At 44.5% G+C, this 288,358-nt stretch overlaps 2 protein-coding genes across 10 annotated transcripts; both read right to left on the bottom strand.

Moving 5' to 3' along the window:
• Positions 1-63,778: 63,778 nt before the first annotated feature.
• LOC309558585 (uncharacterized protein) lies at positions 63,779-68,770 on the bottom strand (the record flags this gene model as incomplete). Its single annotated transcript, XM_082261662.1, has 4 exons — positions 68,646-68,770; positions 65,982-66,368; positions 64,550-64,739; positions 63,779-64,397 (listed from the first exon to the last, which is right to left on the bottom strand). Exons 1-4 carry the CDS (start codon positions 68,695-68,697, stop codon positions 63,779-63,781), a joined length of 1,248 nt encoding a protein of 415 aa, XP_082117788.1. The 5' UTR covers positions 68,698-68,770.
• Positions 68,771-116,147: 47,377 nt separating this feature from the next.
• Positions 116,148-257,779, bottom strand: EPN2 (epsin 2). Of its 9 annotated transcripts, none has more exons than XM_082260606.1 (9): positions 257,735-257,779; positions 215,401-216,221; positions 172,796-172,908; positions 167,716-167,808; positions 165,842-166,034; positions 153,220-153,384; positions 152,324-152,419; positions 136,963-137,178; positions 116,148-117,342 (listed from the first exon to the last, which is right to left on the bottom strand). In XM_082260606.1, exons 2-9 carry the CDS (start codon positions 215,996-215,998, stop codon positions 117,041-117,043), a joined length of 1,776 nt encoding a protein of 591 aa, XP_082116732.1. In that variant the 5' UTR covers positions 215,999-216,221; positions 257,735-257,779; the 3' UTR covers positions 116,148-117,040. The 9 variants fall into 9 exon arrangements, with proteins under 9 accessions (XP_082116732.1, XP_082116736.1, XP_082116734.1 ...); XM_082260610.1 differs by having other exon boundaries at positions 137,092-137,178; XM_082260608.1 differs by having other exon boundaries at positions 136,963-137,175.
• Positions 257,780-288,358: the final 30,579 nt, after the last annotated feature.

Raw genomic sequence — 288,358 nt, 5'->3', positions numbered from 1 at the left:
CGCCCCTGACACCTGCTGGGGCCAGGTGTACGGCCCCCGTCTGGCCAGGACTCCCAATTTTTTTTTGTATGGTTCTGCTGGCCCCCCTATTTTTATTTTTATTTTCCCATGTCCTGCAATCGGTTCTGTGGACTGCACCATATCCGGTGTTCGCGTGGAGGATACCCATCCGTGCCGTACACGGGATCTCCCTTTTCCCCCTTTGTTTTTGGCTGGCTATGACGGGGGCCTTGCTGTTGTTTTTGGGTTTTTTGGGACTACAGGCCCGCACAAGTTGGGGTGGGTGCAGGGCGGGGTGGGGGGATGGGGTTTTCTTTTTTTTGTTACGTTATACTGCAACTGTTTATTGGACCGTGCATGAATGTTTTCTGATATCATTGCTTTTCATTTACTGTATCCCCGGTGTCGGCCCGGGGGCTGTGTGGAGCGACTCGCCTTGTGGCCCGGTTCGCTGCCGCACACGCGCCCGATGTCGACAGGGGACAAGGCATTTCCCGAGATCCCTGGGTGCACTTGATATCCTATTACAACTGCCCCATGATGGCTAATGTTAAATTAATGACGTGGAACGTCAGAGGACTGCGAGATAAGGTGAAACGCTCTGCGGCCTTTGCCATTTTAAAAAAACATAGGCCTGACATACTGATCCTGGTGGAGACGCATTTGGAGGGACGCATGCACCTATCCCTTAAGCGTCCCTGGATAGGGTGGGTGTATCACTCTGCCCACACCTCCCACTCCCGGGGGGTGGCGGTGCTGGTTTCCAAACATGTCCACTTCCAGCTCCAGGGGTCTCGGGTCGACTCTCAGGGACGGTTTATTTTTATGTCTGTGCTGATATTTGGAGAACCTTGGCTGCTACTAGCTTATTATGTACCTCCACCATTCGCAATGGCTGTGATCACGGAGGGGTTGACTTTTATGGCTCAAAACCCGGGAACTCCTGCGGTTTGGCTCAGAGACTTTAATACTGTGATGGACCCGAGCGTTGATAGGATGCAGGCGACTCCCCACGCGAGTGGGACCCCCACCTCCACCCGGTTTGCACGCTTGATGGAGAGTGTGGGCCTGGTGGACACGTGGAGGATCAGGTACCCAACCAGACGGGAATATTCTTGCTTCTCCACTACCCACCATTCAATGTCTCGTATTGATTTGATTTTACTCTCTAAGACTTTACTTCCCAGACTGCTGACAGCAGGGTTCCTCCCCAGGTCCTTGTCAGATCACTGCCCCTACTGGGTGTCGGCCTGGCGTCTGCGCCCGCTTTGGCTGTCGCTATTGCCGGCGGAGGCCTCGCTCGACAACCAGTGGGAACGCTACTTTAGTGACAATGTAGGTACAGCGTCTCCCTTGGCGGTATGGGAGGCCTTTAAGCTTCACGCCCGCACTACCCTGATTTCCCAAATTAAGGCCTTCAGGGCTGGATCGGCGGCGGCGCATGACAGTGCGGTGGCCGACCTTCGGGGGGCGGAGGCTGCCTTCGTAGCTACTCCCTCCAGCGCCGGGGCCTCCCGCCTTAGGGAACTGACGAGAGCGGTTGCTCAAATTGAGCTTGAACAGGCTACTAATAGGATGTTTTTCCAACGCCAGAAGATCTTTGAGCATGGTGAGAGGGCCGGGAAACTATTGGCTTATCTAGTTCACTGCGAGGACAGGCCCCCAGTCGTTATCTCACTCCAGACCGAAACAGGTGACACGGTGACTGACCCCGTGGTTGTGGCTGACAGGTTCCGTTCATTCTTTGCGGATTTGTACAAGTCTCGAGCCCCTGATGACCTCACGGACATGCATTTGCTACTGGATGAGGTTGAGTTCCCTAGGCTTACTGATGATCAGGTGTCTGAGTTGGAGGCTCCAATAACGGCAGACGAAATTGCAGAGGCCGTGTCCAGGTTCCCCAGGTCTAAGTCCCCCGGAACGGATGGACTTCCCATTGAGTTTTATGCCAATTTCTCCGAACTTCTCCTGCCGCAGCTATTGAGGTTGTTCAATGCCGTCTTTGAGGAAGATAGGTTACCCGTGTCCATGAGGGAGGCACTGATCGTGCTGATTCCTAAGCCGGGTAAGGACCCCCGATTCCCGGAGTCGTACCGCCCGATCTCTCTCCTTCAGGTGGACGTTAAAGTGCTAGCCAAAATTCTTTCACTCCGCTTGAATTGGGTCATCTTGTCACTGATACATGGAGATCAGACAGGCTTCATGCCCGGTAAAAACACATCTTTTAATCTTCGTAGATTGTATATGAATTTACAAGCTCGGCATGAGAACTCGGGAAGCAGGGTTGTGGTGACACTGGACACGGCCAAAGCTTTCGATTCTGTGGAGTGGGGCTTTCTCTGGGCATGCCTTGAGAGGTTCGGGTTTGGCCCGCGGTTCATTAAGTGGATCCGCTTGATGTATAGTGCTCCGGTCGCCAAGATTCTTGCGAATGGCAGGACCTCTGAATCGTTCCCGCTCACCAGGGGGACGAGGCAGGGCTGCCCACTCTCTCCTTTACTATACGCCTTGGCGGCCGAACCGCTAGCCATCGCTATCCGCAACCACCCTGGTATTGAGGGACTGCGTGTGGGATCCCTGACCGAAAAGCTTAGCATGTATGCGGACGACACATTGTTATACTTGGCGGACTCAGATGTTTCTCTTACCACGGCCTTGCAATTGATAGAACGCTTTGGTAGATACTCCGGCCTGCAGATGAACTGGGATAAATCCCAGATCCTGCCTGTTGATCATTCCACCCCGCCCCGGTCCCCCTCACTCCTGCCCCTACAGCGGGTATTGCAGATCAAGTATCTGGGAGTCTTGGTCACGACTGACCCCCGTGATTATATTAGGGATAACGTCCAACCCATATATGACCTGATCAAAGCCAAAACCCAAATCTGGGCAAAGCTCCCCCTAGGCGTTATGGGGAGGGTTAATCTTATAAAAATGGTTCTGCTCCCGAAAATACTCTATATTCTCTGGCACTCCCCGATATACCTGCCGTTAAAATATTTCAAACAAATGGAATCCCTCCTTAAAGCCTTTGTGTGGGGCCAGAGTAGACACAAGTTAGCCTGGCGTAAACTTAAAAACCCCTTGCATCTGGGCGGTGTGGCCCTACCGGATTTTAACCTTTACTACCTAGCTGCCCAGTTGTCCCACCTGTTTCACATAGATAAAACCGATGGGACCCGTTTTCTACAGCTCCTGTGCCCCAGATGGTCCCAACTGACTGATGAGCCGCTGACTGTAGTTCTCCGGGGGGTACGGGGCTCCGAGGTTGCGGGCGAGACTGACTCCTTGCTGTATCATTATGGCAGGATCTGGGAGGTGGTTATGAATAAGATGAAGTACCCAGCCCTACACACTCATACCCCCCTCTGGCACAACGCGGCACTGGCGGAGTTCGTGTCCGTACTGGACCCTGAGCTCTGGTGTAGTAAAGGGATTCACTCCCTCTCACATTTGCTGCATAAGACGACCTTGCGCACGTTCGCTGACCTGAGCTCCACCTTTGACCACCCGGTCTCTATGCTTTTCCGATACTGCCAGCTCAGGCACGCGTTTAGGGCCCAATTCCCGACCCCTCCCCACCCCTTGGAGACCCCCTCTATGATTGAATTCCTTAAGAGTACTGACCCCCAACACATGATTTCCATCTTATACGCTGAACTTCACACTCCCTGCTCCACGGCGCTCGCATATGCAGCTAAGACCCCCTGGGAGGTGGATGTGGGGACTATAGATGATGATGAATGGGATGATGCTCTAGGGTCGTGCAAAACTGTGTCTCCCAGACTATCAGACAGACTCACCCAACTCTTCATTCTACATCGAGCATATCTAACCCCCGTTGGCCTCCAGAGATACAGACCTGAAGTATCACCCAGTTGCCCAATGTGCCGGTCGGCTGTGGGCACCTTCTTCCACCTCCTCTGGGGTTGTCCACAGCTCCAGGGGTACTGGAAACAAATTGTTACTTTCCTCCATGACAAGATGGGCTCCCCGGTACAGCTGGTCCCCAAACAGTGCTTGCTGGGTATTTACCCAGATGAGGACATGGACAAGAGCCTACTTATATTCCTTCAGACCACATTATTCATAGCTCGAAAGCTGATTGCCCGACGGTGGATGCGGGATTCCCCGCCCACTTTCGGTGCCTGGAAGGCTGAAGTCAATGCGGTCCTACCGTACCATAAACTCATGTACAAGAACAGGGGTAATCCAGCCAAATTCACTAAGATATGGGATAGGTGGGTTCAGAGCCCGGACACTGGGAGCTGAGCCATCTCCTACTCATGATTATGACCCCCGCAATTAGCAGATTTTACTTTATGTGTACTCTGTGCCAGTAATGTTAACCGATGTGCCCGACTGAAGTGCTTTGCTCTGACTGTATTTCCCTGCATGGTCCTTGTTGACACTTGTTGAATTTCTATGTTCATTGTTGTAAAACATGTTAAATTTTTTTTTATTTTTCCAATAAACTCACTGATTTTAAAAAAAAAAGTTTGCCACAAGCCACCTGGGAGACACACCAAACATGTGGAAGAAGGTGCTCTGGTCAGATGAAACCAAAATCAAACTTTTTGGCAACAATGCAAAACATTATGTTTGGCGTAAAAGCAACACAGCTCATCACCCTGAACACACCATCCCCACTGTCCAACATGGTGGTGGCAGCATCATTGTTTGGGCCTGCTTTTCTTCAGCAGGGACAGGGAAGATGGTTAAAATTGATGGCAAGATGGATGGCGCCAAATACAGGACCATTCTGGAAGAAAACCTGATGGAGTCTGCAAAAGACCTGAGGCTGGGATGGAGATTTGTCTTCCAACAAAACAATGATCCAAAAGATAAAGCAAAATCTACAATGGAATGGTTCACAAATAAACATATCCAGGTGTTAGAATGGCCAAGTCCATACCTGAATCCAATCGAGAATCTGTGGAAAGAACTGAAAACTGCTGTTCACAAAGGCTCTCCATCCAACCTCACTGAGCTCGAGCTGTTTTGCAAGGAGGAATGGGCAAAAATTTCAGTCTCTCGATGTGCAAAACTTATAGAGACATACCCCAAGCGACTTACAGCTGTAATCGCAGCAAAAGGTGGCGCTACAAAGTATTAACTTAGGGGGCTGAATAATTTTGCACGCCCAATTTTTCAGTTTTTTATTTGTTAAAAAAGTTTGAAATATCCAATAAATTTCGTTCCACTTCATGATTGTGTCCCACTTGTTGCTGATTCTTCAAAAAAAATTACAGTTTTATATCTTTATGTTTGAAGCCTGAAATGTGGCAAAAGTTCAAGGGGGCCGAATACTTTCGCAAGGCACTGTATATTAGAGGGAGAGATAGATAAGAGACAGACCGAAAGAAATTACGAGATAGATGATAGACGGAATAAAAGAAATTAAGAGATGGATAGTAGAAAAAAATTTAGAAAGAAAAAAAGATAGATATTAGAGAATAAAGAAAGAAAACAGGCAGATCGATGCTGTGATATATATATACATATACACAGTGGTGGGATTCAGCCGGTTCGCACCGGTTCCATAGAACCGGTGGCTAACTTTCTGCAAGTTCGCAGAACCGGCTGAATCCCTCTGCGCGTCTGAGGACGTGCAGGACAATTGAATGTCCCGCGCTCGGGCAGACGTGGCGGCCGGGGGGCGGAGCAGTGCGCCCGACCCGCCCATTCTGTGACAATAGCGAATGAGAATTCGCTATTGTCACATGATCCTCCTCCTGGCCAATCAGGGAGCGGGTCCTCCCGCTTCCTGATTGGCCGAAAGGCAAACACCGTGCCATTGGACGAGGAGGAGGCGCCGCGGGAGGACTCGGAGACGCGGGGAGCCGAATGCGAGACCGTCCGTGAGGTAAGTGCATGGGTCTCGCGGGGATCGCTGGCACTCTGTAATTGGGGGCAATGTTGTGGCTGGCGCTCTGCAATTGGGGACAATGTTGTGGCTGGCGCTCTGCAATCATTGGGGGCAATGCTGTAGCTGGCGCTCTGCAATTGGGGGCAATGCTGTGGCTGGCGCTCTGCAATTGGGGGCAATGTTGTGGCTGGCGCTCTGCAATTGGGGACAATGTTGTGGCTGGCGCTCTGCAATCATTGGGGGCAATGCTGTAGCTGGCGCTCTGCAATTGGGGGCAATGTTGTGGCTGGCACTCTGCAATTGGGGGCAATGTTGTGGCTGGCGCTCTGCAATTGGGGGCAATGTTGTGGCTGGCGCTCTGCAATTGGGGGCAATGCTGTGGCTGGCACTCTGCAATTGGGGGCAATGTTGTGGCTGGCGCTCTGCAATTGGGGGCAATGCTGTGGCTGGCCCTCCTCAATTGGGGGCAATGTTGTGGCTGGCGCTCTGCAATTGGGGGCAATGCTGTGGCTGGCGCTCTGCAATTGGGGGCAATGCTGTGGCTGGCACTCTGCAATTGGGGGCAATGTTGTGGCTGGCGCTCTGCAATTGGGGGCAATGTGGCTGGCGCTCTGCAATTGGGGGCAATGTTGTGGCTGGCACTCTGCAATCATTGGGGGCAAAGCTGTGGCTGGCGCTCTGCAATTGGGGCAATGTTGTGGCTGGCGCTCTGCAATTGGGGGCAATGTTGTGGCTGGCGCTCTGCAATTGGGGGCAATGTTGTGGCTGGCACTCTGCAATCATTGGGGGCAATGCTGTGGCTGGCGCTCTGCAATTGGGGGCAATGCTGTGGCTGGCACTCTGCAATTGGGGGCAATGCTGTGGCTGGCACTCTGCAATCATTTGGGGGCAATGCTGTGGCTGGCGCTCTGCAATTGGGGCAATGTTGTGGCTGGCGCTCTGCAATTGGGGGCAATGTTGTGGCTGGCGCTCTGCAATTGGGGGCAATGTTGTGGCTGGCGCTCTGCAATCATTGGGGGCAATGCTGTGGCTGGCGCTCTGCAATTGGGGGCAATGCTGTGGCTGGCACTCTGCAATCATTGGGGGCAATGCTGTGGCTGGCACTCTGCAATCATTGGGGGCAATGCTGTGGCTGGCACTCTGCAATCATTGGGGGCAATGCTGTGGCTGGCACTCTGCAATGATTGGGGGCAATGCTGTGGTCACTGTGCATTGAAAGGGGGGCACACTGGTCTCTCTGCATTGAAAGGGGGGCACGCTGGTCACTGTGCATTAAAGGGGGCATGTACACTGGTCACTGTTCATTGAAAGGGGGGCACGCTGGTCACTGTGCATTGAAAGGGGGGCACGCTGGTCTCTCTGCATTGAAAGGGGGGCACGCTGGTCACTGTGCATTAAAGGGGGCATGTACACTGGTCACTGCATTGAAAGGGGGCAAGCTGGTCACTGTGCATTAAAGGGGGCATGTACACTGGTCACTGTGCATTGAAAGGGGGCACGCTGGTTTCTGTGCATTAAAAGGGGGAACACTGGTCTCTCTGCATTGAAAGGGGGAACGCTGGTCACTGTGCATTGAAAGGGGGAACGCTGGTCACTGTGCATTGAAAGGGGGCACGCTGGTCATTCTGCTGGGAAAGTCGGAACTGGTTACTAAAATTTTTGAATCCCACCACTGCATATACATATACATACAGTGCTTTAAGTGGGCCGGTATGCACTGGTACTACCGCCACTTCCAAATATGGCTCTTGAGCATACCGCCACCTCTCCGTGCGCCTTAGCGTACCAGTACGCTCATTTTGGACATCTGCGCCTTCAATTGTCCCCCCAAGAATATTTCCCATTCCAGACCAGTCACCACCAGTGAGTCCCCCTGCTCCCGAGTCTCAGCCCAGGCCAGGGGGGGTGCTCTGTGGGGACCCTGATGTGCGGTGGGGGGGGGGGGGCGACAAAATTTATAGGCTATAATAGAGTACTGGCACCTCTTTTGGGCCACTTACAGCACTGTGTGTGTATATATATGTATGTGTATATATATATATACATACACATACACACACACACACACACACACACACACCACAAAGTTATGTTGGTGCAGAGTTTCCTTCCCAGCCTCTTGGCTCGGAAGCTTCGGTGAGGTTTTTGGTATTCTGGAGAGGAATGAATTCTGCAGGGGAACAGAAGGGATTTTAGGAATGACGTGAGCAGCGCGGCGATGACTCAGCCCCAGCATGAAATCCTCCTTCCCCCGTTATCATCGACTCCCAATTTAAGAGGAGACCTAAAGTCATTTGTTCGGTGCCTATTTTTGTAAGGCAGCCATTAAATTCTGTTTGTCATGTGACGAGTTCCAATGACGCCAGGACATCTTTGTGCTGATTGGTGCCAGAATGCTTCAAGGACAATGTGTGTCCTGCAGAGTTATTAAAGACACAGCTCCTGTCTCCATCCAGGGAAGGATCCTGGGGTCACCGCAGAGTTTACTTCCCAAGAAGACTGTTTAATGAGGCTGTAAGGAAATTATATTTTCTTGCCATTATATATATATATATTTTTTTTTTAAATAGAGTAGAGATATAAATAACTGCAGGTCTGTATTCGCTGTACCCAAATAAAATGAATGTCCTTTGTTTCCCCCACAAGCAGGGTTTTTTTTTTGGTGGTATTTGATCACCTCTGCATTTTTATTTTTTGCGCTATAAAAAAAAAAAACAATTTTGAAAAAAATAAAAAATAATAATAATAATAATTATTTTTTACTGCTATAAAACACACCCAATAAAAAAAAAAAATAAATAAAATAAAATTTCTTAAAATAAAATTTAAGCCAAAAAATTAAATTTAGGCCAATATGTATTCTGCTACATATTTTTGGCAAAAAAAATCCCAATATGCGTCTATTGATTGGTTTGCGTAATGTTATAGCTATATTTTCTATACACTGATTCACATTGTAGAACTATAAGCACTAGGAATGTTCTTTCCTGTAATGTTATAGCGTCTACAAACTTTGGGATATTTTTATTTTTTATTATTTACGGTAACTAGTAATGTCGAAGATCAGCGACTTATAGCGGGACTGCGATATTGCGGTCTATATTTGGACACTGACACTTTTGACACTTTTTGGGGACCAGTAACACTAATACAGTGGTCAGTGCTAAAACATATGCACCATCACTGTACCTGAAGATTGGGTACCCGGTTTTGACAGGTATCTGCTCCCATGTTTCTGGCTCACTTTGCAGTGGCAATTCAAAAATTAGCTGGGGTGAGGACACTGCTAGATGCCTGGACAGGTGAGTGTTCTACCAGCAGCTGCAAATACTGTAGAAGCTGGCTTTTACTGACTTTAATATTTTTTTTGCGGGTGGGGGATGCGGAGCTCCGGTTTAAGTGGTTAAAGTTGACTTATTATCAGCCTCTACTTATGGGTCTATTCATGTAAAAAAAAAAAAAAAAATCGCATCACTATTCATCTGGTAAAACTATTGTGTACATTCGTTCGGTGCAAAAGGGGCAAAATCAAATGCTCTTCGGTATTCTACAGTGTAAATGCTACTAATTAAAAAAAACTAGCGTTTTGGAAAAAATAGTGCATTATGGCCACTAGGTGGCGATGATGATGATAATAGGACCTAAATACAGGGCCTAGTACAGAGTTTTAGGCTAAGTTCACATGTAGGCGTTTTGGGGCGTTTTTGGGGCGTTTTTCTGCTCTAGGATCAGCTCAAAAAACGCCCAACAAGAAAAATCCTATTCATTTCAATGGCCCCTGTTCACATCTGAGTGTTTTGATATTTTGAGCAAAGCGCCCAACGCTCAAAAAAGTACATGAGCTTCTTTTTTGGGCAGATTACAGGCGTTTTTATTTTTTTCCATTGGTCACTTGTCAACCTAAAAAAACACCTATAAAACGCCTGTAAATGGCAACGCCAAGATGTGAACGTAGCCTTAATGAATCTGACATGCATGATTGCTGATATTACATTTTAGACAATTATATTTGTGTGGCCTAGTAATTAGCACATGAGCATTACAGCACGGGGTCTTCGGTTTAAATCCCGACCGAGACACTGTCTGCATTGAGTTTGCATCTTCTCTCTGTGCTTGTGGGGCTTTACTCCTACACTGCAAAGACATCTTTGTACGTTAATTGGCTGCTGTCTAAATTTGCCCTAATATGTGTATGTACTGTATTCATGTGAGATAAAGGTCCTAGATTGTAAGCTTTTAAGGGCAGAGACTGATGTGAATGTACAGCGCTGTGGAATATTGATGGCGCTATATAAATATCTGTAATTTGTATAATTTTATCCTTTTCACTGTGTATAGGAGGATATAATTTTCATGAAATGTAATGCTAGTAAAATGAAAATCTTAATTTTAAACTTCCCAAACAAAAAGTGACAAGTTTTGACATTGACAAGATTTTCTGTTGTACTGATGTGTGTATTGTGTATGGGGATTAGGAATGGGGGAGGTGGTCTGAAGAGACGGTCTCACCTGGCATCACATAATAGTGGCGTTTCGGCTGGCTTGAGCTTACCCGATGAGTCATTCAGTACCGACTGACGGGATGAGTCATCTGCAGATCAAAGCTTTTTACCCACCGACTCAGGGAAGGGGAGCAAATCTGCAGAACTGGCACTCAAGAACAATTCTGAACGTCTGACTTTGAAAATGAAAATAACCAAAGAGTCTCCGCTACATCTGTTCTGTGGAATGCACAAAAGTACCGACACAGATATATAATTTTTTTTATAATGCTAGTGACAATGCATTTACTATTTTTAACCCTTTTACTGCCATCAACATATGTCAAAAATCAGAGGCACTGCGAGGTTTTATACAAACTCCTGGCTGCTGCAGCAACCAAGACTGTGTTTATATCTGACAAGCTGGCTGTTTCAGATGAAACCAGTTAGGTGGTTATGTAGCTTCCCAATTGCTTTTACAAATCATTGGAAATGACCATCCCCCCCGCCATGCATTCTGGGCTATGCTGTCAATCCTGCGTGGCAGGTGTTACCAGTGGAGGGAGCATCCATTCCCTGATTTCCCCCCCCCCCCCCTTTTTTTTTTTTATTCAAGTACATGATACAGCAGGCACATATCAGGGATATGACATTCTTAGGCCCCTTTCACACAGGCGGACCTTTAAGATCCGCCTGTCCTTTTTTTGGCGGATCTGAACGGTCCCCCCATGCATTCCTATGGGGCATTCCTATGGGGCAGCGGAGACATGTCCGCTGACATCTGATCAGATCTGTCAAATCTTGACGGATGGAAACCCTATTTCTCTTTCATCCTCATTCCTATGGGGCATTCCTATGGGGCAGCGGAGACATGTCCGCTGACATCTGATCAGATCTGTCAAATCTTGACGGATGGAAACCCTATTTCTCTTTCATCCTCCGACAGTCGCCGCCCACTCATACAGTCTTCACCAATGGGTTATTGACTTCCTCTCCTTAGAAGTAGCTAGGCAAAAGACTTATTAAAACAAAAGCATTTACATAGACACACCCATGGGGGCTGTCCCACTGGTCCAACACCCCCCCTGCAATAGCCATCCCAACTCAGTTTGTCTTCTGCCTAGTTCAGGAGTAGTCAGGCTTCCCTGTGCTGGGGCTACAGTCTCAGCCTTCTTCTTTTAATTTTTGGTTTTTATTTTCTGAAAATGTAATTTTTTTCTTTGCATTACTAGCTTTTTATTTTGTCAAATATGTAAAATAGAATTCCAAGTCACACTCTGACTCTAGAAGTACCTCTGCGCTTGTGGAGGAATCCGCCTTTAACTGTATTAATAATAGAAAATATAAACTGCTGCTACTTGACCAAATAACGAAGATATTTGTAAAAACATGCAATAAAGAATAGTAGCGCAAGAGTCAATACATCATTGTCTCAACAGAACTCTATGCAGCAAGTGAGTATTATAAACATAAACCATAAAAATGATTAAAATGTTAACACTAAAAGTCCACTCAAGACATCGCATAGTCCTCTGAAAAAAATATAATGTAAAAGTCCGATAAAACAGCCGTCAACTCGTGAAGTCTATCAGGATCACCTCTTTTCCACCACCAAGTGCCGGGGATAAAATCAGTAGAAGTGGTAACTCACCAGATCCTATTGCTCAAGTGTTCTCACAAATGAGCAAAAAACGCAGGGGTTTATACTGAACCAGGAGGTAACATGAATGACATATATGGTCCACTCTGCTCCAGGATCGTGATCCACCTCTCTCAATAAAATCTTCATATACCGTAAAACATGCAAGGATAAAAACACCTCCAATAGTGTAATATGTCTCAAACACGTATTTATTAAGGTAAAAGTAAATCAGTTGCACTCACATTTGGTAGATAAAAAGTAGGCATATCATAACAATGAAGGCAAGAGGAATCAGCCGCTGTACACCCTGACCTGGCTCCACGCCAGCGCAGTTAGTTCCGGGATGTTCCCCCGCCGTTGTACGTATTGCTGGATGCGTCGCCTGGTCACGCCCCTAAGACGTATCCTCGAAGGCCGATACCATCAACCCCAGGGACTGCATACAGGTTTTGAGTGACGAGGATTCGTTGTCCCTGAGGGACCTGACCTCGGACTGTAGGGTCCGGAGCCTGTCCTCCGGCAAGAACACCTTTGCTTGAGCAGAGTCCAGAACCATTCCCAAATATGGGAGAAACATAAACCATAAAAATGATTAAAATGTTAACACTAAAAGTCCACTCAAGACATCGCATAGTCCTCTGAAAAATATATAATGTAAAAGTCCGATAAAACAGCCGTCAACTCGTGAAGTCTATCAGGATCACCTCTTTTCCACCACCAAGTGCGGGGGGATAAAATCAGTAGAAGTGGTAACTCACCAGATCCTATTGCTCAAGTGTTCTCACAAATGAGCAAAAAACGCAGGGGTTTATACTGAACCAGCAGGTAACATGAATGACATATATGGTCCACTCTGCTCCACGGATGGCGTCCTGGACAACCTATCTGCCCAGGGCACTTGGTCGGAGGAGGAATCCTCCCTTCCGATAAACATATTGGAATTGAGAGTGATCAGGCTGTGCCTGCTCCATTGGTCGGATCGTCTTCAGGGCCATCCTGTACGGGTGCAGACGGACAATGCCACTGCGGTGGCCTACATCAACCACCAAGGGGGCACCAGAAGTGCCCGGGCGGCCCAGGAAGTGGCCAGTATTCTGTCTTGAGCCGAGACTCATGTCCCGGCGATATCGGCAGTTCACATTCCGGGTGTGGAGAATTGGCAGGCAAATTATCTGAGCCGCCAGACCCTGGACCAGGGGGAATGGTCCCTGCACCTGGAGGTGTTTTCAGATGCTGTGTGCGAAGTGGGGATCCCCGGATGTGGATCTGTTCGCGTCTCGGCTAAACCACAAGGTGGAAAGGTTTTTGGCAAGAACGCGCGATCCTCTGGCAGACGCCTCGGATGCGCTGGTGGTGTCTTGGCATCAGTATCGTCTAATCTATGCCTTTCCTCCGATTCAGTTGTTGTCCAGGTTCCTTCGCAGGGTGGCCTCGGAACAAACACTGGTGATTCTGGTGGCGCCGGACTGGCCACGCCGGTCCTGGTATGCAGACATCGTTCACTTGGCTGTCGAGCCTCCATGGCGGCTGCCAATGCGAGAAGATCTGCTGTCTCAGGGACCGATCTTCCATCCTGCTTTAGTCGCTGGCTTTAACGGCATGGCTGTTGAAAGCCAGGTCCTGAGAGACAGGGGTCTCTCCTCAGAGGTCATTCCTACTTTAATCAAGGCTAGAAAAGCCTTGTCTGGTAAGATTTATTACCGAACTTGGAAAGCTTATTTTGCCTGGTGTGAGTCCAGGGGTTTCTCTCCTCGTTCATACTCGATGGCGAGAGTGTTGGCTTTCCTCCAATCTGGTGTGGACCAGCGCCTTGCGTTGGCTACGATTAAGGGCCAGGTTTCTGCACTGGCTGTTCTTTTTCAGCGCCCTGTGGCGTATAATTCTTTGATTCGCACCTTCATTCAAGGTGTGCGTCACTTGGCCCCTCCTAGAAGGGAGCCTCTGCCTCCATGGGACTTGAACTTGGTTCTGTCCGTATTACAACGTTCCCCGTTTGAAAACATCAGGGAAATTTCATAACCTCTGCTATCAAAAAAGGTTGCCTTTCTGGTAGCGAACACTTCTGCTCGCAGAGTGTCTGAGTTGGCGGCGTTGTCTTGCCGCTCCCCTTACCTGGTGGTTCATAGGGATAAGGTGGTCTTGCGACCTAACCCGTCCTTTCTTCCAAAGGTGGTTTCGGATTTTTACCTCAATGAGGACATTGTCTTACCTTCGCTCTGTGCGAATCCTAAGCATCCTAAAGAGATTGCGTTGCATTCTTTGGATGTTGTCAGGGCAATCAGGGTTTACCTGGCGTCGACTGAATCCTTTCGAAAATCGGATTCTCTCTTTGTCCTTCCTGAGGGACCTCGGAAGGGTATGGCTGCGTCTGCGGCGACCATTTCAAAATGGATCAGACAGACAATTGTTCAGGCCTATTCGTTGAAGGAACGGGTACCACCCTTCCCTGTCAAGGCGCACTCTACCAGGTCGGTGAGTACGTCCTGGGCCCTCCGGCATCAGGCTTCGGTGGCCCAGGTGTGCAAAGCTGCGACTTGGTCGTCAGTGCACACTTTTTCAAAATTCTACAAAATTGATGTTCTGGCATCGGCTGATGCCTCCTTTAGCCGCAAAGTTCTCTGTGGCAGTACCGTAGGGGATCCTGGTTTTGTTGCGGGTCCCTGGCTGTTGGGGTTGTTTACCCCCTTTACCCAGATGGTTACCTCGCTGTTCATGTAAGGTTCCTTTCTCTGATGTGGGTACTGCGTTGCCTTTTCTGACGGTTGCGTTTCCCACCTCTCATGTCTACACTGCTTTGGGACATCCCCATTGGTGAAGACTGTATGAGTGGGCTGCGACTGTCGGAGGATGTAAGAGAAAACTGAATTTTTGTAAAATCTTACCGTAAAATTCCTTTCTCTGAGTCCTCCGACAGTCGCCGTCCCCGCCCCTCTTTTGGAGGTTCTTGTACACTTAACTGCTTGCTACCAAACTGAGTTGGGATGGCTATTGCAGGGGGGGTATTGGACCAGCGGGACAGCCCCCATGGGTGTGTCTATGTAAATGCTTTTGTTTTAACAAGTCTTTTGCCTAGCTACTCCTAAGGAGAGTAAGTCCATACCCCATTGGTGAAGACTGTATGAGTGGGCGGCAACTGTCGGAGGACTCAGAGAAAGGAATTTTTCAGTAAGATTTTACAAAAATTCAGTTTTTACATCCGTCCAGCAGATAGGATCGGATGAGAACAGAACGACGGTCCGTTCCCATCCGATTTCCCCCATAGAGATGCATGGGGAACTGACAGCTGTGTCTTCGCACACAGCACGGAGACACAGCTGTCATCCTCCTGCTCAGCGGGGGATTGGCGGATCGATCCCCTGCTGAGAAATACGGAGTCCGTCCGATGGACGGAGTGTGTTAAAGGGGCCTTAAATGTAAATAATATCGCCATTGTGTACAAACTTTTATAAAAACTTATTTCTACCTACATATGTGAACCAACTCAACATCAGCAGAAATTACATCACCTAGGGGTATCTACTTTCCAAAATGGGGAAATTTAGTGTCCTGGCATTTTTATTTGATATGTTTTTTTTATTTGATATGTTTTTATAATGGCAAGGGACATTTTTTTTTTTGTAATGAGAATTACAAATAATGGTTATAAAGTATCACCAAAAGAAAACTATATGATTTAAAAATGATATAAAACTAATTTGGGTAGAGTGGTTCAAGAACGAGTAATTGTCAGCCAAAACTATCACAGCACTGAAAAGTGAAAATTGGCTTGATAATGAAGGGTTGTATACAGTGCATCCAGAAATTATTCACATCGCTTCACTTTTTCCACATTTTGTTATGTTACAGTCTTTTTCCAAAATAGATTAAATTCATAATTTTCCTCAAAATTCGTCAAGCAATACCCCATAATCACAATGTGAAAGAAGTTTGTTTGAAATTTTTGCAATCTTATTAAAAATAAAAAATGAAAAAAAAAAAAAAAATGACATGTACATTTTTGGATTGGATTCCTTCCAGACATATCGTTTGGTGTTGAGGCCAAAAATTCTAATTTTAGGCCCCTTTCACACTATTGCAACGCAATTTTGCCGCGATTTCGCGGCACGATTTTTGCCGCGATTTTGAAAGCATGGGCAAGGCTATATGCCTCAAAATGCATTAAAATCGTGGCAAAGTAGTGCAGGAACTACTTTGAAGTCGGTGCGACTTCAAAACGCACTGATATGAATGGGGCTCATTGAAAATAATGGAAAACGACTTGTCATGCGATTTTGCGGTCCAAAATCGCGGGACAAGTCGCACTAGTGTGAATGGGGCCTTAGTCTCATGTTCAAAAATTCTAATTTTAGTCTCATCTTAAACACACCTTGAAGATTCTCAGGTCACATTTAAAAAGGTGTTATGGTCAGATGAGACTAAAATGTAATTGTTTTGCCTCAACACCAAACTATATGTCTGGTGGAAATCTAATACAGCTCACCATCCAAATAACACGAAAAATGCATGGGGCAAAATATTCTCAAATTCTTGAGGAAAATCTGCTGCCCTTTACCAGAATGTTGTCAATGAGAAGAATGTTTACCTTCCAGCATTACAATGACCCAAAGCACACAACAAATGATCATACAGTGGTTGAAGGAGAAAAAGGTAAATGTCCTTGCATTGCCTAGTCAGAGCCCAGACTTAAAACTCCATTGAAAATCTGTGAAATTACTTGAAGACTGCAGTCCATTAATGGTCAGCATCCAATGTAACTGAACTAGAGCAGTTCTGCAAAGAAGCGTGGTGGGCAAACATTGCAAAGTCTAGATGTGTAAAGTTAGAGACATATTGCAATAGACTAAAGACTAGAATTAAAACAAAGGTGGTCCAACAAAATACTGACATAAGGGGGTAATCATTTTTCAAAATCCATGTGATTTCTGTTTTTGAGTTTTTTTTTTTTTTTTTTAACTGACATGTTGGTGTTTTATCTTTCACTTGTTATGATGTTATAAGTTGTAATGAGTAAATACAGCTGAGAAAAACAAAAACTGTGTCTGTCTTCATTATAGGCTGCAAAGCAACAAAATGTGATTCGTTTAGGTGATTTTTTTCTATACCCACTGTGTGTCATTTCCTCTCAACAAATGATTATTCCTGTCTGGCAGAGATAGAAAGCAGCATGATGCCAATGATCTTTTAGGTGTCTGAAAGGAGGCTCATTCACACTTGTGGTGCTTTTTCTGTAGAGCGTTTCAGAGGGCGTTTGACATCCAAGAAGGAGGCAATGTGTCACCTCCTCACAACCTCATCCTGTAATGCCGCACAACTGCACCTCAGTCGGGCACATTGCATGTGGTTGCAGGGTGGATTTTATTTCAATAAAGTCGATTTAAATCATGATTTAAATCACTAGTAAAAAGGCTTGATTTAAATCAACTTTATTGAAATCATCATTTTTAAAGAGCAACTGTCATGTCTGGCCCACAGCTGCTCCTCTGTTAACTCATCAACAGTCCCATTTACTTTAATGGGACAGCTGGTGATGTGGCAGTGACACAAGGCGAGGGATTCCCGCTAACAGGCGCTGCCATGATGGATTTGAAATTTAGAGGTGCTTTTTAAATGTAAGGGCTCATTCTTGCTGGTAGTTGAAATTGTGTGAATGCATCAATGCAGTGCATGAGTTTACGAAAAATGTAAATATTTATATATATATAATTACATAACTAAGCTCCATTTCATGCTGAATAAACTAAATTATTAGTGTATCTTAAATAGAAAACTATCTTTAGGTCCCTTTCACACATACGGTCCATTCAGTTCATCAGTTCAGTCACGTCAAAATGTATCAGTTTTTCATCCGTTTTTCATCCGTTTTTAGTCAGTTGCCATCCGTTTTTCATCAGTTGTTATCCGTTTTTCATCCGTTGTCATCCGTTTTTCGTCCGATCCGTTTTTTTTGACGGATGAAAAATAGGGCATTCATCCGTTCAAAAAAAACGGACATTATCGGAAGTGAATGAAAACGGATGTTCATCCGTTGTCATCCGTTTTTACATAGAGATACATTGATGTCCGTTTTTCATCCGTCAACGGATGGATGAAAAATGGACAAACGGACAGCATGTGTGAAAGGAGCCTTAGATTGATAAAAATCAAAAAAAAAAATCGTGGATTTTTATCCACCCCTGTGGTTGCTGTGAGGCCCCTTTGAACTCAGTGGGGGAGTTTCACAAGTGGTACTGCCTGTCAAACTCTTAATATGCTGTGTCCGTGGCATCTGTACAGTCTTGTCTCTCTGGCTGTAATGCAAGGACTTGGGTGGGCAGCCTGGCAGCACGTCTGAAGGAGCTCTGGGGATAGTTCTTCCCACTAACCAGCGATGAAATGGAGAATTCTGGATTTCTCCATGGAGAAATGGAGTTGAGAAAGGCTTCTTTAACAAAGAACAATACAAGTGACTACCAAATAACAGGACAATTGTTCTGATTTTAGGAGAACATAACAATATATTATCACTTCTGAATCTGGAAAATTCTGAAGCGGATGCATAACTTGCTTGAACAAAAAAAATAGAGTGGCTTGTTTATATCTGTGAGCAGATAATGCAGTCTGCTCTTTATACAACCTATCACGATTATAGAAATGTTGCGGTGTGTAGTGACAAAGCTCATGGATTTCTCTCTGCTTAAATGTACTGCGAGTGGACAGCAGCTGCAGGCACCAAGATGTATTGGTACGTCGCGGTGAGTATGTGTACTTGTGCGCCCCTTGAGGCACGCAGTTGATGTAAATCCGTGACTGCTGTGTCTGGTACACAGTGGATCACGGCGCTCTGTACTCGACTGCTGTGATTGGTTATAGTAATCGCATGATTACAATTTAACCACTTCAATACTGTGCACTTTCACCCCCTCCCTGCCCAGGCCAATTTTCAGCATTCAGCTGTGTCGCACTTTGAATGACAATTGCGCGGTCATGCTAAACTGTACTAATATGAAATTTTGATCATTTTTTTTTTCACACAAATAGAGCTTACTTTTGGTGGTATTTAATCACCGCTGGGTTTTTTTATTTCTTACAAAAAAAGACAGAAACTTTAACCACTTGCCGACCGCTCACTGGAGCTCTACTGCGGCAAAGTGGTTAGTTCCCGTCCAGTGACGTAGACCTACGTCGCTGGACTACTCCCCTTGAGACAGGAGATGTCTCCTTTGACGTCCGTCGAGGAGGAAACGCGTCAGAGGAGCGCTGCAACGTCACGATCCATCGCCGCGGACCGCACTGCAGGTGGCCACGGCTCACCAGTATCTCCCTCCGGTTCTCCATGTTATTGACGCCAAACACAAGTCGACATACTGTAAGTGCATTTTGATTTCCTATTAAACGACTGTTGAAAATACTACATTATCAGCGGTTTTCTTTTTTTGGCTACCGGGGGGACTACATCTAAAGGACCAGAGCTCAAGAGATCCATCCATCCCAGGGAACATGACGGGCTGCTAGTGCAGACATCATACACCTTTCCTTGCCTGTAGTATTTAACATCCGGTAAGAGGCTGACCTACTCTTCCTTTGGAGAGATAGCTCGGTGGGTGTTCCTGTCTTTCCTGGTACTTTGGATCTGATAGCACACATGCCCTTGTGTTATCTCTATCTGGTAAGGGGCATATCCGATTCACTACTCACATCCATCTTGGATTTTGCACTTTTGGAGTTTTTCACTTGCATGTCGGTTTTGAATACATGTTTGGACATTTACTTTGCATTTATGGACTCACTGCTTTGATCAATAGATTATTTGTCACTTTATTTTCAAACCTGATTGATTATTTATTTGGTTACCTTATTTGTGGAAAGGTTTGTCTTCCTATAATTTATCACCATTTTTGTTGATTTGTCAATATATGTACACATTGGACATATTACTGAACAGTTTAGCGCACCTGATACACATTTTTCACAACCCTCTGACATACCTGCAATTATTCCTCACTGAGCAGGTAATTGAAAAAATTGTCACGGAGACAAACTGCTACCAAGAGCAGCAATCCCCTACGCTGCATGCCAGGTTTTCCAGAAGCAGAAAGTGGGAACCGGTGACCAAAGAGGACATCTGGCAGTTTCTGGGACTCATCATTCTTCAGGGGGTGGTGGGGAAACCGTTCCAGAAATGGTACTGGACCACCAACAAGGTACTGGCCACTCCGTTTTTTGGCACCGTGATTTTAGAAAACCGGTTTCCCTCATCATGAAGTATTTCCACTTCACGAACAATTATTGTGACCAATTTCCAGCGGACCTACGTGCCAGAAAGGGACGTCAGCGTGGATGAAAGTTTGATGGCCTACAAGGGACGCCTAAGCTGGATACAGTACATTGCATCCAAAAAAACCTCAAATCCTACATGCTCTGCGAGTCATCCACTGGGTACATCTGGAATTCGGTCATTTACACCGGTAAAGGCACAAAGTTCAACCCCAGGTACAGCGGCTATGGGATGGCCAGATCATCTGTCCCTTACACTGCTGGAGCCATTGCTGAACCAGGGATATTGTGTGACCACGGACAATTTCTACACATCTCTGGAACTGTATGAGGTTTTGCTACAAAACAAGACTGACACATATGCTACCGTTAGGCCTAACCAACGTGACATGCCATCTATGTTTGCCGAGAAAAAACTCAAAACCAGAGAAATGGTTGCCTGGCAGAATGGTAAGATGATGGCAATGCGATGGCGAGACAAGAAGGACGTGTGTCTCATTAGTACTGTGCACAATACCTCCACTGCCACGGTCCACACAAAAGGTGGGAAAGATGTGCTGAAGCCGCAAGTCGTGATAGACTATAATAAAACCATGGGAGGTGTCGACAGAGCCGATCAGGCAATGACATTTTATCGGGCTATGCTCAAACAGCAAAAAAAATATTATAAGAAGATCTTCAGACATCTTCTGGAACAATGACGTTGGAATGCATATATCCTGCACAGATCAAAGAGTGACAAGTCTCTTGTTCATTCTTATCTGGAAGGTGGCTGAGCAGATTTTTGTCAACCACCAGTCGCCATCAGTAGTTGTGAACAGGCCTTGTGCTGTTGACGTTGTCAACCTAGAACTCCTGACTGGTCGTCACTTTATGAAATTCATCCCGCCAACCGCAAAAAAGGCAGCACCTACCAGGATGTGCATAGTTTGCTGCTCAAAGAGAGAGGGCAATGGAAAGAAAGTCTGAAAGGAAACCAGGTTCCGTTGTCCTGATTGTGAAGTCGGACTTCGTGCAGTCCCATGTTTCAAAATTTATCACACTTAGGATGTTTATTGAATTTTCTTTGTTTGACAAATTTCATTATTTTTTATTACATTATTGAATAAAATTATAGAATTTATAAGATTATAATTCATGATTTTGTGTTTCAAACTTTATCACATCTGGGATGTCTACTAGAGTCTTGTTTGGTCAGGTTTAAGCAATTACTAAGAATTGTAGGCCTACAATACAGAACACCAAATTTCCTTTGAAAAAATTGTACCGCTTTTGGTACAAAATTCCTGACATAATCATACCGCCAAGGAGGTTAAATGGACTAGCAGATTTGGATACACTAACACTTTATAAGGTGTAGCGAACAGGTTTTTTCTTTTTGTTTAAAGGTCTTACATAAATGCTGATGATTGAAAGCACCCCTGTCAGTGTTAAATAGTTTGTCTCAACACTCTGACTGCTACATCTGCAGGGCAGTTCGTTCTTTTGAAAAACAACAGCTGTACTGGCTGAATCACCAGGTGAAAATAGAAGAAAGCCTAATTATACAGTCATCACATCTAAGAGTTGGTAGGCTGAAACATAATAAATGTTTGCTTTTAGGTTTAATACCGCTTGAGACTCTATTTACCATGCTCCTTCAAGCCACCTCACTATTAAGCGCATTTTAGCCATGCCCATTTTTGTCGCGATGTGCTTCGCATGTCTTTTCCATCCCTAGGTGTCCCTTATTTTCAGGTTCCAAAGTTGGGAGGTATGATTTCCAGTGCTTTCAACTAAAGTACAACCTGATGCGTTTTGTTCGTGCAGGATGCATCAAAACGCATGTAAATGCACCAGAACGCACATTATCCTGAATGACAAAGATTTTTCAAGTGTCAAAATAAACAAACGATAAAATCCGCACTGGAACACATTGAAAACACACCAAAACTACAATGATTTTTAACCTGCAGTAAATTCACAAAGCAGTGTTGCCCCCCTGTGGTCTTAAATGAATGTGAACTTCTATATAAATGTAAATGTAACCCAAATTAAGCTAACAAAGTAATATTTATATTTAAAAAATGTTTTAGCTTTTATTTTTTGAAGAATGGTTTTGGCCATATAAATAAAATGGGATTATTGCAGGCAGCGCTGTCAGTTAAATCTGCCTTCCTCCAACTGATACTTTGGGGGGGATTTACTAAATCTGGTGTACTCAGAATCTGGTGCATAGAAACCAATCAGCTTTCTGGTTTTATTGTCAAAGCTTAATTGAACAAGCTGAAGTTAGAAGCTGATTGGTTAGTGGTTACTATGCACAGCTGGACCAGATTCTGAGTGCTCCAGTTTTAGTAAATCTCCCCCCACGTCAGCACAGCTGGACCTGCTACAGGAATTTGAAAAATAATAAATCTTTTGTCACAATCGTTAGATATTAGCACTGTGTTGGGGGCGGGGGGGGGGGGTGATCTGTGTTAATGTCACAGCATGTCAATCACAGAGCCCATCATCTACAATAACTATTTTACACCTAACACACCCTACACATCATTTTCCACTGATCTCTATACTAGGGTGACCAGACATCACCGGTTTCCTGAGGACAGTCCCTGGACTGAGGACACTGTCCCCAGTTTTGTCCCCGGATTCAGGACCAGGAAAAAAACATCCAATGCTGGCTGAGAAACAGTCAGTTTGTACACAGAGGAGGGCAGTGAGAAAGCAGGGGTCAGAGCTGATGCAGCTGCATGGAGAGATGAAGAGTTGAGCTGTTGTGGAGGAAGGGCTAAGAGGTGGCTGCAGTGATAATCTGTGAGAGAAGGGTGCAGTGGTGAGCTATGGATGTGGGGGGAGAAGTGTCCTCTGTGCATAGCAAACCTGTGAACCCTGTACTCTATGTCTAACACCCTCCTGTATATGTAATACTATGCCCAGCACTCTGTGATTATGTAATTCTGTGTCCAGCGCTCTGTATATTATGCAGTCCTGTACCCAGCGCTCTGTGTATTATGCAGCCCTGTGCCCAGTGCTTTGTGCATTATGCAGTCCTGTGCCCAGCGCTCTGTGTATTATGTAATCCTGTGACCAGCGCTATGTGTATTATGTAGTCCTGTGTCCAGCACTCTGTATATTATGCAGTCCTGTGTCCAGCACTCTGTATATTATGCAGTCCTGTGCTCAGCACTCTGTATATTATGCAGTCCTGTGCTCAGCGCTCTGTGTATTATGTAATCCTGTGACCAGCGCTATGTGTATTATGTAATCCTGTGTCCAGCACTCTGTATATTATGCAGTCCTGTGTTCAGCGCTCTGTGTATTATGCAGTCCGGTGCCCAGTGCTTTGTGCATTATGCAGTCCTGTGCCCAGCGCTCTGTGTATTATGTAATCCTGTGTTGGGCGCTCTGTATATTATGCAGTTCTGTACCCAGTGCTCTGTGTATTATGCACTCCTGTGCCCAGTGCTCCGTGTATTATGCACTCCTGTGCCCAGTGCTCTGTGTATTATGCACTCCTGTGCCCAGTGCTCTGTGTATTATGCAGTCATGTGCCATGTGCTCTGTGTATTATGCACTCCTGTGCCCAGTGCTCTGTGTATTATGCAGTCATGTGCCATGTGCTCTGTGTATTATGCAGTCCTGTGCCATTTGCCAGTAAAAAAACCCACCCGCCCCTTTCAGATATTCAAAAGCTTTCTTTGCACTGTGCCTTTGCACACATGGTTCTGGACAGTTGAATTCTGGTTGGTTGCTGCGCATTTCTAAATTAAATATGTTTGTAAACCCCTTAATGGTGCTTTTATTTTGTGATCACATTAAAGTCCAGCTGTCACTGGGATTGATTTAAAAATAGACAATGAGACTTTGTTTCGGTCCAGTTCACACCACATGCTTTTTTGCATGTGCATTTTTGACACGTTTTTGATGCATTCCGGTGCATTTTTAATTTGTTCTGGTGCGTTTCTGATGCGTTCCAGTGCATTTTTCCCCATCTTTTTTCTTCATCTTAAATAAGGACCTGTGTTCCAGTGCCTTTTTGTTTTGTTCTAGTGCGTTCCACTGCGTTTTTGATGCGTTTTACCGCGATCCAGTACAGTTGTACATGTTCAACTTTTTTTATCAGGCACTTTAACTGATCTATGTTATTGAAAACCATATAACCTGCTTTCCATGTGTTTTTGATGCAGAAGAAAAACGCACTGGACTGCATGTGGTGTGAACTGGCCCTTAATCCACAGTGCTGTCTGAATGCAAATGGAAACTTTCCAGCTAAACTTCCTCTTTTATAATGGTTTTGTCTGGTGGTGATTTGGATGTTGGATCTGACATGTTTCTATGAAGAGGAAGCTTTGTGTATTCTGATCTTCAATGTAATCCAAATTTAGCTGTGTTCTGGATGGATGGTTCTTAGAGGAATTCTTTCCAGGCATACAGTTAATAAAATATATAGAAAATCCAATCAGTTATAAAGGGCTGTAGTGATGTTATGTGATGCTAACAGTAGTCTTATGTACTAACACAGGGAGGAACAATCCCATTGGTTGACACAAATGAACTTTTATTTTGTATGATTTAAATTTGAATAGATTTGATGAGATCTGTGGACTTTTAGGTGTTTGCCTGCACATAGAAGATAATCAATACATAATTGCCCACCCATGGCTGAATTAACCATCCTACCACACACATCAATATGATCATTTAGTGCGACTACAATGATTCAAATTGAATAGGAATCGTATATCAGAGACCCCTTCCCCTTTATTTAAACAATTTATTAATCTTTTGATCAATTTTCATGTTGGCAATTGTAATAATCGTTTCTGATTGATCGAATATTTGTGTGTGATTCAGACAGTAGATAAATTCTATATTAATTTTCAATAGGTTAATGGTAGATCATATTTTCAAAACATGATATTTATTATACAATATGTGTTGCATCATTCAACACTTTAGTTGAAGATAAATCAGTTGTTTGCCCTTGTTCTTACACTGAACAAAATTATAAACGCAACACCTTTGTTTTTGCCCCCATTTTTCATGAGCTGAACTCCAAGATCTAAGACTTTAAGTATACAAAAGGCCTATTTCTCTAACATATTGTTCACAAATCTGCGTTAGGGTCCTTTCACACGAACGATCCGATCAGATCCGCCTGTCAAGATTTTCAGGCGGACCTGATCCGATGCTTCATGCATCGCTATGGGGCAGCGGATGTCAGAGACATCTCCGCTGACACCCGCTGCTATATCCGCTTCCAATCCTATCCATGAAATCCAGACGGATGGAAACCCTATTTTCCATTCGTCCAGCGGATGGGATCGGATGAGAACAGACAGGCGGTCCGTTCTCATCCGATTCCCCCATAGAGGACAGCGGGGATCTGACAGCTCCATCTCCGCACACAGAGCGGAGATTGAGCTGTCATCCGCCTGCTCAGCGGGGAACGGCGGATCGATTCCCCGCTGAGCAGAACAGCTCCGTTGGCAGATGCGGGCCATGTGAAAGGACCCTAATGGGCCATACACACTATAAGATTTTCTGAAGACTTTTTCCTTTAGACTTACCAAAACCATATAATATGAGGTCAAACCTAAACACTTTCAATTTGTATGCAATCAGGCAGGCCCTTGCACTACATAGAAAAGGTAAATCTGAAGGAAATCTAACCACAAAAGTTGGATAGTGTGTATCCAGCTTTATGCCCCATACACACGTGCAGATTATCTGCAGACTTTTGTCTGCAGACTTACCAAAACCATATAATATGAGGTCAAACCTAAACACTTTCAATTTGTATGCAATCCGGCAGGCCCTTGCACTACATAGAAAAGGTAAGTCTGCAGACAAAAGTCTGCAGATAATCTGCACGTGTGTACGGGGCATTAGTGAGCACTTTTACATTGCCGAGATAATCGATCCACCTGACAGGTGTGACATATTAAGATGCTGACTAGACAGCATGATTATTGCACAGGTGTGCCTTAGGCTGGCCACAATAAAAGGCCACTCTAAAATGTGCAGTTTTATGACACAGCACAATGCCACAGATGTCGCAAGTTTTGAGGGAGCGTGCAATTGGCATGCTGACTGCAGGAATGTTCACCAGAGCTGTTGCCCATGAATTGAATGTTCATTTCTCTACCATAAGCTGTCTCCAAAGGTAATATTTTTCCTGCGAGCAAACCAGGTCAGGCACTTTTCTAGGGTCTGCAGCGAGCACAGCACTCTCTCATAGGTGTAAGTAATTAAATAAATAAATAGTGCCGCGCAGTATAAAGTGCTCCAAAATAGGATAACGTATGAGTGCGTGTATAAATGATTATCAATAATCAATAAAAAATATAAAACAGGGTGTCCAACCTCTGTGTATGATAGATATGTGAAATAAAATTGAATAAATAATACATTTACATAAGTGACAATCAACACATTGTTCAGGGTGATAAAACATGCAAACGTGATAAGCGAATCAATAACTATAAAAATCAGTGAATAAATATATTGAAGTGATATATAGAACGTATTAAAAACAATGTCCACTTATAAAGTGACTAAAGTGCTGGTGACAATCTTTTGTGATAGTAGAATATTGCACTTCCCAAAAGAATATATATATATATATATATATATATATATATATAATGTATCTAAAGTCCACTTTAAAAGTGAGTGACAAATAATGTATCCAAATGAATCCTTTGTAGTGAAACGTGCCTTCACCACAACACCCTATGTGACTGGGTCCTCACCTCCGCTCCAGTGATCTAGCGATTAAGCTCAGGTCTCACAGCGCAGTGCGCCCTTTAAGGGTCACCTTTCTAGGAGTCATAGATGGTTGGATGGTCAGTCCCCTCTGTAGAGCGTCCCACTCTGGACAAATTCCCTCAAATTCAATCGCTGGGGCTCATCTTCTTACGAGGTCCCAGCAGTAAAACGAAAAAAGACGTTCACAGGATTGCAGAAAAGCGCTAGAAATGGTCTCCTTGCTGCAGTGCTTCAATCTAGCTTCTTTTCACATATGGTGTTTGGCTTCTCTGCTCACCTATCTCTATGTCTCCAAAGGCGTTTCAGAGAATTTGGCAGTACATCCAACCGGCCTCACAACCGCAGATCACGTGTAACCACTCCAGCCCAGGACCTCCACATCCAGCATCTTCACCTCCAAGATTGTCTGAGACCAGCCACCCGGACAGCTGCTGCACCAATCGGTTTGCATAACCAAAGAATTTCTGCACAAGCTGTCAGAAACCGTCTCAGGGAAGCTCATCTGCATGCTCATCCTCCTGATTTGGGTCTGGACCTGACTGCAGTTTGTCGTGGTACCTGACTTGAGTGTGCAAATGCTCACATTCAATGGCGTCTGGCACTTTGGAGAGGTGTTCTCTTCACGGATGAATCCCGGTTTTCTCTGTACAGGACAGTTGGCAGACAGCGTGTATGGCGTTGTGTGGGTGAGCGGTTTGCTGAGGTCAATGTTGTGGATAGTGGCCCATGGCGAGATCCTGAGGCCCATTGTTGTGCCATTCATCCACGACCATCACCTCATGTTGCAGCATGATAATGCATGGTCCCATGTTGCAAGGATCTGTACACAATTCCTGGAAGCTGAAGACATCCCAGTTCTTGCATGGCCAGCATACTCACCGGACATGTCACCGATTGAGCACGTTTGGGATTCTCTGGATCGACGTATACAACAGCATGCTCCAGCTCCTGCCAATATCCAGAGGAGTGGACCAACATTCCACAGGCCACAATCAACAACCTGATCAACTCTATGTGAAGGAGATGTGTTGCACTGCGTGAGACAAATGGTGGTCACACCAGATACTGACTGGTGTTCGGACTGGTCCCCCCCCCCCCCCAATAAAATAAAACTGCACATTTTATAGTGACCTTGTATTGTTGCCAGCCTAAGGGCTTTTTCACACAGTCCGTCTGTCTGACGGACTCAGTTTATCTCAGCGAGGGATCAATCCACCGATCCCCCGCTGCGCAGGAGGATGACAGTTGTTCTCCTCGCTGTGTGCGGAGACACAGCTGTCAGGTCCCCATGCATCTCTATGGGGAAATCGGATGGGAACGGACCGTTGGTCTGTTCTCATCCGATCCCATCCGATCCGCTGGACGGATGGAAAATAGGGTTTCCATCCGCCCAGATTTGACGGATCGCATCGGATGTCAACGGACATATCTCCGCTGACATCCGGTGCCCTATAGAGATGCATGGGGCATCCGTTCAGATCCACCAAAAAAACTGACAGGCGGATCTGAACGGTCTGCCTGTGTGAAAGGGGCCTAAGGCACACCTGTGCAATAATCATGCAGTCTAATCAGCATCTTGATATGCCACACCTGTGAGGTGGATGGATTATCTCAGCAAAGGAGAAGTGCTCACTAACACAGATTTAGCCAGATTTGTGAACAATATTTCAGGGAAATAGGCCTTTTGTGTACATAGGAAGAGTCTTGAATCTTTGAGTTCAGCTGTTGAAAAATGGGGGCAAAAACAAAAGTGTTGCGTTTATAACTTTGTTCAGTGTAGATCAATCAAAAATCGATGGGTGCGAGACCGAGTCCCTGTGCTGCATGCAGGCTGCCTTTGTCATGTCTGCATCTGTGTATATCAAATTAAAACCCGCGCTTATGGTGTGACAAAAGGTGTGATACAAAATGACAAAAATATGCAGCTGCTGTGTCTCTAAGTAAATCTTCGATAAAGTGGAAAGTGTAAATTTAAAACAGCGCTAGCAAAACTATATGACCATAAAATGACAATAAATATTGAGTGAAAATATACAATAAATATATATAAATCTAATCAATGAGTCCTTTAAGCCCCCATTCACACTAGGGCGACTCACGAGGCGACTTGTGTCGCCCCAGGTCGCCCCAGGTCGCTTGACATGACCAAACCAATGTAAATGAATCAGTGCCGTCTTAATTGCCGCTATTAAGGTCGCTCCGACTTCAGAAAAGGGTCCTGTACTACTTTCAGGCGACCAGTGATCCGACCTGTCCCATATACTTCAATGGGAGTCGCCTCCTTATCTTAATTGAAGCGACCTGTAATCCGACTTGTCATCCGACTTTGCTAAAAAATGGCAGTGAACAAGAAAAGAGCATAATTTTCTTGCAGGCATTAGCGGTCATTTTTTTAGGCAGGCATGTCATTTTTTGGATTTCGTTTCTGGGGGGTCTAAAAAGTGTCCCTGTCAAGTTTCAGCTCTGTAGCATGTCCAGAACCCCTAAAAAAAAACATTTTTCTTTTAATTTTTTGTAGTGTCTTTACCAGCTGTCTTTTATACTTGCAGGCATTCATCAGCAGTCATTTTTTTAGGCAGGCATGTCATTTTTTGGATTTCGTTTCTGGGGGGTCTACAAAGTGTCCCTGTCAAGTTTCAGCTCTGTAGCATGTCCAGAACCCCTAAAAAAAATCATTTTTCTTTTAATTTTTTGTAGTGTCTTACCAGCTGTCTTTTTTTCTTGCAGGCATTTAGCGGGCATTTTTTTAAGCAGGCATGTCATTTTTGGGATTTCGTTTCTGGGGGGTCTAAAAAGTGTCCCTGTCAAGTTTCAGCTCTGTAGCATGTCCAGAACCCCTAAAAAAAATAATTTTTCTTATAATTTTTTGTAGTGTCTTACCAGCTGTCTTTTTTTCTTGCAGGCATTTAGCGGGCATTTTTTTAGGCAGGCATGTCATTTTTTTAATTTAGTGTCTGGGGGGTCTAGAAAGTGTACCTGTCAATTTTCAGCTCTGTAGCATGTCCAGAACCCCTAAAAAACAGCATTTTTACTATATTTTCAGGAATACGGCTTCTCTGCGGCTGGCTTTTTTTCTTGCAGGCATTTAGCGGGCATTTTTTTAAGCAGGCATGTCATTTTTGGGATTTCGTTTCTGGGGGGTCTAAAAAGTGTCCCTGTCAAGTTTCAGCTCTGTAGCATGTCCAGAACCCCTAAAAAAAATAATTTTTCTTATAATTTTTTGTAGTGTCTTACCAGCTGTCTTTTTTTCTTGCAGGCATTTAGCGGGCATTTTTTTAGGCAGGCATGTCATTTTTTTAATTTAGTGTCTGGGGGGTCTAAAAAGTGTACCTGTCAATTTTCAGCTCTGTAGCATGTCCAGAACCCCTAAAAAACAGCATTTTTACTATATTTTCAGGAATACGGCTTCTCTGCGGCTGGCTTTTTTTCTTGCAGGCATTTAGCGGGCATTTTTTTAAGCAGGCATGTCATTTTTGGGATTTCGTTTCTGGGGGGTCTAAAAAGTGTCCCTGTCAAGTTTCAGCTCTGTAGCATGTCCAGAACCCCTAAAAAAAATAATTTTTCTTATAATTTTTTGTAGTGTCTTACCAGCTGTCTTTTTTTCTTGCAGGCATTTAGCGGGCATTTTTTTAGGCAGGCATGTCATTTTTTTAATTTAGTGTCTGGGGGGTCTAAAAAGTGTACCTGTCAATTTTCAGCTCTGTAGCATGTCCAGAACCCCTAAAAAACAGCATTTTTACTATATTTTCAGGAATACGGCTTCTCTGCGGCTGGCTTTTTTTCTTGCAGGCATTTAGCGGGCATTTTTTTAAGCAGGCATGTCATTTTTGGGATTTCGTTTCTGGGGGGTCTAAAAAGTGTCCCTGTCAAGTTTCAGCTCTGTAGCATGTCCAGAACCCCTAAAAAAAATAATTTTTCTTATAATTTTTTGTAGTGTCTTACCAGCTGTCTTTTTTTCTTGCAGGCATTTAGCGGGCATTTTTTTAGGCAGGCATGTCATTTTTTTTATTTAGTGTCTGGGGGGTCTAAAAAGTGTACCTGTCAATTTTCAGCTCTGTAGCATGTCCAGAACCCCTAAAAAACAGCATTTTTACTATATTTTCAGGAATACGGCTTCTCTGCGGCTGGCTTTTTTTCTTGCAGACATTTTACGGGCATTTTTTGGGTGTCTTTGGAGGCATGTGCTTCTTAAAAATTATAGGAAAAAAAGCTCTTTTTTTTTTTTTACGTTTCTGGACAGACAAACAAAGCTATGTGAGACACACAACACTGCACACATGGGAAAAAGGAAATATGTAAAAAAAAAAACACAGGAAAAGGAAATTAGGTCACAAGACATCAGATTGTGATTGGCCAAATAAAAAGTTGCCTCGCGATTAGGTCGCGTCAAAGTCGCGCTAAGTCGCGCCAAAGTCGCGTCAAAGTCGCGTCAAAATCGCGTCAAAGTCGCGCTGGAAGCGACGCTACTTTAGTGGTAGCGGCAGTGTGAACCAGCACTTAAAGTGATAAAATCCAAAGAAAGTGCTCAGGTGCAGATGATCTATCCAAAACGGTGCTCAAGGTGACTGATAAACCCTCTTGGTTCCCTACTCACCACAATGAAAAATCTCAATCGCTTGTAAGATCCATTCAGAATATTGCACTCAGGCTCTTGCTGGGGATAACTCTAGATCGGGATATCTCCTATGGAACCGATCCAATACCACCTCCGAGGACCCCTTTCACCCGGGATCTGCCCACAACGAGATCTCATTAAATTGATTATGACGTCACCCTCTGCAGTACAAAAGCTGAAGGAACCGGTTCCAATTTTCTTCCTACTTCATCCAAAACTGAAAAGGATGGAGAATATTTCCCAATATAATCTCTGAACGCAGGTTTTTTTTTTTTTTTTTGTACTTAACCACCCAAATGCCTCCACGTGCAGCCCTTACAGCTCATTACCTAGCACAGGTGAGGTGATTTGCATCCGATTAGGTCCATGTATATTTCAGATTTTTCCCATATCCGTTGCCTTGGCTTTTTTCTAGTCCTTCTACACATAATAATATTCCAGACCTTGTTGATATATACATTCTATGTTTATTTGAAGAAAGATGGTGTTCCTTCCCATTTATTTATATTTATACATGTTGTAGGTTTTATATTGTGTTTCATAGATTTTATTATCATTTATTGTGGCTTTTAGGCTCCATTCACACCTGGGCGTTTTCAGCTCCAAAAACGCTCAAAAGAAACGCTTCCAAAACGCCCAACAAGTAAAACCCCATTAATTTAAATGGCCCCTGTTCACATCTGAGCGTTTTGCAAAACGCCTGTAGCTGAAAAAAGTACATGAGCTTCTTTTTGGGCTGATTACCAGCGTTTTTGATAGATGTCAATGAAAAACGCCTGAAAAAATCGCGGTAAAATCGCGGTAAAAATCGCGGTAAAAATCGCGGTAAAATCGCGGTAAAAAACGCTACGCTTAAGTGTGAATGCAGCCTTATAAATTTTATAGTCATATGATTGGAATATGTAAATATAGATGCCCAGAGTTTTATATATTTTGTTAGAATGCCGAGATATTAAGTATTTTTATATCCTCTAAGACATACATCTGTAGAAATTATCTATTGGTCGATTTGTTATGCAGCCACTAGGTGGTATCAAAGATGAATGCCGGAATAATGAGGAAGCAAATACTATCCTTTGTGAGGCATACAGATTAGCCTACTGAATATAGGGTTAACATCTTGTTTAGATGGTAGCCTTGGTTACCTTTGTGATATATAACACGGAGACCACCACCCATAGCCCTACCCTTGAAAAAGTCCTGTGGTTTGTGACGCAACGCGTCGGGAGGCATCGGGTGACGTCACTTCCGGTTTTACAGCCGTAGCCGGAAGTACCTCGGAGATCATTACCGCTATTGTGCGGCTGCTTGTTTGCATTGTTTTAATGTGAGTGTTTCTCTATTACTTGAATAAATACATTTTAAGACATACTTCACTATGGATATCACTATATTTCTTTGAGCTAACTGGGAGCACTGGAGCATTCCTTTTGAGTTTTGGATATCGATGTAGCAGTGGATGCCAGAAAAACCAGAACCTCTTACAGCAAATTTACAAGCCCATAAGATAAAAGAGTATCCAGCATCCCTATCCTAGGGTTAATACCAGCTGAAGAGCTTTTAATGGTGCAATGTGAGGTGAGGGCCCATTGCACTCAGTCTGTTTTTGCTCACTTCGGATCACATCACTGGAATTGTTATAAAGAAAAAATCACCAATAGTCACTTTAGTTATTTATTTATTTATTTATTTATTTATTTATTTTTTTGCACATGGACTTTGTTTGATCACCAACAGTCACTTCATTATACTGTTTGCACAAGGACTCTATTCATTCATTTATTGATTCATTTATTGAGAAGATAAATTGTCACTTTCACTGACTTTTAGCACCCATTTGCACATTTTATACATGTATGAGTTATATTGCATTTTATTCACGTATATTTATTTATATTTATATCTTTATTATTGTCTATATTTATGCACATAGATCATCATTGAGATATACCCATCACATATATTTATTTATGAGCTCTTTCTGATTTTCTGATACCATCTATGTTATCAATGGTTTGCTTTGAATGCTGATACAGCTTTGAATGAGCTTTTATTGCGATTTATCGCATGGTGTGAATTTTTGGTTGGCTCATCCTTCATCTTGGATTGGTGATTGACATTGGTTGGATTATTTATTCTATTACGATTTTGATCGCATGATGCGATTATTTGGTCGTTTATTTTAATATTTCAGTCAGTTTTTGGCACATTGGGTTGTATATGATCCCTTGTCTACTAGACATCACGCAAGTTAGATTTATTGTTTTTATTTATCCATTTATTTATCCATTCATTCATCCATGCGTTTTTACCCAGGATTTTTATGCACTGTTAGCTTTTTAGAAGAGATTTTTATTCCATCATCGCCGATTAATTTTTTACACTTTATATGTGATTATTGCTTTATTAACCACTTCAGCTCTGGAAGGTTTTACCTCCTTAACCTCCCTGGCGGTATGATTCTGTCAGGAATTCTGTTCCAAAAGCGGTACAATTCTTTTCATGGAAATTTGGCGTTATGTATTATAGGCCTACAATTCTTAGTAATTACTGACTTAAACCTGACCAAAACAAGTCTAGTAGACATCCCAGATGTGATAAATTTGAAACACAAACAAGTGAATTATAATCGAATCAATAATATTATTTATAATAAAATTATATTATTGATTAGATTATAATTCATGCGTTATATATTATATATATATGTGTGTGTATATATATATATATATATATATATATATATATATATATATATATATGTGTGTGTGTGTGTATATATATATATATATATACATATAACGCATGAATTATAATCGAATCAATAATATAATTTTTATATATATATATATATATATATATATATATATATATATATATATATATATATATGTATATATATGCATATATACATATATGCATATATATATATATATATATGTATATATATATATATATATATGCATATATATATATATATATATGCATATATATATATATATATATATATATGCATATATATATATATATATATATATATATGCATATATATATATATATATGCATATATATATATATGCATATATATATATATATATATGCATATATATATATATGCATATATATAATATAAAATGTGTTATGTGTTTTGTGCAACGTTTTTTTTTTTTTTTTTTTTGAATTTCCCTCCCTAGTTCCGCTCCCATGCAGCATTGCTGCTGCAGGGAACGGAACTAGGAAGTCCTCCTACCGACAGACGAGCGGCGGAGATCTCACTGGCGGTCACAGCAATGAGAGCTCATCGCTGGATCGCCAGGATAAGGTAAGAGAAGCTCCGCTGCGCTCTCTGCACGCTCTGCCCATTGACCCCGAGCGTGACTCGGGGATACCGCTAATAGCAGAAAATTCCTACCCCGAGTCACGCTCGGGGATACCGCTAAGGCGGTTAATGACCAGGCCAATTTTTTCTGGCACTGCGTTACTTTCACAAAATATTGCGCGGCCGTGCGACAATTGATGTCCTTTTTTCCCCCACAAATAGAGCTTTCTTTTGATGGTATTTGATCACCTCTGCGGTTTTTAGATCTTGCGATATAAACAAAAAAAGAGCAACAATTTTGAAAAAAACTTAATATTTTTTACTTTCTACTATAAAACATTCCCAATAAAAAATTTAAAAAATCTAATTTTTTTATCAGTTTAGGCCAATTTGTAATCTGCTAAAAAAAAATCACAAAAAGTGTATTTTAATTGGTTTACACAAAAGTTAACCACTTAAAGAGGTTGTACACCGAGAAAATTTTTTTTTATCTTCTTTACATCCTGAAAGAGAAACCCATAATGAGCTAGTATGCATCGCATACTAGCTCATTATGAAATACTTACCTTAGAACGAGCCCCCGCCGTGCCGTCCGCTTACCTGTATGACGGGCGACATGTATAGTCGCCCGTCTTCCGGGATCGCGGCATCCGGCCATCTGATTGGCCGGAGCCGCGGTGACGTCACTCCCGCGCACGCGCGCGGGAGCCGACGGTCACGGCACGGGGCTCTGAAGAAACGGCACGATCAGCCGTTCCTTCAGAGCGCATGCGCCAGTGACGTCACTGGCTGCATTAAAGGTAAATATCTCCTAAACCGTACATGTTTAGGAGATATTTACAGTACCTATAGGTAAGCCTTAATATAGGCTTACCTATAGGTACAACTTCCTGAGGAGGGTTTACTTTCTCTTTAAGCCCCGGAGGATTTGGCTGCTCAAAGACCAGGGCCTATTTTGCGATTCAGCACTGCATAACTTTAACCGACAATTGTGCGGTCGTGCGACGCTGTACCCAAATTAAATTGATGTCCTTTTTTCCCACAAAGAGCTTTCTTTTGATGGTATTTGATCACCTGTGCGATTTTTACTTTTTGTGCTATAAACAAAAAAAGAGCGACAATTTTGAAAAAATAACAATATTTTTCACATTTTTTTTATATGAAATTCCCCAAAAAAAATGTCAAAATCAAAATTTTTTAACATTTTAGGGCAATTTGTTTTCTGCTTTGATTGGTTTGCGCAAAAGTTACGGGAAAGATTTATGTCATTTTTATTGTTTTTTTTTAAACTGGTAATGGCAGCGATCTGCGATTTTTTTTTTTTTTATTTTTTTTTTTGCGGGACTGCGACTTTGCGGCGGACAGAGCGGACCCTTGACTGACATTTTTGACACTTTTGGGGTACCAGTGACATTACAACAGTAATCAGTGCTATCTATACATATGCACTGTTACTGTAAAAATGACACTGGCAGGGAAGGGGTTAACTTTATTAGAGATCAAAGGGTTAAGTGTGTCCCTAGGGGCGTGCTTCTAACTGTAAAGGGGCATGGCTTTTGATGTAACCACATAGCCATACGATCCTACATAGCAGGATTGTATGATCTCTGCTGTTACACCAGGGAGAATGACAGGCGGCTTTGTTTACATTAGCCGCCTGCCTTTCTCCCTCTCCAGCGGGAGATCGCGAGTGACCGGCGGACATTGGAGCCGCAGGTCACTCGCGCGGGGATGGCAGTGAACGAGTGGGGGCGGGAGCGCACTCGCCCCCTATTGGCTCGCGGGCGAGTGACGTACCGATACGTCACTTTGCCCAGGGGGGGCTGACCGCCGCAGTATATGTACTTGCGTTTGGTTGGCAAGTGGTTAAAGTGTTTACAAACTACGGGCTAGATTTTTGGACTTTTAATTTTTTTTTTTTGTTTTTATTAGTAATGGCGGCGATCAGCATTTTTTTAGCGGGACTGCGACATTGCGGCAGACAGATCTGACCTCTAACTGACATTTTTGACACTTTTGGGTACCAGTGACACTAATACAGTGATCCGTGCTAAATATTATGCCCTGTTACTGTATAAATGACACTGGCAGGGAAGGGGTTAACATTGGGGGTGATCAAAGGGTTAAATGTATGCCTAATAATGCTTACTGACTGTGGGGGGGAAGGGCTCTGTGACAGGCACAGAGAGATCAGGGTTTCAGCTTAGCTGAAACTCCTGATCTCTCTCTGCCTGTCTGACAGAAGATCCGGCTGCTTTGTTTACATAAGCAGGCGGGTCTTCTGTCAGTTTCTGTGATGATTGCGGGAGGCCGGCTGCAATCGCTTGATATTACTGAGATGTGGTTTATCCATCCATACTGAGAGCCTGAATTTGCTAAGAAAGTGTCATCCCATAGATGAGGCGCCCTATGCTTGCATTGAAAAAGCTGCAAAAAGGCTGTGTTAGACCTGCTAAGAATCAATCCATCTGGTAAGAGGCAAATCCTCTTTTGTGTGCAGTGGAGCACGGTGCATTTAAATAGGTTCACAATTTTTTATAGGAAGAATCACCTCTGCATGGTTGTTGGGAATCTACATCTGATCACACTATCTTGTGCATAGGACTTTTTTTCATCTATTTAATTATGGACTCACTTTTGGTTTAATTATTTCACTTTGTTTGTGAAACCACACCCTTTTTTGATTAATGCTATTAGTGATTTTTTAGCACTGTTGTTTTGGGTAAGCGCATTTATTTTTTTTACATTACATTTTCTTTATCACCACCACACTCTGTATGCTGTGCTGTATTTACATACTAATGACCGCCTTACTTATTACCTTATGTTGTAGTTACATACTTATGACCAGCTCACCCCGTACGCTGTGTTGTACTTTACTTACTGCTGATCACCTCACAGTATATGCTGTGTGTGTGTGTTTTTTTCTTTTTTCTAACATACTGTTGCTGACCACCTGACTCTATATGTTTTATTTTATTTGCTGTTTACACTGTGATGTTTTTACTGCTGACCCGACACTCTGTACATTGCATTGTACTTCACATACTCCTGTTCACCTTACTTTGTTAGCTCTACTGTCTTAAGCCCCGTACACATGTACCGATTGTCGGCTGTAAATATTCGGCCGCCGACCGATCGGCCGATTGTAGGCTTGTTAGTATGATGCTTCAGCCGACAGCGCATTTTCGGCCGAACAGAATCTGTCGTGCAGACTTTAAAATATTTGTTGGCCGTCACCAGAACGGCCGATTGTTCGCCAGTCAGTACAGAATTCGGCCGACAAACAGCAGATTAGCAAGACTGGGCATGCTCAGAAAAGAAAAAAACACACGGAAAGTTAACCATCACATGACATCACTTCTGCAGTTGGCTGTTGTTGGCCGACAAAATTCGTGTTCAGTCTTTAGCACTTTTCAGCCGACAGGACAGCACCGGACAAAAGACGGCCGATTGTTCGGCCGACATTCGGTACGTGTGTACGGGGCTTTACTCTGTACACTGTGTTGTAATGATATATTTGCATACTATTGATCACTACATTCTCTACTAGGCATGGGCTGGATGTTTGAGTTGAACACACAAACACCTGGGGCACTCGGCGGCAAGTTTGCCCGCCAATGAGTGCCCCATAATGCACTGTGCAATTGCAGTGCATTAAGTGCTTGTGATTGGCCAAAGCATGCACCTGACCTGCATGCTTTGGCCAATCACAGCACAATGTCCTGTCAGAGCCATGTGTAGCAAGGTTTCTAGGCCTGTGGCCTGATGTTAGTCTGCCATTAGTACCGGAATCCTCTCCAGCCCATGTGAGCTGAGTCCCCAGGTGTGACAATTGAAACAGTGGCATTTCCAGCATCTTTGTTTGTGGTTTTTATTATAAATTAAGGGGATGGGAGAAGGGAATGAGTGGGATACTCCTCTCGGCTTGAACTAATTACAATTGGGAATTTGATCCTGGAAAAATGCCCGTTGGCGCTTCCTTGACGCTAGCCAGCGCCAGCCAACGCTCACTGACTCTGAGAACACTCTGTAAAACAGAGGAAGTGTTGAATCCCCGACCTATAGTCCAGTAGATCCAAGACTCAGAACTGTAGAACTCCTGACACTGCTTCACTGTGTAAGTCTTTGAATACTTTTCCCCCCCCCTGGCACAGCTTGCGGTAGTATTTTGAAGAACTCCAAATAGCTAACACGGTAACTGGCACACACAATGCAATTCAGGGCCCAGACTGCAAGTGCCCCCTTTACTCCTTGAACTCTTCAGGGTCCACTGACTATGTACCCCCTTTACACTTCAGGGTCCTCAACCTAGGTACCCCCTTTACAGCTAGCTGACCTTGGATCCCCGAACCTCTTCCGGAGTGGTCCCCTCTGACTCTAGGCAGACCCCCCGGGGCAATCCGCAGTACTCACGACCTGTGTAGGCTTTCCTGGGACTGGACCCCCCTCTCTCTCTCCGCAGGCTCTCGGCACACCGGATCCCCTAAGCTCAACCCAGCACTCTCTGGCTTCTCAGGTGACACCCCGAGACATCCACCTTCCTCAGACAGGAGGAGAGACAGCTGCACTCTCCTTCCTGGGACTCTGCTCCCGCCAAAGACACCGTGCCGCACACTTCCCCCCCAAACTTATACCCACTCCCAGAATCCTTTGCAGCCTAATCTGCCTTCTGGGGTAGTTACAAGCTGGGATATGTCCCCTGATTGGGCTTCCCACACTGCCCTATGAGAAGCCTCTCACAGGAGCCAGTGGGGATATTTCTCCCCTCAGGAGGCACATCTGGAAGCCCTGACACCCTAACTAACAAATCACAGCCCTGCTGTAAATACATTTTACCTAGCACCTACCTGTAGGGTGCTACACATGATTGGCCAAAGGCAGGGTGCACTCCCCACACTATATAAAGCTGCTGCTTAAACAGCAGCAGTCTATAGTGTGTGATAATAGATATTAGGCAGGTAGTTAGTGGATAGTGTGTTTAGTTAGTTTAGTGCAGTCAGTGTAGTGTACAGTTTATACCCTCACTTTTAAAATTAATTGATATATTGTAGTCCTGGGTCCCCTCTCAGTGATCCCCAAGTTTTGTGTGTCCCTGTCATTTATAGTTCATGAGCAGTGTCATGCAAAGCTGACCAATATTTCCCATAGATGCCAATGAACACTGAAAGAGGAAAATTTGTCTAGGCAGGAAGGGGCTGAAAGTGCCCTGTATTTAGGTGGTTAATGGGAACCCTATGACAGAATAAAAAAAAAAAGGCATAGGCCCCCCCCCCCCAAAAAAAAAAACCCATACCAGACCCTTCTGGTAGAAATTTTAAGGGGAACTCCACACCAAATTTAAAAAAAAACAAAAAAACATTATTTCCCCCCAAAATCATACCAGACCGTTATTCGTACGTGCACCCTGGCAGTTTAGGGGGGATGAGCGAGTGCCCCCCCTCCTTAACCATACCAAGCCACTTGCCCTCAACAAAGCACCTTGTCCCCATGTTGATGGGACAAGGGTCTCTTCCCGACAACCCTGGGCTGTGGTTGTGGGGTCTGCGGGTGGAGCGGGTGGAACAAGGGGGCCCCCAGATCCCTCCCCCACTCCTTTGTGAATGGGTATCTGATACATCATACCCCTACGCATTCACCAAAAAAGTGTACAAAAAAAAAAGTGTCCATCGATTATGACGCTCGCCGCACCCAAAAAATAGAAATAAATGATTTTTAGGCCTCCCACCGTATGCTGCTCTTGAGCTTTGACAGCTGTTTTATAGGCAAGGGGCACGGCCACCAAGTTACGTCACCCGGTGGCACTGTTCCCTTCTGACCTCACATGACGTTACGTGACAAGGCGGTGCCACCAGGTGATGTACCTGGGTGTCCCCGCCCCTTGTCTTTAAAACCGCTGTCAAAGCTCAAGAGCGGCATACGGCGGGAGGCCTCAGAAGAGGCGGAAGCGTCATTGAATTTTTTTCTATTTTTCAGGTGCGCCAAGCGTCGTGTTTGACAATGGATTTATATCGAGGGGCACCATTTTTTTTTTTTTTAATAAAGGACTTGTCAAAAACTGTCTTTTGTGTTTATTTTTTTGTACACTTTTTTGGTGAATGGGTAGGGGTACGATGTACCCGATATCCATATACATAGAGAGGAGGAGGGTGGGATCTGGGGCCCCCTTGTTAAAGGGGGCTTCCAGATTCTGATAAGTCCCCCCACAACCACAACCCAGGGTTGTCGGGAAGAGGCCCTTATCCCCCCTTACATGGGGACAAGGTGCTTTGGGGGGCACCCCAAAGCACCCTCCCCATGTTGAGGGCAAGCGGCCTGGTATGGTTCAGGAGGGGGGTCTCGCTCATTTTCCCCCCTATCCTGGCCTGCCAGGCTGCATGTTCGGATAAGGGTCTGGTATGGATTCTGGGGAAGGACCCCACACTGTTTTTTTTTCTTTATTTGGCGTTTTTTGTCTTTTTTTTTTTTTTTTCATTTTTTTTATCTGTATTGCCGGGAGCCGACAATACATTACAGCCGCAAGCAAGTTTAAATGACATTTTTTCCTTTAGAAATGTCAGTATTGCTGCAACAGGCTACATACATCGCACAGATGCGCCACTCCACAGGCACATTAAGGGGACCCCCCAGGCACGATATTTAAAGGAATTTTTCATTTTTATTGTTTCACTTTAAGCATTAGCGTGTTGTTTTCAGTGGCGTATCATCCATGGGTGCAAAGTGTGCACTGCATATTGTCATCTGTCAGCGTCTTTGACTGATCACACCTGTTATACTTCCCCCAATCACCGCCACACTAGGTCCAGGGCCCCTCCATGCATCTATACTTTAAAAAAGTCTCACACGTGTGGTAACTATACTCACAAGGAGTAGCCAAACTTGTTTTGGGGTGTAATTATAAATATACCTATGCTGTGTGTGTGAGAAATAACTTGTGTATATGACAACGTAAAAAAAAGGAATTTTATTTAATTTCTTTGTTTTCCTAGAAAATTGTGACAACAAAATACAACCTAAAAAATCTTGCCATGCCTCCTACTAAACACCTTGCACCTTCTAGGTTCCAAAAAGGGGTCTTTTGGGGGTATTTGTAGTGTCCTGGCATTTTAGGTTCTCAATAAATAAGGCAGTCAGTACATCAGGATTGATAAGTTTTTAAATATACTGTATAGTAAAACCTTGGATTGCGAGCATAATTCGTTCTGGAAACATGCTTGTAATCCAAAGCACTCGTATATCAAAGCAAATTTCCCCATAAGAAATAATGGAAACTTAGATGATTTGTTCCACAACCATTTATTCATAAGTCTTTCAGTTTATATTCCATATAAAAAGATTATAGCAATGTGATAGGTTGTGTAACCATAAAATGTCCATCCACAAATGGCGGCTCCACAAAGGGATTAGAAGCAAAATCTAACAGGAGCTACGGAGTATAAAAGAGAAGAGAGGCACCTATAAGTGTAGCAATAGGGTTACATTTAATAAAGGTACAACATTTAGCAACGCACATGGTTGATGATTAAAAGGGCACATCTAAGAATGCAGGCATCCGAGGTAAAGCTGTCCACATAGACCAGGGGTGTCCAAACTTCTTTCAAAGAGGGCCAGATTTGATGAAGTGAACATGCTCGAGGGCCGACCAAGTATACATGTTGTGTCCAAATATATTTATAACTGATTTAGACCAACTGACTTTAACAGAGATTTTACAATGCATTCATCTCAATTCGGAGCATGCGTGCTCCCTAATCAGTCACACAAGGGTTAAGCACATATAAGCGCTATATGAACCCACCAATGATGATTAATGATGGCAGCAATAATAGTCATGAATGATGCCAATGTAGTAAATAGAACATTGAAAAGTTTTATTCAAAATCAGTTCCATGTATGTATAAAACAGCAGTACACCTTATACAATGACCCCCGCTGGATCTGCAATGGTGAAGCTAAAATAAGGCGTTAAAAGCTCACAGCTTGGTGACCATCCAGTGTGTGTGAAGGCATAAAACCAGCCAGGAACAATGCAGCAGGTTGGACAGTTGTGCCTTGCTCGGGCTGTGAGGAGATAACGGAGTGCCTCAATCCTGGACAGGGAAGGATGGAAAAGGGGTCACACCATGCCCGGTATAGGAGGATCGCTGTCTGTGGCCGCTCCATTCACCCACGATGAGTGCCGACCGGTAAGGGGACCGAGACGTGATGTCAGACTCTGGGGGAAGGAGGCCCAAAACGAAGCTTGAACTGCTATAGAGCCGCTGGTGGTGAGCGGCATGTGCGGTGACCCAATGCAGGGGAGCGTGAGGAGTGCCTGCTTCTTGTATGGTTGTCCTGACAATTTTTCAATGTTCTATTTACTACATTGGCATCATTCATGACTATTATGACTATACTTTTGAACATCCCTCCTGGTGTGTATTTTTCCCACATGGCTGCTACTTGACCCCCAGGTGTTATGCCAATTATCATGGAGAGGGCGCTGGTCTGTTATACTAGTGCCGGATTTATTTGTGTTTTTTAGTGCTCCCTAATCAGGCTAAGTCCGAGGCCGTATTGAGCAAGGGATATAAAGCTGACGGAGGTGGGTGGTGGGTGTTAACAATAGTGTATTCATAAGTAAGTAACAGGGGCGTTGAAAGATCCAGAGATCCCAGAGGTCCTGAGCAGCACTCGGGGATTTTCACAGGGGCCACAACAATAGATTTTTCCAAATTACCTGTGGGGCCGTATTGAAGCGTCCTGCGGGCCGGACTTTGGACATGCCTGAGTCATAAACCATCTTCTGCACCGCCGGCTCTCACCGCTGTCAGTCTAATCATAACTGGGAAGACTACCCTGCAGTAGAGCGATCTGAAAGTGAGGCTTGAAGCACTCGTGGAGTGCAGCGTGGAAGGAATGACATAAATGGCAGTGTGGAGGAAGGTCTATATGGACAGCTTTACCCCGGATGCCTGCATACTTAGATGTGCCTGTTTTAACCACTTAAGCCCCGGAAGATTTTACCCCCATTCCGACCAGGGGGTATTTTGCGATTCGGCACTGCGTGAATTTAACGCACAATTGCGCGGTCGTGCGACGCTGTACCTAAACGAATTTGACGTCCTTTTTTTCCCACAAACAGAGCTTTCTTTTGGTGGTATTTGATCACCTGTGCGATTTTTTGATCACGCGCTATAAACAAAAAAAGAGCGTCAATTTTGCAAAAATAGCAATATTTTTCACATTTTTTTATATGAAATTCCCCCAAAAAAAAATGTAAAAATCAAAATTTTTAAAAATTTTCGGCCAATTTATTTTATGCTACCTATGTTTGGTAAAAAAAATCGCAAAAAGCGTATTTTGATTGGTTTGCGCAAAAGTTATCGCGTTTACTAACAAAGGGAAAGATTTTTGTCATTTTTGTTGTTTTTTTTTTTAACGCGTAATGGCGGCGATCTGCGATTTTTTTTGCGGTACTGCGACATTGCGGCGGACAGATCGGACCCTTGACTGACATTTTTGACACTTTTGGGGTTACCAGTGACATTTCTACAGTAATCAGTGCTATACATATGCACTGTTACTGTAAAAATACACTGGTAGTGAAGGGGTTAACTTTATTTGGAAGGGAGGGGCTGTGTGTGTCCCTAGGGGCGTGGTTTCTACTGTGATTGGCTGTGGCTCTAGCTGTAAGGACACTGATCAACGGATCTACATACCAGATCCGTTTTATCAGTGTCTTTGCAGCGAGGAGAATGACAGGCAGTTTGTTTACACAAGCTGCCTGACATTCTCCCTCTCCCCCGCCGATCGCCGAGTGACCGGCGGACATCGGGTCCGCTGGTCACACGCGCGGGGGGGTCCGTGACCACGCGGGAGCGGGAGCGCGCCCCGGGGGGCGCGCGCTCGCTCCCTAGACCCTCACAAGCAAACAACGTAGCCCTACGTTAGTTTGCCTGTGAGGGGCTGACCGCCGACGTAGATAGTCGTGCGGCGGTCGGCAAGTGGTTAATCATCAACCATGTGTGTTGCTAAATATTGAACCTTCATTAAATGTAACCATTTCTATTTCTTCATTTGCTACACTTAGAGGCGCCTCTCTTCTCTTTTATACACAGTTGTGACATGATACTACTTGTATATCAAGACATCGCTTGTATATCAAGTCAAAATTTATATAAAAAATGTTCTTGTCTTGCAATGCGCTCTCAAACCAAGGTTTTACTGTATATACCCGGGGTCCTCAATAGGCGGACTCCGGGACGCGTCCGGACCCAGATGCACTTCAATCTGGACCGCAGCTGCCTCGGCATTCTGGAGCATATTCGCTTTATTTCCACGATTCTCAGCCTGGACCCGAGGAGAAGCTGTCGGCCGCTGTGGAGCCAGCGTGGAACGCAAATGGCGCTGATACAGGAACTGATGTCTGAGATAACGAAATGCAGTGAATGGGCGGTACCGCGTTTCTTCAGACAGAGGCCGTTAAGACATTGCACACTGCATCCCTCTCCGACCGTGATCCCTCTCTGGCCGTGAAGAGTAGGGATGATCGAACGGTTTGGGTCGACCATCAGTTGGGTCGACCATCGGCCGAATTCCGAACTTTTTGCGGTAAAAGTTCGGAATTCGGCCACCAGAACCGCCCAAAATGCACTGGGACAGGAACTGGGCTTTAAAAGCCCGTCATTGGCCCAGAAACGTCAGCAAAAGCCAATGAGGGGGCAGGAGTCTCCTAGGAACGTGATTGGAGTGACTACGGGGACCAGAGGCCAATCATGAGTGAATACGCCCCACAGTATATAAGATAGCCCCGCCTAAACCCTAGCACAGTGATACATAGCCTGTTGAAGAGAGTGGAAGCATTTCTCTGACTCCTGCTTTGCTACACTACATTTTCTGCATAGATGAGTGGTTCTAAAGCTCCATATAGCAGAATTGCATTCAGCTTACAGCCAGTGTAGTTAGATACAGGATTGTGCTTTTTTTTTTGAGTTACAAAAAAAAAAAAAAAAAAAATTTAAGGGACAGTGTCAGTCTTCTGCTGTATGGAGCTTTTTATTTAGTGTGAGGAAATGGATATCTAGTGTAGTTAGGGAACTTTGTACCACAGTAGTTAGATGGAATAATCGAGTTTCTGTAGGGAAAGTGAAAGTGTGAGGGTTCTGTGTAGTGAGCACGTTGCACAGTGCTGCTGATATATCTACAGCAGGTATACGTGCTTGCTAGGCAGCAAAATACATTGCCTCAGTGACAACTTAACGCCTGTTCTTGAAAGCGTTAGGTCCACTGTGCAAAAGGCTTTGCAACTGTGCGTGACACGCATCTGCTGTGCTGTATTTAGCAACAACTGTGGGTCGCATAGCAGTGTACGTTTTTCACCGCACACAGTTGCCAACGACTCAGTGACAACTTAACGCCTGTTCTTCAAAGCGTTAGGTCCACTGTGCAAAAGGCTTTGCTACTGTGCGTGACACGCATCTGCTTTGCTGTATTCAGCGACAACTGTGGGTCGCATAGCAGTGTGCGTTTTTCACCGCACACAGTTGCCAACGCCTCAGTGACAAATATGCCAGGTAGACCAAGAAAAGGCATACGTGGCCCTGCTGCGGAAAGGGGCACAGCTTCTAGGGTGTCTAGAGGCAGGGGTGGACGTGGTGGTCAGTCCTCAGCCAGGCCACCATTTGGATTGTTCTCCGGCAGTGGCCGAGCTATACATCCACAGTACGTACAGGAGGTGGCGGACTATATGACCAAACCCTCATCATCGGCATCATCTGCAACTACAGTGACCCAGGCAGAGAAAAGTGGTCAGTCTTCTGCAGTTGTCAGAACAAATACAGATGAGTCAATGTCCACCTCACGTCCTCCCTTAGACCCAACTTCAGACATGGCAGAGGAGTCAGCTGAGCTGTTTTACCACAGTGTCGGCCATCTACTCCAGCCTGATGCTCAGTCCTTTATGGAGTCTGATGTTGGGTCTGAGTTTGAGGAGGAGGCAGAGCAAGCAAGAGGGGAGAGCAGACGGCCCACTCCATCTAAGGCCGCACCTGTTGTCTCCCGGGCTACGTCTGATGCTCAGTCCTTTATGGAGTCAGATGTTGGGTCTGAGTTTCAGGAGGAGGCAGAGCAAGCAAGAGGGGAGAGCAGACGGCCTGCTCCATCTAAGGCCGCACCTGTTGTCTCCAGGGCCACTATACACACCTCTTCTTGCTGGGCCTTTTTTGAGACATCCCATGCAGACCGAACAGTTGCGATCTGCAAGATTTGTAAGAAGGGTATAAAACGTGGCAAAAATGTCAACCACCTGGGTACAAGCTGCCTAAACAGGCATTTGACAACCCACCACTCGGCCCGTTGGCAGGAGCATTTGAAGAACCCACAAAAGGGCCAAAGATCGGTCAGTCGGCCTCCTAGTCCGCTCCTCCTCGTGCTCCACCTGCACATCAGTCTGTTCCTGGCCCTGCTATAGTCACTCGTCACCTGTTGGCAGCCTCCACTGACAGGGATGATGATATAGCAGGCAGTGTCGCATCTACCTCCAGCACACCACCAGCTGTAACATCTAGACGCCAAATTTCGATTCCACACATGCTGGAACGAAAAAAAATGTATACTCCCCGCCACCCACATGCCCAGCATCTAAACAGTAGTTTGGCAAAACTACTGGTTCTGCAACTGTTACCATTTAACCTGGTAGAGTCTGCTCCCTTCCGTGACTTCACAAAATGTGCAGTTTCACAGTGGCAGGTGCCAAGTCGGCATTACTTTGCCCGTAAGGCCCTGCCATCCCTATACCAACATGTGGAAGGCAATGTAGTGTCGTCCCTGGCCAAGTCAGTCAGCCGTAAGATACACCTGACGGCTGACACTTGGTCAAGCAAACATGGGCAGGGACGGTACATTTCTGTCACTGCTCATTGGGTGACACTGCTTGCCAGCGGAAGAGATTGTAGCCAGGGCTCGGTGCTGCAGCCAGTGTTGCCCCCACGTCTGCAAACAGCTGGTGGTGTCGCTGATCCGGATAGATCGATCACTTCTACCCCCTCCTGCTCCTCCTCCTCTACCACCTTCATGTCCTCCTCTGCAGAATGGTCCTTTGAATATGATGAGGTACCACGTAAGCGTTCAAATGGCTATTCTATGTCTCAGGCCAAAAGGTGTCACGCAGTGCTGCAGCTTGTGTGTCTAGGGGACAGGCAGCACACTGCCCCTGAGATTCTTGGGGCTCTGCAGGCACAGGCCCAGAGGTGGTTGACACCACGCCAGCTGCAGCCAGGGATGGTGGTTACCGATAATGGGTCAAACCTCCTGGCCGCCCTTTGTCAGGGAAAGTTGACCCATGTGCCATGCCTGGCGCATGTCCTGAATCTCGTGGTACAGTGGTTTTTGAACTCGTACCCGGGAATGCAGGATGTGCTAAGGATGGCAAGAAGGGTGTGCAGTCACTTCAGGCGGTCGTACAGTGCCACTGCACGTTTGGCCGAAGTGCAGCGCGAGTTTCACCTGCCGGTACACCGCCTTCTCTGTGACATGCCCACCCGCTGGAGAGGGCCCTCAATGAATATCTATGCGAGTACGGCACCAGCACTGGCTCTGCGCGCCTTTTCACCACGGCAGTGGCTTTTGATTAAGGATGCATGCGCTGTCCTCTCGCCATTTGAGGAGACCACAAGGATGGTCAGCCGGGACAGCGCATGCATCAGTGACACCCTACCGGTACTGTTTTTGTTGAAGCACACTCTGCGTGGCATTATGGACAGGGCACTGGAGGCAGAGCAGCAGGAGGAAGAGGAGGACTTCCTTGCCTCTCAAGGCCCCCTTTATCCTGAGACTCCTGACCCCATTATGCCTAGCTCCCAGAGGCCTGAGCAGGATCCAGGGGTGGAAGAGGAGGAAGAGGACGACGATTCTTCGGGAACTTTTGCAGGCTTTGAGGAGGAGGAGGAGGAGGAAGACATGCGGCAATCTGCAAGGCCTAGTTTGACTCCCTCGGGACACTTTGGAGTAGTGCGTGGCTGGGAGGAGGAGGAGCCCGTTCAAGATAATGTAGTTTTGAGTGACCCCGAGGAGTCAGCTTCTGAGGCCTTCGCTAATTTGTGATGCATGGCAAACATCATGCTTCAGAACCTGCGAAAGGACCATAGAATCAAGGCCATTAAACAGACTGACCACTATTGGTTAGTTACCCTACTTGACCACCGGTACAAGTCAAAAGTCTCTGAGCTTTTCCCATCCACCCTGAGAGTCCACAGGATCAAATCCCTTGAGGACAGTCTCAAGAGGATTCTGGTGAACACGTTTCCCGACTCCCGTAGGGTGCAGGGGCGGGGACAACCTACCATGGATTCTACTGCTGGTCACGAGAGGAGCATTGGAGAAGGCGTGCGGTTGACGGATGCCTTTCGGTCTTTTTTTAGTCCTCACCGCCCAGGCCTCTCAGCTGCCACATCGCATTGACAGCGTCTGCATCACATGGTGGATGATTACGTCAGGGCACAAAGTGACACAGAGGGCTTTTCATGTGACGAAGCCGATCCACTGGCATACTGGGTCTTAAGATTAGACCACTGGCCAGAACTGGCCCAGTATGCCATGGAGTTGTTGGCCTGCCCTGCTTCCAGTGTCCTATCAGAACGGGCATTCAGCGCAGCAGGAGGATTCGTCACAGACCATCGAGACTCTCCACCGACTCAGTCGACCATTTGACATTCATTAAAATGAATCAGTCGTGGATATCAAGTTTTGATGCACCTGATGCAGACTTTGTAGACTAGGCTATCGTTGCGATGTGGCTGCTGAGCCTCAGTTTAAGCCTGGACCATGGTGCCACCCTCAAACCCTCCTCTCATTCTCTTTACGTTCACAGAACCTCGTTTTGGTTATAACAAAAATACCATGTTTGCGCACCTGTTCCACAGGTGCACACCTTTATAATTTTTTGGCCTCCTTCAACACCAGCTCTTTGGGGTTAAGGTGGGGAGGCTACGCTAAAAAAAAAAAATACCATGTTATTAACCTGTTCCACAGGTGCACACCTCTATAATTTTTGGGCCTCCTTCAACACCAGCTCTTTGGGGTCACGTTGGGGAAGCTACGCTAAACAAAAAATACCAGGTTTGCGAACCTGTTCCACAGGTGCACACCTTTGTAATTTTTGGGCCTCCTTCAACACCAGCTCTTTGGGGTTACGGTGGGGAGGCTACGCTAAACAAAAAATACCAGGTTTGCGAACCTGTTCCACAGGTGCACACCTTTATAATTTTTTGGCCTCCTTCAACACCAGCTCTTTGGGGTAATGGTGGGGAGGCTCCGCCAACACCAAAACTACCATGTTTGCGCACCTGTTCCACAGGTGCACACCTTCATAATTTTTACGCCTTCTTCAACACCAGCTCTTTGGGCTTACAGTGGGTATGGCTCCGCCAACACCCAAACAACAATTTTTGCGCACCTGTCACACAGATGCATATCATTGTAATTTTTTTCCTTACAAAGGCAATTATTGCCTTCATGACCAGCACTTTCATAGGGTTATGGTGTCAAGGCATCGTCGGCACCACCAAAGGCCCAATTTTTAAGCATCCTTTACTTCTATTCAAAGTCAAGAGACAACAGTATTTATCTTGTTCACTCTGCACTACATTGTGGCCCCTACCCCTAACCCTCAATGTATCCGTGCATATATGTTGGTTTCTTGTGAGAATTCAAGTTAAAGTGCACCAAACACCATTTTACATGAAATAAAGTGCATCTACATACATCTTTTGACTTCTTGAAAACATTTGGTAATAATAGCCCCATTGTGGAAATACACCCGTTAATTATATGCACATTTAAAGAGACAGCACCTTTTTCCAAAAAAAACTCTAATCTTGTTCCCAGTGCACTGCATTATGTCCCCATCATACACATTGGCTGTGCCGTTGATTAGGAGCAAAAGAAAGGCGCGGTTAAGCAAAAAAAAATCATTTTTGAAGGTTTGGTATGCTATAATTCTGGTTCTGGACATGCTACAGAGCTGAAACTTCACAGGTACACCTTTTAGACCCCCAGACACTAAATACAAAGAAATCTCTTTTTTTAATAATTGGCTCTCTATCAAAAACGACAATTTTTAAGAACTTTTTTTTGTGTGATTAATAGTTCCTGGGGTATGACCCAGAACCCTAGGTACTTTTTAGGGGCATTAATTGGGTTTTAGGGCTTCAAAATGGTATTTTTTGATTAACGAAGTTCGGGTCCCATTGATTTCAATGGGGTTCTGGAATCTGAACCGAACTTTCGGGAAATTTGGGTGTTCTGGTCGAACCGAACTTTTCAAAAGTTCGATCATCCCTAGTAAAGAGTAATCAGGTTATGCATCCTCCTAAAAGTCTGGGAATGGAAAGCTTACTACTTGAAGCAGGTGAGCTGCAAATTCTCTTGATCTCTGGACCATCTTATTCTAATGCCATTGACATTGGCCCAAAGGAGGGAAAAGTGTAGATTTGTGGAAGGGGGTGTACTTGAGAATTCTGCAATTTCTGTAAAGTTTAACCCTCATTGGTTACTGATATGGTTACTGATAAAGCTTCTTCATTTTTCTCAGTATATTCGGGTGGAGTTTTTGGGGCATTTCATGTTACAAACCCTATGTTGCATCTGGAGAGGCCACAGCAGACCTTCACCATGTGTGAAAGGATACAGACTTGTCCTCTAACTTTATTCATTGCTGACTGATACAGGCCATGTAGTGATGTCTGAGTTAATGTATTGTGCTATATAGTACAATCTTGCCTCTTGTTTATGCTGCATCATTGTTCAATAAATGCAAAAAAAAAAATTATCATTGCCATTTCAAATGTGAGTGGTCTTTGACGATCACTTTTCCTGACCTTGGACTGAATGGAAAATTGGTAAGTGGACCTTTCAAGTTTATATTTCAGTACCCCTGTTCTAGGGGGTATACTGTATTTACAGCCAGAGGCAGCGAAAGGGTTTTGCAAAAAAAAAAAAAGCTCCTTTCCTTTACCCTTCCCTTTCCTCCTCTTCTTCTTCTTTACTATTCACTTCCTGGCTCCCTTCCCCTCCCCACCATACTCTTGTTCCTTTTTTTGTCTTCTCTTCTGTTTTCTATTTCTCTTCTCTTTCTCTGCTTATGATTTTTGCAAAACTTTCTTTTTAACGGTTGGTGTGTAATTTTATTGAGTTTTCTCACCAAAACTCCAGGAATACACAAATGCTTCCCTCTCGGAACAGACTGTAGTTCCAAGATGCCATCTATATTTACGAGGGATGTATTCCATCATTTACTGCCACCCTCCCAAGCGGGATTTTGTATTCAGAGATCCTTTTCGTAGGGGTGGAAAAGTAGACCCTTAGCAGCTAAAATCTAGATATTGGATTTTACACTCTTAAACATTGTTTTTTTGTTGTATCATTCTCGGGTAATAACTACATATTGAAATGTGTATCTCTGTGAGATTTAATCATTCCTATATACTTGTAATTGTGTTTTTTGAAAATGATTTAGTAAGAATTTATTGCAACTGAAAAAAATGAAAGAAAAAATAAAAATGAAAGAAAAAATGTCCTGTGATGTAAATCCATCAATCAATAAAGGTGAGGGGTATCTTGGGTGGTTCCATAGACCATATATGAAACATGGCCCTCCTCATAAAATGCAAGTTTGGGAAAAAAACGCTTCTTATCTGCCGAGGATGTCACTACACTGTCTAATGTGTCCTGTGCAAGACAACCAGGCACCTCTGTTGGAATCTGTGGGGTCATCAATATATGACACTTCCAAACGACGCAACTGCTGCTCCAGTTCCACCCGCATGCCCAGAGAGTTCAGTTTAACAGCATTTACCTGGCCAATAGATCTATACCATTTAGAAATGCTTTAACCACTTAAAGACCAAGCCTATTTCTGACACTTGTTGTTTACATGTTAAAATCAGTATTTTTGTGCTAGAAAATTACTTGGATCCCCCTAAACATATATATATATATATATATATATATATATATATATATATATATATATTTTTTTTTTTTTTTTTTTTTTTTTAGTATAGACTCTGGAGAATAAAATGGTGGCTGTTGAAATATTTTTTGTCACGTGGTATTTGTGCATCGGTTTTTCAAACGCAATTTAATTGGAAAAAATACATTTCACTGCATTTAAAAGAAACTAAACAGTAAAGTTAGCCCAATTTTTTCTATAATGTGAAAGATAATGTTCCACCAAGTAAATAGATACCCAACATGCCATGCTTCAAAAATGGGAACGCTCATGGAATGGCGACAAATTGGTACCTACAAATCTACATAGGTGACGTTTTTAAAAGTTTCTACAGGTTACCAGTTTAGAGTTACAGAGGAGGTGTAAGGCTACAATTATTGCTCCCGCTCTAACGATCATGGCAATACCTCAAATGTGTGGTTTGAACACCATTTACATGTGTGGGCGCGACTTGCGTATGCGTTCGCTTCTGAGCAACGGGGGCACTTTAAAAAAAAAAAATTTTTGTGTTTATTTTACCCTTTTATTTTTACACTGTCCCTTTATAATTATAAAAAATAAAAAAAAGTGAACACTTGTATTCCTATTACAAGGAATGTAAACAGCTCTTGTAATATAAATAAGCAGGACAGGCCCTCTTTAATGTGAAATCTGGGAAAAGACCTCAGATCTCACATTTACACTAAAAGGAGAAAAAAAAAGTAATTTTTTTCATCATGAAAAGAAAGGGGCCCTTAAACGCCGTTGGGAGGAAGCGATGTAGGACATCGCTCTGGTCGTCCAATGCCATAGAATTGAGTGGGGGCCAACTTGCCCACACTCTACTTCCTGCCTAGGAGGGTAAAGGAGGATTGTTTTCCCCATTACCGACAGCTCCGGTAAGTGGGGAACGCGACCCGGGAAGCGTTGGGAGGGGGGTTGTTACCTCTCCCGCCGCCCATAAAAGTGATCCCGTGGTGAAAGAGGACCGCCCACCTAGTAAAAAAATACCGGGGTTATGGCAGCTATCTGCCCAGGGGGCAATTTGTCTTGTCTACAATATGCATGGGTGGGATGGTCCTAGCACCCCACTCACACCTCCTATTCTAGGGGTTTGAGTGTTTTGATACACCGTTCATCAAAATTTCAGGAACTAGATGTTCTAGCAGACACGGAGGGGAGATACGTCTTTTTGCATTGTCAACTGTGTATGTAATGTAGTGTATTACCGCTTTGTAATAGCTGTGGTGTATGCTCCCCCCCCCCCTCCCCTTCGAGAGAGAAGTCATGTAGGCTCTCTTGGCGTATTTGATAGATAAGCCTGACTAAAGCCCCGTACACACGTAGCAATCGTCGGGCGTAAATATTCGGCCGATGACCGATCGGCCGATTGTAGGCTTGTTAGTATGATGCTTCCGACAGCCGACAGCGCATTTTCGGCTGAACAGAATCTGTCGTGCAGGCATTAAAATTTTTGTTGGCCGTCACCAGAACAGCCGATTGTTCGCCAGTCAGTACAGAATTCGGCCGAGAATCAGCAGATTTGCAAGACTGGGCATGCTCAGAGAAGAAAAAAGACACGGAAAGTTAACCATCACATGACATCACTTCTGCAGTCGGCTGTTGTTGGCCGACAAAATTCGTGTGCAGTCTATTGCACTTTTCAGTGGACAGGACAGCCCTGGACAAAAGACGGCCGATCGTTCGGCCGACGATCAGTACGTGTGTACGGGGCTTTACTCCTACTATTAATGGGGGACTTAAATTGCTGTCTCTGCCCAAAGTTAGATAAACACCCACTAGAAGGCAGAGACTTGTATACATTTTTACAAGAGGTGAGTTGGATTGACTTCTGGCGAGCCAGACACCCCAAGGAGAAACATTTCTCCTGTTTTTCTAAATCCCACATGTCCTTGTCACAAATTGATCCAGGGTTGAGTTCCCCCTCACTTTTACCATACCTGTCAGACATCAGCCATCTCCCGAGAGCGATATCAGACCACTCCCCCTTAGCAATAAATGTTATAGTGATGTAAGAATCACCAAATGTGTCTAGTATCTGTGTAAAACATCTTTAAAAATGTACTTATAATCGGTGATGGTGCACCAAGTAGGCGTGAATAAATGGTGAAATAAAGGTAAGGTGCTAGTGCAATATACCTCCCAAACAAAATGATACTGATGTTGTGGGTGGGTGCACCAATATATGTAAAAGGATATAATATAGGTGGGTTGCTTCATGCAATAAACCATATAAAAAAATCTCCCGTACAAATAAGTTGGAGTGTGGGTTAAATATATGTGAATACTACTGTATTGGAATTTCTCCTATGTTTTTGCATAAATTAACAAATTAAAAAATAAATAAATAAATATATATGTGAATAAGTGTTGACACAAATATAAAAGTGACTCACCATAAAAAATTAAATTAGACATCTGCCAGAAAGTCCATATAAAATATACAAGTTTCAGGTGAAATAGTGACAATTCTTGTGTCATTTCTCTGTGCTCCTTTTCTTAGTGGGGTGCAAAAGTGACGAGGGGATATCTGATCCTTCACCCAGTGAGCCAAGGTCACTTACCAGAAGCACTAAGGCCTCTGAGGACCTATAGTGCAGGTGGAACTTAGAGGTCTTTCAGCGACACCCTCCTCCTAGGTGAAGATTCAGGGGTAATATTCTCCTATGTGGATGGCTCAAATCTCCTATATGGATGGCTCAGAAAACACAAGGAGAGGTACTTATGGTGCAGTAATTTATATTAAAGGTAGAAGACATAAAAGAAAAAAAACTCACATTTTTCGGTACTTCTTAAGGCACTTGCAACAAGCAAAGAATACAGGTCAGTAGGAATCGCTGGAGAGTGTTCCTTCTGTGTTCCATGCTACAGATTCCCTCAAATCAGGCGTGACATGCTAGACCCTCAATGCATTTCGCTGATCATGGCGTCATAGCGTATATTTCCAACTTCTTATTTGTACTGGAGATTTTTTTTATACGGTTTATTGCATGAAGCAACCCACCTATATTATCATATCCGTTTACATATATTGGTGCACCCGCCCACATCACCAATATCATTGTGTTTGGAAGGTATATTGTACTAGCACCTTACCTTTATTTCACCATTTATTCACGTCTGCTTGGTGCACCATCACCTATTGTTAAAAGTAAATTTTTTAAGTTGTTTTACACAGATACTAGACACATTTGGTGATTCTTACAGCGCTATTACATTTATTACTAAGAGGGAGTGGTCTGATATCGCTCTCGGGAGATAGCTGATGTCTGACAGGTATGGTAAAAGTGATGGGGAACCCAACCCTGGATCAATTTGTGACAAGGACATGTGGGATTTAGAAAAACAGGAGAAATGTTTCTCCTTGGGGTGTCTGGCTCGCCAGAAGTCAATCCAACTCACCTCTTGTAAAAATGTATACAAGTCTCTGCCTCCTAGTGGGTGTTTATCCAACTTTGAGCAGAGACAGCAATTATCTATCAAATAGGCCAAGAGAGTCTACATGACTTCTCTCGAGAAGGGGGGGGGGAACATACACCACAGCTATTACACAGCGGTAATACATTACATACACAGTTGACAATGCAAAAAGACATATCTCCCCTCCGTGTCTACTAGAACATCTAGTTCCTGAAATATTGATGAACGGTGTATCAAAACACTCAAACCCCTAGAATATGAGGTGTGAGTCGGGTGCTTGGACAATCCCACCCATGCATATTGTAGACAAGACAAATTGCCCCCTGGTAAGATGTGTCTCTTGAAGGCAGTGAATGCCAGGATGGAATTTATGGAGATTGAAGGAGACCATTTCTCTCTTCAGTGGGTTCCGTAAGCCCCGCACATTCCAGGACAACATAGGTATTGACGTCATGACACAAATGGCAAAATGGTACGTGGCCAGGATCGGGGTGGACCACATAGCCAAGGCATGTTGGGGCCTGCCAGAGGTGGTGAGGCAGATTGAAAGATAATATTCAGCAGTAGTATGGTTAGGCCAGTACATGACACAGTACAGTTTCCTCCAGTACCCATCTTGGATCCTCCAGTAGCCATCTTAGATCATCAAATAACTGTAGTAAAACAAACAATATTGGCGCAACTGCACCCTTCTGTTCTGTGTGTCTACTGACCCGCAAATTACCTCCAGGCAGCAGATCGGGATCATGGTCGGGCAGAGTGTAACAGGCAAATCAGCTGCCTGACAGTGTCTGTGCGAACTCGCATGTAAGATCTGTGCACCGCAGCACAGAGCAATAAAAACAGGGATTTCTAGTTTACAAACATTGCAATATACAAGTATGTTTAAGCTGGCTAACTGTATCAAAGTAATCCCTCTTTGGCGAGTCAATACTAGGTTCTGCAAAATGTAAAATACTTACTTGCTTGCTTTTAACATACTTCAGTGGATATAGTGCCAGTATGGGCCGAATAGACATTGTAAGAGAGTTACAGGTTCAGGTCTGGTCACTGACCTGCACTATGCAATAGAAATAAAATATACCTGTCCTCAAATCCAAATAGTTTATACATAAATGTAACTCATAGGTGCTAAAGGGGTGTGACCACATGTTAACACTAAAAATTCTGAATAAATTCTGAATAAAACTTTCTAGCAAACTTTGCATAAAAATCAGGGATTTTTAGTTCACATAAATTGTAATACATGTTTAGGCTGGCCAACTGCGTCAAAGTAATCCCATCTGGCCAGTCCCTACTCTGCATATGAAATTTCTGCTAAATTCCTACTAAATATAAATGCTTAAACTGTACTGACCTAATAAATAATAATTATTTGTACATTTTAAATCACTCCTTTTTGTGAAATGATGGAAACTGAAGGTGCACAAACCTGTAGGTAAAAGAAATTTACTCTAAAAATCTGAGGTTATAGTTTTTCACTTAGGAAATAACAAAAAAGCAGGGCACTGAGGTTAATACCAAGCACAAAAACATCTTTATTAAAAGTGGCACACTTGCATGTAAGAAATCACCAATCCACAGCAGATTGAGACACCACAGCTGATCAGCTGAAGATGCACAGAGGCAATGGATGACTGCCAATCTAGCAGCAGCAATGGCTCCAAAGCTGCAGCAGGTAGTGTGGAGAGAAAGAACTGGCAGCGTCTCCAGTTGCACTGTGAAGATGAGGAGGAAGTCCGGCGGCCGGCCCCGGGTGTCACCCTGGTGCTCTGGGGGGGATTTCACCATACCTGTCCCCCCCGCATTATTTCCTGGGGGGATGTGTCCCCCCCGGTTCCTACGCCCATGGAGGGGGGGTCTGCATTGTAAAGGTGTCCTATTGGGGGGGGTCTGCATTTTAGACAGGTTTTATGGTTCTATTGGGGGGGGTTTGTATTGTAAAGGGGTTTTATTGGGGGGGGGGGGTCTGCATTGTAAAGGGGTTTTATTGGAGGGGGAAGGGGGTCTGCATTGTAAAGGGGTTTTATTGGAGGGGGGTTGCCTGCCTTGTAAAGGGGTCCTATGGGGGGGTCTGCATTTAAGACAGGTTTTATGGTTCTATTGTGGGGGGGTTTGTATTGTAAAGGGGTTTTATTGGGGGGGGTCTGCATTGTAAAGGGGTTTTATTGGAGGGGGGAGGGGGTCTGCATTGTAAAGGGGTTTTATTGGAGGGGGGAGGGGGTCTGCATTGTAAAGGGGTTTTATTGGAGGGGGGAGGGGGTCTGCATTGTAAAGGGGTTTTATTGGAGGGGGGAGGGGGTCTGCATTATAAAGTGGCCCTATTGGGGGGGGTCTGCATTTTAGACGGGTTTTATGGTTCTATTGGGGGGGGATCTGCATTGTAAAGGGGTTTTATTGGGGGGGGATCTGCATTGTAAAGGGGTTTTATTGGAGGGGGGGGGGGGGTCTGCATTGTAAAGGGGTTTTATTGGAGGGGGGAGGGGGTCTGCATTATAAAGTGGCCCTATTGGGGGGGGGGGTGTGCATTTTAGACGGGTTTTATGGTTCTATTGGGGGGGATCTGCATTGTAAAGGGGTTTTATTGGGGGGGATCTGCATTGTAAAGGGGTTCTATTGGGGGGGTCTGCATTGTAGAGGGGTTCTATTGGGGGGGTGTGCATTGTAGAGGGGTTCTATTGGAGGGGTTTGTATTGTAAAGGGGTTCTATTGGGGGGCTGTATAATGTAAAGGGTTCTATTGAGGGGGGGAGAGGGCTATGTCATGTAAAGGGTTATATTGGGGGGGGTGCGGAAACTGTGTAATGTAAAGGGTTCTAGGGGGGGCTGTGTAATGTAAGGGGTTCTATTGGGGGACGGGGGCTGTGTAATGTGAAGGGTTCTATGGGGGCGGGGGCTGTATAATGTAAAAGATTCTATAGGGGGCGGGGGCTGTGTAACATAAAGGTTTCCATGAGGGGGGTGTGGACTGTGTAATGTAAAGGGTTCCAATGGGGGGGCTGTGTAATGTAAAGGGTTCCAATGGGGGGCTGTGTAATGTAAAGGGGTACGGGGGCTGTGTAATGTAAAGGGGTCCAGGGGTATGGGGGCTGTGTAATGTAAAGGGGTCCAGGGGTATGGGGGCTGTGTAATGTAAAGGGGTCCAGGGGTATGGGGGCTGTGTAATGTAAAGGGGGTCTTCCTACATTTTACTCGCAGTTATTACTGCAGTCCTATAGTTTTTTTTCTGCATTTTCTGAAAGTGCACCAAAAGTCTTGCATGCTGCATCTTTGGCACGCTTTCAGAAAACAGGAAAATATATTTTTTGGGGGGGGGGGGGGGGGGAGTGACACCAACCCTAGTGACACCACTGACAGTAGCACACAGTAAGTATGCCACTGCCAGTTACATGTACTTCTGTCTGGCGCCTCAGGTCAATCTGTGCCGTTTTTGCAGAGGAGGAGGGGCTTCGTCGCCGGGTCAATGTGCGGTTCGTCGCCTGCACGCCGGGGGGGGGGGGGGGGGGGTGCCAGATATAGGATCCGCCCCGGCTTGGAGAGTGCTGATTACGCTGTAAAAATGTCCAGTGCATTCGGCTTCCGAACACCTACTGTTAGGCGAATGCACGCAGTGTGTAGCTGTAGCTGTCTCCTTCCGGTTTCACTTTCAGCACGGGCGGAACGCGGTACAGACTGCAGAAGGAGATAAATAAAGAACTGTTCCTTTTGCATATTTGTTTGTTGTGAGATTTTTCATGCACACGCACATGCACGCACACACACACACTCTCTCTCATAGTTTACTGAAAAAGCATATACCTGGCGAGTAAAAATGCTGTCCCCCCCAGATTTGTGTGGGGTCCTACACCCTTGCCCCCCTCCAATAAAACCCCTTTACAATGCAGACCCCCTCCAATAAAGCCCCTTTACAATGCAGACCCCCTCCAATAAAACCCCTTTACAATGCAGACTCCCCCCCCTCCAATAAAGCCCCTTTACAATGCAGACCCCCTCCCCCCTCCAATAAAACCCCTTTACAATGCAGACCCCCTCCCCCTCCAATAAAACCCCTTTACAATGCAGACCCCCCCCCCCCAATAAAACCCCTTTACAATACAAACTCCCCCCAATAGAACCATAAAACCCGTCTAAAATGCAGACTCCCCCCAATAGGACCCCTTTACAATGCAGACAACCCCCCCTCCAATAAAACCCCTTTACAATGCAGACCCCCTCCAATAAAACCCCTTTACAATGCAGACCCCCTCCAATAAAACCCGTTTACAATGCAGACCCCCCCCCCTCCAATAAAGCCCCTTTACAATGCAGACCCCCTCCCCCCTCAAATAAAACCCCTTTACAATGCAGACCCCCCCCCCCTCCAATAAAGCGCCTTTACAATGCAGACCCCCCCCTCCAATAAAGCCCCTTTACAATGCAGACCCCCTCCCCCCTCCAATAAAACCCCTTTACAATGCAGACCCCCCCCCCCAATAGAACACCTTTACAATACAATCGCCCCTCCCCCTCCTACCTTATTAGGAGAGCAGAGAAGGAGGAACTGTTCAAAGTCAAAGCAGAGCATGGGAGAGACACTCACTGTCACTCACGGAGCCCTGCATACACCAAGCGGTCAGCGGGAAATGCCAAAGTTAACCTTGCTAGTTAAAGAGCAGGTGAGGTGATTGGTTGCTAGGCGGTCCTAGCAACCAATCGCCTTCTCATTATCTAGCACAGTCAACTCCGGCAGCGCCTGCTGTGTATGCAGGGCTCCGTGAGTGACAGCGAGTCTCTCTCCCATGCTCTGCTTTGACTTTGAACAGTTCCTCCTTCTCTCCTGTGTCAGTGAACGCAGCGAGCGGCGGAGGAAGTCCGGCGGCCGGCCCCGGGTGTCACCCTGGTGCTCTGGGGGGGATTTCACCATACCTGTCCTCCCCCCGCATTATTTCCTGGGGGGGATGTGTCCCCCCCGGTTCCTACGCCCATCGGTAAGTATATATACAATATACACAACCCTATACCCACAGTTGATCCAGAGGAAGGCGAAAAACCCCAGCAAAGCATGATCCAATTTGCTACAGCAGGGGAAAAAAATTCCTTCCTGATCCCCCGAGAGGCAATCGGATATTCCCTGGATCAACTTTACCTAAAAATATTAGTACCCATTTATGTACACCTAGGAAAGAATCCAGGCCTTTTTTAAAGAAATCTAGTGAGCTAGCCAGAACCACCTCTGAAAGGGAGAGTCTATTCCACATTTTTACAGCGCTTACGGTGAAGAATTTCCGTATTTGGAGACTAAATCTGTTTTCCTCTAGATGTAAAGTGAATAACTCAAACCAAGTTCACTATATGGACTTATGTATTCATACAGGTTGATCCCCTTCTCAAGAGAATAAATTCAGGGGGCAGGAACAAGCCTGTGCTCCCTCCCAGTGGCGTAGCGTGGGTATTCAGCGCCCGGGGCAAGGTAAGTAATTTGCGCCCCCTACACAAATCTACTAGACCACTACACTGACCTAGCTGACCACTACACAGACCTACCTTATTCCTACACTGACCTACCTGATTATTATACTGACACCTACACAGAACTACCTGACCACTACAGAGACCCACCTTATACCTACACTGACCCCCCCCCCCCCACACTGACACCTTCACTGACACCTACACTGACCCCCCCCCCCACACTGACACCTTCACTGACAACTACACTGATCCCCCCCCATACACTGACTCCCCCATACACTGACTCCCCCATACACTGACTCCCCCATACACTGACTCCCCCATACACTAATGACGTCACTGACCCCCCCCTACACTGACCCCCCCTACACTGACCCCCCTTACACTGACCCCCCTTACACTGACCCCCCTTACACTGACCCCCCTTACACTGACCCCCCTTACACTGACAACTTCACTGACCCCCCCCCTACACTAACCCCCTATACTGACCCCCCTTCACTGACCACCCCTACATTCCCACATACACTGAGACCTACACTGACAACTGCACTGACCCCCCCCCTACACTGACCCCACACACTGACACCACACACTGACCCCCCTTAAACTGACAACTACACTGAACTGCACTGCCCCCCCCTACACTGAGACCTACACTGACCCCCTTAAACTGACAACTACACTGACCCCCACCCATATACTGACACCTACACTGACCCCCCAATACATTGACACCTACACTGACCCCCCCCCCATACACAGACACCTACACTGACACCTACATGGACCTCCCCATACACTGACACCCCCCATACACTGACACTTACACTGATCCCCCCATACACCGACACCTACACTGACCCCCCCCCATACACCGACACCTACACTGACCCCCCCATACACCGACACCTACACTGACCCCCCCATACACCGACACCTACACTGACCCCCTCATACACCGACACCTACACTGACCCCCTCATACACCGACACCTAAACTGACCCCTGCACTGACCCCCCTATACACTGACACCCCCATACATTGACACCTACACTGACCCCCCCCCCCCCCCCCCCCACTGACCTAAAATCCATACCAGACCCTTATTTGTGCATTCAGGCAAGGAAGGAGGAGAAGGAGGCCTGGGTTCTCTTCCTCCTGAACTAACAGGCCACACGCCTTCAACGTGTGGAGTTTGGGTACTTTGCCAGAGGGGTCCCCCAACCCCACGGTAAAGCACCTTGTCCCCATTTTGAGAAAGGGAAAAGCCTCCTCCCAACATCCTTGGCCCCGTGGTTGTGGGAGTCGTCGGGCAGGGGGCTTATTAGAATCTTAAAGCCCCCCTTAAAATAAGGGGGCCTCCATATGCTGACACACCCCCCCCCCCACACCAGATCTCTGCAAGGAAGGGAACAGGCCTGCTCCCCCTCCCCCCCTCCCCATACCAGGTCACATGTGCTCAACATGGAGGGTGGTACCTTGCCAGGCAGGGAAGCCCCCCCAAAGATCCTTGTCCCTATGTTGAAGAGGACAGGGGTCTCTTCCCTTCCACCCTAGCCTAGTCATTGTGGGGGGTCTTCTGGCATAAAGCTTACAGGAATCTGGAAGCCCCCCTACAACAATAATGGGCCCCCTACATATCGTCTCCGCTATTTCTGTGCCTGTGGTTCGGCAGCTCTGTCCCCCCTTTCAATGTCTACAGGAATTTCATCTTTTTGTACAGCCTGTGTAACTGTATCTGCCTGCTGTTTCGGAGATCTCCTTTTGATCCTGTGACAGCAGATCCACTGTTTCCATGTTTTACTCCTTTTAGCTTTTGGTAGTCTTTGGAGATAGATTTGTTGCTTTGGTTGGTTTCATCGGTTGTTTGCATCCATCCATGTCGATAAATACCTCTGGCTTCATGGTCATGCACCACTCTTTAGGCATTTCAGCTGTTAGTACAGCCTCTGTAGATGGATCAGCCTGCCGCTTCTGAGATTCCTACTGGAATCTGTACTTGCGGATCAACTGGGTCCATGTCTTAGGCCTTTTAGCTTTTGGTATAGTCTTCAGAGGTACGTCTGTTGCATCTATAGGCTGCATTGGTTGTTTGCATCCGTCCATGTCGATAACTATATCTGGCTTCCCTGGTGGTTTCATGGGAATGTACCCCTCTTTAGTCATTTCAGCTTTGGGTACAGTCTCTGGAAATAGATCTGGTGCATCCGTAGGTTGGTTGCATCCGTCATTATCCATAGCTACAGATGGCATTTCTGGTAGCTTCATTAATCCCTCTTTAGGCATTTCATTTGTGGGTGCTGTCTCCAGAGGTAGAACAGTTGCATCCACTAGATACATCAGTTGGTTGCATCCATCCATATTGATAACTAGATCCTGCTTCTCTGGTGGTTTCATTGGCATGCACCCCTGTTTTGTAAATTCAGCTGTGGATGAAGTCTCTGGAAGTAGAACTGGTGCATCAGTTTGTTTCATTGGTTGGTTGCATTCGTCCATGTCAATAACTACATATGAATTGTCTGGTGTCTTCCTGGGCATGCGTCCCTCTTCCATCAATTTGAAAGCATCTTTTATCTTGTTTCCCAGTTTCTGGTACAGACATCTGTGTTAAAAATAAATAAATAAAAAATGAGGCATGTTTGTCAAGTGATTAGAGTGAGGGATAGAATCATCTCTAGGGCCAATAAGAAAACCCCCAGTTAGCTCAGAGGGAACTCTGCATAGAAAGATACAGAAAGTGATAAATCAACTTACCCAAACACGATTGCTACCACAGAGCTCAGTAGCAGTAGAAAAACCACCACTCCTCCACCAATCATCAGATATACGAAGTAGCCTTTATCTTTCAGGTTTTGAATTTTCTCCGCCATCCGTATGAAGTCAGGATCTTCGACGGATTCCGTAGTCACTGGCCGGTCAGTGTAGGTTTTCTCTGAATGAAGATCTACAAAAGACATCAAACACAAAAAAAAATCAGTTTACAAGGTTCATTCACACATCTGAAATAACACTGAAGTTGAAAAAAGTGAAAGAGCTAAATCTAGCCCAGAGTCTGCTGATCTAAGAACATTCAGGATGGGAGGTCAGATGTGAAGAAGCCAGGGTCAGGATGACATGCCCTAGAGCCTGTACCTTTTAAATCTGGTAGGTAATTTATTTCTCCCATATTCTGTCCTCGCAGATCAACTCTAAGGGTCCTTTCACACGGCACGTCCGTTTTTTCTTCAGTTCAGTGACTTTTTATGGACACGGATGTCACTTTTTAGGGTCCGTTCCGTACGTCCGTTTTTCATCCATCCATTTGCAGATGAAAAACGAACATAATGTATGTCTATGGGCTAGCGGACATCAGCTGATGACATCCGCTGACGTCGGTTTTTGCGTCCGTTCCGTTTTTTAAACAGAAGAAAAATATGGTTCTCTTCCATCTCAAAAAACAGAACTTAACGGATCGGACAAAAAACAGATGTCAGGGGATGGTCATCCGCTAACGTCCACTAGCCCATAGACATACATTATGTTCGTTTTTCATCCGCAAACGGATGGATGAAAAATGGACATACGGAACGCCCGTGTGAAAGGACCCTAAATCGCCATATTAATTAGGGTGTCTTAAATAATCCCTCAACCCACCCACCCAGCAGAGTGCAGCCCACCTGTGTGGGGTTTGGAGTTCTGTACAGATTTGGGAGTCTATTATATGCAGTCAATTTTTTTTTTTTAGTATCCTTTCCACACAGTACATGTAAAATATAGGTATAAAAGCTTTCAACATAATTTCCCAGCAGCCCACATATACTCTGCGATATACAACAATCTTTGTAGCAGAAGACTGAATTGCCATATTGTCAGTCTGGTCCTGTCCAATACTAGGGATAAGCTGGATTCAGATCCAAAGTCGGTCTGAACCCAGTTTATCCAAACCCGCTGGAAGCTGTCACATGATTAAATCCTGGCCGGCCCAGTGAGCAACATAATTGTCCTACTATAGCCATGTGGTCATATAAGGTCAGTGATGTCACAAGCATCCTCACAGCACAGCTCACTGGCCAGCAATAAAGTCAGCTTCCAGGTTTGGACCAAACCCAACTCATTCCTGGTCTTTTGCAAGGCTAAAGGACACCCATATAAATGACAGTACTACATAATATATATAATATAATAATCTTAAATAAATGAAACTTACCATGCCTCCCATGTCTTTGCAGGACATGAAGGCTGACCTTTTCAGTGCCTGTCTTCCCCATTCCATTTATTGCAATGCGAACCTGATAAGTGCCACTATCATCAAAGTGGACAGGATTGATGACCAGGGAGCAGTGTCCCTTGTGCACTTCCATCAGGTTTATCGATGCCCTTTCATTCCGCTCTCTTACAGGCATATATCCGGTGTCATCCAGACGGATTATTGGTGTGAATGTCTCAGCGCCGGTGGGCTTCACGCTCCACTCTAGTTCAATCGGATGACTCCCGCTGGGATCATCCACTTTAAAAAAGCACGGGATCAGCAGCGGCTGTCCCTCTGTAGCGACCAGATTATGGTGGTACAATAGGACGCTCGTAACTTCTGCACCTAGAGAAAGAAAAAAAAAAAAAGAAGGAGGTTATTATCTTCATAAATCATCAATTAAGACAGCAATTCTGAAAATGTAATATTTGTCAGGGGCTGCAATGACTTTGGAAGTTGTTAAATACTTTAAAACAATTACAGTAACTTCTTGGCATGCATGTTCTTAAAATGATAAAAATATCACATTTAGGCTAGGTTCATACTTATGCAAAGCAGGAAATGCAGCGAATCCTGTGCTTTTCCCATATCGCATTGCAATCTCACGGCGGTGTGGGGGGGAAAAAAGGGTTCTCCACCATTTTGGTGCGGATTCAAAGCAAATTCAGCCACTCAAATTGTATGGCTGAAAGTGCACTGCACACACATCGCATGTGATGTGCACAGGAATGCAGTGCGATTGCTGTGTGAATCACATGCGGTGTCTGCATCACACCAATGTGAACCCAGACTCAACTCTATACATTACATAGGGATTGCAGTTGTTTATTTTCCTATGGCCCTGCTCACACTATTGTGTTGCTGTAACAAATGGACTTCCTTAACACAACACATGTTAATGTGATTGCACTAATGCAGTGCCACAGTGTAAATGTGTATTCAAAAACGTATCCAGAAAGCAAAAATTCTGGTGTGAACAAGCCCTAACCGAGTGACAATGATAGCAGTGTTGTCCCCCCTCTGTGGTTTTAGATGGTCATGAACTTTAAAATAGGCTTTAACCAATTGCCGACTGCGCACAGTATATTTACTGCGGCAGTCGGCCCCGGCCAGGCAGAGTGACGTAGGTCTACGTCGCTCGCATGTCACTCCTTCTAGAGCCAATAGCGGGCGAGCGCCTCGGCTCGTTCACGGAGGAGTGCGGGAGTGTGACTAGTCGACCCGATGTCCGCCGGTCACACTACAATCGCCGGTACAGCGGGAGAAAGACAGAGCGGCTTATGTAAACAAGCCGCCTGTCAGTTCTCCCTGTGTAAAAATGTAGATCAGACGGTTCTACTATGTAGAACCGTTGATTTTTTTACACCAATAGGAATGTCCCACTACAGTTAGAAGCACGCCCCTAGGACACACTTAACCCCTCCCTGTCCAATAAAGTTAACCCCTTCCCTGCCAGTGTCATTTTTGCAGTAACAGTGCATATATATAGCACTGATTACTGCAGTAATGTCACTGGTACCCCCAAAAGTGTCAAAAATGTCAGTCAAGGGTCAGTCAAGGGTCCGATCTGTCCGCCGCAATACCGCAAAAAAAAAAAAAAAAAAAAAAAAAAAAATCGCAGATCGCCGCCATTACTCGTTAAAAAAAAAAAAAAACACCAAAAATGACAAATCTTTCCCTTTGTTAGTAAAAGCGATAACTTTTGCGCAAACCAATCAAAATACGCTTTTTGCGATTTTTTTTACCAAACATAGGTAGCGTAAAACAAATTGGCCGAAAATGTTAAAAAATTTTGATTTTTACATTTTTTTTGGGGGGGAATTTCATATAAAAAAAAGTGAAAAATATTGTTATTTTTGCAAAAATTACGCTCTTTTTTTTGTTTATAGCGCATGATCAAAAAAAAAAAAAAAAAAAAAAAAAAAAAAAAAAAAAAAATCGCACAGGTGATCAAATACCACCAAAAGAAAGCTCTGCTTGTGGGAAAAAAAGGACGTGAAATTCGTTTAGGTACAGCGTCGCACGACCGCACAATTGTCCGTTAAAATCACGCAGTAAAAAAAAAATAAATAAAAAAATAAAAAAAAAATCGCAAAAAACCCCCTGGTCTTTTAGCAGGAAAATCCTCCGGTGGTAAAGTGGTTAATTAGGACAAATATGTCAAAATCCAAATCCTGTTAACTTGTGTTTAAGTGATTAAAGTAATATTTGTAATTAAACATAGTTAATTTTCTTTTTTAAATTAAAAAAGTTTTATCTAAATCTATATAATTGCTGAGTACTGTAGGTAACACTATCAGGGTAATAAGCCTTTTATTTTCTGAAAAAAAGGTTTTGGCCATATAAATAAAATGTGATTATTGCAGGCAGCGCTGTCAGTTAAATCTGCCTTCTTCCAACTGACACTTTGTCAGCACAGCTGGACCTGCTACAGGAATGTAAAAAATAACAAATCTATTGTCAATCATCAGATATTAGCACTATATTGGGGGAGGGGATCTGTGTTAATGTCCCAGCATGTCAATCACAGATTTATTTTGCCCAGAGCCCATCATCCACAATAAGCATTTTACACCTAACACACCCTATACAACATTTCACACTGATCTCTAATATACATACCTGCTGCAAGGTGCAGAAAGAGAAAAATAAAGATCATCATTATGGGGATCATCTTCAAGTCAGTTTATCAAATAGATTTTTCCAATGAAAAAGTAATTGATGAGAAATTTAGACTGATATGAGTCACTCTGAGGAGCAGAAAAATATCTGTCTTGCCTCTACGATCGTCAAGTCTAACTGACGGAGAGCTCTGCCCCTGCAGGTATTTATAGCCTTCCTGTGCACATTGATGTCATCACTAGGCAACAGCAAACAATCTCAGATGTTTACTTCAAGTTTGCTCCAGGCAAAAGTAAACGATCAGATGTTGTTTACTTCATTTTATCAACCATTCAGATTCTGTTTTACAGTTATAACAAACCAACTAATCAGATTTAGTTTGTCCTTACACACATGGTTTTGGGCAGTTGAATTCTGATTGGTTGCTGTGCATTTCCAAAATAAATGAGCTTGTAAACCCCTAATGGTGCTTTCATATTGTGATCACTTTAACCACTTGCCGACCGGTCACGTTGACCATACTGTGGCAAAGTTGCTCATTATTGTCCAGCGACGTAGACCTACGTCGCTGGACTCCTCCCCTTGTGGGCGGCGCTTGCTCCCGCTTTATTCAGTCACAGCGGGAGTCGGGCCAGGGGAAGAGAGGCGGTGATCACCTCTGCTCTTCCCTGATCGTCGGGGATCGAGTGTGAAATCCGCCCGCTTGTGTAAACAAAGCGGGCGGATCTCCTAAGTGACAGGCAGGGACAGATTGCAGGATTCAGCATAGCTGAACATGCGATCTGTGCCTGTGTCACTCAGTCCCCTCCCCCCACACACGTCAGTAGGCACCAGGCATACATTAACCCCTTGATCACCAATAAAAGTTAACCCCTTCCCTGCCAGTGTCATTTTTACAGTAACAGTGCATATTTATAGCACTGATTACTGTAGTAAGGTCACTGGTACCACCATAAGTGTCAAAAATGTCAGTCAAGGGTCCGATCTGTCCGCCGCAATGTCGCAGTCCCACAAAAAAAAAATCGCCGCCATTACTAGTTTAAAAAAAACAAAAATGACATAAATTTCCTGTAGTTAGTAGCTGCGATAACTTTTGCGCAAACCAATCAAAATACGCTTATTGCAATTTTTTTTTACCAAAAATATGTAGCAGAAAACAAATTGGCCTAAAATGTTAAAAAATTTTGATTTTTACATTTTTTTGGGGGGGGAATTTCATATAAAAAAATTTGAAAAATATTGTTATTTTTTCAAAATTGTCACTCTTTTTTTGTTTATAGCGCAAAAATTAAAAATCGCACAGGTGATCTAATACCACCAAAAGAAAGCTCTATTTGTGGGGAAAAAAAGGACAAATTTAATTTGGGTACAGCATCGCACGACCACGCAATTGTCCGTTAAATCAACGCAGTGCCGAATCGCAAAATATGGCCTGGTCAGGAATGGGGTAAAATCTTCTGGTCTTCAGCGGTTAAAAATACACTCATTGAGAATTTTTTTGTCAAACACATGTAGCTAAATACATTTTGGCCTAAATATATGACAAAAAATGAATATATTGGATATTTTTTAACTGTCAAAGTAGAAAAATATTGTCATTTGTTAAAAATGTTCGCATTTTTTTATTGATATCGCAAAAAATAAAAAGCGCAGAGGTGATCAAATACCACCAAAATAAAGCTCTGTGTGTGGGAAGAAAAGGACATAAATTTCGTTTGGGTAGGGCGTTGCACGACCGCGCAATTGTCAGTTAAAGTCGCACAGTGCCGAATCGCAAAAAGTGGCCTGGACATAAGACAGCAAAATCCTCCGGTGGTAAAGTGGTTAAAGGGCACCTGTTACTGGGATCGATTTATAATAGACAATGAGACTTTATTTTGTCCACAGTGATCTGTGAATGCAATTGGGAATTTTTCACCAGAACTAATCCTGTTTATACTGATTTACGCTGGGGTTAATTTCGTGGGTGGATCCTAAATGTATCCATGGTTTCTGGGGAAGAAACGTTGTGTATTGTGATCTTCAATGTAATCCAAAATTTAGCTGTGTTCTGGATGGACGGTTCTTATAGAGGAATTATTTCCAGGCATACAGTTATAAAATATATGAAAAATACAATCAGTTATAAAGGGCTGTAGTGATCTTATATGATGTTACACATTACTATGAATAATATTATGCTTTGTTGGTTCCTATGCTAGGACATATGTTTATAATGCATGACTTTACATTTTTAAGTTTTGTATTTATGTCCCTAAGTTTAAAGGCTCTTTATACATTTTTACAGGTGTGTTATCACACACATGTGTATGCAATTTTGATTGGGTGTTCTATTTTTTATATTTTATTCTTTATTTTCGTTCAATTTTCATCTAGTCTTTCAGATTGGGTGAGATAGGACCAGCACCTTATCATTGTCATCCTTTGTCTGCTGATACATATTTAATAAAATGTGCTTTTTGATAGGGGTCAACTGTAGTTACTATATGTGATTATTGCTTTATTAATCTGTTTCATTAATCCTCTATAGTACGATGGGATATGTGTAGTTGGATTTGGAGTGTGTGGGCTTATATAGTTTTATGTTCATCTATATTATTTACACACATTGCATGTGTGGTTGGTTATCTATGGATATATACCCGTGCTGGCCGGCACATATGCAGGTGTGTTTGTGCTTGTACGCAATAAATGATAATAGGAGACAATTTTTCAGGTGTTTACACATGTATGCCCCTTTTACACATTCCTATATCTATATGTACGCTTATGTTTTTTACATTCATATTTATTTCACTCATTATGCCAATTATCTCATATATATAATTTGTACTTTTAATAGTGTGACACTCAATGGTTATTTTTCGCTATGTAAATATTATCGCTCCAGTCATTTATAAATTAGTTTCAATTATGCATCTATTTATTTGTCTGTTTGGGGCAATGTTTATTCATTCACTCACTTTATTACTTTCTAGTATGGTGTCACAATATGTGTCTTGTGAGTTAATTGCCTAGGCGGGGTCAACAGTTTTTGGATCTTCCTTCCTTTTTGAAGATCATGTGATTTGGTTAAATGAGAGATGCACCTGTTTATGGCCCTATTTTGTCAGTGTACATACTTGCCAGGTATAGGTTATGACTAAACAATTTTATTTGTGAAACGCGTCAACCATCTTGCTGCCTGTTATGTCCATGATGTCTGTCACTTTGGATATTTTTATTCAATAAATATCACTTTGCCTTTTCCTCGGAGTGTGGTCAACCTTTCTTGTGCTTATTGCTATTTGGATGTCGGTCCAGGCACCTGGCGGATCCTGACTCCGCGGTCGCTATCACTGGACCGTTTTCTGTGACATTATCAGAGAGCGGACTTTAGCCTGCTCTCTTCTGACAACGGGTAACAGGAGCGCAGAGCAAACTGCACTCCTGTAATCCATAGGAGATGTACAGCCAAATGGGCCAAAAGAATCCCCTATTGGAATCCATGTATCTGGTGCCCTGCATGTAGATTAGGGGGCCGGACACATGGATGGGGGGGCATCGCCCCTGCGCCCCCGATGGATGGGCCGCCACTGCTGGTGGCACCTCAGAATGTTGGACTTTCCTCACCATCAGTCCCAGTGATAGCATTCAGAAAACAAAGAATGTGACTCTCCCAAATTGGGAACATTAGATACCTGACAGGGGATTTAATCCTTCCCTACTTCATCCAGAATAAAACGGTGGCTTACAGTTACCCAGATTTCTCAGTCTATGCACATGTGCCCTGTTAGCAGTTGGGACTTGTTATGGGAACTATTGGCTCTGATACACTCGATAGATACACTCTAAGCTTGCTCTGCCGAGGGATTATTGTATATTTGCTAAATTTATCAATCTTAAAAATGTAAATTTGGACTTGTTAGTCTTCCTAATACTTAAGCTCGACCTGCAGCCGTCTCTTTGCTATTCCCCTACTGCTAATGGCCAGTTCACACCAGAATGCAGTGCGGGAAACCTGCATTTCGCGTGTGGTTTACCCGCACCACATTCAAAATACACTGCAAATACACAATTCAGGTGTGGGGGGAAAAAGGGTTTTGCACCATTTTGGTGAGGATGCAATGCAACTTCAGCCACTTGAATTGTATGGCTGAAAGTGTACTGCACAGACATCGCATGTGATGTGCACAGGAATGCAGTGCGATTTGCTGTGTGAATCACATGCGGTGTCTGCATTGCACCAGTGTGAACCCAGACTCAACTCTATACATTACATAGGGATTGCAGTTGTTTAATTCCCTATGGCCCTGCTCACACTATTGTGTTGCTGTAACAAATGGACTTCCTTAACACAACGCATGTTAATGTGATTGCACTAATGCAGTGCCACAGTGTAAATGTGTATTCAAAATCGTATCCGGAAAGCAAAAATTGTGGTGTGAACAAGCCCTAACCGAGTGACAATGGTAGCAGTGTTGTCCCCCCTCTGTGGTTTTAGAAGGACATGAACTTTTAAATAGACTTTAATTAGGACAAATATGTCAAAATCCAAATCCTGTTAACTTGTTTAACCACTTGCCGACTGCCGCACGACTATTTACGTCGGCAGTCAGCCCCCCACAGGCAAAGCGACGTAGGGGTACGTCGCTAGCCTGTGAGGGTCAAGGGAGCGAGAGCGCGCGCCTCCGGAGGCGCGGTCACGGACCCCCCCGCGCGTGTGCCCGGCAGACCCGATGTTCGCCGGTCACTCGCGATCGTCCATTAGAGCAGGAGAAAGGCAGGCGGCTAATGTAAACAAGCCGCCTGTCATTCTCCCCTGTGTATGAATAGTGATCATACGGTTCTACTATGTAGGACCGTTGATCACTGTTCCTACACCTCAAGCCACAGCCAATCACAGTTAGAATCACGCCCCTAGGGACACACACAACCCCTCCCTCTAAAAAAAGTTAACCTCCAGTTAAACCTTCCCTGCCAGTGTAATTTTACAGTAACAGTGCATATGTATAGCACTGATTACTGTAGTAATGTCACTGGTAACCCCAAAAGTGTCAAAAATAGTCAAGGGTCCGATCTGTCCACCACAATGTCGCAGTACCGCAAACAAAATCGCAGATCGCCGCCATTACGCGTTAAAAAAAAAAAAGACAAAAATCTTTCCCTTAGTTAGTAAACGCAATAACTTTTGCTCAAACCAATCAAAATACGCTTTTTACGATCTTTTTTTTACCAAACATATGTAGCATAAAACAAATTGGCCTAAAATGTTAAAACATTTTGATTTTTACATTTTTTGGGGGGGAAATTTCATTAAAAAATTCGAAAAATATTGTTATTTTTGCAAAATTTACGCTCTTTTTTTTTTTTTTGTTTATAGCGCAAAAAGTAAAAATCGTACAGGTGATCAAATACCACCAAAAAAAAAGCTCTGTTTGAGGGAAAAAAAGGACGTCAAATTCGTTTAGGTGCATTACCGCGCAATTGTCCGTTAAAGTTACGCAGTGCCGAATCGCAAAATAGGCCCTGGTCAGGAAGGGGGTAAAATCTTCCGGGGCTTAAGTGGTTAAGCGATTAAAGTAATATTTGTAATTAAACATATTTAATTTTCTTTTTTAAATGAAAAAAGCTTTATCTAAATCTATATAATCACTGAGTACTGTAGGTAACACTATCAGGGCAATAAGCCTTTTATTTTCTGAAAAAAGGTTTTGGCCATATAAATAAAATGTGATTATTGCAGGCAGCGCTGTCAGTTAAATCTGCCTTCTTCCAACTGACACTTTGTCAGCACAGCTGGACCTGCTACAGGAATTTAAAAAATAACAAATCTATTGTCAGAATCCTCAGATATTAGCACTATATTGGGGGAGGGGATCTGTGTTAATATCCCAGCATGTTAATCACAGATTTATTTTGCCCAGAGCCCATCACCCACAATAAGCAATTTACACCTAACACACCCTATACAACATTTCACACTGATCTCTAATATACATACCTGCTGCAAGGTGCAGAAAGAGAAAAATAAAGATCATCATTATGGGGATCATCTTCAAGTCAGTTTATCAAAGAGATTTTTCCAATGAAAAAGTAATTGATGAGAAATTTAGACTGATATGAGTCACTCTGAGGAGCAGAAAAATATCTGTCTCGCCTCTACGATCGTCAAGTCTAACTGACGGGAGAACTCTGCCGCTGCAGGTATTTATAGCCTTCCTGTGCACGATGATGTCATCGCTAGGCAACAGGCAACAGCAAACGATCTCAGATGTTTACTTCAAGTTTGCTCCAGGCAAAAGTAAACGATCAGATGTTGTTTACTTCATTTTATCAACCATTCAGATTCTGTTTTACAGCTATAACAAATCAACTAATCAGATTTAGTTTGTCCTTACACACATGGTTTTGGGCAGTTGAATTCTGATTGGTTGCTGTGCATTTCCAAAATAAATGAGCTTGTAAACCCCTAATGGTGCTTTTATATTGTGATCACTTTAACCACTTAAGCCCCGGAAGATTTTACCCCCATTCCGACCAGGGGGTATTTTGCGATTCGGCACTGCGTGACTTTAACGGACAATTGCGCGGTCGTGCGACGCTGTACCTAAACAAATTTGACGTCCTTTTTTCCCCACAAACAGAGCTTTCTTTTGGTGGTATTTGATCACCTGTGCGATTTTTTGATCACGCGCTATAAACAAAAAAAGAGCGTCAATTTTGCAAAAATAGCAATATTTTTCACATTTTTTTACATGAAATTCCCCCAAAAAAATGTAAAAGTCTAAATTTTTTAACATTTTCGGCCAATTTGTTTTATGCTACCTATGTTTGGTAAAAAAAAAAAAAAAAAAAAAAAAAAAAAAAAATCGCAAAAAGTGTATTTTGATTGGTTTGCGCAAAAGTTATCGCGTTTACTAACAAAGGGAAAGATTTTTGCCATTTTTGTTGTTTTTTTTTTTAACGCGTAATGGCGGCGATCTGCGATTTTTTTTGCGGTACTGCGACATTGGGGCGGACAGATCGGACCCTTGACTGACATTTTTGACACTTTTGGGGTTACCAGTGACATTTCTACAGTAATCAGTGCTATACATATGCACTGTTACTGTAAAAATACACTGGTAGTGAAGGTGTTAACTTTATTTGGGAGGGAGGGGCTGTGTGTGTCCCTAGGGGCGTGCTTTCTACTGTGATTGGCTGTGGCTTGAGCTGTAAGGACACTGATCAACAGATCTACATAGTAGATCCGTGTGATCAGTGTTTTTACACCGAGGAGAATGACAGGTGGCTTGTTTACACAAGCCGCCTGACTTTCTCCCTCTCCCCCGCCGATCGCCGAGTGACCGGCGGACATCGGGTCCGCCAGTCACACGCGCGGGGGGGGGGTCCGTGACCACGCGGGAGCGGGAGCGCGCCTCCGGGGGCGCGCGCTCGCTCCCTAGACCCTCACAAGCTAGTGACGTAGCCCTACGTCACTTTGCCTGTGAGGGGCTGACTGCCGACGTAGATCGGCGTTAGGCAGTCGGCAAGTGGTTAAAGGGCACCTGTTACTGGGATCGATTTATAATAGACAATGAGACTTTAGTCCACAGTGCTCTGTGAATGCAAATGGAAATTTTCCACCAAAACTAATCCTATTTATAATGATTTACACTGGGGTGGATTTCGTGGGTGGATCCTAAATGTATCCATGGTTTCTGGGGAAGAAACGTTGTGTATTGTGATCTTCAATGTAATCCAAAATTTAGCTGTGTTCTGGATGGACGGTTCTTATAGAGGAATTATTTCCAGGCATACAGTTATAAAATATATGAAAAGTTCAATCAGTTATAAAAGGCTGTAGTGATCTTATATGATGTTACACATTACTATGAATAATATTATGCTTTGTTGGTTCCTATGCTAGGACATATGTCTATAATTCAGGACTTTACATTTTTTAAGTTTTGTATTTTATGTCCCCAAGTTTAAAGGCTCTTTATACATTTTTAGAGGTGTGTTATTATCACACACATGTGTATACAATTTTGATTGGGTGTTCTATTTTTATATTTTATTCTTTATTTTTGGTCAATTTTCATCTAATCTTTCAGATTGGGTGAGATAGGACCAGCACCTTATTATCACCATCATCATCCTTTGTCTGCTGATACATATTTGATAAATGTGCTTTTTGATAGGGGTCAACTGTGGTTACTATATGTGATTATTGCTTTATTAATCTGTTTCATTAATCCTCTATAGTACGATGGGATATGTGTAGTTGGATTTGGAGTGTGTGGGCTTATATGGTTTTATGTTCATCTATATTATTTACACACATTGCATGTGTGGTCGGTCATCTATGGATATATACCCATGCGGGCCGGCACATATGCAGGTGTGTTTGTATGCACTAAATAATAATAGGAGACAATTTTTCAGGTGTTTACACATGTATGCCCCTTTTTACACGTTCCTATACACTTATGTTTTTTACATTAATATTTATTTCACTCATTATCATGCCATTTATCTCATTTATATATATATATATATATATATATATATATATATATATATATACACACATACATATATATTTTTGCACTTTTAATAGTGTTTTACTCAATGTTTTTTTTTCGCTATTTATGTAAATATTATCGTTCCAGGCATTTATAAATTAGTTTCAATTATGCATCTATTTATTTAATTATTTGTTTGGGGCAATGTTTATTCATTCACTCACTTTATTACTTTCTATTATGGTGTCACAATATGTGTCTTGTGTGTTAATTGCCTAGGTGGGGTCAACAGTTTTTGGATCTTCCTTCCTTTTTGAAGATCATGTGATTTGGTTAATTGAGAGATGCACCTGTTTATGGCCCTATTTTTGTCAGTGTACATACTTGCAGGATATAGGTTATGACTAAGCGATTTTATTTGTGAAACGCTTCAACCCATCTTGCTGCCTGTTATGTCCATGATGTCTGTCACTTTGGATATTTTTATTCAATAAATATCACTTTGCCTTTTCCTCGGAGTGTGGTCAACCTTTCTTGTGCTTATTGCTATTTGGATGTCGGTCCAGGCACCTGGCGGATCCTGACTCCGCGGTCGCTATCACTGGACCGTTTTCTGTGACATTATCAGAGAGCGGACTTTAGCCTGCTCTCTGCTGACAACGGGTAACAGGAGTGCAGAACAAACTGCACTCCTGTAATCCATAGGAGATGTACAGCCAAATGGGCTTTGGCTGTACATCTCCTTTAACTTTTATTTTGTATGATTTAAATTTGATCAGATATAATGAGATCTGCGGACTTTAAGTGTTTGCCTGCACATAGTGGCTAATCGATATATAATCGCCCACTCAAGATTTCTCTCTTCCTGTTCTGGTGACCAGTGGCGGCTGGTGAATGAAAATTTGGGGGGGGCGAAAGAAACCAACGCCCTCCCCCTGGCAGGACAGACAGCCAACCGGCAAACAAATCTACCACCCCCTCCTTCCCTCCTCCCCCCTCTCGGGACGGATGGCTGGCTGCCGGACAGCCAGCATCCTTACCTGCTCCTTCCCCGAGCGACTGAGTCTCCTCCGGCCGTACTTCCCCTCCTTCCTGGCCAATGGCCAGTACAGTCACTTCTCTTTTTAGCCAATCCGGAAAGGGGTCTCACGACCCACTTCCTGATTGGCTGGGAGTAGAGTCAGTGTGATAATAGCGAATTTTCATTCGCTATTGTAATACAACTGGGTGGGCTCAGGGGGCAGTGCTCTGCGCCCCGAGCCCACCCTTTTTTGAAGACTATTGGAGCCTTTGGCTCTAATCACGTGCTTAACCACTTGCCGACTGCCTCACAACGATTTACGTTGGCAGTCAGCCCCTCACAGGCAAAGTGACGTAGATCTACGTCGCTAGCCTGTGAGGGTCTAGGGAGCAAGCGCGCGCCGCCGGAGGCACGCTCCTGCTCCCGCGTGGTCACGGACCCCCCCCCCGCACGTGTCCGCTGGTCACTCTGCGATCGCTGCAGCAGAGGGAGAAAGTCAGGCGGCTAGTGTAAACAAGCTGCCTGTCATTCTCCCTTGTGTAGAAACTGATCACACGGTTCTACTATGTAGGACCGTTGATCACTGTTTCTACAGCTCAACCCACAGCCAATCACAGTTAGAATAACGCCCCTAGGGACACACACAGCCCCTCCCTCTCAAATAAAGTTAACCCCTTCACTACCAGTGTCATTTTGTAGTAACAGTGCATATGTATAGCACTGATTACTGTAGTAATGTCACTGGTACCCCCAAAAGTGTCAAAAATGTCAGTCAAGGGTCCGATCTGTCCGCCGCAATGTCGCAGTACCGCAAAAAAAAAAAAAAAAAAAATCGCAGATCGCCGCCATTACGCGTTAAAAAAAACAAAAATGACAAAAATCTTTCCCGTAGTTAGTAAACGCAATAACTTTTGCGCAAACCAATCAGAATACGCTTATTGCGATTTTTTTTACCAAACATATGTAGCATAAAACAAATTGGCCGAAAATGTTAAAAAATTTTGATTTTTACAATTTTTTTGGGGGAAAAAAAAAATGTGAAAAATATTGTTATTTTTGCAAAATTGACGCTCTTTGTTTATAGAATAAAATATAAAAATGGAACACCCAATCAAAAAAAGGACGTCAAATTTGTTTAGGTACAGCGTCGCACGACCGCGCAATTGTCCGTTAAAATCACGCATTCCCGAATCCCGAATCGCAAAATACCCCCTGGTCAGGAAGGGGGTAAAATCTTCCGGGGCTGAAGTGGTTAATGATATATCCTCTCTTTTGTAATAGTCTGCCTGGGATACTACGTGGTCCGCACGCAGTTGACATCCTGAGCTTTAAGTGGGGATATCTGAATGATGCCTGCACCTGCAGGCACCATTCAGATGTAATTTTCTTTTCCACCGGCGATTCCCTGCACCATAAGAACAATCATAGCAGCTGTTAAGCCGCTTGATCGTTCTTACAGGCGGCATCTCCCCCCCCCCCGCTCCGCCATCAGGTGCTTCTACCGCCTCCCACGTGCGATCGGCGAGCCGGAAAAGGAATCGGTTGCCAGCGGAAGTACACCATAGAGACTGCCGATGACCAGATGGTCACGGCAGTCTATGATTTTCGTAGGCCCGGGCGCGATGTGATGACGTCACGCCCGGCCTGGCAGTTGTCAATACTGCCAAAATCTCCGCTCTATAGATCTTTTTTATTTTTATTATTTCAGGCTTTCCGGGCTGTAGGAGAGATCTGAGGTCTTATTGACCCCAGATCTCCCCATAAAGAGGACCTGTCATTCACTATTCCTATTACAAGAAATGTTTACATTCCTTGGAATAGGAATAGAAGTTATCAAAGAAAAAATAGAATAGAGGGAAAGTGTAAAAATAAAAAAAATAAACATTTTTAAAGTGCCCCCGTCCCCGGGTGCTTGCACGCATAAGCGAACGCATGCGTATGCCGCGGCCACATATGTAAACGGCGTTCAATCCATACATGTGAGGTATCGCTGCGAACGTTCGAGTGAGAGCAATAATTCTAGCCCAAGACCTCCTCTAACTCTAAACTGGTAACCTCTAAAAAAATCTTAAAGCGTTGCCTATGGAGATTTCTAAGTACCAAAGTTTGGCATCATTCCACAAGTGTGCGCAATTTTAAAGTGTGACATGTTAGGTATCTATATACTTGGCATAACATAATCTTTCACATTTTACAAAAAAATTGGGCTAACTTTAGTGGTTATTTTTTTTTTATTATTTATAAAACTTTTTTTTTCCCCAAAAAATTGCGTTTGAAATATTTCTGCGCAAATACCGTGTGACAAAAAGTTGAAATGACCGCCATTTTATTCCCTAGGGTCTCTGCTAAAAAGCAATATATAATGTTTGGGGGTTCTGAGTCATTTTCTATCAAAAATATAATAATTTTTACATGTAGAAGCGGAGTGCCAAAAACGGCCCGTTATGGAAGTGGTTAAATAGGCTTTAATTAGGATAAACATTTCAAAATCCAAATCCTGTTAAATTTTGTTTAAGCGATTAAAGTAATATTTGTAATTAAACATAGTTAATTTTCTTTTTTAAATGAAAAAGCTTTGGCTAAATCTATACAATTGCTGAGTACTGTAGGTAACACTATCAGAGCAATAAGCCTTTTATTTTCTGAAAAAAGGTTTTGGCCATATAAAGGATTATTGCAGGCAGCGCTGTCAGTTAAATCTGGCTTCTTCCAACTGACACTTTGTCAGCACAGCTGGACCTGCTATAGGAATTTGAAAACTAACAAATTTATTGTCAGAATCCTCAGATATTAGCACTATATTGGGGGAGGGGATCTGTGTTAATGTCCCAGCATGTTAATCACAGATTGATTTTGCCCAGAGCCCATCATCCACAATAAGCAATTTACACCTAACACACCCTATACAAGATTTCACACTGATCTCTAATATACATACCTGCTGCAAGGTGCAGAAAGAGAAAAATAAAGATCATCATTATGGGGATCATCTTCAAGTCAGTTTATCAAAGAGATTTTTCCAATGAAAAAGTAATTGATGAGAAATTTAGACTGATATGAGTCACTCTGAGGAGCAGAAAAAAATCTGTCTTGTCTCTACGATCGTCAAGTCTAACTGACACAGAGCTCCTCCCCTGCAGCTATTTATAAGCTTCCAGTGCACGATGATGTCATCACTAGGCAAGAGCAAACGATCTCAGATGTTTACTTCAAGTTTGCTCCAGGCAAAAGTAAACGATCAGATATTGTTTACTTCATTTTATGAACCATTCAGATTCTGTTTTAACAAACCAACTAATCAGATTTAGTTTGTCCTTGCCCACATGATTATAGGCATTTGAATTCTGATTGGATGCCGTGCATTTCCAAAATAAATGAGCTTGTAAACCCCTAATGGTGCATTTATATTGTGATCACTTTAAAGGGCACCTGTTACTGGGATTGATTTATAATAGACAATGAGACTTTATTTAGTCCACAGTGCTCTGTGAATGCAAATGGAAATTTTCCACCAGGACTAATCCTATTTATAATGATTTACTTCTGTGGAAGAAACTTTGTGTATTTTGATCTTCAATGTAATCCAAAATGTAGCTGTGTTCTGGATGGATGGTTCTTATAGAGCAGTGATGGCGAACCTATGGCACGCGTGCCACAGCTGGCACACAGAGCCCTCTCTGTGGGCACGCGAGAGCCGACGCCACTGCCCGCACTGTGACAAGGGGAGAAGCGAGTGCGGGCTGTCCGTGTATTTTTCCCACTCGCCCCCCTTCTTCGGTCAAGCAGCATGGGACAGGGAGAGAGCAGTTCTTGCAGGGATCGCAGCCCACTCTGATTCCTCCTGCCTCCCCATTGGCTGAAGCCAGGGACCAATGAGGAGCCAGGACAAGTGCACCATGGGACATGTAGTCCCGGAAGACTATGGCTCCTTTTTAATCAATTAAAGAAAAACTACAGCCCTAGTATGCCCGTAAAATAAGAGGACGGACAGCCTGCAGCCCCGGAAAAAAATGGACTGAGAGAGAAGGGAGAGCAAGGGTGAGAGGCAGGGCTTTTTTTCAGCGGGAACGCGAGGGAACGCAGTTCCGGCACCTCCAGAACTGAATGTATGTAATGGCAAGGGGTGCTGGGGTGTGCTGGAGGGTCTATTGATGCTGGCTAATAGGGACTCTATTGCTGCAGAGGATGAGGGTCTATTGTTGCTGGGGAGGTCTTCTGTTGCTCATAGGGATTTATTGTTGCTGGGGTGGGTTTTTTGCTGCTGGTGGGTCAGTTGTTGCTGGGAGGGATTTATTGTTGAGGGAGGGGTCTTTGTTGCTGGTTGCTGGAGGGTCTATTGATGCTGGCTACTGGGGAATCTAGTGTTGCTGGAGGGGATCTATTTGTTGCTGGAGGGAATCTATTTGCTGCTGGAGGGGATCTATTTGCGCAGAGGGTCTATTGTTGCTGGGGAAGTCTGTTGCTGCTGATGGGGTATCATGTTGCAGGGAATCAATCATTGCTGGGAGGGATCTACTGTTGAGGGAGGGGCCTAATGCTGCTGGAGAGTCTATTGATGCTGGATGTTGGAAGTCCATTGTTGCAGGGGTGGATCTATTGTCGCTGGGGTGTCCATTGTTTCTAGATCTATTATATTGCCTTTCTTGTTATCGTTAATTCTCTAAAAGGGGTGGTACTGGGAGGTGGGTAGGAGGTGAAACCAAGGAATGGTGCTCGGGGGTGGGTAGGGGACGGAGTCAAGGGGTGACTCAGAAGAGAGGAGTTCCTGCACCTATTCTCCGAGAAAAAAAGCCCTGGTGAGAGGAGTATGGAAACAAGAGTGAGAGGAGGCTCAGGTCGTTCAGGAGGTAGAGAGAGCCCAAGCCACAACAGCCCCTGGAGTTGAACCAGCCAGAGAGGAGCGAAACGACAGTGCTGAGAGGACACCATCAAGAGTGAGGGGGGTGATCAAAGGCACCAACAAAAGGAGAAGCTGCCGAACGCCGGGACCGGGGGAGTGCTGAATTGTCTACAATCCCTCTTGGAGTGTGAGATCATCACCCGCGTCGCTGGATGTCTGCAGTTTAATTGCAGTGTTGGCACTTTGAAAAAAAAATAAGTTGGTTTTGTGATGAAGTTTGGACACAAAAAGGTTCGCCATCACTGTTATAGAGGATATCTCTCCAGGTATACAGTTATAAAATATATGAAAAAATTAGTCAGTTATAAAGGGCTGTAGTGATGTTATATGATGCCAGGCAGAACAGTCTCATACACTAACGTAGAAAGGAACAATTTTGTTAGTTGATTCAGATTAAAAGAGATGTATGGGATTCAGTTTTTTTCTCCATTTATTTGGGGTACTACACTTAGAGGCACCTCTCATCTTTAATACTCAGCTGTGACATGACATGACGTTACTTGTATATCAAGAGATCGCTTGTTTATCAAGTCAAAGTTTATAAAAAAAATGTTTCTTGTCTTGCAAAACGCTCTTAAACCAAGTTACTCTCAATCCATGGATTTACTGTATTCACTTTTTGGGACCATTCTCTGTAAAACCTAGAGATGGTTGCGCGTGAAAATTCCAATAAATCAGCAGTTGCTGAAATACTCAGACCAGCGCATCTGGCACCAACAGCCATGCCACATTCAAAGTCATTTAAATCCCCTTTCTTCCCCATTCTGATGCTCGGTTTGAACTCCAGCAAGTCATCTTCAGCATGTCCAGATGCCTAAAGTTGCTGCCATGTGATTGGCTGATTAGCAGTTTGTGTTACCAAGAAATTGAACAGGTGTACCTAATAAAGTGGCCGGTGTGTGTGTGTATGTATATATGTATATGTGTGTGTATATATATCCTCCCCTCCAACTACTCTCTCTCCTGCTCCTCCCCATCACCTTGTCTGTTCTGCCAATAAGGTGAGAGTCCTGACATCTCATATCCCAACAACTAATTAAACCCCCACTGCCTGGTTTTCCTTCCATCCTGTCATGTATGCCCTATGTTTATCATTTCCTTCAAGCTCAGGGCATGTCGATACAACTTTAAAGCTGAACTCCAAAAAAGACCTTTGGCTCCCCCCCCCTTTGCATGGGTTAAATTCTCATTCCCTTATGTGGAGTATAAGACGCAGTTATACTTACTTTATCCCTCACTCCCTCAGATTTTTTGCCAGCTACACTTCCTTAAAACTGCTTCTCTTCATTACTCTATCGGTGGCAGGCGGTCCCGTGTCATAATGCACAATGCAGGACCAGCAGTCCTGCATTGTAAGTGACAACGCTGAGTACCCGCTCAAAACTCAGAGCAACAAAGTGCTGAGAAGAGCTCTGGCTATCTGCTGGTGGCAAAAGAAGTGGACCATGCCTGTGTAATGTGTGTTAAAACAGCCACTTCTAGTCGTCATCAGAAGGCTGTGTGACAATGCAGAATTACAATTGGGATAGAGGGACAGAGTGTTGTCACCCTTTAACAAGAAATGCCTGAACAAAGATCTTAAAGGTAGAATCGCCAAGGATTTTTTTCCTACACCCAATGTGAAATGTGCATACAGGTGCTAAAAAAAACTTGTGGCCACAAGCTGAGGATATGGGGGGGCTGAGTCTTCCTAAGTCTTACTCATGGAAAATATTGGTTAGCCCATTGCCAACTTCAATCACTTGTTCTTGGCTTATAGCCACAGCCTGGTCTATTGACAGTTTTAGTGGTGAGGGGTTGTAAACACAGCTTATACAGTATGCTGCTCTGTTTTCCAGGTATAATTTGTATTGCAGGGATACATTGGTCTGCTGCTTCAGTGAACACTTTGGTCTTCTGGGTCCTGTGCCAACCAAATGTCCTGCTGCATTTTAACCACAAAGAGTCATTCGCTTTGCAGAACAGCCATTCAGAGAACACCTTGCATTTTTCTCACTGAATGCAAAGCATTCTCTGAATGGATGAGGTGGAGATCATGACATCACCTCCCCACTTCTCCACCTTGCTGGACTAATGTAACTATGTAATACAAACCATACCTGGATTTCAGCTTAAACACATATCCTCCCTGTAAACCTGACGCTAATCTTTCCTTCAACTCTCATTCCAACTCTACCTGTATTCCTCACACCAACCCTCCTCTATTAACCTAGGAATACTAACAGAGAATTGGGGGCTTGCTGGAGCTTTGTAGTCCAGCAGTCAGGGCTGGCAACACCTGCTTGGGATTTCACTGCAGAAGAGGCACAGTGTTGTCAGCCCAAACAGGGGTTAGGAAACATTCACTTTAAACATATCTCTCCACAGAAGCAATAGTTGTATAACATTAACTCAGCTTGAAGAATATATCTTTGTCTCCTGTCGGGAATCACAGCTGTGCTGGCCACACTGTGGCCCTTGGCAAGCAATAGTGAAAATGTCACGAGTCAGGAAGTAAACTAACCACTTGCCGACTGCGCACAGTATATTTACTGCGGCAGTCAGCCCCTCACAGGCAGAGCGACGTAGGGCGCTCCCGCTCCCGCATGGTCACGGCCCCATCCGCGCGTGTGACCGGCGGACCCTATGTCCGCCGGTCACTCGCCGATCGTCGGGGGAGAGGGAGAAAGGCAGGCAGCTAGTGTAAACAAGCCGCCTATCATTCTCCCCTGTGTAGAAACAATGATCATACGGTTCTACTATGTAGGACCGTTGATCATTGTTCCTACACCTCAAGCCACAGCCAATCACAGTTAGAATCACGCCCCTAGGGACACACACAGCCCCTCCCTCTCAAATAAAGTTAACTCCTTCACTGCCAGTGTAATTTTACAGTAACAGTGCATATGTATAGCACTGATTACTGTAGTAATGTCACTGGTAACCCCAAAAGGGTCAAAAATGTCAGTCAAGGGTCCGATCTGTCCGCCGCAATGTCGCAGTACCGCAAAAAAAATCACAGATCGCCGCCATTACGCGTTAAAGAAAAAAAAACAACAAAAATGCCAAAAATCTTTCCCTTTGTTAGTAAACGCGATAACTTTTGCGCAAACCAATCAAAATACGCTTTTTGCGATTTTTTTTTTTTACCAAACATATGTAGCATAAAATAAATTGGCCGAAAATGTTAAAAATTTTTGATTTTTACATTTTTTTTGGGGGAATTTCATATAAAAAAATGTGAAAAATATTGTTATTTTTGCAAAATTGACGCTCTTTTTTTGTTTATAGCGCATGATCAAAAAATCGCACAGGTGATCAAATACCACCAAAAGAAAGCTCTGTTTGTGGGGGAAAAAAGGACGTCAAATTAGTTTAGGTACAGTTTCGCACGACCACGCAATTGTCCGCAGTGCCGAATCGCAAAATACCCCCTGGTCAGGAAGGGGGTAAAATCTTCCGGGGCTTAAGTGGTTAATAACTCACAATGAAAGAGTAATTGCTGTTTATGAGATAGCCAGCAGAAACCTGAGCAATATGACCTCTTTTCTTCAGCCTGCAATATGATATTATTGAGAAGCCGTGCAGGTGACCTTTTTATGATGAATGCTTCTGTGCAGTCTTCAGTAAAATACCTGTAGATAAGCCATGGGATCCCTTTCCTGTAGATATTAGAGCCTCATTTTAATCATGACAAACCCTTTGACGTCAGTGACCCCTGGCCTGAGCTCTTGTGTTAACCGGTTGCCGACCGCCGCACGACTATATACTGCGGCGGTCAGCCCCGGCCAGGCAGAGTGACGTATCGGTACGTCACTCGCCTGTCACTGACTTGCGAGCCTATAGCGAGCGGGCGCGCGCCCGCCGAGGCGCGCGCCCGCCGCGGCTCGTTCACAGGCAAGTCAGTGCGTGTGACCGGCGGACTCGATGTCCGCCGGCCACACTACGATCGCTCCTGTGAAGGGAGAAAGACAGAGCAGCTTGTGTAAACAAGCTGCCTGTCAGTTCTCCCTGTGTAAAAGTAAAGATCTGACCGTTCTACTATGTAGAACGGTTGATCTTTGCTTTTACACCAATAGCAATGTCCCTACACAGTAGAAAGCACGCCCCTAGGACACACTTAACCCCTCCCTGTCCAATAAAGTTAACCCCTTCCCTGCCAGTGTCATTTTTGCAGTAACAGTGCATATGTATAGCACTGATTACTGCAGTAATGTCACTGGTAACCCCAAAAGTGTCAAAAATGTCAGTCAAGGGTCCGATCTGTCCGCCGCAATGTCGCAGTACCGAAAAAAAAATCGCAGATCGCCGCCATTACGCGTTAAAAAAAAAAACACCAAAAATGACAAAAATCTTTCTCTTTGTTAGTAAACGCGATAACTTTTGCGCAAACCAATCAAAATACGCTTTTTGCGATTTTTTTTACCAAACATAGGTAGCATAAAACAAATTGGCCGAAAAATGTTAAAAAATTTTGATTTTTACTTTTTTTTTTGGGGAATTTCATATAAAAAAATGTGAAAAATATTGTTATTTTTGCAAAATTTACGCTCTTTTTTTGTTTATAGCGCGTGATCAAAAAATCGCACAGGTGATCAAATACCACCAAAAGAAAGCTCTGTTTGTGGGAAAAAAAGGACGTCAAATTCGTTTAGGTACAGCGTCGCACGACCGCGCAATTGTCCGTTAAAGTCACGCAGTAAAAAATCGCAAAAAAACCCCTGGTCCTTTAGCAGCCAAATCCTCCGGGGCTTAAGTGGTTAAAGATCTTCTCCGCAATAAAAAGAAAACAATTATCCTCTATCACCAACAAACCTCAAAAAACATAATGAATTGTGTAAAAGCTAGTAGGAGCAGTTTGCCTATGTAATGCTATGTACAGTATTTAACACATATAGGCTCCTATATATCCATAAAGCACCATCTAAAAAGTATCCTGACTAGCAAATGGGTCTTAATTGGTTTTTGAACAAAGCAGTAATGCAACATTTCCTTGTTGTGTGTAAGGAGCGTGTAAGTGCTCCTTGTCCTTCATAGCTGCTGGTCTCATTCCATCATTGTGGTTTTGGCTGTGATGCATTCTCTTTGTCAGCCTGTCCACCTACAAGGTGATTGATGTAGCAAGTCTCTGGGTGGAGACCAAACCTGATTTAAGCCAGCCAAGTCTGCAATCTCATGCATAGCATTTGTAACATATGCTCCTAGCTCCCTGTTTGTCTGGACTTCCTGCTAGTGTGAATTCCCTTGTTGACGACCTCCAATCGAATATTTACTCTCAGAACTCAGCCTGCCCTAAACCCAGACTGACTGACTACTCTGCCTGTTTGCCAACTGCAAGAACCTGTTTGTTATGCTCTGTTCAAGTGCCTGTTCACTGTGCTCAATTTTCATCCGCCCTGGTGTGCTGGCCAGGCACTATAGTATTGTGTATATGTCCTGGAGAAAACCGAGTACTGGAAGGCCTGCTTGCCTAATGGGAAATGGGCCTCTATAGGTGAAGAACACAGTAGTGAGGTATAATGCCTGACCACTTGCACTAGGGGTAAGCGTGAGATTGTGATGAAGAATGGAATGCAGTGATATGTATCTAAAAGCATTAAGTGGTCATTCTGCTCAAAATTCATATTACAGTAGCTTGGTTAGAACTTTGCTGCAGAAAAACATACAGATTGTTCTGAGAAGATGAAAAAAACTGTACTGAGAGGATTATGAATTCTGCAATTGCCAACCTTGGTCTGGAAATGCTAGCTGATTGACTGTTTTGACTTAAGTATAATCATACAGCTAGTGATGCGGTAACTCCTCATCTGCAAACTTGTTCCAGTTCATCCTTTCGGAATGTGCTGAAGATAAATAACCCTTTTAGGCTGGCTGGAGCCAGTCGTTTAAATGGGCCATGATCCTGAGGACTATTACTAGCTACACACTAACAGGAACATTTGCTGGAGCACAGATGCAATCCACTGAGCCAGATCTAAACTTCCCACCTAGGTGAAGTCAAAGCAATGCTAAGAATGTGCTCAACGATGGTACTCCAGGTTGTGCACCTAGATGTGGCACATCTGGTCCAGGAGAGGAGGCACCAGAATACCCTGGTGGGGAGAGCAGCGGACCAGTGGTCTCCTACAACAGGTAAGCAGAAACCGCTGCAAAGCACCCACATTCCTTCTCTCTTGACTGATAACTCATCTGCCTACAGGGCCGGTGTTCCGTGAAAAAACCCTACCCGTGAAAACTCCCTACCCTCGTCACTTCCTGTGCACCTACGTCATTCAACAGCTGAGCCGCTTCCCGCTGCACATGCTCACAGCTGCAGAGGGTAGGGAATTTTCACAGGGTGGTGTTTTTTAACGTTGCACCGCATCAGCTGTTGCCGCGCATACATTAAATAATCTCCGCTCCAACATTAAGTCATCTCCGCTCCAACCCCTCAGACTTTCCTGATCTTGGCTCCAAAATGTAAAGGCGGCGGAGGGTCTATAAAAATATAAATCACAGAGCCGAGATCATGTGGGACGCCGCACCTGCTGATAAACGACGTGCGCCCGCAGGGAAGTCTGAGGAGTTGCAACGGAGATGACTTAATTTTGGAGCGGAGATGATTTGATGTATGCGCGGCAACAGCTGACGCGGTGTAACATTAAAAACACTACCCGTGAAAATTCCCTATCCTGCAGCTGTGAGCATGCGCAGTGGGAAGCGGCTCAGCTGTTGAATGACGTATGTGCACAGGAAGTGACGAGGGTAGGGAATTTTCACGGGGTAGGGTTTTTTAACGTTACACCGGTACAAGGGGTGGGCGGAAGGGACAGGTGCCTTGGGCAGTACCATTTACTAGAGGAGGGGAGGGGGCACAGGTGAAGTGCCCGCCAGTGTTAATTTTGGCAGCAAATTTCAATTTAGTTTTAGTCTTAGTCTTAGGACTAAAATGGCATTTTAGTTTTAGTCCCATTTTAGTCTTCTGCAAGTGTTTTAGTTTTAGTCGTATTTAGTCGACTAAAACTCCAGTATATTTTAGTCGACTAAAACGCCCTACATTTTAGTCGACTAAAACTCATTTTAGTCATCTATAATCTGTGTGAAAGAAAAGTGCGCTGATCAGTGATATGCTGCTCCCAGAAAAAATGTAATTAAATGTGTAATGAGGTGGTGCGCTATATCTAGATAACTGTGCAATAATTTGCAACCAATAAATATACACCTTCAAAAATCAAACAAAGAATATGGTGCAATGTGTACAATATACAATATTGTATAAAGAAAAAAGTCCCAAGACACCAACGTGTCGATATTAGACAATCTTCAGTGATGTGATAAGTGACAGATGGTGTTGAAAACAAATGGTGACTTGAATTCCCTCCACCTGTTGGAATTCCTCCTTACCGGACGGAATAAAGTAAGTGCTCTCCTTAGCAAAATTAAACGATCCCAGTGCTCTATAAACAAACAATGGTGATCCCCACCGTGCGTTCACAATGGCCCGCTGGGCTTCTTACCAGATGGATAGAGATAACATGCGTTGTTATACTCCTCTCAAACGAGTGTGTCTCTATATCCAGTTGGTATTGACGGCCTCTGATGGATATGGATACCAGATACTACTACGCTGCTCTCAGGCGAATCAGACCTTGTATGCAGATGGCACTGACAGCCGCTTGTTCAAAGCGTTAGGAAAAATCGTTGCATTCCAGTATAACCTTGCTACGCCCCTGTTTTTTGCTGCATCAGGGTTGGCGTAGTCATCCTGTCCAATTATAGGTTTCCAATTCGTCCACTGCAATATTGTAGTCCAGATATAAATCACTGATCGTCGCCATTACACATATGAGGAGACAGAAGCCTGTGCTCGGTGCAGTCGGTCCAGAAGGCAAAGATGAACGCGCGCTGTATTCTGGGAGGAGAAACTTCTCAGCGCGCTAAACTTTCAATCCTATCCTGGGTACGGTCATGTGATCCGGAGAGCCCCATGTGACCTGTGTGCTGTCAGAGCGCAGATTTACGTAATCTGCGCTCTGACAGCACACAGGTCACATGGGGCTCTCCGGATCACATGACCGTACCCAGGATAGGATTGAAAGTTTAGCGCGCTGAGAAGTTTCTCCTCCCAGAATACAGCGCGCGTTCATCTTTGCCTTCTGGACCGACTGCACCGAGCACAGGCTTCTGTCTCCTCATATGTGTAATGGCGACGATCAGTGATTTATATCTGGACTACAATATTGCAGTGGACGAATTGGAAACCTATAATTGGACAGGATGACTACGCCAACCCTGATGCAGCAAAAAACAGGGGCGTAGCAAGGTTATACCGGAATGCAACGATTTTTCCTAACGCTTTGAACAAGCGGCTGTCAGTGCCATCTGCATACAAGGTCTGATTCGCCTGAGAGCAGCGTAGTAGTATCTGGTATCCATATCCATCAGAGGCCATCAATACCAACTGGATATAGAGACACACTCGTTTGAGAGGAGTATAACAACGCATGTTATCTCTATTCATCTGGTAAGAAGCCCAGCGGGCCATTGTGAACGCACGGTGGGGATCACCATTGTTTGTTTATAGAGCACTGGGATCGTTTAATTTTGCTAAGGAGAGCACTTACTTTATTCCGTCCGGTAAGGAGGAATTCCAACAGGTGGAGGGAATTCAAGTCACCATTTGTTTTCAACACCATCTGTCACTTATCACATCACTGAAGATTGTCTAATATCGACACGTTGGTGTCTTGGGACTTTTTTCTTTATACAATATTGTATATTGTACACATTGCACCATATTCTTTGTTTGATTTTTGAAGGTGTATATTTATTGGTTGCAAATTATTGCACAGTTATCTAGATATAGCGCACCACCTCATTACACAAGTCATCTATAATCGAATGGGTGTAGTTCAATTGTAATTTGTAATGCATTATTTAAGCATTTCTCTACAATTTCCAAACTCCTTATATACTACTGCTGGTCCTGGAGTGAAAAATCTAATATGTTATTATTTATGCTTTGAGCATGCACCAGTGTTAATTTTTGGCAGCAAATTTCGATTTAGTTTTAGTTATAGTCTTTTGACTAAAATGCCATTTTAGTTTTAGTCATATTTTAGTCTTAAGACTAAAATGCCATTTTAGTTTTAGTCGTATTTTAGTCATCTGAATTGTGTTAGTCGACGAAAACGTTTTAGCCGGTTTTAGTCGACAAAATTAACACTGGTGCCCGCAGAGTATACTGTGTGTGTGTGTGTATGACAGTACACACCATCCTCTATACGTATAGCCAGGGCTGCTTTTAGAAATCGCGGGGCCCCGTACAGACTACCTGGCAGGGCCCCCCCAAGAAAATATTAACGATATATTTAGCTAAAATTACAACAAAATCGCTATTAGCAGACACAAATATAACATAACTCGCATAATTCCTGCTAAATCTAAAAAAAAAAAACTATGTTAAATAAAAAAGAAGATGAGATGAGAAAAATATACAGGCTGGGCAGTTGGAGCTCAGTGATCAGAGAGACAGAGAGAGAAACAAAGTTACAATTTACAAATAAACTCCTGAGCAGAGATAAGTGCTGGGAGGGGGGCCCACACAAGGGAGGGGGATTAGTGAGGGACAACTGTCTCTTTCTCAACAGATAAAAGCTGATAGCAGGGAGAGGGACAAATCAGATTCAGGTGCTGAGGAAGATTTCTGTATTTGTTGTCCATCACTAATCTCCCTCTCTGTGTGGGCCCCCCTGTGTGCTTGGGGCCCCCTACAAGAGGGCTGGTGGTCCCCCCCTATCAGCGGCCCTGCGTATAGCTGCAATGATGTGCCGAGTGCGCCTAGCCTAGAACAGCAGAGCTCTTCCCTTCCTTGTCAGCAAAGACACTCCCCCTGACAGGCGCCGGCCTGGTGTGACATCACTGAGATGCCGGCGCCGGCAGGATGGGAGAGGACTCAGAGGAGCAGAGTGTGCTGCCAGGGCTGCCAGAGGAGCGCAAGGAGGAACCAAAACATAGGCGTGCGCAGCCTATTGCATTAGGGTGTGCACCCCAAGGCTCAAACACACATGCGTGTATATATATATGTGTATATAGGCGAACTTTGGCATGAGACGGTCAGAGACTGCAGACATGATAAAAGAGATGGTCAGAGACTGCAGACATGATACAGGAGATGGTCAGAGACTGCAGACATGATACAGGAGATGGTCAGAGACTCCAGATGTGTACAGGAGATGGTCAGAGACTGCAGACGTGATACAGGAGATGGTCAGAAACTGCAGACATGATACAAGAGATGGTCAGAGACTGCAGACATGATACAGGAGATGGTCAGAGACTGCAGACATAATAAAGGAGATGGTCAGAGACTGCAGACATGATACAAGAGATGGTCAGAGACTGCAGACATGATACAGGAGATGGTCAGAAACTGCAGACATGATACAAGAGATGGTCAGAGACTGCAGACATGATACAGGAGATGGTCAGAGACTGCAAACATAATAAAGGAGATGGTCAGAGACTGCAGACATGATACAAGAGATGGTCAGAGACTGCAGACATGATACAGGAGATGGTCAGAGACTGCAGACGTGATACAGGAGATGGTCAGAGACTGCAGACATGATACAGGAGATGGTCAGAGACTGCAGACATGATACAGAAGATACTCAAAGACTGAGGACATGATAGAAGATAGAAGAGCACTAGGGGGGCCGGAGAGCACAGGGGAAGTAGAGAGCACTGGAGGAGGTGAAGGGCACGGTGGGGGGGGGGGGGACAGGAGAGAATTAAGAGGGGGTTTGCAAAGCATTGTAGGGGGGTTGGAAGGTGCAGGGGGTGGAGAGCACTGGGGGGGGGGGCGAGCAGGGAAAACCAGGGGGGTGGAGAGCACTGGGGGGGACAGGGAGCACTTGGGGGGCAGGCAGGGAAAACCAGGGGGGTGGAGAGCACTGGGGGGGACAGGGAGCATAGGGGGAGGGAGATAAAAAGCACTGTGGGGAGCTGAAGAGCATGGGGGGGGGGCTAAAGAACAGGGGGGGTCTAGTGCACAGGGGTTAAGAGCACTGAGGGGGGGAGGTTAAGAGAGCACTGGGGGGCCAGCAAAGGAAGTTGTATAGGAGGGGCATGGGGCAGCTGCATATAGAGGAATTGGTCTTTCACCATTCTTCCTGCAGGAGGGAGAGGAGGACAATCAGTTATTCAGCAGCTGCAGGAAGAATAGGGAAGGATGAATTCCTCTATATGCAGCTTCCCCATCCTCCTCCTATCCAGCACAGAGCACACACACACTTGGGCAATGGGCACTCACCTTCTTCCCGCCGAGGCTCCGCCCCTTCTTCCCGCCGAGGCTCCGCCCCTTTCTTCCCGCCGCGGCTCCGCCCCCTTCATCCCGCCGCGTCTCCACCCCCGCTTGCAGCACGGATTGAAGGAGCTGCCTTCACACTGCCATACAGGATCTCTCAGAGGACGCTGGCTGATACCCCCCAGTGCGCCCCCCTATTGGTACCCCACTGTGTGTGACACTGTCATGTAGCTGCTTGCAGGGAGAAAGACCAGCTGTCAAAACTTAGCGGTGATGTCGGGGGTGGGCGGGATCGAGCAGCTGTCAAACACCAGCCAATGATTGGGCTGCTTAAGAAAGGGGCGGGGCCACATAAATGAAGCAGCCGCCCAGACCCCATCCCATTGGCTGGTGTTTGATAGCTGTTCGGTCCTGCCCATCCCCGACATCACCGCCGAGTTTTGACAGCTTGTCTTCCCCCTGCAAGCAGTAACATTACCTGACAGTGTCACACACACTGAGCGGCTCTGGCAAGCCTCACTGTCTGCTGGAGCCAACAGCACAGCCGCCTCTCCACCAAGTATCTCACTACCCTCAGTGCCAAAGATGGAGATCTCCGGAGACAGCCGGCCCTACACTAACAGACACAGGGTGATTAGGGTGTGCCCAGGCACACCCGGCACACCCCGTGCGCACGCCTATGATACCAAAATACCATGTTCAGATGAAAAGAACCTCTTTGGATTGGGGGGGGGGGGGGGCTCAGGCTGTGGGGAGGTTTATTGCTAATGATATTTGTAATATGCAGCATGATGGGGTAATGTATTTCCACTGGTCACTGATGCATTAGTGACCAACCAACGACTGTTAATTAACCCCTATGTGCTGCATTAGTAGCAGTGTTAACACTAACATTGGTGCCACTAATGCAGCACGCAGGGGTTAATTTACTGCCATTGGTCGGTCACTAATGACAGGGGTAAAATCTTCAAGTTAACCACTCCATCCAGTTCACATGGGGATCGCAGACACTGCCATCAATGCTGGGGGTTATTACATAAGCTAGCACCATTGCTGGGGATCATTGTTGCAGAAACTGATGCGAATGCTGTGGACCTTTTATTGCGTAAATTGGTTGCTGTTTTAAAGCGGAGTTCCACCCTAAAATTAAACTTACCTCCATCTTCATGCCCGGGGTCACCTGAAAAACAAATGGATAATCGCAATTTTTTTTTTTTTTTTTTTACTTACCTGGTTTAGAAGAAAATATAATTACCTTACTTCCTCTTCCTCCCCTCGGCGGCCACGGCGATTCGTCACTTCCTGGCTTTGCAATGATTCCTGGGAGCTGAACGTCATCGCTCCCAGGAATCAATGCGCCTGCACCGGCCCCGACGTCAGTTCCAGTGCAGGCGCCGTCATAACTTGCTAAACAGCTTCTGGGCTGTGCAGGGATGACACTGGGGCACCGGAAGTTACGCCGGGGCCGGTGCAGTGCATCGTGGGACCGAAGAAGACGGAAGAGGACGCAGAAGAGGGTCGCGCTGGCTTCAAGCTGCCCACACCTGAGATGGCAGCGCTGGACAATACTTTTTCAAGGTAAGTATTTCTTCTAAAAGGTAAGTGCAACCCGGGACAGATCAGAGGCTAGCCATTGTGGAATGCACTAGCCCGGGGGTATTTTTATTAAAAAAAAAACGTTCACTGGGTGGAACTCCGCTTTAAGTACAGTATTTTCTTGTTTTGAAATTACACTGAATCTTTCTTTACACCTGAGGGGGGGGCGCAGTTTGCCATCTTTGCCCTGGACACCGAATGACCTTGTCCCGGCACTGTCTGCCTAATGCCCCATACACACCTGCAGATTATCTGCAGACTTTTGTCTGCAGACTTACCTTTTCTATGTAGTGCAAGGGCCTGCCAGATTGCATACAAATTGAAAGTGTTTAGGTTTGACCTCATATTATATGGTTTTGGTAAGTCTGCAGACAAAAGTCTGCAGATAATCTGCACGTGTGTATGGGGCATAACAAAGATACACGAGGAAGACATCTCTCCTGAGACATCTAAAGCCACTTCATTGTTTTTCTACTTGACCAAAAATAAATATTTAAATTACATTAAATTAATTCTTTTAGAAACCCTCAATGCAGAGGTTTCCATTGTGATTCATTTTGCAACTTCTTTAGAGGCTCTAAAATAGACATTTGTAAAAGCTTTTCACACTTATTTACTGAACATTGTGTTTTTGTCTGACATTCTCCTAAACTGGGGTGTCAAACGAAATTTCATTGTGGGCCGCATCAGCATCATGGTTGCTGATGCTGGTGGACCTGGGAAGAAGTGCGGGGTCTGGAGGAGAACCAGAGGAGGGCTGGAATCAGCTTCCAGAGTCTGCTAAATGCCAAGATCAGGGGAGGCAGAGGCAAGGTGGTGTTGCGGCTGCACAAAGAGGTGCAGGATCTGTAGGAGGAGTTCTACCCTCCTCTCTGCTGTGGACTGCTGAGAAGGGGGGGGGGGATGGGTGGGCAAAGAAGAGCCTTTCTGCAGCTGCACAGAAAAGAATCTGGCAAAAGGAGATCTGTCCTCTCTGCTGCCACTATAGAGACAAGGGGGGTGCCGCAGCTGCAGGAGAGGTGCCAGGGCCACATGAAATGGCCTGGGGGGCGGCATTCGGTGTTTGACACCTGTGTCCTAAAGGAATGCCTATTAATTGGGCTGTCTCTGCTCGCAGCTGGAAAGCACCGAGTTACACAGTAATGACAGCACAGCAACATCATTTCTCAGCAGTGTGCAGGCAGAAGTTGCATTGCTTGGCATGTAGATGGCAGCTATTGGAGCAGATGAGGAGCTCGCTGCATCACTTTGGTTCAGCACATGTGCCTGAGAATTAATTCTGAGCATGAAGACAGTTGGACATTCCCATAATGTGTTCTGTGTGATAACAGCAAGCATCAGTGACTTGCATAATTTATTGTCCCCAATCCTGACTCTCCTTACCAGTCCTGTCTGATTATTTTCCCAGCACCAGCTGGACAGGGTGTAAACAAAAGCGTTAGGAGTAATTATTTGTTAGGATGCCTTGACACAAGTGCTGTCAGTCAGAGATTGAAAGCGCGCATTTTATTTTTATAATCCCCGACATGTTTATAAAAAGGCTTCCCACTGACTACTTTTCAAATGAAAATGAGTCACTGTCTTTGTTACAGGCTTTATGAGTGTTATATAGAGTTTCAATGTCACATTCTACCTGCGAAAGACAGTCACTTCACTACACTAGGCCTCAAACTACCTTATTCCTTAATAACTGGCAAAACGTTAAAGCAGCACTATAGACAAATATACAAAAGAATATTTAACCACTTTCCTACTGGACACTTTAACCCCCTTCCTGCCCAGGCCATTTTTCAGCTTTCAGCGCTGTCACACTTTGTATGACAGTTGCACGGTCATGCAACACTACCCAAACAAAGTTTTTTTATCATTTTTTTCACACACATAGAGCTTTCTTTTGGAGGTATTTATTCACCACTGGGTTTTTTTATTTTTTGTAAATAAAATAATAAAGATCGAAAATTTTTGAAAAAAAAAAACAACTTTTTTATAGTTTGTTATAAAATTTTGCAAACAGGAGGGTACTGGTGGGCACTGATGAGGCTGCATTGATGGACACTGGTAGGGTACACTGATAGGCACTGGTAGGTGACACTGATGAGGAGGCACTGATTGGCAGCACTAGTGGGCACAGATTGGCAACACTGGTGGGCACAGATTGGCAGCACTGGAGGGCACTGTTGGGACTGCACTGATAATCAGTGACCTGATTTCCGGTGTACATGTCCCTTCTAGGGAATCCGGCTATCGTCTCTCTTCTATTCTCCCGGCAGCATGAGGAAAGGAGTGCCAGTAACCTGCTTGTGTTTACATCCGATTGGACACAGCTGATCTCATAGTAAAGAGCCGCTGAGTGGCTCTTTACCTCAATCTGTGCTCAGCAGTGTTCTCCAGACACTGTGATCACAGAGAATGCCTCCAGCACCCCACGGAGGGCGCGATCTTGCGACACCGTCATATGACGGTGCCCCAGAACTACCCGGCCAGGTGCTAGCCATCATTTAACTATAGCGGGATCAGCAAGTGGTTAAAGCCAATGTAAACCCTTAAAATCTCATAAACGTTAACACTTGAATGTTATTACAAAGTTAATGGAAGTTATTAAATGCTAAGTTCAGCTTTTTGGAAAAAAAATAAGGGCACACATTTTTGCAGGAAATAAAAAGTGCAGTTTTTTGAGAGGAGCCTTCAGAACATTGCACTAGAGATTAGTAGTTCAAGGATGCAATGCCAGGCTTCTGTAAACACTATCCCTAACTTTCTTGCCCATATCTCCCCACAGGCTGTCAGTATAAAAGCTGGTGAAAGTGTCCATGAACTATCAGCACCCACACAGTTTATTGAGATCTGTGAGACGTCTCCTACGGTGGAAGATGGGACTTGTAGTTTCTTCATTCACAGATTCCTGTGAATGACACTGCTGTGGAGGCAGAGCCCCACCAAGCCATTCCAATTTGGAAAGGTGACAATGGGTTCAGGGGAGAGGAACCCCAACCCGTTATCCTAAGGGTGGGATCTGGGGGTTGAGGGGGGCAGAAGCGGGAACATGTCATAACCTAAATATGGATGTAAAATGTTCCAAATGTGAACTTAGCCTTTAAATATCTCTAACAGTTACAGTAAATCTTTACTTAGCAGCGGGTCCCTAAAATTATATGATATTAGCTTTGACCTTGTACTGCTCCCAAACCCTAAAATAGATCTTTGATAGGGAAAAAAAAGACATATATGTAGATGTCTGTCTACCCTACTAAAATGACACTATAATAGTTCAGTCTAGGTTCACATCTATGCGGGCTGTGCTTGATGCGTTTTTCAGGCACGTGTTTTTCAGGCATGCAAAAATCCCCCCAAAAATGGCCTGGGGTCCCCCCCCCAAAGTCCCTACCTCTGACTCTTACTTGATCATGCAGCCCGGCGGTTCAGGAAAGGGAGGGGACGAGCGAGCCCCTGAAACCATACCAGGCCCACAAGGGTCTCTTTCACACAACCCTGGCCGGTGGTTCTGAGGGTCTGCAGACAGGGGGCTTATCAGAATCTTTAGTGATACAAAAAAAACAAAAAATGTTTTTTGACAAAAACCTTTATTAAAAATGAAGACTGTCCCCTGTCATAGTTCCAACATCAAGCACAATGTCTTCTTCCTCCGCTGCCACTGACCCGCTGAAAATAAAAAAAAGCTCCTCCTCCAACTCTGGCTCCCACTGTTCTGTCAGCTGCAGTGTTTGACAGTTCTTATATAGCTATGGGGCGTAGCCAGGTGGTGACATCACTCCGAGACCCCACCCCATTGTGAGGTCACAGACCCCAGGTGGCCCCGCCCTTACCTATATAAGAACTGTCAAATGGCAAGCCAGCCATTCAGGAGCTTGCCTTTACAGCGGGCGGAGCAATTTTCTTTTTTTTTAATTGACAATGGAGCTACATTGGGGGACAGTTTTTTTTTAATAAAAGGATTTGTCAAAAACCTGTTTTTTATTTTTTTATTTATTTTGACACTTCGGTGAATGGGTAGGGCAGTGCCCCAAAGCACCCCCCCCCCCCCATGTTAAGAGCATGTGGCCACACTCATTACCCCCCTTTCCTTACCTGCCAGGCTGCATGCCCAGATAAGGGTTTTTTTTTTTTACTGACAAATGTGTTTTTTTATTTAGCTGTCAGCAGGGAAAGCCCATTGACAGCTGATGACTCATCGGTTCTTAAGGACGCCATGGCCGGCTTCCAGGCCCTGGCCCTTAACAACAAGTTTTTACTGCATTCTGATTGGGCAAATCTTGGCCCAATCAGGTCTTAGAATGCACGGGGCGAATAGGCGATGTTCGGCCCGAGCATGAGTTCGACCAACACTAGTTATTTGTAAAGTATTACTGTTTTTACTCTCTATCTCTTTTCTATATCAATGTAGGTCATAATGGGACCAGTGACCGAACACAAAATATTTATTAAATATTAAATAAAAACAGTCAGATAGTTATTGTGGTTTGAATGGCTGTTTCCCTTTATTATTGGTATAAGAATTACGATTCACCTGTAATAATAATGTACTGTATTTGCTTATGGCTACATTTCCAATACTATAACTACACCAACCACTTAAAAACTGTTTTACATACCAATAGTTCAGCCATTAAAGCTCTAATTAAAATTTTAAACCAATTATCCCTTTCAGCAGAAGGGTCAAGGTTACATACCAAAGGACTGCGACAAAGGGAGGGATGCTTCTTCAGCTGCTGTTCTGACGACTTTTGAATTTTTTTTTTCTTTTCATAGGTTCTTCAAGTCACCTGCCACCGCAGAATTTTCTGGAAAATTTGAATAAAGCTTAAGAGGTAAGAAACCAATCACATTAATATAAAACTTAACTGCCTCTTTGTGTCGAACCTTGATCCCATAGGCAGGGGTCACTATTGAGCTTTCCCTGCCTTTCATTCCTGGGGCTGTCGGTATTGTACAACAATGAAGGAAAAATCGTAATCTTTTTTTTCCCTTTGATATTATGTAACTTTTTGTCCAATGGTTTTGATAACCCCTTTGGCGGTAAAATCACGCGGTGGACTCCTAGTGATCTCGCCGGAGGCTCGCTCCCGTTGTGTTTAGACACAGCAGGAGTCGGGCCGGAGGAGGAGAGGCGTCGGGGAGAGTGTGAGAAGATCCACCTGCTTGTGTAAACAAAGCAGGCAGATCTTCTCTGTGACAGACAGGGAGAGATCACAGGATTCAGCATTGCTGAACCTGCGATCTCTGTGTGTGTCACAAAACCCCCCTCCCCCCCCCCAACACACGTCAGTAAGCATGAGGCATACATTTACCCTTTGATCACCAACAGTGTTAACCCCTTCCCTGCCAGTGTCATTATTACAGTAACAGTGCATATTTTTAGCACTGATTACTGTAGAAAATGTCACTGGTCCCCCCAAAAGTGTCAAAAATGTCAGTTAGGGGTCCGATATGTCCGCCGCAATGTTGCAGTCTACTGGAAGGGGGTAGGTAATACCAAGAATATGGTAGGGGAGCTAACTTTGCCGACTCACCAACTTGTTTTCCTGCTCAGAGTTACGGACAATATCGAGGCATCCCGTTATCTGAAATGGTTTGTGTGCTGCTCTGCATTTTATGCCAGGCCGGAAATCTTCTTGAAATGGAAATCATCTTCGTTGCCCCAATTGGAAGGCAGTGATCAATGGGGTCTTGGTTGCTTTTGAGCAGCACAGATATCGTCATTGAGTCTTAGCACAGTGAGTTCAGTGATGGTGACTGCTGGTGTTTTTGTTCAGTACGTTTTATACTCCGCTGTGCACATCTCATCTTTTAGAGCAATAGAACACCAGATAACAGAGTATTACATCCAGAGACTGTCAGACCCGTCTCCTGCCTGATGGCTGCTAAATGTGCTAAAGCAAAGGTCATAAATCATAATGTATTTGTGTCATTTTGCAGTGTGCATTGCAAAATAAAATACCACCTCAAAAAATATTCTTAAAGCAGAATTTTATTCAGGACCAATAAAAAATAATAAATGGCTCATTAAAAGATAACCTAACAAAGCATCTTCTGCTGCAATACTGAATTTCAATATGAAGCCGTTCTGCACCGTACTTCTTTTCTGCCACAAGATGTCCTCAGTGTTCCCTGTGGATTTACAGCTGGCATTATTCAGCCCACTTCCACTGACCCCAGGCTGTCAGGACCCCTTCCCCAGCCTGTGACTGGACAGTACAGTTGAAGCAGATTAGTGATGAGCCTATCTCTCTTAGTCTGCTTTCTCTTCCTATCAGCATGCTTCTTGTCAGCATGTGAACTGATTGGCTCCTTTTACTCCCCTGGTCTGAAATCTGCTGTATGATAGCATGTCAAAGTCAAGTACTCATATTACTTTTATTTAGGAACAATACATTGTTAAACTCCCCCAATACAGCCAAGTGCCATTTACTTGCTGGGTGATATGTAGAATCACAGCCATTGCCATTGCTTTTTCAAAAACAGCACCCCCTCAAGCAGTGGCGTACCAACGGGGGGGGGGGGGGGGGGGGGTTTGCCACGCACTGGGGGGGTGTCAGGCCAGCGCTGCTCAGGGGTGCCCGACAGCACCGCCGGGCCAGCCCGCATCTCCCTGTGAAGGCAGCTACAGTAGCTGCTGTTTCAGTCCGCGCTGCTCGGGGGTTGGGGGTTTGGGAAGAAGGGGAGTGCCGAGCAGCCTCCCTGTGTGCCTTGCTAGGAGGAGAGGTGGGGCAGCTGCATATAGAGGAATTGATCTTTCCATAGTCCTTCTGCACCGCTGAACGCCTGATTCTCTTCCTCTCCCCTCTGCAGGCATTCAGCGGCTGCAGGAGGAATATGGAAAGATCAATTCCTCTATAGTGTTGTCCAGCCCCCCCCCAGTTTTCTTCAGCCCCCCCTTCCAGCCCTCGCTAGGTCTCTTTAGCCCCCCCAGTGCTTTTCAGCTCCCCCCCCATGCTCTCTGGCTTCCCCAGTGCTCTCCACCCCCCTGTGCTCCCTGGCTCCCCCTCTCAGTGATCTTGAATCCCCCCCAGTGCTCTCCAGTCCCCCCCCCCTGTGCTCTCTGGCTCCCCAGTGATCTTTGGCTTCCCCAGTGCTCTCCGCCCCACTCCCCTCTGTTCTCCCCGCCCCCCTCCCCCCATTCTCTACGTCCCCCTGGTTTTCCCTGCCCTCCCCCAGTGCTCTCCGGCCCCCGCACTCTCCAACCCCCCCTGCAATTCTCTCCAGTCCCCTCCCATGTCCCTTAGCTTGTATCATGTCTACAGTCTTTGACCATCTCTTGTATCATGTCCCCGATCTCTGATCATCTCTTGTATCATGTCCCCGATCTCTGATCATCTCTTGTATCATGTCCGCAGTCTCTGACCATCTCTTGTATCATGTCCACGCTTTATGACCATCTCTTGTATCATATCCGCAGTCTGTCCATCTCTTGTATCATGTCTGCAGTGTCTGACCATCTCCCATATCATGTTTGCAGTCTCTGACCACCTCCTGTATCATGTCCCCGGTCTCTGACCATCCACTTTATCATGTCCGCAGTGTCTGACCATCTACTGTATCATGTCTGCAGTGCCTGACCATCTCTTCTATCACGTCCGTAGTCTCTGACCATCTCTTGTATCACGTCTGCAGTCTCTGACCATCTCTTGTATCATGTCTGCAGTCTCTGACCATCTCTTGTATCATGTCCTCAGTCTCTGACCATCTCTTATATCATGTCCTCAGTCTCTGACCATCTCTTGTATCATGTCCTCAGTCTCTGACCATCTCTTATATCATGTCCTCATTCTCTGACCATCTCTTGTATCATGTCCTCAGTCTCTGACCATCTCCTGTATCATGTCTGCAGTCTCTGACTATCTCCTGTATCATGTCTGCAGTCTCTGACCGTCTCCTGTAGCATGTCTCCAATCACTTACTCAAACTTAAACACATTGCTAATAGTATTAACTATCTATTTATGCCAAAGGCAGGACTGTGCAGGCGAGGCAAAGAGTGTAAAAGGGGCACTGTGATTAGAGAGGGGGGGCTGCAAGGGGCACTGCGATGGGAGGGCTGTGAAATTTGTGCAATAAATATTCTTGAAAACATTACAGATTTTTTGTGGGTATTTTTACATTTTAAAGTTGAGGGGGTGCCAGATATAGGATCCGCCCCGGGTGCCGAATGCTCTAGGTACACCACTGCCCTCAAGCATCCCTTTAGCTTTGCTCATTCCTCATACCATTTTCTCTTCTTGAACGGGGTCCTTCCAGAGATGCCCCAGGCTACATGCTGAACTTGCGCGGGCCACGGGTTTTACACCCTTGCTCGAGGGGAACCTCATAATCCCTATGAGCCCTGTTTAGATTGGCTGATAGAAACTTTTATACTTCTCCCCTCCCTGTATTTCCTGTATTTACAGGCATCAAAACTGCAGTGTATAGTAGATGTGGTCTTGGAAATCATTAGGATTGTTTTTTTTTTTCCTTTAATAAATGGCAGATATACCTAGTGGGCCATAATGGTTAGTGCAGTGATCTTATCTCCTCTGACATTTGGCCACAGCTCCCTCTTAAGGTTCAAGTAACGAAAGTTTAAAATAGATCCAAACCCAATCCCAAAACAATCATATATGGTTTAACATTTTACCTGCTTGCTGACCAAATACTGTAAATATACAGTGGCAAGGCGGCTCTCCTGCACAGGATCACATACCTAGTAGGTGATTCTGTACTTCTGGGTCTGGGGCGCACTTAATGTCTGCCGGGACCCACTGATCGTTCAGGACTCAAGCACAATGTAAACAAGGCAGACTGCCATTCTGTCAGTAGGGAAGGTTTTGATTCTGTGTTTCTGCAAAGCAGGAACACAGATCTCTGCCTTCCCACAGTACAAGCACCTCCCCCACACTAACCAAGCACATTTTAGGCACACAGTTAACCCTTTGATCGCCCCTGATGTTAACCCCTTTTTAGCAGGTGTTATTAGTACAGTGACAGTGCATATTTTTAGCACCAATCACTGTATTAGTGTAGCACCCTTGTCCTAAGCAAGGTTGCTAGTAAATTTAGTTGTGCTAGGTGGTAGCACATTGTGATTATAGTGGTCATTGGATTTCCCTCCTAATCCTGGTTTGGTTGTAATTTTCCTTTCTGTCAGTAGGTGGCACTATTACCTTTTTCATTAGTGTGATAAATTACAGTGAGTCAGGTTATGAATATGTATGTTTCTCTCAGCCAATCACTCTGATAGCGGTGCATGCTGGGAGAGACTATTTATTGGGAGGAAGTCAGGTGATCTGTCTCTTACCACCCAGACAGGGGTCTGGGCGGGTGTGTGAGGAATAGCTGCTGCTGGGTAGGTCTGAAGTCTGAGGCCTAACCATGTGCTCGGGGCTTTGTATGGGAGAGCCTGCACAATACCCGCAAGCATGAAGGAAAGGATGGCGACCTGGGATGAAGTACCAGAGGTGACTCTGCCATGTGTTGGAAAGCCTGGGAAAGTGTGAAGGTGGAATCATCCTCAGAATTCCTGAACCTTCCATGAGTTACCTGCTGTTGATATAAGACACAGCTGATGCTACAAAGTACAGATAGCTACAGGAGACTGGACACAGGGGAGAGGTGTTGCCTCCCAGGTCAGTCCAAGCCTAAAGGTTCTTTTTCTGTACTGCTGTCTGCCTGTTCTTCAATTTGTCTAAGGAGTCTGCCAATCTGTCATTTTTTCACTAAGGGTGTCCTGTGCCCTACCCCTCTCTTCCATTTTTGTTCCTGTTGTGAGAAATAAACTTCTCTCTGTTTAAGCATAAAAGTGACTGGCGCCCATCTTTCTATCTTGTTCACCACCCACCATGCCTAGTAATCTGCACCCTGAGGAGGGATTTTGGCCCTCCCTATCTCTGGGGGTCACCATCAGGCCTCTGGATGTTGGGGGGGGGAGGTACGCTACATTAGTGTCACTGGTTCCCAAAAAAGTGTCACTTAGTGTCCGATTTGTCTGCTGCAATGTCGCAGTCCCGCTATAAGTCACTGATCGCCACCAGAACGAACCCTCAGAACAAGCGCCCGTGAGTGGCCCAGAGGCCGGGCTGCAGCGTGATTCTTTGATGGCTGTGATCACAGAATACAGCCAAGACAGGATCCAGATATGGGCGCTATGATTGGCCTTCCTGATCATGTGACGGCCCTGTCCAATCACTGCCTTCACAGTGCTAGCAGAGACACGTGTCTCTGTGACAAATCTCCCCGCAGATCTTAGATTCGGGGGAGGGGGGGGGAGCGGGTGAATCTGCAAGCTCTGTGACAGCTCTATGTGTAAGGATGGTTTTACACACAGAGCTGTCACAGATCCCCACACACACAGTACACCAAGCACCACTGTTCCTGTCCCCATACACATCTGTCACAGTCCCCCGTAAACATCTGTACCAGTACACAAAACATCTGTCAGTCCCCCATCACATCTATACCAGTACACAAAACATCTGTACCAGTACACAAAACATCTTTTAGTGTCCCATCACATCTATACCAGTGCACAAAACATCTGCAATAGTGCAATAGTGTACCATTGTGACATCTACATCTGTCATAGTGGACAAGTGCACAAAAACATCTGTCAGTGTACTAGTGTTCCACCAATAATTAAAACATTTAAAATGCCCCTGCAAAGGCGATTGCACATGTCAGTCCCGTACGCATACGTAAACGTTTACACCACACAGGTGAGGTATCGACACGAACGTCAGAGCGAGAGCAATAATTCTAGCACCAGACCTCCTGTATAACTCTAAACTGGTAACCAATAAAGGCTTATAAAGCGTCGCCTATGGAGATTTTCAAATACTGACGTTTGGCACCATTTCACAAGTGTACACAATTGTAAAGTGTGATATGTTTGGTATCTATTTACCCGGCACAATACCATATTTTATATTTTACTAAAAATTGTAGGTGTTATATTGTCTCTGTGTGCATTGAAATTCATTAAAATGTATCTATGTGTTAGTGTGTAAAATTGCATTAAAAAATGCTATTTTTACCATTTTATCTCTATTTTTTACCATTTTCAATACCATTTTATTCTCTAGGGCCTCTGCTACAAAAATTTGTAATGTTTGGGTGTTCTAAGTAATTTTCTAGCAAAAATACTTGTTTCTCTTTCGTTTATTGGCAGACACAGCTCTTCTTGACCCTTGGGTTTATGCTGCCCCCTACAGGAGTAGGACACCAGGTGGAAAAAAGTTTGACTACGCCTATAGGGCAGTCCCAGGGGGTATACTCCCACTTCCTGCTATGGGTCTTCAGTTTTTTCTGCCTAGTCAGGAGTAAGGACCTAGTTCCTTGCTGGGATCTCTGTTCCTGGCAATTTTTTCCTTTTAAACTGAATTTTTTCTTCTTTTATTTTTTCCTGTTCCTGTGAGAACTACAATCAATTCTGTTCCTGTGAGAACTACAATCAACTGCCAGACTCGGCAACGGACTGGATATCCTAGATCCCTACGGTCTTCCCAGTGTGGCCAGCGAGCACAACCCAACTCTAGCCCCGCACTAGGTTGGCCGCGACATAGCCCCACTGGACGGGGGCTGGCCAGCGAGTTAAATGCCTCGCGTGGACACATAGCCCTGGTCATGACCCTGGTCATGACCTGTGTCATAGCGAGCCTCTGGGCCGCAGCACCCCCATTCCAAGATGGTGCAGTTGTCTGCCTAGAGTGGTGCCCACCCTGTTCCATGGTGTGGTAAGTAGTGTCCCCCTTTTCCCTTGGTGGTCTTTTGGGGTGGACGTGGGCCCCTCCCTGGGATGGTCGGACCCCCGGGTTCCCCTCCATCCCCCCCAGCCCCTCTAAACAGTCACGGTGGGTCTTTTGGCTGACTAAGTGTCCGAGCAGCTGACCGAGCAGATAGAGCTGCTGACGGTCATCAGCCTTCCCCCCGCCACCCTTGGTGGTCGGCCCTGCTGAGGCTTGCGGCTGGGCGCCCTCAAAAATTAAGGCTGCAGCTTGCGGCCTACTGGGCCACGCGACTGCTTTGGGCACCGCGATTGAGGGGCGACCTCAGTGAGTTTAGCTGAAGACCCCAACTCTATCCTTGGGCATCTGCCGGACTGTGGATCCCGGCAATTGCGGCTGGGTCTCCACTGAAACTTAGGCCGCGGCCTGCGACCTATTGGGCCATATGGTCAACCTGGCACCTCCCTTGATTCGGGTGGCTCCGTGGGGGCACTTCATATTTATTTCAAAATTTTCGGTCTTTTTTAATTTGTAGCGCAAAAAAAAAAAAACCCCAGTGGTGATTTAATACCACCAAAAGAGAGCTCTATTTGTGTGAAGAAAATGATAAATATTTCTTTTAGGTACAGTGTGCATGACTGAGTAATTCTCATTCAAAGTGTGAGAGCACTGAAAGCTGAAAATTGGCCTGGGAGGAAGGGGGTAAGAGCCCAGTATTGAGGTGGTTAAGGACATAACAAAGTACTCCGCTATAAAGTGCTTTATCATGCCCCACATGGATTTGCACTCACTATATTAGTTTGACCAACTATCTCTTAAATGGTCGAAAAGCGCTTGTGGTACAGATCTACCGATCTGTGCTGCTTCTGTTTCACCAGTTGCTTGTCCACTATACTCTACCATAGTATTCAAAAGGAAGGATGACAGGGAAAGAGGCTCATAGCGTAAAACTGTTATAGTAAGTTTATTAATGTACTGAGGAATACAGAATTGCATTCACTTGCTGCTGTGTGTGGGGATGATGGTCGCCCATCGCTCATTACAGGAATTCGGTTGCAGGTCACCGCCCGCTGTCTGCTGACGTCTCAGAGCCGGTCCAGGCTTGGTAAAGATCACGACCATATGGTCGGGATCCGCCCACATGCGAGCTGCTGAGAGCCTGAGTCGACCGCTCCCGCCCCCTCCACAGCCCAGCGCTCCGTTGAATGAGGGGGGCAGAGCAGACGGCAGTAATTGACAGTCACCAGCTCTCTGCCCAGGGAGCCATGAGAACCGTGTGATCGCTCAGTTCTCAGTGTTAGAGCCTGCGGTGGACAGATGCTGCATCCACCTAGGTAAGTATGATTCAATGAAAAAAAAAAATCCCATACATCTTTTTTAATTGAAGTTTGAAAATTGGGACTAATTTGTTTATTCACAACAAATTGGTTTATCTTTCTTGTATATTGTTAGTTTGCACAGTTTATATTTATCTTTTTTTTTCACACAAATAGAGCTTTCTATTGGTGGTATTTAACCACTTGCCTACTGGGCACCTAAACCCCCTTTCTGCCCAGGCCAATTCTCAGAATTTAGCGCTGTCGCACTTTGAATGACAATTGCGCAGTCATGCAACACTGTACCCAAATTATATTTTTATCATTTGTTTCAAACAAATAGGTTTTTTTTTATGATATTAAATCACTACTGTGGTTTTTTATTTTTTGCTGAACAAAGTTCTAGTTTGTTATAAAATTTTGCAAACAGGTAATTTTTCTCCTTCATTGATGTGCACTGATAAGGCGGCACTGATGGGCACTGGTAAGGTGGCACTGATAAGGCAGCACTGATGGGCAGCACCGAAGGGCACTGGTAGGTGGCACTGAAGGGCACTAATAGGTGGCACTGATAGGTGGCACTCATGGGCACTAAAGGGCACTTATAGGTGGCACTGATGGGTGTCACTGATGGGCAATGATAGGCACTGGTAGGTGACACTGATAGGCAGCACTGATGCTGGGGCACCGATTGCCACTGATAGGTGGCACTGGTTGGCACTGATAGGTGGCACTAGTGTGCACTGATAGGTGGCACTGACCTGCACTGGTAGGTGGCGCTGGTTGGCAAAGTTTCTTTTCCCTTTCGGGACAGATGTCCCTCTGACAGCAGTCAGCGATCTGTTTACATCACGTGATCAGCTGTCATTGGCTGACAGTTGATCACGTAGTAAGGGGCCGGGGTTGATCATGGAGCGAGCCACGCGCACCCCCCAGGGAGCTTGCAGGCAGCTCATGCAGGCGTAAATGGACGCCCTCCCAGCAATTTAGGTACGCGCTGCAGCCATCTTTCGGCTATAGCGCTGCCATGAAGAAGTTAATCACTACTGGGTTTTTATTTTTTGCACTATAAACATAAAAAGACCAAAAATTTGGGGGGGGGGGGGAATTGTTTTTGGGTACAGCGTCGCACGTCCGCGCAATTGTCAGATAAAGTGACGCAGTGCCGTATAACAAAAAATGGCTTGGTCATAAAGAGGGGGTGAACCTTCCGGTCCTTCAGTGGTTAAGTTAAAGTGTAACTTTGGGCAAAATACAAAATGACAAATATGCTTTAGTATGTCACTAGCATTAGCACAGCAGCTTTCCACGTTTTTAAACACCATCCAACATGCATGCACACAGTGTTTGCCATGTATTCCAATGGCCCTAGTTCACACCAGTTTGGTCATTTACAGTGTTTTACACAAAAGTACAGCCTAATGAGTTGCCCTCTTTTTTTTTTTTTGTCCAGGATGCATTAAAACGCGTGTAAATGCACCAGAAAGCACATTGTCCTAAATGGAAATAAAAAAATGTCAAGTCTCAAAATAAAAAAAAAGGAATGCATGTAAATGCGTATGCAAAAATGCATACGGAAAGTAGAAACCGTGTTGTGAACAAGCCCTAACAGAGTCACAATGATTTTTGTTTTGCAGTAAAATCACATTGCAGTGTTGCCCCCCTGTGGTCTTAGATGGACATTAACTTTTATACAGGCTTTTTTTTTTTTTTTTTTTTTAAGACTAATAAGTTAAAATCCAAATCCAGCTAATACTTGTATAAGCTATTAAAGTAAACTGTTCAATTAAATAGTTTATTTTTTAATTATTGTTTAATTAGAAAAGCTTTAGCTAAATATAAACATAGGCTGACTCTACTGTAGGTAACACTATCAGAGTAATAAGCCTTTTATTTTATGAAAAAAAGGTTTTGGCCATATAAATAAAATGTGAGTTTTCAGAATCATCATATATTAGCACTATATTGGGTGAGGGGGATCTGTGTTAACCACTTCAGCCCCGGTAGGTTTTACCCCCTTAATGACCAGGCCATTTTTTGTGATTAGGCACTGCGTTGTTTTAACTGACAATTGCGCAGTCGTGCGATGCCGTACCCAAATACAATTGAAGTCCTTTTTTTCCCACAAATAGCGCTATCTTTTGGTGGTATTTGATCACCTCTGCGCTTTTTCATTTTTGCGTTATAAACAAAAAAAGAGCGACAATTTTGAAAAAAATACCAATATTTTCTACCTTCTGCTATAAAACATTCCCAGTAAAAAAAATTTAATCTAATTTTTTTATCAGTTTAGGCCAATTTGTATTCTGTTACATATTTTTGGTAAAATAAAATTCCAAAAAGCATATTTTAATTGGTTTGCGCAAAAGTTATATGGTTTACAAACTACGGGGTAGATTTATGGACTTTTAATTTTTTTTATTTTTTTATTACTAAGGGGGGGCGATCAGCGATTTTTATCGGGACTGTGACATTGCGGCGGACAAATCTGACACTAAGTGACACTTTTTGGGGACCAGTGACATTAATACAGTAATCAGTGCTAAATAATATACACTGTTACTATATAAATGACACTGGCAGGGAAGGGGTTAACAAATGACACTGGCAGGGAAGGGGTTAACACTGGGGTGATCAAGGGGTTAAGTGTGTTCCCTATTTGTGCTTACTAACTGTGTGGGGGATGAATTGAACAGCGGCAGAGAGAGAAATGTGATTCAGCTTAGCTGAATCACACGATCTTTCCCTGCCTCTGACAGGAGAGCCGTCTTGCATTGTTTACATTCCAGACGGCTCTCCTGTCAGTATTGCCGAAGATCATGGGGAGGCCAGCGGCGATCAAGCCCGCTTCTCCCGCGGTCTGCCTCCTGTGTCTCCTCACAGCAGGAGCACGGCGGCACGTGCGTTATGCCAAAAACCGTGTGCACATAATCACGTAGATCTATGTGATTACGCGCAGCCGAGCCGCCTGGCCACAGTAAATCTGCATGGGTTGGAAAAATGCTTCTAAACCCTAATGATGCTTTTATTTAGTGAATGCAATAAAGTGCACCTGTCACTGGGATCGATCTGTGAGAAAATTAGACTTTAAAGAGGTTGTAAACTCGTTCAAAATTTTTTTATTTTTTTTTACAACCTGCAAGAGAAAGACATAATGAGCTAGTATGCATCGCATACTAGCTCATTATGAAATACTTACCTTAGAACGAGCCCCCGCCGTGCCGCTCTCTTACCTGTATGACGAGCGACATGTTCAGTCGCCCGTCTTCCGGGATCGCGGCATCCGGCCATCTGATTGGCCGTAGCCGCGGTGACGTCACTCCCGCGCACGCGCGTGGGAGCCGACGGTCACGGCACGGGGCTCTGAAGGAACGGCACGATCAGCCGTTCCTTCAGAGCGCATGCGCCAGTGACATCACTGGCTGCATTAAAGGTAAATATCTCCTAAACCGCACATGTTTAGGAGATATTTACAGTACCTATAGGTAAGCCTTATCATAGGCTTACCTATAGGTACAACTTCCTGAGGAGGGTTTACTTCCTCTTTAAGTAGTTATTTGTTTATTCTGCAGTGCTGTTTAAATGCGAATGGAAATGTATATTCTAGTTAAAATCTTATTTATAATCATTTACTCTGGGGGTCATTTGGATGACGGATCTGATATGTTCTATGGAGAGGAACCTTTGTGTATTGTGATCTTCAATATAATCCAAATTTAGCTGTATTCTGGATTAGGGATGCACCGATCCGATATTAGGATCGAATATCTGCGCCGATACTGCCACAATAGCTGGATCGGGGGATCGGTAAAATTAATCGATCCACGGGCCGATCCGGTTTTGCTGAGTCCCGGCTCAGCCGTACCTTACTTGGTATAGTAGTAGTATGGGATGGGAGCTGCTGCTTCCTTTATAGGGCCGGCTCACAGGCGGAGTGATATCAGATGCACTCTGCCTGTGAATGGAGGAGCCATACACATGAAGCAGCAGCTTTGCTCTGTACCGCAGCCGTATGCATATTGTGTATGTGTGTAGTTCCGGATCGGTTTCGGTATCGGCAGATACACAATGCCAGATATCGGTATCGGTACAAGAAAAGTCGGATCGGTGTACCCCTATTCTGGATAGACGGTTCTTATTGAGGAATTTTTTCCAGGTATCCAGTTAAAATATATAGCAAATCCAATCAGAAATAAAGATCTGTAGTGATGTTCTATGATTCTGGAATGCCTCATGTAGTAGAGCAGGACGAAACAATCCTATTGGTTGATACGGATTAACTTCTATTTTGTATGATTTCAGTTTGCTCAGATATGACCAGATCTGTAGACTTGGCAGCATTTGCCTGCATTCCCATAAACCAGCCTAGAAAATGATGTCTTTAATTAGTGTATATAGTGATCTGTTACACGGTTCTATTACTTTGCTGACATCTAGTTGTTATATTTTGCATTGCAATATAGCCCTGTGTTATATGCAGAGGTTTGTGGGCCCAGCATATTAAAGTCCATATTAAAGCCACGTTTGTCTGTCATCTATACCAATAAATATTTATATATATATATATATATATATATATATATATATATATATATATATATATAATAGTGAGTGTACAGCTTGTATAACCGTGTATATTTGCTGTCCCCTCAAAATAACTCAACACACAGCCATTATGTCTAAACCACTGACAACACAAGTGTTTCCCCCCTAAGTGAAAATGTGCAAATTGGGCCCAAAGTGTAAATATTTTGTGTGGCCACCATTATTTTCCAGCACTGCCTTAACCCTTTTGGGCATGGAGTTCACCAGAGCTTCACAGGTTGCCACTGGAGTCCTCTTCCACTCCTCCATGATGATATCACAGAACTGGTGGATGTTAGAGACATTGCGCTCCTCTACCTTCCATTTGAGGATGCCCCACAGATGCTCAATAGGGTTTAGGTCTGGAGACATGCTTGGCCCGTCCATCACCTTTATCCTCAGCTTCTTTAGTAAGGCAGTGGTCATCTTGGAGGTGTGTTTGGGGTCGTTATCATGTTGGAATACTGCCCTGCAGCCCAGTCCCAGAAGGGAGGGCATCATGCTCTGTTTCAGTATGTCACAATACATGTTGGCATTCATGGTTCCCTCAATGAACTGTAGCTCCCCAGTGCCAGCAGCACTCATGCAGCCCCACACCATTACACTCCTACCACTTTGTTTGACTGTAGGCAATACACACTTGTCTTTGTACTCCTCACCTGGTTGCCGCCACACAGGGCTGTTGTTAGAAATCATGGGTCCCCATACAGCCTTGACTGAGGACGTAGGTTTATCAGTCCCTTTCTCTACAGCTCCAGCTACACAGATGAATGAATAGGAAGTGCTCTGAGGCTTCCTTCTCATTCACAAACCGAAGCATAGTAAACATTGTTTACTAGGATTCAGTGATGAATGAACACAGGAGTGATTGGTACCGATCACTCACTGTGTTCATTTAAGGAAAGAAGGGGCCAGTAAATGACACCCACCTGTGTGCCTGCAGCAGCTTCCGATGGAAGAGGAGAGAAGCCGGCAACTCTGTGGGGGAATGGGGCACACAGGGGGGCCTGGACAGCAGATGGAAGGGGTGCATATGCAAGAACCGATCACCTTGCAGTGCAGCCAGAGTGAGGGAGAGGAGGACATGCTGGCAGCACTGCAGGAGGAGGCAGAAGAAGATCAGTTTCTGCAATAAGTTAGTACATCCGGCCCTTCTGCTCAGCAGGTGCCTGGACCCCCCTTTTCAACTGATGGGGCCCTGGCCCAGTACAGGAGGGCGGGCTGTACTGCTGTACTGTACTATGTTCCTATTTGTCTGCCAAATTTTAATATTGAAAGTTTTTTTCGTTCTATCTGTTTTATAAGTGCAAAAATTCCCTATTGATTTTGCCAGATATCTTGCGAGCTGATTGCAGAAGGAGGGTGTATGGAGATGAGGAGGAAGCAGAGATAAGAGGATGGTGTTCTTCATAATTCATTAGAAATAATGTAGGCAGAACTGACAACGTGTTTAGGAATTCAGAAACAAAAATACACTGGGTTGTCATGTCAGAGAGAAAGGTAGTAGCAAATTGTATCTCTAGAGACCCCTTCACTAACCTAAAATATTGCATGTCTGAGTACAGAAAACGTTTTATATAGTTGCTGGGAGGAAGAGTGAATGGTAATACATTATGGTAGTGGCTTCCCTTTGGCAGTTCATGTCCATTAATTGTCCCCCCCCCCCCAGGGGCACAGCATGGTAGGTGGTAGGGATAATTATGTTAGCAGCCACATTGCACCCCCCTTGCCCCTTTAGCACTTTTCTGCCTCCTGCCCCTGCTCTGCCACTCTTAGCTGGTATGATGGTAGTCAGTGCCCAGGGAACTTTTATAAACTCTGAAGCTGAGCAGCATGTTCCTCCATTCCAAAGGTCAGCCTTTCAGATCCTGAGGCCGTATACAATACCTTTTTTGCCTGCACTAGTACACTGCTGTGTGTGCATTCCTAGCTGCAGTGGCACTGCATATCTAGGACAGGGTGGCATGCAAGAATGAAGGGGGCACAGGATCCGCAGGTCGCCTTTGTTGAGTTTAATCCGGAACTTGCTCTGGTACCCTGTCACTGAGCATCCCTGGCAACCCTCTACCAAGCTCACAGCCTGTCACATCTCCTCCCCATTGCTTCTGTGCCAGTTTCTGCTGCCCATCCTTCTCAGCTCCCTCTGCCTGTCCTGTTCTACAGATCACAGAGTTTCAAAGTACAGCTGCAACAGCCCTACATTCAGCCACTAACAGAGAAAGGAAGAATAATGAGGAGCTCCTACAGGCGCAGGAGGAAATGCATGATGCTGTGCCGCCCAGCTTCATAGTACTACATCTACTAATTTTTAGTGTGTACCCCAAAGTATTCTTGGTCATACCCCAGGTTGGGAACTTCTGCTATAAAGTATCAATTGAGTGTCAGCTCTGAGTCCGCTGGGCCTGCTGACATCACATCTAAATTGGCAGTGCCCAGCAGTTGTCTCAGGGCTTTTGGATGTCTATACAAGGGAGGCTTTTTCAAGTACATAACAAACATAGAATATATTAAATGCACATAGAATCTAATGGGAAAATATTTGTTTAAATGAATAGTCTAGCGACAGATGTAGCACCCCCAAATCATTTTTATTTTTACAAGAACAAAGGCTGAGGCAAAGTGATAAAAATATAGGTTTTATTTTACGTAAAGAATAGCTTCATAGACACAATTGTGTTTTATTTGATGGTGAGGAAAATCCAAAGTTATTTAAAATGTTTTGACTGCCCAGATGACATTTCATACAGCAGCTCAGCCAACAGTCAGCCTAACGATTCGCTGGATCACGTGAGGTCACAGAGACACAAGGCAGTGAATGGATAGGCTGCATTCCTACAGATGGCAACTCCCTTTGCAAATCGACTGACAAAATGTTGGCACGACCGTCCCTTTAAACTCTTGTCCATTAGTGTGTTTTTTTCACTTTTTGTTACATAAGAACTCAAACCCATTTGACAAGTGGGCGTGTTATATCTAAAAGTGTAAAACAACTGCGAAGTTTTTATTTATTTTAATTTTTCGTTTTGTAGGCACACAATGCGTTCGCATGTCAATTCCGTTTGTCCACAGTTCCCCTATATAATGGGTCAAGTCGTCAATTTGAAATACACCCACAGACCCAATGTTAGTATCTTCTCACAGGCACATCTACTGCATATTCACAAGTTTGATGCTTATTTTTATTTTTGTGACATAAGATCTCAGAGTGACACAAGTTATAGCATCCTGGGAAAAGAGTGAGTGACAGAGACGGGGTGACCAAGAAACGCTGAACCACGGGGAGTATGGTGATGAATTTCAACCTAAAAAAAGCCTTGCTTTGGTGAGTGTCTTGTGTTGATTGGTTGTGAAACAGAATGCTACAGGCTTGTCTTTAGTAGCTTGAAGACGATTTAGACCTAGTCACCCTGCAGGACGGACCTGACAAATTATAAGGACACAGCAGCTGAGAGGTATAACTTCATTCTGTAGTTTTATTTTGTACATTGCCACATCCGTCGGTACCTTCTGCTTTCATAGCAAGAATGGATTGGTAGCATTCATGGCTTGGGTGTTCGAAGGGGGGATGGCAGTGTTGTGATGTGGCAAGGTGGCTGCCATATTTATGTTCATTCCTGCTGTCGGTACCGGGGGTAACGTTGACATGCCCAGTAATGGGGGTGGTATTGAGGCCTCATTAGCCATTGCTGGCATGTTGTTGAAGGACGTTGCGACTCCCATCATGGGACTGGAACGCAGCTGGTTTAATGTCAGGGCTTGAGGCTGGTTGACCTGGAAGGGGTTGATAGCAGGAGTAGATGGTGGAGCAGTTTGTCCTAGGAAGAGAAGAGACGAAATTCATTAGTGTGGCCTAGAGCTGCACGATTCTGGCCAAAATGAGAATCACGATTTTTTAGCTTGGAATAAAGATCACGATTCTCTCACGATTCTCTGTGTAACAAAAAAAAATTGGGATAACTTTACTGTTACGTTTTTCTTTTATTCATTAAAGTCTATTAATTGCGTTTGAAAGACTGCTGCGCAAATACAGTGTGACATAAAATATTACAACAATCGCCATTTTATTCTGTAGGGTCTCTGCTAAAAAAAATATATAAAATGTTTGGGGGGTCTAAGTACTTTTCTAGCAAAAAAAAATGATTTTAACTTGCAAGCAACAAATGTCAGAAAAAGATCCAGTCTTTAAGAGGTTAAACTTCCTTTCTCCCTGGCAGAGGGAAGAAAAAGATACAATGTAATCATTTTTGTTTATAGTTACTGGGAGACTTTGCTGATAGTGTTTGCCAGGAGGCTTTTTTTTTTTTTTTTCCACAGCTGTTCTCTCTGCTATGCAGCTATGCAAAGAATCGAGCATATTTCAGGGTTAGATCGTCAGGAGGGGTGAATCGAGATCGCGATTTTCATACGATTAATCGTGCAGCTCTAGTGTGGCCGGAGCTAGGTCTGAACACAGTAAAATGAAACCTCAGCTTACAACTAAAGAAAATAAACACAGTACATACAGTATCTCACAAAAGTGAGTACACCCCTCACATTTTTTAAAATATTTTATTATATCTTTTCATGTGACAACACAGAAGAAATGACACTTTGCTACAATGTAAAGTAGTGAGTGTACAGCTTGTATAACAGTGTATATTTGCTGTCCCCTCAAAATATCTCAACACACAGCCATTATGTCTAAACCGCTGGCAACAAAAGTGAGTACACCCCTAAGTGAAAATGTCCAATTTGGGCCCAAAGTGTCAATATTTTGTGTGGCCACCATTATTTTCCTGCACTTCCTTAACCCTCTTGGGCATGGAGTTCAACCAGAGCTTCACAGGTGGCCACTGGAGTCCTCTTCCACTCCTCCATGACAACATCACGTAGATGGTTAATGTGAGACCTTGCACTCCTTCACCTTCCATTTGAGGATGCCCCACAGATGCTCAATAGGGTTTAGGTCTGGAGACATGCTAGGCCAGTTTATCACCTTTACCCTCAGCTTCTTTAGCAAGGCAGTTGTCATCTTGGAGGTGTCTTTGGGGTTGTTATCATGTTGGAATACTGCCTTGTGGCAGTCTAGGGGAGGGGATCATGCTCTGCTTCAGTATATCATAGTACATGTTGGCATTCATGGTTTTCTTCGATGAACTGTAGCTCCCCAGTGCTGGCAGCACTCATGCTGCCCCAGACCATGACACTCCCAACACCATGCTTGACTGTAGGCAAGACACATTTGTCTTTTTACTCCTCACCTGCCTCCTGCCACACGTGCTTGACACCATTTGAACCAAATAGGTTTATCTTGGTCTCATCAGACCACAGGACATGTTTCCAGCAATCTATGTCCTTAGTCTGCTTGTCTTCAGCAAACTGTTTGCGGGCTTTCTTGAGCATCATCTTTAGAAGAGGTTTTCTTCTGGGACGACAGCCATGCAGACCAATGTGATACAGTGTGCAGCGTATGATCTGAGCACTGACAGGCTGACCCCCCACCTCTTCAGCAATGCTGGCAGCACTCATACTTCTATTTCCAAAAGACAACCTCTGGATATGACACTGAGCACGTGCACTCAGCTTCTTTCGTCGACCATGGCGAGGCCTGTTCCGAGTAAAACCTGTCCTGTTAAACCGCTGTATGGTCTTGGCCACCGTGCTGCAGCTCAGTTTCAGGGTCTTGGCAATCTTCTTATAGCCTAGGCCATCTTTATGTAGAGCAACAATTATTTTTTCATATCCTCAGAGAGTTCTGTGCCATGAGGTGCCATGTTGAACTTCCAGTGACCAGCATGAGTGAATGAGATCGATAATACCAAATTCAACACAGCTGCTCCCCATTCACACCTGAGACCTTGTAATACTAACGAGTCACATGACACGGGGGAGGGAAAATGGCTAATTGGGATGTACTGACTTTTGTTGCCAGTGGTTTAGACATTAATGGATGTGTGTTGAGTTATTTTGAGGGAACAGCAAATTTACACTGTTATACAAGCTGTACACTCGCTACTACATTGTACCAAAGTTTCATTTCTGCAGTGTTGTAACATAAAAGATATAATAAAATATTTACAAAAATGTGAGGGGTGTACTCACTTTTGTGAGATACTGTATATGGGAGCTCTTTTACCTGCAAAAAGTATATGTATTTCTATCAGTCCAGTTCTGACTGCTCTTCCACACAGCATAGCCCTGTCTGGCAAGGCATGAGACCTGTTTTTTCTCTGCTACTCTTCAATTACACTCACAGGTATCGGCCCTTTTCTGGACTATAACTGGGCAGTAAAAGCAGAAGCAGAGAATTGATGAGCTCATAACTCTGCTCTCATCTCCTATCAATGCATGAGCACTACAGTACAAGTGATTGACTCTTTGAGCTCCCTCTCCCAGTCTGAACTCTGCTGTACGATGACTTGAGGAGATTGATACCAAGCCAAATATAGATACTAACACTGCCTGCATATAAAAACATTACATTAAAGAAATGTGAATGAATATAATGCTGCATTTCTGTGTCATTTATATCTGCTTGAAGTTTAACTTTAAAGTTAATGTAAAAGCTGGTTTCACAAGAAGCAAATACCTGTCATTTTTTATTGTATTCGCCTCTGTTCCTATCTCTCTGACAGCGGGACAAGGTTTACTTTTCTGAAGACATAGAAACAAGCTGACCGAGGTTCTAACCCTTCCTGAATTGGCTGAAATAGAGGTTGTTGTGGTTTGTGTCACCACTGGAGAGAATTCCCAACACACCCGCTGTCAGAATACACTTATCAGCACTGCAACCCATTGACTGCATGCGCTGATTGAGCAGAAATTTCCAGCAACCCCTTTTAATAAAAACTCAATGAATAGATCGACTTCCCGTGAACGGAAAGGGCCAGACATAGATTGAAATTCAAATTTCGTTCCATGTATGGCCAACTTTAGAGGAAGTCTCTTAAGGCGTTCTATCCCTTCCCCACTTGACTCAAAATAAAAAAAAAATCTTGTCATGAGTTGATCTTAAACCACTTTACGACCGCCCGCCGCAGTTATACTGCGGCAGGCAGCCGCTCCTGAGCAAACCGCCGTAGCTATATGTCAATTGGGCACAGGCGGCTAGGGGGCAAGCTTGCGCTGCTGCCGGCGTGCTCCCGCCCCCGCTCGTCAGTGGTGAAGCCGATGCACGGGGCAGGCAGCTCCGATTGGCACCTGACACCTGTTATCGTTCCCCGCTGAGAGAGAAGAACAGTCAGCTGTTCTAAACAGCTGACCATTCTTCTCCCTGGAACACAGGTCTCTCTGATCATTTCACAAGCCACACCCCCCACACAGTTAGAAACCCGCCCCTAGGTACACATTTAACCCCTTGATCACCCACAGTGTTAACCCCTTCCCTGCCAGTGTCATTAGTACAGTAACAGTGCATATTTTTAGCACTGATTATTGTATTAATGTCACTGGTCCCCCCAAAAGTCTCAAAAATGTCAGTCAGGGGACCGGCAGCAATGTCGCATTCCCGCAAAAAATTGCAGATTGCTGCCATTACTAGTAATAAAAATGACATAAATCGTTCCCGTAGTTAGTAGACATGATAACTTTTGCGCAAAGCAATCAAAATATGCTTATTGTGATTTTTTTTTTTTTACCAAAAATATGTAGCAGAAAATTGCCCTAAAATGTCAAAAAAAATGTTGATTTTGACATTTTTTTTGGGGGAATGTTATATAGCAGAATGTGAAAAATATTGTTTTTTTTTTTTTTTTCAGAATTGTCGCATTTTTTTTGTTTATAGCGCAAAAAATAAAAATTGCACAGGTGATCAAATACCCCCAAAAGAAAGCTCTATTTGAGGGAAAAAAAGGACATCAATTTTATTTAGGTACAGTGTCGCACGACCGCGCAATTGTCTGTTAAAATAACGCAGTGCCGAATTGCAAAATATGGCCTGGTCATTAAGGGGGCAAATCCTTCCGGTCCAGAAGTGGGTAACCAATGATAAAATCAGTCAAATCTTCTTTTCTCTATCGTTCATCGATAGACGCAGCCCCATCTTCATGAGCTGAGTGGGTAATGCTGCCACCTGCAGGAGTAGTCTAGGCAGTACGTTAGTACAAAGCTTTTAACATATACATGCCCATGGGGCTGTCCCTCCAGGCATAACCCCCACTGCCACAGCCCAGCACATCAGTTTGTTTCTGCCTAGAGAAGAGTAGGACATAGGTTTCCTGCTGGGACTCCGGTCTCAGATTTTATTTCTTTTGAGAATATTTTCCTTTTATTTCTCTTTACTTGCCAGCTAGTGTTCAGGGAAGTATTTTCCTGTTGATCTAAAAGCAACAATGCCGGCTGGGGCTTCGTACTAGATATTCTAGATCCTTATGGTCTGGCCTACGAGCGTGAGCAGGTATAGTTCCAACCTAGGCCTAGCCATGACAGTCCCCCTTTTCCGGAGCCTGCGAGCGGATGCCTTGCCGGGACGCGGAGTCGCAGCGTACCCTTTGGCTGGCAGCACCCCTACTTTGGGTGGGAGGCAGTCTGCCCGGAGAGGAGCCCACCCGGTCCATGGTATGGTGAGTAAATGTACCCCCTTCGCCCCTGGGGGGATGTGGGCCCTCTCCTGGGGATAATGGGATTTGTGCCTCTGAAAAGATCCCCCCTGGCCTGCCCGGTGACCGGTCTGTGTGTCCTTCCATCCCCCCTTCCCTGTCCCTGCGATGGCTGTGTGTCGGGGGGGGGGAGGTGACATGGTACCTTGGGCTTGCTGCTCCCTGTTGTGGTTCCTGAGGCCTTCATGTGTCGGTCCCTAGCCGCATGGTTTGCCGTGGGCGCCGCCATCTTAAGTGTGGGCAATGTGATTTTTTTCCCCCCCATAGACTTGTATGGGGCAGTCATTTTCCCTGTGCCAAGGCAAGTCCTTCCTGACGGTGTTTTGGACAGTGGTCACCACAGACGCCAGCCTGTCAGGCTGGGGTGGAGTACTGGGGAAGTTCTGTGCCCAGGGGACTTGGGCAACGGAAGATCTTCCTTGCTGATCAATATTCGGGAGCTGAGAGCGATCAAGCCCTGCCTGCTTCCCTGGATGAGTTGGTTACGCGGCTCTCGGGTTCAGGTCCAGTCAGACAATGCCACGGCCGTGGCTTACATCAGTCATCAAGGGGGCACCAGAAGTGTCCTTGCGGACAAGGAGGTGGCCGAGATTCTAGTGTGGGCGGAACACAATGTTCTGGCTCTTTCCGCAGTCCACATCCCAGTTGTGGAGTATTAGCAGGTGGATTACCTTAGTCGTCAGGTGTTGGATTAGGGGGAGTGGTCCCTGCATCTGGAGGTATTTCATCTCCTGTGTGCCCGGTGGGGGACTCCGGAGGTAGACCTGTTTGCGTCTCGCCTCAACAGGAAAATTCAGAGGTTTGTGGCCAGGTCTCGGGATCCTCTGGCTGATGCCACAGATGCTCTGGTGGCTCCTTGGAGTCAGTATCGCCTGATATATGCCTTCACTCCGCTCGTTCTCCTGCCGAGGTTTCTTTGCAGGGTGGCGATGAAAGGCATTCCGGTCATTCTGGTGGCACCAGACTGGCCTCGGCGATCTTGGTACGCAGAACTGGTAAAAATGGCCGTGGATCCTCCATGCGGGAAGACCTTCTATCTCAAGGACTGAACTTCCATCCTGCTTTATGGTCACTGGCCTTAACGGCTTGGCTGTTGAAAGCAAGGTGTTGAGGGATAGAGGTCTCTCTGATTTGGTGATTCCTACCCTTTTGAAGTCCAGGAAGTCGACATCTAGGAAGATCTATCATCGTAGGTGGAAATCATACATTTCATGGTGTGAACCGCTGCAGCTGCACCCTCGCTTGTTCTCTAAATCTAGGGTTTTGGCCTTTTTTTACAAAAAGGGGTTGCGCAACGCTTGGCGCTGGGCACTATTAAGGGCCAGGTGTCGGCCTTGGCTATTTACTTCCAACGTCTGTTGGCTACTAATAGTATGATCGCACTTTCATTCAGGGGGTGCATCATCTGGCTCCTCTGTGGAGATCCCAGTTACCGCCGTGGGATCTTAATTCAGTTTTGTTTCTTCAAAAGCCTCCCTTTGAGAATATTAGAGAGATTTCTCTGCTTTCTTTGTCACAGAAGGTTGCCTTCCTAGTGGCTATCACTTCTTCTTGCAGAGTCTTTGAGTCCTGCCGTTCACCTTATTTGATGGTCCACAGGGATAAAGTGGTCCTCCGACCTAATTTGTCTTTTCTTCCTAAGGTGGTGTCGGATATTCACCTGAATGAAGACATTGTGTTGCCTTCCTTATTTTACAAGGTGGATTTGTTGGCCTCTTCGGATGCCTCCTTTGGCCGCAAGGTTTTGCAGGCTGCTGTTTCATAAGAGAATGTTTTTTTTTTATTATTCTCTTAGGGGTCTTTTGCCTGGGAGAGCTCCTGTTTGGTTCAACTCCATGTTGCCCGGTTGGCTAGGTTTAGCCTCTTGGAGTTGACGTTACTGTCTGGTTGCGTTTTTCCCACCCCTCATGCCTGTACTGCTTTGGGACGTCCCATTCAGCTCATGAAGATGAGGCTGTGTCTGTCGATGGACAATAGAGAAAATAAGATTTTTGTAAGATCTTACCGTAAAATCTTTTTCTCTGATGTCCATCGACAGACGCAGCACCCGACCCTCTGATTGGGGATAATTCTTTTGTCTTTACTGCTTGCAACTAAACTGATGTGCTGGGTTGTGGCAGTTGGGGTTATGCCTGGAGGGACAGCCCCGTGGGCGTGTACAGTATATGTTAAAAGCCTTGTACTAATGTACTGCCTAGGCTACTCCTGCAGGTGGCAGCATAACCCCACATGAAGATGAGGCTGCGTCTGTCGATGGACATTAGAGAAAAATATTTTACGGTAAGATCTTACAAAAGTCTTATTATATTGAGAGATCTCAAATGCTTTTCCCCAACTCCCAGTCTCAATTACATGACATCTGGCTACCAAGCATGCAAATATCAAAGGTTCCTGTGAGCTACTATGACCAATACTACTTTAATCAAGCCAGCTGCAAGCACTGATCACCATCTCATTCTGAAGTGTATAGTGCCATAATAAAACAAACCTTAGTGCTACGCTAAATAATATCATATAAAACAATCAAAGAAATATACTGTATAAATAAATGATAACATCTGTTAGCACCTCAATTGTGGCAAGTGTGCTATACTAGAGGTAACATGTGAATTAATAATACTTGTGATATAATCAAATACTTCTTTAAAAAAAAAAAAAAAAGAAGGAACAAAGTCCACAACTATTCAAATTTTATGTAAATATATTGTGATTATCCTCCCCACCACCGACATCCATGTACAGGGTGCTCACTCTTCCTTCTCCTTTCGTGCAGTTAAATGAACACATCCATGTGCCACCATGATGAGTGCTCCCCCCCCTTATAGTTGGGTTCTCACCTCAAATGCTGTGACCTCACACCTAAGCTCGGTCTAAGAATGCCTTTTTACCTCTCCCCAGCCTGGGGATGAGTATCCGGTTAGCCCCAATATGCATTGTTTGTCTCCTCACTCCACTCCTCCACAGTACTGATGCAATGTCACATATGAAGAAAGAATTCAATAGTGCTTATACCCTTAAAAAAGCATATCTTTATTAAAAAAAAATTGTGTGGGTATTCACATTTTGCTGGTGCTTCCAGCGCACCAGACTAAACATGCAAAATATCCTCCAACAGCAGTTTAATTCGTGTCTGCAAGCTGTCAGTCCACATTCCTGGAAGCTGGTTCTACCTAGCCGGCGGGAGCAGTCACTGTCCTTGCCCCTCCGTTACGCGTATTGACACTGGGTCATGTGTCTTCATCAGGGGAAAATTCAATTGGTCAATGGAATTTTTTCCCTGATGAAGACACATGACCCTATGTCAATAGGTGTAGGGGAGGGGCAAGGACAGTGACTGCTCCCATCGGCTAGGTAGAACCAGCTTTCAGGAGTGTGGACTGACGGCTTGCAGGCAGGAATGAAACCTCTATTGGAGAATATTTTGCATGTTTAGTCTGGTGCGCTGGAAGCACCAGAAAAATGTGAGTACCCACACTATTGTTTTTAATAAAGATATGCTTTTAAGAGTATAAGCACTATTGAATTCTTTCTCCATATGTGACATTGCAACCATACTGTGAAGGATTGGAGTGAGGAGACAAGCAATACGTATTGGGGCTAAACGGATAATCATCCCCAGGCCGGGAGAGGTAAAAAGGCATTCTTAGACCGAGCTTAGGTGTGAGGTCACAGCATTTGAGGTGAGAACCCAACTATAAGGGGGGGGGGGGCACTCATCGTGGTGACACATGGATGTGTTCATTTAACTGCACGAAAGGAGAAGGAAGAGTGAGCATCCTATACATGGATGTCCGTGGTGGGGAGGATAATCACAATATATTTACATAAAATTTGAATAGTTGTGGACTTTGTTCCTTCTTTTTTTTTTTTTTTTTAAAGAAGTATTTGATTATATCACAAGTATTATTAATTCACATGTTACCTCTAGTATAGCACACTTGCCACAATTGAGGTTCTAACAGTTGTTATCATTTATTTGATTGTTTTATATGATATTATTTAGTGCAGCACTGAGGTTTGTTTTATTATGGCTACCAAGTAAGACTACCTGTACACAGATTCTATTGTTTTCAGTGGGCAGTGAAATGAGAAGATCATACAGGCTGCCACTGCGTACATAAATAAATGCAAAGTATACGTAGCTTGTAATACATTAGCACACTTTGATTAAACTGTTTACATTAAAAGGTAACCTGAAGTGACCTAAAATATTTCTAAAGGATAATAAGTTCACTTTAACCACTTTAAGGACCGGGCCTATTTCTGACACTTGTGTTGTTGCAAGCTAAAATAATTTTTTTTTTTTGCTAGAAAACTACTTAGAACCGCCAAACATTATATATATTTTTTTTTTTAGCAGAGACCCTAGACAATAAAATGGAGATCGTTGCAATATTTTTTATCACACTGTATTTGCGCAGCAGTCTTCCAAACGCAATTTTTTGGGAAAAAATTCACTTTTTTTAATTAAAAAATAAGAAAACAGTAAAGTTAGCCCAATTGTTTTCTATAATGTGAAAGATAATGTTACGCCGAGTAAATAGGTATCCAATATGTCAACTTGCGCACGCTCGTTGAATGGCGACAAAAACATCCCTTGTAATAGAAATAGGCATGACAGGACCTCTTTATTGTGAGAAAAAAATTGCTGAAAAAAAAACGGCCCTTTAAACTGGTTGCTAGGCAACGACGTTTGATATCGTTCCAGTCCTCCAAGACCATAGAGTCGAGTGGGGGCCATCTTGCCCTCACTCGACTTCCTGTCTGTGAGGAGCGGGCACCGGATCGTTTTCCTCGCTGCTGGCGGGTCCGTTAAGCAGGGAAAACGACCGGGACGCGGTGGGAGGGGGGGGGCACCTCTTCTGCCGCACTGTAAGAGTGATCCCGCAGCGAATCCGCTGCTGGGACCACCCTTATCTGAAAGAGGACCGCCCGCCGTTTAAAAAATACCAGGTTTTTGGCAGCTATCTGCTGCCATAACCCCGGTAATTAGCGCCGACGTATTTTGACGGTGGGTGGTCGGTAACCAGTTAAAACAAAGTGCACATATCCTTTTCCCCTCCCCTGGCCTAATATAAACCACCCTCGCCCACCACAGATGCATACTTACCTCAATCAAATGGCTGCATATCTGCTGTTTGTTTACACCCAGCCCTACAAGTCTTCACTGTCCTGACAGCACCTATTATTCCAACCACACATGAGATATACCCCCGGGATCGAAAGAGCCAGAGCAATAATTCTGGTGCTAGACCTCCTCTGTAACTCTAAACAGGTAACCTGAAAAAAATGTTTAAACGTCGCCTATTGAGAATTTTAGGTACCGTAAATTGCCGCCATTCTACAAGTGTGCGCAATTTTAAAGCTTCACATGTTAGGTTAGGTATTCACTCAGTGTAACCTCATCTTTCACATTATACAAACAATTGGGCTAACTTCACTGTTTTATTTTTTTAATCTAATAAATTGTAAAAAATTACGTTTGAAAGATCGCTGCGCAAGTACAGTGTGACAAAATAATATTGCATTGACCGTCATTTTATTCTCTAGGGCTCTACTAAAATATATATATATATATATATATATATATATATATATATATATATATATAAATATATAATGTTTGGGGGTTCTAAGTAATTTTCTAGCAAAAAATACAGATTTTTACTTGTAAACAACAAATTTCAGAAAAAGGCAGGGTCAGCAAGTGGTTAATTATCTGTGTGTGTGTGTTGCTCTAATGTGTAATACTGAATCTGTGGTACTACTTGACGTATTGTTATTTTAAAGGTTTAAATAAAGTTTTTTACAAACCAGCAATGATCATTCACTATAAAATCATACGAGTCACATCAGATGTCATTGCGATAAAACATTTTTTGCAAATCGCAAAGACGCCTGAAAAACTTGCCCAGGGGATTTATGCTGTCCTAATAAGTAGGATGAGCCAGAAAGGGCACAGGGGGTCGTAGAAGGATCAGGTCTGATCTGTAAGTGAATGAATGCAATGGTAAAAGGAAGTGCTGGGAAGGTCCTGCAGCTCTGTCTGTATTGTGAGAGGCCTTATTATATTTCTTTGTAAAAGGGGGGGGGGAAGAGAGCTACAAGGTATTTCAGGAATCCCCAAAGTAAACAGGTCATTTCCGATTTTCAGGCAGACAGGAAAAACACAGGAAAGGAACTTTCTCTGGAATTAAGAGGCCCTGGCCTGGTGCCACAGACAATTAGAAAGTCTTTGTGAAACTAAAGAGCAGGGAAGCCTACTTTGTATGTAAAACCCTGCAGGAGGAAACTTGATTGGAGGTCTGGGGGGCCAGGGAGGATTATGAGTTTTAGGACATCCCAGAGCTGGGATTTGCATATAGGAACTCTTTACGGGTCAAAAGTTTTGTAAAGTAACCCTTAGGCCTGTGATCCAGCAGCTCTGCTGTTATATGAGGATGCAAAAATGAAAGAGAATCTGGATGGGCAAAGTGACAAATTCTATTGTTATGGTGCAACTACCCCCAACCTATTGATACTTACCTTCACCCCACTTCCCAGTCACCATGTTTGTCCTTTGGTGCCATAGGTCTAGTCCCTGGCTAGGTTTCTTGTCGTGAGGGTTGAGGACCTTATCCCCATCTCTTTGTGTTCGGATTAAGCCCAAACACATTTCATCCTGGGATAAAGGAGGGTCCCATGTGTCTCAATACCAGAAGGTACTGGGGGCAATGTGGGAAAGATGAGCATCTGTGCTTTTCGTAGGAATATCCCCTATCAGGAGAACCTGTCACTTTTCCAATACTGGATAGAAGATGACTACACTTTCCCCTGGGAGCAGAATTTTTTAAGCTAGTGTGCATGGAGCCTTAACCAGTACTTAACTTAAAGTGATAGTAAAGTCTTGTCTTTTATTATTTAAAATAACAAACATGTTATACTTACCTGCTCTGTGTAGTGGTTTTGCCTAGATCCTCCGCTTCTTAGGTCTCCATCGGCACTCCTGGCCCCTCCCTCCTGCCGAGTGCCCCCACAGCAAGCAGCTTACTTTGGGGGTACCCGAGCCCAGCTGCTGCTTTGTGGGTCCACTCAGACATGGAGCCGCAGCTTGGCCCCGTCTGCCCCCCCCCCCCCCCCAGCGGTCTGGATGTTCTTTCAGCAATGAACACAGGGCTCCTGTGTTCCTCTTATTTAGGAACACAGGTCCCTGTGTTCATTCCATAATTTCCATAACACTCCCTGGGGACACATTTAACCCTTTGATCGCTTCTGGTGTTAACCCCTTCCCTGCCAGTGTCATTAGTACAGTAAGTCTCCATTCACACTAGTACGACTTGTCAGGCGACTTGGTCAGCCTGACAAGTCGTGCACCGTCGCGGTCCATAGTATAGTACAGGAACGGTTCTAATAATAAGGGTCCTGTACTACTTCGGGGCGACCTGGAGCGACTTGCATAGACATTCATTTTATGAAGTCCATGCAAGTCGCGCCTAAGTCGCTCTGCACGTGACTTCACAGGTCGCCCCCTAGTCGGATCCGACATAGTGTGAACGGGCACTTACAGAGAATATTTTTACTGTAAACAAAGGAGGCTCTCTTGCTATTATGGAAAAAGGATGTTAAGGATGGAAGAATAGAAAGAGGGAGGTTGCAGCTAGCACTGATAGTTTATCCTTAAACTATAAGCAGATTGGATGTGTGGTGGTGTAGTGCTGCGCTACCTCTTGCGTGATAAGTGGTGTATCTGATCAAAAATAACCGCAAAAAATAATTATCTCTATAGGTCAGAAAGGCAATATATAGACAAATAAAATAGGGACAATCTCATAAATAAATATGCAGGTAAACAAGGTATACAACAGTACCGGGAACCAGGAGACGGACCCATCCCTGCAACCCTGCAGCCATATCTACCTATAGGCTTTATACAAGAAAGTGACAGGTGAGAGGCCATCCACACCGTTAGGAGGCCCCCTCACGGTCCATTACCTGCACTTTCTTCCTGGAGGTACCTGATAACGCCCATCTACACATATACCTCGGATTTATTTATTGCCACCAGCACCCAGCATTTGTTGTAACACAAAGCACCGTTATCACACAAAATCACAAGTGAAGAGACCTGCGTTTTGCTTTCTTCATTCCCAAGATCCCTACACTATGCACTTTATTTGAACTTATCTATTTACCATCACTGCCTTTATTGTAACAAGGCGTATTTAGGATTAATACCTCTGAAATATGTGTACTTATGGACTTTTTCTTCAGTTAAGATTAATTAATTTTTTTGCTAATTTATAAGTATCAGCACTGTCACTTTATACACGTACTTACCAGCACTTATATTTGTATTATATAATTTGTACCTCGTACCAGCGTTCCATCCGTTTGCACTAGGCACTTTGGGCAATCATAGCACTACACACTTTTTGGCCAACCAGTTTTTGCACTACCCATAGCACTTTATCTTTGCACTGCCATATTTATTGATTATTTATTAACATCTAAGTTTTATACCTTGTTTACCAGCATATTTATTTATGAGATTGTCCCTATTTTATTTGTCTATATATTGCCATTCTGACCTATAGAGATAATTATTTTTCGCGGTTATTTCTGATCAGATACACCACTTATCACGCAAGAGGTAGCGCAGCACTACCCCACAGTGCATATTTTTAGCACTAATTACTGTATTAATGTCACTGGTCCCCCCAAAAGTGTCAAAAATGTCAAGTGTCCTATCTGTCCGCTGCGATGTCGCAGTCCAGCTAACAGCTAAAAATCGCTGATCGCCGCCATTACTAGTAAAAAAATAAATAAATAAAATAAAAATGACATAAATCTTTCCCCTAGTATGTGTGTGTTGATAACTTTTGCCCAAACCAATCAATATACTCTTATTAGGATTTTTTTTACCAAAAATATGTAATACATATTGGTCTAAAATTATGAAAAATTTTAATTTTTACTTTTTTTTTTTTTATTTTTATTGGGAATGGCATATAGCAGAAAGTAAGAAATATTGTTTTTTTTTCAGGATTGTTGGTCTTTTTTTTTTATAGCGCAAAAAAAATAAAAAATCACAGAGATGATCAAATACCACCAAAAGAAAGCTCTATTTGTGGGGAAAAAAAGAAACATACATTTTTTTTTTGCTACAGCGTCGCACGACCGCGCAATTCTCAGTTAAAGTAATGCAGTGCCCAATCGCAAAAAAAGGCCTGGTTATTAAGGGGGAAAACCTTCTGGTCCAGAAGTGGTTAAATTATCATTACACACTCAGTGTTAAGTACTTTCAGCATCTAATTGAATCACTTACTGAGTTTGCAGGTTTTGTACCCTTTTATCCTTGCCTATATTCATGTTAAGTTTGTGCCATGGCACTGCCCCAGGTTTCCTGTTTCAGGGTGGCTCCTTTCTCTTGCAGCATCATATGGAGCCACTCATGCATTCAGGGACTAGAGTTGTAGCACTGAGAGTGCAGAAGCCAACAGCACTGAATGTTGAAAACTGCAGGTTTCAAGGATAATGTTTATTTCATGGTGCTCAATGTGTTAAACAAAAAATGCTGAGGGTTTAACACTACTTTAGGCTTTATCCACCAACACATCGAACCAAACTCTTTTGACAACTGCTTGCCAAAAGTGGCGATGGTTTACCTAGGGGGCTTGGCTTGCTACCCCAGTGATGGCTTCTAATTTTAAAAGGTTTTTCAACCAGCTACAGCTGTCTGATGCTCATTGTTGATCCCTGTTAATTTTCCCTTGGTCTGCATGCTGCTCTGTTCACTGTACTCATTCTAAATCTGACCATGTTGATCAATCTTCAATAAATGGTCTTTGGGTTGTATAAAATTCCACCTGCTATAAGTTGCTAAGCATTTTAGAAATTCCTGCTTCCACCAGCTGCTGGCAGTTAGGGAATTGAACATTCCCAGACCAGAACATCAGCGGGTCAATTGGACATGGTACTCCTCCTAAGCAGTGTTCACATTCCTGTCCTGCACTGAAAACTATATCTGCTAACTGCACATGGCTGCATCTTCTCATCTAGAGAACTGTTATGGGTTAGGCAGAGGGGTATGTTTAAGATTACACTGAGAAGAAGGTCGGGTTAGGTTTAGGCTTTAGCAGAGCAAACGGTGAGGTTTAGGGTAGAACAGAGAGTATGGATAGGTTAAGGCTAGGGCAGAGAGATTCATGCTAGTTCACAAGGTATGGTAACTTTGTGAAAGTTAAGGGTAAGGTTAAATTTGGACTACATTACAGGATATGATTGGAATTATGCAAGGAGAGAAGTTAAAGTTTCGGTTAGAACAGAGGGTATAGTTAGAATTTGGCTAGGGCAGAGGGTATGGTTAAGATAAGGCTAGGGCAGAGAATATAGTCTTCATATAGGAGACCAGGGAGTATAGTTTTGAATTGGCTAGAGCAGACAATATGGTAGAATAAGGCTAAGGCAGAAGGTTTGGTTAAATGTGAAAATACAGTTAAAGCAGCAGTAAAGGCTTTTATTATAATAATAAAAAAAAAAAATCCTTCGAGGTAAAGGCAAAATGTGCTAGTATGCATCACATACTAGAACCGTATGAGAGACATACCTTGAAATTAGGCACTCCATCGGTGCGCTGTCACCACTGCAGAGGCTTCCATCTTCGCCTAGTATGGCCGAGCCACGATGATGTCACGGCCGAGGCACAGGGCTCTGAAAGAACAGCACGGGTATGCCGTTCCTTCAGAGTGCATGCACCAATGACCTCGCCGACCTATCCTAACAATACCTTCTGCTCCATCTTAATCCCAATCATACACTTTGTTTCTGCCTAATCCTACTCGTACATTCTGCCATATTCTGTTCTTAAAGTGGTAGTAAAGGCAGTATTTTTATTTTTAACTACAGGCCTCTAGGTTGTATGTAAAAATAAAAATACTGTCTTTACTACCACTTTAACCACTTCCCGCCCGCCCTATAACAAAATGACCGCGGGAATGTGGTTGTGTTATCCTGACCGGACGTCATATGACGGCGGCAGGATAACACAGCTCTGGGCGCCCCCTGCATCTCCGATCTCGGTAAAGAGACTACTGACGTAGCTCTTTACCATGTGATCAGCCGTGTCCAATCACGGCTGGTCACATAGTAAAACAGGAACAGCCGTTGATCGGCTTTCCTTAGTTCGTGGCAGTTACTGTGACAGGCACGAGTAAAGGAGCGCCGATCGGCGGCTCCCCTGACAGGGGGGGGGGGGGGTCGGCACTGGTAATCAGATCATTGATTACCAGTGCAGACCCTCGGGGGGGGGATGCCACTAGATCCACCAGGGATGCCCACTATGACCCCAGGGATGCCCACTATGACCCCAGGGATGCCCACCATGACCCCAGGGATGCCCACTATGGCCACCAGGGATGGCAATCAGGGCTCAGGCCTTGCCCTCCCCGTCAGTGCTGCCCACCAGTGTCCTCCCTATCAGTGCTGCCCACAAGTGCCTATCATTGCCATCCTTTAGTGTCGCCCACCAGTGCCCATTATTGCCCACCAGTGCTGGCTATCAGTGCCCATCAGTGCCGCCCGTCAGTGCCCACCAGTGCCGCCTATCAGTGCCCATTAGTGCCCGTCAGTGCCACCTATCAGTGCCCATCAGTGCCACCTGTTAAAGTGCAGTGCAAATACAGCGCAAAGATAAGTGAAATAACTAATAACAATATTTTAAATTTTCTAGAATGCAGCTGTTCATAAATAGTGGTATCCAAAATTCATAAATATGAGAAAAATATATATCACAGCGCAAACAATAATAAAGTGATTACGTTCTACTTAAAAGACTCATAAAGTGCACCGTGCAATTGTGTGCAAAAATTGGGGTGTAGAAACCATATAGACATATACTATATAAATATAATTAAAATGTATAAATATAAAGTGCCAGTCCAGATGTAATAGTTGTTTAAGATCTCAGTAGATGATAAGATGTACACAGTCCCAAAAGATGTCTCACAAAGGTGCTGGAGTGCCAGGAAGAAAGTGCACAAAACATGCAATCTTTTGTGGTGCAGTGAGCCAGTGCCGGACCTCCCCCTTTGGGTGTTCACTTACCGGACAATGGTGACCCCTATGCTGTATAGCAATAGAGATCGACAAGGCTTATGTCCTAGTAAGGAACCGGCTATTAACTCCTCCAAGGCGAAAGTATCTCCACAGATGTAAATACCCCGATACATGTATTGGAGAAAAGGATGCTCATATAGTGTAAATCCGATAAAAGGTTGTTTATTGTGCAAAATAATGAAAATACACTCACATTTCGTTGCTTAGTAAAAGGCATATAGGTTAAAAATCTCGTCCTTCCTGGTAGCAGGTGCCGCTAGAACGCCCCGTGGTTTCGGCGTGCGTTCCACCGCACCGGAAGTGACGTATCGCTAGGACGTAGACCGGAAGTGCGTCGACGCGTTTCGCCCTCCTCTTCCGGGCGTTTTCACAGACGTATTTCGTAAATACGTCTGTGAAAACACCCGGAAGAGGAGGGCGAAACGCGTCGACGCACTTCCGGTCTACGTCCTAGCGATACGTCACTTCCGGTGCGGTGGAACGCACGCCGAAACCACGGGGCGTTCTAGCGGCACCTGCTACCAGGAAGGACGAGATTTTTAACCTATATGCCTTTTACTAAGCAACGAAATGTGAGTGTATTTTCATTATTTTGCACAATAAACAACCTTTTATCGGATTTACACTATATGAGCATCCTTTTCTCCAATACATGTATCGGGGTATTTACATCTGTGGAGATACTTTCGCCTTGGAGGAGTTAATAGCCGGTTCCTTACTAGGACATAAGCCTTGTCGATCTCTATTGCTATACAGCATAGGGGTCACCATTGTCCGGTAAGTGAACACCCAAAGGGGGAGGTCCGGCACTGGCTCACTGCACCACAAAAGATTGCATGTTTTGTGCACTTTCTTCCTGGCACTCCAGCACCTTTGTGAGACATCTTTTGGGACTGTGTACATCTTATCATCTACTGAGATCTTAAACAACTATTACATCTGGACTGGCACTTTATATTTATACATTTTAATTATATTTATATAGTATATGTCTATATGGTTTCTACACCCCAATTTTTGCACACAATTGCACGGTGCACTTTATGAGTCTTTTAAGTAGAACGTAATCACTTTATTATTGTTTGCGCTGTGATATATATTTTTCTCATATTTATGAATTTTGGATACCACTATTTATGAACAGCTGCATTCTAGAAAATTTAAAATATTGTTATTAGTTATTTCACTTATCTTTGCGCTGTATTTGCACTGCACTTTAACAGATTTGGTCACTACCATTTTGAACAGCAGCATTTAAGTTCACCACTAATTTAGTTAACAAATATTTAAATAATTTTTCCTGAGCGCGGTACACACCTACCCACACATCAGTGCCACCTATCAGTGTCCATCAATGCCACCTATCAGTGCCCAGCAGTGCCGCCTAGTAGTGCCCACCAATGCTGCATATCAGTGCTACCTATCAGTGCCACACATCAGTGCCTATCAGTGCCGCATATCAGTGCCACCTATCAGTGCCGCCTATCAGTGCCACCCCATCAGTGCCTCCTCATCAGTGCCTGTCAATGCAGTCTCATCAGTGCAGGAAAAAACTTATTTATTTACAAAATTGTATAACATAAACAAAAAAACTTTTTTTTTTTTTTTCAAACTTTTTCGGTCTTTTTTTATTTGTTTAGCAAAAAGGAAAAAACCCACAGGTGATCAAATACCACCAAAAGAAAGCTCTATTTGTGGGGGGAAAATGACATAAATTTGGTGTAGGTACAGTGTTGCATGACCGCGCAATTGTCATTCAAAATGCAACAGCGCTAAAAGGGGAAAATTGTCCTGGGCAGGAAGGGAGGGAAGTGTCCTGTATTAAAGTGGTTAAGAACAGATAATGGCAGAATGTATGAGTAGGAATAGGCAGAAATTGAGAGTATGATTGAGATTAAGATGGAGCAGAAGGTATTGTTGGATTAGGGTAGGGTGGAAGGTATAATAAGGATTAGGTTAGGGTAGAAGGTATGATACGTTTTAGGCTAGGATGGAAGGTATGACAAGTTTTAGGCTAGCATGTTAAGTATGGTAAGGATTCGGCTAGGGTAGAAAGTATGATTTGGATTAAACTGGGGTGGAAGATATGGTAAGGAATAAGCTAGAGTGGTAGGTATGGTATGGATTAGGCTAGGGTGGAAGGCATAGTAAGGATTAGGTTAGGGTAGAAGGCATGGTAAGGTTTAGGCTAGGGTAGAAGGCATGGTACAGATTTGACTGGTCATTATCTATAATACAGCCTTTATTACAGCTGATGTTACCTTCTGCTTTTTGACATTGTTCATTTTCTGGATGGTAAACACTGATATTACAAGCAATTTACCATTGGCCCCTATTGAGGACCTGCCATGCTGACTCTCGCTTGCTCTCCATTTTCCACCCTAATTCACATTACTTACTACTGCATCTGCACCTGCTGCGAGTTCATGGTGTAAAATGGCATTAGGAATAATGTTCATAAAAAAGGTGAACGTGCAAGTTGCTTGCTAATGAACAGTGGGCAAATGTTTTTTTAAAAATATACCAGGAAGTTTGATTGTGATAAACATATTTCTGTTCTGCATACTACTTCCAAGTTAGTAAATCAGAATGCAAACACCTAGTAATCCTTTGCAACCAATTAGAGAACAGGATTCTGCCTATAATACAGAGCTGGATTTCAAATTGGTAGCCAGGGGTAAGAAGGATGCCTTTCTTTCCTTTGGCTCTCACACAGCAATATCACAAATGTCAATTACCAACAGCTAAAAAACATTTGAGATGTACCTGATGCCAGGAAAGGGTTAAACGTAGGGGCAGGCGGCGTGGGCGTCGTCACCAGTGTGTCGAGGTTCACTAAGGCGGCGTTGGGTCCTAGGAAGGATTCTGGGGTTTTGCGAGCAATGGCCTGTTTACCTGTGGTCATGGCCACTGGCTGAGAGTCGAAGAGGTCTGGACTGGTGGTACCACTGCGTAAGGACGGTAATGTAGATATGGAATCTGCTAGAAGGAGGAAGACAAAATGGAGTCAGCCAGAGAGTCACCAATGCCAAAGGTTTTTTTTTTTTTTTTATAGAAATAGAGCAACTGAAGGAGACCAAATCCCAAGCAGTGTTGTGAGCCCTGCCTGAGTTCTCTCCTGCTGGACTACAGACCTTACACCCATGTTATGAAAAAGATGAGTAAAGGGTAGGAATTCTATATTTCAGCACATATTGATTGTGCAGCAGCTCAAGTTAGGACCTCTCTCAAATTCTGGTAGGATCAAAGGGTATTTTTGAACTCACTGTTTTGTATTTAAATTTAATGCTGTTAACCATCAAATGGCTTTGAAGGTGTGGCCTGGGACCATACTCCGATACCCAATAAGGTTATTGTACTACTTTAAAGCTGAAGTTTACCCTGCCTTTTCTTTGCCTGACCCCTCCCCCCATTAAAATACTAATGACGTTGGTTAATAAAACTTTTCCATTTTTATTACATATTTTATTTTAAACCCAATGACGTATTTAGTAGGTTTTTTTGTGCTCTTCTATGTAATGAAGACAGATCATGGCTGGTAGGTGGGGCTGGCATGGTGTTCCACCCTGCCTCAGTAATTCTCCCAAGAGCCCTTAGCCCTGTTGCAAACAGTGGATTGGCTCTTGGAAGGAGTTATGCAAATATCAACAACTGGAAGATGGTAAACGAAATCCAGTGTATTTCAGGGGCCAAACCTTGTCCCCTTCATCAGGGCCTAAAAGTTGCGTTTGGCTGAGACAGGAGCAATCAATTTTTGCTACCAGGCTGCAAGGCCTAGCCATTGCCTTGTACATTGGCATCTTTAATTTATTTTTTTCCCCAGGTCTGTCACTTTCACTTTTTTGTGTGCCACCTTTCACTCAGGATTGTAGGATGTGGGTCTTTGGGCCTACACTGTAGTTGGAGTGGTGCTACTGAAGAATGTGTGGCAGTCAAGTTCCTTCCTCCACTTTAAAGTGGGGGTCTTTCTTTGGGGGAACATCCCACCCAGTACTCAGTTGGCTTTAGCTGATCATGAGAAGTAGATAAGTGGGGTTCACTGAGCCTTTTGTATAGGAACACCTGAGTTAGCATTACCCCCATCAGAAGCCTTGTGCCTCAAAGGGGCAGAGAGGGGTCCTTCCTCTTTTTTAAAATAACAAATATGTTATTCTTACCTGCACTCCTCATTTTTTGGGGTCCCCTGCTGGCACTCCTGGCTCCTTCTGCCTTCCAAGTACACCCTCTAACAAGCTGCTTGCTATGGGGATACTTATGCGGGCTCGATCTCAAGCCACACTGTGTGCCTTTAATGACACATATCGAGTGGCCGGCCCCACCCCGTTCCTTCCTCACTGCATTTCATTGAAAGCAACAAGAGGCAATGGCAATGCAATGTCCAGTGAGGGGGGAGAGAGAGCGAGCAGCGCTTTGCTCTTGGGCACTGCGCTGGATCGAGATTGGGCTCAGGTAATTATTTAGGGGCGACTAGGGGAGGAGAGCTGAGAATGCATGAAGCTAAAAAAAAAAAAAAAAACCTTTAGCCTTTACAACCACTTTAAATTATGTTAATTTCATAAGCAGTTTTGAATGGTTTCAGCAGTAAGAATGGCCTTTACCCAAAAAGCCTTTCTACTTTAGGTGAGAATATGAAAATATTCTTGGTCTGGGTTTAAACCCAGCACAGCTATACAGCAGGTCAAGAAATGAGGACAGATGAATAGTCCTTAGTCCTCAGTACAGCTGCAGCACATCACAGGAACAAATACCCCATCTTCTTTCTGTGATCGGGTTTAGGTAGTTGCCTCTTCCTCTCCATATGTCTGCAGACTACAGGGGTTTGTGCACATGTGTGACCTCTGACCCCCACAATACATCCAAAATTCCTCTACATCCTATGCCAGTTATTCCAGCAGATGTTCTGCTCTCTGACACCTGGGATACATCAAATTTCACCACTGCCTTTCCAAGCAGATTGAAACAAAAGGAGGAGAGGAAACCAGGAATCCTTGCAGCGCCAGGACTGCCAGTGGAATGTTCCGAATGCAAAACATCTGTGATTCGATTTAGAATGGAACATGACTGCTGGATGAATCAACCGCAGGCAGTGTGTGCAGCTGTGCCTCCACCGCAGCACTGAGGCATGATGGGAGTTGGAGTTCCACTGATGGATTGAGGTACATGCAGAGGAGGAGGCCTGAATGTTACGGCTCCCTAAAGACTCCGAGAAGCCATGTTGTCTCCTTATGTTATGGCAAACATAAACAAGATTGTGACTTCATTCAGAATCTCATCTAGAAAAGAACGCAGTTTCTAGAAACTTTAGCCATTAGAAAAGGAGATCCAGCTACTTCAGAAAATAAGATAAAGAAAGTCGGCCGTTTCCAATGGGCTGGGCCACAGTTCAGTGCCCTGAAACTGTGCATTTATTGACATGGCTTTTCATCCAAGCCATTGTTTTTTTAACACTTTTTATTAACGAATGTGCGTTACAGTAACAATTTCAACAAAATGCTCAACATGAGCACCATAGCAATAAAATACAGTTAAACTGACATGTATCAAGTTATTTGAAAATGTATATACAGCTTGCTTGGATCACAAAATAAGATATAAAGCATACAATGAGTCACCATTATTTCCCCAGGTATTAGATATCAACTTTGAGAAGTCTGAATCCCAACAGTTATTATACTGTACGTCTGAGTCGATGGGCTTCTTAATTAGTGGAAACGGTAAGGGTAGATGCACACCACACATCCCAAATCTTATTATATTTTGTTGGGCACCCTCTGTGTTCATATACAAGTTTTTTTTATATGGCAGTGTTTGATTTACCATCTTTATCCATATACGAACAAATGGAGGGTTGGGTTGAATCCATTTGAGTGCAATGGCTTTCCAAGCCAGAAACAGCATTTCAGTAAGACTCTATGGTACCTCTGCCACTGTTCTTCATCCAGAATACCCAAGAGACATTTTCTAGGAGTACATGGAACTGGTAACGATAAGAGCGAGGACAGAAGATCTGTCACCTCTTTTCAGTAACGAGCTATGACAGGGCATACCCAAATTACATGTGAAAAATCAGCTTTTGTGTGATTACATCTCGTACAGATAAGCCCGTACACACGTACCGATCGTCGGCCGAACGATCGGCCGTCTTTTGTCCGAGGGCTGTCTTGTCTGTTGAAAAGTGCAAAAGACTGCACACGAATTTTGTCGGCCAACAACAGCCGACTGCAGAAGTGATGTCATGTGATGGTTAACTTTCCTTGTTTTTTTTCTTTTCTGAGCATGCTCAGTCTTGGAAATCTGCTGTCTGTCGGCCGAAATCTGTACTGACTGGCGAACAATCGGCCGTTCTGGTGTCGGCATACAAAAATTTTAATGCTTGCACGACAGATTCTGTTCGGCTGAAAGTGCGCTGTCGGCTGTCGGAAGCATCATACTAACAAGCCGAAAATCGGCCGATCGTTCGGCGGCCGAACATTTTAGACATGGGTAGGCAATGCATAGCGTGCAATCTCACCGGAGTAAGGTAAGACTGGTGTATCATGTATAGTTGTGTCAGCTTGGTATTAATTGCTGGAAACACCTGTAATTGAGAGGAACAAGCCTCTTCCCAATCTTCCTCCGCTAATTCTGGTATGATCAGTTGATTTTTGCTAACAGTGGCATTTTAAAGATAGGTATAGACTGCCTATGAGTGGGTAATTAGAAAAATTCAAGACATTAGTCCCAAACTGAGCATGCAATGCGTGCCTAAGTTGAAGGTGTTCGTAAATGTTCGTAAGGGGTAGGTCAAGTTTCCGCTATAATTCAACAAAAGATGAAAGAAAAGTGCCATTATAGCTATCCTCTAGGGTATTTAAACCTTTTTGTTCCGAAAAAGAGTAGTCTGTGAAATGTAGCAAATTAAGAAACATGGAATTGAGCCAAGTAGGGAGTGTAACCTCAATGTCCTTAAATTCTACAACTCGCTTAGACTCTCTCCACACCACTTTAGCCAAATTCAAAATCAGCAAGCGTACTTTTTCTAGGACTGTCTTTGGTACTTCCAAAGTTATTAACAGATTATTCAATTTAAGGACATGCGCTAAATGTGACTCCACCACCCTAGGTGAAACAGGTGACAGCCAATTAGTTAAGTGTCGTAATTCTCCTGCTAAAAAATAATAGTACTTATTCAGAAGTGCCATATTAGCTTCCACTTTAGGCCTATGCAAGGTGGAAAAAGTGGATTTTTGACTTACCGTAAAAAACATTTCTCTGATGTTCATTGACGGACATAGCTTCTGATTCTTCTTTGCCATTGGGTTATACTGGCCCCTACAGGAGTAGGACACTAGGCAGGAAAAAGCTTGACTACGCCTATGGGCAGTCCCAGGGGGTATACACCCACTCTCAGCTGTAGGCACTCAGTTTTGTTACAAGCAATGTCAGAAGAAAGCCAACTCCACAGAGGGGTGGGTGCTCTGTCCGTCAATGAACATCAGAGAAATGGAATTTACGGTAAGTCAAAAATCCCCTTTTCTCTTTCGTTCATTGACAGACACAGCTCCTGATTCTTCTTAACCATTGGGACGTCCCAAAGCAGTGTTAAACATGAGGGGTGGGAAACAGCAGAAAAAAATTCCCAAGGCTAACCATATCCAACCAGGTAACATGGAGCTCAACCATAAAATACTAGAGCTCACCTGAAAAAAAACAATACACCCTCAAAGAGGACGAGGTCCTCTAAACAGCACCCTGCCAAAACTTGAGACCAAAAGAAGCATCCGCAGATGCCAACACATCCACTTCACAATAAAAGTGTGCACCGAGGACCAGGTGGCCGCCTTGCAAAGCTGCGTCACTGACGCTGGATATCGGAAAGCCCAGGAGACACTAAGCGCCCTAGTAGAGTGTGCCTTGACAGAGAAAGGACCCTGACCCCTGATGCAATAGGCCTGAACCACCATCTGATCCATCTGGAAATGGTCGCAAAAGAAGCTGACAACCCGTATAAAGGTATAACTGTGAGCACAAATAGAGAGTCTGACTTCCTAAAAGACTCCGTAGCTGTAAGGTACACCCTAATTGCCTGAACCCCATCCAAGGCATGCAATGCAATTTCCTTCAGATGTTTAGTCCTGGGACACAGGGGAGACCACACAATGTCTTCATTCAAATGACAGTCAGAGACCACCTTAAGAAGAAATGACAGACAGGGGCAAAGCCCCACCTTATCCTTGTGGATCACCATACGGTGGATGACAGGATAACACCGCCAGTTCCGACACCCTGCGTGCAGAGGTAAAAGCCACCAAAGAAGGCCACCTTCTGGCGCAGTGAAGCAGGGAAACCTCCTGAATATTTCAAAAGGAGGCTTCTGTAGATCTGAAAGCATCACATTAAGTTTCCAGGGCGGCAACAGAGCCTGCACTGAAGGACCCAAATGTCGGACACCCTGAAGAAAAGGTACGCACTAGGGAGTGTGTGGCCAAAGGTCATTGGAAAAAGACCGCCAAAAAACGATATCTGGCCCTTCATGGTACTCACCATCGCTGCTTTGGAGGGCCTGTGGGTACCAAAAGGGACCGACGCCTCAGACACAGCATCAGCCGTAACCTCGATTTTCAAAGTGTCACGCACTGACACAGTGTGTCCACCAGCGCCTTTTTATGCACGGCTAGAGGAGCAGAGGAATCATCCTCACTATCTGAGCACTCAGAGTGCATGGACGCAAACCCAGCAGTGTCCCTATATACCAAACTCACCCTGAATACATAATAATCAGGGGAGGTCGCCACTGCGATCTCGCAAAGGGGGCGCCGACCAAGGATCCATGAATGGACAACCTACTGGACCCTGCAAAAAACAAGGGGTTGTCCTCTGAGCCCTCCATAGAGGGCATAATAGAAAATAGCCCCCTTAAAAAGGGCGTGAAAGCGCAGGCAGGGTACCCTAAAGGTCCCCCAGTGCTAAGAGGGGCAGGTACCCCACACAATAATGGCGGCAAGGCTGTCATTCACAAAGGAAGCGCCCCCACAGCACCACCCCTTCAAAGGGAGGCGCCAAGCTGGCCAAATGGCCTAGTAGGCCACACATTTTTGTGGAGGTCCAACTGCAAGTGCATGGATCCTCAGCCCAGCAGAGGCAAAGTAAGAGCGTGGGGCTTCAGCGAAACGCACTGGGGCTGCCCCCAACAGCGGCGCCTGACTCGACCGCAGATTCAATTTTTGTAGGCGCCCAGCTGCTTGAAAGCGAGCCCCATGGGAGCCGACCACCCAGGGGCAGCGGAGGGGAAGGCAGATGCCCAAACGGGAGGCAGTGGTCTCAGCCTCCCTCACAGGGGTGCCTCACAAAGTTTCCAACGAGTAGGCCTCAAAGCCGCAGCCTAAGTATTTGGCTTGATCTGATCATGTGAGGAGCGTACCTGTGAATGGTAAACCATCCGCTCCCCCAGCCCAACAACTGCCACAGTGAGCCCAGAGGACATCCCTGCCCTAGTCACCAACCCCCAGGATGGCAGGGAACCGTGCTCAACCCCCCCCCCCCCCCCCCCGTTGCACACCAGGAAAACCCAGTCAGCAGCCTGGTCAGCAGCAACTTCAGCCAGCCCCCCTTAAGAGCATGTGGCGACAGCCAGCTAATAAGCTCACCCAGGGAGGGGGGGGGGGGGGGGGGGCGAAAGACCCACTCAGGCCTGAGTATGTACCGAAGAGGTCAATGATTTGCATTGCAGCACTTACAGGCATCCTGTAGATACAAAATGAGTTCATCTGTATACAATCCTAATACATCAGTTCCATCACCCAATGTAATTCCTTTCACGAGAGGAGACTGCCAGAATCGCAAAGCCAAGGTCTCTATAGCCACCGCAAAAAAAAGCGGTGAAAAAAGGACACCCCTATGAAGTGGAATGGATATAGATAATAAGCCATTAACCAGAAGCTGGGAGATGGGGTTTGCATATATTATAGCCAATTTTTTTAAAATTTTCACCAAAGCCAATTGATTGCAAAGCGGTTAATAAAAAGGGCCATTCAATTATATCAAAGGCTTTGGATGTGTCCAAAGAGGCCAGGACACTAGATTCAGGCAGGTAATCTCTAAGTTGGACAATCAGTGGTGTTCTACGAATATTAATAGGAGGTAGACTTCCCAGGTATAAAGCTAGTTTGGTCTGGGTGGATAATGCTCAAATTAGCGGAATGAAGTCTTTTAGCTAGAATCTTTGTAAGTATTTTGTAATGTACTGTATGTTTAAAAGTGAAATTGGGTGATATGAGGCACAGTCAAAAGGGTCCTTATTGGGCTTTGGTATAGGTACAACTGTGGCAGAATACATTGACGATGGCAGTCCCCCCTCCTGAAATGCCTTGGAGTCTATTTGCACAAGGATCAGAGCTATTACATCAATATATCTATTATAGACCTCAAGAGGCAATCTGTCGGGGCCAGATGCCTTCCCTGCTGCCAAAGAAGCAATCACTTCTCGGACATCATCCTCAACGATATCTGCATCTAAAGTTGATACCTGCTCTTGTGTCATGTCATTATAAAAAGCATGGAAGCATTCAAGAATATCCTTGGCATTTCGTGCCTCAGTTCCATCAAGTCGGACTATTTTAGATACTGCTAAACTTGCGGTTTGTTGTTTAGCCATATGAGCAAGTAGTTGGCTAGACTTCATCTAAGCCATTGGTATCACCAGTCCAAAGCTGTCTACACACTACACAATCTGCCATGTATTGTACACAGTTTAAAGCTAAACTTAAGCCAGATACAGCACACCTCATTTCTTGACTGGAGGTTATCTGGCATCACTTTCCTCTGCAGTGTGACTGTGTCCCTGGCCTTCCCCTTTCATTCATTTTATTTCAGTTTTTTACAATCATGGAGGCTCAGCATCACATGAAGGCATCGTTTGCATGCAAATTCAGCCTTTCTAGGAACCCACTCCTCCAGACCGACCTCCACCCATCAAGGCTTTTTGGTATTTACATGAAGCTGGCCATAGATGGATCGGATCACATTCAGGAGGGACCGGCTGAGATTTGATGCATTTATGGGCAGATTGGTTGTCCATCCAGCCTGTCAGATTTTTTGCATGCAGTTACTGCTGGCAGCTATAGCCGCTATCAGTGATCATTGTGTTCTGCCAGAAGAAAAGGCTCCCTGCTGGTAGAACGCAATAGTGCTGCAGGAGGGATTCCCCGCATTAACACTGTGTTAAGTGATTTTCTTTCTTGCAACCCCTGATTGCATGAAAAGAAAATTGCATCATCTATGGCTTGCTTAACTCTTCCCAAGAGCCAGCCCACTGCTTGTATCCGGGCCAAAGGCTCTTGGAGGAGCACTGAGGCAGGGTGTTATGATGTCCTCAGGAAGCTATGTACAGCAGCCTTCTGGCCTATCCTACCAGCCATGGTCAGCTCGCACTGCATAGAGAAGCACAAAGACCTATTGTTAATGTCACTGGGTCTAAAATAAGGTATGTAATGAAAACAAAGATTTTAATGGAAGATGTTATTAGTATGTTGATGAGGGGGGTTGCAACCAGGAAAGGCAAACTATAATATTAAACTTCAGCTTCAAGTTAAATGGTACAAAATAAATGAATAAAATAGAAGTTTGAAAACACAATTGAAAGGTATAAAGGCCAACGTGACAATCTTCTTACATCTAAATTTCTTAATTATCTCATAATGGTTTCAAAAAAGTCCATCCAAACTTTATAATGTATAAGGCCGGCCATACACTGTTCTAATCATTAATGGGAAGGCTGAATGTACTACGTTGGTTGATCAACTTGGGTACAACCAGCCTGCCGGATTCACTTGAAATTATCGCAAGTGGCTGCTATAGCCGCTAGTGATAATCACTGTCTTCTTCCGGCGGGGATGGCTCCCCCCTGCTTCTAAAGGGAGAAGACAGTGGTTGGGCAGGAGGGAATTCTCCTATCAGCACTGTGTGTGTTATTGGGGGAATCGTGCAAATATCTTTCCTGCAAACCACGGTTGCAGGAAAGAAATTTGCACCGTCTATGGCCTGTCTTAGTCTGAATTCACAAAAGGATTTTATTTTTCTATTTATTAAAGGTATTATTACTGCACACATCAGACAGGTTTACCACACAGCAGTGTTTGTTTACTAAAGGAGTTGAGAATCTCCTTGGTAAACTGTACCTGTGTTCACTTGAAATACCTAATCATGGGGATATGAAATAAACACTAATTTGCTTACCATGAGTGGATGGATAATGAAAGTCAAATTTCACTTAATTTATTCAGATAAAGTTTGTGAATAACCAATAAATTGAATGAAGATTCTCAACTCCTTTAGTAAATCAGCCTTAACCCTTTTACTGCCAGGTCCATACGGCGTATGGACCTGCAACACTGTTTGCAGCTGGCCAGGTCCGTACGCTGTACAGACCTCATTTCTCCCTCTGCTATAAGCTCATGGTCACTTCTATAACTCTGATCAGTGGATTAAAATCCATTATTATTAGCCTAAAATGTGACTGCCCGCCTCACGCTGCCGCTTCACTGTCCCCAGCCTCTCCACCATCCGCCCGCTCCTTGTCAACTAAGACTACTCCCCCTCTCCTTTTTCCCTTCATCCCCCTTATTCACTCCAGCATTGATCCCCCCCCCACCCCCTACACCCAATCCGACTCCCCCCGAAAACCCAATCCCTACAGCTACCTCTAGAAGCCGGCACCCCTTCTCTGCCGCTCCCGCCGGCTTCAGTTGCTGCAGGGGCTTAGAGGGGATCTCAGCATGTCCCCCCTGCCAGGCCAATTTCCCCCTGTACCGGCCTCCGCACCCTAGATCCATCCATCCCTCTGGCGGCATCCCTCCGGCGGCCTGCAGCTGCTGACTGGCACTCCGGCGAGCTGTCAGGCTTAGCAGGGGGAGGGGGGGTTGGTCACGGTGCGGGGGAAGCCCGGGCTATGGGGGGGCTTGGTAAACTTGTGTTTACCAGCCCCCTCCCTGTAGTACAGTGGAACGAGGCAGCAATTGCTACCGATGGCTCCTATGTCCACTGACAGCTGATCAGCTGAGCATAGTAAACAGAAAGTTTACTATGTGTCAGACTGTCTGTTTATGAATGGATAAGGAGTCTCTATACAGACTCCCTATTCATTCATGTAAAGTGCTGCAGAAGAAAGGGACTTTCTTAAGTCAAAAAAAGAGATATGGGAGTCTGTTTAGACCTCTGATATCTCACCAAAGACCACCCCCCCCCCCCCCAAAAAGTAAATAAATAAAAAAACATATATATATATAATTGTTAAAACATTTAAAAAAAAGAAAACATGCAGCGGACTCTGTCAAGCAGATCCGCCTGCTCAGCGGGGGATCTCTCTGCTGATCCTCGCTGAGCAGGTAAATGACAGGTCCGCGTCCTCTCTGCTGATGCAGAATGGACACGGACACAGCCCACTGTTTTCTATGGGGCAGTTGGATGAAAACTGACCGCCTGTCCATTTCCATCTGATCCAATCTGCTAGTAAGATGGGGAATGGGATCCCCAACTGTCTGTTTTTAGTGAACTGTATGCAGGCGGGTGTAAATGGACACATGTCCATTTACATCAGCCTCTTCATGGAAAACAATGGTTGGTCCGATTGGGCCCGCTATAAAAATGGACAGGCAGACCTGATCGGTCTGCTTGTGTGAAAGAGGCCTAAGGCCTTGTTCACACCGGGAATACACAGGGTACCTTTACAGGGATGCACAGGTGTTCCATGCATCTCTGTGCAGGCAGTCCCATTGATGTCATTGGTGATGTAGCAACTGCACAAACAGAGCCGTTGCTCCCAATTTGACATACTGTACATGTAGGTCCGCGTGCATGTCCCTGAGCTCACACTGTCTGTGTTCGGGGTCGTGCACCGGTGTCAGATTGGGAACAGCAGCTATGCCTGTGCAGCCGTTGCATCCCAATTGACATAAATGGGACTGCCTGTACAGGGATGCACAGAACACCTGTGCATCCCTTTGCAGGTAAACATGGCCCTCTATGGGCGTACACATTAGTATGCCACATGTGAACAATGCTTTAGTAGGAATTTAGCAGGAATTTTGCAAATGATGTTGTGTTTATGTGAACTATTATTAATTTTAGTGTATTTTTAGTGAAAATAGCGATATGATGAACATTTATGCAATTATTGTGGGGCCCAAAAAATCATTAGCATTTTTTTTATTCTACAGGCCATGTGCTTTCAGAAAATGTCTGGTTTGTGGGCTGGTTCACACTGGTGCGATGCCAGACATCGCATGTGTTTCGCACCGCATTGCTGTGCAAATCACATGCGATGTCTGTGTGATGCGAATTTAGCCATACAAACTGTTTGGCTTCATTTGTATCACATTCAGAAAATTGATGCAGGACCCTTTTTTTTTCTGCACCGGAATTGGATTGCATTGGTATTCACACCCATGCGATTGGATTCCTGTCCAAATTCACAGATCTGCAATCTAATCTGGGGGTGTCATTAACTTTGTATTGACACCCGCAGCAGTTCGCCGAGGGCAGTGTGAACTGCCGGTGATTCAGGTGTGATGCAGGAACCAGCATTGGATTCGCAAGGTTTCCCGCATCGCACCAGTGTGAACCGAGCCTAAGGGGACTTTTCACATTTTGAAGAATGTAAATAAAAAATGGTAACCTCCAGATTTTTAGCGCCCTTTCACACAGGCGCGACACGACTTGCTGGGGCGACCTGTGAATATGCGGTGCACAGCATGCACCGCGACCTCGGCGCGACTTGCAGGGACTTCATATAATTGAAGTCAATGCAAGTCGCCTCCAGGTCGCCCCAAAGTAGTACAGGACCCTTTTCTAAGTCGGAGCGACTTGTGTCGCTCCTATTAGAACGGGTCCTGTACTATTCAATGGCGAGCGACCGACCGCGACTTGTCAGGCGACCAAGTCGCCTGACAAGTCGCGCTAGTGTGAATGGACCCTTAGAGTAAATTGTTTTTATTTACAGTTTTGCGTACATTCAGTTTTCACCATTTCACAAAAAGGTGCAATGTAAAATGTACAAATATTTGTTGTTTATTAACTCAAAACAGTTTTAACTTTTTTAACTTAGTAGGAATTTTGTACATTTTGCCATGTATGAATCCACTATTATTTGATTTTAGTGTATTTTTAGCAAAAATGTTGGTGTGATAAACTTTTGCACAAATATTGCAGTGGCTTAAAAAAATCAGTAAGCCTCGGTTCACACTTATGCGATGCGGGAAGGCTGCAAATTCGCAGCCTGTTCCCGCATCGCAAATGCACCCCTGGCAGTTCACACTGCCATATGCGATACGCTGGGGGTGTCAATGTAATCTTAACGACACCCCCAGTTTGATCGCATATCGCAGTGCGATCTTACAGTTCGCACAGGATCCTGATGCGGCTACAAAAAAGGGTCCTGTGCTAAACTCGCACCGCACAGCCGATTGCATGTAATGAACGAGTAGTGCGCTCCGACATTACATGCGATCGCCGCAGCCGCACTAGTGTGAACCGGCACTAACACCTTTTTTCTATTCTACTAGCCATGTGCTTTCAGAAAATATATGGTTTGGAGGGTCTTTTATAAACTCTGAAAGCTGTGTGTGAAAAAGGAAAACCTCCAGAGAAATTTTTGCATACGTCCAATTTTCACCATTTCGCTAAAAGGTGCAATTAAATATTTACAAATATTTGTTATTTATTAACTCAATACAGGTTAAGCTTTTATATTTAGTAGGGCTTTTGGAAAATGTGCTGTGTTTGTATCTGCTATAAATTATTTCGGTGTATTTTTAGCAAAAATATTGATTTGGTAAACATTTGCGCAAATATCAGGGGACCTTAAAAATCAACAGCACCTTCCTTTTATTATACTGGTCATGTGCTTTCAGAAAATATATGGTTTGTGGAGTCTTTAACAAACTCTGAAAGCTGTAACGGAACAATGAAAACCGTCAGGTTTTTAGAGAAATGTGGATATTTACATTTTTGCATACGATAATTTTTCACCATTTTGCAAAAAGGCGAAATTTAAAAATTACAAATATTTGTTATTTATTAACTCAATACAGGTTAAGCTTTTATATTTAGTAGGAATTTAGCAGGAATTTTGTGATATTTGCTGTTTATATCTGCTAAAAATAAATTTAGAGAATTTTTAGCGAATATATTGTTTTGATAAACATTTGTGCAAATATCGCAGGGCGTTAAAATCAGTAGCACCTTCTTTTTATTCTATAGGTCATGTGCTTTCAGAATATATATGGTTTGGGGGTCTTATATTTCCATTTTTGCGTATGTTCGATTTTCACCATTTTGCAAAAAGGCGCAATCTAAAATTCACAAATAGTGGTTATTTAATAACTCAATACAGGTTAGCTTTTATATTTATTAGGAACTTTGTAAAGTTTGCTGTGTTAGTATCTGCTAATATTGATTTTAGTGTATTTGTTAGCAAAAATATTGTTTTGATAAACATTTGCGCAAATATCATTGTGCCCTAAAAATCAGTAGCACCTTATTTGTATTCTACTGGTCATGTGCTTTCAGAAAATATATGGTTTGGGGGGGGTCTTTAACAAACTCTGAAAGCTGCAAGGATAAAATAAAAAGCAATGGAAAAATTGCAAAAATGGCCTGGCCAGCTTAGTTTAAAAGTGGAGCGCAGGGCCTGGCAGCGAAAGGGTTAAAGCAGTATTAAACCCAAAACCAAAAAATTTAATCTTTCGCAGCTTACCGATCATTAGATGTGGTGGCTGTATTTTCTTTTTTTTACGCTTTTTTCACTCTGTTTTCACCTGGTGATCTGGCCAGTAACACACCACCTGTATTAGAGTGCCTCCACTCTGGATGAAGGAGCACAGGGCACCTTTTGGCCTAGCAGCATTGTTAATCTGGGGGAGGGGAGTGTTTGATGTATTAGCAGATTTAGATACACTAACAAATTGAAGCCAAATTTCAGCTCACACTTTTTGTAGATTACTTTTTAGACGGATGGTTTTACATGAATAAAGCTGATCATTGTAAGCACCCCTGCCAGTGGTAAATGTTTTTTCTCAACACTCTTAACAGATACATTTGCAGGTGAACTTGTTCTGTTGAGAAAAAAAAAAACACTTACTGGCTGGATTACCTGCTGAAAATAAAGGAAAAATGCCCAAAAAAAGAAAATGAATGCAGCCATCACATCTAAGTCTTGGTAAGCTGCACTATCATAAATGTTTGCTTTTAAGTTTAATACGGCTTTATGTCCGTTCACAAACTTTATCACATGAATTTTTACCCTTTATAATCATACTAGCTTCAGACTGGTGGTAACTGTGAGTTTCATTAAAGAGGCAAAGGAGGTAGTTGAGGGGGTACTAATAATAACAGCCTATTTAGACATCCCCAGGGTGGTAATGTATGGCTATGCAGGAGACATACATGATTACTGCATTGCAGTGCAGATCATTTTGAATGGCAATCCAAAGCACTAAAATAACACACATGCATTGTATTAAAAAATAAGGCGTGAGGAGCATTGGCAGCCCATTATTTTCTATTGGCTGCCCTAAAACAACACGTTTCCAATAATGCACTGGAAATAAATAGGTGGGCCCCAATACCTTCTTAGTAGTTTCTCTGGAGGACACCAAAAGTGATTGGTTGTGATTTTTTTTTTTTTAATAACAAATATGTCAGAATTGTCTTCTCTGTGCAATTGCACAGAACTGCCCTAAATCCTTTTATTTTTGGGTCCCTGGCCGGCGGTCCTGGCCCCGTCCCCCTGCTGAGTGCCCCCAATAGCAAGCCTCTTCTTATGGGGGCACTCAAGCAGTCTCAACCCTGAGCTGTGCTCCTGTGAATGGACATTGTTGGCCCCGTCCCCTGATTACTCCTCATTGTCTCACTGGCTGTGATTGACAGCAGCATGAGCCAATGGTTCTTACTGCTCTGTGAGTAAATGAGGAGGGAGAGCCACTGCTCTCATGCACATGCTGCACCCTGAAGGATTTTTACCTTAATACATACAATGCTTTAAGGTATAAAAAAAAAAAAAAAAAAAAAATACCTTCTGCCTTTAAAACCACTTTAAAAAGCATCAAATGTGGAGCTGATACAGTGAAGATGTATTGCATATTATATTACATACCTGATAATTTTGACATGGACCTTAGGCTGTCAAACTCAGAAAAATCATCTTTTGCGGTTCCATTTAAATTGCTGAATGGGTCAAAGGATGGACCCCCTGTTTAAAAAGAAAAATAAAAAGAATGCTTAAACTGACATTAAACAATAACCTTCTCCAAAAATAATCCATACACATCCAGTACTTAATGGCCCTGTAATCTATTTTTTATTAAATCGTTTTTTACAGGTTGCAGGAAAGAAAATCGCTTGATTCCCCTATGAACACAGGCAGTCCCTGCTGCAAAAACACAGGGATTATTGCTAGCGGCTATAGCCTCTGACAGTAATCGCATTAAAAATCTGGCATGCTGGTTTCACCTAAGTTGATCGATTGATTGACCTTGGTACAATCAGCCTACCCAGAGATGGTTTGAATCTAGGCCGGTCCCTGCCGAGATTTAAACCATCTATGGTCCACTTAAGTCTACCCTGTCCAGGATGACATAGCTGTTTTGTGATTTTGCTGCAGAATTGTCACTCTGTTAAAGACAAAAGAGATGAAAGGATATTGAATCTACTTGCAGGATCAACAGGTAATAAATAAATGTTACATGAGTGATTTTGAAAAACAAAGGCTGCGGTGTTACTAGTGACACACTGCATCATGTATGTAAGTTTTTTTATCCTGCACTTAGTTCCATTTTGCATCAAAGCAAACTGATCCTCAGCTTCAGAGCCATGTGTAAACACAGCAATTAAAACTAGTTAAGAGAGTAAATAGTTGGATTCGTTTATATTTTAGGACTGCCATAGACATGACAGTTTCTCTTCAACTACAGACAGCTGTCTTTTTTTTGTTTCTTTTTGTTTGTTTTTTTAGGGCTCTGTGCATCTGTTACTACACCGGCGTGCTCTCACCTGTGCTTGTGCTAGATTTAGTTGCAGGTCCCCAGGGGTCTGCTGTAGAATTAGCTGCTCCTGTTGCAGGGGAGGGGGCCCAGGGGTCTTGACTTTTGGGAAGAGACTGCGTTGAAGAGACTGTACTTGATCCCCATGGATCGGAGGTGGCAGATGTCTTCGTACCTGCCGTATAAACAGATGGACGCTGTTAGCTCTGAGTGTTACTGGCAGGCTGTGACATTTCACATGTAGGTGGGGGCATCCCAAGGAGGTAGCCTGCAGGAAGCACATACCATCCCTGCTAAATACACGTTAATTTCATGTACAAATAAAAGCACCAGGGCTTGAATTTGAGCTTTCAAACACTGCTGACATCTGACAAAATTACATTGTTAATCCTTGCTTGCATTATAGAGGCTACAGTGCCAGGTAAGCTGCAGTTTACCCACAGTCTAAAGTAGGTATCTGGCAAGATAGGATAGATACATTTAGCAAAGTGGTTTCCAGACTGCAGCCCTTTGTCTCTAATTGTCACTTGGGCCTATATTCCTCACTGATACCAATGATAGAGCAATATTCCTCCAACCAATACCAATGATGGGACACTATTTTTACTACTTATACAAATTATGGTGCATTATTCCTGCCACTAATACCAATGGTGGAGCAATATTCCTCCCACTGATACCAGTGATGGGGCACTATTCCTCCCACTGCTTCTACTGATACCAATGATGGGGCACTATTCCTCCCACTGACACCAATGATGGAGCACTATTCCTCCCACTGATACCAACCAATGATGGGGCACTATTCCTCCCTTTGATACTAATTATGGGGCATTATTCCTGCCACTGATACCAACGGTGGAGCATTATTCTTGCCACTGATACCAATAGTGGGGCACTATTCCTCCCACTGATAGCAATGATGGGGCACTATTCCTCCCACCAATAACAATGATAGGACACTATTCCTTCCACCAATACCAATTAATGAGGATACTATTCCTCCCACCGATACCAATGATGGGGCACTATTCCTCCCACTGATACCAAAGATGGGGCACTATTCCTCCCACCAATACCAATGATGGGACACTATTTTTCCCACTAATACCAATTATGGTGCATTATTCCTGCCACTAATACCAATGGTGGAGCAATATTCCTCCCACTGATAGGGCACTAATCCTCCCACTGCTTCTACTGATACCAATGATGGGGCACTATTCCTCCCACTGACTTCAATGATGGGGCACTATTCCTCCCACTGCTTCTACTGATACCAATGATGGGCACTATTCCTCCCACTGACTTCAATGATGGGGCACTATTCCTCCCACTGCTTCTATTGATACCAATGATGGGCACTATTCCTCCCACTGACTCCAATGATGGGGCACTATTCCTCCCACTGATACCAATGATGGGACACTATTCCTCCCACTGATACCAATGATGGGACACTATTCCTCCCACTGATACCAATGATGGGGCACTATTCCTCCCACTGATACCAATTATGGGGCATTATTCCTGCCACTGATACCAATGGTGGAGCACTTATGCTCCCATTGATACCAATGATGGGGCACTATTTCTCCCACTGACACCTATGATGGGGCACCATTACTCCCACTAATACTAATGATGTGGCACTTTTACTCTCACTGATACCAGTGATGAGGTACGATCTTTCCAATGACACCAATGATGGGGCACTTTTCTTCCCACTGACACCAGCGATGGTTCACTATTCCTCCCACTGACACCAATTATGGGGCATTATTCCTGCCACTGATACCAATGATGAGACACTACACCTCCTATTGACACAATTCATGGGGCACCACTCATTCCACTGAAACCAGTAATGGGGCATTATTCCACCTCCCACAGCAGCCAGGTCATTTTTCACTTCAGCTGATCACAAAGCATTTTCTATTCTTAATTGCCACAGTTTACCCCCCCCCCCCTCCACCACCACCACCAAATTCTGAAGAACAGCAAACAGACCTTTGTTTAGAAATTTTGGGGATCCCTGATTTCGAAGGATAAAGTTCGACTTCAGTTGGTTTCTGCTTACTTAACTCAAACAACTTTTAACCTGACCTCTCCACCAAACTAAATATATGGTAAACAAAATAATGATAGCCACATGGAGCAATACCTTGCGGCTGGCCATATGATCACTCCTAATTGGAGGCTCAGAGTTCAGGCAAAATCTTTAGCTGGCTATCTCAGCCTGAACATTAGTCAAATAAGCCCCTTCAGATGGGATCATGTGACCAGTACCTGGGCATCTGGTCATGTGACCAACACTAGAGAGCCTTCTACAGCAGCATTTTCTTCAGGACAGTATTTTTAAACAGGTTTTATTCTCCATATACTTAGTGTAACAGGAGTGGCAAGCTGGATGCTGTCCTTAAAACAGGTCTTTTTGACATACAATGCGTGTAGTGAACCATGTTTGGTTTTCATGTTAACCACTTTCCGCCCACGATGTACCCGAAAGACGGCTATAGCGCGGGCTTACTTTGCGGGGAGTCCATCATATGACATCCTGTGATCACACTGCCCACGCGCCCCCTGCTCAGTGATCGCTGAGTCCTTTGGAGCTCAGCAGGAGGAAAGGGCCAATCACAGTGGCCCTTTACCACGTGATCAGCTGTGTTCAATGACAGCAGATCACAGATTTAAACACAAGCTGGTAATCTGCTTTCCTTTCCTCACACTGACAGCAGGAGGAGAGAAGAGAGTCAATAACAGGCTTGTGTTAAGGGGACATCTACCCTGATAATCAGGACACTGATTATCAGTGCAGCCCCAACAGTGCCCACCAGTGCTGCCAATCAGTGCTGCCAATCAGTTCCGCCTCATCAGTGGCCATCAGTACAGTCTCATCAGCACACATCAGTGAAGGAGAAAACTTAACTGTTAACTAAATTTTTATAAAAAAACTATGAAAAAATGTATTTATTTACTTTTTAAAATTTTGGTCTTTTTTAGTTTGTTTAGCAAAAAATAAAAACCCAGTGGTGATTAAATACCACCAAAAGAAAGCTATGGGTACAGTGTAGCATGACCACGCAAATTGTCATTCAAAGTGTGAAAGCGCTGAAAGCTGAAAATGGGCCTGGCGGGAAGGGGGCAAAAGTGCCCAGTAGGCAAGTGGTTAATACCCAGAGCCAATATATATGTATTTTTACATATTTTTTGCAATTTGTGTTACGGATTACAGGGTTACATGATGTGGCTTTTTAAATTAGAGATTGAGACAAGAATGTGGTCAGACGGATTCCCATTTTAGGTATGAAACTTCCTACAAATTTCAACAAGATCTTTTTCTGGCTACCCTGAGACCTTCCACTGAAGAATGTGTCTGAACTGCCAGTAGAGTGACGTCGCCCTCCGCTGAATCCAACACTGGGCTACTGTGCAAAGAGAACGTAAACAATGTGGCAGGTGACTCAGTATTACAAGTGGCTGAAGGAGAAAATGAGGTCTGAGAAATTCCCCAACACACACATTTTCTCTGTAGGCAAGAAATAACAGCATGATTGATACTTAATGTGACACTAAATGAAATCCCTATTCTCAAAATATAATCCATACAAATCCACTACCTAATGACCTGTAATCTATTTTTCATTAAATTGTTAATCCTGGAGTTTTTCTGCCTCCTTGTAATGTCCTCCATGAGCTCCTGAACCACTCCTTTTCTGCTTCACTTCAGTTTGTTTGGAACAAGGAATGCACTGCAGTTGTGGTCATGTGTACTGCCCTATTAACACTACAAATCTCATAGTCCATCTAGAGAGTGAGCAAAAGAGAGGGTGACTACATTCCTACATACATTAGGACCAATGAGATTAAATGTTGTCTCCCTCTAACATGAAGTCAGATCACAGCAACAGCAAGAAAAGGAATTTAGAGATATCAAGTAGGCTGAGAGCAAAAGAAGGGACATTTTGAGTTAAAGTAGAGTAGTAAAACTTTTTTTTAATTTTAGATAGAGAGGGTTATAACCTCTGCCAAATTTTTTTGCCATCTGTGTCCTATTTCGGAGATTTCTCTTCACTTCCAGTGCCATAGCCAAACAGATAGGAGGAAATCCCTGCAAATTAAGGGAATTCCTTGGGGACCCCCATGTCACCAGAACTACTGTAAACATTAGAAGATTTTCCCTCTATTACTTTTCTGGGGACAACCCAAAATGTTGGATTTTCTTTTACTTTCACCTTCAATGATAATAGTAAAGAGGGGTGAATCTCCATAATGCATTAGTAAAGTCTGTTTGTGAACTTGTTTCTACAGGTAAGCCTATAATAACAGGTAATGACTAAGCTGACATTTGCGTGAAACGCATCTACCTGCTTGTTCTTCTGCTCCATCTGTTAACAATCTGTCATTTGGAGTTTTTTGGGGAAATTCAGTCGTCTGAAACTACTTGTGACGTCACTGGAGCATGCGCTGGCCACGTGTCCCACCACTTTAACGGGGTTACAGACGGCAATAAAAACTGACAACGTTTTAATCACTCTGCATTCTATCCAAAACTAAAAAAATGTTTTGCCTTTAGTTATACTTTGGATATATACTGTATATAATTAACTGGTTAACGACCGCCCGCCGCAGATGTACTGCGGCAGGCAGCCACTCCCAGGCAAATCACCGTACATGTATGGCGCTCGCTCTGGGGAGTCTAGGGGGCGCGTTCCCGCCCCCGCTTGTCAGCGGGGAAGCCAATGCGTGTGTCAGGCGGCTCGATTTCTGCCTGACACCCGCGATCGTTCCCCGCTGAGAGAGAAGGACGGTCGGCTGTTGTAAACACAGCCGACCATCCTTCTCCCTGGGATGATCACAGAGCTCATGTGATCCTTCTATATAGGATCACATGTCTCTATGGTCATCTCAGAAGCCACGCCCCCCCCCCCCCACAGTTAGAATCACTCCCCTAGGCTCACATTTAAGGGGTTAACCCCTTCCCTGCCAGTGTCATTATTACAGTACCAGTGCATATTTTTAGCACTGATTACTGTAATAATGTCACTGGTACCCCCAAAAGTGTCAAAAATGTCAGTTAGGGGTCCAATCTGTCCGCCGCAAAGTCACAGTCCCGCAAAAAAACGCAGATCACCGCTATTACTAGTAAAAAAAATAAATAAATGAAAATGACATAAATCTTTCCCGTAGTTAGTAGACGCAATAACTTTTGTGCAAACCAATCAAAATACGCTTATTGCAATTTTTTTTTACCAAAAATATTTAGCAGAAAACAAATTGGCCTAAAATGTTAAAAAATTTTGATTTTTAAATCTTTTTTTTGGGCAATGTCATATAGCAGAATGTCAAAAATATTGTTTTTTTTTTTTTTTTTTTCAAAATTGTCACTCTTTTTTTGTTTATAGCGCAAAAAATAAAAATTGCACACGTGATCAAATACCACCAAAAGAAATTTCTATTTGTGGGAAAAAAAGGACGTCAATTTGGGTACAGAGTCGCACGAAAGCGCAATTGTCTGTGAAAGTAATGCAGGGCCGAATCGCAAAATAGGGCCTGGTCAGCAAGGGGGTAAAAGAGATTTTTTTTTTTTTAACTGTCACTTTAAATGTTAAGATAAACTGTGTGAACAGTCTTGGATATAAAAGAATAATAGAATTGCTGAAATACTTTCCTGGATAAAATGCTGCTCCATCATTCATTCAGTGCTGTCTGATGTACATTGCATCCGGAAAGTGTTCACAGCTTTTCAGTTTTTCCACATTTTGTTATGTTGCAGCCTTATTCCAAAATGGATTAAATTTATTATTTTCCTCAAAATTCTACAAACAATACCCCATAATGACAAATGTGAAAGAAGTTTGTTTGAAGACGTCATACGCTCTGACGAAACGCGCGTCAGGTGGAACGCACGCCGTCAGCCCGGAAGTCAGCCTGGAACGCAAACCACTCTCCACGCTACAGACACCTTACCAGCGGGCAGTAGATAGCGTGTTTTTTCTTTGTTTGCCTACTAACTCCAATAAAGCACTTTTTAAACGGTACTGCACTATTTGGAGCCTTTTTGTCTTTCCCCTAATCCGACCTGGAGGACCTTGAGGACCCTATTTGCTCAGCATGGGGGATTCCGGTCTAGGGGGATCATAGCCCAGCAGTCACCATTTCTTTGACCTGGAGGGTCATAAAGCGCTACTGGTCTCTTTGTCGTAAGGCAGTTGAGACCAACCATATCTGGTGAGTTTACACCTTGAAGTCACCTTTATGATTGGATTTCCTGGACCATTGGAGGATCCAGCACCGAGCACTTGCACCTTTTTTCTGGCACTTTTATGGACTATTTATCACTAAGTCACCCATGAACTATTTTGGACTTCACTTGGCACATTTATACACTTTTATTGATATTTATTTATATATATATTTTTCTCACTGTGCATACTTTTCAAGGGTTTAGATTTTATGTAATTTATGATATTAGCTTTTTTAAATTGTAATTGTATTCCCATTTTATTCCTGTTCCTACCAGCAAGCGCTATATTATCCCATTTAGTTTGGGGTTCTTTTTACTCAGTTACTTCCAACATTATAGCAGCTGCTTTTATATTTATTTTTATTAATATTAATGAATTAATTATTTATTAATGTATTCAACCCGTTCAATTAGGCACTCCTAGGCGCGAGGAATATATTTCTCTGAATATATATATTTATAAAATTTTGTTATGTTGCAGCCTTATTCCAAAATGGATTAAATTTATTATTTTCCTCAAAATTCTACAAACAATACCCCATAATGACAAATGTGAAAGAAGTTTGTTTGAAATCTTTGCAAAATTTATTAAAAATAAAAAATGACTAAAATCCCATGTAGATAAGTATTCACAGCCTTTGCTCAATACTTAGTTGAAGCACCTTTGGCACCAATTACAGCAAGTCTTTTTGATTATGATGCTACAAGCTTGGCACACCTATTTTTGGGAAGTTTCTCCCATTCTTCTGTCAAGATCCATTAGATTGGATGGGGAGCATCTGTGCACAGCCATTTTCAGATCTTTCCAGCGATGTTAAATCAGGTTCAAGTCTGGACTCTGGCTGGGCTAGTCTTCTAGTCCCTGCTGCTGAAAAACATCCTCACAGCATGATGCTGCCACCACCATGCTTCACTGTAGGGGTGATATTGGACAGGTGATGAGCGGTGCCTGGTTTCCTCCAGACATGACACTTGGCATTCAGGCCAAAGAGTTACATTTTTTGTTTTATCAGACCAGAGAATTTTGTTTCTCATGGTCTGATAGTACTTCAGGTACCTTTTGGCAAACTCCAGACGGGCTGTCATGTGCCTTTTACTGAGGAGTGGCTTCCATCTGGCCGCTCTGCCATACAGGCCTGATTGGTGGAGTGCTACAAAGATGGTTGTTCTTCTGGAAGGTTCTCATCTGTCCACAGATTCAAGCTGGAGCAATTTCACAGTGACCATCGGGTTTTCGGCCCTTCTCCCTCGATTACTTGGTTTGGCTGGGTGACCCGCTCTAGGAAGAGTCCTGGTGGTTCCAAACTTCTTCCATTTAAGGATGGTAGAAGCCACTGTGCTCATTGGGACCATCAATGCTGCAGAAATGTTTCTGTGTCCTTCCCCAGATCTGTGCCTCGATACAATCCTGTCTCAGAGGTCTACAGACAATTCCTTGGACTCCGTGGCTTGGTTTGTGCTCTGACATGCACTGTTACCTGTGGCACCTTATATAGACAGATGTGTGCCTTTCCAAATCATGTCTAATCAACTGAATTTACCACAAGTGGACTCCAATCAAGTTGTAGAAACATCTCAAGGATGATCAGTGGAAACCGGATGCACCTGAGCTCAATTTTGAATGTCATGGCAAAAAGGCTGCGATAACTTATGTACATGGGATTTTTTTTGTTTATGGTTTTTAATAAATTTGCTAAGTTTTTTTAAAAAAAGCTTCCTTCACGTTGTCATTATGGAGTATTGTTTGTAGAATTTTGAGGAAAATAATTTAATCAATTTTGGAATAAGGCTGTAACATAACAAAATATGGAAAAAGTGAAGCGCAGTAATTACTTTCCGGATTCACTAAGCACTTGGCCACATGACCCCAGAAGGATCCTCCCCTTTAGCTGAGCTAGACCAAAACACTTAGACCAGCTTTTCTCAACCTGTTTACCCAGGAGGAACCCTTGAAATCATTTTCAGCTCCTGGGGAATCCCTATGAAATTGTACATCTACAGTCCATGGTATATTAGTCTACTCAGTAAATTGTAGATACAGAAATAAACAAAATAATAAAGAATGGCTGATGTGAATGTACAATATATATGTAAAATGCTATACATGAATATATAAATTGAAGGTGCTATATGAGTACCTGTAATGAATAAATAAATGTGCTGTTACAGATTTTGACACCTAGGATGATGAGCTAAGGTGTGGGAAACTGTCACAGGAAAGCAAGCTAGCCCAGCCGCCAGTAAGAGGAATTCCTCACCCCCACCCCCACATATCAAAGGATACTAGTGACATCACTGATCTTATATGGCCACATGCCCATATTTGGACAATGTCCTTTGTTACGTGCGGCTGTGGGGAGGGGAATTCCACCACTGCAGCTGATTGGGATGACAATAATAAAGAATAAATGATATATTATATGAAGTCTTTCTATCTATTTATCACAAAGCACAGCAGCACTGTAAGACTTTGTAGCATTTTGATTGCATAGTATTATTTGGGGCATTACAGACTATACAGCTTGCCCTTACCATTTGTGCTATCACCTGGACGTTTCATATTAATTGCTTTATACCTATATGTTGCACATTTATTATCACTGTGTTTATTTAACCACTTAAGCCCCGGAAGATTTTACCCCCTTCCTGACCAGGGCCTATTTTGCGATTCGGCACTGCGTGATTTTAACGGACAATTGCGCGGTCGTGCGACGCTGTACCTAAACGAAATTGACTTCCTTTTTTCCCACAAACTGAGCTTTCTTTTGGTGGTATTTGATCACCTGTGCGATTTTTTGATCATGCACTATAAACAAAAAAAGAGCATCAATTTTGCAAAAAATTCCCCCCAAAAAAAATGTAAAAATCAAAATTTTTTAACATTTTCGGACAATTTGTTTTATGCTACATATGTTTGGTAAAAAAAAATCGCAAAACGCGTATTTTGATTGGTTTGCACAAAAGTTATCGTGTTTACTAACAAAGGGAAAGATTTTTGTTGTTTTTTTTAACGCGTAATGGCGGCGATCTGCGATTTTTTTTGCGGGACTGCGACATTGCGGCGGACAGATCGGACCCTTGACAGACATTTTTGACACTTTTGGGGTTACCAGTGTTATTACTACAGTAATCAGTGCTATACATATGCACTGTTACTGTAAAATTACACTGGCAGTAAAGGGGTTAACTTTTTTTTGAGAGGGAGGGGTGGTGTGTGTCCCTAGGGGCGTGATTCTAACTGTGATTGGCTGTGGCTTGATGTGTAGGAACAGTGATCAACGGTCCTACATAGCAGAACCATATGATCACTGTTTCTACACAGGGGAGAATGACAGGCGGCTTGTTTACATTAGCCGCCTGCCTTTCTCCCTCTGCACGGACGATCGCCGAGTGACTGGCGGACATCGGGTCCGCCGGTCATACGCGCGGGGGGGGGTCCGTGACCGTGCGGGAGCAGGAGCGTGCCTCCGGGGGGGGGGGGCATGCTCGCTCCCTAGACCCTTACAGGCTAGCGACGTAGTACTACGTCGCTCTGCCTGTGAGGGGCTGACCGCCGCAGTAAATAGTCGTGCGGCGGTCGGCAAGCGGTTAAGCACTTATCTACCTGCACTGCCTCCATTTTTTACTCATTATTTTTAGTCTTCTTGTGCACATTTCTTATTTTATTATTTACTACCCTACTTATTTAGGATTTGTTATGGTAATCTTTTTATGCTGATTTTATTTATCCACTTGTACGATATTAATTACCACTCAGCACGAGCACCTTTGCCTTTTTGCACATCCCATCAATACATTGTTTGAAACACCTTTTTGTACATCATTCGTGTGAATTTACATGTTGATTCCTATATTCATTCATTTTTGTGATTACACTTTTTATCAGTTTATTTGTCATTATCTTCAGTACATCAGACCTTAGCGCAGCATCTGACATTTTTTTATTTATCCACTTATTTATTTTTATTGGGATGACAGCCTACTGTAATGTGACAGTTTCCCATGTCCAGATCTTAGCTTATCCACACCCACTACTGCACAAAATTATTTTAACAAGTTATAAATAGAAATGAATATAATTTTTTTTTCCAGAAATTTTTTGTAGTGGTGTCCCCTTGCACTAGAGGCCAGTGCAAAAGTGGCCTCTTAAAGCTGGCCAGAGATGGATCGAATCTCAGATGGTTCTGCATGGGGCTGACTGTACTGAAATTGATTGATAGATCAACTTCAGTACAACCAGCCTGTCAGGTTTTTTGCATGCAATCACTGCCAACGGCTACAGTAGCCAGCAGTGTTCATTGTCTTCTGCTGGCAGGGAAGGCTCCCCACTGGCTGAACACAATAGGGCTGTGAGAGGGAATCAAGCAAATGTATTTCCTTCCGCCTGTGGAAGGAAAGAAAATTGCATAATCTATGGTTTACATTAATGGCCAGTGTAGGGGGTGATTAAAACCATTTGCTCACAGCTCAAGGAACCTCTAGCAACCTCTGCAAGAACCCTATGGTCCCACAGAACACTGGTTGAGAAAGGCTGACTTAGACCTTCCGACATGTGACCAGTACTAAAGGACTGAAGCAATGTTTTCTCCAGGAAAGTTTATCCATACTCGAAAGACTGTTAACGTAAATTTGAAGTGATATTAAAGTCTTTTTTTTTTTTTTGTTAAAAAATAACAAACATGTTATACTTACCTGCTCTGTGTAATGGTTTTGCACATAGCAGCCCAGATCTTCCTCTTCTTGGGTCCCTTGCAGGTGCTCCTGGCCCCTCCCTTCTGCCGAGTGCCCCCACAACTGCGCCTAGTTGCTGTGATCTGTGATTTACTGCGGCAGGGCGGCTCGGCTGCGCATAATCACATAGTTCTACATAATTATGTGCACATGGTGCGTGCGCACCGCCAAGACCACGCTCCCGCTGTGCTTAGACACAGCGGGAATCCTGCAGTGGTCACAGAAACTGACAGAAGACCCGCCTGCTTATATAAACAAAGCAGGCGGATCTTCTGTCAGACAGGCAGAGAGAGATCAGGAGCTTCAGCTAAGCTGAAACCCCGATCTCTCTGTGCCTGTCACAGAGCCCTCCCCCCCCCCACCCCCCCCACAGTCAGTAAGCATTATTAGGCATACATTAACCCCTTTGATCACCCCCAGTATTAACCCCTTCCCTGCCAGTGTCATTTATACAGTAACAGTGCATAATATTAAGCACTGATTACTGTATTAATGTCACTGGTCCCCAGAAAGTGTCCAAAAATTCAGTTAGGGGTCCAATCTGTCCACCGCAATGTCTCAGTCCCACTAAAAATCCCTGATCGCCGTCATTACTAGTAAAAACAAAAGTCCAAAAATCTATCCCGTAGTTTTTAAAAGCTATAACTTTTGCGCAAACCAATTAAAATACGCTTTTTGGGATTTTTTTTTTACCAAAAATATGTAGCAGAAAATTGGCCTAAACTAATCAAAAATTGAGATTTTTTAAATTTTTCTTTATTGGGAATGTTATATAGCAGATAGTAAAAAAATAGTTTGTTTTTTTTCATAGCGCAAAATCTAAAAACTGCAGAGGTGATCAAATACCACCAAAAAAGTTATATTTGAAAAAAAAGACATCAATTGTATTTGGGTACACGACCACGCAATTTTTCATTAAAATAACGCAGTGCCGAATCGCAAAAAATGGCCTGGTCATTAAGGGGGTAAAACCTTCCGAAGCTGAAGTGGTTAAAGTGATTGTAAAGGCAGGTTTTTTATGTTAATATATTCTATGCATTAAGATGAAAAAGCCTTCTGTGTGCACAGCCCCCCCTATTACTTACCTGAGCCCCATCTAGATCCAGCGATGTTGCGGGAGTGTCTCGGCTGCCCCGAACTTCCCTCATTGGCTGAGACAGCAGCGCCAATGAGGAGAGAAAGGGGCTGGCCCGGGCCATGGCTCTGTGTCTGAATGGACACAGGGAGCTGTGGATCGGCTCAGGTTCCCCTATATAGCGAGCTGCTTGCTGTGGGGGCAACTCAACAGGAGGAACTGGCCAGGAGCGTCGGTGGGACCCGAAAAGAGGAGGATCAGGGCTGCTCTGTGCAAAACCACTTCACAGAGCAGGTAAGTATAGACATGTTTGTTATTTTTAACAAAAAAAAACAAAACTTTAAAATCACTTTTTTGTAACATTTTCATACAGGGCCATTAAGGACTAAAGGTAGAGAAGTGCTGCAGAACATTATAGGAGGCATCTAGCATGTGTATATGTCCACTTAAAATCCTTTGTATCCTGAACCAATGTTCATCGCAATGCAAGCTTTTGCAGGCTTCTACTATACTGTATATTGACATCCTCGGAGCCACATTACATGGCTTGAAAGAATTTAAAGAAAATAGCTTACTTACCAAAAGATTGCCAGGGGTCTACTGAGGCAGGAGAGGCAGCGGTGGCCCCCCATGGGTCAGGTTGGCTGTTTGATGTCGGTACCGATACGGCTGCCCAAGGCTCGGATTTTGAAGGGGCCGGGCCCCCAGGGGGCAGTGCGTCTATTAGGTCCAACAACGATGGCTGCTGCTTTTGCTGCTGCTGTTGCTGCTGCTAATTAAATATGATTAAATCAATGAATACTGTAAATTAAACATGGAAGAATTATAGCCACCTATGGGCACAAAGATATTGCTGGCCACTCTGACAGACTTCAGCCACATTGGGTGACAATATCCATATCGACACTATATTGTCAAAAGTATTGGGACGCCGGCCTTTACACGCACATGAACTTTAATGGCATTCCAGTCTTAGTCTGTAGGGTTCAATATTGAGTTGGCCCATCCTTTGCAGCTATAACAGCTTCAACCCTTCTGGAAAGGCTGTCCACAAGGTTTAGGAGTGTGTCTATGGGAATGTTTGACCATTCTTCCAGAAGCGCATTTGTGAGGTCAGGTACTGATGTTGGATGAGAAGGCCTGGCTCACAGTCTCCGCTCTAATTCATCCCAAAGATGTTCTACAGGGTTGAGGTCAGGACTCTGTGCGGGCCAGTCAAGTTCCTCCACCCCAAACTCGTTCATCCATGTCTTTATGGAGTTTGGGGTGGAGGAACTTGACTGGCCTGCACAGAGTCCTGACCTGAACCTAATCTAACACCTTTGGGATGAATAAGAGTGGAGACTGCGAGCCACGCCTTCTCGTCCAACATCAGTGCCTGACCTCACTAATGCAAGAATGGTCAAACATTCCCATAGACACACTCCTAAACCTTGTGGACAGCCTTCCCAGAAGAGTTGAAGCTGTTATAGTTGCAAGGGGGGGGGGGGGGGGGCAACTCAATATTGAACCCTACGGACTAAGACTGAGATGCCATCAAAATTCATGTGGTGTAAAGGCACATTGCCTAAGGGGGAGGTAAATGACAGACTGGGCTCACAGGAGATGAGGAGAATGTAGAATGTGGTTCTGCCCTGATGAGGGCTGCCAGTGCAGGACCGAGGAGGAAGGCAAGGGCAACCTTGGAGCTTAGAGAGATTACATGAAGATTGGTGCTATTTTTTTTCATACAGGAGGTATTACAGGCATACCCCACTTTTAAATACACAATGGGACCAGAGCATGTATGTAAAGTGAAGCAATACCTTTTTTCATTTCTCAATGCATGTAAATACACTAGCTCCATAGGAAATCTTGGTCAGCTTGACATGGCATTGCTCCCAAACCATGTGACAAGGACACCGAGCTTGGGGAGCATGTTAAGGGGATCCAGGACTATGACATAGTAGATTACCTAGTCAAGCTGGCCAGCCACAAACATGATATGTTGTAGTCCTGGGTACCCTCTCGGTGCTCCCTAAGTTTGGTATCCCTGTCACTTATGGTTTGGGAGCAGTGCCATGTCAAGCTGACCAAGATTTCCTACAGACGCCAATGTTGAAAACCGGGAGTAGTGTCATGCCAAGCTGAACAAGCTGTGTCCTTACTCGCGAGTGTACTTAAAGTGAGTGTACTTAAAGCGGGGTATGCCTGTACTTTAAACTTTGTTATATTACTGTAGTGGCCGCCAACAAATCTCCAAGCCTAAGTAGCTGTTCCCTCTACCAGTAGTGACCTGTACAATTCCTGCTTTTGCTCAATAGACTTGTACTTGTATCTAGACTGCCAGAGAAACAAGAGCTGTATTGCTCTATGAAGAATCCCACTACTTCCTCTACCACACTCCTTCCGCTGTTCTGACCCTTCTCATAAAAATTAAAATGGGGTCCTTTTGATGCTTAAAGGAGCCTTACCGATTTCTTTTTTGGCCCTTTGATGGTGTCTTTCTTACTTTCCTCCAAAGCCATCTGAAGCCGCAAATCATCACCCCTACGGATTCGCTCCTCCTGTAGAAACATATAAGAAAGTTTATAACAAAGTGCTTTGTTTAGCCCGCCATTGTGAGGGGACCCTTTTTCCTCAGAATAATAATATTAACCACTTCTGGACCGGAAAGGTTTTACCCCCTTAATGACCAGGCCATTTTTTGCGATATGGCACTGCTTTACTTTAACTCACAATTGTGCGCTCGTGCGACGCTGTACCCAAATAATATTGATGTCCTTTTTTTCCCCACAAATAGAGATTTCTTTCGGTGGTATTTGATCAACCAATATTTTTTACTTTCTGCTATGAAACACAAATCAAATTTTTTCATCACTTTAGGCCAATATGCATTCTGACACATGTTTTTGGTATCGCATCCGCCAGACCCGCTGATTGGCTCTCCCTCTAGCCAATCAGCGTGCCCCCACTGGCTATTGCACGAAGCGACATACAGGTACATCGTTTTGCAAAATAGAACCGACCTGCCATAGTGAATCTACGGTGGCTGGTCGGCAAGTGGTTAATATAAACTGTATTGTAATTGTACTGTCTGCCCTTATGTTGTAAAGCGCTGTGTAAATTGACTGCCTTATATAAATCCTGTATAATAATAATAATAATCAGAAGGCTTTTGCAATTAATTATCCATTCTCCTGCACTTCTAGGCAAAGCTTTTTTTTTTTTTGCTAAAATTGGGAAGCATTAACACTTTTGTCTTGTGTTCATTTTCTGAGTCCTTCGCCACTTTTATTTGTCCTGGTGACCGTTCTTAAAGTGGTTGGAAAGTCAGAAGGTCTTTTTATCTAAATGCATTCTATGCATTAAGATAAAAAGCCTTCTGTGTGCAGCAGCCCCTAATACTTACCTGAGTCCATCTCAATCTAGCGATGTTGAAGGAGTGTCTTGGCTGCCCGGGACTCCCCCTCCTCCTTGGCTGAGATAGCAGCACGGTGCCATTTGCTCCCGCTGCTGTCAATCAAAGTCAGTCAGCCAATGAGGAGAGAAAGTGGGTGGGGCCAGGCCACGGCTCCGTGTTTGAATGGACACAGGGAGCTGTGGCTCTGCTCGGGTGCCCCCAAAGAAAGCTGCTGGCTGTAGGGGCACTCAACGGGAGGGGGGGCAGGAGAGTCGAAGAGGGACCCAAGAAGAAGAGGATCCAAGCTGCAGGGAACAGGTAAGTAAAACATGTTTGTTATTTAAAAAAAAAAGGAGACTTTAGTATCACTTTAACTACTTTCCGCCCGTAGGATGCCCAGGAACGTCCTCGGGTTAAAGTATTGATTTTTTCAGCTCGCGATTCCCTTTCTAGAAGAAGTGATTTGCATGGCTAAATAGCCATGTGATCACTTCTGCGGGTGGCGGAAGGAGGTCCCACTCCCCTCCCGCCGCCTTTCCTGGGCTCTCCCATCTGATCACAGAGTCTGGGAGTGCTACGGCTGACGGTGATGGCTGCACGGAACAGAGGGAGAGAAACTGACGTTGTTCCTCTCTCTGACCCTGGAAACTGGGAGCAACAAATATGTCGTCACTTCCGGATCTCTCTCTTTGTTTACCTGGCTGTTAGTGGTCAGGAAAGCAGCCGATCAGTCCGATCTGTGTCTGATCTGCTGCATGGGAGGCCAGAGGAGAGATTTGGGGTCTAATAGACCCCAGATCTCTCCATAAAGAGGACCTGTCACCGTCCATGCTGTCACAAGGGATGTTGTTCATCCCTTGTTATAGCAATCAAGTTAATCCAAAAAAAAAAGTAAAAACATTTTGTATAAAATAAATAATAGTAAATAACAAAAGAAAATGTAAAACACACATTACTACCGCACGCATATGTAAACGGGGATCGCACAACACAAGTGAGGTATTGTCGCAAAGGTCAGATCGGGAGCAATAATTATAGCACCAGACAGCCTCTGTAACTCGAAACTGGTAAACTGTAAAGGAAGCGTCACCTATAGAGAATTTTAAGCACCGTAGTTTGCCGCCATTACACAGGCAGAAGCAATTTTAAACGTGATGTGTTAGGTATCTACTGTATTTACTCGGTGTAACATCATCTTTTACATTATACAAAAATTTGGGGTAAATATTGTTTTTTTTTTTTTTCTTTTTTTTTTTAAATCATTATCAAGTGCATTTTTTCCAAATATATTGTGTTTGAAAAAAACGCTGCGCAAATACTGTGTGACATAAAAAAATTGCAAAACCAACCATTTTATTCTATAGGGCCTCTGTTAAATATATAATATATATATATATATATATATATATATAATGTTTGGGGGTTATAAATACATTTATAGCAAGTAAAATCCTTTGCTCTGATGTTCATTGACAGCTCCTGATATTCTTAACCATTGGGTTATACTGTCCCCTACAGGGGTAGGACACTAGACAGAGAAAAGTCTGGCTATGCCTATGGGCAGTCCCAGGGGGTATACTCCCTCTCTCCGCTATAGGTACTCAGTTTTGTTACAAGCAGTGTCAGAGAAAATACAACTCCACAGAGGGGTGGGTGCTGTGTCCATTAATGAACATGGATCTTACGGTAAATCAAAAATCCCGTTTTATCTTTCGTTCATTGATGGACACAGCTCCTGATATTCTTAATCATTGGGACGTTCCAAAGCAGTGTTAAACATGAGGGGTGGGAACAGCAAAAAATTCCAAAGGCTAAAAACAGTAGCCAACCAGGCAACAGGGGCTCAACCAAAACAACTGGGGCCCACCTGAAAAAAACAATACACCCTCAAAGAGGACCAAGTCCTCTAAACAGCAGCCTGCAAAACCTTGCGGCCAAAAGAGGCATCCGCAAATGCCAACACATCCACTTTATAGAACTTTGTGAAAGTGTGCACTGATGACCACTGCGTCACTGATGCCTGAGGACGGAAGACCCAGCAGGCACTGAGCGCCCAATTAGAGTGCGCCTTGATAGGGAAAGGAGGAACCTGACCCCTGATGGAATAGGCCTGAATCACCGTCTGTCTGATACATCTGGGAATGGTCGCAGAGGAAGCGGACAACCCCGTCCAAGACCCATCCATAAGCACAAATAGTCTATCTGACTTCCTAAAAGACTCCATAGCTGACAGGTACACCCTAATTGCCCAAACCACATCCAAGGCATGCAAGGCAATTTCCTTAGGATGTTTTGGCCTGGAACACAGAGAAGGCAACACAATGTCTTCATTCAAATGGAAATCGGAGACAACCTTTGGAAGGAATGACGGACAGGGGCGAATAACCAACTTATCCTTGTGAACCACCAAGTAAGGTGACCCACAGGATAACGCCGCCAGTCAACACAATGTCTTTATTCCCACCTTCTGAGACAGCGTAAACAAGGGAATCTCCAGAAGAATCTCAAAGGTAAACTTATGGAGGACTGAAAGCACCAAATTGAGGTTCCAAGACAGCAACGGAGACCGCACTGGAGGAACCAAATGGCGAACGCCTCGAAGAAAGGTTTGCAGCAGAAAGTGTGTGGCCAAAGGTCTTTGAAAGAAGACCGCCAAAACCGACACCTGGCCTTTAATAGTACTCAAGGCCAATTTCTGTTGACACCTGGCCTTTAATAGTACTCAAGGCCAATTTCTGTTCAACCCCCCGGGAAGGAAGGTCAAGATCTGAGCCAGGAGAAGGAGCAAGGATGAAACCCAAGGGACTCACACCACGCGATGTACGTACGTCTTCCACGTACAAACCCCCAGCATTAGTGGAGGGGGGGTAGGATGGGGGGACAGGAAAGGTGAGGGGGGTGCCTAACGGGAAGGAGGGGAGCCCGGGGGTCTGACTGTCCCATGGAGGTGCCTGCGTACACCCCAAAACCCTCCAGGGGGAGAGGGGAGATAGTTACTCACCATACCAGGAACCAGGCAGGCACCGCTTCAGACAGAACCCCTCGCCATCTAAATGGAGGGGCTGTCGGCCAGGAGGAACGCTGCAACTTGAGCCGAGACCAGGTCGTGTGCTACCTCGCAAGGCGTTTAACTCACAGGCCAGCCCCCTTCCGGTGGCTGACCTAGCACAGAGCGGAGGTTTGTGCGCGCTCGCTGGCCAGACTGGGGGTGACCACTGGATCTAGATTATCCAGCCCATTGCCCAGTCCAGAAGTTGATTTTAGATCTCACAGGAAAAACCAGGAGAAAAAAATCTAAGAAAAAATTTTGCCAGGACCAGAGATCCCAGAAAGGAACTAGGTCCCTTCTCCTGACAAGGCAGAAAAAAAAAAAAGTACCTATAACAGAGAGAGGGAGTATACCCCCTGGGACTGCCCATAGCCAGACTTTTTTTCTGCCTAGTGTCCTACTCCTGTAGGGGGCAGTATAACCCAATGGTTAAGAGTATCAGGAGCTGTGTCTGTCAATGAATAAAAGAGAAAAGTCAATTTTTACATGTAAGAACGAAGTGTCAGAATTGGCCTGGATACAAAGTGGTTAATGGGAAAAAGACCTGGGAAATCTGGCAACAGCTTTTTACAGCTTTGGCAGGAGTTCCAATTTAAAGCTGAACTCTAGGCCAACTGCTAAATACACAAAATGAATACATGTATGGGGATTGTTGTAAACAAGGCTACTCATTTAAACATGTAAGCATTTTATCTACTCCTGTGCAAGAAATAAAGATATTCATACGGATGTTGGATTTGCCGGCTTCTACTTTTGCTTTATGGCGATTGTTGTTCCTGCCAGAAATGTGTATTTCTGTCCATCCAGACACAGAAGAGGATCGCGCTGGCTTCAAGCTGCCCACACCTGAGATGGCAGCGCTGGACAATACATTTTCAAGGTAAGTATTTCTTCTAAAAGGTAAGTGCAACCCTGGACAGATCAGAGGCTATCCATTGTGGAATGCACTAGCCCTGACTGTCCCGGGGGTATTTTTATTAAAAAAAACTTTCCCAGGGTGGAACTCCGCTTTAATGTAAATACCTGACAGACTGCAATGGGCAACAACACTATTCTCTGTCACCTCTATTCATTGTCAGTGAGCCCCAGGGTTATTACTTACCTGCTCTGCCACCTCTCTGCTCATGGCGAGTGCCAGCTGTAACTGGAGCTCCTCCTCTCCACTCGTCTGAGGACGGGCCTGTTCCAGCTCCGAGGAGACCCGGGGAGACGTAGCTACAAGAGACAAACACATAAGATATTGAGACAATTTCACTTTAAAGCTGAACCTACATCTTATATTTTGCCTTAATTGGTTACTTCATCCCCTCACATCAACATGCTAATAAAATTGTAATACAGTTTCATTACATACCTTATTTAAGACCCAGGGACAGATGGCAGATGGTGCCTGGTGGAAGGGGTTGGCAGGGTGCTATACATAGCTTACTGAGAATGGACTCCTTTCAAGAGCCCTCAAAGAAGAAACAAGCAGTGGGCTGACTCCTGGGAGGAGTAATGCAAATATCAAAATGCCTTGATGGGTAGATAGATGTCAGTCTCGAAGAGTGGGTGTTCATAGGGGTAGACCGTGCTAGGTAACACCCACAGGTGAGCCTTCATGACCAAAATAACTAAAATAGAGAAAATAAAAGGGAGCTGGCCAGGGACAGTCAGGCTGGGCTAGATAATGCTGGTTGTCTTTCAGCCACTAAATGAGGCGGGACACTGAAGCTCACAAAATCAGAGCTCGCAATTTCACTACAGGAGAGGAGCCTGTAAACTGTGCAACACTGAATGGAAGGCTGGAGATCAGCTTTAAAAGCCTGATCCAGTCAACATTTTATTTTCTGTTTGGATAGAGAAGGGAAGGGTTAGAACCTCTGTCAGGCTTTTATTGCAGTCTGTGTCTCTGCTGGCAAAATTTCTCATTACTTCCCACCCAAGTAACTGAGGGATACAGGGAACGGAAAAGATCATTCCAGCTAAATAAAAGTGGAGGAAATCGTACAACCCATGTCAGGTCTGTTGGCTGTCTGTGCTTTCTTGTGCCAGTAACCCTCTTCCTAGGATTCACCCGGAGAGTCCGGTTTTTGCATCATGTGTCCGTTTTTCCGACTGCCAGACACGTGGGCACATTATTCAGATAGCATACTTGCCAGTGAGTCGTCCCCAGTGCCTGCCACCAATGTGTCTTCCCCTCATCTCTATCTGTCCCCAGTCCAGTGACCACACACTCTTCTCTGTTTACTACTGCTGGCTTCTGTCCCCCTCATTGGTGTTCAAAGTTTAAACACCAAGGCTTTAAATGCCCAAAAACAGAGGGCACCTCTCAGGACAGACCAACAGCAGCAAAAGGACCCCTCTTCTCCCTGTAGATTTGTCTCCTGTTCTGACAGGATTGTCCAGCTTCACAGGTGCCCAGCAGAAGGAGCAGCAAGTGCAGCCGAACATATGTTACAACATATGGGAGAAGCCCACAGCCCACTGAGCACCACTGTCTCCTCACTGTACATCCAACTGTCCACCTGACTACTGCCCCTTGTCCACCACACAAAGTAGTATACATTGTAAAAGACCTTAGACACTTTTATGTGGCAGCAGGAGTGGAATGAGGGGTAGCGGGGTGGACAGCAGTTTGGGCTGGGGGGGTCCTCTCTGCTTCCACCCCAGCCCATTCTGCTGTCCACCCCGCTGCCCCCCGTCCACCTCACTACCTTCCATCCCGCTGCCCCTCATTCCACTCCTGCTGCCACCTAAAAGTGTCCAAGGTCTTTTACAATGTATACGACTTGGTGGGTTGTAAGCCTTCCTGTAGAAATATCCTAAAAAGTTGTATATCTGTGTCCTTGCTAGAGATTTCCCTCACACTTTCTGTTCATGGGGACAATATTATCATCAGAACAAGACGTAAGGGGTGATCTCAACAATTGCCCACAGAGAGTGGTTAGGCTCTCTTAAAAAAAAATGCAGGTGCAATGGAGTGCGCACATTCAGGGCAGCCCATCCATTTTCAGTGTGCGAGAAAGGCGCAAAAGAGGTTCCTCACCCATTTGTAAAATTGTGCTCATCATGTGTTTTGGTGCCCGTAAAAATGTATGCGTTAGCACATGCCTGGGGGCGCCATGTTACAAAAAAATTGGATCTTTGTCTTACCGTAAAATCCTTTTCTCTGATGTTCATTGATGGACACAGCTCCAGAATCTTCTTGACCATGGGGTTATGCTGCCCCCTACAGGAGTAGGACACTAGGCATTTAATTTTGTTGCAAGCAGTGTCAGAAGAAAAATAAACCAACCCAATAGAGGGGTGGGTGCTGTGTCCGTCAATGAACATCAGAGAAAAGATGTTTACGGTAAGATAAAAATCCAATTTTCTCTTTCGTTCCGTGATGGACACAGCTCCAGAATCTTCTTGACCATTGGGACGTCCCAAAGCAGTGTCAAACATGAGGGGTGGGAAAAAACACAGCAGAAAAAAAATCCCAAAGGCTAAACCTAGCCAACCAGGTAACATGGAGCTCAACCAGGAACAACTGGAGCTCACCTTAAAAAAACATACACCCTCATAGAGGACTCTCAAACAGCAGCCTGCAAAACCTTGTGGCAAAAAGCAGCATCCGCAGATGCCAACACATCTATTCTGTACAATTTTGTGAAAGTGTGCACACATGACCAAGTGGCCGCCTTGCAAACTTGCTTCACTGACGCCTGATTGCGGAAGGCCCAGGAGGCACTAAGCGCCCACGTAGAATGGGCCTTACCAGGGAAAGGAAGAACCTAACCCTTGATTGAATAGGCCTGCACAACCGTTTGTCTGATCCATCTGGAAATGGTCATGGCAGACGCAGCCAACCCCTTGCGAGGTTCATCCCTAAGGACAAATAGTGAGTCTAATTTCCTAAATTACTCGGTAGCCGCCAGGTACACCCTGATTGCCCGAACCACATCTAGAAAATGCAAGGCAATCTCCTTAGGATTCTTATGCTTAGGACACAGGGAAGGCAACACAAAGTCTTCATTCAAATGGAAACCAGAGACAACCTTAGGAAGGAAGGACTGACAATGGTGAAGCACCACTTTATGTCTGTGAACCACCATATAAGGTGAACGACAAGACAAAGCAGCCAGCTCCGACACTCTGCATGCAGAAGTAATCGCTACCAAGAAGGCTACCTTCTGTGACAATGTAAGCAGAGGAATCTCGCAAATATTTTCAAAAAGGTGGTTTCTGGAGAACCAACAGTACCAAATTGAGATCCCACAGAGGCAACGGAGACCGCACAGGAGCCAAGTGGTGAGCCCACTGAACATAAGGAATGCGTAGCAAGGGACGTTGAAAGAAAATCGGCATGGCCGAAACCTGGCCCTTGATAATACCCAAGGCCAGGGGCTGTTCCACACCTCTTTGGAGGAATGCCAAAATTTGAGCCACCGAAAAGGAACGGGGAGAGACTGACACCACGCAATATATGACTTCCAGACGCGATGGTAAATCTTCCTAGAGGTAGATTTTCTAGTTTTTAACAGCGTGGGGATCAGTCAGACAACCCTCTATCCTTCAGCACCTGGCTTTCAACAGCCAAGCCGTTAAAGCCAGGGACTGTAAAGTAGAATGGAAGATTGGCCCTTGGGCCAATAGGTCTTCTCTGAGAGGAGTAGCCAAGGGACATCGGCGACCAGCCAAACTAGATCCGCATACAAAGACCGGCAAGGCCAGTCTGGAGCCACTAGGATAACCGGAATTCCTTCTGCCTCGATCCTTCGCAGAAGTCTCGGCAGAAGTTTTAGAGGGGGAAAGGCGTATATCAGGCGGTACTGCCCCAAGGAGCCACCAGTACGTCTGTGGCGTCAGCTATAGGATCCGAGACCTTGCCACGAATCTCTGCACCTTCCTGTTGAGGCGAGAGGCCAACAGGTACACCTTGGGAGTTCCCCACCAGAGACACAGCTGATGAAACACCTCTGGATGAAGTGACCATTCTCCCTGGTTCAAGGCCTGTCAACTGAGGTAATCCCCCCTGCCAATTTTCCACCCCTGAAATATGCACAGCAGAGACAGCTGGAACGAAACCACCTTTGAATGACGGCTACTTTATGAGCTGCTAGGACACTTTTTGTGCCCCCTTAGTGACTGACATATGCCACAGCCGTGGCATTGTCCGATTGAATCCATACCGGAAACCAATGAAGACAAACTGTCCAATGAGCCAGATAAAGTCTGATCGCCCAAAGTTCCAGGACATTGATCGGTAGCCTGGACTCCTCTAGAGTCCAAACCCCCTGAGCACATTCCGTGCCCAAGACACCTCCCCACTCAGACAGGCTGGCATCCGTAATGACCACCGTCCAGTACAGGGGAAGGAAGAAATTATTTTTCCTGTCGAAGAGCCGGAGAGCGAAGCCACCAGATCAGGGACCCTCTCGTACACCAGCTCAGCAGAATCAGATTGTCTAGAGACTGTGGATTCTTGTCACACTTGGCAAGAATCTTTCTCTGCAGAGGACTTGTGTGGAACTGTGCAAACGGAACCGCCTGGAAGGTAGATACCATCAGGCCCAGCACCCGCATGCAAGTCCTGAGAGGTGACCGACTGCTGGACAACAGAAGTCAAATGGCATCCTGCAGCTTCTGGAGCTTGTCCTGCGGAAGAAACACTTTGGCTGAGGCCAGAGTCAGACCCAGTTAGTCCAAGTTGGTGGACGGAACCAGAGCTGACTTCTGGAAATTCAACGTGCAACCGAACTCCTGCAGAGTCCACACAGTGATGTCCCGGTTGTCCTTTAGAGCAGTCGGAGACTCAGTTCGCAGAAGAAGATCGTCCAGGTATCCCAGTACTACAATCCCCCACTGTCGCAACAATGCTAACACTGGGGCCAACACTTTTGTGAATACCAGAGGAGCTGAGGTGAGACCAAAGGGTAACGCCACGAATTGATAATGTTCCTCACCCACAGCAAAGCAGAGGAAGCACTGATGCCCGACATATATCGGGATATGGAGATAAGCATCCATGATATTGATAGAGGGCAGAAGATCCCCTTGATGAAGGGATGCCAATACCGTACAAAAGGACTCTATCTGGAAATTCTGTATCCACACAAAGCAGTTCAGGGTTTGAGGTCCCAGATTGGACGAACTTTGCCTTCCTTCCTGGGAACTGTAAACAGGTTTGAATAAAAACCCCCGAAAACGTTCCGAGTTTGGAACCAATACAATCATCCCTTGTAGTAGCAAATCTTGTACTGCCCGAAGAGACCACACAGGCGATCTGGGGACAAAGGCAGGTTGGAAGGAAAAAACTTCTCTGGAGGATAAGACCGAAATTTGATCTTGTAGCCGGACCGAATCAGCTCGTGGACCCACCTGTCTTGAATCAGAGGGGTCCACGGGTCCAGATAAAAGATACAGGTGAGGGCGCCCCTTCAAGCAGAAGAGGGCTTGTCTGCAGGTCTGGAAGGACCTGCTCTCAGCTTATCAGGCCAGGGCCTCTTGGAACCTCCAGAGACAGTCCTAATGGATTTGGGTCCTTTGTCTTGAGATCCTGAGGAACGAAAAGGCAGCTTATGAGCCGAGAACAAAAAGGACCACGTCTGCGACGAGACTCCTTGCCCCTGGAAGCCTGTGGGAGGAGAGGACTCTTCCCTTCTGTGACTCCCTTAATGATTTCATCCAGGAAAGACCCAAAGAGGCGATTCCCCACAAAGGGGAGATCCAATAAGGCTTCCTTGGAAGCTTGGTTCGCCGACCAGCAATTCAGCCATATCATGCGCCGAAGGACCACTGCTGTCACGAACGGCCTAGAAACTAAAGGAGCCGCATCCAGAGAGGCATCACAGATGAACTGTAACCCCTTGACCAACTGGTCTGCCAGCTCTGAAAAGGCAAGGGGGAAGCCGTTCCCCCTCGAGATCCTGGTGCAAAAGCTTATCCCACTCCGTCAAGGTCAGGGACACCAAGGCAATGGTGAACACCGGCCTAAGGACTGAACCGGCCATAGTTAACATGTGCTGGACCAAGGTCTCTGGTTTTCTCATCAAACGGGTCCCTAAAAGCCAGAGACTCCTCCACCGGAGTGGATTTGGTCTGCCTGGAAAACCTGAGAATCCACCACAGGTGGGACCCTCCACTTTTTTAATAGGGACTCCTCAAAGGGGTACCTTCTAACTAAATGCTTAGGTACCACCACATTGCCTTTAGGGCAACCCTACTGACTCACAACAATTTTGCCAAAATAGGCAGGAAAAGGAAAAACCTTTCCTGCTTTTGAGGATTTTCGGGTACCGAAGGTGACCGGTGCTTCCGACGCAGCCGCCACTGCATCCTCCATTTTTTAAGTTTCCTGCACTGATACAATCAGTGTATCCACCAGCGGCTGCAGTAGAAGAGGAATCATCCTCACTATCAGAGCACTCGGTGCGTGGACGCAGACCCAGCAGGGTGACTCGCAGTCAGATCAGACTCAGAATCTGAGGAGACAGAGGAGGCAGGTGAAGGCGGTGGACGCTTTTTGCTGGTCCAATTTTGCAGGACCATATCAACCTTGGACACTAAGGACTCCAGAGCCACCGCCATTGCAGACAGGGTGGACTGGGATCCAGAAGGGCCCGCCACCTCTGAGATGGGATCAGGGGGTAAAATGTGCTCCAGGGACTCCTTGTTAACCAGGGAACCACACAGGCAAAGTGAGAAAAAAACACTGCTAAGTGACCCCCCACTGCTGCACTCGCGGCACCACAGGTCCCAGCACAACTTAACCGCTGCTATAGCAGAGAGAAGGAGAGCCGCAAGGCACCCACAGGAACTCACCACCCCCGGTCAGCACAAAGCAGAGCGTCGGATGCTGTACCATGCGGCAATCAGAGAGAAAGAGGAAGTCCAGGAGTCAGCACAAGAGGTCCACCGCCGCATCACCACCCACAAGGCTCCAAAAACATGGCTGCCGCTCTATGCAATGGGAAACCACATTAAAATGGTTACCGGACTACCCAAACATGGCCTCCAACATTACAGCCATCCACAACAGAATGGTGGCTCCATGCGGCGTCCACACGGCTCCCGGGACTCACAGGAAACCCAGGGAAAACGGAATTTTTGTAAAATCTTACCTGTAAAATTCCTTTCTCTGAGTCCTCCGACAGTCGCCGCCTCTTCATATTCGTCACATATGGGTATTAGACTTTGCTCCGAAGGAGTAGCTAGGCAACAGAATATGTTAACAATAAAGCTTTAACATATCCCACCCTCAAGGGGTGGTCCCCTCAGTCAATACCCTCCTACTTCCTGCAACCATATCTCAGTTTTAGTGGAATAGCAGTAGAGTATACAATCAAACCCCAAAAGAGGGGCGGGGGCGGCGACTGTCGGAGGACTCAGAGAAAGGAATTTTACAGGTAAGATTTTACAAAAATTCCGTTTTCTCTTACGTCCTCCGACAGTCGCTGCCTCTTCATATTCGTCACATATGGGGACGTCCCAAAGCAGTGCAAACATGAGGGGTGGGAAACGCATCCGCGCCGAAAGGCAACGCAGTCTCCACATCAAAGAAAGGAACCTTACCAAAGGAAGGAAACCAGCTGGGCAACAGCAAAAATAAGTGCTCAACAGGAGCAACAACCCAGGAAAAGACAAAAAAACCAGGGGATACAAAACTTATCCCAACAGCCAGGAGTCCCCAACAAGGGACCCTAGGGAACAGCCGCACTAAGAACCTTGCGGCCAAAGGAAGCATCCGCCGATGCCTGAACATCTACTTTGTAGAATTTTGTGAAAGTGTGCACGGTCGACCAAGTCGCCGCCTTACACACCTGGGCTACAGAAGCCCCATGACGACAGGCCCAAGACGTACTCAGAGATCTAGTAGAGTGCGCCTTCACAGGCACAGGGGGAACCTTCCCCTGCAAAGCATAGGCCTGTTCAATGGTCTGCCTGATCCATTTGGCGATGGTAGAGGCCGAAGCCGCCATGCCCTTCCGAGGACCCTCTGGAAGAACAAACAAGGAGTCCGTCTTTCGAAAAGACTCAGTCGATTTAAGGTAAACCCTTATCGCCCGAACAACATCCAGAGAGTGCAATCTCACCTCCTTTGGATGTTTAGGCTTCGTGCACAACGAAGGCAAGACAATATCCTCATTAAGATGGAATTCCGAAACTCGTTTCGGCAGAAAAGAAGGATTAGGTCGCAAGACCACCTTATCCAAATGAATAACCAGGTACGGAGACTTGCAGGACAAAGCCGCCAGTTCCGACACTCTGCGAGCCGAAGTGATCGCCACCAAAAAGGCGACCTTTTTGGACAACATAGACAACGAGATCTCCCTGATCTGTTCAAAAGGAGCACGTTGTAACACAGAGAGAACGAGATTCAAGTCCCAAGGGGGCAGAGGATCCCGCCTCGGGGGAACCAGATGCCGCACACCCTGAACAAAGGTGCCAACCAAAGGGTTGGAAGCCACGGGACGTTGAAACAGTATGGCCAGAGCAGACACCTGACCCTTTATCGTAGCCAGCGCCAAACGCTGATCAACACCCGTTTGAAGGAAAGACAGCACACGGGACACCGAGTACGTGCGGGGTGAAAACCCCCTGGACTCACACCAGGCAAAATAGGCCTTCCAAGTACGGTAATAAACCTTCCCCGAGGAAGACTTCCTTGCGTTGATTAAAGTATGAACGACCTCCGGAGAGAGACCCCTCTCCTTCAGGACCTCGGTCTCAACAGCCAGGCCGTCAAAGCCAGCGACTGTAAAGCAGGATGGTATATCGGTCCTTGAGACAGTAGATCGTCTCGAAGAGGCAGACGCCACGGGGCGTCGACCGCCAGATTCACGAGGTCTGCGTACCAGGACCGGCGAGGCCAGTCCGGTGCCACAAGAATCACCGTGTTGCGTTCCGAGTGTAACCTGCGAAGGAACCTGGACAGCAACTGAATCGGTGGAAACGCGTACATCAGCCTGTACTGATGCCACGGGGCCACTAACGCGTCCGACGCGTCTGCCCGAGGGTCGCGCGTCCTTGCCACGAACCTCTTCACCTTGTTGTTGAGGCGAGACGCGAACAGGTCCACATCTGGAAGACCCCACTTCGCGCACAACGTCTGGAAGACAGCCGGATGGAGAGACCATTCCCCCTGATCCAGGGTCTGGCGACTCAGATAGTCCGCCTGCCAGTTCTCCACTCCCGGAATGTGAACCGCCGTTATCGCCGGGACATGAGTCTCGGCCCAAGACAGAATGTCGGCCACTTCTCGAGCCGCTCGGGCACTCCTGGTGCCCCCTTGGTGGTTGATGTAGGCCACCGCCGTGGCATTGTCCGTCTGCACCCGAACCGGGCAACCCTGCAGCCGGTCCGTCCAGCGATGAAGACAGAGCCTTATCGCACGCAATTCCAGAATGTTGATCGGAAGGGAAGACTCCCCCTCCGACCAAGTCCCCTGAGCGGACAGAACGCCCAGAACTCCACCCCAGCCCGACAGGCTGGCATCCGTGGTGATTACCGTCCACGAGATCGGACGAAACGACTTGCCCCCGGACACCAACGGGGACTGGAGCCACCACAGAAGGTTTTCCCTGGTGCGAAGACTCAACGAGATTCGAAGATCCAGAGATTGAGGTCGCCCGTCCCACCTGGACAGGATCTCCGCTTGGAGACCCCGCGTGTGAAACTGTGCGAAAGGAATCGCCTCGAAGGCCGAGACCATCAATCCCAGACATCTCATACACGTCCGCAGAGACGAGTTCGGAACGTCCCTGAGGGACCTGACTTCCTCCCGGAGAGTCCTGAGTTTGTCTTCCGGCAGGAAGACCTTCGCCTGCACCGAGTCCAGTATCATTCCCAGATAGGGGAGACGAACCGACGGACTCAGTGTCGACTTTGGAAAATTTATCGTCCAACCAAACTCCTGCAGAGTTTGCATTGTGACAGACAGGTCCTCCTCCAGACCCTGTCTGGTCGCAGACCGAACCAGAATGTCGTCCAGATACCCCAGGACAGAAATGCCCTGGGCCCTCAATAATGCCAGAACCGGTGCAAGCACCTTGGTGAAGACCCGCGGAGCCGAGGCGAGACCAAAGGGCAACGCCACGAACTGGTAGTGATCCTCCGCAATGGCAAATCGAAGGTACCTCTGATGACCCTCGAATATGGGGATGTGAAGGTACGCATCCTTCAAATCGATGGAGGCCATGAATTCCCCCGGAACCAGGGCAGCCACCACCGACCGCAGGGATTCCATGCGGAACTTGCGAACCCGCACAGAGCGGTTCAGAGCCTTCAAGTCCAGAATCGGACGAACCTTGCCCTCCTTTCTGGGCACGGTGAACAGATTGGAATAAAACCCCCGAAACCTGTCCCGATGAGGCACCGGAACCACCACTCCCTGAGCCCTCAGGTCCCGCACCGCCAGGTGCAGGTCCCGCAGGCGCTCTGGAGACAGTTGAAGATTTGAGGGAAAAAATCTGCTCTCCGGCCGAGAGAGAAACTCGATCTTGTAACCAGATCGAACGATTTCCAGAACCCATCTGTCCCGCACACGGGCCAACCAGGGCTGAAGAAAACCGAGCAAGCGTCCCCCCACCCCAAAACTGGGTGAGGGCGCCCCTTCAGGCCGAACTGTTATGGGCTGCAGGTCCGGATTGGCCGGACTTCTGTTTCCCAGACCAGGGCTTCTTCTGAGAGCCTTGACCTTTGAACGGTTTGCCCTTGTAGTGCGGCCGAAAGGCACGAAAGGACCCCTGAGGGGGCCGAAAATTTGCATGCTTCTTCCCAGAAGCCCCCTTAGCCTTGGGGAAATGGGGCAAGAGAGTGCTCTTACCCCCGGTGATCCCCTTAATCAACACATCCAGGGACTCCCCAAAAAGGCGAGACCCATCATAAGGCAGATTGGCTAAGGTTTTACGTGAAGATTGGTCCACCGACCAACATTTTAACCAAACCAGGCGGCGAGACAACACCGCCACGCTGTGCACACGTGCAGCCAACGGAATCAGGTCCAGGTCCGCATCACACAGATACATGACACCCTGGTGGATCTGATCCACCATATCCAGGGTCGCCGCCGAGGCCGAATCGGCCACTAGAACGCGCCTAAGCATCTGCGTCCAACTTGCGATCGCCTGGGCCGCCATGAGAGAAGCAAACAGAGCCTTAAGCATAGAACCCGTAACAGAATAAGTATGACGGGCAAGAGACTCCAGTCTCCTATCCGTGGCATCACGGAAAACAGGGGAACCCTCTGCAGGAATCGCAGTGGCTTTGTTCAAAACCGCAATTGCATGATCCACTGGTGGAGGCACACACCACCGTTCATCAGTGGCAGGCGAAAAAGGATAACGCAGCTTGAATTTACTTGGTACCGCAAAAGGTTTGCGCAGATCGCGCCATTGATCCTTAACAGCGCGCTGAAAATCAGCATTGCAGGGAAAAACCTGCGGCGTCCTGCGTTTTCTCTGCGTCCCATAAGCCGCCAAGGCAGCGGGGGGACACACTTCGTCCTGCAAACGCAGCGTTTGCTTAATGGAAGCAATCAACTCATCCATGATTGCAAGCTCTTCAGGCGAGCCAGGGGGAGAATTATCGACCCCCTCAACTTCAGCCTCCACCTCAGACCCCACTAGATCAAGAGAGGAGCGGGACCCCGATAAGGAGGCCCCTGCCAGAACAGCCCCATCACCTTCACCCTCAGAATCAGAGGACAGAGCAACTCTGGGCCTTTTAGTAGATCGAGCAGCCACCAGCATTTGCACCTGAGCAGCAAGGCCAGCCACAATAGTGGCTAAATCCCCCCCTGGGGGGGAAACAGCGGTCCCCTGGCTTTCCACCAATACTGTAGGAAATTTGCCCTCCTGAGAATCCATTGCCCCTGTAATGCCAGACAACCAAGGGTTAACTGCCCCTTTTTAGCAAGCGCGGCAAGCGCAGCCCACCGCACCACACTCAAGCACAATGAGACCCCCACAGGGAATATGCAAACTGAACACAGGCAATGGATAGCAAGAACAGAAGGATAAAACCTGAGGAGACCCTCGCCGCTGCTGCTGCCTCGATCGGCGTTCCTGGAAAGAGGAAGTGATGCTGCCAGGGCGCTCTATGTAAGCCTATGGAGGCTACAAGAAAATGGCCGCCATGCATGTAAACCATGCGGCCGGAGCGGGTGCAGGCAAAATGGCGTCGTTTGGCGCCGAAAACGCCGCTCCACAGTGCATTAAAACACACATTACATTCCAATATAAGAATACATGTTAGATCGCCGCAGCGATCGCTGTATATGCCCAAACATGCCAAAAAAACATGCCCCACAGCACACAGCTTCTCACACTGCCCAGCCTGACACACACAGTGTCATACAGCTCCCCCCCCCCCTTGCAGCCCACAGCATGCAGCCGAGAGATAGGGAGACAAGCAGTGTGAATAGAGGCAGGTTACACAGTCCCAGACTGACACCCCCCCAGACAGACAGGTCCCCACATAAATACACTTACCTCACATGGCGTGGGGGACCCGCACAGGCGAACAAGCCGCTGCACATGAGGCAGGGAGAGTCGCAATTCAAGACGCACAAAATGGGGGTTAAGAAACCGCACAGCGTCCAGTGAGGTAGCCACCTCACCAATCATCCCTGCACCGAACAGGGATGGGTCGTTCACTATGCCAGGAGCGTTACCTGGCTGAACGCTCGATGGCAGACTGGGAAGCCACTGACCCACGACCTGCGACCAGGGGGATCAGCCCGAGACCCAGTCCGCATGATCCTCTTCGTCCGAAGAACTAACTAACGCTGACAAAATAACAGCTAATTAAAGGTAGAGAGAAAAACTCAAACAAAATATTAAAAAGAAGAAAGAGTCTGGGACAGAAAGTCCCAGCACAGAGAGAGCCAGCCACTCCTGACAAGCTAGACATTAAAACTGAGATATGGTTGCAGGAAGTAGGAGGGTATTGACTGAGGGGACCACCCCTTGAGGGTGGGATATGTTAAAGCTTTATTGTTAACATATTCTGTTGCCTAGCTACTCCTTCGGAGCAAAGTCTAATACCCATATGTGACGAATATGAAGAGGCGGCGACTGTCGGAGGACGTAAGAGAAATATTTTGCCAGTAAAGGGGGCCCTGGCAGGAGCCCCCACCAGGACATCTCCCCTTAAAAACCGTCTGCCAGCCGGCGCCGCCCCCCACCGTCCGCTCGACACCTCTAAAAGGTTAACCTGAACAGGTATGGTCAGCCCCGGCGGGAAGAAGGGGGGAGCTAGGTGTGGGTACATGGGGGATGGTCCACAAAGGACCCAGACATGTGGGGGGGGGGGAAGCTCTGTTGGAAGAAGGGGAACCCAGGGGTCTGATGGTCCCAGGGAGGGGGCCTACGTCCACCCCAAAAGGTCACCAGGGAAGGGGGACACTACTTACCATACCATGGAACCGGGTGGGCACCGCTTCAGGCAGACCACCTCTCCATCGGGGGTGCTGCGGGCCAGGAGGCACACTGCGACTCAGGCCTGGACCAGATTGTATACGTCCTCGCGAGATGTTTAGTGGGGCTATGTTGCAGCCGACCTGCACTCGCTCACTGGCCGGACTGGGGAGACTGTAAGGATCTAGAATATCCAGTCCATCGCCCAGTCCAGCAGTTGAATGTAGTTCTCACAGGAACAGAAAATAACAAAAAAGGGAAGAAATTCAGTTTAAAAAAGAAAAAATGCGAGGACCAGAGATCCCAGCAAGGAACTAGGTCCTTACTCCTGACTAGGCACAAAAAAAATGAATGCCTATAGCAGGAAGTGGGAATATGTCCCCTGGGACTGCCCCATAGGCGTGTTAAAGCTTTTTTCTTCCTAGAGTCCTACTCCTGTAGGGGGCAGCTTAACCCATTGGTCAAGAAGATTCTGTAGCTGTGTCCGTCAATGAACGAAAGAGAAATTGGAATTTTGGATAATTTAAATAGATTTTTCTTGGACCAGATTAAAAAAAATTAGATTGGTTAGATTTTTTTTCAACTTCGAATTGTATAGAAATTGAAGTAATGAACATTTCAGTGAAACAACTGTATAATTTAATCTTGATTCTGATTGTTGTTTGAATCAAATGAAGCAGCAAAGTAAACATTAAGAGAAATCTAATCAGAAAATCAGATTGAATGCACCAAAAAAGATCACTGTCCGTGCACGCTGCCTGGTCCCCATCATATGGGTGCTTGTGTATGCTGTCTGAGGGCGCTGCGTGCCAAACCATCAAGTGATCAATGCAAGGCCTCAACATGAGAAAATCTGGGAATTACAGAACGCTGACTCTCCAGCACTGACAATTTTAGAAGAAAACACCAGAGAGCCCCAGAGACAGGAAGCAGGGGCAGGGTTATTGGATGTACGGGGTCACTAGGCCTCATTCCCGGAATTCCTATCACAGAAAACATGCAAAGCTGCAATCTGGTGTGGAGATTAGACAGAAACCTGCAGCACTGTACTGCGTACCCCATATTGAGTCTTCCCAATATCTTTGAACTGGTACCCTATGTGCACCATGGGGTGTGCACCCCAAACTGTGTAAATTTAGTGCCAGTACCCCTTGATCTCTATAGATTTTCTCTGATCACCCCCTAGGGTTTTTATTAATAATTCCAAGTGTCTCCCAGCCAATGTGTGCACATTCAACCACAGAGGCAGACACAGGTCTCCCTATACACCAGTTATAACTCTTCCTCTTTAGATCACGTAACCGACCATAAGGCCTCATTCACACATCTGTCCAGGGCCAAGATCAACTTATTTCTGCAGCTTATATGGCCAGATATTAACAATCAGCCTGTACAAATTAATGACAGGCTGACACTGTCCACACAAGGAGTGATTATATGAGGTTAGAGACAGATGAACAGTGCTGCATGAATTTTGTGTCCAGGACCACTCATCTATCCCTAACCACAAGCAATTGATCCATGTGCAATTAAACATGAACAGCTCAGGAGCCTCTCAGCCTGTCATTGATTTGTACAGGCGGCTGATCGCAAACAGGCTGTACCTACTACAGGAATATGCTAATTTGGTCGGAATATTGCCCTAGATGGCCATGTGAAAAAGGCCTAACATTCGTTCACAATGGGGGGGGGGGGGGGGGAGTTGCAGTGACTGGAGTTTTCCTGCATCAGATGAATGTCAGGCACCACAAGGGTACACAAAAACTACAACTGGCTGGGTGCTTCAGCTTAATACAGCAACAATAGTAAGACATGTTTGGAAGATGGTGCAGCTTTTAAGGTTGGGGGGGGGGGGGGGGGGGAGTTGCATGCAGAGGTCAAAGTTGAAGAGGAGTGAAGGTGAGATGTGGATGGGGATGCAGAGGTAAGCAGCTGTGGAAGAAGGCTTAACTGTGCACTCTTTAAGGCCCCTTTCACTTTGGGAGTCCATCAGGCAGACTCCATTTTTCTCAGTGAGGGATCAATCCGCCAATCCCCCGCTGAGCAGGCGGATGACAGCTGTGTCTCCGTGCTGTGTGCGGAGACACAGCTGTCAGGTCCCGCTGTTCTCTATGGGGGAATCGGATGGGAACGGACCGTCTGTCCGTTCTCATCCTATGCCATCCGATCCGATCCGCTGGACGGATGGAAAATAGGGTTTCATCCGTCCAGGTTTGACGGATCGGATGTCAGCGGACATGTCTCCGCTGACATCCAATGCCCCATAGAGATGCATGAGGCATCCATTCAGATCCGCCAAAAAAAATGGACAGGTGGATCTGAACGGTCCGCCTGTGTGAAAGGGGCCTTAGACTCTTCCACTCTTAGTGAAATGTGATCAGCCCAGTATTGGATGCAGTTTGGAGGGTGTGTGTCAGGTTTGCGGCGGGTTTTATGGGGGGGGGGGGGGGGGTCGTGGTTGAGTTCCTGCACCTATTTTCTAAGAAAAAAAAAAGCCCTGATTTTACATTTTTTGTTTCACATGTATTCATTTTAGTATTGTTTTTTTTGAAAGCTCTGTCTAGCACAAAAAAAAAAAAAAAAATCTGTTACTTGCAAGCAATAAAAACCCGACAGTAAGGCTTTGTTTACACTTATGGTGCTCTCTGAAGAGCGATCCATGTCAACAATGCTGCTTTTACAGGTGTTTTACTTTTTTTTTTTTCCTGCCTCTAAACGCCACTCTGTCAGCCTAAAAATGTTTAGGCATCGCCATCCCCCCTCCCCCCCCTTTACCTACCTGAGCCCTCATTCGATCCAGTGCTGTGCACGTCTGCAGCTTTTCTCTACCTTCATTTGCAGGTCTCACCAGCTTTGCTAGGGCACTGGGAGCCACTGGCCCTCAGTGCTGTCAATCAAAGCTAGTGATGAGGGAGTGGGGGGCAAGGCCGAGTTCCGCTGTCTGTGTCAATGGACGCAGCAGCGGGGCTCGGGTGCGAGCACGCATGAGGGACTCTATGGGAAGCTGCTTCACATGGGGCACTGGACAGAGAGGAGAGATCAGGTGTGACGGCAGGGGACCCAAAAAGAGGACGTTCATATAGACATGTTTGTTATTTAAAAAATACCTTTACAATCACTTTAATGCTATCCCTATTTTTGGCATTTACGCTTTTAATGCATTTGTAATGGACAGAACAAAATCGTTATTCTGGCCAATAGAATGCATAAAACAGCTTTAGGCATGTTTTTTTTTTCAGCTGCTTTTTCCTCCCCTGGAGCAAAGGCATCTAGGGGAAAAAAAAACAAAAAACATCCTGTGTGCATCAGGCCTTACAGAGCTTTTTACAGGCAGCGAGGAGGCCCGCTAAATGCAATGGGGGGTATCATTTCTGCCAAGAGTATACAGTAAAGCATCACAGCCAACATGTGTACACCCTCGGCTGCTGCCTTTTCAGCTAAAGGAGTTGAGGAGTGGTAAAAACATGGCTCAAGCGTGTAGTTTTACACTAGTGTAAATGAACCCTAATGCCCATATCTCACCTTCGATCCACTGATGCAGTTGGCCAGATTGAAATGTATGGCAATATATGAGAACCAAGAATCTGTTTTTATGCAAAAGTTTGCTAGAAATATGTAAGGATATATAGTAGCGTGCAAAGGGTTAATTCAGAGTTTGCACCTTCCTTCCTGCGGTCGGGACAACAATTCAGCATGAGGATGGCTAGAAAGGGCAGAGAATAATACTCACCTGTTTCCATGGCATTGCTCCATCACTGGCCGGATGGGTGAGGCGTCACTCCCTGGCTGACGGAAAAGCTGCGGAATCTCCCTTACCAGCCAGAGAACGGCGTTTTCACTCATCCAGCCAGCGAAGAGACATCGCCGTGGAAACACTTGTGTATTTCTCTGCCCGCTATAGAAATTCTGTTGCTGAGAAGTTGTCACCATTGACAGGATCACACGTGTAACCTTTTCCTGCTCTACCCAAGATAAAAGAGAAAGTTCTGACTTAAGTTGGGCGTTTAATTCATCTCACACACATCGACTGTAATTATGATATGTATGGCCTCATGCACATGGATGTAGCAGCTCCTTGCTCCGAGCAGCGGCATAAAATCCCTGATGCGATTTGGTGCCTGGGGGGCCGCCAATGTCACGTACAGCTGCCAATACAAGTTAAAGGCTGAATGCGGCGCTAACGGCCACATAGAGCTATTTACTTGAATCGGTGACTGTACTGAACGTAGCACACGCTGCTCCCCGGTGCAAGAGGGGCCTCAATACAAAGGAGCTGCTATGTGTCCGTGTACATGAGGACTATGGAAATAGCTAGCCACTTGTCTTTGTTGTCACCAGCACTGCTAGGTACAAAATTTAGAACCCCTTCAGACATTCCTGTTTTTTTTGTGGTGTGTAAACACATGTGACCTAATGTGTTAAAGTGCAAGTCATGCTAACAACTTTTGAATAGGAACCACTGTCTGGTTTTTACTGCTGTCTGGGGCTTGGTTTAATCAGACTGTCCCTCACTTTCTGTTCTAGTGACTTTGGTTTACCCGAAAGAAAGTGAAGGAAAATCTGCATCAGGGAGACAGAAATAAAATTCTGACCTTCCCATCTCTTACTAAAAATGACCTTCCCTCACTTACTAAAAATAAAAAAGCAGTGTTTTTATTTCTGTCGGTGTTTTTCTTGGAGAGTATCCTTCACTTCCTGTCTAGTAAAATGTGGTCAGCAAGACAGGAATAGAGGGAAAATCTCTCTACAAGAACTAGGGGTCAACTGATATAGTTTTTCCAGGGCCAATACTGCCTTCCAGGGTGATAACAGGTGCTGATATTGTGTACATTTAAAGTTTGTGGGTAGCTGGCTGGCACCCTGCTGTGGGTGGCTGGTATGGACGGTGCACCTTGCTGTGGGTGGGTGGCTGGCTGGCACCCTGCTGTGAGTGGGCGGCCGGCTTAAACCCTGCTGTGGGTGACTGGCTGGAAAGGTGCACCCTTCTGTGGGTGGCTGGAACCCTGCTATGGGTGGCTGGCTGGCACAGATGGTGCACCCTGCTGTGGGGTGGGTGGCTGGCTGGCACAGTGCACCCTGCTGTGGGGGGTGTAGCTGGCTGGCACCCTGCTTTGGCTGGCTGGCTGGCACAGATGGTGCACCCTGCTGTGGGGTGGGTGGCTGGCTGGCACAGTGCACCCTGCTGTGGGGGGTGTGGTTGGCTGGCACCCTGCTTTGGCTGGCTGGCTGGCCAGGCTCCCTGCTGTGGGTAGGTGGCTGGCACCCTGGCCCTGCTGTGGCTTGGTGATGTGTCCTCTCTGATCCAGTTCCACCGTTCTGTGCACTGTTTGCTGAGGTGAGGGAGGTGGTTGCCTTTACCCTACCTGGGTAGAAGAAGCAAGGTTTGCAGGCCTATTGCACTTAGGCGCGTGGCACAACATACGTAATGGCACCGCGTGCGTGTGTCGTGCGCCTCTGCACACTGGGACTGCAGTGCAAACCTGGCTTCTTCTATCCGGGACGATGATGATGACAATGCAATAGTATTAATGGGCCCTCAAGGCTGTAAGCTGGTTTTTCCCCTGTAACATTTTAGGAAACCCCTTGCCTATATCAAGACTTCACTGGCTGCACGCTTGCTCCAGGACAGTGAGGCTGGAATTAGGATGACACCCCTAGAGTCTTTTAGGCTCAATTCACACCTGAGAGTAGTGATTTACTGGCAATGTTTGGGCATTTTTGCAGCTTTTTAAAAGCCAATTACAAGCATTTTACAGCTTCAGGCATTTTTACAGCTCATATGTGAACAGGGGGACTATTGAAATGAATGGGATTTGGCTTGTTGAGCGTTTTAGAGCTATAAGCTTCAAGCAGAAAATCGCTCAGATGTGATCGGGCCCTTAATTGCCAGAATTGGCGAAACCTGCATTTTCATCTTGACAAGTTCCCTTTAACCACTTTGCGACCAACCACCATAGATATACTGCGGCAGGATGGCCGATCTGTGCCAGATCATGTACCTAGTACTTCCGGGTCTGGGATGTCCGCTGGCACCCACCCATTGTTCAGTACACAGGCAGAGCCTATGTAAACAAGGCAGATTGCCGTTCTGTCAGTAGGAAAGGCATTGATCCTTTGTTCATGCAAAGCAGGGACATGGATCTTTGTCTTCCTTTAGTAAAAGCACCTCCCCCACAGTACACAAGCACTGGCTAGGAACACATTTATCCCTTTGATTGCCCCTGATGTTAACCCCTTCCTAGCCAGTGTCATTAGTACAGTGACACTGCATATTTTCTTATCACTGATCACTGTAGTAGTGTCACTGGTTCCCAAAAAGTGTCTGTCTGATTTCTCTGCTACAATATAAGTCCCCCTATAAGTGGCTGATCGCCACCAATATTAGTAAAAAATAAAAATATCCCATAGTTTGAATAACTTTTGCAGGAACCAATCAATATACGCTTATTGGGATTTTTTTTTTACCAAAAATATGTAGCAGAATACATACTGGCCTAAATTGATATAGAAATTATATATATATATATATATTTTTTTTTTTATTCAATGTGTTTTATAGCAGAAAATAAAAAATAATATATATATATATTTTTTTAAATATCAGTCTTTTTTTTGTTTATAGCGCAAAAAAAAATCGCAGAGGTGATCAAATAAAACCAAAAGGAAGCTCTATTTGTGGAAAAAAAGGACATCAATTTTATTTGGGTACAGCATTGCACACACGCACAATTGTCAGTTAACCACTTTACCACCGCCCACAGTAATATTACTGCGGCAGAGTGGCTCGTTATCGTCTGACGACGTAGTACTACGTCGTCAGACACTCCCCCTTCTGGGCGCCGCCGGAGGCTCGCTCCCGCTGTTTTCGGTCACAGCGGGAGTCGGGCCAGGGGAGGAGCAGTGGCGATCGCCGCAGCTCTTCCCCGATCGTCGGGGATCTAGTGTGGAGATCCGCCCGCCTGTGTAAACACAAGCGGGCGGATCTCCCAAGTGACAGGGAGTGACAGATCGGAGTGTTCAGCATAGCTGGACATCCGATCTGTCCCTGTCTCACACAGTCACCTCCCCCCCACACGTCAGTAAGCACCAGGCATACATTAACCCCTCCCTCTCCAATAAAACTAACCCCTTCCCTGCCAGTGTCATTTTTACAGTAACAGTGCATATTTATAGCACTGATTACTGCAGTAATGTCACTGGTACCCCCAAAAGTGTCAAAAATGTCAGTCAAGGGTCCGATCTGTCCGCCGCAATGTCGCAGTACCGCAAAAAAAATCGCAGATCGCCACCATTACGCGTTAAAAGAAAAACACCAAAAATGACAGAAATCTTTCCCTTTGTTAGTAAACCAATCAAAATACGCTTATTGTGATTTTTTTTACCAAACATGGGTAGCAGAAAACAAATTGGCCAAAAATGTAAAAAAAAATAGTTTTTTACATCTTTTTTGGGGGGAATTTCATATAAAAAAAATGTTAAAAATATTGTTATTTTTTCAAAATAAACGCTCTTTTTTTGTTTATAGCGCAAAAAGTAAAAATCGCACAGGTGATCAAATACCACCAAAAGAAAGCTCTGTTTGTGGGAAAAAAAAGGACGTAAATTTCGTTTGGGTACGGCGTCGCACGACCGCGCAATTGTCAGTTAAAGTCGCACAGCGCCGAATCGCAAAAAGTGGCCTGGACGTAAGACAGCAAAAATGCTCCGGTGGTAAAGTGGTTAAAGTAACGCAGTGCCGTATCGCAAAGCATGGCCTGGTCATGAAGGGGGTAAATCTTTCAGAGTTGAAGTGGTGAATAGTCTGCAAAGTACTTTTTTCTGCTGTGCTGTATAAGGCTTGATTCAGATAGACATTGACAACCTTTCTGTATGGGGGCTGCATTTGTTATTGTGTCTGTAAAAGCCCCAAGCTTCACGTAGGCAGTCTATAGAGGTGGATGCAGATGCAGCAGCTGCATTGGCACAGCTCCATTTCAAAATTTGGCATGTGTGCAGGAGTGGGTGCACAGATCCAGTATGCGCTCAGATCCTTGCACCCGCTGCAGGATGCATGCCAAATTGGGTCCAACTCAATAGGCTACCTGTGCAGAGCTCAGGGTGGATACAGATGCAATAATTAATGTGGCCTGCATGCAGAATGGGTGTCAACACACATCTGAATGAAGCCTTAAAGCCCCTCTCTTCTGGATGCTTCCATCTTTGTTTAATAGACATAGTCGGTCAACCCCGTCCTCCTCCACAGCAGCAGAAATAAATTCCAAACTCTGCTAATCACTAAAGCAGGATTCCCATTGCACCATCTGTCTCCTGTCCTTCGTGTTTGCTGTGCCAAGCCGGCAGGCAGCGGGGGACGGGAGAAGTGGGCACACGTCAACGGCGGCAGATTATCACTGCCTCCACAGGCTCAATTTAAAGCGGAGTCCCTGTGTGGATAACAATACCAGTACATTTATGAAAGGTCAGGTTATGGGTACTTTGAAAAGAAAATTACAAATCAGATTTATTAGAGGCTGTTCATACCAGCAGGGGCTTATTAAGCTCCAGTATAACTTGCATCCACTGGTGTGCGTTGTGTAGGTCAGTGTGGTGCATTGTTACAACACATTTTACTTTTTTTTTTAATTAATTAAAGGTTCACAAAATGACATTTCATTCAACGCTATGTACCAAGCTGACACTACCGCACATGTATGGTGTGAACTGCGCACATAGCAAACAATTGTTTTCTATGGGGCCTTGTGTTGTGTTCAACAGGCTTGGTTCACACTATTGCGCAGGCACAGCAGCCCATTCATTTGAAAAGGCTACTGTGCCTGCATTTCATGCAAGAAAAAGGTTCCTGCACCGTTTTGAAAATGCAGGGGAATCACATGATGTTTTTGTACCATGCGATTTTACTGATGGTTCTCGCTCTCGTTTTGGCTGCAGTTGTGGGCGCGGTAACGGGTGTGATTCCCGCACCTTCAACCACCTGCAATAGTGTGAATCAGGCCTTATTGAGGGAATTTGTAGACAGGAAAACATGTTGTATGTAATGGCTACAAAGCCTACACCCCCTGGCAGGTGACACAGGCTCACCCAAGAGGTGTAATCTAAGCACCAGTCGGTTTTAGCTCCTGGTGGTGGAGATGGCGTTTTAGTGTGTGCTGGTACCAGGTTGCAGCCTCCAATATCACCCTAGCAAGGGGTGATCAGGGACAGTGAAGTCTACAGTATGGATACTGTACACTGGGGGAGCCACAAAATAATAGTTGGGTCAAGACAGGCAGCAATCTAGAGAGAAGTTGGGTTCAGGCAGGAGTTGAGGTAGGCAGTAATCAAGAGAGAAAAATTGTGTCCAAGCAGGAGTCAAGGTAGGCAGCAAACACAATAGCAGGTCAAAAATAAAACTTGCAGCCAGATGTATAATACAGCTCTTTTACACAAGCAGATTAGCTGCCAAAAAAAAAAAAAAAAACAGAGCACCAACCACTTCCAGAGCTGATGCCTAAATATCCCTCTGGGTCAGAGGACACACCCTGCACCATTTCAGAGAGCACTGAAAGTCCTGGCATGGATTCTGGTAATCCCCAAGGAATTACTTGTTAGGCTCGGTTCACATATATGCGATGCGGGAAGGCTGCGAATTCGCAGCCTTTTCCCGCATCGCACATGCACCCCCGGCAGTTCACACTGCCATATGCGATACGCTGGGGGTGTCAATGTAATCTTAACGACACCCCCAGTTTGATCGCATATCGCAGTGCGATCGTGCAGTTCGCACAGGATGGGATCGCACAAGTGTGAACCGCTGTGCAATCCGATCCTGATGCGGCTGCAAAAATGCCTCCTGTGCGTGTTTGCACCGGGTGCGATGCGAATTTAGCCATACAAACTGTATGGCTAAACTCGCACCGCACAGCTGATCGCATGTAATGTCGGAGCAGTGCGCTCCGACATTACATGCGAACCCGGCACTCGCAGAAGTGTGAACCGGGTCTAAAGTTTTTGCGAGTGCAATTGGAAGTACTGGCAAAGATGCTGAAAATCCTGGCATGGATTCTGTTAACCTCTATTGGAAGTACTGGCAAAGATTTTATGAGTGCCACCGGAAGTACTGACCATGATGCTGGAAATTTTGGCATGGATTCTTTGAGCACCTTTGGAAGTATTATCGAAGATTCTGAAGCAGCATGGGAAGTACTGGCAGGTACTGATAGGTGTAGGAGTGTCTGAGGCCAATATTCCCTTTTTTTGAAGTATCGTATCGGTCATGAAACTTGCCGATATGACCGATATTGTGCGCGGAGCACACGTCATTGCGTATGTTGCGCCACGCATCTCCGCACACTGGGCTTGCAAGTTATGGCTTCTTAGGCCGCCTCCATCATTTTGGACAGTGCACACCACAGAGGACACGCCAGCCAGCAGACACCCATCCACCCACAGCCCCTCTGCCAGCCACAGCAGCAGGGTGCCAGCCAGCCACCCACAGCCCGGTGCCAGCCACCCACAGCAGGGTGCCAGCCAGCCACATCAGGGTGCCAAACAGCCAGAAACCCACAGCAGGGTGGCAGCCAGCCACCACAACAGGGTGCCAGCCACCCACAGCAGGTTGCCAACCAGCCACCCACAACAGGTTGCCAACCAGCCACCCACAACAGGGTGCCAGCCAGCCACCCACAGCAGGGTGCCAGCCAGTCACCAACAGCACCTGTGACAGCCAGCCACCCACAACAGGGTGCCAGCCAGCCACCCACAACAGGGTGACAGCCAGCCACAGCAGGGTGCCAGCCATCCACCCACAACAGGGTGACAGCCAACCACCCACAGCAGAGAGCCAGCTAGCAGGCCACCCACAGCCCTTGTGCCAGCCAGCCACCCACAGCAGGGTGCCAGCCAGCCACCCACAGCTCCTGTGCCAGCCAGCCAACTACAACAGCAGGGTGCCAGCCAGCCAACCACCCACAACCGGGTGCCAGCCAGCCAACCACCCACAACAGGGTGCCAGCCAGCCACCCACAGCAGGGTGCCAGCCACCCAAAGCCCCTGTGCCAGCCAGCCACCCGCAACCCCTATGCCAGCCAACTAGCCACTCACCCACAGCAGGGTGCCAGCCAGCCAATCAGTTTTTTTAATCTTATTCAATATAAACTCTCTTTCTAATAGCAATGGAGATGGATGCAGACAGAAAAAGTAAAAGTGTGGTCTTGGACTTTTTTTTTGTCTCAACCATCCCCAGGAAAAGCAGCAGTGTGCAACACATGCACAAACAATGTGAGCATGGGATCAGCAACTGCAAAAACCGAAAATTTGTCAAATCTTTGGGCCCATCTAAGATTTCATCATGTTGAATTATATAATGCAGTACAGAAAAAACAAACTGAATCACAAAGTGAAATACCTCCACTATCCCAGAAAACAATAACAGATATGTTTCAGAAGAAAAACAGGTGGCTATATTTGGATGGAAGATCCCAACTGCTGGACAGAGTAATCACAGAGATGATGGTCACTGATAACCAGCCATTTACAATGGTGTCTGACTCTGGATTTAAGCGGTTGATGTCCATAGCTGAGCCAAGGTACACACTGAAGAGTGAAAAGTATTATCGAACCGAAATGCTGGGAAAGATTCAACAAAAAAGTAGTTGAGAAAGTAAAGACTATGCTGCAACCAGAGAATACTGGCAACTTACTCTCATTCACGACTGACTGCTGGTCAAGAGAGTCACTAATGAATCTTACATGTCACTTCATTGACAGTGGATGGACAAAAAGGCAATTGGTGTTAAATACAAAAGTGATGCAAGGATCCCATACTGGGGAGTACATTACAGAAATGTTTCTAGGCATGCTTGAAGAATGGGGAATAAACAAAGACCGAGTGATGCTTGGACTTCGAGACAGTGGAACAAACATGATGAAAGGAATGAGGCTTGCTGAAGTGTCAGACCTCAATTGCATGGCACACACCCTCCAACTTGTAGTAAATGATGGTCTGTAAAGCCAGAGAGCTTTGATTGATATAATTGGCATGCTAAAGAGGTGCGCAGGCCATTTCCACCATTTAATCCTTGCCAAGCAGTGACTGCGGTGCATTCAGGAAGACCTTGGTCTACCCAAAAACAACTTGATTCAGGCTGTTCCAACACGATGGAACTCAACACTTCACATGCTGCAAAGAATGCTGCAACAGAAGCGAGCTCTTACCATCTTTTCAGGTGAATATGGAGGATATTCTTGTCCTACTGCTGATCAGTGGGACATTGTAGCCAAAGTCATTGAGACCCTTCTCCCCATAGAGGAAGTGACACTAGAGGTGAGTCATTACGACTCATCTGTGTCATCTGTCATCCCATGTGTGAGAGTGTTGAAGATGCTTCTTCAAGAGAATGAAGGACCCAACACTTGTGGCATTAAAACATGTAGGTAGGCTTGTGACGGTATCAGATTTTCATGCTGCGATTAATTGATTAAGGTTTTGCCACGGTATACGGTATTATCACGGTATTCTATTATTAAATTTAAATTATTAAATTTCCACCTCACTTCAATTTCATTGCTGAATTTAGGGGCTTTGGTTCACTTATGCACATTATTATATAGTCAGTCAGTACAGACTCTGTGAACCAGGCCTAAAATAGGTCATCAAGCAGTGTCTGGCCTATCTGGTGCTAACTGGTCCTGGCGCTCGGCTCCGATCCGATGGCCTGGTCATTAAGAGGGCAAATCCTTGTGGTCAAGAAGTGGTTAAACCTGAAGGAGGTGTTGTTTATAAATGACTTTACTATTGCTTTAGGCCTGGTTCACATGTATGCGGGTTGGTGGTTCACATGTATGCGGGTTGGCGGCCCACATTTGCACAGGCATAGCAGCCCATTGATTTGAACGGGCTGCTATGCCCTCATTTTCCGCAGAAAAAAGGTGCATGCAGCATTTTTTTAAAATTCAGTGGCCTTGAAATCCATCCTGCTTTTGCACCATGCGACTAACCTGCAGTTCCTGCTCTGGCAAGCTTTCTGCATTTTTTGTAGACACTGCTTGATGGCTATATAATAATGTAATGTGGGCTGCTATGCGTGTGTGTGTGTATATATATATATATATATATATATATATATATATATATATATATATATATATATATTTATTAGAGCTGCACGATTCTGGCCAAAATGAGAATCACGATTTTTTAGCTTGGAATAAAGATCACGATTCTCTGTGTAACAAAAAAAAAAAATTGGGATAACTTTACTGTTATGTTTTTTTTTTTTTTTTTTTTATACATTAAAGTATAATCATTGCGTTTGAAAGACTGCTGCGCAAATACAGTGTGACATAAAATATTACAACAATCGCCATTTTATTCTGTAGGGTCTCTGCTAAAAAAATATATAAAATGTTTGGTGGTTCTAAGTACTTTTCTAGCAAAAAAAAAAGTGTCAGAAAAAGATCCAGTCTTTAAGAGGTTAAACTTCCTTTCTCCCTGGCAGAGGGAAGGAAAAAATACAATGTAATCATTTTTGTTTATAGTTACTCGGAGACTTATGCTGAAAGGGGTTAGCTGTGTGAGTGAATGAGTCATCCAGCTCACTGAAATGTATCAATTCACAAGTCAGGCAGACTTGACAGAGAAACTCGGTATTTTAAAAATGCCACAATAACAATACCGTGGCTATGCAATACCGCGATATATCGAATTACCGAAAACCGGCATATGTCTACATGTAGGCAGGCCATAAGGGACAGCCTCGCCAAACGTTTTGGGAAGCATGAAGAGAATAAAAATGTTGTGCTTGCATGTCTTTTGGATCCTCGATACAAGAATCATGCTTTCTTTTCTGATGATGTATTGGCCAAGTCAAAACAATGGCTGAAAGAAGATATTCAACAGGAGGTGCAGGAGGTCAAGTGATGAAGAGCAGGTTTCTAATCTGGAAGAGCAGGATGCTGCAAAAACAGACAAATGTCCAAAAAGAGAACGGACAGAAGAGAATCTTCATTGTGGCTGAATTGATGCCACTATCAGTGTTTTATTGGGGCCTCATGCAGAGGACTCTTCTGAATCTGCAATAATCAGCCTGGATGATGAACTTCATCTCTATTTGAAGGAACCAGTAATTGACAAGTGGTGATCCTCTTCAGTGGTGGAAATAAAATGAGGAACAGTACAAAAGACTTGCTTCTCATGCTAGAAGATACCTCTCTGCTCCTCCTCCCTCTGTACCATGTGAGCGTGTTTTTAGTGAAGTGGCAGCATTAAATGAAAAGAACAGAAGCCGTTTAACAGGTGGACATGCTGAAATGTTGTGCTTTCTGCACTATAATATTGTTCTACTTAACTGGGAGTATTAAAGTAAGTGTAGTGTCCACTGTCTAGCTTTTGCACTGCAGTTGTGATTTAAACTTAATCGTTGCAGTGAGTGCACTGCAGCAGTTTATGCCGTTTTTCTATGTTTTGGGAAGCCTTTTATTTATAAGCTTTTATTTTTCAAGCACTTTATGTTTCACAGTTGTCTACTTCGAGGCCTCGTTCGTTCACAGTCACACTATGGTATAGACAGACGTCAGTTTTGCTGCACACGTTCTGCAAGTGCACAAAAAAAAACAATGGTTCTTCTCTTTACTCTTCTTCTCTATGTGCCCTGTTCAGTAATCACGGCACACAACGTGCATGAAAACTGACTGAATCGCACATGAAAACTGATGTGAAACATGTCTCTGCAAGTGAAATCTGTGCGGTTTTCCCATCAGTTTTCATGCAGGCAGGTATGGTGTGAAGAACGAGCCCTTAATGTTGAAAATTTTAATAAACATTAACATGTTCAGTACCAGATTTGTGTTGAAAATTGTGTTGGTTTTTCAAAACTTTATGGGCTCTTTCACACGGGCGGTCCGATCAGATCCGCCTGTCAGTTTTTTAGGCGGATCTGATCGGATCCTCCATGCAGCTCTATGGGGCAGTGGATGTCAGCGGATGTCCGCTGACACCCGCTGACACCCGTATCCGATCCTGTCCGTGAAATCTGGACGGATGGAAACCCTATTTTTCCATCCGTTCAGGTATCGGATCGGATGAGAGCGGACAGGCGGTCCGCTCTCATCCGATCCCCCATAGAGAGCAGCGGGGGCTGTGACACCTCCCTCTCCGCACTGCAAGCGGAGACAGAGCTGTCATCCGCCGGCTCAGCGGGGATCGCGGATCGATCCCCGTTGAGCAGCACGGATCCGCCTATGGAGGCGGACCGTGTGAAAGAGCCCTAAATGTACAAAATGTTGGCACCTAATATCGGCTATCGGCCTGAAAGGTAACCATAAAAACGGTATCTGAAAAAACGATATCGGTCGATCACTAGTACAGATGGATGGTGAGACATACTCCTAACCAAACTAGCATAGGCCATGGTCCATGTTTGCCATCTCCAGCCCTTGTGTGGCTCCCATTGGTTTGGTCTGGGGTCTTACTAAGCCCTGCTCAAAAAAATTAACCATATCTAAAACTTAAAAAAAAAAATGTAGCATTAGATTCATTAAAAAAGTCTGTACCTTGGTGATACTAAAGTAATAGGCTGTCCATACAATAGACACCTCAGGTATCTATACTCCTCTAGCGTCCATTTAGGCAACTGGGCTGCAATATGAGAGGCATATGCCTGGGAGTAGTGGGTATTCCTTTATGATCTGGCATCAGCATGCAAGCGATATGAGAAGAGGGCACAGCTGCCTACAGTGCATTCTACAAAGAAAAAAAGTTACTCCACCTTTTATTTGCAAATGACAAGTTCACTTTAACTATTTAATTCACCCTTTGCCCGCACTTTTTGCAAAAAGTAGAAAATGCAGAAACATCAATAAAATTATCAATTGGGAATTTACTAATTTGCAAAAATAGCAGAACTAGGGTCGTCGGTTTGAATCCCAACCATGGCACGACCAGTATGGAGCTTGCATGTTCTTCATGTGCCAGCATGGGTTTCCTTTGGGTACTCCACTTTCCTGCCACACTCCAAAGACATGCTGGCAGGTAATTGGTTCCTGTCTAAATTGACCCTAGTATGTGTATGTATGACTATGAGTTAGGGACCTTAGATTGTAAGCTTCTTGAGGGCAAGGACTGATGTGAAAGGGGTTGTAAAGTCAGAAGGTTTTTTTTATCTTAATGGATTCTATGCTTTAAGATAAAAAGCATTCTGTGTGCAGCAGCCCCCCATAATACTTAACTGAGCCCCCTCTCTATCCAGCCATGTCCACGAATGCCTCAGCCGCCCGGGACTCTCTCTCTCTCGCCAATCAGGGAGAGGGGGGCCGAACGGCAGCTCTGTGTTCGAATGGATACACAGAGCTGCAGCTCAGCTCGGGTGCCCTCCTAGCAAGCTACTTGTAATGGGGGCACTTAACAGGAGGGAGGGGCCAGGAGCTCCAGCTCAGAGAAGAGGAGGATCTGGGCTGCCCTGCGCAAAACCATTACACAGAGCAAGTAAGTAGGACATGTTTGTTATTTTAATAGAAAAAAAAAAAAAACGAGACTTTACAATCACTATGATGTATGAAGTGCTGCTTAAATTGACAGCGCTATATAAAAGTACCTGAAATAAATAGTAAATTAAATCCGTAGAGCATTGCAGGTGCAGTGGACAGCCTTCTACAGGGTCTTCCTAAAGCCTCAGGTCTGTATGGAGGTAGAGGCCTTCTGGAGGAAGGGAGTCTGCCGTGTACCTGGCTGACACAGCTGTGTGGGCAACGCCACGCTAAATCTAAAAGATGACAATATTCTGGTGGAAGATACAACCCTGTGGTCATGGTGGCAATACATGCTTCAATTTTTTTTTGTTATCCAATTGATGATGTGATTTAATCAAAGTGTTTGGATCCGCAAACAATCGAATAGCCATAACCCAAAATCCACTTCCCTGTGTGTGGCATATTGATCAAATTGGTTGTCTACTATAAATTGATTATTCCTGGTGGAAGGTAAAGGTTAGAAAATAATTTATCGAAACGTGTATGGCCACCATAAGACTGTTTTTTTTTTTGTTTTTTTTTTGGGGGGGGGGGGGGCGCTGGTTTCATTCATATTACTAGAGAAGGCCTCATTGGTGCAAAAAGACACAGTCTACGGTAGCGGCCAATCGGAAAGCAAATACTAATTCATGACCACACATGACATGACAACAGACCAGTCTGGCTGTTTGTAGTGGTGATCAGAGACTTGTTTCTGGTGCACTGGGGGGGTTAATGAGTAGGCAGAAAGGAAATCCATCATACAGAGGAAGGGAGGCCGGTTACAATGTGCTCTCCCCCACCGGCCTTGGTATGTGCATAGTAAGCTTTACTTCCACTCCTCTGCTGTACATTCCTGTATCTGCATCTCACAGATAGAACCCTAACAATAGCTTTACTTTAGTGTGAAGAGACCCTTTCTCTAGAAAAAAGAAATGATCTTATGCCATAGTATACCCCTGGATTTCACACCCCTCCTGACTTTGAAGTAGACCTCTTCCATCCTTGGGTAGGGTTGTGTCCCCCTACACTTTGCCTATATATCTTCTCTAGCTCAACCCTACCTCCCAGTCCATATAGTGGCTGATTTAATTCATAGGGTGTACTGCTAAGGAACACCAATTTCCTAGGATTTGCTCTTGTGTGCTTTATAAATCCATAGGCATTGCATACAGCCTAGTTTGTAGCCGTGTAAGGTTGTTTTATTACAGATCTGCCTACAGGTGCATTGTTGTCTAAGAGCTCATTCTCATGTGAGGCAGTCCCTGCCACCTTTCTGAAAAGTGATCTGTAGTTGATCACTTTTCAGAGGCGTTTGACAGGTGGTAGGGAAGCATTATGTCTCCTCTACAGGACCTGTTTTAACACATAAAATGCCGAACCACTGCATGGGTTGCACACTGCAGCGGTACCACCTGCCTTCTACGACATGCCATTTCATTTTTGCCGTGGCATGTGTACAGTTTGGGACAATGCAACCTATGGGACAATGCAGTCAACAGCATAAAGATCCAATAAGCTGTAAAAAAATAAAACATTATATAAAATTTACATTTGAGTGCAGTTATTTGTTTTATGTAGGTGTATACCCAAATACATACGAATGTATACACATACATTGAAACAATGGCAGCTAGAAGAGGAAATACACACATGTATACACCTACGCACTTTCACACGCCTGTACATGTGGATACGCAAGGTCTTTGTTTTGTTTTTTTACACAGGACCTCTGCCATCAAGATCCTGGGTATAAACGTCAGTAAATTATTATGTCAGCATGCAGGAGGCCTTTTAATGCTCATTCACAAGAGCAACAGGGGTGGTGTTAAAAACAAGCAAATTAGTTTTACCACCCCCTAGCCACCCGAATGCCAACATTACAGCTGGACAGGACTATACACATGACATGGCAACAATATTTTGCTTCCCGGTCACAGTATTTTTAACCTGGACTGTGAAGTTTGACAAGCGACAGTTAAACAGTGCCCATTGATAATAATGCTAGTGCATTGGCGGCAGTCCCACAATATAAAATTACCGTTTGGCAATTAAAAATAAATAAATAAATGCCAGGCATCCGCTGCTTTACCTCCCTCCGAAAAGGGATCCAGTGCAAATTACATTTTTTAGAAGATGGTAAGCACCGCCACCTGTCTGAAAGAAACCTTACTCTTCTTGGATAATCATTTTAACTAATGTATACACCCTTACCTATTGTACTTGCATCCTCTGCTGTACTGTACTACTGACTATACGGCTGTTCAATGAAAAAAAGTAAAAATCCTATTGAACAAAAAAAAAAAACTGTAAATTGCCATAACTGGGTGAATGGAGGTGCTGTGAGCTTGTTATTGTTTGCTTCCGTTGCCCCTCGCTATATCTAATGCAGGAAATAAAAATTGGAGCAAGTCACTGACCGATAACAGGAGCTTTTTTCTCCATACATGGTTTGTTTGTATACACATTCATCTGACTTGTTAAAGCATTTCAGTAATATCCATTCTGTTAAGGCACACCATGCAATGCAACTTGGCAGAAGAGCAGATAGCAAAATAAAACTAAATGATACATACTATACAAATCACATTTACAAAGCATATTACTTTATTGGCCTGATTTACTAATCTATTTCAGTGAACAAAAAAGATGGGTTAGCAAGCCCGGAGGAAGTTAGGGGGTGCCAACAAAGTGTTTGGTTCTTATAGGGATGAAGGTTTTAGTGCATTTAGTAGGTGCCATGCCTAGATTGTATTCTATATAACCTTAATGCAGTTTTCTGTTATCACTGCAGAATTAGAAGGTTAGGTTGTGTTAGAGTTGGGTATGTCATACAGTTTCCTGTCATCGTGGCACAATGAGGAAGTTAGGCTATGGGAAATTTAAGCAAGTCATAGATTATGCAATTTTCTCTCCTTCAGCCACGGGTTGAAGGAAAGAGAATCACTCAATTTCCCCATCCCACAGTCAGTGTTAATGGGGGAACCCATCCTGCTTTGATATTGTATTCTGATAGTGGGAGGTTTCCCTGGTGTCAGAATGCAAGAATGGCCGCAAGCAGTGATCGCATGAGAAAACCCCCAAAAAATAGTTGTACTGAAGTTGATCGATAGATTGACTTCAGTACAACCAGCCCGCCCATAGATGAATCAAAATTTGTCCAGTTCCTGGCTAACTGGCCAAACTTCGATTCATCCATGGCCAGCCTTAGGTTTTTCATACAGCCTCCTGTAACCATGACAGAATTAAGAGGAAATTCAAGCAATGGGTGGCCCGGTTGGCACCACTTTCCTCAAAGAATTTGAATCTGAAATTTGAAGGAGCCAGGCAGAAAATTCTCAGCCAGACGGCGACTGCAACTAATCAGGAGCAAACACTTTTCAAGTATTCTGGAGCAGCGGCTATTGGAATACAATAGTCTGCCTAGGAGATTCCTCCACCAATGGATGAGGGAATCTATTGACGAGAGAAATCTGGACCTCTTGACCATCTTGATTGTAGGAGAAGTTCAGTAGACAAAAATTGCCATTTCGGATCAAAGAACATTGTATGGAGGATCACCAAACTCTGCCACAACCCATTAGAGATCCCAGGGCACTACACATCAATGTCTACTAAAGAGTCATTGTATTCTGGTACAGGGGGTGGGAATAGGTTGTTCTGCAGGTTGGTGTAATAACACCTTTCCACAATACACTAAAACCTTCATGAATTCAAAAGGGAAATGCTTTTCCAATGAAGACACTCCATGTTGTCCCCATATAGACACTGGGCAACTGGACATGCAGGTACGATGTGACCACCCTTTGGAGCTGTGTCCACATAAACACAGACGTTGGGTTCAGCTGGGAGTTTTGTGTTTAATGTGATTGTAAAGGCTCAGCTTTCTAAAAAAAAAGATTATAAACATGTCACACTTACCTACTCTGCAATGGTTTTACACAGAGTGGTCAAAACCTCCTCTATTGGGGTCCCCCACTGAGGATCCAGACTCCTCTTCTGTGGCTTCTACTTCCTATGGGGCAGACGTGCAGGCTTGCTCCCGAGCCAGGCTGTGTGTGTCTATAGATACACACCTATAGATACACACAGTGCAGCTAACCCCCCACACACCTCTCTGCTCACATGATATGCTTGACAGCAGCAGGAGGCAATGGGTGCCGCTGCTACATTTGTGTCTGTGAGGGGAGAGAAAGCAGCGATATTGGAAGGTTTTTTACTTTAATGCATAGAATGCATTTGTTATAAAGAATATAAAAAACCTTCTGTGTGCAGCAGCCCCCCTAATACTTGCCTGAACCCCATCTCAATCCTGCAATGTTGCACGAGAGATTTGGCTGTTCAGGATTGGCTGAGATACGCAGTGGGTGCCATTGGCTCCTGCTGCTGTCAGTCAAAGTCAGTGAGCCAATGAGGAGAGAGAGGGGCGGGGCCGAGTCGCAGCTCTATGTCTGAATGAACAGACAGAGCATCGGGTCAGCTCGGGTGCCCCATAGCAAGCTGCTTGCTGGGGGGAGGGGGCACTCGGCAGGAGGGAGGGGCCAGGAGCGCTGGCGGGGGACCTGAGAAGGGGAGGATCGGGGCTGCTCTGTGCAAAACCAACTTCACAGAGCAGGTAAGTAGAACATGTTTGTTTTTTTTTTTTAAAACTTTATTATCACTTTAATGTAGAAAAATAACAAACGTATTCCTTTAGAACTTTAGAACCACTTTAGGTCAACGGGGAGAAGCAGGGGAGACTGACACAGACATTCTGAATACTGTTCCAGAGCCTGTCTATCTTGGAAAAAAACAGCAGTGATTGGGCAAGGTTTTGTAGCCTCTATCAGATTACTTTATTAACTCTAACATTTTCTAGCCTGGCCTGACCTGGTCTGTCTATACCTGCCCAATACAGATTGTTGATCAGGTCATGTCCATGAGCTGCATATACACTGGAGATATTAAGTGTTGCTGTATAGAGATCCAGACCCCCTCATCTAGATCAGATGACCCGGTCATAGTCCCTGGAAGTATCATAAGCTAGGGCGAACTCTGGCAAAATATCTGCATAAAAGGACAAAGGCTGAACTCCTTCTTTACATGCTGGCTGGTTAAAATAAGACTGGAAGAGTCAGATATCCTAATCTAAATACTTTTTCAAAGTCATGGACTCAGAAAGTGCCAATTCAGCTCCAGAGCCAGGTAGCTAGCATTTTCAGATGCAGAATTTAGCAACGGCAGCCTGGGTATTTTCTCGTTAGTGTTTTCCTTTAATAAGGAAGGGTTCCTGCTATTCTATTCAAATAGCATTTCATTCAGCTATCTATGATTTTCCATAATGTGGTCATTTGGTTAAGCATTTGGCCCAGTATATTTACCTTATCCTCCTTTTTTGCATACCTAGTGACAGGTGCACTTTAAATAGGATATATATATATATATATATATATATATATATATATATAAAGCAGGGAATGAGAGAGGCCCTGTGTGTCTGGGAAGGGGACAGCCATGGAGGAGTCACATGATTTGACCACAATAGATGCAGACGGGCCAGCCTCAGGACAATCACCCGTTTATGTAAGCTGCCATTCAAAGGCTGTGCATCGTATTCTGTTCACCACTGGCCTGCAGGGATATGCAGCTCTCCCAGGCTGAGCCCATTCTTATCTTTGAAGATGGTCACAAACATTGTAGGGTGGTTGGATCATACCTACATCATGTCATCTTTATCATAAACATGTATGCTAAGACCACTTAAATGTGCATGTTTATACCAAGGGAGCAGGGGTCGGAAGCATGACCAGACACCTCCACTGCCATGTTATTTCATAGGAAAACAGGAGCAATCATCCAAAGATTTGCTACACAGCCTATGGCCATGTCTCCCAAGGCCGGCCAGCGGGGGTGTCTGGTAGTGTCAATCGGGGCCATGCAAACCGTGCAAATTGCCATGCCTGAGACAATACACTCACCTGTAAGGACATCGCACATAACTGCAGGCAGATAACAAAAACACAACCATCCATGTTATTATAATATTAATGACCAGTATGCCATACATCCTGGCTATGTCTACACAAACCAAAGTGCTTCAATTATAGGCCAACACCATGGGGCTCACCTATCAACACGAGTGCCAAGGTCAGTTTCTGTGCTGCCTATAGCGGCCATTTTTAAAGCAGGTGAGAAAATTCAAGCTGCTAGAGGAAACCTCACAATATTTGATCAAACATACCAACAGATAGATATCCAGTATTCAACCTATATAATACTTTCTCTATGGTCTCCATGTTTTGTTTTGTTTTTGGCATTTTGAAATCATGCAGCCTATTAATTGCACTATCATCAGGGGGGTCTACTCATAAGGATAAGGATCAAATATCACCCAAGATTCACGGTATATTTGCTGACAAATTATCACCTGCCAACATCTGTATTTTCTCTCTGTAAAGTGAGGTCACTAACCTGACTATACTGTCCAGCAGGGGTGGTTGGATCACAGGACTGTCTAAAAAGAATGGCAGATATGAGACTTATTGCAAATCACAGCCTGACATGTATGAACCAGGTTAAAAATATCATTCCCAGCAGGAACTCCCCTTTTCTGTTTTACATTATGGACACAGTTACACCTGGGAGGTCTGCTGTGGTGCTCTTAACACACTCATGTTAACATGCCATATCATATATATATATATATATATATATATATATATATATATTGTGTTATAGCAGCCCTTTAATAAGATACACCCTAGCAGACTGAAAAATAGGACCTGCAACAAGGTGTGCCAGTGCACCGCAATACATGATAATAGGTTACCATGCAGTGTGATGCACCATGTCCTGGTATAATGCATCTTCCCCATGTAGTAGTTTGAGGAAGGTGTGTTGTAGTGCACTAGCACTCGTAACATGCATAGGTAATGAGCGCGTTACTGCAGAACACTCTTGTAAATGGGCCCTAATTCGACCACGCATGCTACAGTCAGATTATACAATGTCCTTTAGATTTATTAACAGCTGGGTAGCATGGTGGCTGTCAGTATAGCAGAACTTTTCTCAGTCTGCAACTCTAGCGTTGACAGATAAATGCTGTTATCTTCCAACATCACTGTCTTCTCTGCCATGTCTTCTAGTCATTGATATCCCATTAGGTAGCTGCTTCTGATGTAATACCTTTGTAAGTATGCAGCAATTACATCATCCCTGGCTACATTCCTGACGTCTTACAGGGTGTTTTTTTTTTTTTTTAAGCAGAAAAGACATGCAAAGTCTCTTCTACTAAAAAAGACTCTAGTTCCCAGCAATTAAAAAATATACTGTATTTTCTGGCGTATAAGACTACTTTTGAACCTCAAAAAAATCCCCCAAAAATGGGGGGTCGTCTTATATGCCGAGTATAATATCTCCAAGGTAACCTAAGTATAAGTATTACTGGTAGATGTAATCTCTAAAGACGCTGGCTGTGTGGAAATCCTGTACCAATATACCGTATGTACCGTAGCTTCGGCTACATACAGTGTACCGCGCTGAGCCAATAAGGGAGAGCCCGCCTCTGTGACTCTGTCAATCCGAGCAGGCTTTGCATTCAATAATAGAATACATCGCTCACTGGGATTGGCTCAGCGCGGTATACTGTATGTAGCCGAAGCTACGGTACATACGGTATACCGATGCAGGATTCCCGCACAGCCAGCGTCTTGAGATTACATCTACTGGTAATACTTATACTTAGAGTACCTTGGAGATATTATGAGAGATTACATATATTACAGTACTTGGGGTACCTTGGAGATCTATGAGAAATCTGATGTTTTTCAATGGTGTTGCCTTGCTTCGGAAAGGGGGGTAGTCTTATACAGCGAGTATAGCCCAAAACCTATGTTTTAACTTGAAAATTAGGGGGGTCGTCTTATACGCCCAGTCGTCTTATACGCTGGAAAATACGGTATATTTCTAAAGTTCCAGTTTTAAACATGTTGCTTTGTCTTGCATTGGTAAAGCACAGGTTGACTTTAAGAAAAATCAGGACAAAACAATTGTGAATTGCACGGATATCCATTCAGTTTAACAGATCAAATTTGCAACAAAGATGCAAATGGGGAGCTTTATGTTGCAAATGAATTGAATCACAGGAATGCAATCAGGAATGCATCGCCACCTGCAAATACAAGCCATTTTGTTCCTGTCCTTCAAGCCATGCAAAACAAAAAAAAAATCAACTAAGCTTTTAACACTCCGCCGACTTCAAGGGATAATTAGTTTGGATTTTGAAAGTCAGCAGGCAGAACGCCATTCTCCATTTCAAAAGACGGCTAAATTGGATTAGCCGGGGGTGATAATGACGGAGGGTGGAGCTCGGGACTTGCGCATTGTCACAACGCATGTATAGAAATTAGAGATTAGATGAGTGTCTATGCTACAGATAAGGAAGAAGAGCAGCTGTTCATTTGCTGACTTTAGTTTCATTAGAGGGATGGTGCCGCCCTCCGATAACTTTGATCTGTTGTATGTGCCCCTCCTAAAACGTTGAAAATGGACCTGAAATGTGCATGTATAAACTTTTTATATCAGAGCATTTGGAATTCTGTTTAGTCGGTCTTGTGATCCTGGTAAGGTTCAATGACACAAAAGCCAGGTCTGTGACCTCTAGTGCTGCAGCAGCACAGCTCAGCCCGCCCAGAGCACTGGGTCAGGACACGCCTCCAGTCTGCCTATTGGATGATATAGGACCAGTAGCAGCACAGTGATGGGTCAAAAGCCAGTGGCATTTATTGGCAATATTTGTTTCTGCCTGGAGCAGTCTGTTGGTCATTGAGGCTACCCCTCCTTTCAAGGGATGGGCCAATAGTGAGATCCGATGAAAGGTTGAGATTTGCATATAAACTTAGCTGCGTATAACTTAAAATCTCCAATATGTTTTAAGATTAACCCTTTTGAGGATAAAATTGCTAATTTTTGTGACAGGTCCTGTTTAATTGCAGACTCTTCCAATAGACACGGCCATCCTTAACTCATAGGTCACCTACTAATGCCAGGACAGTTGCAGCAAAATAAAAGCCTTATCTTCACATGCCCTGCCATTAGTATGCATCATGTGATAGAGCATGGCTGCTTCCATCTGATGCGGTTTCTTTAAGGCTACATTCACCCCAGCAATTTGTGCGAATTGCCACAGGTCTGAGCAGCTAGGTGTGCCTGCTGACCCCTTTCACTATGATGACAGGTCATTGGCAGCCAAAGTTATCAGTAAAGACAGTGATTTCCTGCAGTGATCACTGCTGGGCTCACACAGGTTATAGGGTATGTGACCAGCAGTGGCCACTCAGCCTGTACACATCAATGACAGGCTGAGAGGAGCCATCTCTGTTCACATGTAACCACATGTGGAATGGTTACCTACAGTTAGGGACAGATGTCCAAGCCCAGACTCATCTTTCTGTGTCAAGTGGCAATCATCCATCCCTAACTGCAGTTAACTGCTCCATGTGAATTTAACCAGCAGACAGCCACGGCCACTGTCATCTTGTCCTTCATTCACACAGAAAGATCCGCCGCAGCTAAATTTAAAAACCTGTTATTCTGGCTGTAAGAGTCTGCCATTTCTTGCCACCATTCCTAATCGCCCATGTGAAGGCGGCCTAATTGTCAGATGAACCCAAACCCTTTAGCCCCGTACACACGTACCGTTCGTCGGCCGAACGATCGGCCGTCTTTTGTCCAAGGTCTGTCCTGTCCGCTGAAAAGTGCAAAAGACTGCACACGAATTTTGTTGGCCAACAACAGCCGACTGCAGAAGTGATGTCATGTGATGGTTAACTTTCCGTGTCTTTTTTCTTCTCTGAGCATGCCCAGTCTTGCAAATCTGCTGATTGTCGGCCGAAATCTGTACTGACTGACGCACAATTGGCCGTTCTGTTGTCGGTGTACAAAGATTTTAATGCCTGCGGGACAGATTCTGTTCGGCCGAAAATGCGCTGTCGGCTGTCGGAAGCATCATACTAACAAGCCGACAATCGGCCGATCGTTCGGCGGCCGAATATTTGCGGCCGACAATCGGTACGTGTGTACGGGGCTTTTCACTACTCACAGACCAGCATGTGTCCTCTTTGATTCCCTGCAATCAGCCGGGGGCTAAGGCTCTGGAGTCCGCTCTTGCTCCACTGTTATCCACTATCCAAGTAACGCGCCACACACTAAAGGATGTTCAACACTCCAGCCAAGGTTTATTGGAATGAAAGCACACTGCTCAATCCCACCCAAAGCCTTACCCCAACATGTTTCATCCACAACAGGGCTTAATCATGACACGCCGAACGTCTTTAAGTGGCCCATTATTTGAATGGTGGTTTACAGTGGAACAAGGCCTAAATATCACTCACATATTATCAATACTGACTTACTGTGGGTGTGTGAGAGATAGCGTTAAGATCAGTAAGTCGTACCTTTGATGTAACAGTGGTTAAACAACACAAAAAGGGCATTAATCTGCTCTAATATTTGCACAAAGAATAGCATTAAAGCTAATAATACTCTTTAGCACTTTTCTCCATAAAAACTGTATGAAGCATAATACATATTTTAAAAGGGCTAATGTATCCCATGGGCTTAGTGCATCTTTAGTCTTTTAGTAAATATGTCAGATTATATAAAAGTCCAAGCTTTTCAATAATAAAATAAATTATATAAAATCTCAAAAAAAAAAAAAAAATCTTACTGACAACGTATGACATGTTTTTAACAGAAAAATGCGGAGTGACGGCACCAAGGCGTACCGTATGTTAGATTGACTTAAAAGATAAGTGGCTGTTTCTAAAAAAAACAACTTAGAAGGACACGTAGGAACTTGTGACATCTGTCTAAAAATAACACTGTCAGAGACGCTGTGTACCTGGCAAGCTCAATATTCCCACAGTGTGTTCAAGAGTAGAGTGGAATCACAACAGGGATTAAAGTGAATGTAAACCCAAGAACAAAAATGTATTATAATGCAGTTTTCTAGGCCCTACAAGTGGTGACTGCATTAGCTTTCAGTTTATTTTTTTACTTTAGCATCTTTGGCAGTAACACACTTCCTGTCCTATGGAATACAACGCTCAGTCCCTGTACTGTATCTGTGGAGGAGCAATGTTGTCAGCCTTAGACAGGTTTACACAACACATTCTCTTTCTATTTCCTACAACACACGGGGGGGTGCTTTGTTGTACTACATAAAAATTACTGGTAATGCAACATAGGAAGCGAGCAGCTCACTAGAGTTCCGGCAGGATCAACAGAAATTTGCTCCTGAGTACTCAAGAGACATGACCGTGAGGGATATAGCCCATCCCAGCCTAGTGGTGGTGGGTGGACTGACTTTTTAAAGAGACCCTGTCATCAAACCCATTAATTTCAACTACAATTACACATACTGTATTTTATGCATGTTTATTTAACTCAAAGTCTCCCTTGTGTAGACATCTAAAAGCCCTGAGACTGCTGACTTAAAACTGTCACCAAAGTGACACTCTATACCAGCCTTTCTAAACCAGGGTTCCTCCTGAGTTTTTATTGGGGGTTCCTTTAGCAATGAGCAATGGGGAATTGATTTCCTACCTAAAGTGACCACCAATGTAAGTTCACACTGGCATTAAAAGAAGGCATTTTAGGGGTTTTAAAAGCGTGACTCAAATATGCAAATGATACCATGGACAGCGTTAGCATTGCGTCAATTCAAAATTGAAGCCTTATGTTGAGTCAGAAGGCATTTGAAGCCCTCCAATTCCTCCCATTCAAATCTATAGTAATGTTTTGCAAACGCTCTGGCAGGCAATTGTGGCGCGTTTGCGGGGCGTCAAAATTAGTTTATTTTTGTGGAGCAGATTCAACGCACCTTAACACTCATCAAATGCTTCAAAACAGTTTAGGGTGAGTTTTTAACACTTGTAAAACACCCTATACTAAAGCATATTGATGCCCATACTAACACCATGAAAACGCTATAGGAGCATTTGTTAAGCATTAGAAATGTTGTCAAGTGTGAGCAAGCCCTAAGGGTAAACCTATATAAAGCTTCAGGTCTCGGCTCAGGCTTCTACAGCTGTGTCTGATATATGCTGCTATGGGTGCAGGCTGGGTGGAGAGCCCATCCTAACCCTGTACAACTGTAGGCATAAAAAATATCCTGAATGCTGCACACCATTCACACAAGTAATAACAGCCTCAGCCTAGCTCCATCTAAGCCCACCCCCCCCCCCCAACATTCACACAAGTAATAACAGCCTCAGCCTAGCTCCATCTAAGCCCCCCCCCCCCAATGTATCCCACCCAACGGGGTTTAGTAATGTAGGTCAATGGAAGAGCTCACTTTTCTATTGACCGACAATGATGGGGGTCACTTCTCCACTGACCACCAATATAGGGGATGACTTCTCCAATGCCAAGGACTGTAAGAATTCATTTCTCCACTGATCACCAATGTAAGGGGTGACTTCTCCACTGCCCACCAATACAAGGGGTCACTTTTCCATTGACCACCAATGTAGGGGGTCACTTGTCCACTGACCACCTCACTAGGGAGATCTTCCCTCGCTTTCTGTTCCTGGAACAACAGAGCAACAAATTGGAGGAGAGGTTGTCACAAGAACAGAAAGGGAAAGGCTGCAAAAAAAAAAAAAAAATACTGTCAAATGCTAACCCTTCCCTAATTTACAAAAAATGTGTTTTTGTCAGTGTTCTCATCATATAGATATCCCATTGCAGAGCTGACTTTAACCCTCCTCTGCTCTATCCTAAACAAAATACAATGTTAGTCTTTCTTGAACAATATACAAGAGTTCATCTTCTTCATAGTTAGATGTTGACATCTACTTACATCCATGGTATGACGCTGGAGATCCACCTGACTTTCCGTAGTCCTGTTCTGAATAACTTGTGGACAGGTTAGGTTGACTAGATCCTCGGCCAAAGCTGATCTGGTTGTTGCTCCCCACCCCAGTGGCCACCTGTGCCATACGCTCTTTGGTCTTAAGTGCCTGGGCTCTCTCTCCTTTCAACCTCTCATCATCCTTTAAAAGGCTCACCAATTGTTTAGACTTTTCCCGTACATTAATCCCCTGGTCTTTGCCATCCCGGTCGATGTACTGAAAGTCCTTTAGAGTCTGTATGGCAAATATGTTCTCCTTGCACTGATGGGACACCCTCTCAGAGCCAGTCTTAATGAGATAGTCCAACAAGGTCAAAGCTTTGTAAACATGCCTCCAGTTCTTCCCATGGTCATTGAGTCTCTTCCAGATCATGCTCATGATTTCGGAAAAAGCCACCACGTTGTAAGTCAAGTCGGCGATTTCCGTCATAAGGGAGCTAGAAGGACCCCATGGATCGTTGGAGGTGGCTTCTCTGACTTTAATCTCAGCTTCTGAATAATTATTTACAATGTTTTTCATCTGCCTCCGAATAGATGAGGTGGTCATTTTTGTATGGTTTAAAAATGTTTTTAAAAATCCCCAGTAAAAAAAAAATCTAAATCATAAAATAGCCCTGAAAATCCACGGCCAAAATGTCCTCACGTTCAAAGGGGTAGAGTAGTAAATCCTTTGTGAAATGAATCATGTGAGTCCACATATAAGAAGGAAAGTGATCCAATTTTCGTTAAAAGCATCTCCTCAACCATCGTACATTTTGAGACCCTACAAGCTAAACAGAGAAAAAAAAAAAAGAAAGGGTCAGTACATCAGTGGTTTATTTCCACAGAAACATAATAAAATGGCACATCCAGCATACAAAATCCCCATTACCCTTCTGTGTGGGGCAATATTTCAGATATTGCTAGCTGCCACTGGAGTTGAGGTTGCACATTCTGCATAGTGAACCCCTAAACCCTGCACTCTGTACACAGCACACCCCTGAACTCTGCAGGTAATACACTCCCAAGCACTGCATTCTATACATAGCACACCCCTGAACTCTGCACTCTGTACATAACACACTCCTGAACCCTGCAATCTGTACTTAGCACACTCCTTAGCCTTGCCCTCTGTGCATCCCTGAATTTTGCGCTTTTTGCATTGGGCAGCCCTGAATCTGCACCCCAGATACAACCAACCCAATGAGGGCAACCCTACTGCTGATGCAGCCCTTGATGAAATTTAGTTTGACCCCCCTGCTATTGGGCATTGAGTGAGAGGAATTCTCCTCTGTGGGGACAAAAGTAACACAGTTATAAAGTTTTGGTATTAAACATATCTATGTTACCAGTAACCTGCTATTGGTCAAGAAAGCCTCTTCTGTGCAAACTTTAACTACTATTTTAATAAGGTCTTGACTTGATGGATACGCCCTATCCTTGAGGATAAGACTTAAGAAAAGATAGTGGCACTAGAGGAATGCAGCATGACTACCAATGTAATAGAATACTACTCCACTGACCACCAATATAATTGTCCTACTCCACTGACTACCATCGTAAAGGGTTTTTTCTCCACCAACCACCAATATAAGGGGGTCTTTCTCCACCCACCAGCATAGTAAGGGGGTCCTTCTCCACTGACCACCAGTGTAAAAAGGTACTTTTCCATTGACCATCAATGTAAGTAGGCTCTATTCCACTAACCACTATGTGAGGAAACTACTGTATTCATTGTTGGCTTCTGTTCAACGCCAGTGGCCACATATGGCCAGCTTTACAGTTTTTTTTATCTCTCAGGATTCTATTGATAAGTCTTCAGGTCTGCACCCATGCTATGCCCACTATGAGGCCTTTCTGCTTACCCTGCTAGACTTTGTATTTACAGTGCCTTGCAAAAGTATTCGGCCCCCTTGAACTTTTCAACCTTTTGCCACATTTCAGGCTTCAAACATAAAGATATAAAACTGTAATTTTTTGTGAAGAATCAACAAGTGGGACACTATCATGAAGTGGAACAAAATGTATTGGATATTTCAAACTTTGTTAACAAATAAAAAATGGAAAAATTGGGCATGCAAAATTATTCAGCCCCTTTACTTTCAGTGCAGCAAACTCTCTCCAGAAGTTCAGTGAGGATCTCTGAATGATCCAATGTTGACCTAAATGACTAATGATGGTAAATAGAATCCACCTGTGTGTAATCAAGTCTCCGTATAAATGCACCTGCACTGTGATAGTCTCAGAGGTCCGTTTAAAGCGCAAAGAGCATCATAAAGAACAAGGAACACACCAGGCAGGTCTGAGATACTGTTGTGGAGAAGTTTAAAGCCAGATTTGGATACAAAAAGATTTCCCAAGCTTTAAACATCCCAAGGAGCACTGTGCAAGCGATAATATTGAAATGGAAGGAGTAGCAGACCACTGCAAATCTACGAAGACCTGGCCGACCCTCTAAACTTTCAGCTCATACAAGGAGAAGACTGATCAGAGATGCAGCCAAGAGCAAAAAGAAAGCCATTTCTTAAAGATATCCATAAAAAGTGTCGTTTAAAGTTTGCCACAAGCCACCTGGGAGACACACCAAACATGTGGAAGAAGGTGCTCTGGTCAGATGAAACCAAAATCAAATTTTTTGGCAACAATGCAAAACGTTATGTTTGGCGTAAAAGCAACACAGCTCATCACCCTGAACACACAATCCCCCCTGTCAAACATGGTGGTGGCAGCATCATGGTTTGGGCCTGCTTTTCTTCAGCAGGGACAGGGAAGATGGTTAAAATTGATGGGAAGATGGATGGGGCCAAATACAGGACCAGGAAGAAAACCTGATGGAGTCTGCAAACGACCTGGGACGGAGATTTGTCTTCCAACAAGACAATGATCCAAAACATAAAGCAAAATCTACAATGGGATGGTTCATAAATAAACATATCCAGGTGTTAGAATGGCCAAGTCAAAGTCCAGACCTGAATCCAATCGAGAATCTGTGGAAAGAACTGAAAACTGCTGTTCACAAACGCTCTCCATCCAACCTCACTGAGCTCGAGCTGTTTTGCAAGGAGGAATGGGCAAAAATGTCAGTCTCTCGATGTGCAAAACTGATAGAGACATACCCCAAGCGACTTACAGCTGTAATCGCAGCAAAAGGTGGTGCTACAAAGTATTAACTTAAGGGGGCTGAATAATTTTTGCACGCCCAATTTTTTAGTTTTTTATTTGTTAAAAAAGTTTGAAATATCCAATAAATTTCGTTCCATTTCATGATTGTGTCACACTTGTTGTTATATCTTTATGTTTGAAGCCTGAAATGTGGCAAAAGGTCGAAAAGTTCAAGGGGGCCGAATACTTTCACAAGGCACTGTATATTATGGAGAATGTCAGAAGAGGAGCTGGAATCCACAAGAGTGTGTGAGAACACCCTAAACCTCACAGGAGGACAGGAGCAGAGTCACAGGGAGCATCCCACTATAAAAAAAAATCCCAGACATATAGGAACCCAGGGGCTTACTCAGTCCAACAGGCTCCACCTATAATTCAACAATCAAAAATAAAATAATCTTCATAGAGAATCCAGAGCCACACTGTCCGAAGAAAGCCTTTCTAACGTCTGTCTTGGTATGTCAGTCAGTTTGCATTTGGGTTTCCTGAGCTGGTATCAGCCCTCTATACATTGTGTCCAAGCCCCATGTTAAGAGCCTGTGTGTTTTTTTGCAACAAGCCATTGGAGGTTCAGGTACTTCCTGTCACTGTGAACAATAACCGAATAAATAAACACAATGATAATGCGTTCCAGAGAAAAACGTGAAACCAAAGATAGAGCATGAGAGCCATCTTGCGGGGCTTTGCCACTTTTAGGCCTGGCTGCATAGCAAGGTTGGACTCGACTGCAAATCAGAACAGCTGGGAAGATTACCACTCTTCCATAGTCAATCTGAAAGAAGCAACCTGATTTTGTGCCACGGCTGAGTGCTACACAATCCCTGTACAGGAATTTGAAGTTTAATATGCTAATATTTTGCTTTCCTGGTTCCTCCCTCCCGTCTCATTGCATATCTGATATCATACCCACTGATGTAATTACTGAGTTTCTGTGCTTCTCTATGCAATACAGGTAGATCATGGCTGGTGAAAAGGGCTGGCAGGGTGTTGTACATAGCTTACTTTAAACATCACAGCACTCTGTCTCAGTAGTCGTCTCAAGAGCCCTCAGCCCTGATGCAAACAGTGGGCTGTCTCTTGGAAGGAGTTCTGCAAATATAAAAATGCTTTGATGAGTGGGTGTCAGTCTGGATGAGTGGGTGATCCTATTCAGGCTGTTTGTGCATGCAGAGCACCCTATTTAACGGGCACATGTGATAAGGATTCTCCATATTTTTGTTACGGGAAATTGGGACACAGACAGACTAGAATAGAGTTTTTTCTTAATATATTGCAGGTTATCTTTCCTGAGGCCTCGTACACACGAAAGCACATGCCCCTGTAAAGCTGTTTACCCACACAGGAATGCACAGGTGTTCCATGCATCCCCGTGCAGGCAGTCCCAATGTTGTCAATTGGGATGCAGCAGATGCATGTACAAAGGTGCGCCTCCCGATTTGAAATCAATGTGGGTGCGGGTGCATGGCTCTGAACTTAGTGTGAGTTCTGGGACCCATACACATACAGCTGTCAAATTGGAAGCAGCAGCTATGTCCATGCAGTTGCTGCGTCCCAACTGACATAAATGGGACTGCCTACACAGGGTTGCACAGAACAATTGTGCATACCCATGCAGGTAAAAACAGCCTGGCACAGGTGTTCGCTGTAGTACGCACCACCTGACTGAGGCCATAGATGTGGTGGCTTTATTTGTTTTCTTTTTAGGTATATTTCCACTTATTTTGACCAGGGGATCTTGCCAGTGACACGCTTTCTGTCATAATAAGAAAACACTCACAGCACTGTACCTATGGAGAAGCAATGTTGTCACCCTTGGAGAGGAAGTGTGTTACGACCCCTTTCATACTGGCAGAGTCCGCCAGCGGATCCGCTTGCTCAGCTGGCGATCTCTCGCTGATCCCCACTGAGCAGGCGGATGGCAGGTCCATATCCACTCTGCTGATGCAGAATAGACAAGGAGGCAGCCTGCTGTTCTCTATGGGGCTGTCAGATGGAAACAGACTACCTGTCATCCGATTCACCGGAGGGATGGGGAACAGATCACCATCCATGTGTTTTTAGCGGATCGGATGTTGGCGGGTGTCAGAAGGCACATCCCCCTCTCCATATAGAGCAATAGATGGCCCGATTGCGTCTGACTGAAAAACTGTCATTGTGAAAGGAGCCTACAGAACACTGTCCCTTCTCTTTATCTTGACAACACGAAGGAGAGGTGTTCTGTAATTCACAGAGGAGAATTGAGCAGGGCTAATAACAATGACACTGCAGAGTCCACAGGATAGCACTGGAGTGGATTGACACAATCAATGGTTATTTTTTTTTTTTTCACTCTTCAAAACAGATACAAAGAAAAGCTTTCAATGTATAACAGACCAAAAAAGGAGCAAAAGACAAGTTCAATGTTTTACATACACCTTAAGTTTACTGATACTACTGACTGCTGTCCTAGACAAAACCACTACAAGTCCCGGCATGCTAGGCAGTCTCCCGGGGGCTGCACGTGTCCTAATTATTGTAACAGTATCATCTGTCCTGGTCTGTCATAGTCAGACAGGAAGGCAGACAAGCGGGCATTGTGATTGCAGGGAGGAGGAAGAGAATACAAACTTTGCTGTTAGACAGCAAGACAGAGAGTGCTTCATGCTACACTATAAATGGGGACATTCATGGGCTTTCCTGGATTAGAGAGAGCGTCCTGATTCACACAGCAGACGTGCAAACCCTGCAGAGATTGTGCACATTGTTCTTTTTCAGAGGCGCACAAAACCTCACTAAAGACTCCTAAACTACAGTATATGGAATTCCAAACAGTAAAGTCTCCTAGAAGCTTTATCTTGTTGCTATCATTTTTAAAAGGCTCTTTCAGTATTTAAAAATGTTCAGCCTTTTGTAAAAATTATACTTGTGGTGAAGACCCTTGCTTAGGTACTTAGGCTGGCAACACTCTAGTTCCTTTCTCCCAGTTACGCTCCTATGTTGTCACCCTGTCACAAGGACTGCCACAGAAGAGTGTGAGCGACCTTTTTTAACAGACATTAAAGCGGAGTTCCACCCAAAAGTTGAACTTCTGCATAAAATGCTCCTGACCCCCTGACATGCCACATTTGACATGTCATTTTTTTGGAGGAGGGAGCAGGTACCTAGATTTGACAGGTACCCGCTTACACTTCCTCTCGGGCTGCCTAGGCGGCTCGAGCGGAAGTTCTCCTCTACCCCTCCCTGCAATCTTCTGGGACACATCACAGGTCCCAGAAGATTGCTTGGCCACTAAGGAAGAGCAGCGCAACTCACGCAGGCGCAGTGCCCACCCGGCGGTGAAGCCGCAAACTGTCACAGCCGGGTGCCCACACTTGTGATGCCGGCGCCACGGGGAGAAGAGGGAGAGAATCAAGGCTCCTGCCGGCTGCATTGCTGGACCGTGGGAAAGGTGAGCGTGTGTTTATTAAAAGTCAGCAGATACACTTTTTGTAGCTGCTGACTTTTACTAAACACAAAATGTCTGGAACTCTGCTTTAAGCAAGCACGGTCCAATGTTGTCACTATCAGGAAACCTACCCTTGGAAATGCCATGCAGCCATCACTGGAGAGCATGTAGACAGAAAGTAGATGCAAAGACGCCACAGAACGCAGGAAGCAGTGAGGAGCAACAGAGGATGACAAAAAGTGATTTTGTTTTAACAAAATGGCAATTGTGGTTTAGCAAGCTAAATGTCATTCCGTTAAGGTTTAACCTACTTTGTATTGAAGCCGGTGGGTCAGCATGAAACCTAGGCAGCTTTCTTTTTCTCATGACAGGTTTACTTATATAATACATCTTATGTAGCAATAAATATCATGCAAAAAAAAAGGGGGGGGGGGTAAGAAGCTAAACCTTAGGACAACCCTTGGATAGTATGCTGAAGGTCTAAAACTTCTGCCACAGTTTTACTGCTGTCAGTGACTCTGTTAGGGAGATTTCACTTCCTTTCCCTGTAACACCAGGACCAAAAAAGAGAAGGGAATGGATATCAGCAGACAGGAACACACAGACAGAAATAGAAAGCTTACAGTGCTGCTAACCTTAAACCACCCTATCCCTTCTTCATTCTACTAACATAGGTGTGTTGGTAGAGTGCTGAATCCCAGAGAGATTCAACTTTAATTCTAAATTTTGGAAGCAGCCCTTTATTATCTGGGGTATCTTGGGGGATCCCTATGCCTAACAAAGGAACTCAAGTTAGAGAAGTTCTATTCTTTATTCTACAAATTGTTGTCCAGTTTTCTCCCTACTTACTATTCACATTCAAGCCCTTGTGAAGTGGAGTATTGAGCCTCGGAAATGGTTGGCTTTTTCTTGGAACTTCCCATTGTGCAAAATAAAGATTTACTGGTTTTTCGCTAAAATTGAGGCCCTTCTACTCTCTCCACACTTCATGGCCCACTCTGCTAAAAAGAAATGCTCATCTTGATGTCTCTGTTCCTATTGGATAGATTTCTCTTCACTTCCTGTCTCAGTGTCCCCTTGTCATTGGAACAGTAGGTAGGGATGCAGCAATCAAATCTCTTCTGTTAGGCCCCTTTCACACGAGAGGCTGGTTCTACCCCCCTTTGAAAAGTATTTCACCATGCGGTCGAACGCTTTTTAGCAGCAGCTTCCAGGCGTTCAAGAGACGATCCTGCTACCTCCAGAATGCATGTTTTTTGGCTGTTTTTATTTGTGTGAAATACCACGCAGCAAGAGTTTGGCTAGTGGTTGCAGCACGGGTCCATTGACCCCAGTGGGTGACTTAAATTTGACACAGCCAAGAAGCAAAGCATCACGACCGCACCATGTGAACCACCTCCTCATGCAGTTGTGGAAGCCTAGGTGAGCAGTCAGGGGGTGGCAAAATCACTTGTTATTACCACCCGTGTGAAAGAGGCCCTAGAGTAGGCAATAATAACATTGTTCCTGTATACATTTTCCAACTTCATATGTTGCTGTTTTTTCTATAGTTTCGTATAAATGGTGCGCATACTTGAGCCTCTGAGATCCTCAGTGCAAATTCCCAGTGACAGCCCGATTCGCCGTCTCTTTATAAGGACATAATCCCGCAGGTCTGCATCCTGTTAAGTCATAAAGCAAGTGGGAGCAGGTTCCTGAGTACACGCTCTCGTCAGAGGAGGAACCACACACTTTTCTTGGGCCGCTTCCAGACACATGGAATTCATTCCCGGAGAATGTCTACAGCAGACTGGCAGTCAAACTCAGGATGTTATGGAGTGAAACAAGCCAGGAGGGGCCACTAAATACACTGTCACCCTGCAGGCTGAACTGTGCCACCTATATCTGCCAGAGGCATGGGTTGCCTGGGCACTGTCTGAGCAACCCATCGGGACCTTTGAGAAGTGATAGCTGCAATCTGTTTGTTATGGATAAGTGTACTGTCTGCGTCAACCAGTTGGGACCTTGGAAAAAAATGATACCTAGACTCCAATTGCTAAAGGAGTGTGTTGTCCACGGCAACCAATGGACAGCAAACACATATGACAGCTGAAGTCTGGTTGCTATGGATGTGTACTGTCCAGGGCAACAATCGTAACCTTCAAAAGATAATAGCTGGCCTGTAGTTGCTTTGGCTCTGTGCTGTCCATGGCAACCAATATGAACCTTTTAAAAATGACAGCTTGAATCCGGTTTCTATAAATGTGTGCTCTCCTTGCCAATTAATAAAGAATCTTTGAAAATGACAGCTGAAATCCAGTTGCAATTTATGTGTGCTGTCTGTTGCAACAACCAATCAGGACCTTTTGAAAAAGACAGCTGGAATATGGTTGCTATGGTTGTGTGTTATCCACGACAACCAGCCAGGACCATTAAAAAAAAAAAAAGATACAGCTAAAATCCAGTTGTTATGGATGTGTGCTATCAATGAGAACCAATCAGGACCTTTTAAAAATGACAGCTGGAATAAAGTTGCTATTGCTGTGTGTTATGCGCAACAACCAGCCAGAACCATTAAAAAAGTGACAGCTGGAATCCAGTTGCTATGGATGTGTGCTGTCTATGGCAACCAATCAGGATCTTTTAAAAAAGACAGCTGGAATATGGTTGCTATGGCTGTGTGTTATCCGCGACAACCAGCCAGGACTATTAAAAAAATGATAGCTTAAATCCAGTTGCTATGAATGTGTGCTGTCCATGGCCACCAACCAAGACCTTTAAAAAATGAAAGCTAAACTCTGATTGCTAAGGATGTGTCCTGTCTGTGTCAACCAATCAGGGTCTTTAAAAAAATCATAGCTAGAGTCTAATTGCTATGGATGTGTGCTGTCCACATCCACTAATTGGGACCTTCAAAAAAATAACAACTGGATTCCCAGTGTAATCTTGTCCAGTCATTTTCCTATTTGCTCGGATAAATGACCTTGCGGTGCCCTCTCAGGCTATGCCCAAAATATATCAGGCATGCTGATAAGCCGGAGGACAGGGGATGCTTTGGATTCCAAAAGTGGACTCCTACTTCCATAGCCCAGAGCGAAATTACAAAATACCGAGCATGGCAAATGACACCCTCAGCATCCAGAATCCCACTGTCCTCTCTCCACTGCAGGGTACAAAAAGAAAGTTAGTCTCCTATTGGTTAGCTTAGGCTACACAGACACTTTTAGATTAACAAGGACAAGTTTTATCTAGAGACAGAAATCTCCAAGTACACTAAATTAAAGTAGTTGTAAAGGCTGAGGGTTTTTTCCCTATTGCATTCTCTGCATGAAGGTAAAAATCCTTCTCTGTACAGCTCGCTACCCCAACCCCTCTTAGGCTGGCCACAGAAGGTTCGACGGTCCTGCTGAACTGGCCAAGATTCGAACGGGCAGGCCGAATGTACCTAGTTAATCGATCGATCAACTTGAGTACAACTAGCCTGCCAGATTGCACATGCTTTTATCACTAACAATAATGATTTTCTTATCCGGGCAGGGACAGCTCCCCCCGCCAGGAGAAGAACACAATGGCTCAGTGAAGAGCTAAATGGCTCAGTGGGAGGGATTCCCATGTCAACACTGACCCCGTGGTTGTAGGAAAGAAATCCTCTCCGTGCAAGGGCTGCATTATACTTACATGAGCTCGATCCAGCGATGTGCACGAGAGCAGAGGCTCTTCCCCTTCTTGACTCAGGAACAGCAACTGGAGCCATTGTCTCCTGCTGCTATCAATCAGAGCCAATAAGGAGGGGCCAAACCGTATTCTATGTGTCAATGGACACACACAGCGGGGCTTGGGAGTGAGCACACCTGAGTGCCCCCAGAGCAAGCAGCATATTTGGGTTTACAAAGTAGTTAGTTAGGTTCTGATGATGCGTGAGTGACCGAACTCCTGAAACGCATTGGCTTTCTTTTTATTGACTACTGTCTTAATATAACATCATTTGTTGTGTTCCTCTGACTGCTTCTTGTATGTAAGTACTGATAACTGACATAACAAAGCTTTTCCCTATCCTACTAAAAAAAAGTGTTTTCGTGGCAAGCTTCCCAGTTGGAGAGATTTCTTGTCCTTTCCAGGAAGAGAGGGGAAATATTCCCAATGGGGACGAAGACCACAAATAAAAAAAAAAACTGACAAATGTTCTATCTCTTCCCTACTCTGTCTAAAGCTAAAACATGTCTTTAATCTAGAATTAAAGCTAAATTACAAATGAAAACTTTTTTTTCTCCTGATGGATTTGTCTAAAAAGTCCTAAGATATACATAGTCCTGCCACAGACCACAGCCAGGTTGGTGACCTGACTATTCTATGATGCAGTTAAGCTAGACATTTTGGTCACCTCCTGTCCCCAGCCTGTGATTGGACAATGAGGCATCTGATGAGCCCATCCCTCTCCTCCTGTTGGCTCACCTGATCCTAATGCAGTCACCACCTCTGCCAGTCTGAGTGCTGCTGTACAGGGGGAGTGATAAAAAGTCCTTTAGCCACATTAAAAATACATATACGTGTATGTATATATATATATATATATATATATATATATATATATATATATATATATATACAGTAAAACCTTGGTTTGAGAGTAACTTGGTTTAAGAGCGCTTTGCAAGACAAGCAAAATTTTCAAATAAATTTTGACTTGGTTTACAAGCGATGTCTTGATATACAAGTAGCTTCAAGTCACAGCTGAGTATAAAAGAGAAGAGAGGCGCCTCTAAGTGTAGCAATATGGTTACATTTAATGAAGGTACAACATTTAGCAACTCACATGGTTGATGATTGGAACAGGCACATCTAAGTATGCAGGCATCCAGGCTAAAGCTGTCCACATAGACCATCCTCCGCACCGCCATCTACGTCATCCCTTCCATGCTGCCCCTCGCTTTTAGATCCCTTTACTGCAGTGGTCTTCCCGGTCAGGATTACAGACTGGCAGCCGGCGGTGCAGAAGATAGTCCATGTGGACAGCTTTACCCCGGATGCCTGCATACTTAGATGTGCCTGTTTTATTCATCAACCATGTGAGTTGCTAAATGTTGTACCTTCATTAAATGGAACCATATTGCTACACTTAGAGGCGCCTTTCTTCTCTTTGATACTCTGTGGATTTTGCTTCTTATCCCCTTGTGGAAGCGGCTATTTGTGGATGGACATTTTATGGTTATATAACCTATCGCAATGCTATAATCTTTTTATATGGACTATAAACTGAAGGACTTATGAATAAATGGTTGTGGAACGAATCATCTGAGTTTCCATTATTTCTTATGGGGAAATTTGCTTTGATATAAGAGTGCTTTGGATTACAAGCATGCTTCCGGAACGAATTATGCTCGCAATCCAAGGTTTTACTGTATATGTATTTTTTTTTTTTTTTTTTTTTTTTTTTAACTAGGACATAACTGTATGAAATATATCTTCCAGTGTCAACAACAATACCTCAATTCCATCTTTATATCTTCCAGTGTCATTAACTTAGGCAACTAGTATGATGTACAAAGGAAGGAAATAATTACTATAAGAGGATTAATTTATGATGAATACAAAGAAAACAATTATCAGTTGATCATCTTTCTAGAACATCTAGAATTCCCCTAAAAAGGTTAGCAGAATTTTGCAGCCGCCATGGTTGTTAACTTATATTTTAGACACATACTCATCATGTTTCTTTCTTCTGGTTCCCGTGCCGTTTTCACACCCCAAGACCACAGCGAACTGAAGAACCTTAACATATTTTCTCGAAATGAGAAGATGTTAACCACTACTGTGCAGGGGTGATAGGTCCACTTTAAAATTGTAAAATAAATCTCTTGTGAGAAAAATAGTGAGGCTGGCATTGCTGATCTCTCCTTCTGAAATGCTTGGCTTTCATGCCTAACCTCTAATGCAGCCATTCTCAACCAGGGTTCCATGTAACTCTAGGGTTCCTCAAGAGGTTGTTAGGGGTTCCTGGACCTGTGACTGATTACCTCGCATTTGATGGTGACTGCAAAGTTCTGTAGCCAATGCCAAGAGTAATTTACCCACCGACCCCAGGTGAATTGTTTTTAGCAGAGGTTCTCCCAGACCTGTGAATTATTTCAAGGGATCTTCTGGGCTAAAAGGTTGAGAAAAGCTGTTCTAGCTTCAGTATGCAGATAAGAATGTTTGACTTTTCTCCAACTTCCCCAACCAAGCTTTATCACTTTCTTATAATGTATAAAAGTGAAAGGGTCAACGTAAAAGCCAGCCAACTGGCATTTTCAGAAAACAACTGGTAATGGCAGTTCCCATATATTTCTGATGATAGGTTTACAGTGCCTTGAAAAATTATTCATACCCCTTGAAATTTTCCGCATTTTGTCATGTTACAACCAAAAATGTAAATGTAATTTATTGGGATTTTATGTGATAGACCAACACAGAGTGGCACATAATTGTGAAGTGGAAGGAAAATGATAAATAGTTTTCGAAATGTTTTACAAATAAATATTTGCAAAAGGGGCATGCATTTTGCCCAATACTTTGTAGAACCACCTTTTGCTGCAATTACAGCTGCAAGTCTTTTTTGGGGATGTCTCTACCAGCTTTGCACATCTAGAGAGTGACATTTTTGCCAATCATTCTTTGCGAAATAGCTTAAGCTCTGCCAGATTGGTCTGTGAACAGCATGTTTCAAGTCTTGCCATAGATTCTCAATTGGATTTAGGTCTGGACTTTGACTGGCCATTCTAACACATGAACATGCTTGGATCTAAACCATTCCATTGTAGCTCTGGCTGTATGTTTAGGGTCGTTGTCCTGCTGGAAGGTGAACCTCCACTCCAGTCTCAAGTCTTTTGCAGACTCTAACAGGTATTCTTCTAATATTGCCCTGTACTTGGCTTCATCCATCTTCCCATCAACTCTGACCAGCTTCCCTGTCCCTGCTGGAGAAAAGCATCCCCACAACATTATGCTCTCAGCACCATGTTTGACAGTGGGGATGGTGTGCTCAGGGTGATGCCCAGGGTTTGTTTTCCTGCCACACATAGCATTTTGTTTTTAGGCCAAAAAGTTCAATTTGGTCTCATCTGACTGGAGCACCTTTTTCCATGTTTGCTGTGTCCCCCACATGGCTTCTCGCAAACTGCAAACGGGACTCCTTTGGCTTTCTTCTTGCCACTATTCCATAAAGGCCAGATTTTTGGAATACACAATTTTGTGGAAAACTTGGGATATTATTTTATAACCTAGACCCTGCTTTAAACTTTTCCACAACTAATATCTCTGAACTGTCTGGTGTGTTCCTTGGCCTTCATGATGCTGTTTGTTCACTAAGGTTCTCTAACAAACCTCTGAGGCCTTCACAGAACAGCTGTATGTATACTGAGATAAAATTACACACAGGTGGGCTCTATTTGCTAATTAGGTGACTTCTGAATGCAATTGGTTCCACTAGATTCTAGTTAGGGGTATCAGAGTAAAGGGGGCTGAATCCAAGTGCACACCACACTTTTCCGACATTTATCATTTTTCTTCCACTTCACAATTATGTGCCACTTTGTGTTGGTCTATCACATAAAATCCCAATAAAATACATTTACACTTTTGGTTGTAATATGACAATGTTAAAAATTTCACGGGGTATGAATACTTTTTCAAGGCACTGTATATTAATGCGAACCTTCGCGTTCTTTTGTGTGGCTGTAAAAGAAACAGGTTTACTTTAATGATGGTACCACCAGCTGCACAGACTCTACTTCCTTTTGCTGCCCCATCTCTCAGCTCAGCAAAGTTGCATGCCTGGCACTCCCAGGTATGGGAGAGCATTGGTGCTTCAGCAGGAAAATTAGAAGAAATGGCTGCACACCGCAGCGGGATGCAGTACTATTCTTCTTTATTCCAAAAATTGAGAGATAATGTGGCACAAGATAAAAGGACGTTAACGCGTTTCACACAACATAGTGCTTAGTCATAACCGTCTTTCCAAAATCAGTACTTTTGTGCATTTTGTGATACGATGGTGCCATCATTAATTTCGAAATTTGACGTTCTTCAATTTCACCTCATGTTGCTACAGACAAGGATTTTCATGGCCAGGAATCTTCTTTTCTTTCCAAGTCATAGCTCATGCACATAATTTTTCGATTGTATATCTTTTTCAAGATTCTCCCATCATTAATTAGAAATTAATAAAAAAATTTGAAAAATTTCCAACATGCCCAATCACTCAAATTCGATGGCTGCACGAAAATCAGCCATTGCTGCAGCCCCACTAATGGTGCAAAATTCCAAAGAAGATTCTTAGTTACGATTTTCGTAAGAAAATTCTTTAGGAATTTGACCCATGTATGGCCGGCTTAAGCGCTGTGGTGTGCAGCCACTTCTCATTTTCCTGGTTTATCACGGTGGCAAGCCAGACAAAAGCACTTGTCATATGGGAACGGAGATGGGTTGTGCCTAATACTCCATGTTTAGTTTCCAAAATTGGTGCTTGGTGATAAGCAGCTCAGGCGCCCAGCACTATCACATGGAGCTGGGGAGAAAGTCTTCACCCAGAAACTTGGAGGTTCCACAGGTTTAGAAGAAGGCCAAATGGAGCCATGCAAATGAAAGTAAAGCCCCGTACACACGCAACGATTATCGGCCGACCGATCATCCGTCTTTTGTCCAGAGTGGTGTTTTGTTGGTTGGAATGTGCCTAGACTGCACACGAATTTTCTGGCCCAACAAAAATCTACTTCAGAAGTGATGTCATGTGTTGGTTTGCTTTCTTTGTGTTCTTTCTTCTCTGAGCATGCCCAGACTTGCTCATAAGATTTTTCCCTGTCAAAATCTGTACTGACTGCACGAAAATCGGCCGTGTTTTGACGGCGGACAAAAATTTTATAGCCTGCACACCAGATTTTTTTTCGGCCGAAAAGTCGGAGTCGGTTGTCGGAAGCATCATGCTAACAAGCCGAAAATCGCCAGGTCGGACGTTGGACGAAAATTCCCTGCCAATTTTCGACGCGTGTGTACGGGGCTTTAGTGTATCGGGTGGCGCCGGCATTACAGTAACCCTGTTTTTTTGTTGTTTTTTTTTAATGTGAAAAACATTGGTTCAAATGAATTATATTATCTTTTATATCAAGCACACAACACCAGCAGCCTTTTTGCACCTTCAAGCAATGTTCATGAGTTTAAAGCCAATTGTAAGTTAGGGCCTCAAGCTTATGTTCTACAGCTGCTTGGCTCTTCACCTACAGAAGCCATCTTTCTATGACACCATATGTTAGTCATGTGATTTCAAAAACATCTAACTTTAAGCTATTTACTGTAGCTTGGTGTAGGTGGCTGAAGCCTCAAGGCTGTGGCTAGCAGGCATTTTAGCAGTCATGGGCTGTAAAAATGAGCAGAGGGAAGCAGATAAACTAGCAGGGTCATAAACAACTGCAAGTAGACGGTGATCCAGGATGAAAGAGAATGCAGCCAGGGTGTACTGCCAGAGGTCATGGCTATGGCTAACCAGAGCAAACATGTAGTCAGGGAGCTAAACAAGGTCAGGGCAGGCAGAATTCAAGTGAGGTTACCACAAAGATCAATCCGTAAAACCACAAAGAGTCACACTCATGACTCCAAAAGGGGCCATGTGAGAATGGAGCAAGCTTCCCATTAAATGGGAATTCCACCAATCAGATCCTAAGCCAACCCATGCAAAGGGATGACTGGAGCATATGTGAGGGGTCCAGAGAGGAATCGGGAGGATCCAACAGGAGCAGCCAAAGTGCAGCACAGATAACTTGGGCAGATGGAGATAAGGGAGTAAAGCTAGCGATACACTGGTAGAATTTCATTAAAAAATGGTTGTTTTCCTAACATTCGTGCAATTTTCTAATGGTAAAGATTGTCAAATCAATCATTGTTTTCGACCATGGTGATGAGAAAAATTTAAGACGGATGGATTTTTTTCGATTCTTGTCTGACTGAATTTTTCTAACTGTAAAGCAGACCATAGATGACTCAACTCTCTTTCTCGACAGCAGAACATGATGATAACTGCTAGCTGCTATAGCCGCAGGCAGTAATTGTATGTAAAAAATCTGACAGGCTGGTTGTACCAAAGTCGAACGACAGACCTCGCTAAGTCCCTGTTGAACTGGCCGAATATTGGTCCATATATGGCTGGCCTCAGGGTGCATTCACATTCAGGAACGCACTTGCACTGCAACCCCCAGCAGGGGTTCCCACAATTAGCTACGAGACACAGCCCTATTGAAAGCAAAAGGAGGCTTGCAGCTCTCGCAGCTAATTGCAGCCAATAAAAAGTAATCTCTCAAGTAGTCTGGATCTAATCGCAGAGCGGGTGCATTTATGAACAAGATTTTTCAGAAATGTTCATACAAAGTGGTATTATCGAATGTTCTGACAAAGGATGTTCACCTGACAAATGTTGTTTAAAATTACTTCACATATATTTAAAATGTTGTTTCCTTTTAACACTTGATTAATTGATTGACCTGAAATTTGTTAATTCCAAGAAAATTTTCCATTCTGCTCTTTCCAATTTTCTCATCACTGCAGTTGAACACGAACGTCAATTTGACCCCACTAACGATTTCTAAACTGAATGAATGCACCTAAGATGGAAAACTTTAACTAAATTCAACTAGTGTTTGACCTGCCTCCCCCAGCCAATGACTCAACATTGAAAGGAGAAGATTGATAAGCTCATCCCTCTGTCACTATGCTTTCTTCTCCTATCAGTATGTTCCTTGTTAGCACATGAGCACTACAGCACAGCTCCTTCTGCTGCATTTCCCTCTCATAGTTTGAGCTCTGCTGTACAAGGATTGCAAGATTCACATACCAGGTTAAATTTAGATACTTTCTTGCATTGGACTTGAGTTAACGTTCCTCTTTTAGTCTGAGGTTTCCTACATGGCAAGAGGACTATCTGATCACTCACCAGTCCATTTGATCCTAAGATTGCCTACAGTTAAAGCAGTTGTATACTGCCTAAAAAAAACTCTGCAAGACAAAGGCGTAATGAGCTAGTATGCATCGCATACTAGCTCATTATGAAATACTTACCGTAAAACGAAGCCCCGACACAGACCCCCGGACACCGCTGTGGGAGCTGACATGCTCCCTCTGCGTCTCTTCCGGGTTCGGCGGCTCCGGCGCTGTGAGTGGCCGGAGCCGCGATGACGTCACTCCCGTGCATGCGCGCGGGAGCCACTATCCAGCAAGTGCCCGGCAAGGAACTCTGAAGGTCCCCCGGACCTTCAGAGCGCATGCGCCGCTAGTGTCAGTGGCTGCATGCAGGGCAAATATCTCCTAAACCGTTCACACTGCCATATGCGAGACGCTGGGGGTGTCAATTCAAAGTTATCGACACTCCTCCCCCCCCCAGATCAGATTGCATATTGCAGTGTGATCTGACAGTTCGCACATGAATCGGATCGCACTGGTGTGAACCACCATGCGATCCGATTCTGCTGCGGACCAAAAAAGGGTCCTGTGCGAGTTCACTGCGATTGCGGTGCGAATTCAGCCATACAAACTGTATGGCTGAATTTGCACCGCACAGACATCGCATGTGATTTTAGGAGCAGTGCGCTCCGAATCATATGCAATGTCTGTGATCGCATTAGTGTGAACCGGCACTAAATGAGATTCTCCTAAGAGAAAATCTCACTTATAAACATTGGGGAAGTCTAACAAAATGTGACAGTATTTGGGACACCCTTTAAGGACATTCCTGGACTAGCTCTGTTACAACTGGTTCATAACATAATTCTTGGAGGTAAAACCTCCTCTACTTAATTATCGGAGGGGTTTTGAGTTTGAGGTATTTGCACTGTGGATAAGTAAAAATTAGTGCTGTCGATCCAGTCCCAATAAAAGCAATGCATGTAAAATTATGGGAATACTCTAAGGACTCTTTCAGACGGCCGCTCCGCTGCTTTTGTCCGCTGCGGGGCTTTTTTTTTTCACGGAGCGGATGACATTTGTGTCATCCGCTCCGTGTACCCGCATATCATCCCATCCGTTTGCGGATGATATGCGGACATAATGTAAGTCTATGGGGGTTTGCGGATGTCAGCAGATGACACCGCTGACATCCAATTTTCCTTCCTTTCCGTTTTTTGAACGGATGAAAAAATAGGGTTCTGTTCCGTTCCAAAAAACGGAACAGAACTGAAAGGAGGAAAATCGGATGTCAGCGGATGGTATTCCGCTGACATCCGCAATGCCATAGACTTAGATTATGTCCGCAAATCATCCGCAAAAAAATAGGATGATTTGCGGACACATGGAGCGGCAGTGTGAAAGTGCCCTTACTTGCAGAGGTAAAACAGTTTGTTTTCGGTTCTTTTTCTTTTGTACAAAAAGTTTGTTCATGTGCTGTAAGTTGAATCTCAACTATTTAGGATGAGAATCCTCCTTGCCCTGATTTCTGACCCCACATCACATAGCTCTGCAACATAGAGACGGGGTAGAGAAAAGGAAAGAGATAGTCAGTACGGGTTACAAAATATAATTGGGAAGACGTATTGAGAGTGCCTTAACATAAGTGATTTTGCTTTCCTTGTATTACTTGATATGTAACATACAGTATATATTATATGGATGGCGACTCATACGGATAGGTTTATGTCTTACCAAAGATGTGCTATATATGCTGGATAAACCCCAATTGTGTTTTTTTCACTTTTCTTTTTGTTTCTTGGACAAGTTTTCAATAACAAAAGTATCTGTTTTTAAAAAAAAAAAAAATTCTGATACTTACACTGCTTGCAAAAAACAAAAAAAACAAATACATTTGATAATGTAATTGTAGCACGCCCCCTCCAGGGGCTGCTGAGTATGTTTGTTTCCTCCTCACTTCCTTGACCCTGAGACACCTCCAACCCGCTTGACACTATGGGTTCTGACATAATGGTTCAGAAAACACAATGACACCTAGATATAGGTATATCCGTTTTACTGACTTTAAATGAAAAAGGAACAAATGCGATTTCAACACAACAGGAATTATGACAGTCTAGGACAGACATGTCCAACCTGTGGCCCGAGGGCCCAGAACCGCAGGCAATGCGGCCCACTGCCCCCTGACAATTTTTTTTTTGCTGGGGAGGAAGGAAGTCGGGTCGGGGGGTGGGAGGTAAGAATGTGCAGTGTTTCTGACTCCTACCACCATGACCACTTCAAATCACTGAATCACTGAAGTGGTCATGGTGGTTTATTATTTCTCAGAAGAAGTAAACCTCTGTATACTGATTCCATTTCATTTGATCATCCTCTATCGTGCTAAATTAGTACGGGGGGTGTGGCGGCGTGGGAAGGTTGCGGCAATATTTTATTACTTATATACCTTAACTATAGTATATATTTTATATGCGGCCCGAGAAAATTTCTCCACACTCAATGTGGCCCAGAGAAGCCAAAAGGTTGGACACCTATGGTCTAGGACCAGAGTGAGATTCCGAGTCTTGAAGTCCCATAAAGCACAAGGTAACCCAAGACTCAGAATCCTTTACTGCAATAATATCAGAAACAAATAGATATAATCATATCTAACTGAAGAAACATATAAATATGGTTGCAAGAACAGTGCAATCCTGCTTATAAGAGTGTGAGAGTGACAAATCAGATATCTGACTCTATATTAATTGATAATAAGACAGTCAGATCTAACTAATTCAGCTGCATCAATAACTCTTAATGGAATATACTTCAATAACAAGTGTAACTTGACAGAGTGCACTCTATTACCTATAGGGGGCCCCCTTTGTCCCTGAATTAGGTGAGTCTCTTCCTGAGGAAGGCCTTGCTGGTCTTCGCAAGCAGGAGCTCAAATCATTCCAAGAATGATATTTGTAATCCAAAGGTGGAAATAAACAGTATGATCCGCTGTATGTATGTAGAGGCGGTCTCTTGGTTCACCACGCACTAGGAAGACTCAGCAGTGTCCATTGGCATCCGCTCCGCTAACTCCTAGTTCTCACTGTAATGTTACTGTGTTACAGGCCCTCACTCTGTGTGAGCTGCTGTGCCCACTACAATGGGATATCTCTCACCCGACTCCTGAGTACTCCTCTCCAGCAGTCCTCTGCACTGGGCCGGTCACTCCTCCACACTGGTCCGGTCACTCCTCTGCACTGGGCCAGTCACTCCTCTGCACTGGGCCAGTCACTCCTCCGAAATGTTCGCTACCACTCGCAGGTGTTGTCACTCTCAATCAATCACTTCTCAGTGACATCCGCCACCTCTCGCTAGTGCCTCGGCACTAGGCCTACGTCTCACTCCCTATGCTCCCTGCAGCAGGTCTCCGGCTCTGTCCACCTTACATGCGGTCCACGAGGCAAGAGAGCGAATCTCAGACCCCGCCCCTTATTTATTTATAGACCTCCCCATAATCCCCTGCGGGACCCGCGGCTCCCTGGGAGGATAGTTCCATCTGGCCGTCTCACACAGTCTTCATCCTCTTCTGGACCACATATCCCATAATCCAACATGCCATTCTTCAGGAGAACCTCAGAACAAACAGCGAACTTTAAAGGAACAGTGCGTCAGCCTTAATTATGCTGGTAGCGATTTCCTCACTTGGCTACATAATAATAAATACAGAGCTGCATAGATTTGTCACATAACTGTTTATTAAAGGATCGCAATTCAACAGACGACGTGGAAGGCGGCGACTATACTTAAACAATTGTCCAAAGCTTCTGGACAGAATATGGAAAATGTAATTATTTTGTTTCTCCTTGAGGGCTAAAGGAAACATTTACTACTTGTTGTTGTGAAAGCTCGGAGAAATCATCTCATTTCACGATTGGTTTGGTTTACAACAGCGGCATGGCAAGGGAACAAATAAATAAGCGGCGGCTGTGTGAAATATGAGTGTGTACAGTAGGCTGTACTGTGTGTACCTTTACCGGGCACACTGTTTCATTGATGAATATGTGGAACCTCACAATGTTATGCCTATTTTCCATAACGTCATTACCGGTTGCCCAGCGATGAGCATCTGTTCTGCTTCACGACTGACTTATGGCTGCAGTGCCACTTATTCCCATAAACAAATGCTGGATGAAAACCATTATATAGTTTCCTTTTTATAGGTGCCTGACACCTTCCTGAGGTCTGTCACTATTATCAAGCTTCTTCTGTCTGGCATCTGGAGCCTAACTAGAACAAGGTGACAACTGATGAGGGTGCACATGACAGCTGATAAAAGGATCACATGATCCACCCCTTTCCTGGGTCTTGTTCCCAATGCAAATGCCAAATACAGGCAGGGGAGGACTGGGCAAGGGGGCAATTGCCCCCCGGGCCGCTCTGATGCCCCATAAAAAGGCTGCCCAACTTCTGCCACAGACATGCCTAAAGGATTCCTGGTGAAGAGAAGTAAAAAGTCCCCACTTCTGATTTACTGAGTGCGGGATAAAGACAAGGACAGAGTGCAGGCCTCCCCCCCAGCATGGATTGTGTAAGCTGTGTCTGAGCAGAGGCCGGTTTGCATGCCCCACTGGAGACTCTCTTTCGCCAGGCAGCTCCGACCGAGCTGTCCCAGCTCCTCCCAACTGCCCCCTGCTGGACAGGTCAGGAACGGCCAGTGAGTAGACAGTACCTGGATCTGAGATTTAGCCTGGAATGGGGGTTAAGAGGAGTCTGGGAAGAGGAAGGGGGACGAGTCACTGCACCATGGGCCTCTGGTTTTTACCTGCCCCTGGGCCGAAAGTTGCCAGTCAGCCCCTGAATACAGGCAGGTGGGAGAATTCATGTCAGAGGCCTGCAGCTGGATAACATTTTAGGCTACATTCACAGAGACGGCCGCCAGAAAGAATCAATAGATTCCATTTATTAACCTATAATTAGGTAATATCGCATGAACAAATAAACTATTATCATGAACAAATAAACTATTATGTCTGCAGGTCTCCGGTTACTATATTTCTAACCACCAACACAGCACAGCACAGTTTTGTTTTAGCAAGTTGACCAGCTTGGCCAAACCGGTAGTATTTCCACTCTAATATTCCCCCTCCAAGACACCAGTAAGAAGTCAAATGTATGCAGGGAAAAGAGGCTGAATTCCATTGTACACTAATATGTTCAGCAGGGACCAGCCGAGATTTGATCCATCTATGGGCAGGCTGCTTGTCCTGAAGTCAATCCATCAATCAACTTCAGTACAACCCGCCTGTCAGATTATTTTGTATGCAATCACTGCTGGTGGCTATAGTGATCATTGTGTTCTGCCGGCAGGGAGGGCTTCCTGCTTGCAGAACACAATAGCGCCGCAGGAGGGATTCCCCATCAACACTGACTGTATTATTGGGGTAATCGAGCAATTTTCTTTCCACCACAAAGAAAATTGTATAATCTATGGCTTGCTTAAAGTGATTGTTAAGCTTGATTTCTTTTCTTTTTATTAAAATAATAAACATTTTATGTGCAATTGGTTATGCAAAGAGTGGCCTGGATCCTCCTCTTCTTGGGTCTTATGCAAAAGCTTCTGGGTCCTCACTCCTGTTGGGTGCCCCCACAGCAAGCAGCTTGATATGAGGGCACCTGAGCCGAGCCGCTGGTCTGTGTATCCATTCACACAGAAAAACTCCACTCTTCGGCCTCATTTACAGGGATGGCCAGGGGGAAGTAAAAATAGGCGGTTGAGTCACAGTTTCACCGCCCACCTTTAAGTGTAAGCTCACCTTTTCAGAAACAAATGAAAAAGTGAACTAACACCCTACACCAGTGATGGCGAACCTTGGCACCCCAGATGTTTTGGAACTACATTTCCCATGAAATGCTCATGCACTCTACAGTGTAGTTGAGCATCATAGGAAATGTAGTTCCAAAACATCTGGGATGCCAAGGTTCGCCATCACTGCCCTACACCCTCTGCACCCACCATGGATGGCTTACCCACGCAGAGGGTGCAGCAGTGTTGAAAGTAGATTTGAAAGCCTTGCTCTTTTCCCTCTTCCCTGCAGTGCTTCCAGGATGGATCAGAGCAATTCTTTGGGCACGTGAAAAGTGCAGAATGCATTTAAAGTTGTGCGCAGGCAGTATTAGGCACTTGCATGGCACTCAAAAGAGTCAGCAAGTCTGGGTAACATTTATTGTATTTATAACACAGCCAGTGAAAAAACCGCCAGCACAATCTTATTTTCATGTGCGCCATTTTCAAATGCCAAATTATGATTATCAATGATTCGCCCAATGTGCTCAATCCCACTTCCTTGTCCATGTTACACATTTGACACACTAATAATAAAAATGTTAGCACCATTTTGAGTTATTAGCGCTGGAACCCTGAAGTAGTTAAGTATTGTTATTATCATCCATAGTTTAATGGTAGTGGAGTGTTAGCCTAGCAGCTTCTGCACACCAAGAGATTTCCCCCGATTATCCTGGGATCTAGGATTTTTGTGCTGCATTGTAACATTGTCCAAAAATAGGTTTATTCAAAATACAAGATGTGTCCAGGGGATGCCCTTCATCAGGGCTGAAATATAACATGAAGGATAAAAAATTGTAATAGTTCTTGATGACATAGAAGATAACAATACAAAAAAATATTTTTTTATGCTATACAGAAATTCTAAAACTGGCCTTTATGTCTTTAAAATAGAATATGCTATAACATAAATAAAAATGATAAAAATAAAAGTACTGGATAATAACAATAACAGGAAGAACACCGAATCGACAATATTGTTAAAATAATAATGATACTCATAAAATAAATAATAATTGTGGTAATTATTATTATGAAAAAATATTATTTGTATTATTATTACCATTATTAATTATTTATATAAAGAACAGATGTACTTTATCTCCATGGTTTGACACATGCCACATCCATCAACTCAAAAATGTTATATTCATTGTGATTTACATTGAGTATAATCCTCAAGCAGTTCATCATCCTTTTAGAAGATACTTTCATCTGCTATTTATATGTCTATTATGTTTACTATGCGTTATTTCTACATCATATGTATCACACTACAACTGTCATCCTAGTGCTACTGACTATATTTCATTAGTATCACCAATACTGTAATACTCATATTATGAATGTAATATTATTATTATTATTATTATTATTATTATACAATTATTTTTGGTTTAATATCATTAAGTCAGTGTTTTTTCTGTTATTGTTATTATCATCATCAGTCCAGTTCTTTTATTATTATCATTTTCAATTATATTAGAATACAATATTTTCTATTTTAACCACTTCCCACCCAAGGATGTACCCGTTTGTGCTTGGGTCTCAGTGGTTATACCAGGATGATGCCTGCACCTACAGGCATCATCCCAGTACTATTATTTTAAGCCAGCGATTCTGTAGAAGGCAGAAGTGATCTAAGTGGCTAATTAGTAGCGGAAGGGGGTCCCACCCTCCTCCCAGTGCCCCCTCTCCCGGGCTCTCCGGTCCCATTGCAGAGGCCGGGAGCGATGCAGCCAGCAGCGATGGCGGCCCGGGACAGAGAGAGAGGAACTAACGTCGTTCCCCTCTCTCTCTGTAACCCTCGAAACCGAGAGTGACGAGTATTTGTCACTTCTGGTTCCACCCCTTTGTTTACCTGGCCACCAGCGGCCAGAGGAGCAGCGATCGGACCGATCTCGGTCCGATCCTTTGCACGGGGGGCCAGAGGAGAGATTTGAGGTCTAATAGACCCCATATCTCTCCATAAAGAGGACCTGTCAAGACCCATGCTATCACAAGGGATGTTGTTAATCCCTTGTGATAGCAATAAAGTTTGTACAAAAAAAATGTAAAAAAAAAAGTGTAAAAAAATTATTTTTTTTGCAAAAAATAAACAAAAAAAAAAACAAAATTTAAAGCGCCCCCGTCCCACTGTGCTTACTCGCAAATGCGAACGCATACGTTACTCCCGCACGTGTATGTAAACGGTGATCACACCACACATGAGGTATTGTTCTGAACGTCAGAGTGAGAGCAATAATTCTAGCCCCAGACCTCCTGTGCCACTCTAAACTGATAGCCTTTAAGTCGTTTAAAGCGTCGCCTATTGAGAATTTTATACACCGTAGTTTGCAGCCATTCCACGGGCAGACGCAATTTTAACCACTTTACCGCTGAGTACTGGAATAGTACTGTGGCAAAGTGGCTCGTTCCCGTCTGACGACGTAGACCTACGTCGCCAGACTCCTCCCCTGTAGGCGGCGCTCGCACGCCGCCGGAGGCGCGCTCCCGCTGTTTTCATTCACAGCGGGAGTCGGGCCAGGGGAGGAGCAGCGGCGATCGTCGGGGATCTAGTGTGGAGATCCGCCCGCCTGTGTAAACACAAGCGGGCGGATCTCCCAAGTGACAGGGAGTGACAGATCGGAGTGTTCAGCATAGCTGGACATCCGATCTGTCCCTGTCTCACACAGTCACCTCCCCCCCCACACGTCAGTAAGCACCAGGCATACATTAACCCCTCCCTCTCCAATAAAGTTAACCCCTTCCCTGCCAGTGTCATTTTTACAGTAACAGTGCATATTTATAGCACTGATTACTGCAGTAATGTCACTGGTACCCCCAAAAGTGTCAAAAATGTCAGTCAAGGGTCCGATCTGTCCGCCGCAATGTCGCAGTCCCGCAAAAAAATCGCAGATCGCCGCCATTACTCGTTAAAAAAAAAAACACCAAAAATGACATAAATCTTTCCCTTTGTTAGTAAACGCAATAACTTTTGCGCAAACCAATCAAAATACGCTTATTGCGATTTTTTTTACCAAACATGGGTAGCAGAAAACAAATTGGCCAAAAATTTTAAAAAAAATTGGTTTTTACATCTTTTTTGGGGGGAATTTCATATAAAAAAATGTGAAAAATATTGTTATTTTTTCAAAATAAACGCTCTTTTTTTGTTTATAGCGCAAAAAGTAAAAATTGCACAGGTGATCAAATACCACCAAAAGAAAGCTCTGTTTGTGGGAAAAAAAGGACGTCAATTTCGTTTGGGTACGGCGTCGCACGACCGCGCAATTGTCAGTTAAAGTCGCACAGCGCCGAATCGCAAAAAGTGGCCCAGACGTAAGACAGCAAAATGCTCTAGTGGTAAAGTGGTTAAAGCATGCAATGTTAGGTATCTATTTACTCAACATATTATCATATTTCACATTATGCAAAAAATTGGGCGAACTTTACTGTGTTTTTTTTTTTTTTTTCATGAATGTGTTTTTTGTTTTTTTTTTAAATTGTGTTTGTGCATAAATACCGTGTGACATAAAAAAAATTGCAACATACACTATTTTATTCTATAAGGTCTCTGCTAAAAAAAAAATATATGATGTTTGGGTTCTAAGTAATTTTCTAGCAAAAAAAAGTAGATTTTTACATGTAGAAGCGAAGTGTCAGAATAGGCTTGGGAAGGAGGTGGTTAACCACTTGCCTTCTGTGCACTTAAACACCCTTCCCATCCAGGCCAATTTTCAGCTTTCAGCGCTGTCACACTTTAACTGACAATTGCGCGGTCATGCTACACTGTACCCATATGAAATTTTTATCATTTTTTTCACACAAATAGAGCTTTCTTTTGGTGGTATGTAATCATCTCTGGGTTTTTTATTTTTTACAAAAAAAAAGAATAAAGACAAAAAATTTTGAAAAAAAAAAAAGTTTTTCTTATTTTCTGCGAGTAAATTTTGAAAATAAATTTTTCTCCTTCACTGATGTGCGCTGATGAGGCGGCACTGATGGGCACTGATAGGCTGCACTGATGGGCACTGATGAGGTGGCACTTATGGGCACTGATGAGGTGGCACTTATGGGCACTGATGAGGAGGTACTAATATGCCGCACTGATGAGCACTGAGAGGCGGCACTGAGAGGCAGCACTGAGAGGCGGCACTGATGAGCACTGATAGGCGGCACTGCTGGGCACTGATAGGCGGCACTGCTGGGCACTGAGAGGCGGCACTGCTGGGCACTGAGAGGCGGCACTGCTGGGCACTGAGAGGTGGCACTGCTGGGCACTGACAGGTGGCACTGCTGGGCACTGAGAGGCGGCACTGATGGGCACTGATAGGCAGCACTGATGGGCACTGGCGGATGGCACTGGACACTGACGGGTGGCACTGATGAGCGGCACTGATGGGCAGCACCATCAGTGCCCACACTCAGTGCCCATAGTGCTGCCAGTCAGTGCTCATCAGTGCCTAGATGAGCAGGCACTGATGGGCACTGACTAGCAGCACTATGGGCACTGATTGTGGGCATTGATGGGGGGCACTGATGGCGGGCACTGTGGGCACTGATGTGGGGGCACTGTGTGTGTGTTTTTACCTTTTAGTAATCAGGGCACTGGTGATCGGTGCCCTGATTACATTGCTGTGTGTCCCCAGCGGCTGTCGGCTCCCCCTCCTTCCTCACACTGCAGGCTCCGTGTGAGGAAGGAGCGCCGGCGATGAGAGATGATCTCATATGTTTACATATGAGATCATCGCTCATTGGACGGCCAGATCACGTGGTGAATGGCCGCTGTGATTGGCCATTCACCACGATCTGTGATCGGCTGTGTCCAAGGGACACGGCCGACACAGATTTTCCCCGCAGCGCGCTCGCGGGAGCGCGCTGGGGGCGTGTCACTGGGAGGCCGTTTAAAAACGGCCTCCCGAAAATTCGAGTCCGCGCTGCAGCCGTATATAGGCTGTAGCGCGGACGGGGGGAGGTTAAAAACATACGGGCCCATTTTAAAATTATAGTATACAATATTTTTATTGTTATCTCCTTTGTCATTTTTTTTTCCCTTTGTCATTATTTATTAGTATTTTTTATCCTTGTTACTTTTCAGCCCTGATGAAGGAGGTGTAGTACAGCCCCCAAAATGTGTTGGCTTTTATCTACAATTTATGTTTTGCATAATGTGCAAACCGCAGCAAAGAAATGATGGTGGAAAACCTGACTGAATATTATTTAAAGCCAAACAGAGACTGACGACTAAAAAATGTTGATTTGTTTTAGACAAAATAGGTATCGGTCGGGAAATTGTCAAAAACAGATTAGAAACAAATTTATATAAAATGCATATTCTATGCTTATACTAATGTTAACCACTTGAGCTCTAGAAGATTTTCCCCTCTTCATGAATAGGCCATTTTTTGGCTATTTAGCTCTGCACTATTTTAACCTCCCTGGCGGTATGATTCTTTTGGATTTTAGGTGCTGAAAGCGGTACCATTATTTTAGGTGCTGAAAGCATGTAATTCTTGTGAATGAGCAGCCCAAACCAACTGTATACATTTATTATACATATTATATATATATATATATATATATATATATATATATATATATATATATATATATATATATATATATATATGTATGTATACATATATTATGTATACATATATTATATATATATATACGTATATATATATATATATATATATATATAATGTATACAGTTGGTTTGGGCTGCTCATTCACAAGAATTACGTGTGTATATATATATATATATATATATATATATATATATATACGTGTGTATATATATATATATATATATATATATATATATACATATATATGTATATATATATATATATATATATATATATATATATATAATATGTGTGTGTGTATATATATATATATATATATATATATATATATATATATATGTATATGTGTATATATATACGTATATATATACTGTATATATATGTATATATATATATATATATATATACTGTATATATATGTATATATATATATATACATATATTTACATAAAAAGTACAGTAAAACTGCAGGAAAGGGCACTGGGGGGTAATGTAATGTGATTTTATTTTATTTTGAACGATATCAGTGTGTTTGGTGCATTTTACATTCGAATTTGCCGCCGGTTCCACCCCCCGGCGGACGTCACGTCGCCGGAGACGGAAGCCGGGGCTCGCAGACGATCGGGAGAGAGCTCCGCCGCCGCACACCGCTCGCAGACATCGCTGGATCCCGGAGAAAAGGTAAGTAAAACCTCCTCCAGCATCCAGCGATCTTCCTAGCGCTACCCCGAGTGTGACTCGGGGTTACCGCTTTTGGCACTAAAATCTTACCCCGAGTCACACTCGGGAATACCGCTAGGAAGGTTAACTAGTAATTGCTTGGTCATGCAGCACTTTACCTAAACTAAATTTATATCATTTTTTCCACACAAATAGCGTTTGCCCCCAGGTAGCACTGGTTGTTTTTTTTTCTTTTTTTTACAATAAAAACAGATAAAAAACTAAAACATGTTTTACTTTCTGCTACAAAACATATAAAAAAAAACTAATTCTTCATAAATATTGCCCAAAATGTATTCTGCAACAGGTCATAAAAAAAAATCCCAGTAAGTACAGTATATATTGATTGGTTTGCCTGAAAGTTATAGCGCCTACAAACTTTGGTATATATACTGGAATTTTTATTTATTTTTTACTAGTAATGTCAGTGATCAGCGACTTTTACCTCACAGTTTCACGGTCATGCAACGCTGTACCCAAATAAAATGTATGTTCATTTTTTCACACAAATAGAGCTTTCTTTTGGTGGTATTTGATCACCACTGGTTATTTATTATTTAAGAACAACCAACAAATTTCTTAAAAAAAAATCCCAATAAGCACATAGCAAGTTATAAAGTTATAGCATCTACAATACATGGGATATTTTTTTTTTTTTACTAGTAATGGCGGCGATCAGCGACTTATAGCGGGACTGCGCTATTGCTGGTGGACAAATTGGACACCTGACACTTTTGACACTTTTTTTGGGGACCAGTGACATCATTACAGTGATCAGTGCTAAAAATATGCACTGTTACTGTACTAATGACACTGGCTGGGAAGGAGCTAACATCAGAGGCGATCAAGGGGTTAACTGTGTGCCTAGCCAGTGATTTAGCGTAGTGGCGGAGGCGCTTTTACTAGTGGAAGAAATGTATCTGTGTTTCTGCTTTACAGAAACGCAGGCTCCATGTTTTCTGTACTGACAGAATGACAGTGTGCCTTGTTTGCAGCGAGCCGGCTGCGCCGCGCACTCGCACCCAAAACCCGGAAGTGCAGAATCACGCATATATACATGATACTGCACAGCGCAGCCGCCCTGTAGCAGTACATCTGCAAGTGGTTAATACAGTCATCAATGATAATACTATACACAGTCACTGTACTAATGACACTAGCTGGGAAGGGGTTAACATCTAGGGCGATCAAAGGGTTAAATGTGTGCCTAACTACCTGGAAGCAGATAGCAACGATCGCTTTACCTTTGTGGACCGCTCGTCCGCAGTAAATTGCGGGTGGGTGGTCCCGCAAGGGGTTATAAGACCTGATCTAATCAAATACTGTTAGGCTGGAAAGCAGTCTATGAGTACGAAAGGAAGAAGACACCGTGGGCGGCCACTTTTGTGCCTCCAAGGTAAAGTGTAAAGAAAGTCAAAACTTTTTTAGTTTTTGGTACAGCAGGGAAGGTTATTTTTTCTGTCCATGTCCAACCAGGCAGATTTCCCTTCACTCCAAACCAACAAACACATGTAAATCCTCCTGCGCTTGAGAGTGGACCCCAGAGGTGACAGTTGTCTAGATTTCCATCTTGGCTTTTATGGACATGCTGTGCCTTGCAGCTCTCTTATGACTGGGGAAGTCAGGATGCACTGAAACCATAAAGCAAAACAGAAGGCGCACCAGCATAGCACATTATCCTCAAAACATGTGTCTTATTATTAAAAAGCCATAAGTATAATACTCACAAACCAACAGGTGTATCAAAGTTTGTCATGCTACAACAACAGCATCGAGTCCACGTTACATCATAAATCGCAACAGGATATCACAAGTCCAACAGGCTAATGTGCTTTGCGGGATTTCCCTCTTACTCAGAGCCAACTGAACTGCGCCTTAGATCAGCTCTTAAATAACCAAATGGTATGTCTGCCCCAAGTAGAGGCCCCTACTTAAAAGAAAATTAATGGTGTGCAACAGCCAATAAGATTTCAGCTTTTATTTCTTTAGTATGAATTAAAAATGGTTGCTGTTTGGTTGCCAGGGGTTACCCCATGGCCTTGCCTCAGGCCATTAAATCTGATGGCCTTGCCTATGGTTTAAAAATGTTTTGTTGTCAAGGGTTGTTTCTTGGCTCAGTCCTATAAGTCTAGGATGGTTGCTGTTTGGTTGTCAGTGGTTACCTCATGGCCCTCCTCAAACCTATAAATCTAGGACGGTTGCTGTTTTGCTGTTAGTGGCTGCTTTATGGCCTTGCCTCAGTTTTATAAATCTGTGATGGTAGCCGTTTGGTTTTCAGGGGGTCACCCCAAGATTACTGTTTGGTGCTCAAGGGTTGCCGCCTCTTGGTTCAGTCCTATAAATCTGGGATAGTGGCTGTTTGGTTGTCAGAGGTTACCTCCTAGCCTTGCCTCAGGCCTACAAATGTGAGGTGGTTACTGGATTGTTGTCGGAGGTTGCCTCTTGGCTCAGTCATAAAGATCTGGGATGGTCACTGCTTGGTTGTCATGAGTTACGTTATGGCCTTGCTTCAGGCCTAAAAATCTGTGATGGTAGCCATTTGGTTGTTAGGGGTTACCTCATGGCCTTGCCTCAGGTCTACAAAATCTGGGATGGTTGCTGTTTGTCAGGAGTTACCTCATGGCCTTGCCAAAGGCGTCTAAATATAAGTCCTATAAGTCTAGGATGGTTGCTGTTTGGTTGTCAGTGGTTACCTCATGGCCCTCCTCAAACCTATAAATCTAGGACGGTTGCTGTTTTGCTGTTAGTGGCTACTTTATGGCTTTGCCTCAGTTTTATAAATCTGTGATGGTAGCCGTTTGGTTGTCAGGGGGTTACCCCAAGGTTACTGTTTGGTGCTCAAGGGTTGCCTCTTGGTTCAGTCCTATAAATCTGGGATAGTGGCTGTTTGGTTGTCAGAGGTTACCTCATAGCCTTGCCTCAGGCCTAAAAATCTGTGATGGTTGCTGTTCGGTTGTCGGTGGTTACCTCATGGCTCAGACCTATAAATCCAGGATTATTTTCAGTAGTACAGATCAGAAAGCATATCACAATAAAGCATTCCTCCTGGGCTTATATCACCAAGGTGCTCCTCTGACACAATAAACATGCAAACACCTCACCTCAGCTGCCTGTGTGTAAAACCGTCTGATATTTTACTGGCTCTCCAAACATGCAAATCTGAGGTGAATCTGACACTACAGCATGACTAACACCAAAGCATGAAGATTGCAAAACCAGATACCATTTCTGATGACAAAACCCCCCCTTACTATGCATGATGAATCAGCAGTGAGGAAATGATGACACTTGTAGTTGCTCAACACGTAAGATGACAATGCCTACTATTCGGCCCACACGTAGTAGCGGCAGCTATTTTGTCCCCCAAACTAATATTTAAACGATGGGATCGCCAGAAATAAACATATAAAGGATTCTCTGGCCCTGTTTTCCCGAAATTTCTGAAAAAAAAAAAAACATAACCACCAATCTTTTGCCCATGGCAAGCAGTCAAGGAGGAGGTGACCATATGTAATCGGATTTAGACTCTGCTGGATCAGCAAAATGTACTGTGCTGTACGGGCCGGTTCACACTCTTGCGAGTGCAGCGATCGCATGTAATTCGGAGCGCACTGCTCCTTCATTAAATGCGATCGGATGTGCGGAATGCGAATTCAGCCATACACTTTGTATGGCTGAAATTCCCACTGCACCTGCACCAAAGACGCACAGGACCCTTTTTTCCAGCCACATCAGGATCGGATCGCACAGCGGTACACACTTGTGCGATCCGATCCTGTGCGAACTGTCAGATCGCACTGCGATATGCGATCAAACTGGGGGTGTCATTAACATTTAATTGACACCCCCTGCGTATCGCATATGGCAGTGTGAACTGCCAGAGTGCGTTTGCGATGTGGGAACAGGCTGCAAATTCGCAGCCTTCCCGCATCGCACAAGTGTGAACCGGGGCTGGCCTGCAAGAAGACCCTTCTGCTGCACAGATCGTGGTCGTAGTAAATTCTGTTTCAATAGTTTTAAATAAACAAATGTTCCTGTTAACAGTACAAAATTGAGCAGAAAACAATCCTTGCCATGCTCAAATCGTTCAACAATTTCAGTACATAAGGAACAAAAGGAATGGGGTGTAAAGGGGGGGGGGGAGATGGAAGGCAGGTCGGCCTTGGTGACCGATATAGGCACAAGAGCAAAACATGGAGACCAAACATTAAAGAGGTAGATGCACCGAAGAAACCCACAAGGCTCTTATAGGTGAAAAAAGGCCCTCCCCGGCATAGCCCTACAGGTCTTTTCCATGCGGTCGCAATGGCAATCTTGGCCGCCAGGAACATGAAATATATTAAGGTCTGTGTGTTGTTTTTTTTTTATTGACGATCACCATACTGGTTACTTGCTATTAAAAATGTTATTCCCATCAAAAATGGCATCAGAACAGAAAAAAGCTGTTTGTCGCAATGTACACTTCGAAAACACAATTTTACAGATTGCATCCTTTTTGAGATGAAACACTGACAAAGAGGGATTGAAATGTACACCACTCGTGGGTCAACTTTTCTTAGCCTGCTTTAGACAGTTCAGTTTCTCATACAATTATATCAAAACCATATAATATGAGGTCAAATCTAAGCACTTCCAATCTGCATGCAATTAGGCAGGCCCTTGCACTACATCATTCAAGGTAAAATCTAAAGGAAACTGCATAAGAAAACTGTATAATGTATGGTCAGCCTAAAGAGTCTGTTCACATTATCTCTTTAGAAAACCCACACGTTTTCCGTAAAGTATATATTGCAAGCCTCTTAAACTCAATGCAAGACACGTTTTAGCCTAGGTTCACACTGAGGCCGGTTTCAAATCGTGCAAGTTCAGCTGAACAGGGGTGATCTCACAGACATTTGTGCAGGTTCATGCACAGATCTCTATTAAAATTGCCCCCTGAAGTCGCCAAAAGTAGTAAAGAATCTACTTTTGGAAATTGGTACGGCGCTGCAAAGTCGCACCGATTCGGACAGCGATATTGCCGGCAATTTGCTCAGATTTGACATATCAAATCACATGTTAAATCAGACCAATGTGAACGTGGGCTGAGGCCTTGTTCACACGAGTGCACTACAGCATACACCTGTGTGAGGGCCATGTTGGCCTGCACAGGGATGCTCCGGTGTTCCCTGCTTCCCCATGTGGACAGTCTCATTTATGTCAATTGGGACACAGTGGCTGCACGGACACAGTTGCTGCTCCTAATTTACCAGCCGTGCGTCACCACAAAGGCAGACAGTGTTTGTTTGAGGCCAAGCACCAACACTACTGTCAGACTGTGAGCAGCAGGTGTGTCCATGCAGCCCCTGCATCCCAACTGATAAAAATGGGACTGCCTGCATAGGGATGCATGGAACACCCATGCATCCCCGTGCATGCCCCTACACAGGTGTATGCTCTAGTACACACGTGTGAACGAGGCCTTATATGCCTTTTCTTCCTGCAAGAACATGGGAAATATGGACACGTGGCTTACAAATTAAAAGTTATTAGGTGCTTTCAGTACCTTTTCCATGCCTTGCTGTTGACTATAATGTAACATCTGCTTTTGCCAAAAGTTGCAACAAGCAATGTGATCTTATCTAATCGTCATTGATTATAATGGTAACTAGTTTTTAGTGCGCTGGGATCTGCCCTCCTGTGACCCGCAGGCTAAGGTTCACTGCCACTCAGTTGATCCAGGCTCTGGAGCGATCCCGACTTTAATGTCGGGAACCACTGAGATGCCTAGACCAGCAGCTGGCTCAGCTCAGCACCAATGCTGCATCCACCTAGGTGAGGATAATTGTTTCGTTTTTAAATTCTCATACTTCTCTTTTAATGTTCATGTTTGTTTAAGAGCCCATTCACATTAGCGCGACTTGTCAGGCGACTTGTCAGCCTTACAAGTCGCGCTCGGTCGCGGTCCATTGATTAGCACAGGACCCGTTCTAATAGGAGCGACACAAGTCGCTCCGACTTAGAAAAAGGGTCCTGTACTACTTTGGGGCGACCTGGAGGCGACTTTCATAGACTTCCATTATGTGAAGTCTCTGCAAGTCGCGCCGAAGTCGCGGATCATGCGACTTCACAGGTCGCCCCCCAAAGTCGTGTCGCGCTAGTCTGAATGGGCTCTAAAATGAAAGGGTTAGTCCATCAAAAAATGATCTTTGAGTTTTTGGTAGGTACTGCTTCATTTATCTCTTGGGAAGTATATCGGGGATTCTATCGGTGAAATATCAACGCTGAATTCCCAGGTCTGATTCCCATGTCTAATATGAGGGGTTCCCACCATCCCCGCTGGATTTATTTATTGTATATTATGGAAATATAATAGAACATGAGAAGCTGTAACATGCATAACTCCCAGGAGGAGCTGAACAAGTTCCTGTCGCCTCTGTTCCCTTTTTGTAAACATCAAGTCTGGAGTTTCAAGGAACAGCGCATTGGTGAAACTGGTTGCATTATCAGTCCCTATCACATGCTACTCTAATAGCAGGGGTCTCCAAACTACTACCTGCTCTACTGGAGACCCTGATTTAAGGGAGAACTCTAATGGGGCTGTCATGTAAGGGAGCTCTCTGCTGGAGACCCTGATTTAAGGGAGGACTCTGATGGGGCTGTCATGTAAGGGAGCTCTCTGCTGGAGACCCTGATTTAAGGGAGGACTCTGATGGGGCTGTCATGTAAGGGAGCTCTCTGCTGGAGACCCTGATTTAAGGGAGGACTCTGATGGGGCTGTCATGTAAGGGAGCTCTCTGCTGGAGACCCTGATTTAAGGGAGGACTCTGATGGGGCTGTCATGTAAGGGAGCTCTCTAATGGAGACCCTGATTTAAGGGAGGACTCTGATGGGGCTGTCATGTAAGGGAACTCTCTGATGGAGACCCTGATTTAAGGGAGGACTTTGATGGGGCTGTCATGTAAGGGAACTCTCTGATGGAGACCCTGATTTAAGGGAGAACTCTAATGGGGCTGTCATGTAAGGGAGCTCTCTGCTGGAGACCCTGATTTAAGGGAGAACTCTAATGGGGCTGTCATGTACGGGAGCTCTCTGCTGGAGACCCTGATTTAAGGGAGGACTCTGATGGGGCTGTCATGTAAGGGAGCTCTCTAATGGAGACCCTGATTTAACGGAAGGACTCTGATGGGGCTGTCATGTAAGGGAGCTCTCTGCTGGAGACCCTGATTTAATGGAGGACTCTGATGGGGCTGTCATGTAAGGGGGACTTTGACCGGGATTCTGTTGTAAGGGATACCTTGATGGGAACTCTCACATAAGGGGGGCTCTGATGGGCTCAAGTTTATGTGGAATTTCTTTACTTTGTTTTACTAAAGTTTTTTTCTATTGTTCCAAAGCATATCATACTGATTACAAACAAATTCCATGTAAAACGTATTCATTCATTTAACTTTGATTCACTCATTTACAAAACGTGTTATTTTCAGCCCACAAACATTTGTAAAATATACAATGTGACCCCCGTACTGTCAAGTTTGGAATCCACTGTAATAGAGGGTTGAACATACATTGGCCGCCTCCAACAACAGTTCTCTAGTACAAATCATTCACCAACATGCAGACTGATGCCCACCAGCCAAACCATTGCTGTTATGACCTAGTGTTCATACGTAATTTCATTACTGGTCTGCTATACTACTATACAGTCACTGTAATACTTATTTCCACCTTTTTTTTCATCTTTCTCTGTTGCATCTCAGTGCTACTAATCTCCTGCAGCCTTTTGCAGCCACTTGCTTTCTACATGTACTCATTTCACAGATCGAGTTTGCTGATGGTGACAACAAAGGCTTGTGTAGTGTGTTTAGGAACAGCCACCTCTAAACACCACTGAAAGCGCATGACAAGGTGACAACGCAGAATAGAAATTTGGAGACAGTGTTGTCACCCTATACCAGGAAGTACCTGATCAATGGTCTTCATGGCAGGTTCACCAGATATTATTTTAATGGAAACTGCAGATTAACAAATATTGAAAACTATTTTTTAAATGAAATGGACATGTTAAAGATTATATTAGATGTTGGTAAATGGGTTCAGATCTACTTGAAATGTAAGGTGGGCAAACCCCTGTCCAGGGATTGTGTTGCACCAATTAGAAATAGGCTTTCATCAACATACAGCATTCAGGACAACAAGATGTGATTTCTGATTGGCTGCTTTTGGTTACTGCCCTTTAAGCAGAGACTTATTTGGCCAGCAGGAATTGGATCAAAGCACGATCAATGTCTGTGGGTAACCCCTACCTGCGAAGGCAGCCCCGAACAATCTCAGAGGAAGAAATATAAAGGTGTCTATAATATGTCAATCTGATTGAACAGTCTTTGTCTAATCCATTACCTAGACAATCCATACAGGTAGATCCTTTAGATCTACCATAAACTATAGAGGTGGACTGCAAAACCCAAAACTCCTACTTGGACAGCGTCGGGTACAATGGCAGCTCGGAGATCTTTCTAATGGAGTATTTAGGTCATATAAGAATCCAGGGGCTGCCCACCTGCCTCCACCAGTACCTAACTTATTTCTGAATACAAAACTGAATGGGTTGTTTAGGTAGAACCTCACATTGACTAGCTTTTGAAAATCTAAAGGAGATTGTACAGTGATAATAAAACCAGACTGTAACAGATACGGCCAGTTTAACGGAGATTGTACAGTTAGACTGTAACATGTGTGGTTAGTATAATGCCAGGATTAAGTTAGGAACGCTGGAATTGGGGGCTGTATACCCATGCACTCAACCATAGCACCCTACTTTTTCTGTACAATGTTGGAACTCCAGTTGTATCTTTTCAGCTTTTTTGTATCTCCATCTATCTTTGCCTAAAACAGGCCTTACACATATAGAAATGTTTTAAAAAATTGTTTTGTTTTTTTTTTCAGAACATTTGTTTGATTATCTAGGAGTTACAGGGGACAGTTTCACAATTGGTACAGACTAGAGAAAAAAATCGGAGGACAAGGATGAAAAATGTATGTTGAATCCAATGAGAGAGAATGAATTTCTAAATGTTGAATTTGCAGCTGGGAAAAATGGTAACAGGTCTTGGAAGTAGAATGTTAGCGTTCTACAAAAATTGATAAATTGACATGGTACTCAAACGAAAAGTCATTCAAAATATTTAGAGTCCATAAAGGCACCATGGAATGGAGGTACGAGAAATTTTGATTCTTTCTCGGTACTAACAAAATTCTACATTCTATATCAGCTTTTTTTAACCAGGGTGCCATCAGATATTTTTGAGGGGTGCCTTGGCAAAATGCCTAAAAATTGCCCAAAAATAGTATACAAGCCAGCAGGTGGATGAAGCCTTTCAGTTACACATTGCCACAGGTTTTCATTGTGCACCAATACAACCTTCAAGATGCCAGCATCCTAACAACCAATGACATCATTGGTTGATACGGAGGACGTCGGGCACCTGCACAGCATCCTTGTTTATTCCTCCCCTGCTCCTCCGTCAGCACTGGGGTCACATTAGCTGAGTGAGGCAGAAAAACTGACAGAGAAAGGAAATATTGGAATACTAGTCAGTACCAGTGTGTAAAGGTGTGTTTGCTTTAGAACAGGGGTCTCCAAACTGCCATCCGTGGCATGTGGCCCTTTACTTCCTTTCTGCCCTTGGGTCACTAATCACTCCACTGACACCAAAGATGGGGCACTATTCCTCCATCTGACACCAAAGATGGGGCACTATTTCTCCATCTGACCCCAATGATGGGGCACTATTCCTCCATCTGACCCCAATGATGGGGCACTATTCCTCCATCTGACACCAAAGATGGGGCACTATTTCTCCAACTGACACCAAAGATGGGGCACTATTTCTCCAACTGACCCCAATGATGGGGCACTATTCCTCCATCTGACACCAAAGATGGGGCACTATTTCTCCATCTGACACCAAAGATGGGGCACTATTTCTCCAACTGACACCAAAGATGGGGCACTATTTCTCCAACTGACACCAATGATGGGGCACTATTCCTCCATCTGACACCAATGATGGGGCACTATTCCTCCATCTGACACCAATGATGGGGCACTATTCCTCTAACTGAAACCAATGATGTCATTTTTTTACTCCCATTGACCATTGAGTCTTTGGCATTGTTTACTCCCACCAATGCCAGAGCATTCTCTACTCCCGCTGGACACAGTTCCCCCCTAATATTTGAAGGGCAGTAAACTGGCACTTTGTTCCGAAAGTTTGGAGACCCCTGATTTAGAAGAATAAATCATCTCTAATGCTGGGTTCCTACATGTGTGGGCATTGCTGCATTACGTAAAAATATTGATTTATTTTTTTTACATTTTAGAATGGGGTGCCTTGAGATTGTGCAGAATTTTAAAGGGTGCCTTGACTGGAAAAGGTTGAGAAACACTGTTCCAAATCACTCGACACTCCGCGTGTGGATTGCATTCTGCCAGTCAGGATCCGAGGCTGTCAGAACATTCGAACAGTGGTTGCATTAATGTTTGGCCAACCATTTTCCACAGAACTTCTTAGAATTTACAGGAATCAGCAGAAATTCTTGTGGTGGCCAGCTTACCTAGTGTTGCCAGCCCCAATGGACTAGGTCCAGTGATGGCGAACCTTGGCACCCCAGATGTTTTGGAACTACATTTCCCATGATGCTCATGCACTCTGCAATCATGGGAAATGTAGTTCCAAAACATCTGGGGTGCCAAGGTTCGCCATCACTGGGCTATCATCTTAAGAGAGTTGGGCAGTAGTTCTCCTGAGCAGAGCAGCATAGTATGCTGGGAAAGTAAACAAATGGATCTGATAAGGAGTATTTCTTCATCTCTATATCGTTATGAATCCAACTTTTAAAGGATGTTTACAAACCAACCCGTCCATGTGCTCTCAAGAAAAAAAAAAAAAAAAAGAAAACAGCATACCAAAAAAGATGCAATTATAAATTCCTTCTACGTTTGGAACCCTACCCACGGCACAAAAATGTCAGCACGCCCAGCTTTCGTAACCGCTGTTGCAGGAGCTTCCACATACAATGAGCCTGATACCAGAGGAATTCCCTCTTAAAACAAAAAAGTTACAACTGATTGCTTTGCAAATGAAATATACCAGCCTGGAAGGCACTCCCGGCGGCATTTTTGTGCTACAAAAATAATAGCAAGCAGGTTCTGTAGCTTTTCAATTTGCAGGAATCGGGTCCATATAAAGGAAGGCGTAAGGGCTCGTTCACAGCGGGCTGCGCAGGCTCAACGCAAGGGAACATAGAAAGAGATTGTTCTCTATGCGCTTTGTTCATACTATAACCCTGCGTTGATGTGCACTGTGTACACAACACTCTCCACCGCATGTCCACACACTTTGAAAAAGTTAGAAAAGAAAGGAAAAAAGTAAACAGTGCTTTGCGCTGTAACAGCGCATTGCACAGCTCCTAGACATAGCATACCAATACGCATGTGTTAAATAGTGCATAATGCATGCGGACTGGTGTAAACAAGCCCCAAATGTAGCTATAAACGTTTTGTAATCAATTTGGGCTTGATCAATCAGAAACAAGCGATTCATCATCAATCCAATGCAAAATGTACATTATTTTTTAATGAAGATATAAAGTCTGTAATTTATAAATGTGACAGGTCTATTAAAAATGATTTTATTGATCTGTATTATGACTCCACTTCTGACCAATACACAGATATTCCTTTGATCCTTCAGCTGTGATCAGCAAAACTCTACCAAAGCCGGTCAACTTTCCATCAAGAGGTCACTTATATTTATTTTTATTCGATTCGGTCATTATATGATCACATTGATAATAGATGTGTGGCCCACCATTCATTTTGAGAGGTCAGTGAAGTTCAGGAGTTGAAAAGAGACAAATCCAAATGGTCAGGTGGTCTCCAAGGCACAAAAGGAGTTAAAGAGCTTAAAAATGCCAAATTGTGGTGGGGGGAGGAAGAGGGGGTCATCCAAGTCCTTTTTCAACAATGCTTTCTGATACCAAGTCCTAAGTGTTACCCTATCCCAAAAAGTTCCTACCCACTTCCTCCCCCCCCCCCCCCCCCACCGCAAGGAACAAAAGTGCAAAGGGGACTCCTGCAATCTCTTCCCAGCAGTTTGCAAAGTTTAATGAAAATAATAATAATAAAAAATAAAAGCAAAAAATGAACAATAAAAGCATACGAAGTGTTCTGCTCCATGGCCAGTGTGGGTGGGCACTAGCGGCACGCCGTGGGCACAGGGTGGGGTAGTTTTCATGTGCAGAGGTGCCGTATCCAGCAGCTTGCAGTACAAGCACAATAGTGTGCCAAGAGGTATTTTGGGAAAGGGAGGTTATTATAACCAGAGATGCCAAGGTAATCTGCCTACCGCAATTCTCTGATGGCAAATGGGATGGGGGGGAAGGGGGAAAGCCTTAAACCCTTGGGGTTTAAGTAAATAGGTGGAGGAGTTTAGGGGGGGGGGGGGGAGATCCCACTCCCAAAAAAAAAAAGAAGAGGCCTCTTCCTGCAGACATCTCATGCAACAGGGCCCAGGGATGGCAGAAGAGAGTGGGCACAGGGGCTGGAAGGTGGTGTGCAGGCTGATCTGATCTTCCCTCCACTCCTCCAGATGTAAACACCCCCCCCCCCCCACACACACACACACACACACACACCCTAAATAGGAAAAAGAGACACACACTCACCCCAGTGGGCTCCAAGTCTTCTTCCTGAGGGCAGCAGGGGCAGGGAGGGTATTCCTCTCCCCCCACCCCTGGCAGCTCAGGGTGGCAGCGCACAGAGGGGGGGCAGGCTCTGGCAGTAGGGATCACAGCAGCAGATCGGGTGTCTGTGCAGCCCTGGAGCAGGCAGGGAGATGTGAGCAGAGCAGCAGCCAGGGAAAGGATGAGGAGGGGAGGAGAGAAGGGAGGGGGAGAGAGAGAGAGAAACAAGAGCCTGCAAGGAAGGGAGGGGGAGAGCAGTGAGGGAGGAGGAAGGGAGAGGAGGATGATGATGAAGGAAGGGGGGGTCCTGTCTGCTGAGTGTCACTCATTGCACAAGTATCATCATCCACTTCAGGACTGCAACAGGGAAGGGAGGACTGTCAGGTGTTGTTAGGAACTACAGGGGGCAGCATGCCCTGACAGCCACAATCTGATGGGGGTGCAGGCTCTTGAAGTTTCACGGCATGGTGGCATCACAAAAGGTTTCATTCACACACATGTATTGTATTAAAACAGGGGGGTTGTGGAAGCCACATGACCATAGCTAACTGGTACAGGACTACACACTTAGCTACCACTCTGTGCTGGCTCTTGTAGTTCCACTGCAGCTGGAATAATGACATTGCTTTCATTAAAAATGCATTACATAGCAGCTGGAGGAGATAAGAATATTATGGATGTAAATATTGATTGCTAGCTGTTGCAGGAGTCCCAGCATTCCATTCTATGCTGGCTCTTGTAGTTCCACAGCAGCCAGCGGGATGACATTTTTCAAACCACACATATATTGTATTACAGCAGGGGGGGGGGGGGTGCATCCGAGTATTGTAGATGCAATAGGATGACTAATAGCTGTTGCAGGAGTCCTAGCTTACCATTCTATACTGACTCTTAGTTCCACAGCAGCCAGAGGGGTGACATTGTTTCAAATACACATGCATTGTACTCCAATTTATTACACATGCATTGTACTCCAATTTATTACACATACATTGTACTCCAATTTATTACCCATGCATTGTACTCCAATTTATTACACATGCATTGTACTCCAATTTATTACCCATGCATTGTACTCCAATTTATTACACATGCATTGTACTCCAATTTATTACACATGCATTGTACTCCAATTTATTACACATGCATTGTACTCCAATTTATTACACATGCATTGTACTCCAATTTATTACCCATGCATTGTACTCCAATTTATTACACATGCATTGTATTGCAGCATGGGGCATAAGAATACTGTATCTGCAACATGTTGATTCCTAGCTGTCCTAGCTCACCATTTTATGCTGGCTCTTGTAGTTCCACAGCAATGCCAGAGCAATGGCACCAGGCAGAGATCTATTAGATGAATAAACAACGCATTATAATCTATCAGTAAGGAAAAGGGCTGTGTGAGCAAAATGTGGATTGCCAGCTTTTATAGAACTATAAGTCCCAGCTGCTGTTTCATGTAGGCTCTTGTAGTTAATCAGCAGCTGAAAGAATTACATCACACAGGTTTGCATTTCATGAATTATACATGAAATGAATTGCATCACAGCTGTGGAAGCTACACATGGATTGCCAGATGTTACAGAACTACAAGTCCCATCTGCCATTGTATGCAGGCTTTGTAATCTACAACATAAAGGCATCATGCAGAGTTGAGTTGCATGAATAACACATGCATTGTGAATTAGAAAGGAGATATGTAGACTGGAAAAATTTGGGCAGTTTTGGGACTTTACATGAGACACCGGCGAGCACTGCTCAGCGTCTCTATCCCTGTATATAACAGAACTGAAGAGAAAAAGGGGATTAAAGAAGGTGTGTGTGTGTAGAAACCAACCGGCCCTTAGTTTGCTATACTTACCCACCAGTCTGCTGACAAACCAAATAAACCTGTCTAACATAATAGATTAAAAACAAGGGTTTAGTTAACACACATTTGTAAACGCATGTATAAGCTGCAGGCCACTCCAAGGCACCCTGTGTATCCTGCAGTCTTAACACTACTCAACACTACTCAAACTGAGTGTCTACTGAGTGTCTCCAACATGGGAGTACATCAATTCACATAGCCATTTACATAGCCACTTGTTTTTCAATACCAGTCATGGCTGGGAGCAGGTTGGGGGAGGATTGGGCCACCTCCTAGCTCACCTGTTTCCCATCCATCCATAAGCATTCATGTACTCCCATGTTGGAGACACTCAGTAGACACTCAGTTTGAGTAGTGTTAGGAAGTGTTAGGACTGCAGGATACACAGGGTGCCTTGGAGTGGCCTGCAGCTTATACATGCATTTGCAAATGTGTGTTAACTAAACCCCTGTTTTTAACCTATTATGTTAGACAGGTTTATTTGGTTTGTCAGCAGACTGGTGGGTAAGTATAGCAAACTGAGGGCCGGTTGGTTTCTACACACACACACCTTCTTTAATCCCCTTTTTCTCTTCAGTTCGGAGACATGTAGACTTTACAAAATGTCTTTACAATTATATTCATTTAAATTATGTCTCAGCAGCCATGCTATGCTGGCTCTTGTAGTTCCTACTTAGCAACTATGTATTGCTGGCTCTTGCAGTTCCACAGTATTTTAAGCCAACACTGCTTGATTCAAATCCATTTCTGTAGATCTGAGCTATGACTAAGCACCAATAAATATGTGAAACGCATTAGCTACAGCTGATTCCTCCACCTCCGTTTTGCTATATGGACTGTCTGTTATACTAATAAAGGTGATTGCATTGGAGTCCGGCTGTCCAGATCTTCTCATTCGCATATGTAGATCGGAGAATGGGCCTTTATTTAAAGGAAGAGAGTCCATCTTTTAGATCCAGATCCCTCTGTTCTTCTTTACTCCATATTTGTTCTTCTATTGGTCATGCAAACCTATAGCTATTAAATATAATTTGTTATAAATAAATATAATGACTAATGTATTTATATTGTTTTTTATATTAGAGCCCACCCTGTGATTGTGTTCCATATTTTTGAAGCAATGATGGAATTGGGGGATGATTAAGATGCGCAGTGGACAGGGTAAGGACATACGTTATTACATTGGGTCCCCCTTCCCCATCTCTGAAGGTTTCGAAGGTTCGACGGTTTGAAGGTTCGAAGGTTCTGGATTTACAGAAAAAGCAGTATAAGAGTGGTATAGAGAGAGCTGTTATATTACATTTTTATTTTGTTCTGGGTTTTTTTTTTCCAATCAGCTCATTTTTGAATGCTCCCCCAATATTCAGTTGGGATTATGACTCTTTTTATTAAATCTTTATAAGATTGATTTTAACTCCATGTTGTAAAAAGATCAAATCTTAAAAAGTGTTTGATCTTACAACAGACGCTGCAAATCCACTGAAATCAATAGGGCATTTCTCAAGCTGTTCTATGGTTTATAATTCACTACATTTAAACATTCCATTGCGGCGTCTTAGCGCACGCTTTGGTAATGTGCGTTATGGCATGCGTTAACGTGCGTTTTGTTATGCCAACCTAATGGACTGCCAGTGCACTAAACAAGATGAAAGCACATGCACACAATGCTGGGTATATGCATTGTATTGCCCTGTGATATGTACTGCGTGGGGCTCAACTGTACAGTGTGCTGGGGTGTCCTAGTTAGATAATCATTGCTATGAAGGAGCAGCATTGTCACTGATTTGAAAAAGCTGCGTTGTTAGGAACTCACTGGCTGCGCAAACTGTTGGCGCTGTATAAATCTTGTATAATAATTTCTGGCAGGTCAGAAAGTATTTTTCTCTGCTTGCAGTGTCTTTCGAGCTTGTTCAAATGAGTGGGTGCTTGCTTTTTTTTTTTTTTTCAACTTGAACTTTATTTAAATGTACGCTCAGTTTACATAGCACAGCATTACATTTGGTTATAGGTCATTGCAACATGCTGAGCAAAAAATGCAACACGTCCTATTTTTTCTCAGCACACATCAATACACTTTGGTGTGGACTGAAGCAATAGGACATAAGGCAAATTGCCGTGCCTTTTCATTTAACACTGCTCAGCACAGACCAATGGGGCTGGTGTGAGCAAGTTTCTAAAGAGCTTTTTGTGCTGATATACACATAGGTGTGCGCAGCCTATTGCATTAGCGTGTGCACCCAAAAGCTCAAACACACATGCCTTTCTCTGCTGCCAAGCCACTTCTTGTTTATTCACAAACTGAAGCATAATAAACAGTTTACTATGCTTCCGTTCTGAATGAACACAGTGAGTGAGCGGGATCACTGTGTTCATTTAGAAAAGGAAGCCCCCCCACTCTCCATCTCCATCCTGAAACATCCCCTGCAGCAGCTGAGGGGGAGAGGAGAGGAGGGAAGCCAGACACACTGTGGGGCAGAAGGGCCAACGCGGGGGAAACAGCACTGCACCTAGTGATTAGGGTGTGCCTAGGCACACCTGGCACACCCCCTGCGCACACCTATGAATACACTTTAATTTATCTGAACGTCTCTGTACCTAAGAACAAAGATGGAATGTATTAGAGAATAAGCCCCCATTCACACTACCGCGACTTGTCAGGCGACTTGTCAGCCTGACAAGTCGCGGTCCCTCGCGGTCCATTGACTGCTACAGGACCCTTTCTAATAGGAGCGACACAAGTCGCTCCGACTTAGAAAAAGGGTCCTGTACTACTTCGGGGCGACTTTGGAGCGACTTGCATAGACATTCATTATATGAAGTCCGTGCAAGTCGCGCCGAAGTCGCGGTGCACGGGACTTCACAAGTCGCCCCCGAAGTAGTACAGAGTCGTGCCGCGCTAGTGTGAATGGGCTCTAACAGTCCATAGATGTATTTAAATGCCTCTTAATGCAGCAAACCATGTGAATATAGCCTAAAATATTTTACATTTTGACTATAGATACACTTTACATAATAACCTTACTTGGCAAACTTAGAGCAGTAATAAACCCTTATCTTTATTTTCAGGGCTATTAAGGAAACTTAGACTATATTCATGTTTTTTTAAATTGAATGCATATTCGCTTACATTTAGAAGCTGTAAAACGCAATTTGCTCTGTTAGTGCAGCTTTCCTAAACTTCTGATTTGGGGAGTGCTCATTGTACAAAATACAGCTATGTCACATTGCAGCGCTACAATTCTATGTGACCGTGTCTCTGGGCTGCCGTCTCTTCTGTATTGAACTGTATTGTATTTGCATTGTCCCCCCTCGACATTGTAAAGCTCTGCACAAACTTTTGGTGATATATAAATCCTGTATAATAATAAGGAGGAGGGTCAGGGAAGTGGCTGGCAGGCCTGGGCTTTTGAGCTCCTTAGGGGGGATGAGGTGGGGCTCCCTGGAACCCTGAAAGATGGAAAAACAGGACAGTCCATTTTCAGAGGCTGAATATAAATGAATGTCTGGTGCAATATCGTTTTTTTTAAATTGGAGGGTATAAATAGCACTTTAAGTTAATAAAGGTGCAATATTTCAGGGTGCCTTAGTGGTTGTCAATCACAGGCCATGGCATTTCTCCTACCAGGCCTTCAGCCTGCTGCAGATCCCCTAAACTCCCATGGTGCCTCCCAGCAACCATACTGCCCCCAACCTTCCTTGGCAGACTGCAGTGCCCCTCAGCCTCTACAGCGCCCCCCATTCTCACACAGTGCTTCCCAGCCTACTGCAGAGCCTTCAGCCCCGCATAATGCCCACAACCTCCAACAGGATCCCACTCTGCCCCCAACCTCCCACAGAGGCCCCTGCCAGACTCTTCAGTCTCAGACAGTGCCCTTGCAAAATACTCAGCCTCCTGCAGAGACCCCAGCCCCCTCCAGAGACCATATCCTCCACAGTTTCCCCCAGCACCCTCCAGAGACCATATCCTCCACAGTTTTCCCCAGCACCCTCCAGAGACCATATCCTCCACAGTTTCCCGCAGCACCCTCCAGAGACCATATCTTCCCCAGTTTCCTCCAGCTCCCTCCAGAGACCATATCCTCTACAGTTTCCCCCCAGCCCCCTTCAGAGACCATATCGTCCACAGTTTCCCCCAGCCCCCTCCAGAGACCATATCCTCCACAGTTTCCTCCAGCCCCCTCCAGAGACCATATCCTCCACAGTTTACCCCAGCCCCCTGCAGAGACCATATCCTCCACAGTTTCCCCCAGCCCCCTCCAGAGACCATATCCTCCACAGTTTCCTCCAGCACCCTCCAGAGACCATATCCTCCACAGTTTCCCCCAGCACCCTCCAGAGACCATATCCTCCACAGTTTGCCCCAGCACCCTCCAGAGACCATATCCTCCACAGTTTCCCCCAGCACCCTCCAGAGACCATATCCTCCACAGTTTCCCCCAGCACCCTCCAGAGACCATATCCTCCACAGTTTCCTCCAGCACCCTCCAGAGACCATATCCTCCAAAGTTTCCTCTAGCACCCTCCAGAGACCATATCCTCCCCAGTTTCCTCCAGCCCCCTCCAGAGACCATTCCTCTACAGTTTCCTCCAGCCCCCTCCAGAGACCATATCCTCCACAGTTTCCCCCAGCCCCCTCCAGAGACCATATCCTCCACAGTTTCCCCCAGCCCCCTCCAGAGACCATATCCTCCACAGTTTCCTCCAGCACCCTCCAGAGACCATATCCTCCACAGTTTCCTCCAGCACCCTCCAGAGACCATATCCTCCACAGTTTCCTCCAGCACCCTCCAGAGACCATATCCTTCACAGTTTCCCACAGCACCCTCCAGAGACCATATCCTCCACAGTTTCCCCCAGCACCCTCCAGAGACCATATCCTCCACAGTTTCCCCCAGCACCCTCCAGAGACCATATCCTCCACAGTTTCCCCCAGCACCCTCCAGAGACCATATGCTCCACAGTTTCCCCCAGCACCCTCCAGAGACCCTATCCTCCACAGTTTCCTCCAGCACCCTCCAGAGACCATATCCGCCACAGTTTCCTCCAGCACCATCCAGAGACCATATCCTCCAAAGTTTCCTCCAGCACCCTCCAGAGACCATATCCTCCCCAGTTTCCTCCATCACCCTCTAGAGACCATATCCTCCACAGTTTACCCCCAGCCCCCTTCAGAGACCATATTGTCCACAGTTTCCCCCATCCCCCTCCAGAGACCATATCCTCCACAGTTTCCTCCAGCCCCCTCCAGAGACCATATCCTCCACAGTTTCCCCCAGCCCCCTCCAGAGACCATATCCTCCACAGTTTCCCCCAGCCCCCTCCAGAGACCATATCCTGCACAGTTTCCTCCAGCCCCCTCCAGAGACCATATCCTCCACAGTTTCCTCCAGCACCCTCCAGAGACCATATTCGCCACAGTTTCCTCCAGCACCATCCAGAGACCATATCCTCCAAAGTTTCCTCCAGCACCCTCCAGAGACCATTCCTCCACAGTTTCCTCCAGCACCCTCCAGAGACCATATCCTCCACAGTTTCCTCCAGCACCCTCCAGAGACCATATCCTTCACAGTTTACCCCCAGCCCCCTTCAGAGACCATATCGTCCACAGTTTCCCCCAGCCCCCTCCAGAGACCATATCCTCCACAGTTTCCTCCAGCCCCCTCCAGAGACCATATCCTCCACAGTTTCCCCCAGCCCCCTCCAGAGACCATATCCTCCACAGTTTCCCCCAGCCCCCTCCAGAGACCATATCCTCCACAGTTTCCCCCAGCCCCCTCCAGAGACCATATCCTCCACAGTTTCCTCCAGCACCCTCCAGAGACCATATCCTCCAAAGTTTCCTCCAGCCCCCTCCAGAGACCATATCCTCCACAGTTTCCCCCAGCCCCCTCCAGAGACCATATCCTCCACAGTTTCCTCCAGCAACCTCCAGAGACCATATCCTCCACAGTTTCCTCCAGCACCCTCCAGAGACCATATCCTTCACAGTTTCATATAGCCCCCTCCAGAGACCATATCGTCCACAGTTTCCCCCGCCCCCTCCAGAGACCATATCCTCCACAGTTTCCTCCAGCCCCCTCCAGAGACCATATCCTCCACACTTTCCTCCAGCACCCTCCAGAGACCATATCATCCACAGTATCCCCCAGCCCCCTCCAGAGACCATATCCTCCACAGTTTTCCCCAGCACCCTCCAGAGACCATATCCTCCACAGTTTCCCCCAGCCCCCTCCAGAGACCATATCCTCCACAGTTTCCTCCAGCACCCTCCAGAGACCATATCCTCCACAGTTTCCTCCAGCACCCTCCAGAGACCATATCCTCCAAAGTTTCCTCCAGCCCCCTCCAGAGACCATTCCTCCACAGTTTCCCCCAGCCCCCTCCAGAGGCCATATCCTCCACAGTTTCCCCCGCCCCCTCCAGAGACCATATCCTCCACAATTTCCTCCAGCAACTTCCAGAGACCATATCCTCCACAGTTTCCTCCAGCACCCTCCAGAGACCATATCCTTCACAGTTTCCTATAGCCCCCTCCAGAGACCATATCGTCCACAGTTTCCCCCGCCCCCTCCAGAGACCATATCCTCCACAGTTTCCTCCTCCACAGTTTCCCCCAGCCCCCTATAGAGTCCATATCCTCCACAGTTTCCTCCAGCAACCTCCAGAGACCATATCCCCACAGTCAGCCAAGGAAGCTATGCAGGCGACTAACGTCCTCTTTATCAACTGATAATGCATTGGTCGTTAGGACGCTGGCAGCTAGAAGATTTTAATAGTACACAATGAAAACCCATGACTTACTGTAACTAAAAGCCAGCCTTCACCAACAAGCCAGCTTATATACAATTTTCAGACAATTTTTAGGCATTTTGCCAAGTCGCCCCTGAAGAAACCTCAAGGTACCCAATAACTCAACACACAGCCATTAATGTCTAAACCGCTGGCAACAAAAGTGAGTACACCCCTAAGTGAAAATGTCCAAATTGGGCCCAATTAGCTATTTTCCCTCCCCGGTGTCATGTGACTCATTCATTTACAAGGTCTCTGGTTTGAATGGGGGGCAGGTGTGTTAAATTTGGTTTTATCGCTCTCACTCTCTTATATTGGTTACTGGAAGAATTGTTGCTCTACATAAAGATGGCCTAGGCTATAAGATTGCCAAGACTCTGAAACTGAGCTGCAGCACAGTGGCCAAGACCATACAGCGGTTTAACAGGACAGATCCCACTAAGAACAGGCCTTGCCATGGTCGACCAAAGAAGTTGGGTGCACGTGATCAGCATCCTATCCAGAGGTTGTTTTTGGGAAATAGACATATGAGTGCTGCCAGCATTGCTGCAGAGGTTGAAGGGGTGGGGGGTCAGCCTGTCAGTGCTCAGACCATACGCCACACACTGCATCAAATTGGTCTGCATGGCTGTCGTCACAGAAGGAAGCCTCTTCTAAAAATGATGCACAAGAAAGCCCAGTTTGCTGAAGACAAGCAGACTAAGGACATGGATTACTGGAACCATTTCCTGTGGTTTGATGAGACCAAGATAAACTTATTTGGTTCTGATGGTGTCAAGCGTGTGTGGCGGCAGCCAGGTGAGGAGTCCAAAGACAATTGTGTCTTGCCTACAGTCAAGCATGGTGGTGGGAGTGTCATGGTCTGGAGCTGCATGAGTGCTGCCGGCACAGGGGAGCTACAGTTCATTTAGGGAACCATGAATGCCAACATGTACTGTGACATACTGAAGGACAGCAGGAGACTGGGCCACAAGGCAGTATTCCAACAAGATAACGACGCCAAACACACCAAGATGAACACTGCCTTGCTAAAGAAGCTGAGGGTAAAGGTGATGGACTGGCCAAGCATGTCTCCAGACCTAAACCCTATTGAGCATCTGTGGGGCATCCTCATTCGGAAGGTGGAAGAGCGCAGGGTCTCTAACATCGAGCTTCGTGATGTCATCATTGAGGAGTGGAAGAGGACTCCAGTGGCAACCTGGGAAGCTCTGGTGAACTTCATGCCCAAGAGGGTTAAGGCAGTGCTGCAAAATAATGGTGGCAACACAAAATATTGACACTTTGGTCCCAATTTGGACATTTTCACTTAGTGGTGTACTCACTTTTGTTGCCAGCAGTTTAGACATTAATGGATGTGTGTTGAGTTATTTTGAGGGGACAGCACATTTACACTGTTATACAAGCTGTACACTCACTACTCTACATTGTAGCAAAGTGTCATTTCTTCAGTGTTGTCACATGAAAAGATATAATAAAATATTTACAAAAATGTGAGGGGTGTACTTACTTTAGTGAGATACTGTATATATATATTTTTTAATTCCATCTATAAATAAAAAGTGATTCTTGAGATCCATGCAAATGACTTTGCCTGGGCTAAATATTATGCCATCAGTTTGCAGCGGGCAGAAATAATAACTTTGTCCGTCTCTTCTAGTGATCAGTCCAGGATGTAGATGCTGACCATGGATGATGACTGAACAAAAATGGTGCTGTCCTTCTGGAGAGAGAAGCAGATGACTGCATTGTCAGGGGGAGTACTGTGATCTCTGCAAGAGGTGGTAAGAGCCGATGGGGCCACCTGTCAAAATACAAAAGCCACAACAGAAGATTCATCCATCCGTGCTATGTAGCATGGATGGAGGAATCTGTTAAAATTGTTTTTAATTCAGCCCACAGCCAGAACAAAAAAATCTATATGTGAATGGCCAGCTTTAGTATTCTGCTGAATATCTCGATATCCAGGCAGTTCTTATTTCCTTCTGTTGCCTGCTAATAACACCTGCATTTATAGGAGTCTCTGTAAATGGAGATATATTTAGAAAAGCATCCCTGGCATCCCTTCAGATAGGACCACTATCAAAGGCTAGCACACAGTTCTATTCAGGGATGTGCAAGAATTTCACACATCTGATTGGTTGTTAGAGGCTGTTCCTCTTCATTTAAGGTCAGAAAACTTTTTAAATCCCCCCCCCCCACCCCCCTCACATTTAGTACAATTATTTATGTACATGCTTTGAAGTGCATTTTGTAGGCATCTGCTGCTTATAAATGATAATTTGGCCTTTTCATTTGCCAACAGGAATGATGAGCAAAAAAAAAAAAAGAATTTCCCTTGCAATTAATGTTTCCTGTACCAGCAATCATATTTTGATATCTAGGGCAAGTTCAACTGCATGTTCACAGCCTTGCCCAATGCAGTCCCAACACATAAACAAGGCAATTTGTCTGGAGTCCTATGCGTTCCTCTTACACCACCACGCTGCAGTGAGCTGTGGATTTACGGACCGGCCACTTAAACACAGAAATGCAGTCACTCAGGGCTGTGTACATGCCGCAGGCAGTAATGGGCCACATTTGGTGACGGGGCCGCAATGCAGCCACATGAAATGCTATGGGTTGTATTATGGAGGGTGAGCATTTTGACGGTTAAAACAGGCAATATATCACCTCCTCACCGAAAGACAAACAAGAAGAAAGGGGCGCACTGATCTCTCTAACGTCAGCCAAGTTAGATTTATGCGGACACCAGCATGTCTTCCAGCACCACAGGAGTGCCCTGGCTACTTTGGAGACAATCTTTTCCATTGTTTTACATGCATACTATCATCAATTGTTTGTGAGTACAATGTATGTTGCCATTGGATTTTAATAAACCTTTTTAGTGGTAATGCATAAGGTTGGTGCACCCTTCTCTTGTTGTTTGTCTTTCAGTGTGTTTGGATACCCTTGGCTCTGAGGGGGCAGCAAGAATTATTGTTTTTTTGATCACCTCCTCACCACCTGACAAATGCCCTCTGAAAAGCAATCCACCGCAGATTACTTTTCAGATGGACGACAGTATTCGCCACTCAGGTGAACACTGCACCATGATCGGCTGCAGTGAATAAAGATGAATGAAATATGATTTTGTGACATTTCAATAAAGTTGGGAAGAAAATACAAACAGATTGATGTTTAAATTAATGGCACATTGGCACTGCACTCTTCACAGTGGTAGAGCGCGGTTACCGGTGTGAATGGGCCCTGATAATCAATAGCTGATAGGAACATCTTTATATTTTTATTTTTACAATAGACATTCTGTATGAAAGAGACAACGAGTATACATTTAAAAAACTAAAATTTTGCACAGCAAATACATTTTTAGACTAAAAAAGGAATATAAAAGTGAACTTTTGCTTTAAATGGGTACGATGAATGACGCATGCTCAGAATGTGCTGGGCTCTTGCCTGTTGCATTAATCTCCATCTGCTATAGAATAGCTCACCAAGGTTACTCTGCCTTATCCAAACACGTTTTATAGGCCAATGCTCCTCCTCTACACAATTATTATTATAACGACTCAGCCAACAAATATTGCTTTGTGCAGCTGTCACAGGGTGGCACGGTCACATCAGTAGCTCTGCTATCTACTACTAATCTATTGACAGTGTTGAGTTTCTAGATGGTGTTTCAGCCTTCAGCAACCTCTGACCCTCTCAGCAGCAGAGCTACACAAGGTGATCTCATTTAAGCTGTCTTGCTAGCCACTACATGTCCATGGAGGTGCAAAGGGTTGGAGGGCAGAAGTAGGAAACTGCTATTGGCCTATCAAGGGGGACAGCAGTTATTGGGACCTGTCTAATTAGTTGTCTCTGCCTCCCCACACAGTGACCAGCTGCGGACTGGTGACCTCCTATAGACAAGATATCATTAAAATGGAACTCTATGCAAACACCATAATAAGCTGATGAAATGTATATACAGTATATGGGGCATTTTAACTGCCAAAGGGTTTGCATTTCTGTCCATTCAGTCCTGTGATGTAGACAATTTGCTATACAGTACAGGCTTGTAACTGGCAGTGCCACAACGGCTGAAAAAAATCCCTACCAGAGTCCCCCTAATTTCGAAGTCCCTATCAGAGCCCTTCTAACAACAGGGTCACCATTACATCAGAGTCCCCATCAGACCCCTTCCCCAAGATCAGGGTCCCTATCAGAGCCCCTTTACAACAAGGTCCCCATTACATCAGAGTCCCCATAAGACCCCCCCCCCTAACATCAGGGTCCCCATCAAAACCACCTTTTACAACAGGGTCCCCGTTACATAAGGATCCACATCAGAGTACCCCTTACATCAGAATACTCATCAAATGCCACCCTAACATCAGGATCCCCATCAAAGCTCCCTTAAAATGATGTCCTGGTTGCATCAGAACCCCTCTTTTACAATAGAGTCCTGGTTACATCAGGATCCCCATCAATGTTCTCCTTACATCAGAGTCGCCATCAGACCCCTCCTAACATTAGAGTCCTCATCACAGCCCCCCTTACAACATAGTCCCCATTACATCAAAGTCTCTATCAGAGTGCCGTGTCACATGGGGGGAAAGGTGAGACCATAGGTAACCTCTGTTGAACCCTATTACATGGTGGAGGGAGGGATATGTTAGAACACAGGTATCCTCTGCAGACATTACTTCTCAATCTGTGCATATTATTGGTATGGCATTAATCCTTGCTGTGGGCCTGAAAAAAATCTTGTAGCAGATGTGCCCTGCAGGTTGTAGTTTGAAGACCCTGCTGTACATCTATATCTTTCTGAATACTTTGTGGGTAACTCACATGAGTGACATGGTCCATCACAGTCAAGCTATGTTCACACTGATCTGACATAGAGGCTGCACGACTTCCGATCCAACTTTGACCTGCGACTTCAGGTCCGACTTTAATGTGACCTCAATGAACAGGATCTGATTTTCTTTCCGGCTTTGAGGTGATTGCGACTTGTACTTTGACCAATCAAAACAATTCCTTTGGCTCTGGTATGGAGGAAACCTCATGCCAAATTTATCAAAAATATATATATATATATTTTTTAAATGGCGTGGCCCCCCCCCCCCCCCTTCGGTCTGGTATGGATTTTGAGGGTAAACCCCACTGCAAAAAAAAAAGAATGACCCCCCCCCCACTAAAATCTTTACCAGTCCTTTATCCAAGCATGCAACCCGGCAGGTCAGGAAAGTATAGGGGGGGGGGGGGGGGGGCGAGTGAGCGCCCCCCTGAACAATACCAGGTCACATGCCCTCAAAATGGGGGGGGTGGATACCTTGTAGTGTTACAAAAAACAAGAGGTGGTTTTGGTCATAGCTTCAACGTCATTTATGATGTCTTCTTTCTCCGCTAACTCCACCTATGTCTTCTCTATCCACTTCCTCCACTGATGTCATCTTTCTCTGCTTCCTCCTCTGATGTCTTCTTTCTCTGCTTCCTCCACCGATGTCTTCTCTCTTTGCTTCCTCCACCGATGTCTTCTCTCTCTGTTTCCTCTACTGATGTCTTCTTTCTCCACTGCCACCGACCAGGTGAACATCAAAAAAACATTCCTCCTCCAAAGCTGTGAGCTCCTGTGTCTGACAGTTCTTATATAACTATAGGGCATGGCCATGCGGTTACGTCACCCTAAGACCCTGCCCCCTTGTGATGTTACGGACCCATTATGCCTGGGCCCAGAGCAAAGCACTCTCCCCCCATGTTGAGGTTATGTGGCCTGGTATGGCTGGGGGGGGGGGGGGCTCACTCGCCCCCCCCCCCCCTCTTTCCTGACCTGCCAGGCTGCATGCTCAAGTAAGGGTCTGGTATGGATTTTGGCACGTGGTTTACCCTCAAAATTCGTACTAGACCAAAGGGTCTGGTATGGTCTTGAGGGGGAGGGGACCCACGCCATTTTTTTATTTTTTTTATTTTGGCATGGGGTTCCACCTCAAGATCCAAACCAGACTCAAAGGGCCTGGTATGTATATGGGGGAGGGGGGCACACCTTTTTTGGGGGATTTTGGATTGCTAACAGTGCATACACTTGATTTTAGAGCACAAGCCGCATGCCAAAAGGCAAATCAGTTAAGAGGATGAGTCGACTTGCATTCGACTTTCATTCAAATCAATGGGCTGAAATCACACCCAAGTTGGACCAAAGGAGTGCAGGAGCCTTTTTCAAAGTCAGACCAGTTAAGACGGCGTGTTGGAGTGCATGTCGGACCAATGTGCACCGGCCCTTATAGGTGGAGGGTCCTGGCTACAGAGCACTCCTCCCTGCAAGGGTGTTAGACCCTGCATGCTCCTTATTAGCATGTGAAAACTGAAACACTAATTGGCTTGCTGCGTTCCCCCAGTCTGAGGTCTCTTGTACAGGGGATTACAAGGAGCTGATACTAGTTAAATAGATATAGATATAGGGTACAACAAACTCTGATAAAAGCAAAGACTGGCTGCAAAGGAAGAGATAATATTTCAGACGGGCATTGATAATATTTTCATGTATTTTTTTTATTTAGTTTTTTTACTAGGGATTCTTGTTAGGTATAACATTGGCTTTTGTGCCCGTATCAATTTTCATACATGTCCCCAATGTGGATGTCTCAGTTGCATTCAACATCACCCACCGCATTAGTAGTAAACAGAGAGGCCTCAGTGCAGCATTATATATTTACACATCTGTGCTCCACTCTAAGAGGCTTATGATAATACACTAAGATGGCACGAAATGGACACCGAAGCATGCTGGGAAATGCACTCAATGATCCAAGCACGGAAAAATAGAGGGCAAAACTTTCTTTTGGTTTATTTTAAGATACATTTTTCTTTATATTGTTACAAAAGTCATTGCCTACCTATAATATTTTTGACTCCTTTTGTGTGGGCAATTCTTATTTCTATTAAAGCCCTCAATGTCTTCACGCTGCTTTACTTTGTAAGTGGAATTTCTATACTTGAAACTGTCACTCAAAAAAAGTGTAAACTACTGTGCCTACAATGACATCTAGAAAAGAGGATGAATTTTGTTACCAGAAAGTGCTTGCATATGTTTTAAGAGAGTGTGGCCTGACATGTTAAAAGACATCTGTCATTTAAATGTCCCCCCCTGAGTGACAGTCCCCTACTTAAATACTTACCTTTAGCTTGCTCCAGAATTCTTCACTATGCAGGCCTTCCCAGATCCACACAGTCATTGCAGAAAAAAATAATGGTTACTCCTAGCTCCTACTGGTGCTTGCTCCATTTATTCCTGCAGCTGGTCTGTACTCATGGCAGTTCCCAGCCACCCAGAGGAGTCAACACCAGCTTGAAGCGTCAAACATGTGGCACCAGGCAGGAACACACAATGAAGAACTTGGAAACAGAGATAAAGGTAAATATTTAGGTAGGTGACTGCCACCCAGGATGTGCAGGGAACATTAAACGTTGCCCTATAAACAGACATGTTGTTATAAAGACTGCCTCATTGGAGTGACAACCATGGTACAGTAAACCCCCCTCCATTGCGTGGGTTACGTTCCGGACCCAGCCGCGAAAAGTGAAAATCCGCTAAATAGAAAAACCCTATTAAAATGCATTGTAGGCATGTTTTTTTTACTGTCACTGTACGTGTAAAAGCATTTTAAGGTCTTTAAACACACTTTTAAGCAATCCATTTTATTTTCTGAGTGCAATGAATAGCACTTGGGGATTTTGCAATGCTGATCCACTCTCCTTGAATGGAATACACATTTCCGTAGAGAAACTGCTACTGTATGTTGGATATCAATGCAGTGTGAAAGACAATACAATTTTACTTAGACATTGTTCTCATCATGCAAGCAGCGTTTCTGCTGTAAGTTGACCAAAATATGTATGGCATAGCGAATATAAAATAAAATAAAATAAAATTTGTGTAAAAAGCACAATATAGTATGTCCATTTTAATTCAGGAAGTACCCGCACAAAATGCATGCAAAAAGACATAAAACATGCAAGTTTACAGAAATCACACCTGAAATTGCATCCATGAAGTACATACTATTAGGCACAGTAGTAAAGAGACAGCTTTTCCCTGTATAGTCATAGGCCTCACTTTCTTCCCAATATGAATAGAAATACTGTATAACTGTATTTATTTATTCTCACAATATTCCATGACACGTTAGGGCTAATAAAACAGGAAAATGTTTCTGGGTAACTTAGGTAATCCTTGCCCATGGCTCTTACTCAGGGTTTCTCAACCAGGGTTCCATCATTGATCTTTTTAACTATCTGTAAGAAGCTAATTCTTTCCAATAACCACAAGTATAAGGTGCATTCTTCCCACTGACCATCACACTAATGTATCATGAGTTGTAGATATAGTCGTTTTTAGTAGGGGTTCTGGAAAGTCTGGAAAGGTATTTCAAGGGTTCCTTTGTGTTGAAAAGGTTGAGAAAGGCTGCTTGTGTTGAAAAGGTTGAGAAAGGCTGCTCTAAATGTTTGGTGCCCAGGTATGGAAATCAAATCCTTTACATTGAAATACTGTATATGTTTTAGCACAAAAACCGTGTCATGGTGATGTCATTATCCTATTGCAGAACTGAACATGGCAGTTGCCCACCGACCCTATGTTTCTTTGCTGCCCATTGGCCGTGACATCACAAGGTATATGACATATCCAGAAGACTTCTGGGAAGACCTAACTGGAATAAATCATTATTGTACTCTGTACTTGCTGTAAGATGATGGCATTACCTACCCACCCCAGTGCTGATGTCATCCACTGCACCAGTGATGGGTGGAAGGTTGCGGATTCAGTCTCCTTTCCAATTTGGAAGCATTGGTATGTCACCAGTGGGGAGACACAAAGGAATAGGGTAGTCAGTACAGTAGTCTTTTTCAGTTAAAGCAATACACCTTAGTCAAGGACAGCCTCAGCCTGTGATTGGATAGTTGAGCAACAAGACACTGAAGCCTATAACTCTACACTAGCAATTTATATCTGCTTGTGATTTTGCATTAAACATTTTCAAAAACAGACTAAGACCTACATTCATGGAGGAACCAAGTGTAGTACAAAACTTCCTTATTAAAAATTAAAATACAGGATTTTTTTCTGTGACATTGAAAAAGTTACCTCAGGCTTCCCCTGTTACTGGTTTACGAAAATTTAGACTAGTCACGTGTCCTAAGATAACTGCAATAAATATTCAAGCACTGTGGCATCAAGCCACAGTTCATGTAGCTGGAGTGATTACACCAAGTCTGCACAGGCCGAGGCCCCTCCGGGACCACCAAGGCCAATGCTAATTTATTTTTTATTCCTGCATTTCCTGGATTCTCAAGCATGGCAGCAAGCGCCTGTCGCCAGCACTTTGTGCTAATGGAAACATAATAAAATCAGACAACCAGCCTAGAGATGAGCTCAAATGACTGTACCAAACCCCCTCCATATCAGCCTGCAATCTGAGCCACAGAGAGAGCGATAAAAGGCTTGTGGTTTGAGAGTGATCTGCTTGGGAATGGAGGGAGGGGTGTTGAATGAGCCCTCATCGATTGGTAATAGAACCAAGCAAAGCCCCCGAGGGGCATAATGGCTGAAACTTTACTGGATGGGCAAAATGGATCTTTATGGCGCAAATCTAGAATTAAAACATATTAACTGGAAAATGTACAAACACTTTGACAAATGTCATAGTAACCAATATTTAAAAGGAAATTTTTACTTTTAACCCTAGTTTACACATTCCCCTCTTACACATTTCCACGAAACCCAGACTGCAATTTATTAAAAAATAAAATATGCTCCTAATTCAAAGTTATGATTTTGGTTTTTAGCAGTTAAAGTGGGAAACATGGGGGAAGCTTACAAAGACAAAAGAAAACAATAGAGAACATGGTTTTATGCATGAGAATTGTAATTTTTTTATTATATTTATAACTTGCAAAAATATTCAATGGTAGAGTTAGGCTGCAAAAATGCTCATACTGGATCAGTAAATCTCTTTATTTTTGCACAATTTACTCCTAAATTGATTCACTAAATGGACAAACATTTCTGAACACCGTGTTTCCAGTAAAGGGTACAAATGCTACAGCATACAAAGACATTTTAGACAGTTGTATGTTTCTAACCTCATGGTAACCATTTGGGGAAAACCCATTTCTTTTCCACCATGACTGTGCCTCTGTGAACAAACTCCGTTCCATAACCACTTAAGCCCCGGAAGATTTTACCCCCTTCCTGACCAGGGGGTATTTTGCGATTCGGCACTGCGTGACTTTAACGGACAATTGCGCGGTCATGCGACGCTGTACCTAAACGAATTTGACGTGCTTTTTTTCCCACAAACAGAGCTTTCTTTTGGTGGTATTTGATCACCTGTGCGATTTTTTGATCACGCGCTATAAACAAAAAAAGAGCGACAATTTTGCAAAAATAACAATATTTTTCACATTTTTTTATATGAAATTCCCCCAAAAAAATGTAAAAATCAAAATTTTTTAACATTTTCGGCCAATTTGTTTTATGCTACATATGTTTGGTAAAAAAAAATTGCAAAAAGCGTATTTTGATTGGTTTGCGCAAAAGTTATCGCGTTTACTAACAAAGGGAAAGATTTTTGTCATTTTTGTTGTTTTTTTTTTTAACGCCTAATGGCGGCGATCTGCAATTTTTTTTGCGGTACTGCGACATTGCGGCGGACAGATCGGACCCTTGACTGACATTTTTGACACTTTTGGGGTTACCAATGACATTACTGCAGTAATAAGGGCTATACATATGCACTGTTACTGTAAAATGACGCTGGCAGTGAAGGGGTTAACTTTATTTGAAAGGGAGGGGCTGTGTGTGTACCTAGGGGCGTGATTCTAACTGTGATTGGCTGTGGTTTGAGCTGTAGGAACAATGATCAACAGTCCTACATAGTAGAACCGTATGATCATTGTTTCTACACAGGGGAGAATGACAGGCGGCTTGTTTACACTAGCCGTCTGCCTTTCTCCCTCTCCCCCGACGATCGCCGAGTGACCGGCAGACATCGGGTCCGCCGGTCACACGCGCGGGGGGGGTCCGTGACCGCGCGGGAGCGCGCCTCTGGCGGCACGCTCTCGCTCCCCAGAGCCTCACAGGCTAGTGACGTACCCATACGTCACTTTGCCTGTGAGGGGCTGACCGCCGCAGTATATGTACTTGCGGCAGTCGGCAAGTTGTTAAAGACATAGTTTATTGAGTTGGTGTGGAGGAACATGAGTGGCCTGCGCAGAGCCCTGACTTTAACCCTATTGAACACCTTTAGGATAAAAAAGATTGCCAATTGGGAACCAGGTTTCATCTTTCTCATACAAAAACCTCACAAGTGCTTTTTTTGGCTGAATGGGCTCACTTTTGTGTGTAGTGCAGACTGGGGACTGATATGGCTGTTTGGTCCCTGGCTTCCATTCCCTAATTGACACACAGCAGCTAGGCACACAACAATTCACAGTCATTAGAGTTAGAAAACAAGCTGTACAAGTCTTTTCGCAGTATGTTTAGCTAAAATAACTTGGATAAGGTGAGGGTGAGCCTTGGGATATTTCAAAACTGGTAACAAACTGTAGTTGAGGACTCTAAAGCCCTTTTTACACTTGTGCGACTTGTCCTGCCACTTGGGACTGCAAAGTCGCAGGACAAGTCATACTCCATGATTTTCCAATGAGTACCATTCATATCTGTGCGACTTCATAGTCCCTGCACTACCTTGGTCCGACTTTGATGCATTTTGAGGTCCATAGACCTTAAGATTACACAGGCACTGCTTCAAGTCCAGTCAAAATTGCGGCAAAATCGCCAAGGGTGAAAGGGGCCTAAATCTAATATGCTCCTTCAGGGTGAAAGCCACCCCCTTAAATGTAAAGGATAAACTGATTCCAAGCAGGGACTCCTCAACCTGGATGTACTGTATGCTATATTCTCCAAAATAAAGCATAGAAAGTCTCTAGAGTCCAAAAAGGCTAGTCACTGTGCCCTGAATATTGTTGCCACCTGCAGTATCTGTCAGCTTCTGTACTTGTTGCCTATGTCCCGGATCCTTTAGATGAGCCTTTTTCATGTGTTCAGGAGGCTAGATCCAAGGTCCCCAGCCCAAGCAGGAGCTGGGGCCCCAGAAAAAGGGTTCTTAAATGCTGCAGGTTATCTCCCAAGGATGCCACAGCCCTAAGGCTGTGTCTTATTCACCCTGGAACAAGAGGCAGCAGTTACAAGCCCCCTGTTGGTCACTCACTCTCCTGACCAGTGATTGGCTGAAGAGACATGAATATTCAGACCAGGGTCAAAGCTCTTCCACCTACTATACCCCCTAGTTCAGTGGGATGTAGGGAAAAGTGGCTGAGCCTGCACCAGCAGAACATATGAACAGACAATAAACGATTGTGTCAGGAGTGGGTAGCGCTCCTAATCCTTCACAGCTTCATGTCTCATTCCAGCATCCTGTTTTTGGTTCTGATACATTCTCTCTGCCTGTTCACCTGCAAGGTGATTGATGTGGTCAATCCCTGGGTGGAGACCAAACCTGATTTAAGCCAGGCAGGCCTGCAGTCTCATGCGTGTGATATTGCATTTGTTACACGTGTTCCAAGCTCCGTATTTGACTGCCCCGCTTCTCTGCCTTTTGGCTAAGATCAAGTGTAGTATCTGTTCTTATCAGTGATCCAGTGGGGGCTCTGTGCTGTCATCTGACATGACCAAGGTTGGGTGGCAGCTATGCAAACCTGCTGGAGTGATGGGGACCTGGAAGGTTATCGGCAGGAACTGAAACCGAAGCACCTGAGCGTAATTGGGGGCTGGGAGTAAGTTCTCCCTGAGAAAGCTGGAAGGGTCCATTACCTCCTGATTTGAATGGACTACCTTGCCTGCCAGGGGCGGGAGGGCAGAAAGTCTGCGGTGACTGTGCCCCCTGGAAGTGGTTGCCCCAGGGGTGCTCTTAGTAACACATAGGTGTGGGACCCCACAGTGTGAACAGGCACAAGGTCACAGCACCAAATTTGCTTTCCTTTCTGCACTGCGCCTCATGGGCTGGGCGTTTTGGCTAAAGTTCGGGGTAATTTTTGCTCACCAAGCCCTAGGGCCCAGCCAGTACACGATAACGTCACTCTTGCGGGAGCCGTCTGTCACGGCACACTGCTCTGAAGAAACAGCACGGTCAGCCGTTCCTTCAGAGCACATGCGCCAGTGATGTAACTGGCCACTAGGTCAGTAAATATCTCCTAAACAGTGCATGTTTAGGAGATATTTACACCACCTATAGGTAAGCCTTAATATACGTAGGCTTACCTATAGGTAAAACTTAAAGATGGAAGTTTACTTCCTCTTTAATGGTGTTTGGATCCATATCCCGTTGGCTCAATTGGCATGAGGGATGAAAAAAGGAAGGAGGAAAGGGATTCCTCTTATAATGTAAAAACCACTAGGTACTTTTATTAGGACTTACTAAAAAAAAAAGCCGCTTACATAAAAAAACATTGGTCTGATAATACAAATCTATGTGGAAGCCGCCTGGCGTGCATTCCACCTGGACTGGAAATGATGTATCGGAAGTACCTGTTTGCTTTGCTCAGTTCGTGCATGCCCTGGTGTGGTATCGAAGCACTATAGCATTGTGTATTAGCCCTGGGGCAACCGAGTACCTGCTAGCCTTTTGGGAAAGGGGACTGCTATAGGCAGAGCCGTAGATGGGGGGAGGGGGGGTTAGGGGGGTTGAACCCCCCCCCCAGAGCATCAGTGTAGAATATACATAAATACATTTTTTTTTTGCTCCGCACCAGGCACAATGCATTGTTATTTTAATGCTGCTGCCTGCTGTTACTCCACCTGACCACCTGGAGCGCCATCCGGGCTGTAGGCTTCGCCTTGGATGAGGGAGGCTCTGGCTGACGGTGCTCTCGCCTGTCTGCTCCGCCTCCACACCTCCTCTCTAGTTCAGACTGAGACTCCAGAGACATGTCTTGACTTGTCCAGCCAGTTACAGAAGCTTCTAGGAGGACAACAGCACTGAGAGCAGAGCCGGAGGGAGCTGGTAGCACCTACCCCGCCCACTGACACAAAAGATCGGCTCCTCCTCTCTTCGAGCTGCCACTTCCTGCCTTTGGCTGCCGCTTGGGGAAGGAGCTGCCTGAGCCTGAAGTCTGAGTGCTGTTAGCTCAGCTGAGCCTGCCTGCCTGCTTGCCAGTACCACGTGGAAGGATCATCTCAAAATAGGTGAAGAACACAGAAGTCAGCTATAGTGTCTGACCACCTGCGTTAGGAGTAAGCATGACAGATTTCTGCTCTTCCTAGTTACAGGGAGGCCAAAAACAACATTTTCCTAACACTTAGCCTACATGTAGGGGCGCTATGAGCGCTAAACCTTCCCAGAGGAGTAGAGTCTGTTATAGTGGCAAAGTGGGAGAAAGCTCCAAATTAGTGCCAATGGTTTTGAACTTGATGTCCAACAAGCTCATATAGGTGTAATGGTCAGGTGTCCACCAACTGAATAGGCATAGGTCCTTGCAGACACACGCAAAATCTTGTTGAAAGTCTTCCAAGATGAACGGAGGCTGTTATAGCTGCAAAGAGGAAGGCAACTCTATATTAATGCCCATGATTTTGAAATAGATGTCCAGCGAGCTCAAAGATGTATGATAGTCAGGTGTCCTCCAACCTTTAGTCATAAATTGTATCTATAACCAAAACTTTTTTTTTTCTGGATAGGCAAAAAGGAGCAGTTTGGCCTGCCTACTATTCTAAAATCAGGAATACCTTATTTTTGGGATTTGTGTTGAATCTGAGACACATACAGTAGATACCTTCTGTTTTAAGGAGGCTCTACTGTTATTTAACCCATATAATTTCAGATAAACTGATCAAATTATTTAGAAAGGGGAAATTGTTTTCTTTAAAAGAAACAATCTTTTGTTTTACCGGGACCCCAGGGCCTGAAATATTCACTGGTTTATTCAATAAACAAAAAACAGAATGCAGCCATCCAAGTATGTGCTTGTATATCACAATGTGCATTTGGACAGTGGGCATATGGCCAACCTCTCATCATATCATATGAAAAATATCTTCATCCAGGCTCAGGATTACACTCTGCCAGGCTGCCCACCAACAGTCTAGATCACACTTCGATGTATCCTTTACATTTCAACCCCAGAAGCCTCGTGCTGTTCGATTAACACATTCCAGGCCTCCTTCTAAGTTCTGTCTGTGTTTATAGAGCGGCTTCTGGTTTCTCTATATATACACTATGGGATTTAGCTTACATTAATCCATGGCACAGCAGAACCAGGCCTGGGTCATGCTGTAAACAGATCCCATTACTGTTGTGAAATATAAGAATAATGCCAAACCTACAGCTTTCTTACTGGCACATATAAAACAAAACTGTAATGCAATCCCTTAAAAATATTTAAAATAATCAAATGTACTATATTTTACTTGCAACTAGCATAAGTATCTGCATTTGTCTTGATAGCTTCTTTCATCCATTGCACAAAAACACTTAGAATGGGAGAGGGACTGGTAACAATGGAAGCCAATCAAATGTGCTGCATGCACATGTGCAGACAGGATAGGGTTGCCACCTGTCCAGGATTCACCTGGACAGTCAAGGTTTTAAATCATATGTCCAGGTTTCAGTCCACCTGAAACCCTGACACATTATTCAGACAGGAATGTGGCTAACAACAGGGCTTTGATACCAACATAACTATACCATGTAAGATAGTGTCACCCACCTGGTTGAGATGTATGAATCACAGAAAGGGGAACCTTTCATCTATCTGTTGTTTTTTCTTAGGCAGATTGAGTCCTAGAAGCAGTACTATGGTTACATGTGCCAATATCCGATTGCTTGGTTGAGCATAAAGCAAAGAACTTGCTTAGGGCATGGCAGGGACAGGTGGGCTTATTCTGACCAAATAACACCTATGGGCAGGACATCCTTGTCACCAGGGGCTTTTCTGGTCTCCTGTTGGCCTGGATTTGGCCAACCTTGCAGAGAGCATTCATATGCTCTACCCAACTGCAACAGAGAGTCCTACTGGAGCTCTCACAAGGGAGAGTCACCTTGAACAGATTTTTTTGGTAGGTAGCTTTACATGGCTCCTCATGGTTAAACATCAGTTTTGTCCTCCTTTACCCACGGTTTCTTCTTAGGCCTCATGCACACAGGGCATTTTTTTAACTCACCTAGAAGCCAGCAGCTTTTTGCAGAAAGTGTCTAAAGCTTTAACAAGCTTTTAGGAGCTTTTACAGGAGTCAAGCTCTTGGGCGTTAATTCATTTAATTGGCCAGAATAAATAATTTATTCTGGCCATTGAAATTAATTAATGCTCAACCACTAACGTTTAGACGCTTTTAGTAGCCTCAAGCGTTTTTTCTGCCCTAACTCTGGATGCACTGGCAATGGTTGTTTTTTTTATTTCCTCTAAAAGCTCCTGCCACTAAACGCTGTTAACCACTTGCTTACTGTGCACTTAAACCCCCTTCCCATCCAGACCAATTTTTAGCTTTCAGCGCTCTCACACTTTGAATGACAATTGCGGCGGTCATGCTACACTGTACCCATATGAAATTTTATCATTTTTTTCACACAAATAGAGCTTTCTTTTGGTGGTATTTAATCACCTCTGGGTTTTTTATTTCTTACAAAAAAAAAGAAAAAAGACAGAAAAAAAAAGTTTTTCTTATTTTCTGCGAGTAAATTTTAAAAATAAATAAATTTTTCTCCTTCACTGATGTGCGCTGATGAGGCGGCACTGATGGGCACTGATAGGCTGCACTGATGGGCACTGATGAGGTGGCACTTATGGGCACTGATGAGGAGGTACTAATATGCCGCACTGATGAGCACTGATAGGCGGCACTGATGAGCACTGATAGGCGTCACTGATAGGCGGCACTGCTGGGCACTGAGAGGTGGCACTGCTGGGCACTGAGAGGCGGGACTGACGGGCGGCACTGATGGGCACTGATAGGCGGCACTGATGGGCACTGGCGGATGGCACTGATGGACACTGACGGGTGGCACTGATGAGCACTGATGGGCGGCACTGATGAGCATTGATGGGCAGCCCCATCAGTGCCCACACTCAGTGCCCATAGTGCTGCCAGTCAGTGCTCATCAGTGCCTAGATGAGCAGGCACTGATGGGCACTGACTGGCAGCACTATGGGCACTGATTGTGGGCACTGATGGCGGGCACTGTGGGCACTGATGGTGGGCACTTTGTGTATGTTTTTTACCTTGTGTAATCAGGGCACTGGTGATCAGTGCCCTGATTACATTCCTCTGTGTCCCCGACGGCTGATCGGCTCTGCTCCTTCCTCACACTGCAGTCTCCGTGTGAGGAAGGAGCGCTGGCGATGAGAGATGATCTCATATGTTTACATATGAGATCATCTCTCATTGCATAGTCCGATCACGTGGTAAATGGCCGCTGTGATTGGCCATTTACCACGATCTGTGATTGGCTGTGTCCAAGGGACACGGCCGACACAGATTTTCCCCGATGCGCGCTCACGGGAGCGCGCGGGGAGCCTGTCTCTGGGAGGCCGTTTAAAGACGGCCTCCCGTAAATTCGAGTCCGCGCTGCAGCTGTACTTCGGCTATAGCGCGGACAGGAAGTAGTTAAAAGCCTATGTTTGCATGGGCACATAGGCTAACATGGAGGGGCATTTAGGAGCAGGAAAAAATAACACCAGACTCCCATAGAAGCAGCTGTAAAAACGTCCAGTGTGACTGAGGCCTTAAAATTACCCCTTAAAAATAAAAGAAATGCTTTTATGGTGGTCACAGACTGATAAAGCAGTCGCTGTGTCTGGGCGATAATCGCCATCTATTAGTCAGCTGACTCCTTGTGTTGTTTCCGCACAGATAACTCGTACTGTAAACTCATCACATTCCTTTTCTCCAGCTCTGCCCTGTGTACAGTCCACATAATGGGCCCATAAATGTGCAGATAAGGGTCCAGAATTACAATGGGACATAAATAATGGAAGTCAGAGATAAAATAAGCAAAACAATGGCTAAAAAACAACAGCAGGCCTCACATTTATAAAAAAAATTAAATTTTTTTTTAAGGTAGCCTTTTACATTTTTTTTAGACATGTTAGTGTGTTCAGTTTTGTATAATGAACATTACTGATGTCTGCCAAGGTTTTAAAATGTACGGTTTCTAGATATGATTTTTAATCATACAGTATATGTACATTAGAGCAGCAATATTTGTATTATATATCAATGTCATGCGTTCTGTTTAAATTAGGCCTGTTCTTTACATGCAGGGTAAAACAACAATGATGGTTTATTCCCCCCGTCTGGATTATATACTCACTTTTCTTACACTCCCCCTTTTGGTGGCGCTGTAAATAGTTGCATGTGGCAGGTGATTGAGGATTGGTCTAGTGCTGTCATATAGGTCTTTGTCATTTAGGTCTTTAACGCTGTGTAAGCTCCAATTAGAACTTACAAATCTGCCTTCCTTTGCTCCTGGTGGATGAATGGGGTGACAAAGGAAATAACTGAAAGGTATAGTGTTCCTCACTCTGAAGTGGAGATCAGTGATCCAACATTGCAGTCTGTGCCCGTCGCTGACCATTGTCTTAAGTCATCACACTGCTGCTGCCTTCTGGAATTTAGAAGAATCCCACTATTGGACAGCCAATAGAAAGTGTATAAGTCACCCATCCAGCAACATATGCACCTGAAGAAGCATCCTTCCACTCTGTAATCTAGAAGGAAGAGTTGGCTTTAACAACCAAAGGTGTTTGAGCTAACTGGCAGCTACTGAGTTAATCCACCATGCTTCCTGACATGAGTGGGCGCTGGTCTGTAGAGTCTGGGAACGGAGAACACACACTAGGGAGCACTTGTCATTGGCATCCAGCTGGTGCACCATCCATGTACCTCATATTAATGCCACCCAGCTGGTTCCTTTCCTTCTTTCCTTCCCAGGAGTGAATTGTCCATTTCCAGACCAGCCCTTGGCTTCCGACAGATTAGCCAGATGCCCAATTAGACTCCGGCTTTACCAGGAATCACAAGCAGCTTGGCACAGTTCCCAGTTTGCTGTCCGCAGCCGCTTATCTAAAGAACCTCTGTGCACAGACTATGAGGCTGAGCACACAATGCAGCCTCAGGAAGAGCCGCATTCATCCACTCTCTTCCTTCCTGACACTCTCTTTAAAAACTGGACCCAAATGAGTCACCCCCATCTGTGCTGGCAAAATGCAGAGACATTTCTGAAAACCTAAGCTGAATAAAGTGGCTTGTGGTACTCCGTGGTAGTCTGCTAATCCATGGACAACGCACTGTCTGATATTTTGCTCCCTCTTCATATTTTGAACATTCACAACTCTTATTGTAGGGATGCTCCAATCCAAATAACACGTATATAGTATATAGATATACTATATACTGTATGTATGTGTGTGTATATATATATATATATATATATATATATGCTTACCGGACACTTTATTAGGTACACCTTGCTAGTAGGGATGCACCGATCCGACTTTTTTGGATCCGATACCGATATCTGGCGTTGTGAAATCGCCGATACCGGAACCGATCTGGAGCTACACTCAAAGCAAGCGGCTGCAGTACAGAGAAAAGCCGCTGCTTCATGTGTACGGCTCCTCCATTCACAGGTGGAGTGCATCTGATATCACTCCGCCTGTGAGCCGGACCTATACAGGAAGCAGCGGCTCCCATTCCATACTACTACTGCACCTAGTAAGGGATGGCTGAGCCATTACTCAGCAAAAACCGGATCGGCCAGTGGATCGGTCAATGTTACCAATCCCCCGATCCATCAAAAATGGCCATATCGGCGCCGATATCCGATCCGAATATCGGGTCGGTGCATCCCTACTTGCTAGTACTGGAGTTGGCCCCCTTTTGCCTTCAGAACTACATTCAAAAACAAACTGTGATTTAACCATGCTAACAAAGAAAATCAAATAAATGTTCTTAACTTTAAAAATTTTGGACAAAATTCTACTGCATGGCAAGTTTCAGCTTGGGTTCACGCTATAGCGATGCGGGAACCAGTGCGATTCCTGTTACCGCATTGCATCTCCCTTGCAGGCAGTTCACTCTACCTTCTGCCAACTCCTGCAGATGTAAATACAAAGTTAAAGTTCGCAGTGCAAACTGTCATTTAGGACAGGAATCGGATCGCATGGGTGTGAACACCCATTTGATCCGATTCCAGTGTGGGGAAAAAAAAGGTTTCTGCAGCATTTTCTTGCGAAACAAACTGTATGGCTAATCTCGCATCGCACAGACATGGCATGTGATCTGATCTGCACAGCAATGCGGTGCGAATCACATGCGATGTCCGTGTTCGCAAAAGTGTGAACCCAGGCTCACGGAATATCAGGGAGAGTTTTTGGTAGGGATGGGTCTAAATGACATGCTCCCAGCTTTTTTTTCATTTGCTCCTGACTCCTGGATCTGCTCTTTTCCTGCCACAAATTGTGGTTTTCTTGGAATGCACCTACAATAGCGCTGTATTAGACTATAGAAATGTGAGTTTTAATGGTTTTATTGTTCAATAAATTCCTTCTGGCATTGTTTCATGATTGTAAGCCTTTTTTTTTTTCCTGTGTTTTTTTGCACTTATATGGTGGTGGATCAAGATTTTATTTTGTTTTAGATTAAGTTAAAGAATAACTTTATTATTAATAATTTTTATTTTATAAGCATTTTATTTTATTATTAATATTTATTATATAAACATTTTATTTTAGGTCATTTTACTTTATTATTAATTATGTTTATTACATAAGCATTTTATTTATTTTATTTTATTCTAAATCATTTTATTGTATTATTAACTAACATGTATTTTATTTATAAGCATTTTATTTTAGATCAGTTTACTTTATAGTTAATTTGATATTTATTTTATTATTTTATTTTATAAGCATTGACCTTTATTTTAGATCATTTTATTGTATTATTAATTCATCTTTATTTTAGATCATTTTATTGTGTTATTTATTAATATTTATTTTATTATTCTAATTTATAAACATTTTATTTTAGATCATTCTATTATGATTAATAGTTTTATTTTATTTTATATGCATTTTATTTATTATAGATCACTCAGGACTTTCACATTTATGCATGTTTGATTGCTATGTGATTATTTTATTTAGGAAGAACTTTTTTTTATGTTTAGTAGTATGTGCATTGTAACACTATAGCACCCCCTTACTTAGGGTTGCTTTGAACAGATATTCTGATTGGCTGCTTTCTTTCCTTCCATCTTCATAACTCTTCAAAGCCCTGCAGTGCCTTTGTTCTGATGATCTGTAGGCTGAGTGATAACATATATTATCATATCATATATATTATCATATTGCTTCAAAAATCAACCATATGTAGCTTGCTGACTGTGGAACTCAGCTTTTTAATTTGCTGGTACTTGTTGTTCTCCAGGGCCAGGAGTCATGCCCTCTGTTAGGAGAACTTCTCAGACTTTCAAGAGTCATCCGTGCTTTCAGCAGGTTAGCGTGGCGGTTGGATCTGGTGGGAGCACGTCAGTCTATATTTAGTTCTTTGCCGCCATCCAGCAGCTTGGAGATTGTGAGGGGACAGCTGCCTTCAGCTTGTCACACCGTGTCATGTGTCCGAGTGGTCAGGGACATTCGCAGGTCATTCTCTTCCACTCTCACGAAGGTCCAGCTGGAAAACAAAAACCCCTCAATATACTTTTTAAGCCTCATTTCCTTACTGTAGACAATTTAAAAATCTTGAAAGATTTAAAGCAGTTGTAAACCCTTATACCCAGTTAGGTGACTATCCTTAGGTGATACACAGAGATGAAACAAATCCTCCTACATAAGTTGTACCTGTTTATCTGAGGCCATCCCTTCTCTACATCCATTGCAAGTACAGAATTTACACAGGATCTCTC

This window comes from Pelophylax lessonae, assembly GCF_965119305.1.
Source record: "Pelophylax lessonae genome assembly, chromosome: 6".
NCBI lineage: Eukaryota > Metazoa > Chordata > Amphibia > Anura > Ranidae > Pelophylax > Pelophylax lessonae.
The sequence above is the reverse complement of the archived record's forward strand: the minus strand, read 5'-3'. Positions and strand labels throughout refer to the sequence as shown.

Bases quoted from the DNA above. Each gene is read 5' to 3' on its own strand.
- EPN2 (XM_082260606.1), bottom strand. From the start codon at position 215,998: ATGACCACCTCATCTATTCGGAGGCAGATGAAAAACATTGTAAATAAT. The intron at 167,809-172,795 runs GTAAGTAATAAC...ATGTTTCTACAG, and splicing joins GCAGAGAGGTGGCAGAGCAG to GAGGAGCGAATCCGTAGGGG. The intron at 152,420-153,219 runs GTGAGAGCACGC...CTTTTTAAACAG, and splicing joins TAAATCTAGCACAAGCACAG to GGGGTCCATCCTTTGACCCA.